This window comes from Mytilus galloprovincialis, chromosome 10, assembly GCF_965363235.1.
Source record: "Mytilus galloprovincialis chromosome 10, xbMytGall1.hap1.1, whole genome shotgun sequence".
In the NCBI taxonomy this organism is placed as follows: Eukaryota; Metazoa; Mollusca; class Bivalvia; order Mytilida; family Mytilidae; genus Mytilus; species Mytilus galloprovincialis.
This window is the reverse complement of record NC_134847.1, coordinates 83,917,843-84,206,200: the sequence shown is the minus strand read 5'-3', so window position 1 is coordinate 84,206,200 and position 288,358 is coordinate 83,917,843. Positions and strand designations below refer to the sequence as shown.

General features: G+C 32.2%; 11 protein-coding genes and 7 long non-coding RNA genes across 19 annotated transcripts; 6 read left to right on the top strand and 12 right to left on the bottom strand.

Annotated features, from left to right (window-relative positions):
• The first annotated feature begins 26,981 nt into the window (after positions 1 to 26,981).
• LOC143048636 (uncharacterized) lies at positions 26,982 to 48,088 on the top strand. Its single transcript, XM_076222423.1, has 10 exons — positions 26,982 to 27,002; positions 36,973 to 37,851; positions 38,327 to 39,455; positions 40,156 to 40,322; positions 41,217 to 41,343; positions 41,891 to 42,054; positions 42,630 to 42,669; positions 43,613 to 43,711; positions 44,195 to 44,281; positions 47,117 to 48,088. The coding sequence occupies exons 2-10, from the start codon at positions 36,976 to 36,978 to the stop codon at positions 47,311 to 47,313; spliced, it is 2,886 nt and encodes a 961-aa protein (XP_076078538.1). The 5' UTR covers positions 26,982 to 27,002; positions 36,973 to 36,975; the 3' UTR covers positions 47,314 to 48,088.
• Positions 48,089 to 53,755: 5,667 nt separating this feature from the next.
• On the top strand, positions 53,756 to 59,591 carry LOC143048635 (uncharacterized). Its single transcript, XR_012969901.1, has 3 exons — positions 53,756 to 54,093; positions 56,350 to 56,495; positions 57,980 to 59,591. It is a non-coding gene; the product is annotated as an uncharacterized LOC143048635 (long non-coding RNA).
• Positions 59,592 to 93,167: 33,576 nt separating this feature from the next.
• Positions 93,168 to 114,359, bottom strand: LOC143048634 (CAAX prenyl protease 1 homolog). Its single transcript, XM_076222421.1, has 10 exons — positions 114,205 to 114,359; positions 106,572 to 106,718; positions 105,574 to 105,660; positions 104,791 to 104,907; positions 102,453 to 102,605; positions 101,102 to 101,243; positions 97,280 to 97,410; positions 96,298 to 96,504; positions 95,187 to 95,327; positions 93,168 to 93,677 (listed from the first exon to the last, which is right to left on the bottom strand). Exons 1-10 carry the CDS (start codon positions 114,298 to 114,300, stop codon positions 93,459 to 93,461), a joined length of 1,440 nt encoding a protein of 479 aa, XP_076078536.1. The 5' UTR covers positions 114,301 to 114,359; the 3' UTR covers positions 93,168 to 93,458.
• A 5,167-nt stretch (positions 114,360 to 119,526) lies between these two features.
• On the bottom strand, positions 119,527 to 128,134 carry LOC143048633 (uncharacterized). Its single transcript, XM_076222420.1, has 9 exons — positions 128,016 to 128,134; positions 127,569 to 127,721; positions 126,973 to 127,052; positions 126,591 to 126,662; positions 125,299 to 125,434; positions 123,550 to 123,684; positions 122,238 to 122,311; positions 120,845 to 120,916; positions 119,527 to 119,828 (listed from the first exon to the last, which is right to left on the bottom strand). Exons 1-9 carry the CDS (start codon positions 128,035 to 128,037, stop codon positions 119,664 to 119,666), a joined length of 909 nt encoding a protein of 302 aa, XP_076078535.1. The 5' UTR covers positions 128,038 to 128,134; the 3' UTR covers positions 119,527 to 119,663.
• Positions 128,135 to 130,150: 2,016 nt separating this feature from the next.
• On the bottom strand, positions 130,151 to 138,635 carry LOC143048632 (uncharacterized). Its single transcript, XM_076222419.1, has 12 exons — positions 138,573 to 138,635; positions 137,037 to 137,174; positions 136,348 to 136,427; positions 135,868 to 135,939; positions 135,530 to 135,665; positions 134,854 to 134,988; positions 134,113 to 134,186; positions 133,394 to 133,471; positions 132,178 to 132,460; positions 131,656 to 131,774; positions 131,314 to 131,410; positions 130,151 to 130,417 (listed from the first exon to the last, which is right to left on the bottom strand). Exons 1-12 carry the CDS (start codon positions 138,607 to 138,609, stop codon positions 130,167 to 130,169), a joined length of 1,500 nt encoding a protein of 499 aa, XP_076078534.1. The 5' UTR covers positions 138,610 to 138,635; the 3' UTR covers positions 130,151 to 130,166.
• Positions 138,636 to 139,784: 1,149 nt separating this feature from the next.
• LOC143048630 (perlucin-like protein) lies at positions 139,785 to 142,823 on the bottom strand. Its single transcript, XM_076222418.1, has 4 exons — positions 142,734 to 142,823; positions 142,298 to 142,379; positions 141,152 to 141,375; positions 139,785 to 139,893 (listed from the first exon to the last, which is right to left on the bottom strand). Exons 1-4 carry the CDS (start codon positions 142,740 to 142,742, stop codon positions 139,861 to 139,863), a joined length of 348 nt encoding a protein of 115 aa, XP_076078533.1. The 5' UTR covers positions 142,743 to 142,823; the 3' UTR covers positions 139,785 to 139,860.
• Positions 142,824 to 152,689: 9,866 nt separating this feature from the next.
• On the top strand, positions 152,690 to 157,628 carry LOC143049408 (actin, cytoplasmic-like). Its single transcript, XM_076223058.1, has 3 exons — positions 152,690 to 152,732; positions 155,287 to 155,453; positions 156,514 to 157,628. Exons 2-3 carry the CDS (start codon positions 155,328 to 155,330, stop codon positions 157,486 to 157,488), a joined length of 1,101 nt encoding a protein of 366 aa, XP_076079173.1. The 5' UTR covers positions 152,690 to 152,732; positions 155,287 to 155,327; the 3' UTR covers positions 157,489 to 157,628.
• Positions 157,629 to 160,375: 2,747 nt separating this feature from the next.
• Positions 160,376 to 167,173, bottom strand: LOC143048629 (perlucin-like protein). Its single transcript, XM_076222417.1, has 5 exons — positions 166,866 to 167,173; positions 163,863 to 163,954; positions 162,860 to 162,941; positions 161,405 to 161,628; positions 160,376 to 160,499 (listed from the first exon to the last, which is right to left on the bottom strand). The coding sequence occupies exons 1-5, from the start codon at positions 167,035 to 167,037 to the stop codon at positions 160,455 to 160,457; spliced, it is 615 nt and encodes a 204-aa protein (XP_076078532.1). The 5' UTR covers positions 167,038 to 167,173; the 3' UTR covers positions 160,376 to 160,454.
• Positions 167,174 to 168,180: 1,007 nt separating this feature from the next.
• Positions 168,181 to 173,520, bottom strand: LOC143048628 (E3 ubiquitin-protein ligase TRIM45-like). Its single transcript, XM_076222416.1, has 4 exons — positions 172,690 to 173,520; positions 171,448 to 171,548; positions 169,462 to 169,550; positions 168,181 to 168,429 (listed from the first exon to the last, which is right to left on the bottom strand). Exons 1-4 carry the CDS (start codon positions 173,478 to 173,480, stop codon positions 168,415 to 168,417), a joined length of 996 nt encoding a protein of 331 aa, XP_076078531.1. The 5' UTR covers positions 173,481 to 173,520; the 3' UTR covers positions 168,181 to 168,414.
• Positions 173,521 to 187,503: 13,983 nt separating this feature from the next.
• On the bottom strand, positions 187,504 to 193,846 carry LOC143048627 (uncharacterized). Its single transcript, XR_012969900.1, has 3 exons — positions 193,499 to 193,846; positions 188,939 to 189,088; positions 187,504 to 187,744 (listed from the first exon to the last, which is right to left on the bottom strand). It is a non-coding gene; the product is annotated as an uncharacterized LOC143048627 (long non-coding RNA).
• A 5,838-nt stretch (positions 193,847 to 199,684) lies between these two features.
• On the bottom strand, positions 199,685 to 203,533 carry LOC143049407 (uncharacterized). Its single transcript, XR_012970222.1, has 3 exons — positions 203,244 to 203,533; positions 200,314 to 200,463; positions 199,685 to 199,938 (listed from the first exon to the last, which is right to left on the bottom strand). It is a non-coding gene; the product is annotated as an uncharacterized LOC143049407 (long non-coding RNA).
• A 4,293-nt stretch (positions 203,534 to 207,826) lies between these two features.
• Positions 207,827 to 212,229, top strand: LOC143048626 (perlucin-like protein). The gene is made up of 4 exons (XM_076222415.1): positions 207,827 to 208,239; positions 209,549 to 209,640; positions 210,300 to 210,381; positions 211,871 to 212,229. Exons 1-4 carry the CDS (start codon positions 207,903 to 207,905, stop codon positions 212,092 to 212,094), a joined length of 735 nt encoding a protein of 244 aa, XP_076078530.1. The 5' UTR covers positions 207,827 to 207,902; the 3' UTR covers positions 212,095 to 212,229.
• A 15,040-nt stretch (positions 212,230 to 227,269) lies between these two features.
• LOC143048625 (uncharacterized) lies at positions 227,270 to 228,609 on the bottom strand. The gene is made up of 2 exons (XR_012969899.1): positions 228,324 to 228,609; positions 227,270 to 227,457 (listed from the first exon to the last, which is right to left on the bottom strand). It is a non-coding gene; the product is annotated as an uncharacterized LOC143048625 (long non-coding RNA).
• A 10,904-nt stretch (positions 228,610 to 239,513) lies between these two features.
• Positions 239,514 to 244,968, top strand: LOC143049406 (uncharacterized). Its single transcript, XR_012970221.1, has 3 exons — positions 239,514 to 239,775; positions 241,607 to 241,778; positions 244,097 to 244,968. It is a non-coding gene; the product is annotated as an uncharacterized LOC143049406 (long non-coding RNA).
• A 5,934-nt stretch (positions 244,969 to 250,902) lies between these two features.
• On the top strand, positions 250,903 to 252,961 carry LOC143049405 (uncharacterized). The gene is made up of 3 exons (XR_012970220.1): positions 250,903 to 251,087; positions 251,407 to 251,501; positions 252,890 to 252,961. It is a non-coding gene; the product is annotated as an uncharacterized LOC143049405 (long non-coding RNA).
• Positions 252,962 to 258,290: 5,329 nt separating this feature from the next.
• Positions 258,291 to 272,866, bottom strand: LOC143049404 (A disintegrin and metalloproteinase with thrombospondin motifs 5-like). 2 transcript variants are annotated; one of them, XM_076223055.1, is made up of 14 exons: positions 272,756 to 272,866; positions 271,194 to 271,229; positions 270,598 to 270,780; positions 269,043 to 269,129; positions 268,297 to 268,420; positions 267,777 to 268,003; positions 267,277 to 267,357; positions 265,792 to 265,943; positions 264,150 to 264,184; positions 263,461 to 263,575; positions 262,997 to 263,140; positions 262,372 to 262,507; positions 261,419 to 261,538; positions 258,291 to 258,360 (listed from the first exon to the last, which is right to left on the bottom strand). In XM_076223055.1, exons 1-14 carry the CDS (start codon positions 272,801 to 272,803, stop codon positions 258,316 to 258,318), a joined length of 1,533 nt encoding a protein of 510 aa, XP_076079170.1. In that variant the 5' UTR covers positions 272,804 to 272,866; the 3' UTR covers positions 258,291 to 258,315. The 2 variants fall into 2 exon arrangements, with proteins under 2 accessions (XP_076079170.1, XP_076079171.1); XM_076223056.1 differs by lacking the exon at positions 269,043 to 269,129.
• A 1,372-nt stretch (positions 272,867 to 274,238) lies between these two features.
• On the bottom strand, positions 274,239 to 276,843 carry LOC143049403 (uncharacterized). The gene is made up of 3 exons (XR_012970219.1): positions 276,470 to 276,843; positions 275,393 to 275,506; positions 274,239 to 274,330 (listed from the first exon to the last, which is right to left on the bottom strand). It is a non-coding gene; the product is annotated as an uncharacterized LOC143049403 (long non-coding RNA).
• A 7,814-nt stretch (positions 276,844 to 284,657) lies between these two features.
• Positions 284,658 to 288,008, bottom strand: LOC143049401 (uncharacterized). Its single transcript, XM_076223054.1, has 4 exons — positions 287,671 to 288,008; positions 286,685 to 286,798; positions 285,729 to 285,819; positions 284,658 to 285,059 (listed from the first exon to the last, which is right to left on the bottom strand). Exons 1-4 carry the CDS (start codon positions 287,963 to 287,965, stop codon positions 284,915 to 284,917), a joined length of 645 nt encoding a protein of 214 aa, XP_076079169.1. The 5' UTR covers positions 287,966 to 288,008; the 3' UTR covers positions 284,658 to 284,914.
• Between the last annotated feature and the right edge of the window lie 350 nt (positions 288,009 to 288,358).

Genomic DNA, 288,358 nt, shown 5'->3' with positions numbered 1-288,358 from the left:
GGTATATATCTCCCAATTGATACGATATTCCCGTGCTTGCATTTCCTATCATGATGTTCTTGATAGAGGGTTGCTGCTCACAAGGAAGCTATTAAACCAAGAGTTCCAAATGGTGAAGTTGAAATCATTCCTTCGTAAATTTTACGGACGCCATCACGAGTTGGTTGACTGTTATGGAATAACCGTTTCACAAATGAAATCGGATATGTTCCTAACGTCGTAACTACAATCCCCTTCCCTTTCATGAATGTGACCTACCGAATTATACTATTTACCGGATTTGTTATCACATAAGCAACACGACGGGTGCCACATGTGGAGCAGGATCTGCTTACCCTTCCGGAGCACCTGAGATCACCCCTGATTTTAAGTGGGGTTCGTGTTGTTTATTCTTTAGTTTTCTATGTTGTGTCATGTGTACTATTGTTTGTCTTTGTGTCTTTTTAGCCATGGCGTTGTCAGTTTGTTTTAGATTTATGAGTTTGACTGTCCCTTTGGTATCTTTCGTCCCTCTTTGATGAAAATTCAACTAAATTCAATGTTTTCATAAACCAATTAACGCTTTTAAGGGAAGAGCATACTTTTAGTTACTGTTCTATCAGACACACCAAATAATTAATTACAAATATACATGTATCATGATACAGTACTTGCAACCTTAGGCGTTACTATTTCAGCGATCAGTCAGCGGTCATCGATTAGTCACCGATCAGTCAAGTTCGCGTCAAACTCACGTCAGCAATCCGTCAGACTTATAGTAAAAGTAATTGACTGATCGGACTGATCGGACGGATAGTACCGATCGACCTTGACGACGGATTGAACTTTAATACGTCACATGATAAACTAATACAAATTACGGAATCTTAGTTTCGTTTAATCTAATTAAAATGGCGACTCTTGAAAATCGAACGTTCAATGATACATTTTGTTTATTAATTATTTAGCAAAGTTTTATGAATTGAAATGAAAAGAAATATACTGATAAAACCTAAATTAAAATATCATCATTAAAGAATGGTCTTTTTCGTTTTATTTAGGTTATATATTTTCAAAACCGGCGAGTTCTAAAACGGTGTCTACATCGCGATTTTTGTTTTATTATTTTCCAAACATTCTCGGGAAAAACAACATGAAAGAATCAGTTACTGAAAAATGTAGTCTATTTTTTTTTCAATATTTTAAATTTTTATATCATTATCATCATAAAATTCTTAAAAAAAACTTATCATAATCACGGACTTTCTATATTCTCGTCACAATCGAAGCATTTAAAATAACAAATTACAAAAATAACTGCTGTATTTTTTAACAAGAAATAGAAATAATTTTAAACAATGCAAACAACATTACATTATATTTTTCTGATAGTCTTTTTTTAATAAAAAAAGATAACTACTCCTAAACAATAAAAAGTACAAAAATCCAAAGGTGGTAAACATAAATATATTTCTTAAAAAAAAAGAAATAAGCAAATTTATTCTTGAATAATTCACATTTTCTACAAAAAACATATGAAAATCATTTATAACAACTGATTGCAATTGAAATTACAATATTTTCCAATATGAGAAGAAATATTTGCATTTTTGACAACACGTACAAAAAAAATAATATATCTTTCCTTAAAGTAAACATAATTATGAAGAACAACCAATCCTGATGGACAAAAAGTAATGCAATCATTTATTTTAAGTATTTTAAGTCTCATTACATCTCAATTCTAATTAGTAGACTTGTCTCAAGATGGTAAAATAACTGATTTCAAATAAAATAATATCATCTTTAATAAAAAAAAGGATAATTTTGGTTATTTTAAACAATGCGAATAAAAATTTAGTATGATTTCTCTGACATTCCTTTAATTTTATGAACAAAAAAACTATTTTAAACTATAAAAAGTACAAAATCCAATGGCGGTCAATAATTTTCAGTAAAATGAAGAAATATTTGCATTTTAGGTAATGCGTACAAAAATTTAATATCTTTTTCTTTAAAGTAAGCATGTTTTATGAAGAACAGCCAATCCTGATGTATTGTACAAAAAGTACTGAAATCATATGACGGTTAATAATTTGTATCAAAATAAATCAATAACTGCATTCTTATTCCACAAAAATAAAAGTTTAAGTATTTTAATTCTCATTATATCTCAATTCTAATTAGAAGATAGTAAAAATAACTGATTTCAAATAAAATAGTATCATTTTTGAAAATCAAAGAGCTGAAAGCTCTGAAGAAAAATGACGCCACTGTCTCTAATATTGGGATAGTTTTTATGCAAGTCTTGATTTTCACATACCGTAATTAGTTTAACAATGCAACATGTCTCGTAAGCATATAATTGATATTCGTATATATGTGTGTGTGTGAAGTGAAGGTGACAACTGGCTGTTTTTTTAAGACAAATGAAAAGGTCAAGACTACCTGAATTGTACAAATAAATACCGTAGAAAGGCTTGTATATTTCTCACTGGTACATAGTCTGAATCCGGGTCCGTTCGCGCCCACTCATGTTCGCCCCCTTTCACTTTCACACCCTAAATGTTCGCACCCAATCTTAATTGGTTTTGTGTTTAATAACTCTGTAAGCAAGTGTTTTCTTATAAGTATAATTGTTGTCATTGTCTCAAAATAAAGTGAGACAGCATTTTTATTTGTGTTGAATAACTCTTAATCATGTTTTGGTTAGTGTATTGCTATAACTTTGTTTCATTGACTTCTTTCAAAATGAAGTGAGATTCTGACTATGTTTTTTTCTGTGTGTTGAATAGATTTTATCATGTTTTGGTTATAATAGTGGATTGCTATATTTTGGTTCCTATATTTTATTGTTTCGTTGTTTCAGATCAAAGGGACCAAGCTGTTAAAAACAATTATCTTTTGTGTTTTTCCTTTAAAATCTTCAATGTTTTACTCATACCAAGCTATAAATACATTCAGTATTTACACCAAAGCAATTTAAAACAACAATCATGATTTTCCAATTATTCAACTTGAATTTGAATTAAAATTGAGCGCGAATGAGTAGAGTGCGAACGGACCTTGGGTGCGAACGTGCGAGGTGCGAACCTGCAAGGTGCGAAAGAAAGTGTATTGGGCGGGAACAGACCTGATACCACAAAATATTAAGTAAATAATCTTTTTGTTACTGTTATCAAAGGTCTAATGAAACTCAGGTAATTTCAAACATTTGTCAAAGAATTCTAGTCAAACCGGCACCTGGTTAAATTGGCACCTGGACAAATCAGCACCTGGTTAAATCGACACCTGATATAGTCAATTCGTCACCCATGTTAAATATATATTTTAACAGTATTTTAAGCAAAAAGAGTAAAAATAAGTAAGGGGTTGCCAGAATTTTTTTCAGTATTTAAGCAAAAAGAGTTAAATACTAACTTTCACATTTTTGGGTGTTCATTGTACATTTTGTATATATTTATTTTTCTCAACTAAATGGTGTATTTTTAATGATATATATATATATATATATATATATGAGTAGTCAAAATAATTATTACGTCTGGCAAGGCTTTTTTAATTTTATTCTGGGACACCTTTCTATGACAGCAAGGCTATGTTAATTTTTTTCTGGGACGCCTGCCTAAGAAAGCCTTCCTACGAACTTCGTAGGAAGACGTCACAGAAAAAAAATAAAATAGCCTTGCCAGACGTCATAATTATTTGGACTAATACATGAGATAATGGATATTTTTATGCATTATTTAAACCAGTTGAGCATTTTACAGGATTGTTTGTTTAATGCTTTTTAAACTTTACTGAAAAAAAAATACCTTAAATTTGCTTATTATTTGGCATGACAGTTTGATTTATTGAAAGGGACTCATAGTTTTCCATTTTTTTTTTAATAATTGTCTAATTGTTAAAACAACAGCTTGGGTAAGGGCTTCGTTGTTTACCTTTATACACAACAACATAATTTCACTTTGGTTTCGTTGTTTACCTAAATACACAACAACATATTCACTATGTACTTGGTAACAGTTATTAATTAATTGAATAGAAAATATTATAACAAATATTATTGGATGCCGAATTGACGTCAAATAGGTGCCGATTTGACTAGATGCCAATTTAACCAGGTGGGGACTTGACTTGTACGTTTCAATTCCTCTGCGATCGTTTGCGGTATTTTCTTGAGAAAAACCTATTTTCCATCATCAAAGAGAAGAAGAAACTGCTTGAAAATGATTCTGGAACGCTTCATGATTGTTAAAATAAGTTAAATTCACTCAAAAAAACAATTTTAAAAAACTTGCGATGTTTAAACAGGAAGTTTCAAAAGCACGTGTAAAAAAAGAAATTAACCGGTGAGAGTGGAAATCCGTACATAACTGTAACGGAGGGGGTCGGTGACAACACCTCCCGGGACGTGTAGTGGCCAGTACTTCGTCCCTATTCGACCATCGGGATACCTGATATCAGATTATGGCTGAATAACAGACAATAAATCAAATGAAACTATATTTTATTCACAAATGTACAGTAATTGCATGAATATTAAACAAAGTCGGAAATAAACAGGAGTCAGAAAACTTTCTAAAATGGAGTTCAAAAATAAAGTAATTTCAAATGTAAAATGAAAAATAGAGTGTTCCCAGAGTTAGTCTTAAAAGTAAAGTAAAGTAAATTGGCTTCGCGTTGTGTTTTAAAGTAGTAAAATTGCACCAAAAAGGGGTGACTAACTCTGGCGAACTGCACCGAAGTGGTGGCTAACTCTGAACTCGGGTGGGCTGATGAGTCCGGCGAGTATTTGGAGGCCTGTGCAAGGCCGACTCCAACTGAATGTCAAATGATATTCTAAACTTGTCATTAATCAGGAGAATTTTAACATAAAAGGTACTGAAGAAAAGTTAAATAAATGAATATTCTTAAAACATTATAAAAACATCAAAAGTTAAATACTAAAACAGTTAAATTAACATCCTTTACTTTTATCCTACTATATTTAAATCAAATTTAACTTAAAATAAACATTTAAATACTAAATAATTAATCTGTCCAAATTAAGGGGAATTAACCTAGGCACATCAAGGCACATCTATTACAATAACAGATATCACTATAGTACGACTTTGAAAGCAAAACAGTTCCATCCTTTTGTAAAACAGTCTTTAATATACCTATCACATTAATGTTTGAAGGGTCTTAAGCTTATTCAAACCATAAAAGTCGGTATGAAACACCAAAACGGAATGAACAATAACCGATTACGTTTTGTAGTTTACAAATTCTAAACTGGTTCCCGTAAAACTACAACACTTTGTCCGAGTGTAGTGGAATACAAGCAGAAACCAGTTAGTTTGTAAACTGGTTCCTGACTGATTACTACACAATGACCTCTCATGCATAATTAATGATAACACAAGCAGATTCCAGTTTGTATAGAAAATAGTAAATACGAAACCAAGCGCGGTAGGCAGAGAAATGTAATGAAGTTCAGGTCGCCAGTAATGGAACAATGACTGCGTCATTTTCCAAAAAGAAGAATAGTTTTGATTATTTTAAACAATGCGAACAAATTTTTAGTATGATTTTTCTGATATTATTTTAATTTTATGGAAAAAAAAACTATTCTCAACTATAAAAAGTATAAAAATCCAATGGCGGTCAATAATTTTCAGTAAAATGAAGACATATTTGCATTTTAGTCAACGCGTACAAAAATTTAATATCTTTTTCCATAGAGTAAGCATATTTTATGAAGAACAGCCAATCATGATGTACAAAAAGTACTGAAATCATGTGACGATTATTATTTGTATCAAAATAAATCAATAACTACATTCTTATTCCACAAAAACAAAAGTTTAAGTATTTTAATTCTCATTATATCCCAATTCTGATTAGAAGACTTGTCTCAAGATGGTAAAAATAACTGATTTCAAATAAAATAGTATCATTTTTGATAAAAAGAAGAATAATTTTGATTATTTTAAACAATGCGAACAAAATTTTAGTATGATTTTTCTGATATTATTTTAATTTTATGAAAAAAAACTATTCTCAACTATAAAAAGTATAAAAATCCAATGGCGGTCAATAATTTTCAGTAAAATGAAACAATATTTGCATTTTAGGAAACGCGTACAAAAATTTTATATCTTTTTCCTAAAAGAAAGCATATTTTATGAAGAACAGCCAATCCTGATGTACAAAAAGTACTGAAATCATATGACGGTTAATAATTTGTATCAAAATAAATCAATAACTACATTCTTATTCCACAAAAATAAAAGTTTAAGTATTTTAATTTTTATTATATCTGAATTCTGATTAGAAGACTTGTCTCAGATGGTAAAAATAACTGGTTTCAAATAAAATAGTATCATTTTTGATAAAAAGAACAATAATTTTGATTATTTTAAACAATTTGAACAAAATTTTAGTATGATTTCTCTGACATTCCCTTAAGTTTATGAACAAAAAAACTATTTTAAACTATAAAAAGTACAAAATCCAATGGCGGTCAATAATTTTCAGTAAAATGAAGAAATATTTGCATTTTAGGAAACGCGTACAAAAATTTAATATCTTTTCCTAAAAGAAAGCATATTTTATGAAGAACAGCCAATCCTGATGTACAAAAAGTACTGGAATCATATGACGGTTAATAATTTGTATCAAAATAAATCAATAACTACATTCTTATTCCACAAAAATAAAAGTTTAAGTATTTTAATTCTCACTATATCTCAATTCTGATTAGAAGACTTGTCTCTAGATGGTAAAAATAACTGATTTCAAATAAAATAGTATCATTTTTAATAAAAAGAAGAATAATTTTGGTTATTTTTAACAATGCGAATAAAATTTCAAGATGATTTCTCTGCCATTCTTTTAATTTTATGAAAAAAAACTATTCTAAACTATAAAAAGTACAAAAATCCAATGGCGGTCAATAATTTTCAGTAAATTGAAGAAATATTTGCATTTTAGGTAACGCGTACAAAAATTTAATATTTTTTTCCTTAAAGTCAGATTATTTTATGAAAAACAGCCAATCATTATGTACAAAAAGTACTGAAATCATATGACAGTGAATAATATGCATGAAAATAAATCAATAACTACATTCTTATTCCACAAAAATAAAAGTTTAAGTATTTTAATTCTCATTATTTCTGAATTCTGATTAGAAGACTTGTCTCAAGATGGTAAAAATAACTGATTTCAAATAAAATAGTATCATTTTTGATAAAAAGAAGAATAATTTTGATTATTTTAAACAATGCGAACAAAATTTTAGTATGATTTCTCTGACATTCCTTTAAATTTATGAACAAAAAAACTATTCTAAACTATAAAAAGTACAAAATCCAATGGCGGTCAATAATTTTCAGTAAAATGAAGAAATATTTGCATTTTAGGTAATGCGTACAAAAATTTAATATCTTCTTCCTTTAATAAAGTAAGCATGTTTTATGAAGAACAGCCAATCCTGATGTACAAAAAGTACTGAAATCATATGACAGTTAATAATTTGCATCAAAATAAATCAATAACTGCATTCTTATTCCACAAAAATAAAAGTTTAAGTATTTTATTTCTCATAATATCTCAATTCTAATTAGAAGACTTGTCTCAAGATGGTAAAAATAACTGAACAATGGGAACAAACTTTTAATATCATTTCTTTGACCTTCTTTTAATTTCATGAAAAAACAACCTATTCGAAACTATTAAAAGTTCAAAAATCCAATGGCGGTCAACAATAACCATTTTCGTAGAAATAAGTTCATGTTAACAGAGTCATATAATACAATTATGTATTATATGTCTCTGATGTTTATAATATTTAATACGAAAATATTAATCAACAAAAACAATTTAACGCTCTAAGCATCTTATTCTGTTAAACTATTTTTACTTTTGTATTGCAACTAATTTTATTACAAATTATAACGTGTAAATTAAGGTGTCTTCGTAGAGGTCCGCGTTCATCGATTGTAAACACTGTGTAGTTCGGTTTACATAAGAATTTTAAATATATACGTATCCGTCCGATCTGTGCATAAATTTAATTTACTGATCGATCGGTGACAGTTGTCAGGGTAACTCTCACATAGGTTATTTGACTTATCTGACGGATCCTATGGGTCACCGATCACCGATCACTCATCGATCAGTCAAACATCCGTCACCGATCATTCACCGATCAGTCAAGTTCACGTCAAACAGTAACGCCTAAGGTTGCAAGTACTGTATATTGAAATATGACTATTATAAGAACAAATAACGTGGGTTTTTTTTTGGATTAATTCCATAGATATGCATTGCGCCTTTTGTGTTTTTTTCATAAAGTACTGCATATTTTGTTTATTTTTTTGCACAGTAATGAAGAGGAAGACATATATATTTTTGTTCTGTTTTGTTCCGCGTTTTCAAAATTAAGCAATTTTTCACAGATTCTGGACTTGAATTTAAAAAGGTTCATCGGAAGATACCAAGACCTTGTTGATAAATATTCAGTATCAACTTCACAAATAATACATGATGGTCTTGGTGTATAGATTCTGCGTACTGATGTTGTTTATCATCTTAACAACGTGTTTTATTGTTCTTTCATTTGTCTTTGTTCTATTATTAATTTTACTTTTACTGTTGAATTGTTTTATGTGATGTCCATTTGGCGTCGCTCGGTGCTTGTAAATCCCGTCAATGTGTTTGTATTGTCTTTCATTTTTTGCTGGTGTGTTTTGTATATACGGCTTTTTGTGTTTCTGTGGTTCTTATAACGTGACTCTGTACTTTAAGAGATCCCGTCAGTATGATATTGTTCTATTTTGTGTCATTGTGATATGTTTCTATTATGAATTGCAAAATAAGTTGAACCACAAACGTCAAAATCATTCAATCGCGTAGTGGAATTAACTATTTGTTGATTCGTATAAATTCGATATAACTTTTGGACTATTTTAAATCTCGGTCTGTTTCTGAAATTCATTCTGACATACTTTTGTTTTTTTTAAACCCATTCGTTTAAGGTGTTTGAGATTTTAATTTTGTCATTTGATTAGGGACTTTCCTTTTTGAATTTTCCTTTGAGTTCAGTATTTTTGTCATTTTACTTTTTGAAATGCCATGCAGTAAGAACTATAAGGTATGGCTATGAATATTTACGATATTCTGCAGCCAAACTTTGGAATACGTTGCCAATCAACTTTAACAGGAACATAACATCATTTGTTTTTCATTTACCTGTTTTTATTATTGTAAATGGCGGATTATGTTTAAGGTTAATATCGTTTTTCTGAAATTGTTTAATATTTCATAGCGGTATAATACTGTTGCTTTAAATATTCATCCCTAATTTCATTGATTTTGTATTTACATCGTATCAAAGATCAACTTTATTCGTTCAGTGTATTTTCACATGTGTTAATTTGTCTATTGATCGAGTTAAGCCATTTCAATATATATTTTATAGTGTGTCAATCTGTGTTGTGATGTTACACTACTGTTTCAGATAAGAGTGAATGTTGGTACCTATTAAAATGTTTAAAACTGCTACAATTGTTGCACCTGTCTAAGTTAGGAATCTGATGTTCAGTAGTTGTCGATATTGATGTGTTTAAATAAGAGTTTCTCGTATCTCGTTTTTTACATTGAGGAGACCGTTGGTTTTATAATCCTGGTACCTTTGATAACTATTTGCACTAGTGATTTTGGTCTACTTTTATAAATTATAATTTGGATAGAGAATTGTCTCATTGTCACTCATACCACATCCTTTATTTATATATATATATATATATATATATATATATATATATATATATATATATTGTTATGATCTGTATCTGTATCCAATGAATTTCTGCCAATATAGGCACACCTCCGTTATATGGAGTAAAACAATAAAAATAGTTCCACCACCGCAATAGTATAGAATATTAATCCATCAATATATTTACACTATGAGCACTATGTACACAGTTCAAATTACGATATTTATTTATCCTTTTATATGTAAAAGATAAAAATTGTCTGTATACTATTAAAATAGGAATATAATAATTCTATTTATTAGAATTTAGCCTAGGCGATCTGCAAAAACCCTATTTGACCTTTCTAACTGACTCTAAAGTTCATCTTCCTCCTACTACTTATCAAGTCCATTTTTGAAAGTATTTCATATCTCTTATTGTGTAAATTATATATTAATTGTCTACACAGAGGTTCAATTCTACAGCTTATATCATTTTCTGACTCAACACTGCCAGCATAGTGGAATGGATTAATAATAAGTTGCATAATGTCTAGTTGAATATTAGAATGTTGCAAAGCAAGAAGCTCACTACATTTACATATAATGTTTTTCAATATTGGTGTACGAGTTTGATCTAGTGCTCTACAACACAGCAAAAAGTGTGATAAAGATTCTTCTGCCTGGTCACATAATTTACAAGTTGGATCAACGTTGTTTTGATTGTAAGCTGCTCTATTCGTCTGTAGAATGTAGGATCCAGTTGCAATTTTTATTCTTATTGGGATTCTGTTAATGTCTCTTTGATTAGCACTATTCGCTAAAGCCAAAGGATGAATTTTCCCAACTTTAAATGATGATGTTGGGATGTATTTCAAGCTGGAGTAATACATTATTTCTTCATTAATTCTTGTCGTCCAATATTTATGTACTGCTGTTGTAGTCATTTTCTTCCATTTTCCTTTTTGACATTTCATTATGAAGTAGTGATAAAGAGTTTTCTAGATTATACTTGATACAGATCTTTTTCATATCTATAAACCAGCTGTTACTATCAAAGCTCTTAATCTGTAGTTGTCTTTCTGCTAGCCTCCACTCAGATGAGTTTTTATTTGCTCTTGCAATATTTCCAAACAATGAAAGGATTTTTAAATGTATTTCTGCTTCTATGGGTAATAAACCAGATATTAAGTACACAGCAGGATCAGCAACATTAATACTTAGCGAAAGAATCTGCTTAAGTAATTTTTTGTATTGGATCTGTAAATTGTCAAGAACTTTGCCTTTTGGTATCACAATTTCAAGCCCATATGTAAGTATTGGAAGAATATAGGTTCTCAACATTGCAATTGATGTTTCAGGATCAAGACCATTCTCGCCATGCAGACCAGTTCCCATTAGACTGTAGATAGCTCTTCTGGGTTTTTTCAAATTTTCTTCAACAGTTGTTTGTGCAGAATTGTTTTGAGATCTCGTTATTCCAATATGTGAAGCTTTGTCTACTACTGGCATTACAGTATCGTTCAATTTCCAAAATCCTAAATTAGTTTCCATAGATTTAGCTTTGCTTTTTACAGGTAAAATTACGCTTTTTGAAGGTTGTAGATGGTATCCTTCGCGCTTACTGAAATCGACGGCAATATCTACCATTGTTTGTATATCCAATGGGTTACAGGCAAGTAGTGCAACATCGTCGGCACAGGTCGGTGCACAGCAATTAATGTTTCCAATTTTTCCACCTAGTCCAGAGTCGCATAGAAAATTCAAAAGAGGATTTATATAAAGTTTATATAAGTCGGCACTGAGAGTTCCACCTTGCCGAACACCTTGTTCTATTTTAAAGTAATCTTCTGAAAAGCTATTGTCCCATTTGACATATGAAACTGCATTTTGGTATAGATTGTCTATCAATAAGATTGATTGATTAGAAAAACCATATTGATGAAGTCTTTTAATTAAGTTTGCATGAACCACGACATCGAAGGCAGATTTGCATCCAGAAGGCCTATATATGTGAGGCGTTTAATATCTTTATTCTCCCTTTCAAATTCTTCTACTATAAGTTCACAAAGTAATGGTGATGAATTTTCAGTGAAACCTCTTTGTAACGGATTTTGACATATTATTATTTTACAGTTCTATCTAATTTTTAGTATCTTCTCGATTACTTTTGAGAATGTTGGTGTTACAGTAATTCCTCTGTAGTTTTTCGCATTTTTACAGTCGCCTTTATTTTTAAATACCGGAAAGAGGGTTCCAATTTTGAGTGAATCAGGAATAAAATGTTTTTCAAAAGACTTGTTGATTAAAGTTTGTAAATATGTTAAAAGGTTGACACCTCCATGGATAATATTTTCAGCTGTAATGCCATAGAAATCTGCTGCTTTATTTCGGTTCAAACTGTTTATAGCTTTTAGAATTTCTTCCTGTGTAACATCAACATGTATAAATTGCTCACTGCAGAGTTCAATGATGTTTTTATATTCATTTTCTGTAGTCTTTAAATAATTTGAATCAAAATTTTCATCAAGAGTGCTTTCTGCTAATTGTCCAAAATGTATTTTCCAACCCTCCATTATTTGCTCTGGCGTGTTATAAATGTTGTCTCCTACATTAAGCTAATCTATACGTCTGGATAATTTTCCACGTTGCTTGTTGATAAGTTTATAGAAGAGAGTTTTGTTTGATGATCTTGCCTCAATAATTTCAATTCTTTCTTGTATGCGTTTTTTGCAACTTCTAGTCTACAAATCTTTCTTAATTCCTGTGTCGTAATTTTCTTTTCAAGAAGAAAAGGATCTAAACTATCAGTTGGCCGTCCTTTTGCTTTTCAATAATAAAATGCTGATTTCTTGTTCCTAATAGCTTTCAATATTTCGTCAGACATTACTTTTAATTTAGGTTTATTCTTTCGAAGTTTTGGTTTTTGTGCGATCTCATTGGTGGCTTTTGCTATTACAGCAGTTATATCATGAAAACCTGTTTCTATATCAACTTTTGTATTTATGTCTTGTAGAGATGTAATAAGTCCCTCATTAATTATCTCAGTGTACTTGGACAGGTCTGCTTTATCCCATTTAACTTTCATTTTAGGGTTAAATTCTGTTTTTGTATTTGAACTCTTAGTTATTTCGAAATCCAGAGACAAAAGAAGAGGATAATGGTCAGATACATTTCCAGTAAATTCACATTTCTTAATATTAATGATTGATTCTTTAAAAGTTTCTTGAAAGAATATATAGTCGATTACAGTACAATCACTCCCATTAGCGCTAATGAATGTTTTTCCAATATCTTTTGTACTTAGACAGTGTTCGTCCATAAATGACACTATATATTTCTGTCTTATCGAATCATTAGATCCAAAGATTTCCTCATTAAAGTCACCACCTATTATTATTTGGTGTGTTAGTTCATAGGTTGTCAATATTTCATTCAATAGATCTATACATTCTTGAAATTCTGTTTGACTATTTGTTGAACCTTTACAAGGTAAATATAAAGAAATGACTATTAAATTTGGGTCACCATTGATCTCAATGCATTGTATTCGATTATTCCCTATTGACAGTGGAGTGACTATGGAGTCAAGATTTTTCTTCCAAGTATAGCTGTCCCACCATAGCCTCTTGGCATTCTCCATGGAGTAATTGGGTCACTGGAGTCTACTACTTTACCAACACCCTTATAATCTATTAGAATGTCATTCAACATCTTTAACTGACAGTGGAAGAGCCAGTGTTCTTGAAGTAGATAAATGTCAATAGAGTCTTTTAATTCATCAAATAGTGGACCACAGGTTAAAATGTTCTTACAGTTAAAATCTAAAATCTTTAATACATATTTACAGTTTTTAGCCTTCTCTCCTATGGGTCTAGGTTTTATTGTTATATTTTTGGACGGACGAGGCTGTGTTGGTATAAAAAATGCATGTAACTATTGTTTATTTCATAGCTTATGGGTTCACCTTCGAGGGAGATGTGGAACCAGTTGGGATCACTTTTTCCTATACTCTGTTGATTATTAACCACTTCTTTATCATTCCTGTATGATTCATTTGAGTGTGAAAGTTCGTTGTTGTTAACTTTCTTTTGTTCAGTTGGAAGTATTTCAATTAAGTTTTCTTTACATATGTTTCTATCATCGTTGAGGTCAGGGTGAAAGTTAACTGAGTGATTAATTTCTATATCTTGTTCCCTGTTTTGAATGTGATCATATTGGTAGTAAGCATTTGAGTATTGATGACTTGGTAGCACATGAGATGCATTGTGAAAAACAGGTTGGTCATAAGATGAAAATTGATGATTTGGACGTTGAGTTGTTACGTATGGTTGATTTGAATGCTGATTTGGAGAGTATTGGTGTGGTTGCATAAATGATTTTTGCTGATGAAACGATTGTTGACTTGGATCAAACTGTTCAGAATTCGAGGATCTATTACAGCTGTTGTTGAGAAGTTTGTTGAGTTCTTCATCCACTTTACCAAGTACATAGTTGGTGACTTTGTCTCTAATTCCCACTATGAGTTTATCACTTGAGGTACTATCATGACTAACTTTGTTTTCTGAGTTAGGGATACTGTGGAAAGTCCCACCGTTTCCCTGTGTAGTCTTATAGGCCTCTAGTGTCTCAATTCTTGTGAAAAGATTTTTTACGGTCTGTTCCAACTCTAGGTTTCTCGCTTCAGCTTTAAATAGTCTATCCAACACTTTCGTTTTCTCTGACATGTTTTCATTAATAGCAGTCTCCTTCAGCTTCAACTGTTCATCTTTTTTCCGCAGTCTCTGTTCTAGTTGTCGAAGTTCTTTCATTTTAATTTTCTGAAATTCGGAATTTGCACTGGTTTCATTTTGATCTTGCGCAGTGGAATTGTTGGTATTTGAAAGAGTATTACTTGTTGTTAGATTTTCTGCATTCTTTTCTGTATGTTTCGTTGGGCTGCAATCAATTATGTTGCCTACTGATAAACGTTCTGCATCTATTGTTTTAGCCGTAGTTTGCTGATCTTGTGTAATAACCGGTTGTACAATATCACTTTGGTCTTTGAGCCCTAGACAAGCAAAGCAGGTGTGGTTGGTGGTATTCAGACAAGTACTATGAAATTTCATCAGACAAATAGAACAGCAATCTACCTTGTTTATTATTGATAAATCACATGCATGACAGTTTAGTACATTTTCATCTTGTAAAAGGGACTCAGCTAAAGTTATGCTTTGTTTATCATTCGCTTCCAATGCCTTAACAATATTGTTGTTTTTAACTTTTTCGAGAGTACAAACTGTACATACATAAGTGAAATCCTTTCTTTTTACATTTTTTACATCATCTTCAGAGAATTTTTCACAATTATAATGTACCCAATGACCATAGATGCAAAGAACTGCTTTTGTTCTGCAATTTCTGTTACATTTGTGACATCTTTCCCCTTGATTTAGATTCTGCACTACACCAGTTTGAGAATTTGAAGTATTTGATAATCCTAGACCAGATTGTAGCGTTGCAATTGCCTCTTCAAGTTGTTCTGCGAGCTTTCTGTTACCTTTCTCTATATTTATCTTTACCCCAGATATCTTGGTGTCAGACATTATACTGTTTATTTTTGTAATGTCACATAGTTCAAATCTTTTTGAGTTTTTACCATTTATCAACAAGGTACTGTTACGGCCAGAAATCGCCTTTAAATTGTAGCCAACAAAAGACACAAATCAATAAGAAAATTTAACAATATTTATTATACAAAAGTTTACATGAAGTATTACACAAATATTACTGTCAACTTAACTGTCAAAATATGAGTCCAATCTTTTATCTTTATCTGTATCCGGATATCTTTCGGAATACAATCTGAATATTACGTTCACTACTACGGTCACAATCCAGTATGATGTTGTTTGTAGAATAAAAGTGTCAATCCAAATGCTATGAATATTAATGTCTATCGATGTCTAAGTCCAAGTGTAAGTCCAAGAGTAAATACTAGAGTGAGTTTAACTTTAGTGTCTGTATATATATATATATTTGTCATGGAAGATTCTAGAACAGTCTATAATGGAACATCCTGGAAAGTTACAACAGAAGTTTCTAGTAAAATGTAGAAGTTTATATAATGCATCTTTTATTAGGATCATTCTGGAAAGTTCCAATCATTCTGTAATTGTTCCAAAGATTTCTAAACTGCACAATTCTAAAATTATTCTGTAAACAACTATCAGGCCACACAATACAAATCAGGCCAACATAAATAAATACAATAATTACAATATCATTTATATAACATAATTACAATATCATAACACCTCCCCCCTTAAAAGAAGTTTTAGTGTAACAAAAACTTATCATGAATAAAATGAACAAAAATACATAGTATATACAAAGTGTTTTAATAAGCTCTAGATAAAGCATATGCTATTACATTATTTTTACCCTTAATATGTTTTACAATAACATCATATTCCTGTAACAATAAACTCCACCTAGTCAACCTCTGATTCTTGTTTCTCATTTTATGTATGAAGGTGAGAGGATTATGATCAGTACAAACAAGAATAGGATATACAGTAGGATTCAAATATACATCAAAATGTCGAAGTGCTGACAACATTGCAAAACACTCTTTTTCGATAGTTGAATAATTTTTCTGATGTTTATCTAATTTCTTTGAAAAATATGATATAGATTTCTCAACATTATCATCTGTCTCTTGATATAAAACAGCTCCAATTCCTACATCGCTTGCATCAACGGCAAGTTTAAATTGTTTTTCAAAGTCTGGAGTAATCAGAACTGGACTATTAATTAAAAGTGATTTGCTATTTTCAAAAGCGTTTTGACAATTTTCACTCCAGATAAATTTAGAATCTTTTCGTAAAAGATGAGTCAATGGTTGAACCACAGTAGCAAAATTTGAACAAAATTTTCTGTAAAATCCAATCATGCCTAAATATCTCATAAGTTGTTTTCTATTTGTAGCAGGAGGAAATTTGGAAATGGCTTCTACTTTAGCCATAATAGGTTTCACTTGACCTTGGCCAACTGTATGCCCTAAATAATCAACAGTGGCCTGACAAAATTCACTTTTACCAAGATTAACAGTCAAATTTGATTGTGCCAATCTATCAAAAGTATCATACAAATGTGTTAAATGCTGTTCCCAGCTATCACTACATACAATTAGATCATCAATATAAGCATAACAACTATAACATTATTGATCATTCTTTGAAATGTAGCTGGTGCACTTTTCATGCCAAACGGCATTACAGTATATTGAAATAAGCCATCTGGTGTAACAAAAGCTGATATTTCACGAGCTCTCTGTGTCAATGGAACTTGCCAATAACCTTTCAACAAATCAAATTTGCTCACAAATTTTGCTTGACCAATGTTATCAATACAATCGTCTATCCTTGGAATAGGATAGGAATCAGATTTTGAGACTGAATTTACTTTTCTGAAGTCAGTCACGAAACGAAAGGTTTTATCTGGTTTTGGCACAAGGAGACAAGGAGAGCTCCATTCACTGTTACTCGACTCAATAATATCATTGTCAAGCATATATTTAATTTCTTTTCTCATAACTTCAAGTTTGAGTGGATTGAGCCTGTAAGGATGTTGCTTAATTGGACAAGCATCTCCGACATCAACATCATGACAAACAGCAGTGGTTTTGTTTGGCACATCTGGAAAAAGATTTTTAAAAGAAAATACCAAATACAAATACAAAGTTTTTATTTCTTCTCTACGATCAAAAGACAGATGTGCAAGTTTTGAATCTAAATTTGACAAAATTTCTGAATTTTTCAATCTAACTGTCTCTTCCATAGTTTTACAACTAAAAATTGGTTCAATTACATCTGGTTTGTCATGATTGTTCTCAAATTTAACCATGCCTAAAGTGGCCACTGGTTTACTATCACATAGAACATTAGTACGCTCAAAATATGGTTTTAACATATTAATATGACACACTCTATTTTGTTTGCGCCGACCTGGAGTTTTTACAATATAATTCAAATCATTAATTTTACTCTCTATTGTATAAGGACCACAATATTTAGCCTGTAAAGGATGTCCAGGGACAGACAGAAATACAAGTACGCTATCACCAGGCTCAAAAACTCTGTCCCTGGCATCTTTATCATACCATATTTTCATCTTGTTCTGTACATTTTTTAAGTTTTTCTGAGCAATTTGACAAGCAGTATACAATTTTTCTTTAAATCTAGATACATAGTCTAAAAGATTCAAGTCAGTATGTTCAGTAAGCCACTTTTCCTTAATCAATTTTAACGGTCCCCTTACAGTATGACCAAATACCAACTCAAAGGGACTAAATCCAAGGGACCTTGAGATTCTGGATGATAAGCACTTGATCTGTACTGAGCAATCCCTAACTGGTATACGACTTGCTGAAATAAACCTGACATGAAATTTGATCCCTGGTCGGACTGTATAGACTTAGGAAGTCCTACTAATGTGAAAAATTTGATCAAAGCTTTGACGATAGTAGGTGTCTTGATATTTCTGAGCGGAATAGCTTCAGGAAAGCGGGTAGATGTACACATGATTGTCAATAAATATGCATTTCCAGTCTTGGTCTTTGGTAAAGGTCCAACACAGTCAATTAGAACTCTGCTGAAAGGTTCGTCAAAGGCTGGAATAGGCAGAAGTGGTGCTGGTGGTATTTTCTGGTTAGGTTTACCAACAACCTGGCATATATGACATGAATTGCAGTATTCTGCAACATCATTTCTAAGTTTAGGCCAGTAAAAATGCTGCAAGATCTTAAGGCAAGTCTTCCTTATACCTAAGTGTCCAGCCAAGGGGGTGTCATGGGCAAGACCAATAATTTCTTGTCTATAAACTTTAGGCACCACCACTTGGTATAGCACTCTCCATTCCTCCTCTGGGGTAGCATCAGGAGGCCTCCACTTCCTCATTAAAATACTGTCCTGATGGTAATAGCATTCGGCCACTTTGTCTGCTTCCTCCTGTGGTTGAGACCTCTGGCTGAGCTGAAGAACCTCAGGGTCTTTATGTTGTTCTTCGAGTAAATTATTTCGGTCTAATGAATGGCTGTTTACATCTGGCCATGGCATAATAACATTTTTGTTAATACTAGGTGGTTTTATAATAGCCTTTTCTGAGTTACCAGGATCTTCAATATCAGCTATAAAAGTGTCAGAAAGGTCCATGTAATCAAACTTGTCTTCTTGCAAATTCTCATTTTGTTGTTTTCTAGCCATCGCCCTAGTAACAACACAAGCTGGATACAATTCAGCATCATCTTCAGCTGATTTAACATCCACCACCGGTTCACTGGTAACAATTGGTTCAGCAACCACTTTGTTCCTAGCTAGATCATTTCCTAGCAATAAGGTAACACCCTCAACAGGGAGATTAGGACGAACACCTACAACAACTGGTCCAGTTATCAAATCTGACTTCAGATAAATACGACGGAGAGGAACATCTATACAACCTAACTCTACACCTTGCAACAAAACGGAGGCACCAACAGAAGTATTCTCGGACAAAGGCAACACACCTTCTAACAATAAAGTCTGAGAAGCTCCAGTGTCCCGTAAAATCTTAATAGGCTGAAGAGTGGTATCATCAACAATAGAAACAAACCCATCAGACATAAAGGGTTTGTATTCCTCCATGTAATCACAAAAACTGGACTTAAAAGCCTGACGCGCAGGGCATTCCAATGTACTGGTAATATAAGGTGTCGTACAAGCACTGGACTTCGGCTTATTATCTCGTTCATTCTTCTTCTGGAGTCTAAAACAATCAGCCATCAGTTGACCATTCTTCTTACAATAAGCACAAATCAGTGACTTCTTCTCAAAAGTATCAAATTTTGGACTAGACATATTAAAACTGGACTGACTCTTATTCTGTGCAACAGGCTTACTATCAGTACGCTCAGTGCTTTGATTTTTGTAATTTCCACTTGAATTATTAACATTTTGACCCTTGAAACTTCTTTTATGTGAAAGGGTATAATTATCTGAAATTACAGCTGCATCATGTATTGTCCCAACAGTTTTGTCGTCTAAATGTGTTTTTAAGTCTAAATGAACACATTGTTTGAACTCTTCTAATAACATCAATTGTCTTAGGTTATCAAAATTGTTATCTGTTTTCTTTGAAGTAAGCCATTTATCAAATAGATCTTCTTTTTCCCGAGCAAATTCCACATATGTTTGTGAATCAAACTTTTTATAAGATCTAAATTTCTGTCTATATGCTTCTGGTACTAGTTCATAAGCTTTCAAAACTTCCTGTTTCACCGTGTCATAATCGGAACTTTTTTCTGATGGAAGTGTGGAGTATATTTCAGCGGCCTTACCCTCAAAAACACTTTGTAGCATTGTAGTCCAATATGGCTTTGGCCAATTCAAATTATGAGCAATTTTCTCAAACTGTGGAAAATATTTATCGACTGTTTTTTCACAAAATCTGGGAACCAAACGTATATTTTTCGCTGCATCAAAATATTCTGATTTCGGCTGGACTTTAGTGTTGCTTTCTTCTTTGACCATTTCAAGTTTTAGTTTCTCCATCTCTAGCCTTTCCCTCATTTCAAGTTCTTTTAATTTTAATTCATCTTCTTTTTCCTTTTTATCCATTTCCAATCTTTCCTTCATTTCCAGTTCTTTTAATTTAAGTTTATGTTCTAATTCAAGCTGTTTTAATTTAAAAGCGTCAACGTTTTCGACCTTAAGTTCAAGAGCCTCTTCTCCTAAAATTTCTGCGTCAACTAATTTGTCTATTACCAAATTTTTTATAATTTGTTTTCTCATGGATACTTTAAAATCTAATTTCAGATGCTTAGCAAGCAACACTAATTCCTCTTTCTTTAAATTATCAAACCCCTCCAGGTCAGGCGTTTTCAAAAAATTACCGGCATCAAATGCCATTTTGTAGAATTTTGTTGGCTAGTTATAATAAAAATACTAAACAAATTTTGAATAAAATATTTTTAAGATCCCAGGACGAGCCCCCAATTTCTGTTACGGCCAGAAATCGCCTTTAAATTGTAGCCAACAAAAGACACAAATCAATAAGAACATTTAACAATATTTATTATACAAAAGTTTACAAGAAGTATTACACAAATATTACTGTCAACTTAACTGTCAAAATATGAGTCCAATCTTTTATCTTTATCTGTATCCGGATATCTTTTGGAATCCAATCTGAATATTACGTTCACTACTACGGTCACAATCCTGTATGATGTTGTTTGTAGAATAAAAGTGTCAATCCAAATGCTATGAATATTAATGTCTATCGATGTCTAAGTCCAAGTGTAAGTCCAAGAGTAAATACTAGAGTGAGTTTAACTTTAGTGTCTGTATATATATATATTTGTCATGGAAGATTCTAGAACAGTCTATAATGGAACATCCTGGAAAGTTACAACAGAAGTTTCTAGTAAAATGTAGAAGTTTATATAATGCATCTTTTATTAGGATCATTCTGGAAAGTTCCAATCATTCTGTAATTGTTCCAGAGATTTCTAAACTGCACAATTCTAAAATTATTCTGTAAACAACTATCAGGCCACACAATACAAATCAGGCCAACATAAATAAATACAATAATTACAATATCATTTATATAACATAATTACAATATCATTACAGTACACTTTGTTATATAGGCATTTATAGTAAAGCTTTTCTTTGATGTATCAGTAATACTATATGTTATTTGAACATTATTACCCACATTGTCGGTTGCAGCAGTTTTACTGAAGTCAAGTATGTCCTGTGAATTTTTGTAGTAGATTTCACATGCATATAGAAAAAGTTCAAAAGTTATAGCATCAAATTTTCCAGTGATACCACCTCCGGTTTTTGAGTATGTTATTTCAGTGACTTTAGTACTTTCTAATTTTTTCTTCAAAGATTTTTCAATATTTAAAGTATGGTTGTTTTCATATTTTTGGTGTGGGCTCATATTGTCTTTGTCGGACGTTCTTCGCTTAATTTTTCTGGCTAGCTCCATATTTTTTTTTTATTTAGCCAAACAGCAATTAAGTATAAAATATGTTGTGGCAAGTGAGAGTACTGTGGAAAATCCCACCGTTTCCCCACTATGTCACAGCAGCGATATATACAGATTGTCTTTAAAATTAAATACTTCTAATCAGGATTGTGATTTACCAACAGTCCGTTTTTATTTGCTGGGTTATCTTTTTTAACCAGACTTTTGCAAGGTTTGTTGAAGGATGGATGCCGTCTTTATACAGATTGAAGTTATATTGATTTCTGGCTATATTCGAACTATTTTTGTTGCTAGTATTGATTCTATGATGGATATCAGCTGATAAATTTGGAGATCTAGTTCCCAATGTGTCATTCATGTATCTGATGTGATTGCTTAATGCCTTTATTTGCTTTAATAAAATGTCGTCATCATTTTTGAATTTTTGAACATCAGGATGTTTGTGATACGAGTTCCAAAGAGATACGGAGTATGGTGGAGTTTCCAAGAATCTTAATTTACACCCAGGATAACTCTTAAGGAGATCAGCAATTTCTTGATAATTATTAACAATTGTTTGAATGGAATCATCCGTTTCGGTTCTCAAGTTAATATATCTACTGTTTTTGTCATAAATAGTGAGATCGCATGTGCCAAACCATACATATAATGCAATGTTATCAAGATGTCCAATTTTATATTCAAGGTTTTGTTTTAACCATACAAGAGCTTGAGAGGAGCTACACCCAGATTGATTCCACCATTTAATACTATTCTCAACTGAATTTCTGCAATACTTTTCCAAATATTTCCCTTTACTATCTGTAAACACCACAGGAGTCAGTTGTTTTACCCCAGCTGGTATTACAAATGGTTTTGCAAGATACTTTAAAAGTTTATGTTCCGTCATGAATAAAAACTAAAAGTGTCACTATATATACGATGAAGTTTAAGAGGGTAATATAATATTGTTGACTACACACTACTCTAAAATCTAGCTATGCAATTAAAAGCAGATATATCACGCAGGTACTAATTAGTTCGTGCAAGCAAGTCTATATACATGTATATGTTTTGCTAAAAGCCACAGGTGAATAAAATGTTATATACTGCTATATGAATTGTTCAAATCCTCCGATTGAAATTTGTTTATGTAGGATAAAACGAATAAAATCTAAAACTGAGTCTTGTTTCTAGAAATCACTTCGATAAATTTCAATATAATTCTGCTGTTTAAAACCACACAGTTTAAAATACAGGTTCACTAAAATGTCAACAATGCAATAGTATTGAGAAGTTTTCTTGTATTCAGTGTTATATAAACTGGCTAATTAATAGAATGATTGCAGATCGCCAAAAACCAGATTGATTTAGTATGGGTTGGTTTTTTCTTTTAAAAAGCCGCCATTTTTTCTCGTGCAGAAGTGTCGGGAAAAATGTACTTGTAACAGACTTTTAAAATGTAGGAATTGACGTTTTATAAATGTAAAATAATAGTTTCTGGCTAGTTATGAATGTTTGGGAACACTTATAAACTTGAATCTTCTCAATGTTATGCCTCCACCACATAAAATAAATTTTTCAGTCGCACAGGTAAAATACACATCCACCACCTTGGAACATTCGGAATTGTTTTATGATCAAATCTTTAACATATGTAAAATACACACAAAAAAAACCCCGCTAAAATTGAAAACGTACCTGAAACGAAATATATTGAGCTTATTTAATATACGTATATATATATATATATATATATATAAATGTCTAAGAATATAACTAAAACACACTAATTGATACATTAAAAAGTTCTATTAAATGTTAAATAGAAATACGCAATATTTCGCTAAACAAATTAGCTTCATCAGGCGTGTGCATCTCTCAAGGTGAAATCGGATGCATGACAGAAAAATATTTTTGTAGCTTAATCTATACAAGATTTGAGGGATGGGTGTAACATATTAATTCGGTCATAAAATATGTTTGTAGCTACAACTACATGAAGTTGGAATAAAAGTTTAACACATTTATAGATGTCGAAACAAACAAACATATTTTATGACCGAATTAATATGTTACACCCATCCCTCAAATCTTGTATAGATTAAGCTACAAAAATATTTTTCTGTCATGCATCCGATTTCACCTTGAGAGATGCACACGCCTGATGAAGCTAATTTGTTTAGCGAAATATTGCGTATTTCTATTTAACATCTAATAGAACTTTTTAATGTATCAATTAGTGTGTTTTAGTTATATTCTTAGACATTTATATAATTTTAATTCAGTAACTGTATCAGTTTATTTTCACAAACTGATCCACGCTTAATTAGATTGAATGTTGATTGTTGCTATTTTTAGACATTATATATATATATATATATATATATATATGTTGTTATTAAATCGTGTTGACAAATATGTCGGCTCAACAAATGGCCTTCTTTAAGTGTCACAAGTTTTAACTATATTGATACATAATGTATAAGGTGTAAAAATAGATCAGTAATAATACAGGTAAGTTTTGGTCGATTGATTTTAATCCAAAATCCTGAATATCATAATACAAACAAAACACTTATAATTCAATTTACGTGACTGTATATTAACAATAAAAATGAGTGAAAAACAAAACTGTTAGTGTTTCTTATTGATGCCGTTTGGATGATGTACATTAAGTTCCTTTATCCAAAAACTAATAATATTTTTCGAATCTTGCGCTTGATGGGTTTATAGACAAATTTTTATGTTATAAACTACAGTTTGATATTTAAGTTATTCTTTTGATTGTTTATATATATATGTCTCATTTTACATAGGTACTAGTTTATCCAAGTTTAGTATACAGAATATTGTCGCATTTTTATGGTTTTGCCGTTTTTTAGATATATTTTGTATCAAATTATTTTTATATGATCATTGTTTTTTTATGGATTTCATTTGATACTTATTTTTTATTCTTTATGATATATTGGTGCAATTCTTTTTAAAAAATCATCTTTTTATTTTTATTTAGAAACCTGTTTGAAAGAAGAAAAATAATAATGTAACTTATTTCATACTTTATATCAGTTCAAAATTTAATTTATAGTTTAAAGTTTAATATATTATATATCGATTAAATAAGCTCAATATATTTCGTTTCAGGTACGGTTTCAATTTTAGCGGTTTTTTTTGTGTGTGTATTTTACATATGTTAAAGATTTGATCATAATTATGTATGAATATTATTGATGTTGACATGTATAGTTGTTTATCGTCTATTTTACACATCATGTCATCAATGTCAAAATATAGTGTAAATACATAGTAGTACTCATCACATAAGTGTCCTTGAGTGACTGGTGTATTTCTTTAAATCAAAGCTATCTCAGGTAACATATTTTTGAATACTATATCAGGTTATATTTTTATATATTGATGTTTGACATCTATACACTGCATAATTTTCTCAATTCATGTATTATATCGATAAAAAACTCAGATAACATATTTTTAAACAATGCACCATAGTAAAGCCTGGGAGGTTGAGTGGTCTTTCGCATCGGACATAGTGCGAGGCGATTTGATGGCACGATATATCAGTGGCATGAATTCTAATCCGGGCTAAGGAAGAACAAAACATTTGCGAAAGCAAATTTGCAGATCTAACTTTGTTGGGCTGATAGTTAGACGACTAATATATATATTATATATAAAAGTCTAAATTGAAAACTACGTTCAAACCTATGATTGCGTTGGTTAGAATACTATACATATAGTTTATTGAGAACATGATGTTTACTTAAAAAATAATTTCGACACTTGAAACACTGATGTTAGATGTGAACAAATTTTAATCTGCTTTAATCATCTTTTCTTTATCAAGTCATTTACTAGCTGAGAAAACAACATAGTTGTTTTTATACTCGATAAGGTAAACCAATGTATAATAAATAAAAATCTAAATACACACATTCTACACATTCCTATAGTTAAGGTTACAACATTCCTGATGACATCATTCTGACAATTGCTGGAATGTCACTTATTTGAACTTTGATTGACCTATTGTGTCCTTAGATCATTACTCCATCCGGAAGTGTTTTAGAACGCTAGCCGGAAGTGTTTCAGGACGTGCATAGGACTACTACTCTTGTTTTCAAATTCTTTTAAAATTGAAACAGGGGAGGGGGTATACAATGTTTAGTAAAAAAAAAACTTAGAATATACACAGTGATTTCTTTAAGGCTATATTCTGATAAATGAGTATTAATGTGAGAAAAAAACTGATTTTAAACTCATCAAAACTAAATTTTCTATATACGCCAGACGCGCGTTTCGTCTACAAAAGACTAAAGCCTGTAAAATCAGTAGTTGTCGTTTGTTTATGTGTTTCATATTTGTTTTTCGTTCATTTTTTTACATAAATAAGGCCGTTAGTTTTCTCGTTTGAATTGTTTTACATTGTCTTATCGGGGCCTTTTATAGCTGACTATGCGGTATGGGCTTTGCTCATTGTTGAAGGCCGTACGGTGACTTCTATTTGTTAATGTCTGTGTCATTTTGGTCTTTTGTGGATAGTTGTCTCATTGGCAATCATACCACATCTTCTTTTTATATTATCAGTGACGCTCGAATCTAAAAATGTTAAAAAGGCCAAATAAAGTTCGAAGTTGAAGAGCAATAAGGACCAAAATTCTAAAAGTTTTGCCAAATACAGCTAAGGTAATCTATGCCTGAGGTAGAAAAGCCTTAGTATTTCAAAAATTGAAGCAACTACCATTGAATATTTTAAAAAAATATTTTGCACGGAGAGTATTTGTGATGAAGGTATCATGTACGCAAAATTGCAGGTCAATATGATATTAACACAAAGTGGATATTAACATCTTATTTGGAGCCTATTGCATGATTTTCTTGTAGACTGGCTCTTAACTTTACGTATTTTTATGCATACCCAGGGACCCAGGTATTTATTGTACATTATTATTTTTAATATGATTTTAAAGCCATTTAAACTAAAGAAAACAATTAATTATGGTGTACGCGTCCCCCTTTTTTTGTTTTATATCTTTCTGTAGCTTATGGGGTTGAACAGAAATTTCGAGAATATTATATTTAGCTTAGAAATATCAGGAAAAGGTTGTTTTTGATACTGGCATGGAAATCCGATTTCTTTTTTCTTTCTAAATATAGCATTAAAATTTCCAGTCTAAAAATAGATACTTGCGAAACTGTTTACCCTGTTTTAAAGATCTGTTAACCTTTTGAAAAGACGCACATTCTAGAGGTAAGAATTTGAACTAATTATGCTCGTTATAGAATAAACTAACGATAGTTTATCTAAATTACTAAAAAAACTAATTCTTGTATTGATACAGTCATGGATACAAATTATGCAATTCACGGTCGATAACCATAGCAGGAATATATTTTTAAAAATATCAAGACGGACATATATACTTTTTGGAAATTTTTGATGACTTATAAATAGGACTGGAGATCGATTTTTTTTCTCTCAAAATTTGAGCAATTCTGTTTGTGCTTTTTCATATACAAATCATAGTTACATAATTTAATGAATCCACTGATATCAGAATCATATTATGCCGATGGTTTGATGTTTTTATTGATAATGTAATACCCCAAATTGAAATTTAAATAAACTATTGATGCAAAATATCATCGAGCAATAATAGTAGAAATCGAGAGCGTTACTATGCATATATTTGTAGTCTCCTGCAACTAGTGTCCGTAGCCGCAAAAATCTTGATTTAGGCTCCCATATTTGGCGGCGGCGTCAACAATTATATACTATAATTTTAACTTTTACATTTGACTATATATATTATATCATCTGAAATTTTGAATTTTATGCATTCTTAATGTATTTTTATTTTTATGTATATTAATTACTTTTTAACTTCTCTGTTATTTGCATGGTTTTATGAAAATAAACTAAATACAGGAAACCAATAATGATTGAATAGTTAATGTGATATTTGTGTTGGTACATCGATATCTCATTTCCATTGAAATGACTTGACCTCATCCTTCAGCTATGTTCTTTTTTAAGTTAACATGTATAAGTTTGTGACTAGGTTAGTTTGAGTGGGACGACTAGTGATGGTTAATACTCGTTTTTGGTAAAAATCGTTTCTTGATACCAATCACCCATGTTCTCGGCATTTTAGCTGACGATACTGACCAGATATATTGTACAATTTGAAAAAAAAACTTATTTATAGTACACCTTTTTTCAGAGTTTAGCTTGATAACAATATTAGTCATAAATGTTTGAATAATGTGAATTTTATTTCTTGATTGATATTACTTTTTTTAGATACATATCAATCAGAAGCTTGTTGCCCGTAACGCATTTTTTTTTATTATTATTTTATATTTGTATTTTGATGTTATTGTGGTTTTATTTTGTTTTATGTATACATGGTATATTGGATATTTTTCATTTTTGATTTATTTTGAGTTTTTCAATTGAATAATAATTATTGTCGTCCTTCCATACGCCTATATCAACTGGTCTGTCACTCAGTAATTCTCGTAAGTTTTGTACGAACTGGTCAAAAGTAGACAAAATTAACATGATTAAGATAGTATTTTTTGCTCACACCATTTTCCAATTTTTGTATTGGATAAGTAAATTTTCTTTGTTAACAGTTCCACAACTTGTGATAACAAAATGTTTTTAACACAAATTTTCATCAATTTTTCATATTTTTAAATTATTATTTGATGCGTTTTAATATACATTTTAAATAACATATTTTATTAGTGATTTTATTTGCGGTTTCTTTGGAAGAGTTATCTCATTGGCAATCATACCACATCTTCTTTTTTTTTATAATTTAGGATGAAACTGGGCCCTGTAGTTTTGCATTGGTAAAATACGATTTTTTTTCTTTTGCTCATACATGTATTCAAACGTATATTAATTGCAGTAATAAAATAAAATAGTTAATGTACTCAGTATTTATATGAAAGTTGCACGAGATTTGAATTTGAACTTTTAAGTATGAAACCGTGACAATTCAAATTCAGCGCCCTCAAAGCATATAATGATTTTACCTATTATATATTTAGTTTGAACTATTTACAATTAGTTTGTTCAATTCTAATATAAAACGTAGTTATATTTTTGACTTGTGTTTTGTTTCAAAGATTTTAAATGTACAATTAAAATATCAAACTTATTTTATTACCTTTAATTCAAAACCAATAGTTATTTTCTAATATTTAATCAGATTTTTAATTTAAAGTTGTTGGTTTAATTTGATACAATATTTCAATTTTTTCGTTTGTTATTTTCTTTTACGCCAATACTTGGGACAGCGGTTAGGATATCCTAGCTAAGATCATCCTCAAATAGCTTCGATGTGCATGCTGAGACATGTCGTAAGTCGGTCCTAGTTTTATCATAATTTCTGTCCTAAGAACATCTTAATGTCTGCACACAATTTTCAGGATTTAAGCTTAAAACCTAGGATTTAAGACTAATGCCTAACACCATTTAGGCAATATATTCGATATATTTAATCAATGTTTTTTAATCGTCCATAGATTTAGATTTAGATTTTATTTTATTTAAAGTGCCACCTGATACAATATACATGAAATTACTATTACATTTCAATACATTAGCAATAGTATACCATATCAGCCAGCCTTTAGAGGCTTATGAAGCACAAACAATATTCATACAAGATTATATTAAACATACAAATAATATATATTAACTCGATTATTCATTCTGAGATCTTAGGTTGTTTTAAGTTTTTATAAAAATATTTCTCTCTTTTTTTAGTGTTTGTTCTTTTACATCATTGCGTAAGTGGTGGTTTTAATATGTTAATTGTGAAATTCTCATTTAAAATAGATCTGTAATATAAATATATAAAAGATAAAGATAAAGATATTTTATTTCCTAATCATAGGGCTCATAACAAACATGTAATCACATGAAGTAAAAATAAAAAGCCTTTCACTCCCACTCAAATACACTCACACATACAACTATCGTTCCGATTAAGAAGGATTGATTTAACAGTACAACATGTAAATGAAAAAATAAAATACAGATAAAAATACAGATACAAATGTATTTTCATTTTTTTATGAGAAGAGTCAGTTGCTTACATTGTATATATGGAACGAAGGGCAACTCTCACTGCCCAGAATAGTCCGGCGGCTTTGTAAAAAATTGTGCACATCCTGTTACAAGCATGAAATTTGGCATAGACCTTCCTCAACTATTACTCTTTTATTTCAGATAGGGAGGCATTTGTAAAAAATGTCTCACTTCCGGTAAAATCCAAAATGTCGGACGTTATACTTAAATCAGCCCAATATCGAAGACTAGCGTGTAAAAATGTCCTATTATCATGCTACTATCATAATATTTGGTACAGACCTTTGTGTTTTACTACTTTTGGATAAATTAAATAGATTAGATGTCTTCAGAAACCCCACTTCCGGTTAAAATCCAATATGGCGGACATTGTACTTAAATAAGCTTATTTTTTAGGGAGGGTAATTGAAATGTGTTTTAACGTATTGCTACTATAATTACATTGTGTATGAACCTTTCTTTGGTGCTTCTGATGGAGACAATGTATGAGACATATGTCTTAAAAACCCTTACTTCCGGAAGTATCCAAAATGGCGGACAGAGAAATATCAATTTTTTATTCAAATTTTCAACTTTCTTCAAAATGTAAAGAAAATGATTTTATTTTGTGCTGGTCATTAAACTTTTGGCTTTAAGTTATCCCCAAAACCACTTATTCTAGCATGTTGTAAATGCTAAGATATAAAGTTGACCCTTCCGGTAAAAATATGACGTAAATTTTAAAGATGAGTCCTCAATCTATTTCTTCGATGTAGAGTTTTGGATAGATTGATTTAAACAAAATAAAATCACTATAGTACTAAAAAATATTTAAAACTACTTCTATTTGGCCAAGAATACATGCTTATTCACAATCACCACCACATGCACACAAGGCAGTGCACGGGAGACCCGATTTTACACATTAAAAATAACCGCGGCATCCTTTCTTACATCCATAATGTACAAGCTTCTGAAAAAATGATGAGGTCTCAGAAAGAGTTTTTTTTTAAAGGGACCCTCTTTGTCCCTTCGCAATCCATTAGTGACAAGACTAGGTAGCATAAGATTCAATCCAAAGCTCGTCTCAATAAACACCTGCATTAGTATATTACACGTTTTACATGCTTGAAAAGACTAGAACAAGTCGTGGGAATAGCCTCACTTAAAATGAGATTTCCCTTTTGTGCAAAAATTGACTTTCTTGGTTCGTTAATCATGTTAGATCTGATAAGTTTGTACAGTACAACCCCGGTGATTTAGGCTGATCAATCATCATTCTTTATGTTAAAGTCACATCTTCAAATACCATTAATGTCTCCCACGCAGTCTTTTTTTTTCCTTTTCAAGCAAAGAGAGAACAGTATCACAACCCGTCATAAGGTATTGGTCAGAAATAAAAGTGTGTGATCACTCATTGCCTAGTGCATTTGAAAGGCCATTGATAGATATTAATCCAAAGATTTTTGCCTCCCCAAATACAATCAATAGTTCGTCTGCCCCTTTGTTACGGAATTGCGAAATACTGGTAGTTTTAAAGCTGCTAAAAGAAGCAAGGGCAACATTTAGGGGAAAGGGAATACACAGACGAACCCAGGATTAAAAACATCCTTAAAGATGGGAAAGTTTTCTGAGAGATGACGACAGTAAGAAAGAACTTTTAAGTTTTCATTCACAGGAGCTTGCTCAATACAATTTTGAGTACAAGGTAGTTGAAGCAACAAATGCTCAGGATGTTTAGTGTTATCCACCACTTGATGATGTTTCAAGTTTAGCACCATGTTTACACGAAGACTGACACTAGAATCAAGATAGATGTGTCTGATGCAGTGAAACATAGACTTAACTGAGTCATGACTCAAACAGTCGATACTGATGTCATTGCTGTTTCGCTATTCCGTGACATAGGGCAGACAAACTTTGGTTTGCATTTAGAAGGGGAAAAGTATAAGATATATATCAATCAATGACCTTTCAAATGCACTAGGCATTAAAAGATAACACGTTCGCTGGAAAAGGAACTGCGTTGGCGACATTAATGGAGTTTGAAGATGTGACTATAACATTTGGAATGATGATTGACCAGCCAACATCACCATATGGATTTGATGTTTAATGTCATTGAAAACGATACGTGGTTTTGTTGGAAGATAAAAAAAAAAAGAAACAGATTAGGTTAACAAGGCAAGAAAATATGTGTTTTTGCAGAATTTATTAAGATGTGAGAAACAATACCACAGTCTTTGTAAATGTTGGAAATCAGCTCTCCGATTGTGAATTGCGGCCTACTGAGTATGCTGATTGGGTATTATGTCCTTACCTAAATAAAATACCTTGAAACTGAAATACGAGTGGATGAAGTCTTGGATGCGTATGGTAGTTATAGCAACAAATGGTCAGGATATTCTATCTTATCCACCACGTAATGTATTTCAAGTTCAGCACCAAGTTCACATTTAGAGGCAGACACTAAAATCATGGTGCATGTGTCTGATGCAGTGAAACACGCACTTAAACGAGTCATGATTCGAACAGTCGTTAATGATGATGTTGTCAATACTGTTTCGCTATTCCGTGACATAGGGGTAGACGTTGTGTTTGGGAGGGCAAAAAAGACTTTGGATTAATATCTATCAATGGCCTTACAAATGCACTAGGCAATGAGTGATCTGGGTGATCTGAAACACTTATTGTTATCCATGTCTTTACCTGTTGTGATATGGTTCTCTCTTTGCTTGAAAGGGGGGAAAAGACTATGTGGGAGACTTGATTGCATTTGAAGATGTGACTTTAACAAAAAGAATGATGATTAATCAGACTAAATCACCGGGGTTTTACTGTAAGATCGCACAAACTTAGCAGATGGGTATAACATGGTTAACGAAGCAAGAAAATAACTATTTGCGCAACAGGGACGGCTTTTCGAGGCTATTCCCTCAACTTGGTCTTGTCTTTTCCAGCATGTAAATAATGCAATATACTTAGGCAGGTGTTTAGGGAGACGAGCTTGGGATTGGCTCTTATGCTACCCACTCCAGGCGGGGACAAAGAGGATAACTTTTGAAAAACTTTTTTTGAGGCCTCATCATTTTGTCAAAAGCTTATACATTGTGGATGTAAGAAAGGATTCCGCGGTCATTTTTAATGTGGAAAATCGGGTATCCCGTGCACTGCGATGTGTGCATGTCATGGTGACTGTGAATAAACATGTATTCTTGGTCAAATAGTAATAATTTTAAATAATTTTTAGTACTATAGTGATTTTATTTTGTTTTAATCAATCTATCCAAAACTCTAAATCGAAGAAATAGATTGAAGACTCATCTTTGAAATTTACGTCATATTTTTAACCGGAAGTGTCAACTTTATATCTAAATATTTACAACATGCTAGAATAAGTGGTTTTGAGGATAACTTTAAGCCAAAAGTTTAATGACCAGCACAAAATAAAATCATTTCTTTACATATTGAAAAAAATGAAAATTTGAATAAAAAATTGATATTTCTCTGTCCGCCATTTTGGATATACCCGGAAGAAAGGGTTTTTAAGACATATGTCTTATGCATTGTATCCATCAGAAACACCAAAGAAAGGTTCATACACAATGTAATGATAGTAGCAATACGTTAAAACACATTTCAGTTACCCTCCCTAAAAAATAAGCTTATTTAAGTACAATGTCAGCCATATTGGATTTTAACCGAAAGTGGGGTTTCTGAAGACATCTTATCTATTTAATTTATCCAAAAGTAGTAAAAAACAAAGGTCTGTACCAAATATTATGATAGTAGCATGATAAAAACACATTTTTACACGCTAGCCTTCGATATTGGGCTGATTTAAGTATGACGTCCGCCATTTTGGATTTTACCGGAAGTGAGACATTTTTTTCAAATGCCTCCCTATCTGAAATAAAAGAGTAATAGTTGAGGAAGGTCTATGCCAAATTTCATGCTTGTAACAGGATGTGCACAATTCGTCTGAAATATGCTTGTAGCCGCCGGACTAGAAAAGAACAGTTAAAGTATAATATGACAATGAACTGGCGAAGACTTTAAATAAGATTTATAAGCTTCAGTTAAGCATATATGTCATCATTGCTATTAATAGTGACGATATCATACATGTAGATGTACATTTATGTACTGTTTGTACCACAGGCTACCAGTTCAAAGGTTAAGCACATATTTCCTTGTATACGTAAGTTCTTTTTAAAACAATAATCTTTCAAAAAGAAATATAGAGTTTTCAAGATGTTTTATACAATTTTCAGGTTTTGTTAAAATATATTATTGAAGTGGTTCTTTGGAACAATAATTCATAATTAGCTTTTATTTACATTTCAATTGATGAGGCAATATACATGTATATGAAACGTGGCGTAATACTATCATTTTGTTTAGAAACTCACATATCCCTTGACTCGATAGACACTTTTTTGTCTTAGATTGGTTATGTCTTTATTTGTAATACATCTACATTATTGATATTACTTATACGATATACACATGATTGAATTACAATTATAATATATAATCGATTTTAAACTACTTCCTGATACACGTTTGTTATGTTTTACATGTTTTAGAAATGTATGCCAGGGGTTGGGTGTATTTATGATTTTTCAAATCAGTCTAACATCCTTATTCAAGTTTTTTCCAGTATATTTTGCAATGCCAAGGTGATTCAAATCCTTTGCTAACAAGTGTTCAACCGACACAGGAAACGAACTGATAGGATCATGCACCGCTGTTATCAGATATCACATGGACGAACATTTTGTAGATTGAAAAAGGCTAATTGTAAAAAAGAAGATGTGGTATGATTGTCAATGAGACAACTCTCCACAAGAAACCAAATGACACAAAAATGAACAGTAATATGTCACAATACGACCTTCGACAAAGAGCAAAGGCCATACCGCATAGTCAGCTATATTTAACATGTTTTAATTAGTTGCTCCATTTAACTAAATATAATATCGAAGGGGACTTTAGGTTTGCACTCTGCCCACCCGTCCGTCCGTCTGTCCATCCGTCAGTCCAGCAAATCAGTTGTCCAGACTTTTTTCTTCATGTTTGAATATATTGATATTTGGTGTATTAATAGTTTATCTTGACAAGTTACAGGTCAAGATCGAGTTGCACAATTTTAGCTTTACATTTCTCTTTGTTCAGTTAAATCCCTTTCCCTAGAATATTTTTTTGATGAAATACTTATTAATTACTTGTTTTTCGCAAAGTTTCTTGAGTTTATAGAATAATGCATTTTTTTTCCTTTAAACAAATTGAATCCTCAATAACAATAAATAATATGACAACTCAAATTACTTCTGGTACTATCTTTTTATTTATATAAAAAGTCAATCATACCATTTCGTTTTTTAGAAGAAAAAAAATAAAGTGATTTTTCTGAATTATTATTAATTTAGTATTAATATAGTGTCGATTTATTTATTTTGAAATCTGCAAAATGATGTGTCAGACTCTTTTGTTTGTCCGATGCTAGGTGACGTTGTGCAAAATGTTAATTCGTTCTTTAAGGAATCCATTTATTAATTGCAGTCCTTATCGTTTAAAGATGTTCGTTGCTGTGGTTTATAACAAACAAAAGCATTGTTCGAATTATATCTTAGTTTTGTTAACACAATAAATGAATTTAAAATACTTCACTCATTGTGGACATCAATATTTGCTTGTTAATCATAATTATAATACTCTAAAATTATCTTGCGTTCAGTAAATCCTAGCAGTCCAAGAAAAAATCCAAGATTACATGTCTAGATATGAAGGTATATATATAAGACTTATTCCGATTCCGATGTTAAAAATGTGACTATTCGATGACGGGAACAATGTTATTGGTTGTCTTTATTTGCCGATTTTCCCCCAACTTATTCTTTCTCTGTTCTTTTAGGGCATCCTTGTTGGTTATCTCTGTCAAACATGTCATCTTGTCCAAATCTTAATATGGTATAAAATGTTAAGTCCCTTTTTCAGCTATTTTTTATAGTTTGTCTTGTGTTTTGCTCTGACTCAGGCTAGTTTGGTGCCAGGAAACAAGTATATTAACCCTTCCTCCTTCTGTATGTGTTAATCCTGAATCAGAAGCATGTAATTGAATGGTGCCAGGAAACAAGTATAACCCTTCCTCCTTCTGTATGTGTTAATCCTGAATCAGAAGCATGTAATTGAATGGTGCCAGGAAACAAGTATAACCCTTCCTCCTTCTGTATGTTTTAATCCTGAATCAGAAGCATGTAATTGAATGGTTGTCTTTTGATGCTGCATATCATATGTGTTGTTCGTTCTTTCTGTTGTACACACACCAGGCTGTTGGTTTCCTTGTTTGATTTGTTTTACATATGTCATTTTGGAGTCCTTTATAGCGGACTATGCGGTGTGAGTTTTGCTTATTGTTGAAGGTAACCTTTTTCTGCTGTAGTCTGCACTATGGTTGGGTTGTTGTCTCTTTGGCACATTCCCCATTTCCATTCCCAATTTTATAGTTGTTTACATGTCATTTGGTTGCTGCTGGAGAATGGTATCATTTGCACTTTTTATATATTGACCATTGTGGTAGACTGTTTGATTACAAAATTATAATTTTATAAATTTCGTTTTGTAGATTGCTGTCTTATAGACCACTTTCGAGTTTTGTCCTTCATCGGAAAAGTTCGTCAATTATGTGTGCCTTTATGATGTCATTTACTAGAGATAACCAAATGGACGGGATCGCCTATATTCCTGCTCTAGTAAAATTCGTCAAGCGTCTTTGTGGCGTGATTTTACATGCTAAACTAGAAATTATATTAGTACCATAGGTTCTTATTCACATTTCTCTTAAGACAGCAGACCTGATTATCATGTACAAGAATTTAATTTGCTAACTTATTCGTGCAATATAACATCATAATTTTTCAATCGATCGCTCAACCTGGGAAAGGAATTGCAGACGCCCCTTAGCACACGAATCACTCGTTCACTAAAACCAGTGTTTGACTGAAATGAAACGAACACAATAGATGTCATTTTGATTTACTAAACAATTACTGTTATTTTTAGAAAATTATGAATTGAAAAAACCTTCTTTTCTTTTTTTTTTCATGATTTGTTATTATTTTTACATTTAAAGGCAATGGATGCTTCTGGAGAAGAAATAATTAAAGAATTAAAAAGAAAGGAACACAGAATATTGAGAACAGCCAAGGAAGTTATTAAGTTTTACATGGTACAAAGTCATCGATCGTTCCAATGTTTGATAGAAGAGCATAAGCACGATTTGTACCATTATTATCATTTTACCACAAGATGTGAATTATGTTCATTTGGCTATGTGCTTCCAGACCGCCGACGGCTACTACAAAACCATCTCGACCTTTTATGCATCCCGAGCTCCTTATCGAAGTTTAATACAAGCAACTTTAACTGTTCGATAACCGTGGATGAAATAGACCTAGATATAGCCTGGTGTTTGCTTGATTGTTGTGATGCTATTTTTTGGCGTCAGTGTTTACAGTTGCAAAGGACAACATTTGTCGAATTTCTGAACGAACATAAACATGTAATTTATCATTTGGTCGAAGGTTTGAATAGCTGTAACCTATGCAAAAACAACAGTCAGCAACATAAACACATTATAACACAGAAACAGTGGACATATCTTTTTTATCAACCTAGTTTTACTTCAGTAAAATGTGCAAATCTTTCAAAGACAACTGTAACATGCGTTTCCAAGGTTATGGCTAGGTCTGATATTACAATTCATCAACTTTATGAAGACGATATAACATTAGCGAAGCATTTATTACTTCACCTGTTGCCGTTGAAGAAAGGACTGGTTCGCCTTCTTGCTTTAGGTCAGCAGCTGTTAACCTGTGATATAACATCGGTGTCAGCAAACAAACAACTGTGTTTGAAATTTGACCAAATAATGGGAGTTCTTGTACACTCTTTGCCTTATAATTCAGCAGACAAAGATAATGCCGTTTCAAGAAAACCAGGAAATAATAAGGTAAACTAAGTTATGATATTTTGTTAATTTTTTGATAGATTAAATTGATTAAGATCCGTTGTAGAACATGCACAGTAATAGGTGCTTGACTACATAAGGACAACGTGTGACATTGAAAAGCTATCAGATTTTTGTCTGCTAATCCAAAAATGTTGATATTTTTGTTTTGATTTGAATTAATACTATCTAAAAATTGTTACTAATGAAAATAATATCGCAATCAAAATGTGACAATTGCAATATACAATGTATTGAAAATGTCCCGTAATTAACAGAGGAACATATAACACTGTAGTCGAAATCGATTTGAAATGATATATTAGACTGTAACTTGTTTAATCTAAATTAAGAGTTATGATTCTTATTTCAGTACACAATAAATAACCTGATTTTTCAGTTTCACTCATGGTGTAATTTTATTAAATGATTTGTGTGGTGCGTACTGTTCAAATTATACATTATTATTCATTTTCAGAAAAATCTATGGAATGGTGGTATGCAAACAGAAAAAGAATTTAACTTTTATAAATATAGATCAACGAATGAAGATGATAAAAATAGAAAATCAAAAACCTATTTTATAAATAGGAACAGAAATGCATTGACATCTGATATTTCTGATCAAAAGACGACTAAAGTTCTTCCATCTAGATATTTTCTTTATGATGTGCCATGTGAACAGATGTTTCTACCCGGTGGAACGATTTTTAAAACACCACAAGAACGTCTAGCATCGTATACATACTGGCCAGTACATTCCCTGTTTTGGCCCTATCAATTAGCTCTAGCAGGATTTTTCTACACTGGAACAGAGCATATTGTCCGTTGTTTTATCTGTGATTACACAGCCTCAGTTAACTCCTGGATTCCACCAGAGAATCCATCAGAGGCTCATGCACGCTGCAGTCCTGGTTGTAGCTTCGTTCAAGGTAACGGGTTCAAGATTTGTGCGAAAGAGCCTGTTTTAGAAAAAGACTTAAAAAGCAATCCGGTTCGATCATATGTCGACTTTAGTACAAAGCAGTCTAATGATAAATCATTCCTTCTCAAAGGAGGAAATGATACAACTGATTCTACATTTGCTGCTGATAATGTGTTTTGTCCTCCAGGTACATACGCAAGCACTGATAACAATTTTCCCAGGTATCCAGAGATGACAAATGGAATACGTGAGACGAGCAGAGAGAACAATGATATTGGATGTGACGGCTTGAACGAAATGGTATCGTGTTTATCAATCCAAACTTCAGATGCAGTGGTTGTTGAAAATCAAGTAGCAAATTTAGAGGAAGCCAAAGTTGAACAAGATTCCAAGTTTCCTTTCACTGACACTGCTGATACGACCTTATTCTTCGACGAAACAGCTAAGAAAAATAACCAAGCATTGGCAGATAACTTTTCCAACCTCAATTTGATGACCACTGAAAGCAATTTACATTTTAATGATAATTCAGTTACATACAAATTCACGGATGGCTCTGTGGCACAACTTAAATATCCACAATTTAAACGCTTCAAGTCAAGATTACAGACCTATACTAGCTGGAAGTACTCTTCCAAACAACGACCGATACTTTTGGCTGAAGCTGGTTATTTTTACACAGGTAAAAGTTTTAGTAATTTAAAGCTTCAAAGCGGTTCATATCTTACAATGTATGAACTTATTTTGACGCACATACTAATTTCTCGCATTGATAACTAGTAAATATCACGAACATCTAAAGGCATCAGTGCAACCATGTTGGAGGTAATTTTAACTGAATGCCCGCTGAACTGTCAGTTAATGACAAAATATTCACAAATCTATGGCCATTTCATATCATTTTATAATTTGAGTTTGCCATCCAAATTATATTAATCAATCTAAAGAATCGAATGTTTCAATTTTGGTATGACAAAAATATGTTAAGCATATGGCAACGAATTATTTACGCAACAATGATGAATTGATTTATAAACTTACAGCCACATGCAATGTACAGAATAAAATATAATGCGTCGTTTAGGAAAAGTGCAAAGCTTAGCGATTATGTTCATATACTTGTTTATCTAGTGTCGGTCTAAATTTCCAGCCCTTCAACCTTACTTGAAAAAATTTATATTTTGTACTGTCCTGAGCACGTATGACGTATTTGCAACCAAACGTTATATTACAAATCATTAATCAATAAGTCAAACTTTGAGATCATCAAATACGAACAGAATATATATACATGTACTTGTATAAAGGAAAATGGCACCTGGTACTTATGTTTTTGTATTCTTGACTTTAAAAAAACCCACCATTTCCTTACGTTTTTCAAGGTGAAGCTGACATTGTTAGGTGCTTCTGTTGTGATCTTGGACTAGCTGAATGGGATGCTCAAGATGACCCGTGGGTTGAACATGCACGACACAACTGTAGGTGTTTGTTCCTTAAAAGTGAAAAGGGAGAGGACTATGTAAATGAAGTACAACTAAGATGGAAAAAGGTACGGCAGATACATTTATTGTTATATTAATTATACTTTTAAATTGTTTGTCGATACATGTACACCAATAAAAATGCTAAACAAAACAGACTAATGATTAAACAAAATCATGAACGTTTGCAATTATCCTCTCTTAACCTAGAATGTACTAGTTGGTGAAGCGTTATGAAATAAAAACTCTCTGTCTTGAGAACAAACCAAACGTCAATTAAATACTAATAGTTAAAGCAATTCAGAAGAAAAACATATACAACAACGTACCTAAATAGGAAACCGATTTTTTTACGAAAGTCCAAACATCATACATTGAAACCTAAAGCGTGAGCAATGCAAACCAAAACAAATTGAATGGACGTCTTGTTCGCTTAAAAAAATAAAAAAGATTTATCGTCAATTGTTGTTGTTATTAAAAAGTAAAATCCGTCGGACAAAAAAGGCTTAACTCGACTCTATTTTGGTTTAAATTATATGTGTTATACACAAATGATTGGGGTTTTATTTGTTATAGGTACTCGAAAATGAACAAAATGAAACAAAAATAAAAAATAAATCGTTACTTTGATAATTTAATGATATTTAGAAAATGTGTAAATGAGAAAAATGATAACAGTCCTTATGTGTTTTGGAGCTTAATTCTTCCAATGTCACTATATTAATTCATCCTGGTATCTATAATGAGTTTATGTATTTCTTACAATTTGTGAAATCGCGTCTTTCTTATAATCAGCATACAGGTATGTATATCAAGAAAATGAATAAGCAGGGCAAAACAATGAGTGGTATAATCAAACACTATAATGTCATTGTCAGTTAAAAACATGTTTAACTTGAAACTATCTTTATATACAAACACAACGATTATGAATTATAATTATATAATTTATGATGTTCTAGATCTATAACCCAAAGCATCCTGTATTAGAGGACAAAGATTCAAGATTGAAAACATTTGCTGGTGTATGGAGAACTGATATCGAACAAACTCCAGAGATTTTAGTGGATGCTGGTTTCTTTTACACAGGTTTAAATGATTTCTCTATAATACAAAACATAACCAATATCTAAGAGATGTGTAATTGACCACTTATCTAATCTCATCAATGTTTTTATTTATTTATAACAAACTTGGTGATCTGATGTTTATCCTGGAAGAATAGTTTTATTCGTGAATTGTATGCATGCATTGTACGTTAAAATGGTCCTCCTTAAGAGAATGATCAATACACTGTAAGTGGGGATGAGTTTTGACAAAAACATATGCTGCATAGTAGGTTGACTTAAGCTCAATTACTTGATACATAAGTTTTCAATAATGATTAATAAGTTTAAACGCATCATTAAACATTTAAATATGCCTGTACCAAGTCAGGAATATGACAGTTGTTGTCCATTCGTTTGATATGTTTTGTCATTTGATTTTGCCATTTGATTAAGGACTTTCCGTTTTGAATTTTCCTCGGAGTTCAGATTTTTGGGGATTTACTTTTATCTATGGCATGTATTATAAGCATTCAATGTAAACATTGTTTATTACTTTGCATTCATTGATATACTTGATGTTATCATAGGTGAAGAAGACACTGTCCGTTGTCATTATTGTGATGGAGGACTACGTAACTGGGAACCAAAAGACATACCATGGGAGGAGCATGCGCGATGGTTTCCATTCTGTAAATTTGTCATCAAAATGAAAGGAAGAGAATATATAGATGAAATACGCATAAAACATGAGGTATTTTCTGTTTTGAAAAGTACAAGCTCGCATGTATTTTTTTAAATAAGGTCATCTTGGTCAATTTTGCGCCTTAAACACAGGAATGCAAATCTAATATGAAATAAAATTGTGTTGTGTTCAATTTGAAGCGTCATCACACAGGGCATTTCGGGATTTTTTTCAGAATCGGATATCTGCGTTTCACATCACTCAAATCAAGTAATCACATGTTGAATGTTTTCATCTTCAAAAAGAGAAATCTTTGCAAGTTAAAAAGTACCTAATGAGAAGAGGAATTGCCAAAATGGTACCATCCTCATCTATCTCTAATTAATCGAGTACACTGAAAAATAAGGCAAAAATTGTCAATGACACATTTCAATGGAAACATCACTTCAGAACCCTGTATCCTTGTGTTCCTTTTTTTTGTAATTGTTGCACATAGTAACAACACGCATATCGTATTTGCTTTCACACCCTGGTCAACTTAAGGTTTTTGTTGGCTTTATACAGTCATTCTTAATTGACTGCGAACCGGTTTATTATTATAGACAATTTTTCCAGGTGTGACATCTTTTCTCTTCTTTTTTTAGACAACAGAAAGGAATGAAGAAGTTGCTACTCCACCAGATGGTAGGTCCATTAATGAAAGTGCACAAAATATATCTGTAGTGCTTTCAAATAATTTTGTTTATAGAACAGAATGTGCCCAGGTTTCAAAAGAGGGGCGAAATATACAAGAGAGACGGTCAAACTCATTGATAGAAAATTAACTGACAACGCCATGGCTATTAATAAAAAGGCAAACAGACAATAATAGTACAGAACACAGAAAACTAAATACTAAGCAACACGAACCCCACCAAAGATGTCAGGTGCTCCGGAAGGTAAGCAGATCCTGCTCCACATGTGGCAGCTGTCGTGTTGCTTATGTTATTACAAATCCGGTGAATAGTCTTATTCGGTAAGTCACATTCTTGAAAAGGGAAGGGGATTGTTGTTATAACATGAGGAACATATCTGATATCATCTGTGAAATGGTTATTCCATAACGGTCAACCTACTCGTGGTGACGTCCGTAAAACTTAAAAATCATTCATTTTAAAAAAAAACTGTTTGTAATTCAAGTTAAGACGACTGAAGAGAGGGCACTCTATGTGCAGTTGTCGTTATATTTCAAGGGAATTCCGGAGATAAGTCACAATAGTAAGAGATGATACAATGCCGCGTCCGTCCTTGATTATGCAATCACTTTTTGCCTGTATTATGAATTAGTGTTTATAATCAAAGCTAAATTAATGATACTGAATGACTTCAATGCATTACTCCCATTTAAAAAATCATATCCCAAAGAACAGATTATAACTAGTTAAAAAGACATGTGTTAAGATGCATGATTTATCAGCTGAGGAGTCTTTTTATTCTGCCTTATTAAGAAACAGGTTTGATTATAGGTGTTTTGTAACGTAGAACGATAACATTGCATTTGATTATAAATACTATTCGGGAATGAATGAAAACATATGTGTAGTCAATTTTCAATTTTGAGAAAAACCATGGGCTATATTTATTTTAGAATTGTTTGTCAACCATCCTTTTGTTCAGCAGTTGCAAGAGTTAGAGTTTAAAATAGAGGATATTACAGCCGCAATGCAAGTTTTTAAATCTAAAGAAGGTAATATATAATACTGTGGATTTAATAATTTTTGTGGATACTTATTTTTTTGGCTTGCTGAAAAACTGGATTTTCATTTGTATTTTATTTTTTGGTTTCCCAAATTGTGCGTACATGTCTATTGAGAATACTAGTATGTACTTTATTGAACATTTACATTCGTGTTTAACCTATACCCACGAACAATAACATATTCTAAGTATAAATTTTCCAAAAAATACACTAAAAGACTATATGATCGAAGGACATGCAGGTCATAGAAAAGTCTAACAATGATCCATCATGGGCTCCTGAAACACAAAACAAGTTCCAGACGTTAGTAAACTGAATTCCCATTGCATTGTATTTAGGTTTTGTTATTTAAAAATAAATGTAATCTAATTTGGAACATAACTTCATTTATTGATGTACTGTAAATATAAATGTTTCAAACAAAAATCTAAATTGATATACATGTATATATATTTATTTATTTTTTCTTAGGAAAAAGTAATTTTAGTATTGAAGACATAGTAGAAATCATTATTCAAGGCAAAGGTAGAGAACAAGAAATACAAAAATCAATCCAAGGTAAACATATGCATTTTGCTTTTTTCAGCCAACGTTCATTACATTTTTTCATTTGCGTTTTTAGAATAATTTCTGCTTCAACCAAGGATTTGTATACTATACAAATCCTTGCTTCAACCTATGAAAGAATAAAAAAAGAAATGGCAACGCAACCCATCTGATAAATTTAGACAAAAGCTTATATATTCGATACTTTTGTTTGCCATCATATATAATGGACCATTTCCGAATTGATTGATTATTTTAACAGGATAACTTTTTATACGACCGCAAAAATTTTAATTTTTCGTCGTATATTGCTATCACGTTGGCGTCGTCTTGCGTCGTCGTCGTCCGATTACTTTTAGTTTTCGCACTCTAACTTTAGTAAAAGTGAATAGAAATCTATGAAATTTTAACACAAGGTTAATGACCACAAAAGGAAGGTTGGGATTGATTTTGGGAGTTTTTGTCCCAACATTTTAGGAATTAGGGGCCAAAATGGGCCCAAATAAGCATTTTCTTGGTTTTCTCACTATAACTTTAGTTTAAGTAAATTGAAATCTATGACATTTTGTCACAAGGTTTATGACCACAAAAGGAAGGTTTGGATTGATTTTGGGAGTTTTTGGTACTAACAGTTTAGGAATTAGGGGCCAAAAAAGGGCCCATATTAGCATTATTCTTGGTTTTCGTACAATAACTTTAGTATAAGTAAATAGAAATCAATGAAATTTAAATACAAGTTTTATGAAAACAAAAGGTAGGTTGGGATTGATTTTGGGAGTTTTTATTCCAACAGTTTAGGAATTAGGGGCTAAAAAGGGGCCCAAATAAGCATTATTCTTGGTTTTCGCACCATAACTTTAGTATAAGTAAACAGAAATCTATGAATTTTAAACACAAGGTTTATGACCATAAAAGGAAGGTTGGTTTGATTTTGGGAGGTTTGGTCCTAACAGTTTAGGAATAAGGGGCCCAAAGGGTCCAGATTTAAACTTTGTTTGATTTTATCAAAAATTGAATAATTGGGGTTCTTTGATATGCCGAATCTAACTGTGTACATGTATGTAGATTCTTAATTTTTGGTCCCGTTTTCAAATTGGTCTACATTAAGGTCCAAAGGGTCCAAAATTAAACTTAGTTTGATTTTAACAAATATTGAATCCTTGGAGTTCTTTGATATGCTGAATCTAAAAATGTACTTAGATTTTTGATTATGGGCGCAGTTTTGAAGTTGGTCCAAATCGGGGTCCAAAATTAAACTTTGTTTGATTTCATCAAAAATTGAATAATTGGGGTTCTTTGATATGCCAAATCTAACTGTGTATGTAGATTCTTAATTTTTGGTCCCGTTTTCAAATTGGTCTACATTAAAGTCCAAAGGGTCCAAAATTAAACTAAGTTTGATTTTAACAAAAATTGAATTCTTGGGCTTTTTTGATATGCTGAATCTAAACATATACTTAGATTTTTGATTATGGGCCCAGTTTTCAAGTTGGTTCAAATCAGGATCCAAAATTATTATATTAAGTATTGTGCAATAGCAAGAAATTTTCAATTGCACAGTATTCAGCAATAGCAAGAAATCTTCAATTGCACACAGTATTGTGCAATAGCAAGCAATTTTCAATTGCACAGTATTGCGCAATAGCAAGAAATCTTCAATTGCATAGTATTGTGCAATAGCAAATATTTTCAATTGCACAGTATTATGCAATAGCAAGAAATATCTAATTGCACAATATTGTGCAATAGCAAGAAATTTTCAATTGGAGTTATCTTTCTTTGTCCAGAATAGTAGTTGAATCAACTTAAATCATTGTTTTATACAATATACAATGTGTATTCACTTTTACTACCAACTGATAAATTAAAACAATCTTTACCATTCAGTGATAACACGCACTTTATTTTACATTTTAATATGTTATGATGTATTTAAACATTGCAAACTCCATAAGGAATTTGAATTGAGATCAGTTTTGGAAAAAGGGAAAGGGGGATGTGAAATAAAATGGGGGGGGGGTAAATTTTTATCATTTCAGATTTCATAAATAAAAAGAAAATTTCTTCAAACATTTTTTTGAGAGGATTAATATTCAGCAGCATAGTGAATTGCTCAAAGGCAAAAAAAATATTTTAAGTTCATTAGACCACATTCATTCTGTGTCAGAAACCTATACTGTGTCAACTATTTAATCACAATCCAAATTTAGAGCTGAATCCAGCTTAAATGTTGTGTCCATACTTGCCCAAACTGTTCAGGGTTCAACCTCTGCGGTCGTATATAGCTGCGCCCTGCGGAGCTTCTGGTTGTAATTAGACATATTTGGTATTCCTCAGACACCGTTTAATAGAAGTGTTAATACTTTTTAGGAATATATGTCATCATACGGTGTTGACAGTTTGATACCGTTTATTTTATCAGAATATTTAACTTTTCGATTGCTGTAATACATCTTTGACATATTGCAACAAATTACTTAAGTTCTTAATGCGTTTTATATTGTTTTATGTGTCGAACAACTCTATTTTGCACGCACAATTTAAATTGTTATTTACACAGCCGCAAGGGTAATTTTTCTTCTGCGAAGTAATCTGGTTTTGACTTCTTGTTGCTCAATATTTTATCAATACACTGAGGAGGCAATGAAAGGTGTTCCTAAATGACAAAAGCTATCTGGATCTCGCATGCAATATAGTCTTTTCAAGTTTGGTATTATGTTTTATATGTAATGACTAGATATAAAGCAAATAATTTGATTTAGGTATTAGTTTTTGTTTATTTTGGTAATGTAATTTGGTGTTTTTATGTTACTGTATAACCATATTTACGCCTCTTTATTTTTTTAGATCCATCAACACTTAAAGAAATAAATCGTCAGCTAAAAGAGAAGCTTCTATGTGTTCGATGTAAAACTAACGATGTGTCAATGTTGTTTGCAAGCTGTGGACATCGAATTACATGTGAAACTTGCGCACAGCAACTTGACTATTGTCCATATTGTAATAAAGAAATAACGAAACGAATCAAGACGTTTCTGTCGTAAAAGAAATATCTGACATTATCATGGGCATAAGTTTTATTTAATAGATAGAAAAAGCAGGAGCTTTACTTTTCTTCCTGTTTGCTTATAATTGACGATGAAACCTTATCAAATCGATCAGAAGTTTGGTGTAATTGTTATTTGTTAACTTATGTTTTTCTTGAGCTTAAAACTTTGAATTACAAAACAATTCCAGCATGACAATCTATGGTGTGGAATGGTATTAATAACCATTCTTCAGCTAAAAAAGTGATTTTTTTCATTTATGTAGAAACGAGGATTGCTAAATGTTATTATTTAATATTATGATAGTTAGAAATAGAATATAATTTGTAGAATTTAGATTTAAACATCGTAATAAGTTTATAATCATCCTATTTAAACACCAAAGCAATTGAGTTTATTCGTATGTTTTCTGTAACCATTACTTGTAATGCGCAGGTTTTAAACTTTAATAATATTTGTTTGCTAGCACTCAAATTTTGCGTTTGATGAAACATCATCGGAACAACAAGAACGTTTTTTTTTTATAAACTCCTTTTAGTATAATGGAAGACTGAAATTTTTCAAAGAACTGTTTGACATTTAGTTTGTAAATAATAATCAATTTACAAGAAAAGTAATATCTGAAAAAGAAGATTTTGATTACATTGTAGTTGAACAGCAGATACCATAATGTTAAAAAGTAACTTGTTAAAGTGAATTCTATATACATTGTACGTGTGTAAAGCAAACTTGGAATTGTTATCAGTTTGATTAATTAAAGAAATATATTCTGTGTGTGTCTTTTGTGAAATGTCATTGTTTTTCAGTTTTCTCCCAAATTCCCGGTTTTTTTTTAATTTGGTTTTTCTTTTATATGAATAGTTATCAAAGGTACCAGGATTATAATGTAAGACGCCAGACGCACGTTTCGTCTACATAAGACTCATCAGTGACGTTCAGGTCAAAATAGGTATAAAGCCAAACAAGTACAAAGTTGAAGAGCATTGAGGATCCATAATTCCAAAAAGTTGTGCCTAATACAGCTAAGATAATCTATTCTTTGGATAAGAAAATCCTTAGTTTTTCAAAAAATAATGTGGACAAAGTCTTGTAACAGGAAATTTATAACAATAACCATATAAGTGATATTCATGTCAACACCGAAGTGCTGAAAACCTTTTCTGAACAAATAGCTGTGCAAACAGATAAATTTAGTCTCGACAAATTATTACAATTACCGAGATTCGTCAGAAGACCATAATACACTATGAAATGCAATATACTTAATTCAGTTAACATTTCACATTACCATTATTACCGTGCACTCTTGACAATTGGAATTCTACAAATCTATCAAAATGTCACAGTTAAGAACATTGACTACATTGTATCATAAAAAGACATGTACCTCTCATTTTGGAAACACATATTGATATAATCTAATGATACGAATATAATGATAACCAAACCATGTGTGAAAAAATCTATTATGTGAAATAACGATGTTAGAATTTAGGGAAAGACAAATGGACAAACAAAAATGTGCAGACTTTTAATATGATAATATGACACCAACTTACGAAGACAATGTTCTGCAGAATGAACATAAAGTTATGTTGGTGTTTCGAGAAATAGTCTGACAGTCCATCCTTAATTAATATTTTATATTTTTTCAATAACAATTTTTACAGTGATAATCATTGAAGAGAGAATATAAGATATGTACTTTATCTTTCAAACTTGTGTATTTCCATTTGACACAGGCCAACTATCAGCAATTCTCAATTAGTTTACAAATAATAAGATCTGGAATAATTGGCAATGAGAACTCTCGTTACCAGAGATCAATTAACTGCGAGCCAGCAGCTATAGGTCAAAGTACAGTCTACAAACAGTGAGAAAATCCATACCATAAGGGTTTTATTGATAGAAAACACTTTTAAAGCAATGCGTTTTACCTTGGACTGTTGGTCTTTCAAAATTTTGGTATGGGCGTGATTGACAACATTCTATAAACCAGAAACGTATTTAAATTTTGACTTGAGACAAACAGACATAATATAAACATAACGTTTTTTTTATTATCATCTATCTATAGGTGACAAAAAGGTTTGTTGTACAGAAAAGTGTCAAATGAAAGATTATGCATCAAGTACATGTACCAGTTAGTTTTGTTGTGAAAATTTAATCTAAGATAAACACCAAAATTCCCCAAAATCACTAACAGTCTTAATACAATCTGCAAACACCGTGTTGGACGCAATTAACAGTTTTAAATGTCATGCAGACAGTTTTAGTTTGTTGTAGACCGTATATTTTTACTTTTTATTCGATCAGATGTCGTTCAATAATTATCATTTTTTTCGCTACTATTTATGAAAGGTCGACTTTGAAATTCTATTTGTGTGTTAATGAGATCAATAAAAACCTTTCAAAGCAATGTCATTATGGATGAACTCAATCAGTAATACTCCTTGTGTCACTAGTTACTCTTGTGCTCCAGCAAGGTTAAGGCAACCTTGATATAAACACTTATAAAAATAGGCGAAATATACCAAGGTTTATATGCACGAACGCTAACACAAACCAAGGCGATTTAAGATTCTGTTATGATTGTACTTCTCGTATGGCTTCATGTTATAACAGTACTACAGTTTCTGTGCTATACTATTCAACAATTGGAATTTGAGATTATTACTTATGTGTTGTGTTCCATTTTATCATACATCTTTCATGTCTTTTATTTGTTAATGTGCAAAATTTAAATCTCGAAGCTGTTTAACCTGGTTTTTAATGAAATAATAACTCCAATCTTAATTGACTAGGATTGTCAGTTTTCCTATCAAAGGTCGTTGGTTTTCTCCGGGCACTTTAGATTCCTCGACCAATAAAAACTGGCCGCCACGAAATAGCCTAAATGCGGTGCTAAAAAGTGGCATTTGAACACCAAAAATAAAACAATATAATGAAATTATATATTCCTCAAGTTGATGTTTACAATATTTATATGTTTTAACAAGATATATTGAAACTTTAAAAAAAAAATACTGAATTCATTCTTATCACAAATCCTCTAAAAATGTATTAGATTGCCAAACGTTGCACAACCCCATCCGGAGAATAAAAAGAACTGTCTACAGCCAGTTCGTTGGCTTAGTCAAAATTCCTCAGAAGTTTGTTGTGAATCCCAATTTACTTTTTCGTCTTTTGTTAACAATCAATCAAGTTTATTGCATTTTCATTCCATCCCACCTCCTCATTTTTGTTGTCGTCGTGTTAATATTTTAAATGTTATTATCATAAGGGAGGTCTTATTTGTGTCTATGTGAAAGCATCATACAAATGCAATGTCTGAACATCTCAATCGTTTGGATTTTTGTTTTGATATTTATTGTACATATGGTGACATATATCACCAAGTTATGTTTTTTAGAGACGTTTGTTATTTAATTTATGTGATGACTCAGTCGAACTTTTTTTCCTCGGATTCTTGCAAATAATACATCAAATAATTAACAAATTGAATACAATAAGAAATATTTGGATTGTCTATGCATAGGTTGGAGATCCATTTCCGGGAAACACTAGCTGAACTCTTACATATTATACACAGTTATACATCAATGGATTTCTGTTTTGTGCGTTCTTCGTGAAGGTAAATACAGTTAAGCGATTTGAAAACATGAAATTTATTCCTATTATTTTAATCAGTTCGGTCAAATATAAATTGATTCTGTTGAAACCATCTAGCATTCGTAATCTTTTTTGTACAGTTTTGGCCTATTGCCAAACAAAATACACAATTTTTTTATTTCTTTTTCCAAAAAAAGACCTGACGAATTAATCGTGTATATACCTCAGATAAATAGTTTACACAAGACATGCCATACATCCTTTATTATTTGTTTTTTAAGTATATATGCTTTATTTTCAATAATGGAAGCAAAATAATTGAAATAATGATATAAACCAGATATAATTAGAATATTGTTATGTGTTATCAAACAACTTCCTGATTCTTTACATAAAAATTTAGGTGAGATGTAAGGTATTTTAATTCTATGTCCAGTCTTGCATGATAAGTATGTTTACAATGAAGGAAATTCGTAATCGATTCTATTTTCCAAATACTAAGATACATTGTTAGTTTTCATTAACATGATTAATGTCATGTAATTTGAATAAAAAAAACCTATAGATTTAGATTTTATTTTATTTAAAGTGCAACCTGATACAATATACATGAAATTACAATTACATTTCAATACATTAGCAATAGCATACCATATCAGCCAGCCTTTAGAGGCTTATGAAGCACTAACAATATTCATACAAGATTATAAACATACAAAGAATATATATCAACTCGATTATTCATTCTGAGATCTGAGATTGTTTTAAGTTTTTATAAAAATATTTCTCTCTTTTTTTTTTGTGTTTGTTCTTTTACATCATTGCATAAGTGGTGGTTTTAATATGTTAATTGTGAAATTCTCATTTAAAATAGATCTGTAATATAAATATGTATAATTTGAAAATATTTTAAGCTGGAATTGCTTCCCTTAAAATCAAGAGCAAAAAATAATTTAGATGGGAATTCAATTAAAGTATGCATTAAATTTTTTCTGTATGTGTTCAGTACTAGCTGCTGTTTGCACAAATTGTTTCGAATATCAATATCAAATCAATTTCCGAATATATCATAAATGAAAGGATAAAAAGTGGATGTTTTTCATATGAAAGTGTATGTAACATATCAATATGAGTTGCTTCCCTTAGCCACAGAGAAATGTTATTTTGATACATGTATATTGTCTTTTTTTTATTGTTATGTTGCATTTTTCTGTCATCATCTGTGTATAATGTTTTAAATCAAATTAGTGAAATAGAAGATAGCCCAGGAAATATCGAAATACAAAAGGTATAGATATCATATGCCAATCAACTTATATTATATAAATACAGTAATACTTTTCTTATAAATGCTGTTTACAATATTTCCAAGTAATATGATACTTAATATAGAAAAGATATAAATATAGCAGGGCATTTCTACTAAGCTCGTATATTATAAATTAATAGATGTCATCATTATGCCTATTTCACTACCTTTAATGTTTGCACAACAAACACATTGTATATTGTAAAAATAAATATTATTTGCTATGTTTTTCAAAATTTCTTTTGGTTATATACACTGTGCACCACACTATTTATATACTCGAGTCCTTATATGCTTCTCTTTTAGGTGCATGATCAAGTTATTATTCGTCAAGATATACTTTTCCTGTTCAAAATATAATAATGAAATTTACTTCAGTGAGTTTTTGTCCATGTGTAGGGGAGACAATCAACACTAATTATCTCATATTATATAAATAAAACAACGTGTCAATGAATGGAAAGCTGGCCACCTTTTTTTCTCCATTATACAGTTTTCGCTAAATACCACGTTTAAATCTCGTTAATAAAATAAAACAATACTACTACTCATGCAAGTGGCTTAGTATCATTGGACAGTGAAGAACAAGGGGAGTTGTGATTTCTTTAAATTGAATCTTAATGCCACGGGTAAATCAGTCTTAACATTGCATCTACGGTTGATACCCCTGCAAAATATTTAAAAACAAATTGAAGGGAAGACACATTAGCGAATTGTAGTTCCAAGATATTTCAATATGTTAATTTTGATTTCCCATGTTGAAGCGGTCAGGTGACTTGTTATCCCCTAAGGTAAATAACAACTTAATCGACAACAAGAAAGTAGTACATATTTTAAACAAATTAGTTCCCGTGTATCGCTGTAACTGTGTCAAAAAGTACATTTAGAAAATTTGGTATCAAAACAGAGCTTGAGAATTTGGTGTCACCATAGTACCCCTGTTCAGTTTTTTTTTATAATAATATATATGTATATTTCTATATGAAAGTATGTTTGGAGGGCACCTTTTCCTTCTTGCTCAGTAAATGATGTTTTAAAACCAACTTTACGGAACCATTCATGTTGGTAGTTGGTACAGTTCTTCATTTTCGTGCATGCATCACTGGGGAAAAATAATTTATACTATTTCACTTGTTGCACGCACTTAACAATGTATACAATGTCCTTTTTTTACATTTTTTTAGGAAATTCATTTAAAGCTGCTATATTATATATAATGGAATATAACATCAGTTCATAAACATCAATGAAAGAAGAGGATAATTACATATTTTTAAACTAGAAATGAATGTGTATAAAATAACAATTCGCGCTATTTTTTAGTTGTCCTTGTCATATTCCAAGTATTATGCTTTTTGTGATAATCAACTCCCCACAAGAACGCTTAGCATCATATAAAAAATGGCCAACTCATCCCTTGTATTGCCCTTATCAATTAACACTAGCCGGATTTTCTTACACTGGCAATGACAATATTGTTCAATGTTTCACCTGTAATTACAAAGCCTCAGTTAAACCACTGAGTCCGACAGAAGCACATGCCCTCTACAGTCCGGAGTGTAGTTTTGTTTATGGATTACAAATGTGTCCAACGTTTGATACCACCTTCCCAATCGACTACAATTCAATGCGTATGAAAGATAAATACTCATTTCAAGACACTCATTCAACAATTGACAGCATTTTAGCTGAAACTGATAATTCAACAACAGTTAAGTTGACTGATGGATCTGTTGTACGGCTTAAATACCCACAATTTGAAAGTGTCGTGTCACGAATACAGACCTATACAAATTGGAGCTACTCCTCAATACAGCAACCAATACTTTTGGCTGAGGCTGGATATTTTCACACAGGTAACATCATTGCTATCTTTAAGTCACAAGAAGTTGGTTTGTGTACATTGTTAACCATCAATATAAATTAATATTATTTTCATTTCAAATTTGTTCTATATCATTTGTGATATAATTCCAAATAATGTACATAAAAAGGTTCCCGTACGGTGAAAGTTGGCTAGTAATTGACCCTTTAATATTATGTAGGAATGGAGGAAGGTCAAATCGGGATCAGCTTTGATAATTGGTTAAGTTAACATACACATGTATCAGTGCACACCTTGATACATTTTAATTTGTGCAATCAAGTCGAATATCAGTTGTAATTTCTAAAGATACTGTTAATGTTTACATGTTTTCTGTAAACGAGTTACTGGTGAAATATACCGATGTTGCATTGATATAGCTTAATATTGCATTATACATCTTATATGCATATTAAGAAATACTTAAATAAAGACAACAGTAGTATACCGTTGTTCAAAACTCGTAAATCCATGGACATAAAACAAAATCGCGGTAACAAACTAAAACTGAGGGAAACGCATTAAAATTAAGAGAACAACGACAGAACACCAATGTAACACACACAGAAACGGATTAATCATTAGACAAAATCCTATGAGAATAACAAATATAACATCAAAACCAAATACATGAATTTGGGATAGATAAGTACCGTGACATGTCTTATAGTAATGTGAATTCACACTCAAATATAAGAGAAAACAAACGACACAACGTTAAAATGTAACACACACAGAAACGAACTATGATATAACAATGGCCATATTCCTTACTAGGTACAGAACATTTTTAAAGGAAAATATGGTGGGTTGAACCTGGGTTTGTGGTATGCCAAACCTTCCTCTTTTATGGCCATGTGAAATATAGCATTAAAACGACAACACAACATTACAGGACTACAATATAAATAAATATAAAATCCTTCTTTAAATGAAAAAGAAATGTTTTGAGAAATATCAATGATTAAAACATATTTTATGGATGCACTTCTGTACTCAGGATTGCAACCTATGACAGAATGTGCTCACAAAAGTAAATACAAAACTTCAATGATGAAATGTGTAGGTATTTTGTAACAGCTCATTGAATATATATATTAATACTATGATAATACACGAAAAAAAATACAACGTTTTTGGCTCAACAATTGGCTATCGTTATTTTCAATTTAATATAATTTATAAAACATAATAAACGTTTAAGTCTAGACATTATAGAATGTCATATCTACTTGATATATAATATTAATAAACTCATTATAGATACCAGGATTAAACATTTATATTTACGTCAGACGCGCGTTTCGTTTATAAAAGACTCATTAGTGACGCTCGAATCAAAAAATGTTTTAAAGGCCAAATAGAGTTCGAAGTTGAAGCGCATTGAGGACCAAATATTCCTAAAAGTTTTTCTAAATACAGCTAAGGTAATCTATTCCTGAGGTAGAAAAGCCTTAGTTTTTCAAAATATTCAAAGTTTTATTAACAGTCAATTTATAATTATGAACATATCACTGATAACTCAAGTCAACACAGAAGTGCTGACTACTGGGCTGGTGATACCCTCGGGGAAATAAATCTCCACCAGCAGTGGCATCGACCCAGTGGTTGCAAATAAACTCATCACAGATACCAGGATTAAAAATTTATATTTACGCCAGACGCGCGTTTCTTCTATAAAAGACTCATGAGTGACGCTCATTAAACACGAATACTCTGAGTCTGATATACAGGGCGGAGAAATATTATTTTTTTTATGAAGTATTGGACATATTTACACTATCTTACATGTCGAAGATCTGATCAAAGCAAAGAAAGCATTAAAATATGGTCGAAAAATACCTCTTTTTACTTAATTGCTTGACTTCCTACGAATTGTAATGCAGGCACATTACTAGGTATGTTCCATATATTACATTGGAATTCTCCCTCATTTAATTAAAAACAAAACTGCTATTATCTTGTATGATTTAGATTGGACATGGTCAGTGTCATTGTTTTAAGATTTTTATTTAATTTTTTCATCAATAAAATATTCTAACAAAAAACAAAACATTTTCTCTTCAAATTCCCTTAATCATGTTAATTGAATGAGAAAACTGTAAAAACAAATCTTAATTATCTAAGACATTATGTGAAATCTCCCGTCAATTTGACAAAATCGAACAAACATTTTCCATTTGCTAACCTAATGTATGTACTGGGTTGTCTTCTGATTGAAATAAATAACATTTAGAAGTCTTTCAAGGTGACGCCGATATTGTCAGATGCTTCTGTTGTGACCTAGCAATAGCGAAATGGAATCCGCAAGATGATCCATGGGTTGAACATGCTAGAAATAGCTGCAGGTGTTTGTTCCTGAGAACTGAAAAGGGGGATGACTATGTAGATAAGGTACAGTCTCTTTTGGTAGTAGAAAAAAACATAAATCATATATTTGTGTCTCAGTAGACATTTGCAGGTATGTCTATACCTCGGATTACAGTTGACGAAAAACAAGGGGTTATCTCAAAATATAAAAAAACCCAATAGAGATACATAAATTGACTAAATGAATTATTGTTTGTTATGTAAACAAATCTTTTCGACGCAAATAATCAAAACAGATTTGAATCTGTATTGGCTATCACCTACCATCCCCGCAACATTCTATATATTTTTTTATTTTCCTCTAATGGCGTGTTCAACACTTACTTTATAGGGTATGATAAGTATATTTAATAATCTAATATGCACTATATATATTCTTGGGTTTTCAAACGATATGTTGTCTTGTTTCTGGTGTCAAATATAATGACTGTTGGAAATCTTTTGTCGCCCACCTATAACAGCAGAGAACCGTACGCGTTTCTAGAGAAACAGATTACATATCTTTAGGTTGAAGCTCCAAAGTTGTGTCTTACCTTAATCTAGTATAGCATAATATTTGCTAAGTGGGTGCTTTACAACCGTTGCAGTTGATAATCACGGGGAAATACTATAAGCAATTTACCCAAAAAATCAATAACCTCGCCGCAGCACAATGCTTTTGAACTATTAGTGTTCTTCTGTATTCACAGCTGATCCGTAAATTAATTTTCAAATATAATGTCTGATTTAATTTAGCAATTTCTTCTCGTCTGATTAAATATTTTTCCACCTTTCAATCAGCACCGAGATTAATTTTGCGGATAAACTTTGTGTGACTGTCATAAGTGCATTCTATAGAACAATTACAAGAAAATCATTCATCAACAGACCAGGCCCTCCCATGTCCATTTTAGTATAATGTTAATACACCTAAAGTCATATGAAACTTCAAATTAAAAAAAAAGTGATGCATATGTTTTTTTATATCTAAATGGTTAGTGTTTATCATCAAATTTATGTACATATACTTTTTTCTCAAGAAAATTCTACAATTTGTTAAAATTTAGAAAAAATATACTTCCAGAAAACAATTTGCCGATATATTTTCCGTATGCAGTAAACTCAACGTGACCTTTCTCATAAACATCCGGTGATCGCAATACGAATGGATCTATCATTCAAATAAAATAGTAACTTATGATACATGTTATACACGCGCTCAATATCCATGCTTCTTTGTTGATTGTTTACTATAAAGGTGACAATCGGTAAACTACGGATTCAACACACAACAATTATTTAGATGCCGTATTTCCACATCACAACAGACCGAGAGAAATGTTTTGTTAACTATTATACGGTATGGATGCGTAAATAAAAATAACATCGTTCACAGAAGACTATACGTTTGTGGTGTAATCATTCATTAGTTCAAGAATTGGATATACATAGGTTTCAATCAGACTCTCGTTTTATATGACTTTAACAAATGGAAACTGTAATTAGATAATTTATTATTTTTGTTCTAGATCTATAAACCAATGCATCCTGTTTTAGAAGACAAAGATTCTAGATTAAAAACATTTATCGGTATATGGAGAACTGAACAAACCCCAGAGCTTTTAGTGGATGCTGGTTTCTTTTACACTGGTATAAATTATTTATTTCTTATTGAGTCATATAAACAACATAATAGTTAAGTTGGAGGCAAGCTTATACTGATAAAATATTCCAATTTAAATGACCTCCTATGCTAGTGATTTGGTGTTGGCTTTCGTTAGGGTGAATAATTTGATTAGTTATAATTCTTTTCCTAAATTGAATGAATGATGCAATCGGTCTTCTAAAAAAAAAGTATGAAAGTTACTAAATTCTTCCATGAATATAAAGATTGAATTTTGACGTCTGGTTGAATCTTTAGATATCTTATTTCAGACTATATAGCACATTCTCATATTTTACAAAGATGTTGAATGATTTGCCCGAAAATTTATAATAAATGATCCTGGTGAAATGTATCGATCTTTTAATTAAACCTATTTGAAAACGTTGCCAATTCAACACTGTAATTAGAAAATTAAATATTGTTTTATATGTATAATACTGATTTTGTTATCAGCAAATTAAAAGCAAACTTAGTAGTATTGTTCTATACATATGTGCATTCATAGATCTACAGTTTGTAGATACCTCCATCTTGGCATCGAGGTCATGTTTTTCTCTGACTGTTTGTGACGTTTTAACACTAAATCTATTCAATATTGGATGTGTAATGATTGATAATTTATTCTTAGTTGTATGTTTTTTTTTAGTTCTAATTGACTTTGAACTATCTGTCAGAAACTGCGAGTACTCTCAGATCTGTACTTAGGGACCGCGCAATATTTATCAGGCAGGTGGGACCAGTTCAAATTCTAATTACGACAAAAAGAGTGCATGTCCTATACTGATTTGGACTGTAAAAACTAAATGTCCTTAGACTTGAATGCAGAAAAAAAAAGTATGAGTCCTCTTAATACTACAAACTGCTCAGAGTATGAAAAGACCATATTTTGACTGGTCGACCAAATATTTGATATGACTCAATGGAATCGCAACAGCACTCTTTGGCCTCATCTTTACTTAATATATTTTTAAATGTCTGATTGATGACTTGAATATCTTGGTAAAAACTGACTGTGGTCTCAAAAAATTGATCGCATGGTTTCTTTCTGTCAATTTTAAGGATCTGATTAAAAGATTGAAAACTAGAATTTTCAGTTTCGGACTTATTTCAGATAGTCAATTTTAAAAATTTCTATGAATTTTCAAATCAACATGGATTTTCATATTACTCTTCAGATATCCCATTTATATATTGATCTTGCAGAATTCCAGGATGTTTAGCTGATTAGTGTATTGCTGTCAAAATTATGGATTTATTTAATAGGTGAAAAAAATGCTAAAATTTTCAGTTAAGCCTAAAGAGTCATCTTTAAAAAAAAATATTACTTTTTCAAATTGACCTAGATTTTCATATACCTCTACAGCTATCTCATTTATATATTGATCTAACAGAATATTAGGTTGTTTGGCAGTTTGCTGTAATTTTTATAGATCTGTATAACTTTTTCATATCAACTTGGATTTTCATAAAACACTACAGCCATCTCATTTATGGACAACAACCCGACCATAGAGCAGACAACAGCAGAAGGTCACCAACAGGTCTTCAATGCAGCGAGAAATTACCGCACCCGGATGCGTCTTTCAGATAGCCCCTAAACAAATATATATATACTAGTTCAGTGATAATGAACGCTATACTAAACTCCAAATTGTACACGAGAAACTATAATTAAAAACAATACAAGACTAAAAAAGGCCAGAGTCTCCTGAATTGGAACAGGGGCAAAATTGCGGCGGGGTTAAACATGTTTATGAAATCTCAAGCCTCCCCCTATACCCTAGCCAATACAGAAAAGTAAACGCATAACAATACGCACATTAAAATTCAGCTCAAGAGAAGTCCGAGTCTGATGTCAGAAGATGTAACCAAAAAAAATAAACAAAATGACAATAATATATAAATAACATCAGACTACTAGCAGTTAATTGACCTGCCAACTCCAGACTCAACTAAACTGATTGAAAGATTATGTCTTCATCATATGAATATCAGGCACAATCCTTCCCGTGAGGGGTTTAATATCATACCATCATAACATATATGAGAAGAACATAACTCGTGTCATGCAAACAACTGTTTTTAGAATAAATGTGTTTAGTTCCGATGCAAAGACCCTGTAAGTAAATCAATATTAACGCCAAAATATGCAATCTTTATATCTATCAGTATCGTAACTATATTCCTTCTTAATAAGTCTACTTAAAGGTTTTGTTAGCTTCTGAGGTAAATACTGACATATTTGTGCTTTATAAAGAATATTTCCATAAAATATTGGATGCGAAATACCTGAACGTATAAGAAGTCTGCATGTTGAGCTATATTTACGAATGATGTCCTTATACCGATGATAAAATTCAGTAAATGTTTTGACAAGTTTATGATATCGAAAACCCTGGTGTAATAATTTTTCAGTAATACATAAATTTCTCTCGTTAAAATCTTAAACATTGTAACATACACGTTTATTATTCTATCATTCATATGTTCAAGGTGTCAAGGTAGTCTTTACATTCCGGAATTAGTTTAGTATTTATGTAAAAAATTGTAGAATTTTTAAGAAATGTGAATTGAACACATGATAAAAGACATAAGATCATTAGTATTCAAAGGTTTATAAAGATAGCAAGACAAGAAAACGGTCATTATACATACTTTAACTTATTTCTGAATTTTGGACAATTTCTCTGAGGAAAATGCAATAGTTTGAACTACAAGGTTAATATTTAATATGTATAAACAAGCGAAGTCCCATGCTGCAGTGCTAAATGATAACAAAACATCAACTTATACCACCATTTAATCAAATTGAATATGAATACTATCGTTAAAGTTTAATTTCCTGTAGATTAATGAATCAAAATTTCAAATACTGAGTTTGCAAACAAGCTGAAATTCATTGCAAATGAACGGAAAATGGTACTCTTTATTACAGGAGGTATAAATGGTCAATGGTATATTGATAACTATTAACATTTGTTTCTGTGGTCTTAATGTAGGTGCATAATTTAGGATTTATTGTATCTTATATACGTTTGTACAGTTAAATTAAAGTATGGAGATTTGAAATATTTTTAAAACTTTTCAAATAATGACAAAGTTTCACATAACCGTCGAATATGGTAGGTGAAAATATATGTTGATCTATTTTTTTCCACAACTTTAATACAACCGAATGAAATTTCACAGAAGGATAAAAATTTGATCTTTAAGCCTGTAATTTGTATAATTTGTATTTCTTTCCCGGTAACATTTTGGTTCAGACAAAAATCATTAGAATGGGCAATAACATTATCGAAAATTTAAAGTGGGGTACTGTTCTTGTTTGATTTATTTCTGTTTGTGTATATGCAAACGTCTTGTCCCTTATCGCAGAGGATTACTACTCCCTGTTTCCATGTGACGAGAGAGGTTTGATCAAGATCGACTGGAAATGTTGGTGTACTCTTCTAACAAGGAATTAAGTCCTCGTCTGGTTTCAGATCTTAGAAGCAATCAATATGAAAATATAACTGTGTTCTTACTGTATGTAAAACTTAAACTGAACCAGAAACACCGACAGTCCGCGTCAATCCTAAAAAACGGTAACCTTACGGATCAACGGTAGCCTTGTAAGCAGATAATCTCTATCAACAACATTAATTCTCGAAGAAAAATCCTACAATGTTCTACAACATAAAAAGTGCACAAATACCGAACGGTATTACTGTTCCGTTTGCCTTTTCAGGATGGTATGATACTAAAGCCCTAACAAAAAGGATTGAGCCTGATATTAATATGATGAAGACATAATCTTTCAATTAGTTTAATTGAGTTCTTGAGCTGGCATGTCAATAACTGCTAGTAGTCTGTTGTTATTTATGTATTATTGTCATTTTGCTTATTTTCTTTTGTTTCATATTCTGACATCGGACTCGGACTTTTCTTAAACTGAGTTTTACTGTGCGTATTGTTGTACCTTTGTTTTTCTACATTAGCTAGATGTATAGGGGGAGGGTTGAGATCTCAAAAAAACATGCTTAACCCCGCCCGCCGCAATTGTGCGCCTGTCCGGAGTCAGAAGTCTCTGGCCTTTGTTAGTCTTGTATGAATTATAAATTTAGTTTCTTGTGTATAAATCATAGTTTAGTATGACGTCCATTATCACTGAACTAGTACACGTATTTGTTTAGGGGTCAGCTAAAGGACGCCTCCGGGTGCGGGAGTTTATCGCTACAATCTAAGACCCATTGGTGGTCTTCGGCTGGTGTCTGCTATATGGTCGGGTTGTTGTTTCTTTGACATATTCTCCATTTCCATTCTCAATTTCATTAGGGTTGTGCTATCACAAAACATGTTCAACCCCTCAGTTTAGTGCATTTAATTTTAGTGCATTTATATGTTTCGGAGTTTAGTGTGACGTCTATTTTCTCCGACCTAGTAAACATTTTTGTTTACGGTCCAGCTCTATTCCGCCTCCGGGTGTTGTTTTTTCCTGTGTGGAAGACCCATCGGTTGTTTTGGGCTGTTTTACTGCTCCTTTGTCGGGTGCGGATTGTTTTCTCTTTGAAACATTCAAAATTTCCCTTCTAATTTTTTTTTATTATTTGGCCGATTCATGTTGATCCACATACCAGTTTGTTTTACTCTTTTTCAAAAATTATTGCAACCCATTAAAAGGAGCATATACCGCATTTGGTCATTGTCAGTTATTGAGGGAATCTATTTTTTTTTTGTATTTCAGAGCATCACAATATGAATAACTATACACATGTCGATAGTTATTGGTGAAGAATGATAATAATAATATAGTGTTATTACATGAATATTAGGGAATATTGTCCCGAGTAGAATTTTATATTGCACGAGATTGCGAGTGCAATACATGTTTTACGAGGGACAATATTCCCCAATATTCATGCAATAACCCTTTTATTGTATAGCAATATAATATTTGAAAGTAAAAATTGGTTTAAACTAAGATTTTGTTGTTGATGACATCATAAATTTTGGAATCTAATGCACGCTAACTTTTGGTTACTTTATGTGGGAAATATTATATTGCTATGCAATAATAATAATTATAACAATACTAATAATATTATAAATCATATCTTTATTTAAATAGAGTATTAACTCATTTGGATTAAATCAATTTTCAATAAGGCTCTCTAAATACAATATCAACTGCAGGAGTAAAACATAGGTACTCAACTACTGCACACATATAGAAACACATATGAAAACAGAAATATAACAACAATTAAAAACCAATTCTTCAGAGAACAATTGAAGGTCTTTCCACCTCGATAATAAGAATGAAATTTGAAAAACGATGTTATAACTTAAAGAACGTCACAGCTAATTCCCAGAACAACAGAATCAAAATCGGGAACGTAACGTACGGTATTTCGGTTTCTTTTATCAACGTGATTGAATTAAAAAAAATAATACATACAGACTTCGTCCCCATTCACAGGTTATGCCTGCCTCATATTATAAAAAAATAAGATTAATAGGTATATGCAGAAGACTTTTTATCATGAACAGAAAATCATTTTTAGCAAAGGTCAAAATCTAGAACGTCAAATTGACCTTTGACCTTGACATCAATTTCAAGGTCATAGGTCAGTAATCTCAAGTCAAAAGACCCCAGGTCAATCATTTGTATGGTTGTGGAGAAATACTGATTTCAAATACATAAGGAAAGAAAACTCCTATAAGGGTTAACCAAAACACTTCGACTGAAATAGGTTGAAGTTGCGCCTTTTTGTAAACAGTAATTTGGCAAACAAATCATATCATTAACTGTCACAGTTTCTTATGAATAACGATAACAAGCAAAATTCTAAATTTATAACATGACCATGACCTTCGACCTTGATCTCAATTTCAAGGTCATAGGTCAGTGAACTCGAAACAGAAGACCGGAGGTCAATCACTTGTATGGTTGTGGAGAAATACTGATTTGAAATACATAAGGGGAGAAAACTCCCATAAGGGTTAACCAAAACACTTTGACTGAAATAGGTTGAAGTTGCGCCTTATTGTAAACAGTTATTTGGCAAACACATCATATCATTTACTGTCACAGTTTCTGTGGAATAACGATAACAAGCAAAATTCAAAATTTAGAACATGACCTTGACCTTTGACCTTGACCTCAATTTCCTTCAAATGGACCAAGGACTTCATATCACAGGCTGTAGGCCTCTACGACTTATAACGTATGAATTTATCCAACAAATCGCCTATCTTAAATTTTCAAATTGAAATAACTCCCATAAGATGACTTCCGATCACTCAAGTAAAAAAAACAAATCATTCTTAAGAGTAGACGAACAATTTGGGGAAAACAGTTTGCTAAAATCTTTTACGGTTTTACAGATATAGCGATAACAAGAAAAAATAACTCCTATAAGAATAAGTGTTCGGTCACAAAGGGTGAGTTTTGAAACCCCCATTACTGTACAATATCATTGGCCAAAAAATCCATTCGATATGTTGTTAGACAAGGAAGCATCTCAGACGGCAGAAGAAAAAAAATAATAATAAATATAAATCAATTGCTTTTTAAAAGCAATTGTAAACGGTATTTCCCCCTTTGAAACATGATTTTTTGTTATGTGTGTGTGTGTGTGTGTGTTTGTTTAGTTGTTTCTTTCTTTCTTTCTTTCTTTCTTTCTGTAAGGGGTCTGTATTATTCCGGGGAAGTTCATTGTTTAGTTCGGAAAGTTTTTAATGTATTTCAGGTCCAGCGCGCCACTTCTCGCGCCAGATTGAGGAGACAGCACGTGACGCGTGTTTATAATAACGAAATCTTAGTTTTTTTATTCCTTTTCAGGTGGGGACAGACAACATGTTTAGAGACGGAATGTACACAATGTATTTCTTTTGTCATTGTAGGAAATTGACATTTTTGATCACAGTTCACCAGCAGTGCATGATTTGGATTTAATTGATCCGGTACAACTTTAAAACACATTTAAGGATTATTTTCTGATAATGTACATTTTTCAGCACCTGTTTGTAACACAGATTTGTATTTCAATCTAGGAGAGGACATTTATTGTAGGATTTCACTGAGATTTACGGACTTTTACGGCATTGCAATTTCTTTTCTGTAGGAAAAGTCTTGAGAGATATCTGCACCACGTTGTTTTATAAACTTTTAGTACATGTATGCCCTGCTGACTGCAAATTTTGGGGTCGATTGGACTTGTAGTTTCAGAGTTTAACTGATAACAAACATGTGGAATTTTTTTTCAGAAGAGATGTAAGAACAATATTAAAAACCAATTGTTCAGAGAACAATTGAAAGTCTTTCCACCAGTAAATATCTATTTTGATATTAAAATATTAAAAATCAGTCTAAAATGTCAGTTCCTATGGCTTTATGATGTATAGATATGAATTTTAAGCAAAGGTCATAATCTAGAACGTCAAATTTACCTCTGACCTTGACCTCAATTTCAAGGTCACAAACTGAGGATCTCAAATCAAAAGACCCTAGGTCTCTAATATGTATGGTTAATAAGTTGTATCACTTTACGCATAATTTTAGATATGATAGGGGCTAAAGCTCCCATTATTTGTCTACGCACCCTTTCAACCAAAATTATTATGTTACGACGTGTCGCAACTAACAATTTAGTAAAAATAATTTGTCGATATCTTATAAGATTAATGAAAATGAGTGAAAATAAGCCAAAATCAAAATTTAGAATATGACCTTGACCTTTGACCTTGACCTAATTTTCATTTTTTTGGACCAAGGATCTCAAATCAAAAGACCATAGGTTTCTATCACTTATGGTTTTCCAGTTTAAAATACATTTCAAAATTTCAAATACAAAAGGGGAAATAACCCTCAAATGAAATCTCGATATGGCTTCGGTCAAAATAAAACAGAACATCCTGAGGATATAAGAGCAATTTGGAAAAAATAAATTTGTCGATTTCTTATACGGTTGCAAAGCCTTAGAGATAACAAGAAAAACAGTGTTCGGGGAGATAACTCTTATTTGGGAAAGTATTCGGTTAAGCAGAGTTGGTTTCAAAAGCGTATAAACTGTTTGATATCATATTCCAAAAATATAAGCGACATCTTGCGAAACCAAAAAACAGCGAAGAAAAAAAATTAAGCGGAAGAAAAAAAAATAATAATCAGAAGAAATCCAATAGGTCTTTCCATGGAAAAGTGGAAAGACCTAATAATCAGAAGAAAAACAAAAGGTCTTTCCACGAAAAGTGGAAAGACCTAATAAAAACAAACGCCTATTACGAACTTCTCGTTGTGACTTTTCCTCGGAGTTCAGTATTTTTTGTGATTTTGTTTATTACTGATCTGCAGGTCGTGTCATTCTGTTTCACATTGTTAAAATTATCCGTGACTGAATTTGAGAAATGTCCTTTTAAAATTATTCATTTTTTAAACCAGATAAAACCATATGAACTGAGAAGTTCGATTCTTATGTGACTCTGTATATAGGTATCATTTAGTGATATAATAATGGGAAATCTTCTGGGAAGTTCGCTAATTATTTTCAAAATAAAAAAGCTTTTCATAACACTAGTATATATTGATAGATGTTTAATAAAGCAACACAAAAAGTATATTTAGGTCAAAGAGCTTGTTTTCGAGATATAAGCCATTGAAATTTTGGCGGGAAAATGTTCTTTCTTGATTTTTCAAAGTTTTATTGTTGACAAGTTAAAGTTCGCATAAAATATTAAAAATAAACATATATTTTATATGACATTTACAGATGGCTAATATATAAACATATAATAGATTTATAAAAACAAAAATTGAGGTCGATGAGCAAATGTTTTTGAGGCATTCGAATGGATGAAACCAGAGGATACTAAAAATTTGACAAACATCCCAAAACATGACAAGCGAACATCCTCAAGTCTAATTTACGACATGAAAACATCTGTAAACGTTTTCCAGTTATCCTTTTTTACACATATAACAACGTCAAAATACTTAATAGTCAACATTTGAAGTTTGATGTTTTTTGCGCCAACGGAGAGGGACCTCCCTTACTACATGTAAACTTAAAGTCCACAACTAGTCAGATATATTGGGTACTCTCGGTATGTATCTTTATAAACAAAGATCATTGTTTGAAAGGATAAAGCTATTGCATGGGATCGCAGAGAATGAAAAACAAAATTACAATACAGTGGTTTCACAGCATTAATACAGGGTATGTAATAACATGAGCAATAGTAAAGGTGTATTTTTCTACTTATGTCAGCAAACACAAACAAAACCGGTCCTTTATCTAATTTTTTTCTTATATCCCGATTTGCAAATTCGACATGTGGCGCTATATCGCTGTCAGTACCGTATACATCATAAACAATGCGTTGTTATTTTACCATCTGTGTATAGCAGGTTGGTATAAAACGATTTATGTTAATATTTTTATCTTTGCAGGTGATTTATCTATATAGCAATGATTTATCGTTTTAAATAATTGTAACCGCATATAGTTATTTCCCAATATAATGGTAGTTCATAATATATTCATATCCATATCATTTTTTGTTGAGACTTTTTCACTCTTTTCAAGCTCAATAGAGAAAGTACACTCAGGAGATACCAACGTATGAATAATTTTCGGAAATTTCTGGAAGTAAGCCGTGTCTAAAATTATTCCAAATTTATAACACTGAACGGTTGTTTTTCCTGTTTTAAAGAATCCTGCCTCTGCTAAGTGTTTAGGCCATATTCTAGTATACTGCCATGTCATGAATGTGTTGAGTCGTTTGTTGATTGTGTGCATACATGGTCGTCCACATCCTTCTGGTCTAGTAATAACCCTTAATGCAGCTTGCATTGTGTCTGTATTGCACTTGTTTATATGATTCTTACATGTAATGGTCTTTCCATGTATAGCTGTTTATTATATAGCCTTTACAAATGTTCTAGTATACTGTCTGTTCTGTAAAAATATAATCACTGTTTTATTTGTTAGATGTATGATAAAACAATGCTTTCAAAAATACTTATTTTAAAGATTTTCCTGCTTCACTTCTCAGACTACTTAATGTTAGCGAGAAAACTGTATGAAATGAAAAAAACGAAATTTAAAAGCGCACGATTTACAAATGTCAAATTGTTTTAACAGTTATCAAAGGAACCAGGCATATAATTTGGTACGCTAGACGCACGTTTCGTCTACATAATAATTATCAATAACATTCAGATCAAAATAGTTAGGAAGCAAAACAAAATAAAATTGAAGAGCAAAATTTGTTATAGCATGCAATGAAAACGGTTAGTATGCATTTTTAGGAGAATAGTGAAATATAGAAAGCTATTCATCATTCTGTTGTAGACAAAAATATTGATGTTGAAATATCAGGTCATTGTGATAAAAAACAGTATTGATACTTATTCTAATTGAGCACCATATTTTTTTTTATATTCTTTATTTTTTATTTCTTCATCTCATACAATATTTATATGCATTTTTTCTATCAAAGAAGAATGCAATACATGTTTATTCATTTTGACCTGTCAGTGTCAGTGCTTATATAAACATCCCCCCTCCCAGTGAGCTATTTCCATATGCAAAATTTCTTTCCATTTATTTTGTGATTTTATGGGGTTTTCATGATAAGTAGACAAACATAATTTATTAAAATATGGGCATGATTTCTGATTTGTTTTCGAAAAGTCTAAATTATCGCAAGTAATGTTGATTTTCTTTTCACAGTTTTTGATGTGGTCCTTCCAACTACTTGGGATCATATGATATATACCATAGAATTGAAGAAAATTTGTATCAATATCATATGTTTCTTTAAATTGATTACAAGAGAGAAATTCATTGCTCTCATTCAGTAAATCATTGACAAAAAATAGTCCTGCCTCACACCATTTTTCATAAAAAATAGTTGTATTATCAATTATTAAAAGTGTATTAAACCAAATACGTTGGCCCATAAAATCATTATGGTCATGGGTAGCATTCCTCAGTTTAGCCCAATTAAGTAGGATGTCCTTCCAAAATCTATTAAAATATATTGAAATTTGTTCAATACCATACTTATTCATCATCTATATTTTATCTGCACCATATTTTCTATATTTATCATTAAAAAGAATTTTCCAAGGAGAAAGATTGAAAAAAGTAAAATCACAAAAATACTGAACTTAGAGGAAAATCAATTCGAAAAGTCCATAATCACATGGCGAAATCAAATAACAAAACGTATCAAAAACGAATGGACAAGAACTGTCATATTCCTGACTTGGTACAGGAATTTTCAAATGTAGAAAATGGTGGATTAAACCTGGTTCTATAGCGCTAACCCTCTCACTTTAATGACAGTCTCATCAAATTCCGTTATATTTACATTGATGCTTTAAATAAACAGACACAATACATAAAATTGTCAAAATATGGGTACATGAAAGGGTCTAATAATTTATAGATCCATGTCATTTTTAGTGAATAACAGAAGGACTCAATATGAGGCATCTTTAGTCCACCAGTATCATATGATCCAATTAGTACATTTCTTTTGATTTTATCTGGTTTATCATTCCATTTTTCTAAAATATATAGAGATTGTTCTAACGATTTTTCATCATCATCTTAAGTTATGGTTGAGCCATCTGCATACTGACTAAGCAAATATTCAGAGTTATCTATCTTAATACCATTAATATCTGTGTTATTTTTCATTGCTGCACTCATAAGTTCCAAAGCCAGTATAAAAAGGTAAGGGGATAAAAGATCCCCTTGACGGACCCCTCTTTCTGTATTTAAGAAACTAGAGCAATGACCATTATTTATAATACAACTTTCGATATTAAAATATAAAGATTTTACCCAATTACAGAAATCCGGACCAAAACCTAAGAATTCAAGTGCTTTATTTATGAATGACCATTCAAGAGTATCAAATGCTTTTTCAAAGTCTAAAAGGAGCAGAAGTCCAGGTATATTTTCTTCTTCAGTTCTTTCTATTAAGTCAAAAATAAGTCTTGTACATTCCCCAATGTAACTTTAATAAATCCTAACTGTGTTTCACTATCAAACATGTTACGAAAATGTATCTTCACGACGCTGAGGTTAACAATTTAGACTTTGAATGTGGGGACTGTGTCAAAACACAAAAGAGATTACCTGTGTATACTTTGAATATTATTAATAAAACTGCAGTGATCCTTTTGGAGACAATTTTATTATATATATTCCGTATGGAACGAATATCCAATAACATATGTACCATTAGAAATATAAGGAATATATATTAATAAATCCCATAATATTTTTAAGAAACTCTAATGCAAAAAAAATGGGAGGGGGTGGGGGTCATGTAAATGCATTAGATGTGCGGGGCAGCGGAGAGACTGGGTACGTTCGTGTGTGAATTCTTCGGCGAGCCCTTAATAGACCTTGCAAATAATCTAAAGTATTATAATTTGTTTTATATCTAGTATACTCGTGAATATATATGTAACGGTCGTTTTATATCATACTTTGTTAAAACAAAGAAGTTATCATATGTGTTTTTATCAAGTTGTTTGCCACCTAAATTTTTATCTGACGGGGTGTGTTTAAAACATCTAAACACGATTTTTATACAATTTCAAGTTGACACATGTTGCATTATAGTTTCAAAAAATATTTACTACCGGTCATATAGCTTCGGAGGCTTGTATTTTCTTTATTTATTTATTTCCAACTTTGTTTCAATTTAAACAGTTTCAGCTCAATTTGTATTGTCTTCATAAGTGGTTTGTGTGATTGATTGATTGATTGTTTGTTGCTTAACGTCCAGTGGCAAACATGTCATGCGTGCTCAGGACGATAAGAGGTTTGTGTAAAATATGACTCACCGGTTGAACATCCCTGCAAAATTTCAATATGCATACTGACTTGGCATTAACACCTTAACACCACCTTATGCAGATATTTTGTATTTTATAAATTCCTGAAACGTACGTTTTTGTGGAAATGTGCCAATTACTTCATAAGAAAATGACAATAGGAAAATTAACACCGATCACCGATGTGTCTTTCTTCTATCTAAGCTACCAATTCTAGGGGTTTCTCTAAAACTTTTTATGGCGTTTTTATATCAAATTTGTTGGATGTGTACCTATTACTACTTTACGGAGGGTTTTTTCAGGGAGGGGAGGGGCTAGGATTAAATTGGAAAACAGGAGTTTTGAGTAAAAAAGGCAGGATGAGCAACTTGGCCAAAAAGAAAAGGCAGGTTGACTGACATTTATGTCCTAACAAAAGTCAGGATAAATTAATGGGAAAGGCCGGACCGATAAAAGCAACAATTAAAAAGGCAGGAAATATATAACAAACATGTTGAACCCCGCAATACTTTTCACATGTCTGTCCTAAGTCAGAGGCCTGTAGTTCATGGTTGTCTTTGGCTACTGTCTGGTATATTTGTTCTTCGTAAATGGTTTTGTTATAAATTATTTCAAATTAATATGTCATCTTAGCGGATAAAATTTATCCGTGTCGATCACCCATCGTTACCCTCTTCAGTCGCCATCAACTAAGAGCTAAACCACGAGCAAAAAGAAGACATAAAATGAATTTGCGTATATCAGAGTGCCAAGTATATGTCGAACACATTCTTGGGCGCTTAAAAACTTTCAGAATCATTGGAAGCTTATGGAGACACCCGAGAGAAAAAACAAATCAACCAGACTATAGAGCTTTGTGTGGGATTTGTGGAGCGACAGATTGAACTTTTCAGGAACTGTAATAAAACAATAAAACTAATATCTAACTGGCTTACTGTGTATATATTATCAATCTAGAATCGATTTTCTATCCTATCCACTCTTGCACGCGTACACATTTCACGTCTTATGATAGCCAGCAATGATAACACAAAAGCAATTGTCATATACGAGGTTATATTATGTATGTGATTTGAATTAACCAAGGCGCACAGGATTTAAATTTTGCATGGTTTACTCTATAATCAATGTTTTGACACCGTCCCCACATTTAAAGTCTTATTTGTCAACCTCAACGTCGAAAATATACCTTTTCGTAACATGTCTAATAATATGTTTGAGCAAAGGTTTAATTATATTTGCGAAGGATGCGGAACATATTTTCATATCAACATTTAAAAAGGTGATAGGTCGCCAGTTTTTTAAATAAAATTTACATTTCCCTTCTTTTGGGATGCATGTAACAATGCCTTGTCTTTGCGAAATTGATAAAGAACCTTCTTCAAAGCTATAACTAAAGGAATTCAGTAAATAGAAAAAAGTAAAATCACAAAAATACTGAACTTAGAGGAAAATCAATTCGGAAAGTCCATAATCACATGGCAAAATCAAATAACAAAACGTATCAAAAACGAATGGACAAGAACTGTCATATTCCTGACTTGGTACAGGAATTTTCAAATGTAGAAAATGGTGGATTAAACCTGGTTCTATAGCGCTAACCCTCTCACTTTAATGACAGTCTCGTCAAATTCCGTTATATTTACATTGATGCGTTAAATAAACAGACACAATAAATAAAATAGTCAAAATATGTGTACATCAGTCATCATCGTATAACAATTTCAAAAGGAACAATTTAACAGAACACAAAAACATCTACTATCTACGAACATATTCATTGATTTGAGTGTCTGACTTAAGGTCATTCCAGAAAAATTTATAAAACTCTGCAGTAGACCCATCTACCCCTGGTGATTTATTATTTTTCATGTTTTTTAAGGCATTCAGACATTCTTGAGTTGATAATTTTCCCTCAGCTTCTAATATTTGTTCTTGTGATAAAAAATTGATAAAAGAGTTATTTTTATTGAAAAACATATTTTTATGTTCCATTTTACAAAATGCATTTTTAAATGAGTATAAATTTTGATAAAATTTTCTGTTCTTTCAATATTTTGAATTGATCAAAATATTTCATCTCCATTTTCGTTGATAACTGTAGGAATATTTTTTTCATTATAATGTCTTTTTTCTAAATTACAAAAGTAGTTTGTACATTTTTCACCTTCTGCTTCCCATTTTGCTTTTGCTCTTGCAATTATTACATTTTTTTTCTCTTAATGTTTTTAAACTCTTGAATTTCAGTTTTAGTTCCTGATCTGGGTGTAGGTCATATCTATTGTAAAATGTTTAATTGTTGTTCAAGTTCAGATTCTTCCCTTTACCTTTTTGTTTAGATATGAAGTATAAGAGATAGTTTTCCGTCTTATTGTACATTTTAATAACTCCCAAAATATATGGGGTTTACAGATAGTTATGTTATAGTATCTGTATTTGATAGGTTATATTGATTAACAGTGTCTGATATACACTTTTTAATCACAGCCACATAATAAGTATCATGCAGTAAGCTATTATTGAATTTCAAAGTACCCCTCCCCTTTCTTGGTTATAAAATTTTAAACTGAGAGAAACAGGAGAATGGTCAGAACGATAGCTAATATCTATATATTTTTATTTACTAACGATTCAAAATCAGTGGATATCAAAAAATAGTCTAAACGACTTTGTTTATGTTCTGGGCCTCTCCATGTATATCTTTTCTTGTCTGGGTAATTGGCTCTCCAAACATCTACCAAGTCTAAGGAGTTCTTTATTTCTATCAGTTTAGTATGCGCTTTAACATTTTTTTGTTTGTTTTATAATTAAGTTTATCAATTTAATAATCTTGAACTACATTCCAGTCTCCTGCCATAATTATTGAAGAATTTTGAATATTTGAGATTACCTCCTGCATGTACTTCTGAGAAAAAACCTGGATCATCAATATTTGGGCCATATAGACCAGCTAAAGTTATTCGATACTCATGAATGGTAATATCCAAAATTGAACACCATAATTTCTTACTCTGTATCGGCTTGTTTCTTTTTCATAATATTGTTTTGCCAATTTTATTGTTTTTTTTTATTTTCTATTGAACATGGGAAAACCACTTTTCGATAGACATAGGTGATTTTTGTTTGTCCTAACTACATTGCATTTTATGCTTTTAAGTGTTATTCTTAGATTCTTTCCATTTTTAGCTCACCTGACCCGAAGGGCCAAGTGAGCTTTTCTCATCACTTGGCGTCCGTCGTCCGTCGTCGTCCGTCGTCGTCGTCGTCGTTAACTTTTTACATTTTGAACTTCTAGAGAACCACTGAATGGAATGAAACCAAACATAACATGAATGTTCCTTATGAGGTGCTGACCAAGTGTTGTTACTTTGTAGCCGATCCATTATCCAAGATGGCTGCCAGCGGGGGACTTAGTTTAACATAGGACCCTATGGGAAATGCATACACATGACTTCTTTTAGAGAACCACTGAAAGGAATGAAACCAAAAATAGCATGAATGTTCCTTATGAGATGCTGACCAAGTGTTGTTACTTTGTAGCTGATCCATCATCCAAGATGGCCGCCAGCTGTGGACTTAGTTTAACATAGGACCCTATGGGAAATGCATACAAATGACTTTTTTTAGAGAACCACTGAATGGAATGAAACCAAACATAGCAAGAATGTTCCTTATGAGGTGCTGACCAAGTGTTGTCACTTTGTAGCAGATCCATCATCCAAGATGACCGGCAGAGGGGTACCTAGTTTAACATACGACCCTATGGGAAATGCATACAAATGACTTCTTTTAGAGAACCACTGAATGGAATGAAACCAAACATAGCATGAATGTTCCTTATGAGGTGCTGACCAAGTGTTGTTACTTTGAAGCAGATCCATCATTTAAGATGACCGGCAGAGGGGTACTTAGTTTAACATAGGACCCTATGGGAAATGCATACAAATGACTTCTTTTAGAGAACCACTGAATGGAATGAAACCAAACATAGCATGAATGTTCCTTATGAGGTGCTGACCAAGTGTTGTTACTTTTTAGCCGATACATCATCCAAGATGGCCGCCAGCGGGGGACTTAGTTTAACATAGGACTCTATTGGAAATGAACACAAAAAGTAAAATCACAAAAATACTGAACTTAGAGGAAGATCAATTGGGAAAGTCCATAATCACATGGCAAAATCAAATAACAAAACGCATCAAAAACGAATGGACATGACTTCTTTTAGAGAGCCACTGAGATAAAATGAAACCAAACATAGCATGAATGTTCCTGATGAGATGCTGACCAAATTTTATTTTTTTTTTTCATATGATTTCAAAAACCCAAGTAGAGTCAGGTGACCGATACAGGCTCTTGAGAGCCTCTAGTTATAATGTTGTACAGATTTGTTGTAAACATTACGAATATAAGGTTTATTTTTGCAATGATTTTTCTCGACCTTTTCATTTTAGTCATCCTCTTCCGCTTTTAATGAAAAAAAGATTAATAAATTCGTAGTACATTTATAGGGAAACTTTAAATCTGTCCGTATACTTGCGTTGAAATAATTTCAGATGACAGAATTTTAGTTTTAAAAGCAAACGTCCGGATTGACTTTATAATACTAATGCAGTTATGATGCCGCAGAATAGGTGCCATAAAACAAATTAAAAGCGGTAATAGAGCTAATACTTATTTAGTTTTAATAATTGATTATATTGTTAGTATAATTTCACCTACCTTTAAACTGTTTTATTATTCAGATTATTGAAACATCCACAGGGGAGAGGAAACTACATACGGGTATCAGTGCAAGGATTCTTGTCAATCTCAATCCTACGTCATACATTGTACGAAACGATATGACACATACGAATCCTGGCGCAGACCAGTTAAAACTTTTCAATGTATTTAGATTTTACGACAGATATTCTTCCGTTCAAATTTATCTATTTATATTGTTTCGATAAAACCATTTTAACAGGATGTTTTTTTATTTCACATATAAATATGCAAGTAAAGTGTGTTTGAAAAACAACCTTGAATCTGTTTAAGCCTATGTCATTTTTAAATTTTAACAAAGTCTCTCTTTATTCATAAAATTTAAAAAAAAAAAAAAAAAAAAAAAAAAAAAAAAAAAAAAAAACTTCTCATCAAACGTGAGAATTATATCTAAAGAGTTAATATTGAGATTATGATAAGTAGTAACATTTTGGATTTGAGTCAAGGGTACACAATTTTACAAATATTTACTTTGCATAATCTCATAATCTCCACTGGAATATGTGTCGCTAAACATTCAACATACCACACAAGTGTATTTGTCACTATTAATTTGTTCACAATGAATACTAGAAACAGATTATTTTTGATGTGAATATAACTAATGGTAAAAAGATAAGTATGTCGATTGTAGAAAAAGAAAGCAAAAATGTATGACAAAAGAGATATTTCTCGTATCACATTGCACGGAGTGTAATACAAGAAAGTGGTACGAAAATCCGCGTTAAATCGGTTGGCTGATTCACCATATGAGAATAACAAGTTGAAATCATCACGTCTGTCAAATATTCTTCTTTGAAGTCGTCAATATGTGCAATCAGCGCCGGATTTATAGTATTATAATGCTTGATTATATTGTAAGGAATCAGTTTTGTTTTTTACAAAATAAGATTATCTATGACCTATAATAAACTGTGTTTTGTTAGGGCTTCCCTGTTCACATAATTAGGAATGATGACTATCTTATCGTCAGAGAACTCTTGACAGTGATGTCCAAACACTACAGCATACACTTACTCATTACAATAACATGATTTAAGATGGAACAACATACTATATCCTTTCTTAAAGAATTGAAAAAATACCATTTATTTTTTTAATTAACCATACTAATGTCGTGTAAATTAAAAACATTCATAAGTTGATAGTGGTTGTTCTTATACATATATAGAAATGGGAACTTCAAAAGTTTCGATTTCCTCCTGTAGGAATAGGATTTCCACTATATAGCGGGAGGAGATGTTAAATGACAATGCTATTATCTTTTTGATCTTCTCAAGGAACGTCTGCATGATTTTTTATTTCATAAAAAATAATGCGTATTACAAACAAGTCAAAACATGTACATTTATTCAATTTTATCATCGGTACAAGGACATCATTCGTAAATATAAATCAACATGCACACATCTTATACTTTTAGATATTTCACATCCAATATTTTATGGAACTATTCTTTACAAAGCACAAAAATGTCGGCATTCACTTCAAAAGTTCAACAAACCTTTAAACAGACTTATTAAGAAGGAGTTTCGGTACGATACTGTTGTCAGGTCATTAAAGATGGAATATTTTGGCTTTAATATTGATTCACTTATTTCGCTTCTGAAATAAACACCTTTGTTCTAAAATCAGTTGTTTGTATGATACGGGTTATATATTCTTCTCATATACTTCATGATGGTATGATACTAAACCCCTATCGGTAGCGATTTTGCTTGATATTCATATGATGAAGACATCTTTCAATCAATTTAATTGAGGTCTTGAGCGGGCTTGTCAGTAATTGCTAGTAGTTTTTTGTTCATTTATGTATCATTGCCATTTTCTTTTGTTTCTTTTGCTACCTATACTGACATCGGACTCGGTCTTCTTTTTAACTTTTTTTACTGTACGCATTGCCGTGTGTTTTATTATTTACCATCATTCATTTATATGTTGTTTTTTTTTATATGAAACAATCAAAGCATAGCAAGGGGAATTGATAAGTATGCTTTAAAAAAACATTGTTATTCCAAACTATTGGCACAGACAATTCCATTGAAATGCTAGGTCATTGATAAAAAAAACCTTATTAAAAACTCTCCGTAATTAAATATAAATAGAAGTATTATATTTCGAATATCTTTTACAGGGATAACTCTTTTCTTTACCTTTTCTGTACCTTTTCTGTAATATTATGTAGTGCTATTCACCTCAGATAAAAAATAAAAATGAGACTACGTAATATCACCAGGATGACATACTCCTTCTGACATCATACAACACTATCGGAGTGACGTGATCCTTGTATTGTTTTAGGATTTTCAGTTCTAAAAATAGTGCTCACATGGTGTTCCCGTTGAATATATTTATAGAACAAAAAAAACCAAAGTAATATTTATCATGTTTATTTAACTGTAAATTTAGATTTAAATATGAAATGTATTTGTAATATGAAGGTACGACTGAACAGAATACTTCCTTGAAGATTTAAATTAAAAAATATTTTCAAGAAATTGAATTGGAACAAGGCAGAGGCAGCAACTTTTTTAAATTGATCATCAATTGTGTTACAATTGAGTTGCGAAATAATACTTTACACTTTAAGGAATTCAAACATAAAGGAGCAAATACAATTCGTATCAGATCTAGAAAAACGGAATAGTATATCATAAGGAATAGTGAAAAATCGCTTGGACGTCCGGGAAAACGTGAAGAAATAGAAATGTAGATCCCAATCAACACCCTCACACAGTGATGATAAATGATCAATAGTTATATTTTACCTCCGCCACACTTACTCATGTTTCGTGGTCCTCACTTGGGTACAGTATAAATGGACAGTATGCTTTAAAATGTGTCAAATTACATTATTTTTGTAAAAATAGTTTTATTATAAGAAATCGGTGATTTAAACGTTATCATGTATGATCTGTATAACTAATTGTTTTTATTGTTAAATCCATGTCCTTAGACATAACTTGTAGATTTAGTATATCAAAAGGCAAAATGACATTAAAAAAAGCTTTAATAGTGAATATCTTTGATCTTTACATGCTTTAGTTTATTGAAAGTTTAAAAAAAAGTTTTGTTTTTGTTTTTAATCTTAAAAATTACTATCTAATGATAACCTTCCCATTGTTCTAAGACAATCTATCGCAAGAAGAAGAAAAGCTGAATGTTTTTAAAATTTCAAAGGTTTATAAACAGTAAGAGAAAACATCAGTGTTAACTTCTTGGCTGGGGATGAAGAAGAGAGTAGCAACCTGTCCAGTAGTCGACTTGATAAAAACTTTCATAAAAAAACATATCAGAATTTTAATTTATGAATAAAAAGGCTGGTTAAGTCTCCATGCAACATTTTGTGAGATTAACAAATTAATAGCTGTGTACAGCAACAAAACATAATAAAATTAAGGTTTGATAAAAAAAAAGAAAAGACAGGTTAAATTATAAACAGAATGGGAGGGTCATGATTAATTAAGGAAAATTCATTTTTATAGGATTGTGATATACATGAACTTATGGTTCGATAGAAAAATATCTGATGTGAATTTTATAATTCTATGTTGTGTCATGTGTACTATTGTTTGTCTGTTTGTCTTTTTCATTTTTAGCCATGGCGTTGTCAGTTTATTTTAGATTTGAGTTTGACTGTCCCTTTGGTATCATTCGTCCCACTTTTATAAGAAAACATCTTGAAATACACAATGAGTATAATATAAATTTATGAATATCATAAATGGTTTGGTATGCAATTCGTAAAACTCTACTCAGTCAGCAACGTACAGTTAAGCATCATGAAACCTACAACAATCTGAAGTTAACACTAAGGAATAGGTAACTATTTCACACTAATGGAACTCTTGATGTTTTATTTCATGTAAACGTCCGATATCATGTTGAAACCCTTAATATCATTAAAACACGAAAGATGAGAGGGATTCGGCTATAACACCGGATCATTTATGCAGCACCTATATGATTGCAGATATGTTACCAATGTCGTCTCATTTTCCCGAAATAGTAACACGATGAGTACCACATTATGTGTACTCCCTTGAAGTTTTATAACTAACACTAATATTTTTTTTAAATTAGATATGAATAGTGTAGAGGAAGTGATGTTTATGTATTTAAATTGATCATCGGTCGTGTTTAAATAGAGATGCGAATTAATACTGAACGGTAGTTTTTATGGTACGTCATCATTGACAAATCAAAATAAATACATGTATATGAAACTGGTGCATTTTGTTTTAAAATAAAGTATAAAATAAAAACAATGGACTACAAAAATCATAAACATATATTATTCAAAAAGACTAATACCTACGACCGACAAGATTACGTGAGAGAAAGTTGCTAAAATTTTCCAATAAGCTTAAAGTGGTCGAAATGTCAATAATTGGTAAAAATTGTGGCCTCTTCTGTCCTTTTACTTGTCTGAATATCCTGTAGCCATTTCTAAAGGAAGAATAAAGAAAAATAGATAGGACAACAGAGAGTGATGCAGTGCTACAAAAGAGAGAAAAAATTATAATTGTTTAAGAATACAGACATGAAACATCCTTGGTGTTGAAACAGTTACGGATTGCGATGTACTCAAATTGGTGACAAATGCTAAAAGTTTATATGAGGACAACTGCAGTTCTCCTCTGCACTTTTGAAGAAAGGAATTAAACGGAATTTAATGAATTAAAACTTAAGATAACCAAAGGTATCTGTATTTGCTCCTTTCCATTTACTTCTTTAGAATGATTTGTAAACAACATATAATTAAGTTATAGAAGAAAAGAACAAATTGGATGATGCTGACGAATTAGGGTGTAACGTCCAGTGACAAATATCATGTGCATATGAGAACGACAACACGTTATATATGTACCCTGTGTTGTAATAGAAAGACACTTTCAGTCTGATTTTATAACGTGATTCTTAGAACAGACACAAAACTTAAGGCTGATTGAAAACGCAAATAAAAAATGCATGCATATTCCAGCGGCCAATCCATAACACGCTATGTTGATGTGACACACTCTTCAATAAAATGCAAAGAAAGTCAAAATAAAAATGCGCTTACTAGAAAAATACTGTTGCACCGTATCGTCATTTTTCTTACTCAAGAACATCTCATTCTTCACTTTTTCAAAGGGAAAAATAACTAGAGTCTCTAAAGAGCCTGTGTCGCTCACCTTGGTCTATGTGCATATTAAACAAAGGACACAAATGGATTCATGACAAAATTGTATTTTGGTGATGGTGATGTGTTTGAAGTTCTTACTTTACTGAACGATTTTGCTTCTTACAATTATATCTATAATGAACTTTGCCCATTAGTAACAGAGAACTATATTTGGTAAAAATTTACATATGTTTACCAAATTAATGAAAATTGTTAAAAATTGACTATAAAGGGCAATAACTCCTTAAGGGGTCAATTGACCATTTAGGTCATGTTGACTTATTTGTAGATCTTACTTTGCTGAACATTATTGCTGTTTACAGTTTATCGCTATCTATAATAGTATTCAAGATAACCAAAAACGGCAAAATTTCTTTAAAAATTACCAATTGAAGGGCAGCAACCCAACAACCAGTTGTCCAATTCATCTGAAAAATTCAGGGCAGATAGATATTGACTTGATTAACAATTTAACTTCTTGTCAGATTTGCTCTAGATGCTTTGAATTCATAGTTATAAGCCAAAAACTGCATTTTACCCCTATGTTCTATTTTTAGCCGTGGCGGCCATCTTGGTTGAATGGCCAGGTCATCGGACACAGTTTTCAAACTAGATACCCCAAAGATGATTGTGGCCTAGTAGTTTCAGTGGCGATTTTGTAAAAGATTACTTAGATTTATGAAAAATGGTTAAAGATTGACTATAAAGGGCAATAACTCCTAAAGGGGTCAACTGACCATTTTGGTCAGGTTGACTTATTTGTGATCTTACTTTGCTGAACATTATTGCTGTTTACAATTTATCTCTATCTATAATAATATTCAAGATAATAACCAAAAACAGCAAAATTTCCTCAAAATTACCAATTCAGGGGCAGCAACCCAACAACCGATTGACCGATTCATCTATAAAATTCAGGGCAGATAGATGTTGACCTGATAAACATTTTTATCCCATGTCAGATTTCCTCAAAATGCTTTGGTTTTTGAGTTATAAGCCAAAAACTGCATTTTACCCCTTTGTTCTATTTTTAGCCGTGGCGGCCATCTTGGTTGGTTGACCGGGTCACGCCACACATTTTTTAAACTAGATACCCCAAAGATGATTGTGGCCAAGTTTGGATTAATTTGGCCCAGTAGTTTCAGAGGAGAAGATTTTTGTAAAAGATTACTTTAATTAACGAAAAATGGTTAAAAATTGACTATAAAGGGCAATAACTCCTAAACGGGTCAACTGACCATTTTGGTCAGGTTGACTTATTTGTAGATCTTACTTTGCTGAACATTATTACTGTTTACAGTTTATCTCTATCTATAATAATATTCAAGATAATAACCAAAAACAGCAAAATTTCCTCAAAATTACCAATTCAGGGGCAGCAACCCAACAACCGATTGACCGATTCATCTGAAAATTTCAGGGCAGATAGATCTTGACCTGATAAACATTTTTACCCCATGTCAGATTTGCTCTAAATGCTTTGGTTTTTGAGTTATAAGCCAAAAACTGCATTTTACCCCTATGTTCTATTTTTAGCCGTGGTGGCCATCTTGGTTGGTTGACCAGGTCACGCCACACATTTTTTAAACTAGATACCCCAATGATGATTGTGGCCAAGTTTGGTTTGATTTGGCCCAGTAGTTTCAGAGAAGAAGATTTTTGTAAAAGTTAACGACGACGGACGACGACGACGACGGACGACGGACGACGACGGACGACGGACGCCAAGTGATGAGAAAAGCTCACTTGGCCCTTTGGGCCAGGTGAGCTAAAAAGGTAGTCGTGGCTAAATACCTCTCATCTTACCCAATTTTTTTATTGTGCAACCCATTAACAGACTTTGTTTCCATAATTTTTCACTACAACGCGGTACTTTTCACGTATATTACAATAATGAAATATTTACTAATGTTAATTTATTTTTTAGAACCAAAGTACTATGTTGTGTCCTTTAAAATTAAAGATATCTAATATTGTTTATTTTGCCTTTTATTAAAACAAATTGCTAATGGGTATTATCATAAATAGTACACATCTGCGCCACACCTTTTGGTTTTTCTGAAAACTGAGCCGACTAAGAAATGTTTTTACGGGTGAAACATGTTCTATGTTAGATATCATTTTGTCAGACACTTTTCTTTTCTTTTTATTTGGTTTTTATAATATTATCAAACGATTTGAGTTAATAAGTTTATTTTCGCAGGTGATTTATCTATATAGCAATGTGAAATATGTTATCGTGTTCAATTGTAACTGCTTAATGCAACCACATATAGTTACGGTCCTATATAATAATCATTCGTACTATATTTATATCCATTTCATATCTTTGTTGAGAGTTCAAATTTATTCACCCTTTTAAAGCTCAACAGAAAAGGTACACTCAGGGGATACCAACGTATGAATGATTTTCGGAAATGTCTGGAAGTAGGTTGTGTCTAATATTATTCCGCATTTATAACACTGAACGGTTGTTTGTCCTGTTTTAAAGAATCCTGCCTCTGCTAAATGTTTAGGTCATATTCTAGAATGCTGCCATGTTATGAAAGTATCGAGTCTTTTCTCAATTGCCTGCATGCATTGTCGTTCACACCCGTTTGGATTAGTAATAACCTTTGATGCAGCCTGCATTCTGTCTTTATTGCACTTGTTATATATGGTTCTTACATTGAATAGACTAGCATGTATGATTGTTTATATAGCAATTACAAGTGTTCTAGTTTACTTTCTGTAAAACGATAATCACTGTTATATTTGTTAGGATACAATACTGTAGTCACAAATACCCGACTTCCCCGCTCGTGTTTATTTCAGATTACTTCCTGTTAGAGAAAAGAAACCAAAAAACGAAATTTATAATCGGACAATTTACAAATGTAAAATTGTATTAAACTTGTTATAGCATGCAAAAGGACCTGTGTCAATTAGTATTTATAGTGATTAGACGAATGAGTTATAGAACGCTTTACATTATTCAGTTTAAGACAAAAATGTTGATTTTGAGATATTATCTTATTATGATAAAAACTGTTATTGTATAAAAATGAGAAAGGAAATGGGGAATGTGTCAAAGCAACAGCAACCCGACCATAGAGCAGTCAACAGCCGAAGGCCACCAATGGGTCTTCAGTGTAGCGAGAAACTCCCGCACCCGGAGGCGTCCTTTAGCTGGCCTAAAAAAATATGTATTATAGTTCAGTGATAATGGACGTCATACTAAACTCCGAATTATACACAAGAAACTAAAATTAACAAGAGTGCACACGCTGAAATGTCTCGCCTTCTTTACTAATTATTGATATTATGTTGATAGTCCTAAGTATAAAGCTTTATTAAAAACTGTCACATAAACTTAGCATTAACCAAGATAACTAAACAAAGACCAATGAACCATGAAAATGAGGTCAAGGTCAGATGAACCATGCCAGGCAGACATGTACAGCTAACAATGCTTCCATACAACAAATATAGTTGACCTATTACTTATAGTTTAAGAAAAATAGACCAAAACACAAAAACTTAACACTGAGCAATGAACCGTGAAAATGAGGTCTAGGTCAAATAAAAACTGCGGGACTGACATATAGATCATAAAATATTTCCATACACCAAATATAGTTGACCTATGGCATATAGTATTAGATAAAAAGACCAAAACTCAAAAACTTAACTTTGACCACTCAACCATGAAAATGAGGTCAAGGTCAGATGACATCTGCCCGCTAGACATGTACATCTTACAATCATTCCATACAACAAATATAGTAGATCTATTGCATAAAGTATGAGAAAAACAGACCAAAACACAAAAACTTAACTATAACCACTGAACCATGAAAATGAGGTCAAGGTCAGATGACACCTGCCAGTTGGACATGTACACCTTACAGTCCTTCCATACACCGAATATACTAGACCTATTGCTTATAGTATCTGAGATATGGACTTGACCACCAAAACTTAACCTTGTTCACTGATCCATGAAATGAGGTCGAGGTCAAGTGAAAACTGTCTGACGGGCATGAGGACCATGCAAGGTACGCACATACCAAATATAATTATCCTATTACTTATAATAAGAGAGAATTCAACATTACAAAAAATCTGAACTTTTTTTTTCAAGTGGTCACTGAACCATGAAAATGAGGTCAAGGACATTTGACATGTGACTGACGGAAACTTCGTAACATGAGGCATCTATATACAAAGTATGAAGCATCCAGGTCTTCCACCCTCTAAAATATAAAGCTTTTAAAAAGTTAGCTAACACCGCCGCCGTAGCCGCCGCCGCCGTAGCCGCCGCCGCCGCCGGATCACTATCCCTATGTCGAGCTTTCTGCAACAAAAGTTGCAGGCTCGACAAAAATCATACAAGACTAACAAAGGCCAGAGGCTTCTGACTTGGGACAGGCGCAAAATTGCAAGAATTTACTTATTCTTATGAAGCAGCATACTTTCTTCTTCTGTATCACTTTATTTCTTTTTCATTAAACTTTATATTGTTTTGCCATTTTCGTTGTTTTAATTTCTTTTGGACATTGGAATACCACCCTTTATTAGACATAGGTGATTTGTATTTGCTCCTTATAACATTGCATTTTTTGCCTTTAAGTGTTATTCTAAGATTCCTTCCCATTTTGTAATGATTTAAAGATGTGTTGTTAACATAACGAATATAAGGTTTATTTTCGCAATGAGTTTCCTCGACCTTTTTCTTGGTTATCCTCTCCCGCTCTCAAAAAATTAATAAAGATTAATAAATTTGGAGTACATTTATAGAGCAACTTTACAAATAATCGTATGATGGCGCTTAAATAAATTCAGATGACAGTAATTAAGTTTTAAAAGCACACGTGCAAAGTGATTAAATAATACAAACACATTAATGATGCCGCAGAATAGACGGTGCCATAAAAAAATTATAAGCGGTAATAGAACTAATACTTATTTAGTTTTAATCAATGATTACATTGTTAATACTATTGCACCTACCTTTACACTGTGTAGCATTTTTCAAACTAATGAATAGTACACAAGCTCCTACGTATCATTGCATTGGATCTGGTGGATATCTATGCTATGCGTCATGACGTACACCGGCAGTTAAAACTTTTCGAGTTATTTGAATTTATCTATCGATATTCTTGCATTTTTACAGGGATAGTTCTTTTTCTTTACCTTTTCTTTAACGTTAATGAGGTGATATTTACATTAGATCAAATAGTGATATGATTATGTATTACATACTGCTCCTGACATCACACAAAGCTATTCAATGACACATACTCTTTATGACGTGATCTTAGTATTTACAAGGATATCAGTTCTAAATATAGTGCTAAAATTGGTTTTCCTGTTAAATATATTTATAGACCAAGAAATCAAAGTGATATTTATATAACTGCATAATTGGTTATTTAAACATGAAATTTATATGTACAAATGTAATATCCTTATGACTGTATGTTATTTGTGCGACTGAACAGAATCAAGCGTTCTTCCATGCAGATCTATAAAACATATTGCGAAGGAAGTACTTTGTTTAAAATTGATCATCAATCTTGTTGCGAAGTAATGCTCAACGGTTATTTCTATAATAGGTAATACATTTGTTAACGTCTTTTCTTTAACTTCGTGCAATTTGGTTTTAGGCCGATTTTAATATCAGAATTCATATTTTTGATATCAAATCAAAGGCAATTTAGTTATTATTTTTCACGAAAATTAAACATGTTAAACAGGGGAGTTCTGGTAAATGAAAGAAAACTTATGTCGTTTGATAGTCGTATGTAAGAGAGGAGTAAAACATCGTTAAAATCAAGAAAATATGTCAATCGACCTGTCAACATATGTTATACTGAAAAACAAACTCGCAAAGGTACGTCTAGTTTCTATAAACTGTGGACACAGAGACAAACATGTCTCGCTTTTTTGTAATTTAAAAAGTTGACTTATAAACATTATAGTGGTTCCTCATCAGCTGATTTTACCAAAAAAACACAGAGTTACAATGTCCCCTGCGATGAACATATTTTATCTATCTAATGATAATACAAAGAGCAATAAATAAAACAAGCACTTTTTCTTAAATTTTTTTTTTATTAATCATGTTAATATCTTACAGGAATGAAGGCTTCAGAGCAAATGTAATGTGATTTCCTTTATAATAAATATTTCCAAAGATCATAACTCGTTAAAAATATTTGATAAGCAATTACTAATATAAATCAATGATTTAAGTTTCTTTCAACTCTGGAAAGAATTGAACAAATGAGACCGCTAACATAGTGCAATTTTCAAAATATTTAATTAATGTTTCCAAGGGACTTATTTTTTTAATTATTGATCGCCACTGATTTTTGAACTCGTCAAACACATTGCTGATATATAAACCTATGATACATGTATACATTTCAAAAAAAATCTGGACAGAATTGAACATGACGTTTTTTTGATAAGTGAAAGGCACTAATTTTTGATTTTGTCCTAGACATTGCTGATGTAAACCTTTTATATAGGAATTTAACAAAACTGGTAAGAAATGTACACGTGATAGTGCTTATTAACAAGACTGGACGGAGGGACGTCCTGTTGTTCTGTGTCGAAAATTGCAAAGAATAAATAATGCGATCTCCAGTAAAGTTTGACAGAACGGTGCAGTCCAATCAAGGGTTTATGTTCATAAGTGCAGTTTACGCCAATTGTTTGTTTATCAAATTTCCACAACCATGGCAAATGTTAAACACTAGCATACGTCATATGCGCATATGGTACACCTCTCATAGAATTGGATATCATAAGTTTTTATAAGAAGTGACAACAAAATCGAAATAAAGAAAATCATAATAAATAATTTTATTTCAAGTAATTATTTGTTTTTGCCACTTTGTTTACAACTTCTGATAAAGGAGAACCTCGACGAAGTTAGCATAATTAGAAATTCAAACCTTAAGGGTGAACAAAATTACGATCAGATCTAGAATAAGGGAATATTTTACTATAAGGATCAATAGAAATTGGCATCGGGCGTAGGGAAAACATGTCGAAACATATGTGAATATCCCCATTCACACCCTCACACAGATAATGTGTTCTTGATGTATCTACTTTGACGAATATAGATTATTAATAGATATAATTTAAATCTTCCATATTTACTCATAATTTATGGTCCATACTGTGTAGTACTTTAATACAGTATAAATGCTGGGACAAACTACACCATTTTTTTGTGAATAGTTTATTAATAAGAAATCGATGATTTAAACGTTATTCTACCTAGTAGTTTTTATTGTTAAATCCAGGACCTTGGACATATAACTTGTTATGTTTTGGTAAATCAAATGGCAAAATTACATAACAAGGAAGGCTAAATGTTTTTAAATGTTTAATGTTATATTTGTAATTCTCATCGGATTTTGTCAAATGTGTTGACGTCTTTTCTATTATATTTATGTGTTATGGAAACAAAAATTAATCACCGCCGTCATTTATTAGATTTAATTTTGGTCAACATAATCTGTACGATAATTTAAGTTTGAAGTTGGATTCATAACAAACTGCACACATACATATTATAGTTAATTGCTATTAATAAGTATTGCAATATGCATTGTGTTTAAATGCAATATCAGTATTTAGTTCTATTTTAATCTTTAATCAATTCTAATTCTATCTTACTTTTGAGATATAGTTTTTCATATGTGACGTAATTTTTCTGCTGTTTCAGAAATTTCATATGTTCAAATTTTTAATGCCTTTTCACCATCGTATGTGACGTAATTTTTAATGACTTTTCACCGTCGTATGTGACGTCATTTTCATAATTTACTGCGTTGAGGCCTGGACTGAGTCGAGTGTGTCTATTCTGTGTTGGTCATTCATTATGTATTCGTGTTTGTTTTATGTAATTAGTTAATACTTCAGTTTCATTATGTATATATATCTGTTATATGCATTTGATAAAATTTACTGTTTGCAATAGCATTAATTGTTCTAAATAATTAGGATGTTCTTATTCCAAGCATACAAACTTAGCCGTATTTGACACAACCTTTTTAAACTTTTGATCTTCAGTGCTGTACAACTTTGTACTTTTTTTCGCTTTCGATCTTTTATATCTGGGCGTCACTGGTGAGTCTTGTGTGGACGAGGCGCGTTTTTGGCGTATTAAATTTTAAACCTGATGCTTTTTGTTATTCATTAATCATGTGTTTCTTTGTCTAATACGTTTTCCTCTTTATTTTTATTGTAGTCCTGTAATATTATGTTGTATTAAAGTGCGAGGTTTGGCATGCCACAAAACCAGGTTCAACCCACCATTTTTTCCTTTAAAAATATCCTGTACCAAGTCAGGAATATGGCCATTGTTATATTATAGTTCGTTTCTGTGTGTGTTACAATTTAACGTTGCGCCGTTTGTTTTCTCTTATTTTTGAGTGTAAATTGACATTGCGATAAGACGTGTCACGGTACTTGTCTATCCCAAATTCATGTATTTGGTTTTGATGTTATATTTGTTATTCTCGTGGGATTTTGTCTGATGCTTGGTCCGTTTCTGTGTGTGTTAGTCACATTGTAGTGTTGTGTCGTTGTTCTCCACTTATATTTATGCGTTTCCGTCAGTTTTAGTTTGTTACCCCGATTTTGTTTTTTGTCCATGGATTTATGAGTTTGAACAGCGGTATACTACTGTTGCCTTTATATATCATTGATCTTTTTACATTATATGATATTAAACATTACTATTTTATGATAACCTTCCCATTTGTTCGTTTATTTACAAGAGAGGGACGAAAGATACCAAAGGGACAGTCAAACTCATAAATCTAAAATAAACTGACAACACCATGGCTAAAAATGAAAAAGACAAACAGACAAACAATAGTACACATGACACAACATAGAAAACTAAACAATAAACAACACGAACCCCACCAAAAACTAGGGGTGATCTCAGGTGCTCCGGAAGGGTAAGCAGATCCTGCTCCACATGTGACACCCGTCGTGTTGCTTATGTGATAAAAAATCCGGTAAATAGAATTCGCAATTAATATGACTAATGAAATATCTATCGCATGTATAGCTGAATGTTTTAAATATTTCAACAGTTTATAAACAGTAAAAGAAAATAGCAGTACTAACCACTTGGCTAAAATTAAGTTATGTATTTTATGCCTTATAAATCTATCAATTTGTAATTCTCACAAAATGTGGTATTATTAGGCCGAACCCGCGTCTGCATTTATAAATGGAAGGCCAAATATGTTTGATATTGTTTTACAACTTGTTTGATACCAATGCCGGCGGACATTTCATCCCCCATCCATGTAGTAATTACTGCTTTATGCTCTCATGATTAATTACTATTACGGTCATTTGATGAAAATTATTTACTGTTCATAAATCATTGAAAAATTTATATTATTCTATATTTGATAGTTTACAAAAGGTTATCCGTTTTTGTCCAAATAATAATATTTAAGCGTTTGATATTGTATAGTCTGGGTATTACACAACTCTCCATCCATCATACCACAATGTCTATTCATTGGAAACTATTTTGCAATATTTTTATGGTTGCTTTATAGATGTATGTTTCTAATGCATTTTTGATAGTTAAGATCAACTTACTTCCTTTTTTCAGACAAAACATCTGCAATATACCGTGTAGCAGATATACAAACAAATTCCGAAAAAAAATGACTATTTACAAACATCGGACTACATAGGTTATTATAGTCCTATAATGACAACAGGTTTAAGATTATGAAGCTGTAATAACAATAGCGGACTCACAGGATATCTACAGTAAAAACATCCGGTTACAAGTAAACAAATAGCATTCATGTAGATGAGATGAAATCTAATACTTTACATAAATAAAAAGGTAAATATTTACGATAGTGATTGTTTTTCAAAGATATAAAGCAAAAACTGCATTTTACCACTATGTTCTAATTTTAGCCATGTCGGCCATTTTGTTTGGTAGGTGGGGTCATCGGACACATTTTTTAAACTATATACCACAATTATGATTGTAGCCAAGTAAGTTTAAATTTGGCCCAGTAGTTTCAGAGGAGAAGATTTTTGTACAAGTTACAAAAAATGACGAAAAAGTTGTTAAAATTGACTATAAAGGGCAATAACTCCTTAAGGGGTTGACTGACAATTTTGGTCATGTTGACTTATTTGTAGGTCTTATTTTGCTCAACATTATTGCTGTTTACAGTTTATCTGTATCTATAATAGTATTCAAGATAATAACCAAAAACTGCAAAATTTCGTTAAAATTACCAATTCAGGGGAAGCAACCTAACAACAGGTTGTCCGTTTCGTCTGAAAATTTCAGGGCAGATAGATGTTGACCTGATCAACAATTTTACCCCCATGTCAGATTTGCTCTAAATGCTTTGGTTTTAAAGATATAAGCCAAAATATACATTTTACCCCTGTGTTCTATTTTTAGCCATCGCGGCCATCTTGGTTTGATGGCCAGGTCATCGGACACATTTTTTAAACTAAATACCCCAAGGATAATTGTGGCCAAGTTTGGTTAAATTTGGGCCAGTAGTTTCAAAGAAGAAGATTTTTGTAAAAGTTTACGGACGACGGACGCTGGACAACGGACGCCAAGTGATGAGAAAAGCTCACTTGACCTTTCAGGTCAGGTGAGCTAAAAAAGTCATAGAGATCCATTAACTTAATATTAAGTTATTGTCCAGAAACCAATGTCTCTTTTTAGACGACGACACCGAAAATAACGCAGGCAACGACATGATACCATTATACGACCCCCAAATTTTTTTTTGTGGTCGTATAACAATGAAAAATTGAGATATATATTTGACTAAAGGAAAAAAAATCAATTAGGAGTTGACCAACATCTTCAGTCTTAATGATTTATTTGTAGATCTTGACTTGCTCATCAATTTGCTATTGGAAACTTCTATCTGGTATAGTTTCAAGATGATAGGCAAAAATGCCCCCGTAAATGGTAAATAGTCATTGAATATGTTTAAAGGCAATAACTTCAATAAACGATTTTTGCTATAAGTCCTATTTGTAGATCTTATCTTGCTGGTCATTTTTGCATTCAAAGTTTCTATCTAATTATAATATTTTTGTAGATAATAGGCGAAAAAATGCTACAAAACTGGGTAAAATAGTCGTTTGAACTCGTGACAGATCTCATGTCAATAAACATTAGGTAGGTCACATTATTAAAATTAAGATTTTTAAAAATGGTTTTCATGATAATAGCCAAACAATGGATTTTACCCCTATATACATTTTTAGCCATGTGTAAACTAGATAGCCCAAGGATGATTGTGGCCATAATCAAATTTGATCCAGAAGTTGCAGAGCAGTCAATTTCTGTAAGTTTATGGAAATGGGCAACAACTGACGACCCCCACCATGTGATCAGAAAAGCAAACTTGCCATATAAGCTAGATGAGTAAAAATATGCCATTCAAGAACAATAAATCATTTACTTTTGAAAAGAAAAGTAAAAATCTTTCCAATTAGAATTTAATGTTTCCCCTAACCTAAACTGTCCATCATTTGTCATTGTATTTCAAATGTGTTCTCATGGTAATAGGGTAAAAAAAGTCGATATGAACATATATCTGGCATATTCAATTGGTTTAGTAGAGAAAAAGGTCTAGGATAATTTATGATAATTTAACCTTGCTCCTGTTTTACCCTATTTGCTATATGAGACTTTCCATCAGGACCAAAGTAACAACCCTTTTAAGATCAAATAAAGATCTTTGAAAATCTGACTTGCTGGACCTTTTTTTTGGTCCCTTTAAAGCTATACTGGACTTTTCATCAGGACCAACTTATTAATACCTGGTGATTAGTAAAGCAAGTATAAGAAACATTTTTGCATGTAATTGATAAAAAAAAAGTATTTCAGTGTAACCTTGCCTTCCAAGGTGGCCAATTTTGACTGAGTTATGAAGATATTCTAGTGTACGACAGATAATCCATCATAAACAACACTGGAATGATTATTTATGTTCCCTATTCATGCTTATTGAACTGAATGTTTACATGAAAATATATTATACTTACAAATTTAGGCTTTTATTTCATTCACATGTATGAAAACCACTGATATGATGTGACGGAATTACATTAGTCTTTATAGAATTAGGTCTGAATTACTATTTATCTATGTAAACTATAACCATATAACTACATCATCAAATTCTGAATTATTTCATCATTAAGTCTTAAAATGCCTTTCCTAGTATAAATGTTTGAATTTCAATATAGTTTTCTTACATTTATTAGAATACACCACTTACATACATTATACAGGTTTTCTCTGAAAACACTGCTTTTAAAAATCAAAAAGAGTTCTGACAATACATATGAGTACTAATTATCAGTGAATTTCTATTCCAATGTTTGAATGAATTCTGTCATATTAGTACATTGTACTCCTTAGCAGTGTAGAATCATTAAACATAGATGTCTATATCAACAAGATATGGGAATACATCATCCGACAGTAACCCAGCAACCTAAATGGTCCATACACATCTATAAATGTTTAACGTGTCATTCTGACTTCTCTAATCCCTTCAGTCTTTCTAGTAATGGTGGATGAGAGTAGTTCCATGAAGAGTACAGCCAATCAGTGACAGGGAATCCTAGATTGTCTTTGTTTAGTTTGATTAAAGATGATTTTAGTTCCTTGGCCATCTTCAATGATTTGGCAAATGCATCAGCTTGGAACTCAAACCTTCTACTATTTACTGTCATCAAAAAGTTTAGAATCTGAAATAAGATTTTGATACATGTGAAAGTGACTATATCTTCTGCTGTTGTTTTTTCTATGGTCGAGTTGTTGTCTCTTCGATACATTCACCATTTCCATTCTAAATTTCATCATTAAATATAAGACGAAATATTTCATATACTGTCTTCTAATATTGTTTTAAGGTTTTTTGCAATAATATGATATATAATATGTGAGCATGTTCACACTCATTCATACAAACATTAATATACAGATGAATCATGGCAATCTTTTCTCTATCTAACAGACTGATTACCATGTAATTTGAAAAATCAATGAGAAAAAGTTAATATACAGTCGACTCTCATTATGTCGAAGTCAGCCAGACCAGAGAAATATTTCTAGATACACGTAGTTCGACTCAAACGAACACCGTAAGTTCGACAATCTAAGGGACACAACTCTTGCTTAGCTTGGTAAAGCTAAAATTAATTATCCCTGTGAATATGGCAAGGGGATCGATATTCTATTATCAGATCGATGTATTTGTATGTCACAGTCTTTTATAATTATAATGACATATTTTTTTTTACTTATTCAATTAAAAAAAAATCCCAGGGCTTTTCCAAGAGAGTAATTTCCAATCGATAGTTTCGTTATTCAGGTCGGTTATAGCTGACAAAATTAAGAAAATTTTGACTTCTATTCATTTTGTTTTATCTCACTCTTTCTTTTCAAAAGAAAATATAACAAGATTAAAGACGCCGTTTGAGTAGTTTTTAGGTGATCATCAACGGAAGCCATAATCCTCACTTTATACAAACCCAAGCTCATTAGTGTAAATCACAAATTAATTGTTTTGTAAACATTTTAAATACTTTTTCATGAACATTAACAATGTATCCTTAATTATTTATAAAAATTCTATAAAAGATAATCTTAGGTAAACACTCATGGAAATAGCATGTCATAAATCTATACAGTGGTCAGTGACCGGAAATTTAATTACACTTGTATTGTCAGATTAACTCTTCAATCCATTTAAATCCTGGAGGTCATGTTTTGATATATGTGTATTAGTTCGAGATAAAAAATGAATTTTGATTGCTTTTGTTAACCTTGGGACCGTAAAGTTAGTTCGACTCAACTGAAATTATTTACATTTGTATGGAATAAAGTTCGGGACCACGTGAAAACTTCGACTCATCCGAAATTTCGAGTCAACCGAGTTAGAGACAACGAGAGTTAACTGTATATTGCATTGGGAAAAAATAAAAGAATGTGTTAGAGGACAGGAATTACCCCTCTCTTACTTGTGTTTCAATCAAAAATGGAAGATAAAAGGACCAAAGGATAGACAGTCAAAGGTAACATTTAATGCCCCCTTCACTGTGCAGCAGGGGTGTAAAAAAATCGATTTTTATTCAGTTACTCAATCTTAAGCCTTGTGTACTATTGTTTGTGTTTTTGTTGAACATATTTTTTGCCAGGATAGTGTTTTCTGTCTTATTGTTTGTGACTGCCTTTTTATTTTGGACAATACTTACCACATGGTATGGTGAGAATATAAACTGGAATATAATGATGAGACCAATAATGATAGGTTTGGTGGTAAATCCAAAGGCAAGGTATAAATCATCTCTCTTAAACAACATGGCAAACAGCATAAAACACAGAAAAGTATTGACCTGGAAATATTAACAACATTACAAATAAACAAAATATATACAAGGTAAAATCTTTCAGTGTACACAAATTTCTGGTTCAAATAAAGATAAAATGAGGTATTTTCTGTCAGCTCTTTTAGAAAACAAAATTTAATTCATCTAATAAAGTGATGAGATTTTTAACAACATTTCAGGTTTTTCTAAATTCACCTTTATAAAAAACCTAACAATGTAGGAAATAGCTTATTTTAAACTATACAACATGTGTAAAAAGAGATGCAGGGTATATAGATTTGTAAGTAAAACATGTATCAAACATATAGTTAGATAAATGTATTGTAATGTGACCTACCGATGTAGACTATTTACCGGAATTGTTATCACATAAGCAACATGACAGGTGTCACATGTGGAACAGGATCTGCTTACCCTTCTGGAGCACCTGAGATCACCCCTAGTTTTTGGTGGGGTCAGTGTTGTTTATTCTTTAGTTTTCTATGTTGTGTCATGTGTACTATTGTTTGTCTGTTCGTCTTTTTCATTTTTAGCCATGGCGTTGTCAGTTTGTTTTAGATTTATGAGTTTGACTGTCCCTTTGGTATCTTTCGTCCCTCTTTTAAGCCTAGACAGCATAAATTGGTGATTTGACAGTCATGAATTAAGTAACGGGTATTTGCATCCATCAATCACAAATTGATGCTGTTAGAGATTAAAATACAATATACTTAACTCTATTCTAATAAAACCAACAGAAAACATTGTCAAATGTTTCCTACCTATTATGTGCAGGCAGGAACATTTTCATAGCATAATGTGAATTGATGCATTAAAAATGGGTGATCATGACATTATCTGATCAACATGATCAAAATGAATATTACAAACAATGTTTTATTAGAATTGCCATTTGATAGCTTAACTCGTTTGGCATGGTTCAATCAGCCATAAAGATTGGGAAACAAAGAAATTAATATAACAATTCCTAACTTACATTACTTATTATAAGATTTTTTAAATTGTGATTGAGTTTCCAGTGACCTAATTCATGACCTAGAACAGCCAGAATTTCATCATCGTTACAGCCTTGTTTCTTGTGTTTCTTCTCCTCTCCTTCTCCTTTCTTCCCTGTTGTACTATCTTCTACTTCCTTCTTTTCTTCTGTCTTTCCTTCTGGTACTTCTTTCCCTTCTGTGTTTTCCTAAAGATATATAATAGAATATCAACATCATTTAATTTCCTAATTTTGTACATCTATAAAAGCTTTGAAGTCAATAACCTTATTTTGGTATAATTGCTCAATCCAACATCAATCTGATGTCTAGTTCTATGATGACATCTGGTCTGAAAAAATGGGATGATACAGTAAATATATTTTATAGTAATTTCTTTGGCTGTCACCAAATTCAAATACATTACTCTGACTCCTAAAAGAAACAAGTACTTGTAAAAATATTAAGCTTGACTTAGTAGAAGTGTTTTAACTAATGACACCCCCTTTATCATGACAGACAGACCAATAGCAATACTATCACTTTGGTACTGTTAGAGTTCTGCCTAACAAAAGACTAGGATATGAGATATCTTATTAAATAGGTTACAGGATTTCTGAAATATGGTATAGGAAATATTCAATTTATTTCATGTGTAATCAACATATGTGTTGTTTGATTTCAGTTTGTCTTTGGTCAAAATTTGATTAGGATGTAAAATTTTCTTGCTTTTCTCTGAATTTCCGATTGTTATGTCTTGAAAAAAGGCCACCATGCCTGATGATGTCACACAGAAATAACACATTTTTTTGCAGATCATTTGAAAAGATTGATTAAATTTGTCTGCATTTATATTATTTAAAATCATAGATAGTAACCGATTGTTTATAATTTGAAAATTTAACTGTCTAGATTGGATAAATATTATATCACACTTGACACAGAGGTAGAGTCTTTATTTATAATAATTATAGTTATAAATACCTGCTTCTTCTTTTCTTCCTCCTCTTTATTCAATGGTGAATAATCTTCTAACAATGTATCAAATAATACTATCCTTTTATTCTTAAAGAAACCATAGAAGTAGGCATTGCTGTGAGCTGACCTTTTAGATCCTGGCAAAATATCAAACCCTCATTTAATTTAATCATACAGTTAGATTTGTTATATATACTACAAAATTATTCAACTCAAAGAAAATATAACAAGTGAAACTGCGAGCTACTGCTCACTGATGATACCCCCGCCGCAAGTGGATAATATTAATAGTGTAAAAATATGCAAGTGTTCGGTAAACAGGAAGTTGTCAAGTGATGAATCTGAAAACGCATCATACGGTATAGCTGACTTATATAAATCCTGAAACCCAATTTCAGAAATCCTTGTATTGTAGTTCCTGAGAAAAATGTGACGAAAATTTTCAACTTGGCTATCAGTGTAAAATCATACAAGTGTTCGGTAAACAGGAAGTTGTCAAGTGATGAATCTGAAAACGCATCACACGGTATAGCTGACTTATATAAATCCTGAAACCAAATTTCAGAAATCCTTGTATTGTAGTTGCTGAGAAAAATGTGACGAAAATTTTCAACTTGGCTATCATGTGTAAAATCATACAAGTGTTCGGTAAACAGGAAGTTGTCAAGTGATGAATCTGATTAAGCATCACACGGTATGGCTAACATATATAAATGTTGATACCAAATTAAAGAAAGGGTGGATGTGTAGTTCCTGAGAAAAATGTGACGAAAGTTTCATGGGACGGACTGACTGACTGACGGACTGATGGACGGACGGACTGATGGACAGACTGACGGACGGACTGACAGACAGAGGTAAAACAGTATACCCCCCCCCGTTTTTAAAGCGGGGGTATAAATCAAAGAGCTGATAGCTCTGAAGTGGAAGAAGATGAATAAAAGGTAACTTGAATTACCATAAAAGCAGCCCCACTAACCCAGGCTGCTTTGTTCCATTATCGTTATAATGTATTTTTTTTCTTCAAACAAGAAAAGGTCATAAGTACATGGATTTCCCATCCGTACAATCATTTTCTATGTTCAGTTGACTATGAAAATTAGGTAAAATCTTTAATTTGGCAGTAAAATTAAGAAGATCATATCATAAGGAACACATGTGTACTAAGTTTCAAGTTGATTGGATTTCAACTTCATCAAAAACTACCTCGACCCTAAACTTTATAACCAGAAGCAGGACGGACGGACAGACTAGAAAACATATTGCCCACAAATGGAGCTTAAAAAAGTAAGGCTCGTTACATACCCGCCAACTTTTGAAAGTTCCCAATTCCCATATGGGTTTTTCCTGCACAAATTTTTTTTTAAAGGTTACAATTTTTAGCGATGTATTTTGCACGATCTTGATTGTCTAGAAAAAGTGTCATATTTGTATGATTAACTTACATGCCTTTTTCTTAAGTCTGTTTGCATGATTCTAGTTTTAATTCGGTAGAAAAATATACATGAAGCTAGCAGACCAGGGTTTATTTTCCAGAGTAAGAATATTAGATGCTTGTTGAAATTTCCAATTTTAAATTATGCACAAAGATGGACCTTTAACAGGTTGGGAACAACACTCTAAATGAGATTAACCTAACTGGAAGATCAGTATAACCCACTGTAAAAAATGAGCACCAAAAAAGTCATTTATATTCATATTATTTGATGAAACTTTACCCCAAGAACTATGCATCTATAAAGTACTGAATAGTCAAAACATGTCAAAAGAATTTTCTGTTGTTTCTAAACTTATATCTTTTTTAATAATTTGACCCCTCATTTAGAAAAGTTGTTCCAAATATGAATTTTCCCACTTTTGAGTTTAATAAAAATCTTCAAAATGTACTTTATTTTTTTTCAACAGTAAAATGACCCCTTGTTTTAGGGACAGTCCCTCATTTAAGGGACACCACTCATAATTGGGGTGGGGGTGGGGTGGGGGGTCCCAACCTAAATACAAAAATAAAATATGTTACAACCAGTATTATGTCAATAAATTAGTGAAAAAATACTATTTACTATCTTTATCATGTTTTTGGTAGTACAGTAGACCCCGGCCAATGGGATACCCAGATTGTCAGCTAAAAATATCTGATTACCCGATATATTCAATAAGACGATGAATGTATATTCATTAAATATTCTACAATAATGAGTAGATCTATTGCTTAATATGTGAAAGGGCTGGAGGATTGATGGAGTGATTTTTATCAATAACATCACCACGATGTTTGTGAAATAAAATTATCAGCTGATTATGTAGCTAATGAATAAATTTGTTTCCACTTGCAGTTTTTAAATCCTATATTTATTAAAATCAATTAAATGTCCTGAAGTATTTATGTAAATTATTATCTTCCATCCATAGTTTGTCTTTACTTGTTTAGTAAACAAATTATTTACATTTTCACACAGGTAAACTAATTTGGCTATAAATAGATTAAAGCATGTCTGTGTAGAATCTCTTATCAAAAATCGTAATTGTTATAATTTTATTTCTTTAAATAATCAAATTTAAATTTATGAAAATATTCATGATTGATAAAATAGTATTGCTTGAAGTTTACGCTTTCAGAGACTATTTATGTTTAGGTCATGGTTCTTCACATAGTTGTAAACAAACCAATATGGCCGACACACGTGATTACCTTTGCACATGTGAAAAAAAATATTTCTGACAAAAGTCAGATTTCTCTTGTCAAAAGGAATTTATATTTATATTGCAATACATTCTTCAGAAGGAGGTACATTGAGTTTCAATTATATTTCTTTTTCTATGAGCTTAGATTTTAATCACATTCTCCAAACAGCAACGTATTGCTCTTGTCAACAGAGTCTTGAATAATTTTATAAATAGATTCAAACCATTTGGAGTAGAAGGGCATCTAATTCACATGACAAAGGAAAACAATGAATTAAGACAACAATTTAATAAGAAATATATCCTTTTTATTTACAAAAAAACAAAATCTTCTTGTCTGCAGGATTGCAAATTCGTAACTTCAAGGGCGAACTTGTAAACAGGGCGAGTTGTCCCGATACCAAATTCACGCATGCGTAATACAAATATTTACAGTTAAAACATCCTGTGACAAGTAAACAAATAACGTTCATGTGGATGAGATGAAATCTGATAATTTACATAAATAAAAGGGTCATATTTACGATAGTGATTGTTTTTCAATCCTAATTTACAAATTAAATGATTCAGATGCCTAATCATGTGTAAAAATCGGTGTCATTAAGTTGTTATGAAATTGTAATACACGAAACGAATGCGGCATACGGAGGCTCAATGCCAAAGGTCAGCCCCTTAAGTCTTCAGAAGACTTGACGTCTTCTTCCACTAAAAACATTCTATTTCATAAATGTGTTATCTGGCCTAGGGGAGATAATTCTAATAAAATTTAAAGTTTCATCAATTTTAATTTAATTGTCAAAGTTTTAGTTCTCAATCTGATTATTTTTCTTTCAAATGATGGTCTATCAAAAAAATTTCTTAACCCTCCTTGTACTTTTTCTCAAATTACCTTTTTTAATCTATATACCTGTAACTGAACATCAAATGACAACTATGAAACTGACATTTAATCTAAGTTCACAGATATTCTAACTTTTTTTTTCAAAACAGACCAGAATGGTCTCATTTGAATATTGTTTCAGTAAAAATTAATGAAAAGTATGACATGTTTGATGTCTAACTAAATGACAGAACATTATTTAATTAATACTGTTTTTTAATAAACATGTCAATTTCATCTTGAAAAAAATTAACTACATGTACTACCTTCAACAACAAAGAGTTTCTTTAAAGGGAAGTCAATACTGGCAGCCAAAGCTTCGATCCTGGACCTTAGAGCTCCATCAGGTAATGGTGTAAACTTATCAAAAAGTGGAGCTATATAGTCAGCATAAACAGTGATTAATACCTGGATAAAGAAGAAATATGATTGATATAGAGTTGTATTTAAAGGTGTATAGGTCATGTATTACCATGATGTAGGTACTGAAAATTCAGATATAATTCATGATTGTGAGAACCCTGCATTGTGAGGTTTTTATTAATGCTAATAGTAATAATGTGACTAGGTGAGAATTGTAATAATTTAAACTTTAATCCAATACATATAACAAGCATGTTTTGTTTTTTTCACTATCGCAATACTAAATGCATGTAATTATTTCTGAATTTATAGTACTATATAAATTGGGATGCAAACTTCAAGAATTCATTTAACAACTTAACATCAATTGGCCAAATTAAAAAATACTTGAATTGTGCATGTGTTTAAAAGCTTTTCTTCTCTCATTAATATTGATTTACCGGTGATTCATTATCATTTATGGGGTACCTATTTAGTTGATTTTAAAAATTCTATCATAAACGCATGATAAAAATTATTATGGTAGAGTGGGGTGCTCATTTTCGCCATAACTTTCTATGTTTTCTGCAGTTTATGTTCAGGTCTTTATGTTTTTGAAGTATACTGATATTTCTATATGAAGATACCATCAAAAGCAAAATATTCTTAACTATAATACGCATTTCTTTGAAAAAAATCATCCGAAAAGTTAGATTAGAGTCTATTTGAAATTTCCTGATGTTTTGTCAAAGGGGGACACATATTCGCCATTTTTACACATTTATTTAAAACCAAATAACTGCAGCTTTTAACAATATTTATCGAATCAATTTCATTATAGATGAATAGTAGACATATCAAAGGTGTAAAGAACGGAAATTTAGGGCAATCAGTCAAATAATTACTAAGAAATACTTCTTTGAAATCGTGTTTTTCATTCAGGAAATTTGACCGAAAATCGCTATCCCTTTTTGGTCCTTTGCGGTTAGTGCTGAAATTTTGTTTAAGTTTAAAAAATAATCATGTGTGAATAAAAATATAATTTACCGGCATATTTCTTCTATTTCAGCCATCCTTTAAACTTTTAACACCTCAAAATCATAAAACGACGAATTTGTGTCCACGGCAATAAGAGCGCCCCACACTAGCTGTGTTATAAATGATTGAGAGGAGGTAAAAATGGCCATTGTCTTTCATGCAATTATTTGTGATGTATATACACTTTACTTCTAAACAATATTTTTGTTCATAAAAAAAATGTATATATGTACTTACCAAAGAGACAACAAATATAAACAACCAACAGTAAATAAAGAAGTAGTCCCCTCCAATCTTTATAATGTAGATCAGTAAAGCTGTGATAGGCATTGCTAAGGCCATACCTACTACTAACTTCTTAATACTGTCTTTAATATAAAATGGTAAGGTCTGAAAGTATAAAATATAGAATGAAACACCCTAGCAACTATACAATACATAATGAGATACACTAGAAACTAGTACTGAAAAGAATGATTGGACAGGCTCTAACTTGGGATATAGCTATCATCTAAATGAAAGCTATAACTTCAACGTAAATGTATGAGACAGCCACATTTGAAGTTGAAACAATCTGCACCATTTGCCACTAGTTTGATGTCTCAGCTGACTAGTAAAATTTTATTCGTTCTAGTTAGTTTTTGCAAAATTTTGTTTAGACACAGAAGAAAAATGTCAGAATATTGGTCTTCGAACTAGGAATTAGAAATGATTTTAGTGCAGACTACATTTCCTAAACTTTATCCAGCAATCAGCCATTTTACTAATTTAATACTTTTTTTTACTACTTAATATTTTATGTGCTAGCTCACAACTGCAGGTTACTATCAAGAAGAAGTCCTGTGACCCTACCATAACACTGGTACTGAATTAATGACAACTAGTCTTTGTTCATACTCCTACATGATGTGTACTTTAACACATATTAATTCAAGAAGCAGAAATTATCAATTTTCAAATTTTTAGATGGACCCAGCTGGTTCCAATCCATGACCTTTGACACTAGAGGCAAACTTGCTTCGGAGATGGTTGCAAATATAAGATATACATTCTGATCTTAGGTCAGGTTCTCTCTTTGACACATTCCCTGTTTTATAACATGTACAAACAAACTTTTGGTATTTGGATATAAACAAATATCCTCTCCTAAAAAAGTATATAGATCATGAACAGTTACATTCAAATTATTGTTAATGTAGTATTTAAATTAACATGATTAAGCTTTCTCTTAATAATAAATGTACAAGCCAAATCTTTTAAAAAGGAAATTAATAAATAAATGACTGCAGGGCTTTCCATTGAAATTGAAGTAGAAGGCTGAATTAAAATTATAGGCGGCTGTAACATGCGTTCGGCGAAGCCAGACGTCCACCAAGCTGTAAGCTTGGTGCCTTACGGCAGGGGGTCTGGGGGCCGCTCAAGGCCCCCAGAAGCTCTGCCATAAATAGAGCAAAATCCTGCATTCTCGCAATCTCCTGGCACCTAATTTCATCTTTCAAATGACCATTTTTTATGTATGAAATTAAAGAAAAAAAAAAAAATCTCAAAGAATTTTTTTTTTTTTATGTTATAGTTTTTTATTTTCATTTATTTATGCTTAAAATTCATTTACTTTTAAAAGAGATTTATTTATATAATAATCCGGTTTGTTAAAAATCTTGATCGATTTATTTTGCAGAACTACGTGAATTTGTAAACAAATGACCCCCCTTTTCTCTCTAAAGACTGGTACGCGTAACTAAAATTATACAATTATTTTTCAAGCATTGACAGAAAATTGATATATCCTCTGATTTTCTCTTTTTTTGTAAACTGTTCAATAAGTCGGATACATAAATCATTTGGAAATGTTATTTATTTGAGGTCGAGTCGACAATATTCTACTTTCGTTTTTGACCTTGATTCTCTGAACACCACGTGGGCTTTGAAAAATGAACTTCAAAAGATACTGTTTTCCAGATTCTGAACAATATGATCTACAACACTTTCTTTAATTTGACTGATATTATTCCATAACATAAGATAGTCATCCTATATGATTGTCTTCACGTTTTAAAAGTAAAAAAAGCCAACGAGTTAATGACCCTCGGAACGTCTCTATTGTTATCATTCAATGACCACCGGAACGTCTCTCTTGTTATCTTTGAAAAGAAACGATGCATTCTGACTTTAAATAGACAACCAATCAGTGACCTGAATTCATGTGAACTATATTTAGCCCAAGGTAAATACTGACTTTTCATCCTTGTTTATCGTGACCGCGACTTTGCGAAAATACGTCTCTCGACTGCCTGTAAACATTTGAAAAAGATATTATTTTCTTTTTGAATTTATATTTTTGTCAGTGAAGTAGCCGGCACTTGAAGCCACCGCAAACGGCGGATTTCCGCCGGCTACCGGCTTCAATGGAAAGCCCTGTGACTGTGAAAAATTACTAAACATATAAGCATTAAACATTAATTGAATAATATAATGCATAGATACTTAAAATACTGTCAGAAAACATAAAGGAATATATAGGTTCAGGAAGGTTTCAAACTTATTATGATGCCAACCTTTTAACATTTATCCATACCTGTTTATTGAAGCCATGTTTTTCTTCCAATACAAAAGTACTGTACAATGACCAGGGCTGTGAAGTTATAGTGCTGTATAACTGTGCATACAACATAAATACTATGGACAGCAGTATCTGAAATAAAGTAATATACAAGTGAACATCAACTTAATAAATATAATTGCTTATACCTAAATCAATTGGTCTTAGGTAGATAGTTGTCTCATTAGCAATCATACAACATCTCTTTGTTTTATAACTTAACCCAAAACTCAACATTAGAATGCACTTATTTCATATCATTATAAACATGTATACAAAGTTTCAAATTGATATATAGATTTTTTGTAACCACAACTTCATAAAAAACTTTAACAGATACAGAATGAACTACTGGACAGAAAGATATGCAGAACAGAAAATTCTATACTCCCATAATATTACTAACATCTAAAGGCACAGCAGAAAACCACATCAGTTCATTATGTATATGCAGAAAAATGAAGACTACATGTACCATGATCATCCGTCCCAGATAAGCCTACCCTTAACAAACAATACAGAAAGGCTCTTTTCCATGCTATGAGAGTAATATACAGGTTCTGGTTGTATATTATATATCCTGAACAACTGAGGACATCCCTTAAAGAAAGTCTACTACTGCAGAATTTTGTTAGGCTAGACATGCTAAAGAAAAGATAAATAGCAAACCCTTAAGATTATTCATTTATATGAATGTATATTTCATGTGTTATCAAATTACTTTTTATCATAAAGTTGATAGAAAACAATTTGATTTACCTCATAATCTGGACCATAGCCAAAATATTCAATGGAATCTGTTGAAACTTTCCACATAAATGGAATTCCTCCAAATATCAGGATCAACTGAAATAATACAAAGAATAATAATTGTAATAAAATTAAATAAGATATTGGCTATTTGACAATACATTCATATGCTCTATCTTTTTAAACCTTTTTTGTGTTTATATTGAGTCATATATCAAATTTATTCGTTCAGTGTGTGTTTATTCGTTTTTGTTAATTATCTTTGATTGAGCTAAGCCATTTCAATTGATAATTTATAAGTGTGTCTTTCTATCTTGTGATGTTACACATTGTTTCAGGTTAGGGTGAAGGGTGACACCTGTTAAAATGTTTAAACCTGCTGGTGAGTGCTGCACTTGTTAGAACCTGTCCTAAGTCGGGAACCTGTTTTTTAGTAGTTGTCGTTTGTTTATGTGGTTTATAATTGTTTCTTGTTTCTGGTTTTATATATAAATTAGACAGTTGGTTTTCCTGTTTGAATGGTTTTACCCAAGTTTTATTTTTGGGCCCTTCATAGGTTGTTGTTTTGGTGTTGAATGCCGTACTTTGAAATATAATGGACTTCTTTTACAAATTGTGACTTGGATGGAAATTTGTCTCCTGGCACTCATACCACATCTTCTTACATGTGTTAATAACATTGATATTTCGAGACAACGTATGGTTTTCTTTATATACTGCAACTCTTATAACTGTATTAAATGAAGTATTAAGGGTAAAAACCATCATTTCTTTATTTTGAGCAAAAAATTTCCACAAACCTGTATGTTTTATTGACGTCATAAATAAAACTCTACGGAAACACATTGTCAACGTCATTAACAAGGTGATATACGCTCAAATAGCACAGCTGCAGTATATAAGCATAAAAGTACATCACAAACATTTCAACTGATAAACAAACCGATTAAAATTCATTGAAATATAAACCATTCCATTTATTCAACTTTGACCTTTGAAAAACTTACTGTGCTTTCTATTTGTGAATATAGTGAGCTCCAACAACCAAATGAACTCTTGTCGAGTCCATACAGTCTGGCTTTAGTAAAAGTCTCCTGGTCTAGAACCCCTTCTAAACTAGCTGGCACCGATTTCACTGTTCTATACAGATGTCTCTGAAAAACAGAAAAGAAACAATATAAAAATAAGAAGAATCTGAGATGTGGTGTGATTGCCAATGGGCATGATTAGCAACTATTAATCAAAATTCAAATGGAAGAGATTTTCTATGTATTTTCTAGACATGCCCAAGCACTCTGCCACATGCCTTAGGCTATATTATATTTGCTGCATTAGGGGATTCATTTGTTTTATCTACAATCAGGGGTACTACTTGTACAAGTAATCTTTATTTACTTGAACAAGTGTAAGTATTTTTTTTTACAATCCTTAAAATTCTCAAGCTTTGAGATGTAACAACATGCCTTTTACAATTTTTCTTTCAGGTTAGCTCATAATTTTTTATTAGAGTTCAATGGTTCACCAGCCACCTTATTAATTCAACAGAGAAATTAATTGCGCAAAAATCTTGTAGCTATTGTGCAAGGCCTTCTAAACTTGCCCCTTTTAGACTTGTAAAGCAGCAGTATTCTGAAGATTACTGTGAGACAAATGAGATGTCCATGAAATTACACTTAATGATAAGTAATGACATCTGCAAACATGCCAAAGGACAGACAATTACAAATTCTATTCGAGCTAAGAAGTCCTGAGAAATTCAAGAAAAAAAATAGAATGAGTTTTTTACTTGAATAAGTAAATAGTCTGAATGTCTAAGTCAACAATAGTTTACCACATTTGTATCAGTTAATAAAATGTACTTTTATAAGTATCTTACACATGTTTACTTGTATAAGAATTTTAATATGTATTATATAATGACTAAAACACAATGCAAAAGGTCAATATAATATATACATATATATATATAAACAAGTCTAAATTGATAACTACGTTCAAACCTATGATTGTGTTGGATAAAAACCGTAATTTTTATAAGTGTGCATGTGAAACAAAGTTCGTTGTAAAAGGGTCTAAATACAGCACAAACAACATTTTCCAAAAGACCAAAAAAGTGAAAAAGTATATTTAAACAAAACGCATTTGATATATATATATATATATCAAATATTGGTCGTGTGGTCTAGCGGGACGGCTGCAGTGCAGGCGATTTGGTGTCACGATATCACAGTAGCATGGGTTCGAATCCCGGCAAGGGAAGAACCAAAAATTTGTGAAAGCAAATTTACAGATCTAACATTGTTGGGTTGATGTTTAGACGAGTTGTATATACATCATTGTACATTATGTACACAGCCATGTATCACCATCATTGATGGCGATCCGATGGATACATCTGTTGTAGCGTTGTCACTGACTCAGACGTAAATATATAATTATTTTCTGTGACTGTATATTACATTAATTTGTAGGATCCTTTACTATAGATAATTTAGCTGATCTGTAACAATAACATCTTCATGCCTTATATATCATGTACTGTAGTACACCGCTAGATTAAAACTGATGAGGAAAGGTAACACACGGCCAGCGAAAGCTCTTTTTTTGAGAGCCCAGGTGGTCGTGTGGTCTAGCAGGACGGCTGCAGTGCAGGCGATTTGGTGTCACAATATCACAGTAGCATGGGTTCGAATCCCGGCGAGGGAAGAACCAAAAATTTGTGAAAGCAAATTTACAGATCTAACATTGTTGGGTTGATGTTTAGACGAGTTGTATATATATATATATATATATATATATAAAATAACTGAATAAATAGGCAACGATCAATCTTACAGGGCGATGGATCATGTAATATGATTCTGTACACTACAAAATATAATATATAACAAGTCAAAAAGGGTACAACATCACCATTAAATAACTATAAAATGAACAAATATTAGATATTTCGGATAACAGATATCCTTCTTCAATAATAGCACGATGTCAAATGAATCATGTAAATATATTCAAACTGAGAAACTTTTTCTAAATCTTGAAGTTTATACAATTTAAGCGAACACCACAGACGCTGATACAATTTTAAAATTTCCAAACACGGCGCAAAGATTACAAAGATATGCCAAATGAAAAAAGTTATTTTCGATGTGAACTGGCACAACTCTAAATTTGTAAAGGTTGTGACAGTTTAGATGTTATAACTGCATTGAGGGTAGTCCTTAAACAAAAAAATCAAAAATGTCCTGACTGATCCAAGTTGGTATAATATTTCAAATTTGACAACGGTAGGGCCACACTTAAAAATATTTTGGTTTGCCCAAACCCTACCCAAAGGTTGAGACAGTTGGTAGGTAGGTAGGCATTTTCTTTTTTTTTTTGTTTGAAAAAAAGAAATTGAAGTATCAGATGTTTATTAGTCTTCATGCCCATTTGATTAAAAAAAAACTTCTTCAAATCAGGACAATAAAAGAATTTGAGTAGGCAGCTTTTTTCTGGGTAGGTAGCGTTTGGGCAAACATACTTATTATTTATTATAGCCTAGGGCAATTGCAACAGAAACTACATATTTAAGCCTCCCAAACGAATAGCAGTCTAATAATGATTAGAAAAATAAGTTTTATCTAATGAGGTAAAATAATTGAACGTGGCTACGTACTTATACATCCATCCCGAATGAATGGAGCCCTGTAATTTAAACTGGTATTTTTTTTTTTAAATTCGAACTGTAAAGCCAGTACTAAAGCCGGAGTTCCTGGAAACAAGTGATGATAGGAAAATGAGGGACTCATTCTATGTTTTTTCATTTATGCCCTCTGGGGAAACTGTCCCTAACTTTCTTATCCAAAATCTTTCCCGAGCGACTCTGTCGACCTTCGACCAACCCTCGTTGTGGTCTATGATTGTGATGGTAAGGTTTTTGAGATCAGCTTGTGTGTCCCCAGGTGATCTCAAATGACGACTTACGGGTAGGTCGGGCTTGCAAGTGTAGTCACTTCGATGAACATTCATGCGTTTGTTGAATGGCTGCTCTGTCTCGCCAACATACTGCATGCCACATCGACACTGAAGGAGGTATACAACATTCTGGGTTTTGCAAGTTACATTGCAAAATATAGTGTACACAGACCCAGTTGAGTGGCAAGTAAATGTTTGAGTATTTAGTATTTGTTGACAAGTCAGACAACGTCTGTTACCACATGACTTGCACCATCCTGCAATTAAACAGCTTTTATTTGAGGAGACGTCAGCTCTATCAAATAAGTCTTTCAGACTTGCTGGTCTCCGAAAAGCTAAGACAGGAGGATTGGGAAAGATCTTGGATAATTTAGGGTGTTTGGTAATAGTTTGCCAATTGGCACGGATCAAATGTGAAAGGTTAGTAAAGGCTGGATTGTATGTTAGAACAAACGGGACTATTTTGCTGCGCCTCTTCCGTTTGTACTGTAAGAGGTCATTGCAGCTGTTATTGTTAGCGCGTGCAAACCCCTTATGTATGTCCAATTTCTTATAACCTCGTTTTGTCAAAAATCTGCGAAGTTCCTGTAACCGTTTCGTGACAGGCTCCTCAGAAGAGCAAATCCACTTGACTCTGAGAGCTTGACTGTACGGGATACTTTTTGTACAAAAAAAGGTAGGACTTTGTAACTACGTAAAAATTTTAAACCTGCAAGGAAAACTTTGTCAAAATTAGGTCTCAAAGTTCCCCCCAAAATTTGCTCTCAAACTCCAGACGTAAAAAAATGGCTTCAGCGTTATGACGTCGTAGGAAGGCCGTCCCAGAAAAAATTAAAATAGCCTTGCCAGACGTCATCAGGTTGGGCTCAAGTCATGAATCATGGGGTGGTGCCAGGTTTGTGGAATGAACACGTTTTTCTGGGGTCGAAAAACCCCACAAAACTGGGGTAAAAAACTTTGTTCATAGTTTTCACAAAAACTGTGAAAAACCGCACCATGTCAGCTGTTGCGGTAATCTTTATCCAACATGAACTTTTGTTTACGTTAAGTTGTTTGCCATGGCAATATTTATTCTTTTGTGCAAGTCTCAGGACAAATGGGCTTCATAACCGGAAGTGTCAAAATCAAGTCATTTATCAATAATATCATATCATTTCTTTACTTTCTAGACAAATTGTCTTTCTCACTAACTTTGCCGACTAACATTACTCCATCTTGAACAACAATGCATTAGCAGTATGAAACAAAGCTTTCTATTGGTTGATTAATCTTTTGACTTTTGTTAAATTCTATGGAGGGCATAATTAACAAAACAATACCAAAAACTGTTTTTCATTTTGTATCGCAGATGCTGAAATTATCTCCCTTTGCAAGAATAAAGAATGACTCAAAATGAACTATATTACTGTGTAAGAACAGAATAATTAAGTGAAGATGTAAATGAAACTATCTTATGATGATTTAAAATACAGTTTCCAACTTACTATATATTTTATAGAATACTTTGCTATTCTTATGGAAGAATTATACCTTTTAAATGAATTTGTTAAAATAGAGTTATAATAGAAATATAACAAAATGCTTGTAAACGACCATGCAAGGGAGATGTAACCAGTCACCCCTTTATGGAGAAACTACAAAAGAAGTAATGAATATATACATAAAGTTTATAATATAAAGATTGAATAAAAACATTTAGTTGTGTCTGTTCTTTCTTCGAATATAGTTATCCGGTTGCGGGAATTTCTCGCTACATTGAAGACCTGTTGGTGACCTTCTGCTGTTGTTTTTTTATTTGGTCGGGTTGTTGTCTCTTTGACACATTCCCCATTTCCATTCTCAATTTTATTAACATGTTTTTTATTCTTATATACTCCACAATTCTCCTTTTATAATAATGTATGTATATAATGCTTCTTTGTTATAATAGTATTTGACATCTGTATTGATATGTGACAGCATGTAGTTTATTGTATATAAACCACACACACAAGTTTTTATCAAATTTGACTGACTTTAACGCCCTTCTATGATCGATTTTGAAAATGCCTTTACCAAGTCAGGAATATGACAGTTCTTGTCCATTCGTTTTTGATGCGTTTTGTTATTTGATTTTGCCATGTGATTATGGACTTTCCGAATTGATTTTCCTCTGAGTTCAGTATTTTTGTGATTTTACTTTTTATAAGCTTTTCTTGTATTTCTTTTATAACTCTATTTCAACAAGTTCATTTAAAAGGTATAATTCTTCCATAAGAATAGCAAAGTATTCTATAAAATATATAGTAAGTTGGAAACTATATTTTAAATCATCATAAGATAGTTTCATTTGCATCTTCACTTAATTATTCTGTTCTTACACAGTAATATAGTTCATTTTGAGTCATTCTTTATTCTTGCAAAGGGAGATAATTTCAGCATCTGCGATACAAAATGAAAAACAGTTTTTGGTATTGTTTTGTTAATTATGCCCTCCATAGAATTTAACAAAAGTCAAAAGATTAATCAACCAATAGAAAGCTTTGTTTCATACTGCTCATGCATTGTTGTTCAAGATGGAGTATTGTTAGTCGGCAAAGTTAGTGAGAAAGACAATTTGTCTAGAAAGTAAAGAAATGATATGATATTATTGATAAATGACTTGATTTTGACACTTCCGGTTATGAAGCCCATTTGTCCTGAGACTTGCACAAAAGAATAAATATTGCCATGGCAAACAACCTAACGTAAACAAAAGTTCATGATGGATAAAGATTACCGCAACAGCTGACATGGTGCGGTTTTTCACAGTTTATGTGAAAACTATGAACGAAGTTTTTAACCCCAGTTTTGTGGGTTTTTTCGACCCCAGAAAAACGTGTTTATCCCACAAACCTGGGACGAATCCGGGTCCGTTCGCCCTGATTCATGTTCGCCCTGATACCTGTTCGCCCAGGGTCCATTCGCCCCGATTATTATTTTTTTCTAATTGTTGTCTAATCGCATTATTTTAAGTGTTTGAACAAATTATGTTAAAGTTTGTTGAAAAATTGACAGAATATTTATATTGCCGCAATCAATTTATCATTTTCCCTTTGATTTGCAGAGTAGAATACTGGAATACAATGTATTTATCTTTATTGATATTTGTTAACAAAATAATTGTAATCAGTCAATCACGAAAGTATGCAGTATAAATAAATGAACTTGTAAATCCGTTTCATAATTAACATTTCGTACATCATTAGTTTTATTAATTTCAAGCTGAATATTTTATCAAAATAAAACGTTTGTTTTTATTATTAATCCATCAGAAGACAAGTTTCAAAATAATCAGTTATCCGTATTATTTTGTAATTGAACAATTAATGATCAAAAACAAGCCATAAACTAAATATTTCAATGTTTCCATAAATTTCAAGAATATACATGATATCCAGGTGTAATGATAAGTCGTTATCCTAAGGCTATTTTTTTCTTATTTTTTCTGTACACTTAGCTTTCATTTTTTATTACCATACATTGTCAAGCTTGGTAACTCATAATTATTTGTCAGTAACTAAATGTACGATGCTGTCCCATACTGAACCTTCTGACCTTGTTTGTTTACATTTAAATTTCAATGGCGTCAAAATCACGTGATGTCAATTCGTTCTACCCAATCAAATTGCTCTACTGTCAATTAGGGGATTTTCCAGTCTACGGCAATTACGTTATTTCTTTGTGGGATATTGCTTCAAAATAGTTTGCAATAATTTTGGGTTTTATTCAACAGGAAAACTCTTTTTTTGCCATCCCTTTTGACATCAGTGGAATTCTGTATGAATATTTATCTACAGTCATGATGGTCAGAATATCGATCTTTTTATAATGAATAAAAAGAAAATTCTATGAAAAATAAATGTAAATTATTTTTCATTAACCTACTCTATATTCCTGTACAAAATTATGGCATGGGCATCGTTTTTTCAATTAGTTTTCCTTTCATTTTGGTTGGGCTTTTTTCGCGGGAAAATCGCGAAAGACGTAAGGAGCATGTCATTTTAAAATTCCTTAAAATACGATTTGCTTGACCTGTATTGCCTGCCACAAGATTGATGACGCTGAATGGAATGTACACAAAGCAATGGAGGCCGGAAGTGGGATTTTGTGAAGTTCTAGAATGTTTTTAGACATTCGGAAGTCGGGATTGAAACGGGCATTAGAAATTTGGCATTTTTTAGCAATAATTGAGAACAACAATGAAAAGTTACCTTCAGAAATGTTTTTTTATTCAAAAGTTTAGAAAAAACGTATTCTACATTGTTTTTCTACGCCGGAAGTAGCGTAGTGACGTCAATGCGGAGTTTCCCCGTGTGTTAAGTTCAAACACAAATACCTAACGAACTGACAAGATGAACGATTTTAGACTACGGTAGGATATATATACCATAGAAATATCTGAATAAGTTTAATCAATTTCCAATGCCCTGAATATTAATATTTTTATAGTAGGGCGAACGGACTCTGGGCGAACGAACTCAGAGCGAACGGACCTAGGGCGAACATGTTATTAGGGCGAACGGTCCCGATACCACCTGGGACCACCCCATGTTTCATGACTTGAGCCCAACCTGGTCATGATTATTTGGACTAGGTCACAACCTGCTACACGATTTGATATATGTTTCGGACTAACACACTGTGTCGAGAAGAATAAATAACCTGTCGTGCTCCAAGATATTCCTCCCAAACGTACATTAGCCATGAGAAAGCTAAAACAGCCAAAAGTATGTTATTTTCGAGGATATCCATCGTCATTGTTAAAAACCGGAAGTGTGCTTAACTTGCCGGTGTAAAATCTTACTCGGTACCGAGACAACGTGATTTTCCGGATAAAAACTAGAAAGTTTTCTTCTGAACATATTTAGAACAATATCAAGGGACTTTTAGTACATTTTGCACATTATTTAATTAGCATGTATTACTGTTGGATATAAACCAATTGTTACAAAACATCTAAGAACATGTTCACTGTTGGGAAAATTAAAATATAGACTTTAAATGGGTCAATGTTCAGCGATCTGACTCTAATTCGGGTTACACTAATGTCCTGACAATGACCTGACAATGTCCTGACAGAAATGTAAATGCTTAATACTTTTTTATTATTGGAAGGATTTACTTGAAATTTGGAATCAAGCAAGATGAGAACTTATATTAAATAAATAAAATTAAAAAAAAATTAAAAAATATTTTTAAGAGTTAGAAAACTTGACCTGACCAACTTGACTTTGAAACTACTAATGTCCTGACCGATATGAAACGGCTAAAAAATGTTTTATCATTTACAGGATAGACTTCCAATTCGATATCAAGGAAGATTAATACATTTAATACAAAAATATAAGATAAAATAAGAAAATAAATATTTTCAAGAGTTAGAAAACTTGACCTGACGAATTACATACCCCCGTGACTAATGTCCTGACCGATGTAAAATGCTAAGAACTTTTTTGTTCTTTGAAGGTTCGATTTCAAATTTGATGTCAAGGAAGATTCTAACATTGAATACATAGATATAAGCAAAAATATTAAAAAAACTAATTTAAAGTGTTAGAAAACTTGACCTGACCAACGTCGACTCTGCACTGACTAATGTCCTGATCAATGTAGAAAATGTTAATTGCTTTTTTGTTATTGAAAGAATTGACTTAATTATAGATCCTTACCAAGGGAAATTATAAAATAATCATAATAAAAGTTTATGAAAAAAAAATGTTTGTTATTTTTTTAAATGTAAGAAAACTTGATCTTTATATATATCATGATGAATGTCCGTTCAATAACTTTTTTGTTATTGAAAAGGATATAATTAAGTTTAATATCATTCACTGAGAAAAGTGATATGTGATTAGAGATGCTGTAGATATAAAGTAAATGCACCTTTTCTACATTTAATATGAAAGGATTATAAAGATGTACAGAATGCAATTAAGTCCAAAGACAGTGACATGAATGATTAAAATTTATTCACACATACATTGATTAAAATTAACACAAGTTGGAGTGTTTACTTAACTATATTTATTTATTTATTTCACTAATTTTTTGTTGTTTAGTTAATGAGGGATTAAACATGTCAAATAAAATAAACATGATAAATAAGGACAGGAAATGGGCTTCTTTTGATGTCGATATATTGTTTTTACAAGCATTCAAAGTAAAATTATGTTAGAATCACACAGAAATATAATTTTATTATGTCACTGTCTTTTGCCTTTCTTATACACATATATTACGAATAATAAAATGTGTATCCAAGTTCTTTCTTTACTATGTTTAAATAAAAAAAAAATATCAATATCTTGTAAAGAATTAAGTATATTCTGTCTTTAGATAGAGAAAAAAACAGTTTTATAATATTTGTCTTTTTTTCATCAGTCAGAACATTGCAAGACAAGGTAAACATTGGTGAGGTCAAGTTTAAAATATTTGTTTACATGCATGGCTTATAGTAAGTGTTGTAATCTTCCCTGATATCTAACTTGGTAATATCCCAATAAATAACAAAAAGGTTATTGATATCTTTATAACGGTCGGGACATTTATCATGACAAATATCAAGTTGGTCAGGTCAAGTTTTCTAACATTTCAAAAAAATTAAAAAAAAAATTTTTTTCAGCGTTTTATTTTCTCTCTCATAAATTCCTATATTTATTGCTATCATCTTCCTTGGTAAGGAACTTGAGTCATTTTTTTAATAATAAAAAGTTTTCTGCATCGGTCAGGACATTAGTCAGAGCAGAGTCAACGTTGGTCAAGTCAACTTTTTTAACTCTTTAAATTATCTTTTTTAATCTTTTTCTTGCATCAATAAATTAAGTATTATAATCTACCTTGACATTAAATTTGAAGTCGAACCTTCAAATAACAAAAAAGTTATTAGCATTTTACATCGGTCAGGACATTAGTCACGGGAGTACGTAGTTGGTCAGGTCAAGTTTTCTAACTCTTGAAAATAATTTTTTTCTTATTTTTTCTTATATTTGTGTATCAAATGTATTAATCTTCCTTGGTATCGAATTTGAAGTCTATCCTGTCAATTATAAAACATTTTTTAGCCGTTTCATATCGGTCAGGACATTAGTAGTTTCAAAGTCAAGTTGGTCAGGTCAAGTTTTCTAACTCTTAAAAATATTTTTTAATTTTTTTTTAATTTTATTTATTAAATATAAGTTCTCATCTTGCTTGATTCCAAATTTCAAGTAAATCCTTCCAATAATAAAAAAGTATTAAGCATTTACATTTCTGTCAGGACATTGTCAGGACATTGTCAGGACATTAGTGTAACCCCTCTAATTCCAAGATTTGATATTATATGTAAATTCAAGGACCGGTATTTCTTTTTATCTGCATGGGGTCAGCATAAAAACAATAGTACACAACATAGGAAACTAAACACTAAGTAACACAATCCCACCCCCTAAATACTGGGGGTTATATGATGTGCTCCGAGAAGGTGCTTTCGGGTCGATCCGACCCAACGTCGATCCGGCCCAAGTCGATCCGTCCCACGTCGATCCGGCCCCACGTCGATCCGGTCCATATGTAAAAACGATCCGGCCCCAATAAAAATATATTTATAAGGAATAAAAATAAAGATTTATATTAATGTAATTAATAAAGGTTTATGATTTTTATTATAATGTAAAAGGTGTACATTAAAAAAAAAAAAAAAATTCTTCAGATGAGTATAAAACAACTAGGTTGATTATGTTTTTATTACAAGTTTTCAAGATTATTGGGTATAATTATATTAAAACAGTAAGCAGTTCATCCTGCTCCACATATGTTACTATTGGACGACGAACTCAGTAAAAAGTCTAATTCGGTAGGTCACATTCGTGAAAAGGGGACCCAATTTTAGTTTCGAAATTTGGAACATATATCCGCTATCATCTGTAAAACGAATATTCTATAACGGCCAACCATTACTGTGCCAACAGCAAGAAGGAAAGAAAAGAGCCATAGCCTATGCCACCAGAGGACTAAGCAATAATGAGAGGTCATTTCCAGTCCATAAGTTGGTATTCCTTGGTCTGAAATGGTCAGTAACAGAGAAGTTCCATGACTACCTTTATGGTAACACATTTGCATTGGCTACAGACAACAACCCACTTACTTACGCCTTAACAACAGCGAAGCTAGATGATGCCACTGGACATCGTTGGATAGCAAGTTTGTCATCATTCAACGTAAACATCGTCTATCGACCATGTCGACCTGGTGCCAACAACGCTGATGCAGATGCACTTTCCAGACTTCCAGAACTACTTGGTCGTATCAACACCTCCAACATTAGTACAGATTAGTACAGATTCTTTGAAACCCATTTGTCAGTTACAGCATGCACAACCCTATGTTTAGACGTTATTGATGACAACACCTAAAGCCACTGATGATCCATACTTACCATCACAACACCTAGTCAACATCAAGAAGCAAGATACTTACCTTAAAGATTGGATATACTGGGTTGATAAACATCGCAAGACACGGAAAGAACAGACAGAACATTCATCATGGAATACTTGGTTCTTGAACAACTATGACAGGTTGCAAATGATCGATGGCATACTCTACCGTATTATCCACGACAATGGGGAACAACATAAACAACTTGTTTTACCTGAAATCTGCATTGCTAAAGTACTACATTGTTTGTAACAGCATTACATGATGAGATGGAACACCAAGGCTGAGACAAAACAGTGTCATTGGTTAGAGACCGTTTTGTTTGGTATGACATGAACCGAGATGTTGACAATTGGATATCGAACTTCGAAAGATGTCTTCGCCGAAAGCAACCTGCAATTAAGTCACAGAGCGCCACTCATCAATATCGAGACAACACAACTTCTCGAGTCAGTATGTATGGACTATCTCTCATGCACTTGAAGGATCTAAAGGTGGATAGAGCCTCTAGTTTATTATTCACTTCGATAAATCTCACGGGTAGTTTGCTTTTCATTTAATGATGGGGATCGAGTTTATCCAAATATTTTCATTTTAAATCAGCACAACTTATAAGGACATATCGAATGGTAATATTGCCGCGATATCATATAGCCTTGTTGTGCTAATGCGGCGTAAAGCAACCAACAATCAATCAATCGAATGGTAATGCACTGATTCCTTCGTTTATAGTATTACCGGGGTTTGGCTGTTTTCCAGAACAAGCATGTATGAAGACTATGAAAACTTTGTGAAAACATCACATCCAAAATCACACATTTAATCAGTTGCACTTAAAGTTTTCTAACAAACTATAAAAAAATGCTTAAAAGAATTGGTAACAAATCAATGTTGAGTTGCATTTAGTTTGAGTGATATCAAAGGAGCTGTAAAAGTGATTTTGCATTTATTGTAGTAATACAGATAGAGAGAAACTAATGAAACTAAATGATTAGCAATACAAGATCAACACAACAGATAATTTGGTCATGAATTCTATCCTCGTCTAAAATGTTAGGGCTTTTCCTTTGTTGAGAATGCATATAGACTAAGATGAGCAACACAGGCTTTTATGAGCCTCGCCATTAAGAGCCCAAACACACTAAACGAATGGATAACAACTACCATATTCCTTACTTGGTACAGACATTTTCTTTTGTAGAAAATGGTGGATTAAACTTGATTTTATAGCTAAATAAACTTGTCACTAGTTGTATAAAATTCCTTTATATCAATGACAACAAAGTTTGAACAAAATATTAAACAGACATATTAGATAAAAATGTCAAAAAAGGGAACCAACAGTCAACATTGTGTTATAATCTTAATCGACATAAAAACAAACAAATAATTATGTTAACAAAGCACATAGACAAATGCGAAATATAAGCATAAAATAAATTTGCCATAGCACAAAAACACAATGACGGGTTGTAGGAGTACCAAACCACCTGGATATTACCAACACATAAACAAAACAGTAAAAATAAACTGTTCACTGGCAAATATGCTATAGAATTGTATAGCAAACATATTTTCTTCTTTATTTAAAAGAACAAATATTCGATGTCAATAAAGTCTCTCATATGCTATAAGGATTTGAAAGTCGTTATGATCACGCTTTGAACTTAATATTCGTTGAAAGATTTGAGTTCATCGTACTGTGTCTAATGAAATGAGCTGTCCTGTCTTGATGTTAGAGTAGGTGTTAGGTTAATTGCTGATGTTATGTTTGAATTGCATTTTTCTCCAATACAACATCTTCCCTGAAGTGTGAAGGACTGGCGCTTTCCGAACACATCGGTCACTGAGTTATGGAATTTCTGACAAGTCTATAAAATAAAATAAACCAATATTTAAACTATTTGCTGGAGCTATTTCAGAATATGTATTTATGTACTGTGGATTCATTTATATTCGTTAAATACTAATTTTCGTGGATTTCGTGGGTACAGAAGAACCACAAATTTAAAAATATTCAACGAACTTCACATTGTCTAAAGGAATGTATACAGAATTTGTCAAAACCCCGAAATTAAGTATTCACGAATATGCAAGTTTTCCCCAATCAACGAAAATTGTTACCCAAGAAAATGAATGAGTTCACAGAACCTGTCATTCAATTGTATAGCCGTTGGTCAGGTTAATAGGAGTTTTTCCGTGTGTACGAAAACGGTGTTTTCTTGATAATAACTCGGATAATCTATCATTGATGATTGATTTAAATGAATATTATACATATGAAAGATGAACATGTTTAATAGAAGGGAAAGATACTTATTGATGTAACTTAAATTTAAGGGTCGAACAGTCAAAGTCATTGTTACTTATAAAAGGTATAACTTTAAAAACATTGATTTAACTATAGCAACGTTTTTTGATTGAAATCGAAATTTAACAGTTTGAAAATATTGAAAAGAATGAAAAAAAAATATGATTTTGAAGGTCAATTGGGCTATCTTAAGGTTAATGTTATTGATATGAATATAATATTTTAGATATTTAACCGTTTTGTTGATGATTTTTTTTTTTATAATTGTTCCCTGATTTACCCTTACTTGATTAGATTTAAACGCATAAATATGAACTTTAAAGTAACAGGAAATAGCATGTTGAATTTAGGGTCAACATTTTAACCGTCACGATCACAGTTACCCGAAAAACATATTTCTATATTGTACTCACTATGAAAAGCAAGATATCGATACAGGTGAAAAGCTAGCAATAATTGTACGTGCTTATAACGCTAGAAGATTTGATATAATTGTGTAAATGAGAAAACTTTCAATCAAAAACAAATGAATTGGAATTAAGCATTTAAATACAAAAAGTTTTAATCTAACCATACCGTTTTTTCCATGCATCCTAATCTAACTGCTGGTTTGAAATCATGTGTCAGTACCTCCATTAGAAAGCATTCCTAGAAGGAAGATATATGTTGCAACATATTGCATGATTCCGTTTGGATTAAGATTATCAGAAACAATTATTGAAATACTGAAACACCGCTAGGAGTAAATGAGACTAAAGTATACATCCGGTTAATGGGACGCAAGAACAACGTCACCAACATGCACCATAATATGCATTCTTATTTAGTTTTATATATACAATACGTTCTGTTATTATAGATACAACTAATTCGTTCAGTGTATGTTTACTTGTGTGTGTTAATATGCCATTTGATTGAATTACGCCATTTCAATTGATATTTTATAGTGAGTCCTTCTATGTTGCAAAGTTACACTATAGTTCAAGGTTAGAGTGAAGGTTGGCGCCTGTGTAAACTCGCAGCATTTTGTTGTACACGTCAGGAATCTGATGTTCAGTGGTTTACGCTTGTTAATGTGGTTTATAAGTGTTTCTCGTTTCTATTTTTATTTAAATGAGACCGTTGATTTTCCTGCTTGAATTTAGGAGCGATTATAGCTTGCTGTTCAGTATATGCAACGTCTCCGTCTTGCAGTACGTATAAAGGACCTTTAAAGGATAACTTTTATACATTGTTCCTTGGATGACCTTTAAAGGTTTACCTGTATGCATTGTGCCTTGGATGGAGAGTTGTCTCACTGGCAGTCATACCACATTGTCTTGAATCAGCCTTCATCGTGTTATTTATAAGAATTCTTTTATATTTTTATATGTAAGAAATTAACAAATATAAATGTTATTTAGATTAACCAAGTCCTATCATGTTCAGATGAAACAGTCGGAAGAAGACCATACGCGACATTGACCATCTAGAAGGCAGTACACGTGGAATAACATACTTATATTATTAGAAAAAAACAACTATGCATATGACATTGATAATTTGCGACATACGAACTTATCTCCTGATGTATAATACCAGTAATACAAAGTAAAATCGAAAAAATACCGAACTTCGCAGGAAATTCAAAAAGGAAAGTCCCTAATTTTAAAAATAGCAAAAACACATCACGCGAATGGATAACAACTTTTTTATTTGTTGGTTGGTACAAGAATTTGGGTGGATTAAACCTGGTTTTATAGCTAGCGAAACCTGTAACTTGTATTTATTTAATTTTGTTTTGTTTTTTTAACGCCACTTTTGAGCACCACTGTTTGAGCTATTTCGTTATATTGACAAAGATTTGTGGCCAAAACAAAAAGACACAATAGGTATAAATGTCAAAATTGGGGTACAACAGTAAACATTGTGTTATAATCTTAATCACTATAAAACAAACATATAAATTTGAGAGAGTTGTATGACTTACCTTGCCATCATTACATTCCGTTGTAGTATTACATTTGTCTGGAGATTCGATCTCGTCACATGACAGGCAGTTGTCTTGTAAGGAAAATAAAGCAGTTATTGTTGGTTGAAAAGATATGAAAAGGCATTTGAAAACATAAGATGTATTTAATAGTGAGACACAATACCATTATCGAATGAAAGAAACCAAAAAAACATCAAACAATCTAGGTAAGAGTGTGCGAAGCTGAACAATAATAATTTATAGGATAAGTAAAGGGAAGACAGACAGTTCCTTCTCCATTAAAGTGTAACTAACTCGTATCGATATTTCATTTGTAATCATTCGACAAAGACACGACTGGTAAAACATGTTGAACAACATTTGCTTACCGGAGCAATTACGATCACTCCAAATGTTTGATGAGGTTTTTGTTGCTTAATCTGTAGTTTTCTGTGAATTATTGTGCTGACCTAATTGTTTTTTGTATTTTTTTATTCGACTTATGCGTTATTGTACCTAACACAACCTTTTTATGTACTATAGAAATATTTTGCACAGTTTGATAGGTAAATTATTGTTTGTGTTTTCATAGAATAATTCTCATTTGCAGAAAACATATATAAATTGTGTCTTCCAGTTTTTAGTGAAACTTGCAGTATACAAATACTTTTCGACATCGTACGTTTATATTTTTGTAATATGCATGTTCATTGAGATCGAACGGTAGATTTTGACAATATGTATAACTGTTTTTGGATCTTTAAACAGTGCAACTGATGTACTTTCAATGAAATGTTGACCAAATACGTGAACCAGCATGCTGATCAATATACAATTTTTCTACCTTTGAGAACCTTTAGTGTAAACCAATTTTTTTGTCAATTATATAAATAATTATATATTCACATTCATAAATAGGATGTAGAAACAAGCAACAAGTGTTTATGTGAACATTTGACGAACTTACTTCAAGTAAATACGTCAAGTTCTCCAAAATTTCCTAAATTATATTTTAGTCTTGTTTATTGTTTTGGTTGGGAAGGATTCATATAAAAATTTGACTTTATAAAAATATACAGATTCATAAAACCGAGAACGTTAGAAAATTAGCAATCCAGCTAAGGTTTCGGAAATTAAATACAACTGTTGAACCTAAATCGTTTAACCGACTGACAGAACATTTGCTTTCCTAAATAAATGTAATTCAAGCAATACATTTTTAGCACAAATTATTTAAATTAATTCGTTTTTATTAATTAATAAAAAGCCCTGGAAAGCAGTCCTATTTTTTTTAACAATGTTAGATGTATGCCAACATTTCCATACTTACAACACTTTCCGCATGCATGTGGACATATGTTATTAGCTATACAGCTGTCAGAACACATATTTGGTATAACTGTAGCTATTCTGGCACAGACATCATCAGCAAGATTCTCACATAGTGTCCTATTCTTTAATTCACCTGTGACGACAGTTCGAATGAAATAACTAAAACAATTTCATTAAAATAAAGGCAACAGTAGTATACCGCTGTTCAAACTCATAAATCCATGGAAAAAAAAATCGGGGTAACAAACTAAAACTGAGAGAAACGCATTAAATATAAGAGGAGAACAACGACACAACACTGCAATGTAACACGCACAGAAAAAAATATACAAAAATGAAAGAGAAGGCTTTTACAACAACTGAAGTCTTCTTGTTTTAGGTGTTTTAAGATTATATATATAAACGACGTGAGGCATAGTGAGCTTACATTTACTTTGTTACAAATGACGCTGCATTTTTCAAACCACCGTTCTAGGAAGTTGATATTTAAAAGAATTGTTTTTTTTGGAAAAATAACATTTTTTTTGTAACTGAGTAATTGTATTTACATTATATCAAGCCTAAGTATATTCATATATACTGTTTGTTACTGACTTATCAAATTGACAACAAAATGATCAATATGAAAAGTTAGATAGATACTTTATTCTCTAAAAAAAACACTTTGATCTCAATATATATCAGAATTCTTTGCGACTGTCATACAAGTGTGATGTTTAGTTAGCTATGAAACTAGGTTTGGTCCATCATTTAAAAAAAAGGAAATCACTGTACCAAGAGAGGTGATATATATCAAAGGGACATTTAAAGTCAAAGATGTGAGTTGTTTTTCATTCGTTTGATGTTAGTAATTTTGAATAAAGCATGTTTCGTTGGAATTTTTCCCTGGAGTTCGTTACTTTTGTTATTTTCTTTAAACAGAAAAACATGAGTAAACATTCTATATTTATTGTTCTACTATAATTTTGAAAATACTTTGAACGACAACACGCGACTCTACACCAGAGTTGATGTGAACATAGCTATTAAGTCACAGGATTTCAAATATTTCAATCCTTTATGGGTTGATTTAAATACAAAAATATATAAGCAATGTACGTGGTCGTTTAATATGCTTTTTTGTGATTCTTTGTTTAATATTTGTTTGTTTTTATTCTGATTGAGATTGTGACACGGGGATGACTGCTCTACCCCTATTTTGACCATTTTACCTAGTATGTCTGTTTTGTTCACGCATCGTTGTAAATATAATGGAATCTGATGCGACTGTCATACAATTAAGAGGTTTAGCGTTATAAAACCAGGTTGAATCCACCATTTTCTACAGTTGAAAATGCCTGTACCAAGTCAGGAATATGTCTATTCGTTTGATGTGTTTTATCATTTGATTTTGCCATTTGATTAGAGACTTTCCGTTTTCAATTTAAGTTCAGTATTTTCGTGATTTTACTTTTTATTCTACTAGATTTTTTTTTATTGATATTACTCCACGGCTTTGTTTATCTCAATTATTAGTGGAAGCGTAATCGTCAGTTTACAAAAGGTCCGAGTTTTTGCTCAGTTTGCCTTCTTGTGACTTTAAGATGAAAAACAGCAATACAGGCGCTGTTCCTTTGCACTTTCAGATGGTATATGCTGTGCATGTAATACCTATGTGTGCTGGTAGTATGAAAGGTCATTTTGACATAAATTCCAGCTTTTTGCGACTTATTTTGTAGTTAGATACAGATTATTAGAATATATTTACCTCCGTCTGGTGACTTCGTATCATTTCCAATATTAAGTAACGATGGGGGTTTATTGTTACATTGGTCAGTGTTACAGCATCCTGCATCGATACTTACTCTCTTGGTGTGAGAAATAGAGGAGTATTGTAAACATGTCTATAAATAAAACAAGCATCATATACTAAACTTCACTCCGTGTTTATTTTTATAGATGAAGTCGATAGACTTAGTAAGAAAACTAAGTATGGTGTCCTCCGCCGGTGTAAATATTAAGGTACCGGAGCGACTCGATTTGCGTCTACCTGAGGCCTAATAATGTACATATCGACAAATCTGTACAACTTTATTTTCCTTTTGTTTTAACCTTATAATGTTAATTTCGAAGTACCGGTATGACACGATTGTCCTTTGCTTGTAGCGTAATTATGTAAATCTCGGAAGATTTGGTACCACTTAATCATCGTTTGCCAGAAGCCTAATCATGTAAATCGCGAAGAATAGGTAGGCTACAATTTTTCTATCCCTCCAACCTTATCATGTACACATTGAAGTATCAGTTCTACTCGACTGTCCCTTGTCTGTAGCCTTACTATGTAAATCCCGAAATATTGGTAGTCTTCTACTGGGCTATAGCCTTTTATTTGATTAATTTGACGATGCTTGGGGATGTGACCGATAATTAATACATGTATATTCGGGTTGTCAAAATATTTTTGAATGATCATTTCTGATAACCCCGGCACGGTATTGTGATTTTGAACTAATCATTCTATAATCATATTGTTTTAACAGGTTGCATGGTTAAGATACAGACAATACCAATTTCAGGGTATTTTGTTTTACATTTGTAAGATCCTTTCCTTTACGTTATTTACGAAAGGCAGCGATAAGAAAACCACGCACCCACAACAGTTCCACAATGACTGTTAAATATAAGGATAAACTTAAGATTAAAGAAAGCAAACACCTGTTAAATTTTAAAAGCCCGAAGTCTTAGTCTGGAGAAATTAGTCAACATAAATTTTATAAAATAAAATCAAAAAGTTTTATTCAATATTGTCATTGTAATCCTCTTAAAATTTGCAATATTACAACTACATTTGTGCAGATGTACTGAATTAAATAACAAATTGATATTTAAATATATGAAATACACATGTACGTTGAGACCCATTTACATTCAGAGTGATAGGCATCCGATATAGGTATCAAGACATTTCTATTCTGAAAGGAACATATGCTGGCCTCTGATGTATTGTTTCTGTATTTTGTTTACTCGCATTTTGACATTTCAAAAGAAAATCATACTTACATGCTTTGATGCACATCCAAGTTTGAACGTTTCTTCAAAATGATCGTTGAATGTTTGGACTGTAAAACAATACTGCAATGAAACAAAGTAGAGCAGAAAAAATGTAGTCAAATCAAATTTTATTTTAAATTAGAAAATCAATATAAGTTAATGTAAAACAAGAATGTGTCCCCAGTACACGGATGCCACATCCGCACTATCATTTTCAATACATAGGGCATAAAAATGGTAACATATTATAATATCCATTCATAAAAATATTTTTTCATGCGTTCATCATCGTACAATAGATTAATTAATTTAGTTAGTCATATTGAATACTAATAAGTATACATGTTTGACAAAGATAATAGTTTGGTATCATGTCTGATTTAATGTTTACCTCATCACTTGAGTTACATTGTATTATTGGTCTACAGCTCGTTGCATCGGCGACCTCATGACAACTGTGACAAATCAATGCTGAAAATATAGAGGCGGCAAATTCAAAATTTAAGCAATTTGCTATCTCAATGTACGTATTCCTTTTAGTATGTAAGATAAGTAATGGTACTGTACGATTTAAATTTACTACAGTTGAAGAAAACTAGTAGTAATCCGGTCTTCAAGATTAAAAGGGAATGACAATTTGAACATCATTCCTCGCTAAAAAAGCATATAGGAAAACTATTTGTTCTTAGAACATGACATATGCATACCAATTAACGTTTTGTTTATCTGTATCTGTGTCTTTTTTAAGCAGATGAGGAGAAAAAGATGACCACAACCTCCTGCAATGGATACAAACATTCTACCAAGAGACTAATGCTGCTAGATACTTGTGTTCATGTTCATGTATACTGCCCTATAGACGCCTGTTCTTTTTCAAATGCGATTTACAGCATTTAGATGTAACCATCGACCATTGAATTATAATATTTGTGAATTGCAAATAATATACCCCAATTTAAATACAACTAAAATATCAAAACTACATACGACATTGTCCACAGAATCTGGTACATAACTTTGCCATACATGGATCGTTGCACATATTTGGGTCAGCGTTTGCCATCAGATTACACAAGGCAATATCCTTATCAAAACACAGACCAGCATTTGTGACGGCTATCAATGTAATCAAAATATAAACTGAAATAGAGTTTTGCACATTAGGTAAAACACAAACTAACCAGCATTTTTCACGACTATTTGACCTTACAATGTGTTTGTATCTAAACTCGCTAGAAACTTGTTTTCACAATCTTAAATCGCCAGGTTCTAGGCTAGTCATCTGAAAACAGTAAACCATGTCGTTCAGGTAATAGTGAAGACATACACTATTACAAAATTAAGATAACCTAATGGCATATGTTATATTGCATTTACGAATTGAAATGTTGTGTACTAACTATTGTAACACATCGATTGTATGTAAATATTTACCTTTAAATTGTACGGCTGCCATGTTTACAAGTCAGTATGATAAGATCGGAATCGTGATGGCAGATAAGTGTTCATTGTATGATACATAATAATAAGTAACTAGAAATCAGACGGCAGTTCCAAACTTATTATTAATCATTCATATGATAAGGAAGAAACATATCAAGTTATATGGGGAATGGGGGGATTGTGATATTTCCAGTTTTAGTAGCGTTTCAATATTTTATAAGATCAAACTACTAATTAGAAATCCTTACATCCAATAAACATTTATAGATTCCGTACATTTACTGTTTGTATTGTATTGAACGTATGATTTGTTGTTGTTTCTGGATTTCATTTATTTAATTGGGACATCAAGGGGATGTTACCTTAGAAAAAATAAAATTTCCACAGGAATCTATATTTTTCTATGTTATGTTTTAGGACGAATAATCGTACTGTGACCCCATTTGTTTCTTTTGAAATTCCGAAAGTCTTTGCTAAGGGCTTTCATATCGTATTCTATTTCACAAGTCTACCTTTCATTTATTTTGCTTTCTATACACATGAGTCGTGTAATCCTTAGAACATGAGTAATTTTTCACAACCTGTAGTTTGAAAAAAGTTCGGTGACCTATCATTTTTACGATCATTTTAAAGTACATGTCCCAATTCGAACAATATCTACATTGAATAATAGAAAAAAACTATATGATTACAAAAAGCTTACACTTCTGTGTTAAGTTAGAAAATATAATCAAGAATGATATTACAAAGGCTTTAATTAGTAGCCGTGCACATCTATATCATTATAATCAGTTTTCGGTGTTTTATTCACTGAAAAAAGCACTGTGTATAAAATGTCCCAAAGTGTGAATACGTCCTCTACATAACTTTAAACTACATAACAGTTGACCTAATTTTGTTATATAGTAGACATTTTGTTGTGTAGTTGACACTATCGTTGTTTAGGTGACAAAAAGCAAAAGTCAAAATCGGTTGTTGACCATTATCATGATTGTTATAACCTATGTAATAAGAAAAAAGTAAATTTATCTTTTAATATTCAAGCAAAAAGTCATCATTTACTCGTACCAATCATTTAGATATAAACCTCATTGCTAACGATATGTAGTTAACAAATAACAAGTACGGATTGATAGTTTAGTCTTAGATGCATGATTTTTTTATTAGTTGTTAGTGGCTTTGAACTAGCTGTCAGATAACTGCGAGTACTCTCATATCTGTTTTGCGTGTCGGGATGTATAAGTACCCGGCCACGTCCACTTGTATTTTTGTCCATCTGATGAGTTAAGCCTTTTTCAACTGATTTTTATAGGTCGTTCTTATGTTGTACTGTTATACCACTGTCCCAGGTTAGGGGATGGGTTGGGATCACGCTAACATGTTTAACCCCTCCACATGATTTATGTATATGCCTGTCCCAAGTCAGGAACCTGAAATTCAGTGGTTGTTGTTTGTTTATGTGTAACATATTTGTTTTTCGTTCATTTTTTTTACATAAATAAGGTCGTTAGTTTTCTCGTTTAAATTGTTTTACATTGTCTTATCGGGGCCTTTTATAGATGACTATGTGGTATGGGCTTTGCTCATTGTTGAAGGCCGTACGGTGACCTATAGTTGTTAATGCGCTTCAATTTGGTCTTTTGTAGATAGTTGTCTCATTGTCAATCATACCACATCTTCTTTTTTATAAATCCCGTTATTTCTGCTGTCTCATTTGGCTTTCAAATTTATATTCCCAATTCAATAAAACTCTCACAATGTCTTCTAAATATCGACGGATTTCGAAAGCAAACCAATAAACTACATTTTGACAAAGTATAAACACATTCATACGTTTTCGTTTATACTCCCATATTACTTTAAGCGTATATCATTTATGCTATACATGACAAAAACTTTCCGTACTATTAAATAGATTGACATCCGTTCAAATTTCGTAAAAATATCTTCAGAATGATCAGACACAAAACTTTTAACGAGGAACAGGTATCCAGTATGTATGAATTAACGGTTTTCGATATCATCTAGCATTTTGGTATCTTCTAACTTCTTTAAAATGCCATTCGCGGAAACCAATGAGTGGACTATACAAAAAATACATTATGAAATGAAAATACCAACACTACTTCAAAAACAAGATATTTAATTTGAAACACGCAAGAACAACTGGCATAAAGGTTTAAATCTTTGTGTACAATTAACGTCTTCAAGTCCGAAATCTGAATGTCTGTGTTTTCCTGAATAGGTAACCAGTTCTCTTGTAACAGCACAGTTTCCGTATCCGTTATAATGGACCCACATCAGTACATCAACGTCCAAATGACCTCGTGCCCATAACCATTTTGTTCCAGGGGACAATGTCTCACTTATAGCACCAACATACAGAGGACCACCTATTAAAAGTTATATATATATAATATAGAAAAAAAGATTGGCATTTGGTTTCAGATATATTGACAATAATTGTTTAGTACCTTTGAATATCACCCTATCAGCTGATGCCCAGAACGCCGAAAGAAATATCGCATGGTCAACAATAATACATCGCTTAAAGCTAGTAATTATCAATGGTAACATGTTTCAACAGTAAACAGAAAAAAAACATTGTCTGATTGTCCTACGATCCGGAATTTCGCACTTCCGTACGTTCACTGATTATTGACATTGTTGCATTATTCATTTTGTGATTTATACATTCAAGTTTTGCACTTGAAGATTGGCGCCTTCGAAAATGGAGTTAATCTTGTTTTATGTTTACTTATGAGAAATATGTGGATTGCAGATCAAGGACTGGAACATTAACAGACGAACAAGTACGTAATTATTATGCGATTGCAATACACAATATAAGGTCACTAAAGTTCCTACGACACGCGTCAACAGCAAAGATAGTCCGGAAAATGGTGTAGTAAGATAGTGATTCTTGGATTCTTGTTCTCTTTATTATCATATAAATGAATTGTTTTAGGGAATCATTTAACTCATTTACATCTGGGTTTATTCTTTTGTTTTATTGCAATTTTGCGTCTAATAATTTTTTTTTATTACAAACAAAAGAACAAAGTTCTAATGTCCGCTGCATTGCACGTATCAAATCTCTGCAAGGATTACACTATTTACTTTTTTTTATTCTTTTTAAAACTTTGTATAAATATTTTAGAGAAATATACGCTTCAGAGCCCCTTTTTAAATGCAATTTTCTCTTTAATCTATTGCTCCAATAAACCTTTGATGAACATGTCCCCAACAACTTATTGCGTGGAGGACAAAACTACTCCTTTTAACTTACCAATTAAATGATGATGAACAAAATTTCTGGTCACTGCAGTCATTTCGGCTTCACGATCAAATTCAGCCAATCGTAAACAATGTCTCTCACAGTATGCCTACAAGTTATCAAAAGCTTTGAAGTCCATAGAAAAGAATTTTCATGAAGATGTACAAAAATAGGGGAACATTATTCAGCTGAGTTTTTGTTTCTGAAAATTCTTCTGTAAAAAACGAGTCTAGTTGGTGTATTGAAGTATAAGTCTAGTATCTTCCAATGACTTTATCAAATCAACTTTTTTAACTTATGAATTTATTGCATTTGAGAGTATGGTGTTTATGGGAACCTTATTTCACTACTTACTTTACTTTCAGTATACGTCAGTGGTACAGGTCCTGTCATGAAACAAGCTCCATGGTATGGATAGAAAGTATCGGGACATCTGACATGTACAGCGGACGTGCAATCTGTATAGCTAGTCACTTTATAAAATATGAATTGTATAATCTTTTGTTGACATTTTTGAGATAATACTAATAATCTAATAGAATTATTTCACCTTCAAAAAGTTAAATCACCAAAAATATTCCCATATGATATCGTTCAAATGTGTACGTTTCCGGATATCTTTCCAACTGTATTTTTATTAGATATACGTATACTGAATCTCGGGGCCATTTAACGCTTACTATGTTGTATGAGTTTATCTAATATTTGAAGGCCGTATGGTGACCTTTAGTTGATGATTTCATTGTCATTTCGTTTCTTGTGAAGAATTGTTTCATTGCCTATATGACCACATCTTTTCCATTTTATTATCACTAAAAAAATCAATAAAATAAAATTGCATTAATGTTAAATGAATGTATGAATTAATATAGTCACCTAGTGAGTTTGACGTTGTTGCTAAAGGGGTAGTGGGAACATGTTGTGAAACTCCAGATAACGACGGAACGTGGTTTGATGTGCCTTGGCTTGTATATATCGTACTTTGTAGATGAGTAACAGTCGTTGATGGACTAGGGTTAGACGAGGTAAACAAGAATGGATATGCATTACACATATTTCCTTTACAACAGCCACCTCTCAACACAAACCGTTCGTGTCGTCTCCCAAATATGTTATGTATCAAACTATCATGGTGGGTGATGTTCATTTGATGACAAATCTTAATATGAAAAATAAACAACATTTATATCTCTCAAGGTGTAAAAATAAACAATATGTGTATCTCTAAAAGATCAAAGAGCAAACCTTAACCATATTCGTATGTCTTAAATCTGTGTGTGAAACTTATATTCATATTCATTTCGGTTAAATTCAAATCTGTGTATAACGTAAAGTCAAGGTATGGGTAGTTTAGAATTGAAGTGTCAGTTTAAACTCTTCGAAGTTCGGGGCATATACACGTTGATAATATGCCGCACAGTCCTTTAATTTGACCTTTGAACAAAATAGTTGTGCATATGAACTTTTCATTCTAGGATATATTTTTTTCAAAACTTTATGTAAAAGTGGTACAGTTTTAGCCATAAAAAAGTCCTTATGGAAAATGCTTAATATTAACATGAATGAAATTAAAGGTCTCAGAGGGCATATTCTAAAAAAAATAGAAAAATGCGTTTTTTAAACTGTTCCGATAACTTGTTAGATAACACTTGTGTTCTGTATATATTTGACCATTTCTGGTGTTACAGCTAACTTAAAAGAGCAAAGGAGGTATTGCTATGATCATTAAAATCTGTAAATTAAATTTAATATGTTAAACACTTAATATATAAGATTTTGTTTGTCTTCTTTTTTATATATATATGTTTTCTTTGTCGCATGTACTTTTATTGGGGTTTGATTTACGGCATATGGCATACAATCATTTAAATTCTTGCTCTTCTCGGTATTAGAAAAAAAAATAGATCTTTTCATTTGTAATTTTTGTGCTTTTTACAATCATGCACAATATTGAATTATTTTTACATTATCTCATCATTGCTTTTTCTTTTGAATATCAGTATTTCCCTAGGCCTGCTTGTTTGCTTTTGAATCTTTCATCAAATCATATTATATACATACATGTATGTATAAAACAATATTATAGCCAAACCTGTTCATTCGTACATCCTAGCTGTAATGCTTGTGATCCCATTTGAGTCATCTGTAGTGTTTCTGTAACAAAACATTCCTTCGGGCAAAACATGTAGATATAAATACACAGAAGTGAAATAAGTCATTAAAAGTTATGTTGTACTTATAATTATTTCTTTATGTTAACCTTCTGTTTCAATACAGTAGGAATTAAATGCGTTAACTCTATTCTTAAGCATGTTCATGATAAATAAGCTTTCACATCATCCTTAAAAAACAAGTAGAAAAAGATTTGCGAGTTTACACGCATCTTTGTCAATATAATAGATTTGATGTTTGATGCGACTGTCATACAAGTGAGAGGTTTAGCGCTATAAAACCAGGTTTAATCGACCATTTTATACATTTGAGAATGCCTGTACCAAGTCAGGAATATGACAGTTGTTGTCCATGCGTTTGATGTTTTATTATTTGATTTTGCCATTTGATTATTGACTTTCCGTTTTGAATTTCCTTGGAGTTCAGTATTTTTGAGAAGTCACTTTTTACATGAAAACTTATGAAGACTACTTTAGAGTGTATGCCTAAGTAATATGTTATTATTCTATTATCATTATTATTATTATTATTATTATTATTATTATTATTATTATTATTATTATTATTATTATTATTATTATTATTATTATTATTATTATTATACATGTAGCTATTTCAAAGGGATTATATGAAGCATACCTGTCCATTTCCACATACTGTGGTTGTTTTGCATTCAGAAGGATGGGATACACCACTGCATTGTAGACATTGAACTGAAAATAATTTTATCTAAACAAATTAACTATTGATAACAGATCGAGAAACCTGTAAAGTGTTAGACGCTTTAACAGTTCTACTTGAGAAAAAGGCTGCAAACCTTAATGTCTTTCATATTAACGTCAGAGATATTTATCAAAAACTGACAAAATATATAATAACCCGCTTCTCTTCATTTGAAAAAGAGTAAATTTCGGAAATGATATTGGTTTACATAAACATGATAGTAGATGTGATAATTTAAATGATATTATACATTCTTTATAATAATCTTGTAGAAGAATTTGTTGATTTAGCATAATCATATAATTACTATCGTACGTATGTATTTTCTAAGATCCTATTAATTCATATCTAACTTCTTGAATATATATGAGAATAGTAAATGCTAGATTAAAAGTCTTTGTATATAAATAGTTAAGAGTACTGTATGCTTCGTTTCGTCTCCTCTCCTCGCTAACAAAAACATGGAACATTCATGTATAATTCGAATGTTTATATGTTCATTCAATCGTGATAATTAAATATACATTTGGAGTTTTCTTCGACGTACCACTTTCCCTACTTCATGGAAAAACTACGAGGTGTTTCAAATAAACAATGAAGCCCGACAAAAGCATTATTTTAGAAGCCACCTATGTCGTCTAATTAAAATTTACTCACCACATTGTGAACAAGTATTTGGACATAGCTGATGAGAGATACAGTCCATCATACACACATCAGAATACTTATCCTTTAAGTTTTTACATAGTATTTGATCAATATCCACACAAGTCGAGAATTTGGCTGTTGTTTCTGAATAAGAAATGTATATGAAAGTTTAAAATATATCTTTAACATAAATACAATTCCTCGTTAATTTGATAATTATAAATAGACATACATTTATAGAAACAAGCTAGACTTAGACTAGACAGTTGGTTTCCCGTTTGAATGGTTCTACACTAGTATGTTGAGGCCCTTTATAGCTTGTTGTTCGGTGTTAGCCTAGGCTCCGTGTTGAAGGCCGTACATTGACCAATAATGGTTTACCTTTATAAATTGTTATTTAAATGGAGGGTTGTCTCAATGGCACTCACATCACATCTTCCTATATCTAGATAAAAAAAACGACGAAATAGGCCTTTATTGTAATTGCATATGTTATATGTCTTTCAAATTTTGACTTTTTATCTTCTAAATTAGACTATTGGTGTGGCCTTTGTTACTGTGCTTAATATATCTACTTCACCAACGAGTAAACAATGTAAACATATTCCATATATCCGAGAAACTTATATTTTTTTTTATTCTATTTGTCTTCAATTGGGGAAAAATTGCCTTCTCGTTATCTTACGTGTAATCGAATGCGTAATAGCTGGTTTCAGGTGAAGTAAAACTGGAGGTTTGTTGTTGCATTTGTCAGTATTGCAACACCCAGCATCCACATTAACTCGATAAGTACGTGATATACCAGCATATTGACGGCAAGTCTAAAACAATGATACAATCCAACATTTCAACACATTGAGTATAGTTGTTGCATTTTAGAAAAAAATATATATAAATGTGACTGTTTATAATATTGTTTAGATGATTTACATTTTTCACTGCAAAACAGTGGTTTCAAGGTATAGATTATGAAGGTTTAAATACAAACTTATCTCAATATTATGTTGCAACAAAAGCACTTACATTGTTTGAGGCACATCCTAATCGATAAGTTTCTCTAAATCGATCGGAAAATGTTTGTGTGGTAAAACAAAACTGAAAGATAAAAAACGTCCATTTAGATTTATAAGTTAAAATAAAAGAAAGAAATATCACAAAATTAAATAATATGTATGCATTGTATTTGTTAACTGGCAGTATGAGACAATAGTAAAAAAGACCTTAACATGATATCATTCTAGTTTGACGCCTCATTTTCTGCATTTAAAACTTCCATCTGGTAGAAACTAGAATCTTCTTTTGGTCACACTAAAGAAAAAATGAAATTTAGAATTGGGAGAAATTGTTAAATCTAATTCAAATACTATGTTTGTCCATGCAATGTCATATCCTTGTTACAGATTTCATTAATAAGTTTTAAAGATATTTTCAAGTAACGCATGGCAATAATCTCCGTTTATTTTATGTATGTTTCAAGTGAAAAATAACGACATGTTTACTTACATCATCAGAGTTTGGACATGTCTGTATTGTATTGCATGCTGTGACGTCATCGATTTCAGAACAGGAATAACACTGCAATGCTGATGAAATATAATCTTGTGCTTATCAGTAGCTCATTAAAGAAATTGAATTCTGTTTTATACAATTTCAACTATGTTTTGTTTTCTTCATTATATACTTTACTTAACAAATGATAATTGAAACATAGATCTAGATCATATAAGTTACAGAAAGTATTTTAAAACTAAAATATGGTTTTCCTGATTTTTCATTTTACAATTGTTACGCGGTGGGTCCTTTTATACTGAAACTACACAATATGTTTATTGCCAAAGTGTGGGCTATACCGGTAGTTGCTTTCATTCTCGTTCTTTAGTCGGTTTATGGGGAATAGGTTGGCATTCATAACACGCCGTCCTAGTTTTTTTTAAATATTGAATATTTTAATGCACGTGTTTCTATGTTCAATTATTATAGGAACCGATGTTACAAAACCAGAATGGTTCTTATAATCCTCTGCATCCATTATAAATTATCTAAACACGTTTGTCCAGAACAAAATTAATTGTTACTACTTTTCTGAAGTATTTTTTGGAAATATCAAAACTTTATAAAAAAAAGATCATTGATTTTTGAAGAAGAAAAAATGTTGTATTCGAATTGTCTCATGGTCTGATTTTCAAACTTACGACAAAAGCCACATGATCTTTTACATACAGTAGAAATACACGCCTCACTACACATGTCAGGTCTGTTAGATTTGATCAATTGGCAGAAAACTGAGTCTATATCATCACAACTATCTGCTTTACAGCCACCGAAGAGCACTAGAATGTATATAAATAATGAAGACAATAAAAATCAAAACCAAGGAGTAAACAAAGACTCACAAAACCAAAGGACATTTACATCAAAATATAAATAATAATTAAGAAACTCCACTAAAAACCGGGAGTGAAATCAGGTGCTCCGGAAGGGTAAGCATTTCTTGCACCGTATACGGCACCCGTCGTGTTATTTCTTTGTTCAGTTCGGTAATGATGGAAGGTTATTATGACTGAGGAAGAATATCAGATACGATTTCTGACACACTTTTGTCATAATGGCCAATCAGCTCATGATGGCGACCGTAAAATTTCTTGAGTGATGACCTTAATTTGATTGATTCATAGCTCTGTCTTAGCAACTTTTGAGAAAGCAGTATTCCTCGTTCAATTAAATCAACGTACTTTGAGCTAGCTCTAGAGTAACGTGTCAATTGAGACACATATACTCCATATGCTGTTGCCGCTGGGATGTTGCTACACAGAAATGGAAAGTTGACTATAGAAAAATTAAAATCATTGCGTTTGTCATAAATTTTGGTATTCAACCTACCATCAGTAGTCATTTCGAGAAAAAGGTCTAAATATGAAGCAGATTTATCTGTGTAGGTAGTATCTTTAATTTCAAGTTCACTTGAATATATCAAATGTAAGTGATCACAGAATCTATTATTATTAAGAGACAGTACATCATCAATAGGGAGAAATTAAAAGACTGGGTTAATTTCTTTTCTCCTTTCTGTACAAGCCCTTGGATAACTTCTGCTTCATATGAATATAAAAACAAATCTGCAAGTAGAGGAGCGCAATTGGTACCCATTGGGATTCCAATAGTCTGTTGGAAGACCAAACCTCCAAATTCAACAAATATGTTGTCCAGCATGGCAGTATATAGTGTTATATATATTATATACGGGCAAAAAGATTGAAGAGATGCTTGCTACTCTGCTTCTAATTAACAAGCTATATTCTATAGATTGATACTATATAAGTCTTGAACTTAAAACCAGAAACATTTTGCGTGACATAATTATATTAGCCTGTTATTCAATAGTTGTGTTGTGGTTTGCATACTGTTATTTTTTTGTTGATCCTTAATCTATCTTTTTGTCGGGATTTTATTGCAAAATTCCAAGTTGTAAACTAGAGAAATTGAAATGGAACAGGGAGATTAAAGTTGGAAGTAGTTGTCGTGTTTTTCAATGAACCTATATATCTCAGAACGTTTAAGTGAATATGTTTTTAATTGGAAATAGTTGAATTTTAATGCGACCTACCAGACGGTTTTATTAAAACTCGTGTATCGTAAATGACCTACATGTAGTTCCAACCGAAGACGTGGCTTTCGAATTGTATTTGTTAAACGATTTGGCTAAGGAACAAAAACGACAAACTACTTACTTAGAATAAATAGTATAGGTGAAACTATCATGGACATGTTGAGACAGTTATGACACCAATTTAGGATGTAATCAAAGATAAGATCGGTTATTGATAAATAAGTGTGTCTTATAATAACTTTCTAACAACATGCACTATTCAATGTATTAACGTCATGTTGTACGTAATGTGTTTATAGAATTGTTTGTTGTGAAATAAAAAAGGTGAGAAACAGACAACAATTATTACAAATTAAAACAAAACATTGAAATGAACTCGTCATAGATACCAGAACTAAATTTTGTATATACGCCAGACGCGCGTTTCGTCTATAAAAGACTCATCAGTGACGCTCGAATCCAAAAAAGTTAAAAAGGCCAAATAAAGTACAAGGTGGAAGAGCATTAAAGACCAAAATTCCTAAAAGTTAGCATTTCACAAAAAACTGAAGACTGGGAACGGGAACCCTACTACAACAACGTAGATGAACTCAAGAAATATTAAGTTACTTTTGATATATTTTTTTGTTGTGTGCAAATTTATGGAGGACGGACGCCAAAATTAGAGTGTATGACTGCATAAGCATGATAAGTTAATACCAGTAGTGTAAAGATGGTAAACACCGTAGAAAAAAATCATGTTAAAAGAAAATAATTGTGAGATGACAATACAATCTTTCAATAATTCAGTATTCACATTTGAAAGATACAGAGAGACAATTGGTTATTCAAAAGAAGCCAATTTGAGTTAAAAAAAATAAATTAAAAAAGACAGCACTTCAAAAATAATTCTTAAAACGAGATAATGTTTTGAATGAAGCATTAATTAAAAAAACTAATTTGCAAAGGACATAAAGGAGACGAAAATATTGATGATTGTAAAGATGATGAATTGCACCCTCTGATTAGAACAACACATTCTGGAGTTGGTCAAGGAGGCATACTCAAATCTTGGAAGAAGTTAAAAAAAAACAAAACAATTTGCCAATTTTAGCAGAGAAATTGTCAGCATTTTCACTCAGATGCGTGAATATTTAGAACAAAGGGGTGATATCAATATGAATCCTTATATTTCTCTTCGTTAAGTCATGCTTTTGTTCCTCTTTTTCACATTTTATTGTGGTTGTTTGTTTTTTAGTATTTTGTTACATTCTTTTCGAAACACTGCCCAAGTACCTCTTTGATTCATCACATTTTTCTGAAGACTTATCTTGAACAAGTTTATAACACAAACGTCTTGTTTTACATTTTTATTGATGAGTATTGATCATTCATCTCTGGTTATATTCATTTAAGATTGATCTCCTAACTTATAGCTTCGAGTATGGCTGACATGACACTCCCTGAAAATATGTAAATCACGCTGATTAGTGATGTTAATCTTTTTTAAAGAAGTTTCAATGGTCTGTAAACTTTTTATGTTTCTTTTCTTAAATGTGTTATACTCGTTAAAAATAAGAACAGGAACATATTAAAGTGCACATACATGTAAGCATTGAATTCAGTGCAACCTTAGGTACAACTGATTATTTCGTTATTCGGCAATCTGTAAGATGAACTTACGTCCATATCTAGGTCGAAAGGAGCATTACATGTCTCATTAAGTAGTGATATTACCATTATCATTAATCGTGTACTCATAATTATGAACACTTTAGTTGGTTAATTATGTGATTATGTCTAAAGAAAATTCTCTATGTTTTCTTATAGAAAGTACGTTGTGACTTTAGCTATCCGAGTTGTCTTATAGACAGTCCGAGTATCCATCAGATACCAAATGACAAAGAGGATATCGTACGGCCTACATCAATGAGCAAAATCTATGTTGTACAGAATAAAAGGATAATTTATGTTCAAGCAATACATCATTTTTCATTTTTAGCCATGGCGTTGTCAGTTTATTTTAGATTTATGAGTTTGACTGTCCCTTTGGTATCTTTCGTCCCTCTTTTAGGACAGACACATACAGATTTATGTGGCAGCGTTGAAATTTCTTGCAATTTCCTTACTATCTATAAAAGAGGGGCAAGATACCACAGGGACAGTGAAACACATAAATCGAAAATAAAATGACAACAACATAACTTATAAGAAAAAGACAAATAGACGAGTAATAATACACAATTTACAACATACAAAACTAAAGACTAAGCAACAGGAACCCCATCAAAAACTTTGGTGATCGCAGGTGCTCCAGAGGGGTAAGCAGATCCTGTGGCACGCATGGTGTTGCTCATGTGAATACGAACCCGGTAAATAGGAACATAAAAATTTATTCCCCACAACATATGGTGGAATAGAATGTTTAAAATATTGGATTAATATATAAAAAGGGCGAAATTCACAAATTAACTATCTTAAAGTACTCGCTGTCACTGAAAGCTTAGCTTAGTTTAATGACAGTTGCAACAAATAAATGGATGAACGTGTTTTAAAGACTAAAACTATATCCAAATACACACTGAATAGATAAGATGTCATAAACATTCTGAGAAAACATTACATTGTATTAAGCCACAAAAATAATAATACAATTTAAAAATAACACACTTCAGAAATTGCAGAAAGTGTTTCATATGTATATAGGAATATTAAAATTACCTGTTGACTTTCACAAACGTAAGACTGACTTGTAGAACATTTACAGTCATTCCATTTATACCCATATCCAGGATAAAGCTCTACGCAACCTTCAACATTTCCACCATGATCGGGTTGATGGGGATGCCAATAACTTTCTGTAACTTTAGATAGATCGAATGCCCATCCCCAGTCTTTTGTAACAGCATCGGACGCTCCTATCCATGTACGACTAAGGTTGCTATCTAAAATATTTGAAAAAATCTATTCATGTCGGTTATAAATATGTTACATTAATAACCAAGTGATTGTCTGTGTGCAACATGCAACTATTATAATTGTAATGATCATATGTAAGAAGTCAAACATTCATCTAAAAGTGCAAAATTCAACCAATGGAAAGGAATTAAATAGAATAATGCATCATATATGCAGCACTCGTGATCTAACTGTGTAACAGTGGATACACTTTTATATTGTTTATGTTCCTTTTTATAGGTCTGTATAAATGATTACTATCCAAAGAATATCTAACAATGCAATGAATAAACTATACAAAGCCCTTATCATCATTTTTCTATGTTGTGTCATGTGTACTATTGTTTGTCTGTTTGTCTTTTTCATTATTAGCCATGGCGTTATCAGTTTATTTTAGATTTATGAGTTTGACTGTCCCTTTTGTATCTTTCGTCCCTCTTTTATTTGGTTACATGCTAATTTCTATGTTCAAAATGCAGTTTTTGTCATCTTTGATAAACTTTATTCAAATTAAGATGAGTATCGACTAAACGGAACGCCAGTCGTTTAATTAAAACAAACGCTGTAGATCATTTGTATAGACGTTCATATGATTAAAGACTACGACGATGAATGTTTTAGGAGTGATATTTGTAATTTGACCAACATGAACTATTGCTATAATATTGTGTTTGTCAGACGTCGAAATATAAGAAATATAAGAAAATGTTTAAAATTTACAATTTAAAAGGAAAGCATGACATGAAATTGATGTATCTTTATTTCCTAAATGTTTCTTTTTCTTTGATTACAATGTAATGTCAATTAAGGAATGCACTCCTGTTGCAATTAAAAAAAAGCAAAAGAAAAAAGGATAAATTACATTTCCCTTATTTTCTTCCTTTCGGTTACTAGCTAGTGTATATATACCTTGTACATTTTTCGCTACCCAATTCTGTTCTGATGAATCTGTTATTTTCACGAGATAGCCCCCATCTTTCCGACATTCCTTCTGTAATTTAATAAAAAAAGAAATATTTCAAATAAATCAATAAAAATAGATAATACAATTGTTTTACATTTGTCATTCATTGGGCCTTTTATATCTGACCTAGGTAAACCAATGCAAACGAGAAAACTAACGGCATAAAGTATGTACACAAAAAGAACGAAAAACAAATGTATAACACATCAACAAGCTCTCTTTGCATATTTTACGTTTGATAATCGCAACTTTTCTTTATTTTACTTTTTGATTAAGAACACTTTAGATTCATGTATACGAAGATACATTTTTTTTAATTCAAAATGTATACTAATTTTAGATATGGATAATACGTAAAAGCAAATGTAATAGTAACTATACCTCTGCCATCCTCCATGATTTTTTGTGTTTAGAGAAAAGATAGCAATGATTTTTTGTATTCTCTCCATCCAATTTTGCAAATGTTGGATTTTCCTTAATATATAAACTTGGATTTTGTAAATGTCATTTGATAATAATCAGGACTATAAATAGGACTTTCTTACCCCAGGATTAGATTTCCTTAGCCGTATTTGGCACAACTTTTTGGAATTTTGGATCCTCAATGCTCTTCAACTTTGTATTGATTTGGCTTTTTAACTATTTTGATCTGAGCGTCACTGATGAGTCTTATGTAGACGAAACGCGCGTCTGGCGTATAAAATTATAATCCTGGTACTTTTGATAACTATTATCATATTCCATCCATGTCTCGTTTTTTGAATTTATAATATTTTGATTTTTTAAACACTGTATATCCGAATATCGAGAAAAGAAGCCAACTATTTGCAACAAAAAAATAATTAAAAAAATACTATGAATATTATAAACCCTGTCCCCATGTTTTCCTTTGAAGATGTTTTGTATAACTACGACTATTTTAAAAAGAAAATTGTTTGTCTGCTTATTTACAAAGCAACACTCCTTGTTAGTCGCTTAAGTACACCCAGTATACACTCCTCGATTATTATTTATTCTTTAAACATGTTATAAACACTGTGACACGTAGACAATATCTTATAACGGAAGAATTTGTTTTTAAAGTTATTATTATTTGTTGTAGAAATTAATCCGCAATTTATTTAGATGTCTTTAAAGCTGAACATGTAAATATAATACTTAATGATATATTTGAAATTCCAAAATTTGTTAGTAGAATGGAAATGGGGAAAAGGAAAAACAATCCGACCAAAGAGTATAAAACAGCCCAAAGCCACCAATAGGTTTTCAACACAGCGTGAAAAAACGTCACCCGGAGGCGGGCTTCAGCTGTCCCCTAAACAAACATGTCTTAATTGATCTCTTGTTTGAGACTTGTCTCATTGGCAATCAAACCACATCCTCTTTTTTTATATGTCTGTATGTACTAGTTCAGTGAAAGACTGAAGATACCTAAAAGGGACATACAAACTCATTAGTCGAAAATAAATTGACTACGCCATGGCTGAAAAAAAAGTAAAAGACAAACAAAAAAGTCACAAATCACAGAGTTGTATTAGTGTTTCATGCAAGCAATACATAGACTCTTTGCCAATACAGATTATTTTTAACACTTTGTTTACAATTTTGATTCCTTAATGCTTATAAGTTAAATTTAAAGTTCACTTATCTCGGCTTCATAGCTTGGAAAAAATAATTTCACTCCTACCATATAAACGGATATCGAATTTAATACACTTGTAAGTCTCAGATCGACACACGCTCTCTAATAAATGTCTATTTTACGAATCAACACTTTTTTTTATTGTTCTCATATCGACGTCCAAGATTTGACATCTCTAATCGCGTTTTATAAACTTTAGGTTGGCACAATTACTTCATAACTTTATCAAATGATGCCTTTAAGTTGAGATAAATATTTAAAAAAAATTAAGGGATACTATAAAATTAAAGAAAGAAAGAAGATGTGATATGATTGCAAATCAAATAAATTGAATGAAGTGGGTTTAGGCAACCGTACGTCGTTCAATTATGATAAAACCCATACCGTAAAGTCAGTTATAAAATGCAAAAAATGTCAATAAATTCAAACTTGAAAATTTACGGCTTTTTAAGAACATTAAACATGTGGTGCTCACTAAATAGGTGTAAGCTCAGAAATGTGTTGCAATCCGAATGATTCAACTCGTAAAACACTTTGCATTAATTCTATTAAATGAATGTTATCTATTGCTGAAAGATTAACGTTGACATTTATATGTATGTATACGTGCAGAAATGTATTTTTGTTGAATATCGATTAGAAAAGACTACACTCAATTGAAGTCGTTTTTGTACACCACAAAAGCCTAGACGATTTCACATTGGACGTCAATTAAAAAGTCAAAATATTGAACACTTATTTGAATATAAGAAATCAGACGTCGATATGTGAATAACATATATATATATATTTATATGTAGGACTCAAATATATGGCGGGTTCCGAATCTATTGTAGATTCCTAATCTATGGTAAATGTGACTTAACAAAAGCCAAACAACTCAAATCTATGGCAGATTTTTGTTTTCTCCAGATCTATGCTAGGGGAGAGAGGAACAAATAACGTCACAATTGAAAAACGCTATATTACATATTTGCGTCGCTAACGATGGCGGAACCCATAGATTTGAACACCATTTAAGATGAAGTTATTTTCCTGACAAAACTTTTCCGATGGTTTAAAGGAAGATGTGATCTACTATTCCTAAGAGGGACAAGATGTGCTGTATCAGTCAATGCCCGCGATGAATAAGGACACCGCTTTTTTCAGTATTGCATATTTTTGAGAATGAGTTTTGGTAGTAGTCTACGGTCTACGGCTGGCAAAGTTTATAAAGTGAAAGATCAAATTACCGGATACAAATTTGATTTAAATCCACACAAATAAAAAAAATGTTTATTTTTTACAGAGCACATCATTTCATCTTGAAGTCTGTATTAAGGTTTATGAGTTTATAATTTATATCTTTTTTTGGTTGCCCATTATGGAATGTTTATTTCACAAAATTGATGTTCATGGACATGTTCTCGTCGTCGTTTATTTCCTCCTTCTTAAGACAAGTCATTGGTCGAAAATGTACTGCATTGTTTTCCATTTGCAAAAAAATTGCCATAGATTTGGAAACAATAAAAGTCCGCCATAGATTAGGAAACTACAACACTTGCCATAGATAAGGATTGTAAAAAAACTGCCATAGATTTGGGATGGCATGACGCAACTTTTACGATGCCACTGCTGGTGGACGTTTCGTCCCCGAGGGTATCACCAGCCCAGTAGTCAACACTTCGTATCGGTGTTGACATGAATATCAATAATGTGGTCATTTTATAAATTTCCTGTTTACAAAACTTTGAATTTTTCGAAAAACTAAGGATTTTCTTATCCCAGGCATAGATTACCTTAGATGTATTTGGCACAACTTTTTGGAATTTTGGATCCTCAATGCTCTTCAACTTTGTACTTGTTTGGCTTTATAAATATTTTGATATGAGCGTCACTGATGAGTCTTATGTAGACGAAACGCGCGTCTGGCGTACTATAAATTATAATCCTGGTACCTTTGATAACTATTTACACCACTGGGTCGATGCCACTGCTGGTGGACGTTTCGTCCCCGAGGGTATCACCAGCCCAGTAGTCAACACTTCGTATCGGTGTTGACATGAATATCAATAATGTGGTCATTTTATAAATTTCCTGTTTACAAAACTTTGAATTTTTCGAAAAACTAAGGATTTTCTTATCCCAGGCATAGATTACCTTAGATGTATTTGGCACAACTTTTTGGAATTTTGGATCCTCAATGCTCTTCAACTTTGTACTTGTTTGGCTTTATAAATATTTTGATATGAGCGTCACTGATGAGTCTTATGTAGACGAAACGCGCGTCTGGCGTACTATAAATTATAATCCTGGTACCTTTGATAACTATTTACACCACTGGGTCGATGCCACTGCTGGTGGACGTTTCGTCCCCGAGGGTATCACCAGCCCAGTAGTCAACACTTCGTATCGGTGTTGACATGAATATCAATAATGTGGTCATTTTATAAATTTCCTGTTTACAAAACTTTGAATTTTTCGAAAAACTAAGGATTTTCTTATCCCAGGCATAGATTACCTTAGATGTATTTGGCACAACTTTTTGGAATTTTGGATCCTCAATGCTCTTCAACTTTGTACTTGTTTGGCTTTATAAATATTTTGATATGAGCGTCACTGATGAGTCTTATGTAGACGAAACGCGCGTCTGGCGTACTATAAATTATAATCCTGGTACCTTTGATAACTAATTACCATAGATTAGGAATCTGCCATAGATTTGCAACCCACTAAAATTTGAGTCCTACATATATAATTGGCATTATCCGTGAATTGGGATGGGTGTTGATGTGTGTCCGATGATTGTTCTTGAATTATCAATGCCTGTTCATTTTCCCTAAGAATAGGACTGGAGAGCTATTTGTCCTTATAAAGGTGTAATATCAAATTATTCACTTGGAACATTCGTGCTTTCTTGATGATCTTTAAGAGGAGATGTTTAAAAAAATAAGAAAAATTGTCAACCATTGTTAAAACATCCTATTTGGTCAGGTTACCTCAAAAGGTATTGTAAAGATATAATGTAAAGTAAAAGCAAAAGTTAAAATGGAAAAACCTGTAAGAAGGATATTACGTATTCATAACTTTAGATTTGTTTATTTATTCCTGTACGACTAAAAGTCGTTTGTTCTACATTCGTAAGTAAGTTTTTGGCTGTATTTATAGAAGAAAAATGTATGCACCTATAATTTTAAGTGATTCTTTTATGTAAAATTTAGATAGGATAAAGAAAAGAGGGACAGTAAGACTATTTACAGTGTATATCATTTAAGAGCTTCTTAAAACAATATAAGGCATTGTTTGCATATTTGATTCCATTCGGTTTTTCGTTTTGATACAGTTTCTATTTTTCGTTTTGCTCTGTCAAAAACTAAAATCAAAATCAAAAGTGTTTTCGTTTTTCGTTTTTGGATTTCACTAGACAATATTTTTTTGTGTTTGTTCTTCTTATCATGTTATCATGTTAATACAAAGTTTTACTTTCTTGTATTTAAGTCAACGGTATCTTAATAATGCTAATGCAGTTTGTTCTCTACCCTGTTATTTCAACATACATATTATGTCGACAAAAAAGACCGCAATGAATTATGAATCGACGAAAGATAATAAATGAATCAAAAACTTCAAATTTCGTTGTTTTATCGTTAAACAATAGCTGCATTTTTGACCAATTGCGAATATAAATGATATGATAAGGCTTATTTTGACGTGAATTCATATTTAATTGATGTATAAATCACATTGTGTATTATGTATTCATTAACAAACAACCGTTCTAACAAATTGTAACTGCGTACATGTATAAAGGTTTCTTTAATGTAATTCTGCATAAGATGATAATGCGCAAGTAGTACAATTAACGTTTCAAACAAATCCTACAATGTAGTTCTGTGGCTCAAAATAATTCCTTTATAGTGTCTTCATCTTTTCTGGATGGAATGGTTTAAATTCACTATTTTCTCTGGTTTTTAGTTTCTTCAGGGTATCATTCTGTCTTGATGTGATCTACATTTTGAATATAGAATAACTTCAAATTTATTATTACATTTGTTTAAGTGCATTGTGAACATACTCCGAATACTTAGTTTGTTTAAATGTAATATATATAATGTTAGTTCATACGAAAAGTTATGTAATAGGTTGTTGCATAAATGACTGCGTCGCTCACCTCGGTCTATATGCATATTAAATAAACGACACTCTATAACATTGTAGACAAAATAAGAATTAATAATTAAAAAGGGATCTTACGGGTTCTTCTCCTTTATTATTTAAGGGCAATGCGTCCTACAGGGAATTGTCTGACTGATTTGACGTAAATAGACAATTGGTAGAGTTCAACATTCTAAACAACTTTACTCTTACATATTTCCTCTATTTATAACCGTTACGGTTATTAGAATAAGAGACAAAACTTGCACATTACTCTATATGTTTTATTTATAGTCGCGTCGGTCATCTTTGTTGGCAGGTGGTGGTTGTCATACACACTTTTATTTGAGATACCCTTATGGTGATGTTGGCTTCTATACCTGTATGGAGTTATTATCTCTCATACCAATAGGTTATGCTTTCTAAGAAACAACCCGAACGATACCATGCTTCAATGAAATATGCTTCAAGACATAAAATAAGGACCTGTGGGACATGTACATTTATCACGAGTTCGTACTCCGTTCATGTCAATTCTTAATTTTTATACATTGATGTATACCTTTTACTCTATCAAAAGACCAACTAATTAAATATTCTTATATTCTATTGAATAATACCCATGGGGTCAGAATTGGTGGCCCGAAATGATTTTCTTTAGAATACTTTTTTATTAACAAATAATGGGGATATAATTCTAAACCCACCAACTTAGTTTAGTGAAGAGGTGAAGGGGTGCTTTTTTTGGTAAATAATAATATCCTCATTATTTGTTATGATAAATGATAAATGATAAATGTTTTGCTATTCAAATGAAAATAATTCTGAATATTTCATTCGATTCAATTAAAGTTGTTTCAACAATAAATAGAGAAAAACAAAATAGCACCCCCTCACCACCCTTACCATCACCACCTTCAGTAATCTAAGTTGTTACAAAAATAACTTACAAAGTGTCTTGTATTTTTCATACACCGTTATCAGATAGTAACAATTCATTTGTGTCTGACTTCATGCAGTTACAGTAATATTTTTATTGTGTATGGATAATAATTTTTACGGTTTATACCTAGATTAATAAGTGAGTTGTATTTCACATTCTAAATGCGCCGTAGGGCGTATTAAAACCTGGACATCTTAGAAAGGAATATCCCACTTTTGACAGTATACAAGTCAGTTATGAATATTTTAATGTTTCCTTGTCGTAGAACACACATTCAGGTGTCAGGATTTCCCAAATAAAGACCTCCCAGCATTCGGTTATTTATTTGATGAGTCTTGACACTCTACGGTGTGTTCTACGACAAGGAAAACCTTAAAACATGCGTCATCTATAACACAGTTTCCCTATAGCTTCCGAAGAGAAGAATTTAGTAAAAGATTGCAAACATTTACAAACAAAAATGAAAAAAAGCACTATGAAAGGCAATTATTGTCATAGGACTTATTTGTAAATCTGAATCTGCTAAACATTATTGCTGTTGATAGTGTATCTCTATCTATAATAGTATTCAAGAAAACAACTATAAACTGAAACATGTCCTTAAAGTTACCAATCTAGTAGCAGCAACCCAACAACAGGTTGCCTGAATCATCTGAAAATGTCTGGGCAGAAAGATCCAACTCAATCAGTTTTACTATTTGCGATTTGCTCGAAATGCTTTCTTTTTGAAGATATATGTCAAAACGGATTAAACCCTATGTTTTATTTTGACATGTTGGTCAAGTTGGTTGGCAAACGGGGTCATCGGAAAAATTCTATTAACTAGATACTTTTACGATGATGTTGTTTATGTTTGGGTGAACTTATAGTTTAAGAGGAGACGATTTTCGTAAAAGATCATAAGAATTGACGAAAATTGTTTAAACAATTTAATATTGTGTCAGGTCAGATAAAAAGGTAATGTAAAGATGCTAATGTAAAGTAAAAGCAAACGTTTAAATGGAAAAACCTGTCGTAATCATATGACTTATTTATAATTTACGATTTGTTTAATTTATTCTTGAACGACTTTAAATTGTTTGTTGAAAATTTGTAAGTATTTATGGTTGTTATATTTTAAAAAAATAAGGTATGTTCCTTTACAGACATATGTTTGTATTTACAGGACAATTTTTATCAATGAAATGCTCTTTTGTGGTAAATTGCGATATTTCAATATAATTTTCAAGTGTTTTATTTATCTTCTAATATTTGACATGAGAAAGAAAAATGGAGAGATAGCCTTTTTACGTGTATTTCATTAATTTGAAATGCTTCTTTTTCTTATGAAGGTTTGTTTGTATATTTGCGTCCATACGTTTTTCTTTTTGATTTGTATAAAACCAAACCGGGACACGGAAGAGTGTTTTCATCTTTTGTTTTTGATTTCTCAATAGCAAAATTAAGAAAAAAAGAGTGATTATGTTCTCCCTTTTGATTTCTCTAAAACCATAACGGAAAACGAAAGTGTTTTCAATTTTCGTTTTCGATTTTTCTAACTCATGAGTCAATGTTGTCTTAATCTAGATGTAAAGAATATCGGGGTACCTATACGTCTGAAAACTAATTAAAGTTGCATATAATAATAACAATAGCTCGTAAAAAAAAACAGCAATACAATGTTGAACGAGAAATATATAGATCAAAATACAGAAATTGAATCCAAATGTCTTTTTTTCTTAAGGAAATAAAAAAAAAACGATTTGCACAAAGTCTTTTGATTTTCATTTTGATTTTTGAGAAATATTTATCAAAAAAGGAAAACACTTTTAAAAAAAAATATACTCATTACTATTTTTCATTTTGTTCTTTTGAGAATTCAAAAACGAAAAATGAAAACACTTTTTTTGTTGTTTTCTTTTGTTTTTTTGCTATCTCAAAACGAAAATCGAATGGACGCAAATCTACATCGATCTTTTTTTAGCTTTATATACTCACCGTTCTGAACGAAATATGAACCTTTTCAATCATTTGGCATCCGTCGTCGTCGTCGTCCATCCGTCCGATGTATACTGTTTCTAACATCTTCTGTGAAACAACTAAACTAATTTGCACCCCACTTACGATGAGAGATTTTTCGGGTTGCTAGAATACATTTTGTGTTAAATTTTCTGGTTTTTCAAAATCATGGCCGACATGGCTAACAATAGAACATAGGGGGAAAATACAGGTCTTGGCTTATATCTGAAAGAAAAACAAAGTATGCCGAGCAAATTAGACATGATGTTAAAGTGTAGGTGAAATTCTATCAGCCCTGAAAATATCCAATGAATCTAATAACCAATTATTAGGTTGCTCCTACCTAAAAATGTAGTTTTAGGAAAATTTTGCAGTTTTGGGTAATTATGTTGAATATAATAAATGATAAAAAAAAACTTTAAACAGCAAATATGTTCAGTAAAATGACTTTAAAACTGTTTTGCCTTCCTCAGCAACTTCTGAATCAATTTCAATCAAACGTATGCTGAATGATCCTCAGTATATTAAGAATAAAGTTTGTGTTTTATGTTTTGTTTTGTCCAAAACATGGCCGCCATGGCAAAAGATAAAACATAGATGTAAAATGCACTAAATCACTAAGGGCAAATCTGATATGAGGTAAAAATGTTCATTCGGTCAAGTTCTGTTCAAAATTCTAAATTTTGGTGACTATGTTGAACGAATCTATCTCATCGAACTAGAAATAAAGAATACTACAGATACAGTTAAGTCGGCCTCATATCTTGACTTTCATCTAAAATTGACATTGAGTGTCGGTTGAAAACAAAACATTACGACAAAAGAGATGATTTCCGCTTTCCAATTGTGGACTTTCCATTTCTAAGTAACAACATTCCAGCAGCACCTGCATACGGGGTATTTATCTCTCAATTGGTACGATATTCCCGTGCTTGCATTTCCTATCATGATTTTCTTGATAGAGGGTTGCTGCTCACAAGAAAACTATTAAACCAAGAGTTCCAAATGGTGAATCATCCCTTCGTAAATTTTACGGACGTTGACCGTTATGGAATAAACGTTTCACAAATAATATCGATTATGTTCCTTACGTCGTAACTACAATCCCCTTCCCTTTCATGGATGTGACCTACCGAATTAGACTATTTACCGGATTTGTTATCACATAAGCAACACGACGAGTGCCACACGTGAAGCAGGATATGCTTACCCTTTCGGAGCACCTGAGATCACCCCTAGTTTTTGTGGGGTTCGTGTTGCTTATTCTTTAGTTTACTATGTTGTGGCATGTGTACTATTGTTTTTCTGTTTGTCTTTTTTCATTTTTAGCCATGGCGTTGTCAGTTTATTTTCGATTTTTGAGTTTGACTGTTCCTCTGGAACCTTTCGTCCCTCTTTTCTGTCGGCCATGAAATTGTCAAAATTAGTAACCGATTCTGATGTTGTTGCCACTAAACTTTCAGGAATTTATTTAGTTTTTTTTGTTATTATCTTAAATATTATTAATCATAAAGATAAACAGCAAACAAATTCAGCAATGGTAGATCTAAAAATAAGTTTTGTATGATAAAAATTGTCGAATACCCAGCCGTCATATAAATATATATTGTGTTTTTGTAGGTAAAGTCATAAAAGGGGAAGAAACTAGAGGATAAAAGTCAAAGTAATACGCATATTGTATAATCCATTTGATACCCATAATAAACCATGTAGTGAGATGCAACCCCTAACTGTTTAGTGGAGCGACGGAGAGGACAATTTTAGAAATTTGAATTACCTAAATACCTCATTGGACAGCTGAAATCGATTAGTTTTTGAAAATATGTGTCGTAAATATAAAATCTGGTACAATTATACTGAAAATCAAGGTCAAAGGTCATCACTTAAAACAATCATATTTTCATCAGGAGAAACAATACCATTAATATTTTTTCAAAATTAATAATCTATTCATGAATTACAAATGTATATGAGTAGTATTATGTAGAAAAGCGTTAGTTCATACACAATCTTTTTCATATTTGCACATGACGTCAGAAAACGTTTTATTTAACTTTTTTGAAGATATTCCGTGGTATACAAATTATAAAGCCTAATTAAAAACAGTAGCAGAATAACCTTGATATTAGACCTCGACAAATAGCATTTCTTGAATACTTGTCAAAGAGTATCCGAAATACATGTACGTACATAGCTGATAAATCCAACAAAATGTGTAGTCATGTTTAATTTCTTTTCAGTTTTCAAGATTCGACTTGTCACTGAGTTTTCTTAAAATGAGTTCCAACCATCTCAAAACAAGATACATTTTCATATAATATAGTTATTGCAGTGATAAATTTCTCAATATGTGCAAGCATGTTGTAGAACAAATTCAAAAATTGGAACATGACTGTTTTGATATCTATTTTGTGTTTATTTTCATACCAAATGAAACGTCGAAAAAATTATAGCAAATTAAAGTTAAGTTACCAAATATTACAACAAGAACTATTTTCATGTTAACTTATTTCATCTTTGTCATCAGCTATGTCGGCTGATTCTGCCCGGACATTGTTACAACTACCTAAATTTTGACAAAAACATAAAAAAGAGGTAGACCCTGGTCCTTGCAAACACATGCTGCCTGGCATGCTTTTCCAATCTTACACGCACAAATTACATCTTTAAGAAAGTCTGATACCATTTGTCCCTCAAAGACAATTGGCTCTAACTTGTCATTTTGCGAAGTTTTCCAACCAAGCACATGAGGAGCCATTATTATTTTGGGTTCGCTAAATTTTTCAAAATGGAACAAGTTGTTCGGTTCAATTACTAGACAATTCATCTGTCAAGTCCTATCCCTCTCTGCATATCATTTTAAGACTTACACACAGCATATCTGGAGTCTGGACGATTGGATCTTTGCAAGTGTTATGAAGTTCAAGTGTATTTTGATGTCGCTCGCCTCTTATTTTTGGTTTTGTAAAGAGTAAGCACTGCATGAGCGAGGATAATTTTCGTCATAGACTAATTATTTACCCTGTTTCGGTTTTAACCGATGTCTGATACTAAATCTGAGTGTTCCATGTAAAACTGAATATAGCACGCGCCATCGATTGAAATGTGTTTTTTTACCGTCAATCGTTTCGGTATTAATTTCGATATTGTCCACATCTTCTTGGATTAAGGAACCACAGTTAGCTATACCGAATGGTAAAAAAAACTAGTCCATTTTCAAAAGTGATGACAATACAAGATGTTTTTGTCACGAATAAGGTATCTGTCTATAAATTCAACTACTTTTTCAAATGCCAAATCATACGCAGATTTGTCAGTGGATTTTGGTCTGCATGCCAAGTATGTGGTCAGATATGCTACGTGATACACTGCATTATTGAGCAAATTATCTTGCCCTATTCGATTTATCATTTCAGCGTCGCATGCTCTAACAGCAGCATCTTTATAATTGACCAAACTTTCAGCAGATGAAATTGCATGTACTGTTTTCACCCGTTTATGAGACATTTTTTTTGCAAATAATACACTTTGATGTATTGTGATCAATATTTTCAGGCACCAAAGAATTAGATAAATCGGAATTTATAGCTGGGGTTTCCTTTTCAGTTCAGCTGATGACATGATACTGATTTTAAATTCTGCTTGTTCCTGTTGATATGATTTTTCTAATTAAAATGCAAAATTAGAGATTTCACCCTATTTTCACGGTCCACTGAACATAGAGAATGATAGTGCTGATGGGGCATCCGTGTACTTAGGACACATTCTTGTTTATTGCTGTCTTACATGTTTTAAATCGTATAATGAAAGTAAGGCTTGCATACAGTTAAACTTCTGGGGATTACCTCATTTTGAGATCTTTGCATTGCACTACAATGATAATAAATATATTGGTACTGATTTCTAAATAGTTGACAATGGACAATTTGCATGCAAGTTATAAACGAGAACGATTTAACAAAACATACACGTGTTAGGTTGTGGTCGTCCAGCATACAGGAGGAGGGGGCAATTCGTACAGCCACTGGAAAAAGATTTAAATTGAAAACGGGCCTTTCTATCTAAACTGATATCGTTCACGATAACTATCTGCAAACAACGTATTTTCTATCACTATATACTGAATCATATCACTTTAATTATTTAAGTGCAAATAAAATGAAGACCGATGAATAAACTGATGTTAATTTTGTCTTTACAATCAATTTTTGTGACAGGAGAATAAGCGTTGAAACAACTTTGTCATCCATACAAATATATGATGAACGATGAGAACGTAGCTGCTGTGGTAATTGACAATGGATCAGGATTGTGTAAAGTTGGATTTGCTGGATACGATGCTCCAAAATCTGTATTCCCATCAATTGTTGGACGATACATACATGTAGGTTTGTGGACATTCAAAGTTTTGTAACTTCTCGTCAAAAGTATCAGCAAACTTTCTATATTCCAATTACCTTACTACATATTTGAGAACAAAACAAATTTTTTGTACGATTCATTTTATCCTTATAATTAAAAATTCGCTGCTGTTCATTGTCAGAACAAATCGATAAGAATCTTGAAGAAATAGTGACAACCTAGGTCAGAGTAGCAAGTTATTTGCCGGTACATGTTGCCAATGCCAATATTTTGGGATGATGTATGTTTGATTGGCGTTAGCCACGCCTATGTATTAGTATTTGCTCGTTGTTACTCCCCTTTTGTCTGTCATTCGTTATAGATGTGGGTATTGCCGTTCATATTTTATGGTGACAACAAGGGACAATGACTATTATCACAGACAAATGTGAACTGTTTTATAGAAGATTTTAATTATTCAATCTTTAATGTGGTATAAATTGACAAAAGTTGTCCTTATACCCAATGCAATTTTCTTTAAATTATACATGCTACTTGTATCCAATGTGCGTGGCACAGTTTTTTTAATGCGTAAATTCAAATAATTCTAACGCATTGCTTACACGTTTTCTTGACGTTCAATGGGTAAATGTATAAATGAAATGGTATACAAATAAAGTCATTTTCAAAACAAATAAACATTACCAGAAACTCATAAAAAAAACCAGACCGCAATATACACTGCTAATAATTATATATTTGTACATTGTTTGTCTATTTCAACGTTAAATCATTTGGAGCTAAGCTCGTTTGGAGTACTGCAAAGACTTAAGATTGAAAATATCGAACTGGAAAGCAACACCTCAGTCCATGTTAATGTAATAAAATATGTTAGGTAGGAATGTACAATGACAATCTCTCAGATTCAACATAAACCAAACAGTAAACTTCGTAAGTTCTTCTGATAGTTTTGCTGGTCTTACAAAAAGATTTTTAAAGAGGGAAAATTTAGAGATAGATAAAACAAGAAAACAAATTGCTATAGGAGAAATAAATGCAAGTAAAATAAATATGCATTTTTTATTTATTTTTTTGGTTTTCAGGGAGTAATTAGTCCAAAAGCCCCGACAGACTGCTTCGTCGGGAATGACGCCCAAAACAAAAGAGGTGTTCTTTCACTTAAATACCCAATTCAACACGGAGTTGTCAAAGACTGGGAAGATATGGAGAAAATTTGGCGTCATGCTTTTTATAATGAACTTTGTGTTGGGCCAGAAGAACATCCCGTATTACTTACAGAACCTCCCCTCATCCCTAAATCAAACAGAGAAAAGATGACAAAAATTTTATTTGAAACCTTTAACACTCCGGCTATGTACGTTTCTTATCAGGCTGTCATGTCTTTATTCGCTTCCGGTTGTAATACTGGTATAGTTGTGAACTCTGGTGATGGTGTTACGAATACTGTACCAATCTTCGGAGGCCATGCTATTACACATGCTATTTTGGGGTTAAATATCGCCGGAACTGACCTTACATACTATTTGAAGAATCTTCTGGCAGATCGTGGATATTCGTTCACTAGCACAGCTGAAAAAGAAATCGTAAGAGACATTAAAGAAAAAATGTGCTATGTAGCTTTAGACTTTGAACAAGAAATGCAAACATCTGCTTTGTCATCAATATTAGAGAAAAGCTACGAACTACCTGACGGACAGGTTATCACAATCGGTGATGAGAGATTCAGATGTCCAGAAGCATTATTTTATCAACCATCTTTCATGGCCGACACATCTTTAGGCATGCATGAAACATTATACAACAGTATCATGAAATGTGATGTCGATATACATCGATACTTGTATGCTAATACCGTTCTTTCTGGTGGTTCAACTTTTTGTCCTGGTTTTGCCGACCGTATGCGACAAGAAATCCTACCACTTGCTACACCAACATCAAAAGTTAATGTTATTGCTCCACCAGACAGAAAATATTCTGCCTGGATCGGGGTTCCGTCTTGGCGTCACTGTCCACTTTCCCACAAATGTGGATTAACAAACAGGAGTACGACGACATAGGTCCATCAATCGTCCACAGAAAGTGTTTTTAAACTGCAAATTTCCTGGTTAAAACTGCAATTAAATGCTATCATATATATATGCGGTGATAATTTTTTGTGTCATTTCAATCAATTTATTTTGACTATGTACCATTTTGATGGGGGAAAAACTTCGATTCAAAGAAATTCAACTGTAAAAACATTAAATTGAAAACACATTTGATGAATCGTATTTTTTTGTTTTTTTTCTTCGCCTGTCCCAAGTCAGAAGCCTCTGGTAAACTGGTAAATTTGTGTTTAGGGGCCAGCTAAAGCACGCCTCCCTGCAATGAAAACCCATTAGTGGCCTTCGGCTAATGTCCGCTCTTTGATTGAGTGGGACAGGTTGCACAATAAATACTATTTTCCGATTTACTGTTCATACTTCTATTCGGTTTAAATGCTGTATCTGATTAAAGTCAAATTTGATTATTTTAACATGCTTAATCTGAAAATTGATGTACAGAAAAATTGTCGGGCTTACGTAGTTCATACGTGTTTCTTGTTTCGCGTTTTTGAACAGATTAGACCGTTGGGTCTGGTGTTGAAGACCGTACCTTGACCTATACTGGTTTACTTTTATAAATTGTAATTTGGATAGAGAGTTGTCTTATTGGCCCTCATACCACATCTTTCTGTATCTAATTAATTAACGAAATGTAGAAATCAGAAGATTTAGTATGTTTGCGAATGAGAAACCTTTTATACACACAATAAAATGAAGATGAGAATACCTGAAGGTCATCATACAACTCTATGACCACAATCAGCCAAACTGATTTCATTACGTAATCCTCAAAGGACCTGAGTAATGAATAAGACCCTAAACAATGCGTTATAAAGGGTCATAGATAGTAAGCTATATAATGCCCGGTCGTCCGTGTTTTTTATTTGTTTGTTTTTTATTGCTATGGCGATTTCAGTTTATCCAATTACTACTTTGTATATGATCTGTACGATTTTAGTAAAATGATTATAGTTGTTATTACTTATCAAAGGTACCACACGTATTATTTAATACGTAAAGCCTCGGTCACACCTTACCTCATAGCACGAACGGACGACTAACGGATGAAAATAAAAGTTGTCCGTTGACAAAATTATTATCCGTTGGGAGTCCGTTGATGTACTGACCGAATAAAACGGACGTTTAACGGACGCATAACGGACACACACCGGATATGCAACGTACGAGAAACGGACACGTACCGGACAGAACGGATGTCGAACGTACATCCAACGGACGAGTACCGCATAAAACGTACACCTAACGGAAGCGTACGGGATAAAACGGATGAACAAGATATACGGAAAAATCAAAGGCGACAATAATAATACATGTAAATCGAATAAATATTCAAAATGTTTCTGTGTAACTGGTTTTGGTTTGTTCTTCAAAAATTCCGCCAAAGGGAGGTGTCTGGCCTGAATAAGAACTGCTTGATTGTGAAGGCGTGCCTATACTCTAAGATCGATTATGAATAAAAAGAATTCATAAACCTTAAGAAATCTGACATCCAATAATTGGCATTTCTAAATTTTCAATATGTATTTATCCGTTTCAGATCCGTTCATCATCCGTTTTATCCGTTATACGTCCGATAGAAGTCCGTTTCTCATCCGTTCAACATCCGTTTTATCCGTTAAACGTCCGGTAGAAGTCCGTTGGTGAATTTATCTTCCAACGGATGTATAACGGACATGTAACGGATACAAAACGGAAACGAAACGGACGAGTACCATACAAAACGGACGTTCAACGGACATTTTATCCGTAAGACGTCCGTTGAAAGTTTTGAACATGTTCAAAATTTTCCACCGGACAGAACAGACGTCGACGGATAAAACGTACGCTTAACAGACATGCAACGGACATAGACGGACGTCTAACGAATAAGAACGGACGTCTAACGGACATGAACGGATTGAAAAAAAGTTATCCGTTAGGCGTCCGTTCGAGCTATCCGGTAAGGTGTGACCGAGGCTTTAGACGAACGTTTCGACTCATCAGTGACGCTCATATCAAAATAGTTAGAAAGCCAATCAAGTATAATGTTAAAACGCATTGAGGACCCAAAAATGTTGTGCTCATCAAAACAATCATTTTGATATTAAGGTAGAACAAAATGATTTTAAACAAACAACAGGGAAAAAAATATAAAGATAAGACATATGAAATGGATCGTTATGCCGTAATATTTTACAGTGATGTACTTCAGCATGTTTATTTTGTCGTATTGATTGTTTTCCCACATATACGGCAGGATCTGATTACCCTGTCTGAGAACTACAGATCACCTCCTAGTTGTTGTTGGAGGAACGTTGCATGGATGTTTAAATCTTTTTATGTTGTTTTTTGCGACTGTTTATTTGTTCGTCGTTTTTTGTTTTTTGTTTTTTGTCGCTATGGCTTCGTCAGTTTGTTATAAAATTTGATTTTAATTATTTTTATGGTATAATCCATACCCGCTTTGTGTTTTTACTTTTTTATATACCAAATTTAAGGTCGCAAATTTTCCTAAATAGGAAAGCGTGACAATTGTTCATTTCACAGTGATGTTAATTATTTTATATTCCCTTACGATAGCAAGACATTTACCCATATATTATATAATTATACAATTTACAATAGCAATAATTGATTGGTTGATGTTTTGTTTACATCGCCTATATACAATGTAAGGAGTAAGCAGTCTTTGAAGTGATTGCATGGAGGTTTCTTTATACATTTGGTCACATTTTTTTCTCTGTTTTTCATTTCATCGTGGTTGTATGTGTGTGCGTTTTATCCGTCGTCCTCATAATAGTTTAGTACCCTCTGTGTATCATCACATTTTCAAATTTAAAGAGTTTAAAAATACTAAATGTTTAATGTTTGACTTTTTATTGATGCAAGATAAGAAACAAAAATATTGCATCAATCCCTGGTAGCATTCAGTAAAGGTTTTATCTTTTCACTAACAATTTCGAATACGGCTGACATGACACTCCCTGAAAAAAAATTAAAGATGATTAGTTATGTTAAAAGAAATAACAATTGGTGCGTTTCTTTGGGACGATAAACAATATTTACACGAAGTAGTGTAAATTGTATTATTCATTTCCCTCTTCGTTGAAAAACTCGTAAAACAATGTACCATGAACATGCTAAGAGGTGTTTTCAAAATGCATGTACACATTGCATTCAGTTGCTACAATGAACTTAAAATTCGAAATATAATTTCGATATATAATTTCGATATATATTGTTTCGTTGGGCGACTGTATTCTGCTAACACAGTTATATGAGCACACAATGGATGTACCTTGTGAGCACCAGTTACAAGTTATATGTCATTATTATTATTAGTAGGTCAACTGCTATGTTTAAATGGTGCAGATGGTAACATTATTAGTATTTCTTTTTTGAAATCACATTATTATGTAAAACATATGTTTGCATCGATATTTTCTTATCATTAGACATTATTCATGTATAAAAGTGTAGCTGAATAAAACATTGACCACTGCCATCCAAAATAATTATCAAACACTGGAACCTGAACTTACTGTTTGTCTTGTGGTGCATTACTATTTGCGAACATTACAATTACATTTGCGCGTAAACATCATCACGTATGCGCACAGCTTCTGATTACATTTATATTATATATTTATTACGAATTATCCTTATTTTTTACCCAAGTTCCCTGTAACATAAATGCATGCAATATGCAAACGTAAATAGTTATCAAAGGTACCAGGATTATAATTGAATACGCCAGACGCGCGTTTCGTCTACATAAGACTCATCAGTGACGCTCAGATCAAAACAGTTAAAAGGCCAAACAAATACAAAGTTGGAGAGCATTGATCTCAATCCAGAAAATTGGCGACATAAGGATAATTACAATTACCTGTTGACTTTCACATACGTAGGAGTTAGTAGAAGAACATGGAAAGTCATTCCATTTATATCCAAATACAGAGCGAACCTCAAGGCAACCTTCAACATTTCCACCGTTATCGGGTTGACCAGGGTTAAAAAGGCTATATGTAACTTTAGATAAATCAAATGCCCATCTCCAGTCTTTCTTCCCAGCATCTGAAGCTCCTATCCATGTTGAACCAAGATTGCCACCTGTAAAATGTTTTGAATTGAATAACTATGACTAAATTAATCGTATTTATGCAATTTTGATACACAATATGTATGACACATGGTTCGGTAACTAAATACATCTACACAATAGTATGAACGTCAAAAAGTGGACACCAATGGGGAAATAGTACTTGTAGCACAACCAAACATGCCTCTTTTTTTTTTTTTTTTTTGCTATATAGCTATATAGGCAACGATAAAAAAAATACTTGCATTGTTAAATACTTTAACAAATAAGGTATAGGGGGAGGGTTGAGATCTCACAACCATGTTTAACCCCGCCGCATTTTTGCGCCTGTCCCAAGTCAGGAGCCTCTGGCCTTTGTTAGTCTTGTATTATTTTAATTTTAGTTTCTTGTGTACAATTTGGAAATTAGTATGGCGTTCATTATCACTGGACTAGTATATATTTGTTTAGGGGCCAGCTGAAGGACGCCTCCGGTTGCGGGAATTTCTCGCTACATTGAAGACCTGTTGGTGACCCTCTGCTGTTGTTTTTTATTTGGGCGGGTTGTTGTCTCTTTGACACATTCCCCATTTCCATTCTCAATTTTATATCATATGTATGTATTTCCTCAAATATATTGTATGAATCACGGGCTTTATTTTCAAGCTACTAATATATTGTGTGGAACACGTTTCGATAAATAAGAAGAAACAAAAGTTTGAAATGAAATATACACTGTATAAGATAGATTTTTTTTTTGTACTTTGAAAAAATAAAAGAACAAATTGTGTCACTGACATGATAAAAGAAAAAAAATCAACATTCGCTATCACTACTTTACAAAAAAACATACTACTAGTATTATAGTTCTCCCCTTAAATTGCTTCAAAGACAATATCATTCGAAGAGAACAAAAAAATTTGGTATTTTTAAACACGTCTGAAAAATGCAGTATTTATTTTTTTTGTTTTTCTTTATTCCAACAAACAGTCTTGCCAATCAATTGCCAATCTGTCTCAAATTTTAGCAAAGGACTTAAAATCTATTGAGAACAACTTTATTGTACAGTTAATGTATCCTGAACCATGCAGTTAAGACGGATGTACTAGTATTTAATGAGGACAAACGCTAGCAGTTATTTTATGATTAGTACATGGTTCCTGTTCTTGCATAACGTTGGGAAATTCTTCAAAATTATATAAGTGGTATCAATTAGTCAATATCTATTAAATTTTAAAATTTAGCTACATGATAATATTATACCTTTTATATTTTGCACAACCCAATTGTGTTCTGAAACATCTTCTATCTTAACCAGGTACCCTCCCATTGTTCGACACTGCTTCTGTAAATGAAATAGCTATACGTTTATATTTCTTTTCACACAAAATTGAAACAAACAGGTTCCGAAAGTTCATCTTTTATAGAGTCGATAAAATTTTCCATTATTAATTCTACAAGATCACAACAATTTCATTTATTCAATCAGTAAGTTCTACAAATAAATACTATAGAAGTTTGTCATATCTTAAAAACTTTTATTTCTTTGTTTATCATTGCAATTATATCCCCCATCTTCTAAGTTTTATTTTGGAAATCATATTTATTAGCAACAAAAGGATTTTTTTCTGAATAAGAATGCATTAGAAGCGAGTTAACAACAATGCTATATCATCACACAGAATTAAATTAAAAGAAACAAGTGAAACTGCGAGCTACTGCTCACTGATGATACCCCCGCCGTAAGTGGATAATATTAATTGTTTAAAAATATGCAAGTGTTCTGTAAACAGGAAGTTGTCGAGTGATAAGTCTGAAAACGCATCACACGGTATAGCTGACTTATATTAACCCTTAAACCAAATTTCAGAAATCCTTGTATTGTAGTTCCTGAGAAAAATGTGACGAAAAATTTTCAACTTGGCTATCATGTGTAAAATCAAACAAGTGTTCGGTAAACAGGACGTTGTTGAGTGATGAATCTGAAAACGCATCACAGCTATGGTATAGCTGACTTATATCAAGCCTGAAACCAAATTTCAGAAATCCTGGTAGTGTAGTTCCTGAGAAAAATTTGACGAAAAATATTCATGGGACGGACGGACTGACTGACAGACTGACGGACTGACGGACTGATGAACTGATGGACTGACGGACTGACGGACTGACGGATAGACATACAGAGGTAAAACAGTATACCCCCCTTTTTTCAAACCGGGGGTATAATAAGAAATATAAGATTGAGCGTAAATAGATTCTACTTTACCTCTGCCATCCGCCATGACTTTTTGTCATTTTGATATTTGTAGCAATGATCTTTATATTCTTTCCATCCTTTTTTGCAAATGTTGGATTTTTCTGAAAATGCATAATAGATATTTTGAAAGAAGCCTTTGGTAGCATTGTTGTTGGTTTTCTTAAGTTATTAATGTTTTAACAATAAGACCACTTTTTTCAATTTACTTAGTATACTGTATTTATCTTTCGGTTCAAAACTTTGTTGTCATAACTTCGTGGCCGACACTCGGCTAACCGAGAGATTGGTCGGTTAATCTATATTGAGTATGCGGCTATATGGGCGATTGGTCTGTTAATCGGGTTGGTTATACGTCTGTTAAGAGTAAAACGCTTAATTTAATGTTTAACCCTATTAAATATACAGATTTTTGGCATGTTATAAGAACCAAATCAAAAAAAGAAAAGTGTCTGACAAAATGATATCTATCATAGAACATTTTGCATTTGTAAAAACATTTCTTAGTCTGCGCAGTTTTCAGTAAAACTAAAAGGCGTCGCGCAAGTATGTAGTATTTATGCTTATACGCATAGCAATTCTTTAAATAAAAGGCGAAACAAACAAATTTAGATATCATTTAAAGGACAAAAAATAGTACTGTAGTTCTAAAAAATAAATTGACATTAGTAAATATTTCATAATTGTAAAATAACGTGAATAATACCACGTTTTAGTGAAAATTATGGGAATAAAGTCTGTTAATGGGTTGGACAATTGAAATTGTGTCAGTTAAGAGTTATTTAGCCACGACAAATTTAAGAATGAGATGTTCCTGAGTAAACACAAATGACAATACGGTGCCACAGTATCCTAGAAAGAGCATTTTTATTTTGACTTTCTTTGCATTTTATTGAAGGGTGTGTCACTTCAATATAGCGTGATATGTATTGGCCTCTTGAATATGCATGAATTTTTTATTGACGTTCTCAATCAGCCTTAAGTTTTGTGTCTGTTTGAAGTAGCACGTTCTCAATTCCGACTGAAAGTGTCTTTCTAATACAACACAGGGTACATATAACGTGTTCTCGTTCACATATGAACATGATATTTGTCACTGGACGTTAAACCCTAATTCGTTAGCGTCATTCGATTGGTTCTTTTCTTCTATTACTTAATCATATTTTGTTTACAAATCACAAAAGAAGTAAACGGAAAGGAGCGAATGCAGGTACATTTGGTTATTTTAAGTTTCAATTAATTTTATTCCGTTTAGTTCCTTTCTACATAAGTGCAGAGGAGAACTACAGTTGTCTATGGTGGCCGGTGAAGTCCATTTCGCGTTTTCGCGATTTCGCCTTTCATATTCTATAGGGCGAAAACGCGAAATAGCGAAAAGTCGAAATCGCAAAGTCGAAAACGCGAAAACGCGAAAAGGCGAAGTCGGAAACGAGAAATCGGTTTCGCATTTTCGCGTTTTCGACTTCGCAATTTCGCGTTTCCGCCATATAGAATATGTAAGGCGAAAACGCAAAATGGCATTAACCTGCCACCATAGTTGTCCGCATGTAAACTTCTAGAATTTGTCACCAATATAAGTACATCGCAATCCGTTACTGTTTCAACAGCCATCGGTGTTTCATGTGTGTATTCTTAAACAAGTATTATTTTTCTCTCGTTTTTAGCAATGTATCACTCTCTACTGTCCTTATTTATTATTCTATATTCTGTTTCCATCCAGATTCTCGTGTATACCATGAGGGTCCGGATTGGGAGTTTTGTTGATTTCTGTACTCTTCAAATTGTTATGTCATTTTTTTCTACATTTTGTTTATCTTACTCATTATTCTTTCTTTCTTTTCATATTTTGTCATCCCAATATATTTTACTTACTGATGTTTAGTTACATTACGACGTTTATCTCTGATTTATATATATTGGTTACCAATGTAGATGACAAATTTGTGTCATGCATGACAATTAAGCAGAATCAACATGATAAATGCGATCATTCTTGGATGAAATTAATATTACTTTAATATTACACTTTTTGAAACCATTTTTATCAATTTTCAATTTCATGTGTTGTTTCCGTATATATGCTATGTTTCATTGCTCATGTGGTGTTTCCGTATATTTTAGCCGCTCGTCTTGAGCCTACTCATTTGATCCGATAACACCCAATATAGCAATAAAATTATACTTTTATTGCCATTCATAACTCTTAACAGACCAATTAACAGACCGAGTTTTATACATCCGTCCCATTAACAGACCAGGTTTTAAATAAAGATTGATTTATGTCACCAAAATACAGATTTTCGTGTAGATTGTTCACACAATGATATCAATATGGTTAACAAACATAATGCTTTTCTTTTTTCGATGTTCAAAATATTGAATGCAAGTAAATTTAACCAATGTGTCATTTTATGTGTGTAAAATGTGTATAAATTTATTGATGAGAAACCCGCCTTTTCATTTTATAGATCGTACATCGAAGCTAGAAAAATAATAATTACACCACTGAATTCAGTACATTGAATTGTTTTGTTAGACATGAATACTTTTTATGATGAAAATATATTTAGAAAGTTATACTATGAAACATGCTGAACTTTCAATGATTTTCTCGATAACACCTGATTAACAGACTTTAGCCAACCCGATTAACAGACAAATCGCCGATATAGCCGCATACTCAATATAGATTAACCGACCAATCTCTCGGTTAGCCGAGTGTCGGCCGTGAACTTCATAGTAAAATGACTATTTACCAAGCGTTTTTGTCGGCTAATTAGGTCATATATGCATTGGTTTCCGGATAAAACTGTACTTTTTTAGTTTGTGTTCTTGTTGTTTTTATGTTGTTTTAATGGAACGAAATATTACTGTTAAATGTTTAAATGAAAAGATAAAATGAAACTGTTGTTTTTTATTCAGTAGAATGACTAAAGCCAAATCTCGATTATTTTGTTGATAAAACTTTACAAAAATATACTTTGTCTGTAAAGCTGTTGTAATTGAAAACCTTACCTTTGATATTAACTTCAAGTTTCTCTACCATTTGATGTACACCTTTCATGTTTTCTTTCATCGTTTTTAAGGACGCTTTTATTCCGTTGATGAGTTTTGCCTCCTTTTCCTGAAAACATTTTTCTGCCTCGGACAGGCAGATTACCACAGCTAACAAATACAGGGCCAACATTTTCGGCTATGTATGTTTGTATAACTAACAATATCAAACAGGTTGTTATATATATTATAAGGCAACGAGTGATTATTGTTGTTATTAGGAAAGCATACGTATATCTGCGACTGCAAGTATCGCTCTTGTTCTACTGTACTTCTGTAATGCTAGAACTTTTTTGAAACCTGTGTAACAGGTGTTGTTTTTGTGTTGTGTTCACGCTACAGTATAGGTTTATGATTACACAATATTGATATTAATGACCTGAAAGTTTAACGCATATATAACTGAAAATAAATTCAAAATAAAATTTTGATTTCAGCAGTTTTATATATAAAACCTTTTATTTTCTGAGACGATTCCAAATCACAATAGACGAGCTTTTTTCAGTGCTAAGCAGTTTGATGTTTATTTTTTAAAAGTTGTCAAGGTTGATCTTTGATTGATCAATTAATTATTTCTCTGAACAATACACGACCGATCTAGATACAATTTCTTATCACAACTAAACTGTACGATTATTCATTGATACGATTGATTGATTTTTACAGTTCAGTGACAAAACATTTCATGCATGTTCAGCACGAGAACCCATTAGCATTAATTACAATTTGTTGGTCTGGCTTGTATTAGGAATCGAACTTGGTTGGAAATGGTGACTGACATTCAAACATGAAAATATATTGAAAAGTTAGAAGTAAACTCTGGCTATAGGTCACCTAAACAAATTTCAACTTTAAAGTTATTCCTCTTGGGTTTTAACATGTCGATATCTTGTCATTCTCTCTGCAAGAGGCATTAGTTTCAATGTCCCTATTTTGACAGGATGTTGCTGCATATTTATACACCCGAACAGCGAAATGGTCTCCACACGTAAGAAAACGTCGGTTGGTCGGACCTGACCAAATATATATGAATACCAAAATCATTCTTGGTTCATTTATTTTTTAAGAATCTAGTAAGCATGACTAAAATGTTGTATAAATGACTCATCTTTACTCGAACTTAATATCTATTCATCCCTGCTTAAAACATACACAGCGATAAAATACATGATTATTTTGTGTTCAAAGCGTACACATAAGACATTGATTTGTGATTAACGTTGGACCAAAACCAAAATCGATTTTTGATTCGTGAGGAGTACCAATTAAATATACATAAAACTAGGTGTGTCCATACTTATATATGAAAAACACCTTTAATTTATTTCTTTAAAATTATTTATTGATATAAAAGCAAGTACATAGAATATTTTTGCAAAATTACAAACAAAATTTGTAGTCCTATATACACATATTCACTTAGTTATTATATATTGAGTTGTCTTTATAAACACATTTTGTTATGTATTCTTCAAACTCTAGTATCTTGTTTCCTGTTCCAATAATAACATCACTGTTCTTCATTCTATCAATTACAAATATGTATTTCAAACAAGCAGTAGATTTGAACAATGATTGAAGAAAGAAATGGTAATCTGTACATTAACTCATAAACACTTTCATTTTGGGCATGTATCCATGCTAATATTTTTTATTTTTTTTTTTTGTGTTTTAAAATTATTAGTTCACAGACTAAAACTGTGATTTCATTTAACAATATTTTGTTTTTCTGTATAAGGTCCAGTAAAGATATTGTTGAGTTACAAGTAAAAGTTAACTACGTATTTCACATATGAAGAGGATCTGCTTACCTTTCTAAAACACTTGAGATCACCCCTCTTCATTTTGTGAGGTTCGTGTTACTTATTACTTCGTGTTCTAATGTTATGTAATGTGGTGTGGACTTGTTTGTTTTAATTGTTTAGTCTGTTGTGGTTTATATTTAGTATCGTTGGCCTATTTTTATGTGTTGTGATAGCTAGTTAAACAGCAAAAAAATGTTTTAAACAATATATTTTGTTTATAAAAAAGCAATTGTATGAAAATACTTCGGGTTGAAGGCATTCGTTCTTATCCAATCGTGCTTATTACGCACTGATGTATTTTCAATAATTTGTTGATTATGTGTCAATAGAACAACGGAGTTATAAGCATCATTATCAGAACATTTGTATATCACATTATCTGTTTATTGGTGTAACAATACCTATTTTTAACTATTCCCTATACGGTAACGTTGACGAATTCGATTTATACTAAATGCAAAGGCTGGTCGGTTTATGAAATGGATTAATATCATTGAAATGATTGCTTCGAGATCATTTTAAATTTTTGAATATTTGTATTAATATATTTTTGCAAAATTGTGTATAATAATAAACTTTACTTTCATACAGAAGATATCAATCCATTAACATTGTTTGGTAGACATACCTTTTTTAACCACGAAATGTGTAATCCATTTGGGCGTTAACGTGTCAATGCGTCTAATTGGTTCAGCCAAGTTTAATATTTAATCGAATAATTTTAATCTGTTTATGATAAGTAAGACACTTACACCAGACTTTACAAGTTCAACTTCTGAAACCAATGCTTCCCAACCAGAAAATTCTTTGAAATCGACTGTTACGATGTCATCATTTACACCTAAAACAGAAAGAAATTATCCTGAGTGCCTGACGATAATAACATGACTCTAGTAAGACAATCTAATGGAATTGTTGAAAACAAATATGTTAACAAACACACAAAAATACACACGAACGTGAAAGTTAAGGTGCATATATATTTGTGCAATGTTTTTAACTTTTCTTAAAAGCTGACATTAAGACAAAATTGTTTAAGAGGCGACATAAAAAAGGAATGTTTATAAAAGCCAATTAACACAATACAGCATAAGACAAATGGCAATTGAATAATACTATATATGTAACACTCAGAAACGTGTCCTTCCCCCAAAACGTGTCCACATGACGTTACTGAACTGTAAAACATGTCTAAGCTGTTAAACAGCGCGAAAGCATGTCATTTGTATAAACGCCCAAACGTGTTCATTTTTAATAAACACCCAAACGTGCCTAATCCCCCTAATGTGTCCATATTTTTTTTTTTATTGGAAATGTCATTCGTGTCAGTATTATAAAAACATAGACTATTAGGTCATTTGTTAATTACTTGTTCATTAACGTAAACTCATTTTGCTATTTCATTCAAAAATAGAAAATAACTTTAGGTCTTTTTTTATCTAAAACGACAGAATAACCTGGGTAAAAGTGGGGACGTTCGTTAAGTTATTTTGGATGTAAAAGTAAGCAGCCATGCACAGTTAAGTTGTAGATACAAAATAAGATAACTCGTGTAGGGATCATTTCCCATTCACTGCGCAATTCTAACTGAAGTCATAAAAAATCGTTTTTACTCGCTCTTGAATTATTTTAAATTAAAATCCCAACTATAGTGTTAATCCCGAATAACCTTTAACATTTAGGCTCAATATTCAATTCCTGGTATGATAATAGAACCTATCTACAGTACAAAAAGAAGATGTGATGTGATTGCCAATGAGACAACTCTCAACAAGAGACCACATGACACAGAAATTTACAACTATAAGTCACCATACGGCCTTCAACATTGAGTAAAGCCCATACCGCATAAACAGCTATAAAAGGTCCCGAAAGGACCAATGTATTTTTGCTAACATAATATCGTTCAAGTAATGCATGAAATATTTGACACTGGACGTTATGTCTCTTAATCGTGTGTCTTTAGTGATGCTCGAAACCTTAAATTTATTAAAAACCAAACCTGACAACCAGTTTAAGATTTGAAGAACTTTTACAATACCAGACTGAGAGTTGAGAAAAGGAAGTCAATTCTGATGAAAGCCCGCCGTGTAATATTCTGATTAATATAAAAGCATCATCGGAGTTTATAAGTACAAACTAATTTACATAGAAAACGATTAATTTAACAGAACAAGAATTATTTGTATGTTAGCTCAAAATGAGCATGAAATACTTGCAACTGGCCAATAAGCAAATACAGTCAAAAGTTAATTCATATGTTACAGACTGAATTTGCAATTATGATAATCATCTATAACATTTGAACAAACTTATGCTATTAAAAGAGGGACGAAAGATACCAAAGGGACAGTCAAACTCATAAATCTAAAACAAACTGACAACGTCATGGCTAAAAATGAAAAAGACAAACAGAAAAACAATAGTATACATGACACAACACAGAAAACTAAATAATAACTATTAAATGACCACTTCATCAACTATATATATATATATAAACAATTGCTGTGAGAATACCGAGTCATACACATGAAACAAAATAATAAAAGGAGTTCTATTTGCATAGATTTGATATAGTCCAATAAGTAAAGTGTGTAAAATTTCAGACAAAACCGCAAGCAAAAATTTAAAAGCAATAAATACTATGATAAGTCGACTAACAAAAGTTACATTTTAAAGAGAAAGACAATCAAGAGCAAGTCTTATCAAAACAGTGGTTATAAAATTATCTTTACCTCTGACGGTGCCGATACTGTCGTGTGTGACATCTCCCCAGCCATTGATTGGTTCGGTCACTGATAACTTGATCCTCACGTGATCTCCTTCTTGTAGTTTACTGCAAGTATACGATAATATCTATTTCAGACACGTTCTTCACGGATCAATAGGCACTATTTCCATATATGTATATCATTATTGGGTATAAATTTGTAAAACACTTGTGTCTTACTAGTACTGTTACAGAGACAAGACTGATACAGTTTAAATGTTTTGTACCATTTTATCTAATATAATATAAAACAACTCCTTTTTAATAACATATATATACATATACAGTTTTTTTCTTTTGTTGTTAATAAACAGTTTTCAATCAAATTAAATTCGCAGGAAAAAATGGTTAATATGCATGATTATCACAATAATTTTCAGTGTTCACTTACTGGCTATACATACAGGTAGTTTAGGGAAACACCTTTATTATAATTCAAAAACAGCTGTATTAATAACTGAATGCCAAATTAAAGCATATAAAAGTGCTTATTTTTCCCGGGGAATTGTATTAACTGATATAACTATTTTCTACGCAAAGAAATGCAATAACAAAGTCAGGAATATGATAGTTGTTTTCCATTCCTTTATATGTTTGAGCTTTTGATTTTGCCATTTGACTTATCGATTTGAATTTTCCTTGAAGGTCAGTGTATTTGTACTTTAAAAATAAATGTACAGCGCCAGTTAAAAGATTAAATAGAAGTCAAACCATCTAAGCCCATTCCATCCAGAATGAAATTTACAGGAAGTGATAATCATTTTGCTTGTGATAACATATAAACGTTTAAACTAAAAACAACCCAACAGAAAAAAACAAATTCAAAAGGCCTTAACGGCTTCATATCTATTCGATCATTTCTCTATAATATACTGTGATCAGTATACAGTACATCAAGCCATTAATTGTCTAATTTAGTCTGTTAACAATGTTCTTGTCACGGTTTTACATTTTAAAATAATAATAAAAAAATATAGTTGTCACTATCTTTTCTGTCTTTAGATAATTCAAATCTGCTATTTATAAATGTATAATTTTCTAAATATTTATTTTTGTTTCGACAAATTTGGAGAATTTTCTATTTACTGTGTGTGATATATTAGTTCTTATCAGTCTTTTTTACAAATTGAAACTGCTTTTATAACAAAGGCCTCATTTATCTAAATCTGCATATGCCGATAACGTGCAGTGTAGTGAAATTACTTACAAAAATCCTATTTCCACGGCTCCGAATAATTCGTTAATTGTCTCTTCATCTTTGCCTGGCTCTATAAACCTAATTGGTGGAATCGGTTTGAATTCACTAATTTCTCTAGTCTTTACGTGCTGAACATCTTCTTCCCATTCTCCATACGACAATAGTATATCAATATCTTTTGTATTCTCCAGAGAACCTTTTAGACGTTCGATTTGGAGGTCACATAGCAATTTTATATCCTCAAGTTTATAAACTTCTTCCGACTTCCGGGTCATTTGAGAACTTTCCTCCAGAGTAACGCGTTGAATCAATGTTTCTGTGTGTTTATCAATAAGAGCCTTTAATGTATCACTTCTTACCTTGATCACCTTTTTCAAGATAGCATTATCAATCTTGTAAGCTTCCTCAAACACGTTCAGATCGTCAACGATTTGTTTGACATTTTCTGATCTAGATTCCAGATCCACTATTTCACTTGATATACCTTCCTTCTTTTTGGACACAGCATTTTCAATTTCATCCACGTCATGCTGTTTGTGTTTCTCGAGCATGCAGCTAGGACAAATAAGTAAACAACATGAGCTGCAATAAAACACAACTTCTTTCGAGTGAATAAGACATGATGGCCTCTTATCTAGAATCTTCGAATATGATTTATCGACATGGTGCTTCTTATTTGATTTCCGTTTGAGATGAGACGATTTACATTTCAAACATAAAATAACTTCACATTCTAAGCAAAACTCCTCGCCATTTGTTTTATTACACTCTGTACAAATTCCTAATACATGATTCGCCATTTTAATTTTTATGAATATTGTATACCTGTAGTTTATACGGAAGAAATTTAAAGTATGTCATCTTTTGTTGCGAATATAAAAAAAAGTTTTTCATTGAGATTTAAGGTTGAACTAAAAATTTAAATGGCAATATTTGTCGTAATTATATGACGTTTTCCTAATTTTAGATATTTCTACCTTTTTCATGCAATACTATCCATAAAAAAGTTTCTAAATATGTCAATATTTATGGTTATATTTTAGTATGAAATTAAAGAGACAGTTTGACTAGACAATTTGATCTTTTACATTATTGTTATGCACGTTTTATCCAGTGATCTAAAGATATTATTCGATCGACTTACTGTCTTGTTATGGATATTTAGATAGTTTTTTAAATGATTTCTCTTTTTTTGACAATAAAATGACATGACCAGCAAAGTTTATACACAGCTACTTTTGCATAGGTACTATTTCTGTACTAAAAATCTGTAGGACTGGAAATTTACTTTCAATATTCAGTACTATTTTGTTACTTTAAAATTATTGTAATATTATAGGTAACTGTTTTTTTTTTTTTTTTACAGTACTTAATTTGTACTTGAAATTTAGGTACTACAGACTTTTGGTTACTACCGTTACATTTTCAGAATTTTGAAAGTTTTTCTATTTCAAATCTCTTTTACAAATCATGATTTTCAAACATAGAATATTGTATTATTTCTGTACCAGTATTCCAGTACTGCATATTTGTAGTACAGAAATAGTACCTATGCAAAAGGATCTGTGTAGTTTATCTTTTAAAATGCAAATCTTGTTATGAAAATGTAGTTTATTTTATGGTTAAGGTAACGCCTTTGATATCACTCTTTGCTGGCCGGAACGACAGGGCATAGGACATTTGTGTTACTGATTACGACCAACCACTATCATCTGATTTGTTATTGAATAAGCATTCATTTTTACCTTACGTTATTGTAAACTTTTTAGTTGTATTTTGTTAAATACTTAACTTAAAGAATACGCGCGTTTCATCTATTTTTTCAGTTGATTCGGTTTTTCATTTATTCTTTCTTAATGTTTGCGAAATAATTTTTTATGTAGGGCTTCTTTGTCTGATTAATGTTGTGTCTATTCTCCTTTAAATGTGACATTTATTTGTCCCTCCATTGCAACATTGAGATTAGTTTGCGAAGTTGATTGTGATCACTTCAGACAAACACTTTTTTCTATGCATGCATTCGTTTTCAGTTACCCCAAAATAAAAATGATCATTCGAGATTACATGTTAACTAACCGTTCTAATCGAATGTCAGATTTATGAAAACGTTTTGGATTTGACACCACATATGAGCTTGTAATTAGTTTTTGCAGCCATTCGATGTTTGATTGGAGTTTTTGAACCAAACAGTTGTTCATTAATGCAGAAACAATATTCATCTCAATCGGCATTGGCAACGCAAATGTCACATGATACCGTTTTTAATTCACATGTAACGTTAACATCTTATTCGGTCTTTCAAAAATACCCATTATGTCCTTGTAGATATAGATATTATTTGGAAGAAGGGATTCTAAGTTAAACGTCTCTTTGATTTCTCCCTCTTCTGTTTTAGATTGTATTAACTATCATCTTTTATTGAAGAATTGCCAAATAGTTTCATTTTGAGATCTTGTCATTAGTTTTTAGATATGAAACAAAACATGCTTTACCACACATGAATTTTAAAGCAGATTAAAAAGATGTTTATTTGTGTATGATATTCGTTTGTATATTGCCTTGGCTTAAAATACATTGTATTTTAACAAAAAATCTAAGTTCCTTGGATAGTGGATGTGTTCTGATTGATATATTAGTCTTAGATACATAGTTTATTTTATTATTTGCTATTTGATTCGAATCCAGATGTCAGTCTCTGCGAGTACTCACATATCTTTACATTATGTCTTTTATTTAAGGGATTTATAAATATCATGAACATCCGGTCTGTGGTGATTTTGTTTAATGTCTTTCTGCTTTGTATAGATCTGACAAATTTAGCCGTGTTCAACTTATTTTTATAGTTTGTTCATGTTTTATGCTGTCCCACCACTGTCCCAGGTTGTACAAGGGTTGAGCGCTCACAAGCATGTTTATACCCGCCAAATTCCTTATGTTCCTGTCCCGAGTCACGAGCCAGTAGTTCAGTAGGTTTTGGTGATTCATGTCTGTCATATATGTTTTTCTTACATTGTATTTTTTATAATTGTATCCATGGAGTTGTCAGTTTATTTTCAATCTATTAGTTTGACATTCCCTCTGGTATCTTTCGTCCCTCTTTTATGCCGTTGTAATTAGTTTTTTTCAATTAATTCATATCGGGGCACTTTTTGGCCAACTGTATGGCTTATATTTTTTTCTCATTGTTAAGGGCCGTACTTTGCCTATTCGAATTTGGGTTGATACATTTAGTTGTCTCATTAGAAATCTTCTACATCAAAAACTGAATTGGTCTTCGATCTGAATATACAGTATATGATACCATCTAGAGAATACTTTGGAGTTCAAAACCTTAACAAGCATATTCCAAATCAATACATAAATTCCATAATTTCCCTCCATCTGTCGACCAATGACTCGTTTTTGTCTAATAAAGATATGAATATTCTGAAATGTCCAAGCGTCTTTTCAACAATTTAAGGAAAGCTTGCACAGTCTGTTTAATGTTTGAGCTTTACAGAGTTAATGTAATACGTTGACGATAGAAACCAATAATTTAAAACCAGAGTTATAAGAATTAGAAAATTACTCTTCCATCATTGAAAAATACTCTAAAAACAAAATACTATCAATCAGACAATTTTCTCTAATTTGTGTTTTATTTTATTTCTGTGCATTCACAAATATATCCTCTACAATTTCTATCTCTTTACTCTTGGCATATTCATTTGTATCATAAAGTCTATATTTTTCAAATTTAAATAATTATAAGAGACTAAACTATGTTATATTTTGTATTGGAAAGCTTGAAGTTTGCTTTCTATATGATAGTACATTTAAAAGCCAGAAGAAAAAAAATCTATTTCATATCACTTATTTCAATACTACAACTTTCTTCACAGCTTTGCTGTGAAATCGGAGAAGCATATCCCTGATCATTGAAAAGTAAATAAACAACTTTGGCAAATAATGCACTAATAGGCTTTTTTTATTATTAGGCTCAAAATCAAACCCAAATGAGTTGCTGTTACGTGACATTTGTTGCTGTATTAACAACTCTTTTTCAGTCATTTGGTACATTTTTTATATCCAGTTTAAAAGACAGATCATATATAAACTAAAGTTATATATTTTATTAATAGTGTCATCATAAAAGAAATCGCATCGTCATCTACAATATCATTGATGAACATTATGCCTTTCATGTACCAAGATATGTAACAAAAACTCTTATTGACATCTCTGATGACAGTGTTAAACAAAACAGATTCTTTTCTCACATAAAATGCAACGGCTTAAATATCTTCGTAAAAGGTTTTCAAGCAGATCAAACTTATTTATATAAAAAAAGCTGCTTTTAAATTTAAAAAACTCAATCTTCATCTACAACATAATAGTAAATAAAAAAACGTTTCAGCTTGTTATTGCTCTTTTTCTTCTCTTCAGTCGAGTTTTTATCGTCTTCAGCAGCTGCCATAATGCAACACAGACATGTTAATGCAATGATGCCTAAAAGAAGTACTGCGGACCAGAAGGACAACCACCAACTCCAACCCACAGTATAACCTTCTGTCCAAACTATTATTGTTGAAGCAATATTCAATATCTCTAAAAAAAATACAATTAGACACTTAAAATAAAAAACGTATCATAGTGATGGCTGGATATCTGTGTCTGTAATTTATAAGGATTATCCTCGGTATAAAAATTATATTATAATGTAATTCACATAGTAAAATTATCATATTCGTCTGTATGGACCTGTGAATCGGAAGCACGCTGGTTTTTTTTTATTTCATATACAGTATATCGCACTTAATTGCAAATTGACTTTCATAATTGATCGCACCGAGAACTGGATAATATTTCATTTTTTTCATTCTGGTCAAATGTTTTGTTATATAAATGATCGTTATAAATTTCTGTAAAAGTAGATCTGCATGATTAGATAAAATATTTGATTTATATTTGAAGATATTTGAGATTTTCAATGCAAATGTATTTGAGAAGAAAAATGAAAAACCGAAATTACAAAATAGTTCTTAGATAAACATAATTATTGTCCTCGTGTGTTCAGCTTATTAATTTGTTTACAATTATTTTCAGAGCATGGTTCATTATTGAAGAATAAACCATGCACACTGTTTTAAGTGCATTACATACATGTGTCTTTCTATGGTGTGATGTTATACTACTGTTTTAGAAAAGGAAGAATGTTTGGTACCATAAAAAGGCCTACTAATCCCACTGCAATTGTTTGCACCTGTCATAAGTCAGGAATCTGATGTTCAATGGTTGTCGTTTGTTTATGTGGTTCATTAGTGTTTCTCGTTTCTCGTGTTTTATATAGATTATACCGTTGGTTTTCACGTTTGAATGGTTTTACGCTAGTAATATGTTGGGATCCTTTGTAGCTTGCTGTTCGTTGTGAGCCTAGGCTCAATGTTGAAGACTGTACCTTGACCTATAATGGTTTATTTTTATAAATTGTGACTTGGATGGAGAGTTGTCTCATTGGCACCTTTACCACATCTTCCTATATCTATATTCATCTTTTTGCATTTACCAAATTTCTATGATGTAAATTTTGACATATCCTAGTATTTAGTATACCTGTAAGTGTAAACAATATCATTGCCCACGCCTTCCATCCTTGTTTTAGTTCCTTGTCGACAGTAGCAATAACAAGTATTGCTAGAACCAATACAAAAATGTTCACAAGTATTATTGCTACTGCCAATCCAAACACTCTTTTATCTATAACTAGAATATATATGGTCGTCACGCAACAGTAAATGAATAAATGTTCAATTAATTCACTGCAGTCAGTGCAGTGTATATTTTCTCAAGTATCAATTAACACTTAAATTGACATATTTGACCTAAATACGACAACCGTTCATGTTGGCTGTTCAAACTCCTTCCTCTGCAAAATTACAGTGCCAGTCATGGGTTTCTTTACAATAAAAAAAGGGAGGTTCATAGAAGAACCTACACAAACGATCTATACTTATACACATCGAACATAGAAATTAATTGTCTTAACCAGAATCGAAATAATTGATGCAAGCTATACTGTATTGTAGTTTTAACATGGGAAGGAATTATATTCGTGATTATTTATGCCCGAGCGATAGTGAGGGCTAAACTAACGTCATCAATTATTTCTTAAATAAAATGCACAGGTACATTGAATAAAGACTTGATAACAATCGTGTTTTCATAATACTAGCTAAAATGTAATAATAAGTATTGAATGCTTCTTTTTGTAACTTCACAGAGCGTTTACCGCGTGCACATTTTTAGGCGCTGCAGACAAAATATACTTCGGTCAACGCTTTTACACCCTAATGAAGTAACAAAAAGAAGCATTCAATTCTTAATTGAAAATTTAAATGACCTGAATCTTGTAGTGGTTTGACACGAAATGGAACTTACTGGAGCTGGAGAATCCCACTCATCGGGAGCGCCATTCTTAGAAATCCACCCGAAGGTCAGGGTGATACATACGTTAAGGTGATACACGTCCATATCAATCATATATATTCAAATATGTTTGGTTAGTTTGTACCTAGTGTGTCATAGATCCGAAAATTTACTGGAGCAGAGCATCCATGAATTTAACGTATTTGTCTGGCGAACATTCCTTGAAAATCATTAACCCCTTTTTAAAAGAAAGCTTTGAAAATTTGTAACGACGTGTCATACATATTTCTACCATGTTGATAGGCTTTTGCACACAGAATAGTACAAGAATGTACAACAAACGGAACTAGAGGAAGAAAATAAAGTACAAAAAGAAGAAATCATACATCGCCAAAATTACGAGGTCAGTTTGACAAGTAAATGTTTGCAAAAAAAATTAAAACAACGGGTATCTCATTCGCAGTATGCAACGACAACAAATCACAAAACACACGGTCGCATTTAGTGTAAGATCCAACCTACTGGAGTGGGATGCTCATTTTCGCCATATCTTTCCATATTTTTTCAGTTTATGTTCAGGTCCTTATGTTTTTGAAGTATACTGATATTTCTATATATATGAAGATAACTTCAAATGCAAAATATTCTTAGCTTTAAAACGTGTTTTGTCAACGGGGGACACATATTCGCCGTTGTTACACATCTATTTAAAACCAAATAACTGCAGCTTTAACAATATGTATCAAATAAATTTCATTATAGATGAATAGCAGACATTTTATAAAGGTGTAAAAAGAACCTGAAATTTAGGGCAATCAGTCAAGGAATTAATAAAGAAATACTTCTTTTAAATCGTTTTTTTTTTTCATTCAGGAAAATGGCTGAAAATCGTTGTCCGTTTTTCGGTCCTTTTCTCGAGCTTTACAAGTAATTCACAAACCCATCAATTTAAAAAGTTACAGTGTGTACATGTACATACATGTATAATATAAAAAAAAAAAAATTATAAATTAACAAGGCTGTCAGGAACTGTAAACTTTGTTTTCACAAGCATTGAATATCCAACTGAACGGTATGTCAAATAGTCTTTGGTGGAAATATTATATTTAAGTTGATTATTTGGTCCTATATGTAGATCTAGGTATGAACAAATTATCAGAGAAAATAGAATTGACATTTTTTACGGAATTTATTGATATATTACCTCCGACTTTCACTGACTAATTATAAAAAAGAAGCTGTGGTATGATTACCAACGAGACAACTGTTCACAAGAAACCAAAATGACACATACATTAGGGTCATCGTACGGCCTTTAACAATGAGTAAAGCCATTACCGCATAGTCAGCTATAAAAGGCCCCGATATAAGACGGGCACCAGTTGTTCATCTCTGGGACTTCACTAGTTTTAAAACACCAATTAAACAATCTATGTAAAAATATAATACAATTCTGGTTACATAAAACATCAGCTGGAATATTATCTACACCAGAGGCTTTGCCTCTTTTGCTTTTACATACGACATTAAAAACCTCTTCAAAAGAAATTTCTTCTGTTAAAAGAAAGTCGCTTTCTGTCAAAACGGCAGGGCTATGATCGACTGGAATGTTCCTATCCGTAGTAACCTAGTTACCTGTTTGATTAAGTAGATCGGCATAGTCAGATTTCCACTTTACCAAAACATCATCAACATTTAAAGATACATTACCATTTGCGTCTACAACTTCCATTGATATTAAAGTTTTGCGTTCCGAAGCAATTCCTATCTCACCTATCTTCTTCCAAAACGTTTGTTGATCAGTTTTTGATTCCAACAATAATTCTTGCTGCAATGTGTACCAGTACTTACGTTTTGCTTTTTGAACCTCACGATCGAAAACCCTTCGTTTTGACACAAAACTGGACTTTAACTCAACACAAGACACACGAGACAATTTGCCCTTTTTCCATAACTTTTCTGCACAACACATATCATTAAAAAATACACTTAAATTATCATTCCACCAAGGTTTTTTAATTCTCTTTCTCTAATTATAATACGTACTATCAGACATGACAATTACTTTTGAATGCAATTTCTGATTCATTTCTTCGCTGACACTAGCACAAAAATCAGTATAAACTTGATCAATATTACATTGGGATACTTCATTTGTTTCAAGACCATTGATAGTATCTAAAAGTCGTAAATGTATATCATCGCCGTGACAAAAATTTGAAGGTATGTTTTTTACATCAAACTTAATAAATTCAAAACTACGCTTTCCTGAGGTATGACACGACGGTAATGAGGCACTGATATTTTTAAACTCACAATTCAACAAAGAATGGTCGGGTATTGATCTCGCATCCAACCCAGTCATATTAAGCTTAGATTTTATAATTAAGTCCGAAGCTCTAATAACTTTGAAGTCTTGAAAAAATGAAGATTTTCATAGCTAGTAATACAATAATCAACAACCGATTGACCCTTTGATGAAACACATGTGTAGTCATTGTTTGTACCAACTCTACCGTTCAACATACAACAATTGCTACTTGTTAAAAAATCAATAAATGTAGTACAGTAACTATTACGTGTAAAATCTATAGCGCTTCTCATATTTATACAATCGACTCCAGGAATGTAATCATACTCATCGCCACATCTACTATTAAATTCTCCACAAATATAAAATAAACCATTTTGGAATTCATAAACTTGTGAAATTAATGTGTCAAAAAATAGTTCCTTGTCTACTTGACTAGTAGAGTGATCAGGTGGAAGATAGCAAACACATATATTAAATCTAAAATTTGACAGCCTGTGATGCAGGTACAACCATAAATACCTTCAAAAGATTGGTCTAAAATACCAATATCAAAAATTTCAGTTAAATAATCTTTAATTAAAAAACCAACACCACCTGACCCACACTTTGCGTTTTTATGGATGCCATTTCTGTTATGACCAAACCATTTAAAATCATTCAGTACTTCATCTTTCTTTAGATGAGTTTCAGCTATAAACAGTTTCCGGGACAAGTTTGCAATTCCGCTAAGTGCAAAAGTTGTCACCTTAATTTTTGGAGTTAAATCAAAATGAAGTTGATAACTTGGTTTGTACTGGTTCCCTGATATTTGTCCTAAAAAAAAATTGGCTCTAGTACTACTGTTGAAAAAGTTATGCCCCTTTTTTCAACTATTTCCTCAGAGGAAAAGTAGTTTTCCTCAAGGGAAATCAAATTTCCCTAAAGGAAAAAGATTTTTCCTCAAGGGAAAAAGATTTCCCTTAGGGAATTTGCTGCATAAATATGTCCTTTGAGGAAATTCTATTTCCTTAGAGGAAATTCTATTTCCTTAGAGGAAATTCTAATTCCTTTGAGGAAATTCTTTTTCTTTTGAGGAAATTTGCGGCTTCAAATTTTCCTTTGAGGAAATTCTATTTACTTTGAGGAAATGTGCAGCTTCAAATTTTCCTTTGAGGAAATACTTTTTCCTTTGAGGAAATTTGTAGCTTCAAATTTTCCTTGGAGGAAATACTTTTTCCTGAGAGGACATTTTTGACAAACACTTTTCCTTGAGGGAAAATTCAATACAACAAATTTCCTCTAAGGAAATCATTGTTCTGTAAATACCTAAAACATCAAGATTTAAACATGAAATTGAATTTAAACAAACATTAAAATTGTCAGAAAAGGTATTTTTACTCCGTCCGTTGACATTCCAAAAACCTATTTTCACTTATCATGGTATTGATTTGAATTGTCTTGCATGTAATGTTCACTGCTATGTTTTGATGATCGGCGATCGAAGCTTTCATTGTAACTACTACGTTGTGTGCGGTAATCGGAACTGTCCCTGTATCGGCTCTTTGAAGATTGACGATCGTAACTTCCAGTGTGACTATTATGTTCACGACGCCTATTTGAACGAGCATTACTTTGGGAATCTGAACGGGTGGATTCGTCAACAAGATAGATCCTCTCACACATTTTCAGATTCAATGTGTTGTTGCAGGGTCATGTCAGGGTGTTGCAGGGTCATGTCAGGGTGTATATAAATGTTACTATATTGCCTGCTGACTTTAAGTTTATTTTTAGCTGACAATATACTCTCTCTGTCATCTCTTGATTTACATGAAACAACAACCACGCCATCCCGGCCAGACTTGTTGATTTTACGTTCAACATTAAATGTCTAATTTTAGACCCTCAGTGAATAAGGCCGCTACTTCTAATTTTAGGTTCTCATTCCGACCCTCTGGAATATTTCGAATTATCACGTTTTTTGAAATAGCTTGTGCTTGGTTTGTTGCTCTACTACCTATTTCACCTACTGTTTTAGAGACTCCATCTAACTTATCTTCAACTACTTTAAGATCTTGATCAATATCTGACCTCAGTGCATCTACAATCTTATTTACATCCTTACGTATTTTTGATGACTCACTATTTACTTACCCGTTTATCTAAAATCTGATTAAATTTCTGGGTCAACTTTTGTACTAATTTCTACTCTAAAGTACTTATTCGATCATTAACGTCACTAAACATTGTCCGCATATCTGCTGATAATTTACTTATCATTTTTGTCATGACAACGGTGTCCGGAGTGAGTTCTGTATCAATATGTATGTCTGCTTCGACATCAATATTTGGAGATTTGTTTTTTGTTGGTGCACTTTTTAGCTCACCTGGCCCGAAGGGCCAAGTGAGCTTTTCTCATCACTTGGCGTCCGTCGTCCGTCGTCGTCCGTCGTCGTCCGTCGTCGTCGTCGTTAACAATTTACATTTTGAACTTCTTCTAGAGAACCACTGAATGGAATGGAACAAAACATGGCATGAATGTTCCTTATGAGGTGCTGACCAAGTGTTGTTACTTTGTAGCCGATCCATCATCCAAGATGGCCGCCAGCGGGGGACTTAGTTTAACATAGGACGCTATGGGAAATGCATACAAATGACTTCTTTTAGAGAACCATTGAATGGAATGAAACCAAACATGGCATGAATGTTCCTTATGAGGTGCTGACCAAGTGTTGTTACTTTGTTGCCGATCCATCATCCAAGATGGCCGCCAGCCGGGGACTTAGTTTAACATAGGACCCTATGGGAAATGCATACAAATGACTTCTTTTAGAGAACCACTGAATGGAATAAAACCAAACATAGCATGAATGTTCCTTATGGGGTGCTGACCAAGTGTTGTTACTTTGTAGCCGATCCATCATCCAAGATGGCCGCCAGCGTGGGACTTAGTTTAACATAGGACCCTATGGGAAATGCATACAAATGACTTCTTTTAGAGAACCACTGAATGGAATGAAATCAAACATGGCATGAATGTTCCTAATGTGGTGCTGACCAAGTGTTGTTACTTTGTAGCCGATCCATTATCCAAGATTGCCGCCAGCGGGGGACTTAGTTTAACATAGGACCCTATGGGAAATGCATACAAATGACTTCTTTTAGAGAACCACTGAATGGAATAAAACCAAACATTGCATGAATGTTCCTTATGAGGTGCTGACCAAGTGTTGTTACTTTGTAGCCGATCCATCATCCAAGATGGCCGCCAGCGGGGGACTTAGTTTAACATAGGACGCTATGGGAAATGCATACAAATGACTTCTTTTAGAGAACCATTGAATGGAATGAGACCAAACATGGCATGAATGTTCCTTATGAGGTGCTGACCAAGTGTTGTTACTTTGTTGCCGATCCATCATCCAAGATGGCCGCCAGCCGGGGACTTAGTTTAACATAGGACCCTATGGGAAATGCATACAAATGACTTCTTTTAGAGAACCACTGAATGGAATAAAACCAAACATAGCATGAATTATCCTTATGGGGTGCTGACCAAGTGTTGTTACTTTGTAGCCGATCCATCATCCAATATGGCCGCCAGCGGGGGACTTAGTTTAACATAGGACCCTAAGGGAAATGCATACAAATGACTTCTTCTAGAGAACCACTAAATGGAATGAAACCAAACATAGCATGAATGTTCCTTATGGAGTGCTGACCAAGTGTTGTTACTTTGTAGCCGATCCATTATCCAAGATGGCCACCAGTGGGGACTTAGTTTAACATAGGACCCTATTGGAAATGCATACAAATGACTTCTTCTAGTGAACCACTGAATGGAATGAAACCAAACATGGCATGAATGTTCCTTATGTGGTGCTGACCAAGTGTTGTTACTTTGTATCCGATCCATCATCAAAGATGGCCGCCAGCAGGGGACTTAGTTTAACATAGGACCCTATGGGAAATGCATACAAATGACTTCTTTTAGAGAACCACTGAATGGAATAAAACCAAACATAGCATGAATGTTCCTTATGGGGTGCTGACCAAGTGTTGTTACTTTGTAGCCGATCCATCATCCAAGATGGCCGCCAGCGTGGGACTTAGTTTAACATAGGACCCTATGGGAAATGCATACAAATGACTTCTTTTAGAGAACCACTGAATGGAATGAAATCAAACATGGCATGAATGTTCCTAATGTGGTGCTGACCAAGTGTTGTTACTTTGTAGCCGATCCATTATCCAAGATTGCCGCCAGCGGGGGACTTAGTTTAACATAGGACCCTATGGGAAATGCATACAAATGACTTCTTTTAGAGAACCACTGAATGGAATAAAACCAAACATTGCATGAATGTTCCTTATGAGGTGCTGACCAAGTGTTGTTACTTTGTAGCCGATCCATCATCCAAGATGGCCGCCAGCAGGGGACTTAGTTTAACATAGGACCCTATGGGAAATGCATACAAATGACTTCTTTTAGAGAACCACTGAATGGAATAAAACCAAACATGGCATGAATGTTCCTTATGAGGTGCTGACCAAGTGTTGTTACTTTGTAGCCGATCCGTCATCCAAGATGGCCGCCAGTGGGGGACTTTTGAATGAAATTAAACATGTTCCTTTCCTTATAAATGAGGTTGTGTTGTCACTTTTAGCCAAATTTTATATTTTTTTATATGATTTCAAAAATCCAAGTAGAATCAGGTGAGCGATACAGGCTCTTGAGAGCCTCTAGTTTTCTGGATGTTTTGCCGATTCGTCAGTCTGCTTCTTTGCCATTTTACTTACAGGTACTTTAATAACTTCAGATGCTATTATGGGGGAAGGTGTGCCACTAGCGCCACTAGAATGTTTGCCTTTATTACTATTCCCAGTGTGACCATTTTCAACGGAGATAGACTCATCATTATCATTATAAATATAATATAGATATCACCTCACTCGTATCTAGGTCTACCGATTTCATTGTGTTGTAATAAGTGTCTTATTTAATCTTCTGATCATCTAAGGGAACGCTACGGGCAACAGAGTCCAAAGTCCAATACCAAATTACTCCGTATAAATCCTTTACGACAGTAAACACTTAAATTCCTAGTGAGTTATGTTCATCTGTGGTGTATGTAATGTTTATAATATGTGACAAAGAAAAGATTTTTGTCAAAAGTCAAAAATATTCAAAACTCACATACGACGAAGATAATCCTCCTGTCACAATATCCATAACTTTTCAAATATTAAAATGCAGTTTTAAGAGTTATTTCAACTAAAACAATCGGAGCTCAAAACATTACAACCATATGCAAGGGCTATAACTCTATTTTCCTCTTATGTAGACGAAACGCGCGTCTGGCGTATTATATTATAATCCTGGTACCTTTGATAACTAATTACAACAATATAAAACACGAAAATATCTTCGCGGATTATTCAATGTGAAGAGTCAAAAATTAGTTTTATGGTTCAATAAAATCAAAATAGATAATAGCCATTCATTAATTACAACAATAAAAAACACGAAAATATCTAGAAAACATAAAAGTCGTTGTTCAGATGTTGTCTAATGGAATGAAGGAGTTCAATGTTGCAAGGGAATAATTCGAACTCATTGATTCCGTACTAATGTGATTTTGAATTTAACCCGTCAGCTAGAGATTGGTTGCACATTTGTTAGTCATGTGCACCCATATAAAAGGAAACGAATGTCAACATTAAAAGTGAAATGAGAGTCAAACTAAAAGCAATCTATCTTATACAGGTAAAACGATAATTACCTCATTTCAACCTATAATATGAAATAGACAAATTTAGAACAATCCAATCGCACGAGGTCAGTATCTATTTGTATTTCGGGTTATCTAACCGTCGGCAGTATTCAGCGGTCATCTCGGCAATTATTTAGAGGTCGTCTCAACTATAATTTTCATGAAATGATGATATGTGTTATCGAGCACATGCATTGTTCAATGTTTATTTTAGAATTATTGAAAATTTGAATGTGCGTTTTAATACGTTATACGTCAAATATGAGAATTTGAGTCAAATCGATGAACATGATTTTTACAGTTTTATATACCCTTTTAAAGGTTTCTCGTCGTTTGAATAAAGAAATAGATAGATTAAGAATGTTATCATTTTATTCATGATACATTTTACAATCTTAATCTACAACATAATGATAAATATAAAAAGTATGTCCGCTCTACTCTCCACAGATCGATAAAAAGCAACAAACTAAGGTACATCCAATGATGATTATAAAAATGGCAGCGGACCAGGAAAACAACCAGCAACTCCAACCACTGTTAACGCTGAATGTTAATTCCCAATATAATAGTATAGACGCAATATTCATTATCTCTACAAATATATTAAAACAGAAATAAGAAAAAGAAAAAAAGTACATAGATATGTATGTGAGTAATATATAAATATTTACACACCTGTATGAAATGTATATTATTTAGTACTAAAATCATGATATGCGGCTTGAGGAATCTGAAAGAAAACTTTTCCTTTATATTTTATAAAATAAACAACGCACTGCTTTGCAAATTCACTTTCATAACTGATCCTGACCGATAGAACCAAGTTCAATTTTATATAATGATATGTTTTTGTTTTAGATCAACGTAACGAATTTCTTCGGGAAAATATTATGTGTTGCGATTCCGAAGCAGAAGTTCATGAAACAAAAACTATGTAATGAGTCGAAATTTTAAATAACTTCAACTATAAATACATATAGTATATATTTTATGCCGTTTATTCTTCTCATAATATGGTCACTATTTGAGGACACTGTTTCATGTTGTATACTATATCATACACATTATGTAGAGTTTCCAGTAAGTAATCTATTATTGCATCATAGACACATGTATGTACATCTTTTAGTAGGTCTACATTATCAAATTTCTATAAAACGTATTCTCTGACACAACCATAATTCTTGTATGTCCTCTAAAATAATGATTTTAAGATTTGGTAAACATGCACTGTTATCAGAAATTAAAGACATTTATTACAATGTATATACAATTGTGTACTACGCAGTATAAAACACAAGTAAATGTATGTGTAATATAATCAATGGCAATTGTTCTGTATCAAGTTTTCGTGATGATGTTGATATCAGTTACCGTATGTCAACCATAAATGTATCAAACCCTATATATGTATTAAGTCATAATAAAAATTCTTCGATGTATCGGTTAGTTGATTCTTGGTAATGATTTAGCAATGTTCAAAAACAGAAGCGTAGCCGAGGTTTTTAAATAATTTTTTTTTTATGTGTAACCAATTTAGAAATATTTCTTATATAGATTAGACCGTTGGTGTTCCCGTTCGCTTGCTTTTATACTTAGTCTAGCAATTTTTGGGGCCCTTTGCAGCTTGCTGTTCGGTGTAAGCTAAAGCTCCGTATTGACGGCCGTACCTTGACCTATAATTGTTTCCTTATATTAATTGTTATTTGGATGGAAAGTTTTCTCATTGGCACTCATACCACATCTTCCTATATCTATAGAACACTCAGCTTTTACATAAGTTTACCTGTTGTTGCAAACATAAGCATTGCTCCTGTCTTCATCGATTTTGCATAATCCTTGTATGCATGAGCCAGAACAAGGATCGTTAAAACCAATACAATAATGTTCCCAACAATTATGCCTACTGACAATCCAAAAACTTTACTGTCAATTACTGAAAATAGAAAGGTTCATGATCATTATTACATACTTACTTTCAAATCAATTCTTTGCTGCATAGGCTAAATTCTTTTAAATTTTGGGTGAACAGGCTTGAAAACCACGAACTACATGTACCACCCCCTCCCCCATTCCTCCTAATTCCTTCTAAAATCGGGATAGGTTTAATTACACATCAAAATGACATTCTATAAGACGGTGTAAGTTGTAAATTTATAGCAGAAATGTTACAAGAACGTAGGGTTTCAGTGGTGGCCCATGCTTTATTTCTTGATGATAAACAACGTAGGAAAATGGTAACAATAAATGAAAGTAGGCATGCCAGCATTTTATTACAGCCGAACATAAGTGGGCAGTCATGGTGTTAAAAATGTATTCAGTTTCTTCACTTAATGGATAGGGCAAATAAATACATTTAGTTTTTTTTCTACAAATTTTTAGATATCAATTGAATTGTCTCCATGGATCTTTGATTCTAATTCTGAATGTGTTGCAAGCGAGTTTAATACGACACCCCGTATCGGTCATTTTTTATGGTGGCCGTGAAATTGTGCAGTCTTTCATTTCAGATGGTTTTCGAGATTTTTAGCATCATTGTGTGTGTTAATGTTTTTAGCCTTTCCTTGTTAACGACATCTGGAAGGTTTGTACATTCACATAAAATGTGGTGTTGAGCGCTGTAAAGTATATGCGATGAAGATACGTATATTGTCCAGCACTCTAGATATACCGATAAGACCCGGTCACATCAGATCGTACGATTTTTTGTCGTGGAAGATGTATAAAATTGTCGTGGCACTGTCTTGCAAAATGTCAATTCCTACAAGAAGGTGACATCTCCCGAAACGAAAGCTTATTTTTATAAGCTAGAGTTAGAGGAGAGGATAAGGTCTCTGCGCAATGCTAGGCGGTGTTGTCGTAGAAGTTAGAAAATAAAGTACAGGTTCCAGCCCCGGCGTCGGGGAGGAAGTTACGAATCGAATCTACTCTAACAGATCTAACATTGTTGGGTTGATGTTAATACGAGTTGTATATACAGAATGTACACAGCCATGTACATGTATCACAATTACTGCTGGTGATCGGATGGCTAAATCTGTTGTAGAGTTGTCACTGGCTCAGACGTACTTATAAATATAGTTATTGTCTGTGACTGTATCTTACAATTTGTAGGATCCTTTAATATAGATAATTTAGCTGATCTGTAAAAATAACATCTCCATGCCTTATATCAAGTACTGTAGTACGACGCTAGATTAAAACTGAAGTGGAAAGGTAACATCCGGCCACCAAAAGCCCCATTTTATGAAGCCCAGGTGGTCGTGTGGTCTAGCGGGACGGCTACAGTGCAGGCGATTTGGTGTCACGATATATCAGTAGCATGGGTTCGAATCCCTGCGAGGGGAGAACAAAAAAAAAATTGCGAAAGCAAGTTTACAGATCTAAAATTGTTGGGTTGATGTTTAGACGAGTTATATATATATATCATAATCGAGCGTCTTTGATAAGATGATAACTTTTGTAATGGTTTTGATTTTAGAAATAAAAAGTATGCAAGACATTAAAAGAAAAAAAAAGTAACCTTCAGCTGACATTGTTTCTAGTACAATCTCATTTCGAATAACGGACTTTCATTAATGTAAATTCAATCGACCCTTCGTGCCTCTGTTGTTAACGTGTAAAATAACATTTGTCTGTATGTCCGATTCAAATGGGTTTCCTCATCTCGCCAACAAACGAAGGGGGGGGGGGGCTCGTGTAACAGTATAGACTTTCCGTTCTTCCGTCCGTCTTTACACGATACACCTTTGATAAAAGAGGGATGAAATATACCAGACAGGCATTCAAACTCATAAATCGAAAATAAACAACGCAATAGTTAAAAAAAAGACAAACTAACAAAAATAGTACACAAATAGATATAGATGGATGTGGTATGAGTGTCAATGATAAAACTATTCATCCAAGTCACAATTTATAAGTAAACCATTATAAGTCGAGGTACGGTACGGAGCCTAAGCTCTCAACGAACAGCAAGCTATAAAGGGCCCCAAAAATTACTAGTGTAAAACCACTCAAACGGGACATAGAATAAGCAACTCGAACCAAACAAAAACTGGGGATGATCTCAGATGCACCAAAAGGCTAAACAGATCCTGTTCGGCATGTAGCACCCGTCGTGTTACTCATATTAGTGCCGTTAAACCTGGTAATAAGACTAGTTCAGTAGTCACATTCGTGAAAACTGAACGGGATTGGGAACATATCCGCTATCATCTGTAAAAAATATCTGATATTCCATATAAAACGGTCAACCAACTCCTGATCTGGAGTCTGTAACGTTTACGAAGGGTTGATTACAACTTCACCATTTTGAACTCTTGATTGGACTTAATTATAAAAAAAACCTTCCTTGTGATAACACTCTAGACTCAACATCGTTTTAGGATTTTGATCAAACTTAGTAATACTTAGTCCAGATTAAAATCTCCCTGTTTATTTTCAAGGTCTAGGCACATACTCAACCCGTGTGCATATGTAGAACCCAATTCACTTTCAAGTTCATAAGTCAAAGGTAAATTGACCACTAAGTACCACTAAGTGTGACATCATAAAATAAACACAATTTTAAAAGACATACAACGCCGAGAAAAAAAGAAATGTAAAAAAAATCAAAATAGTTCACACCTTACCGGATAGCTCGAACGGACGCCTAACGGATAACTATTTTTCAATCCGTTCATGACCGTTAGACGTCCGTTCTTATCCGTTAGACGTCCGTCCATATCCGTTGCATGTCCGTTTATCGCACGTTTTATCCGTCGACGTTCTTTCTGTCCGGTGGAAAATTTGAGCATGTTCAAAACTTTCCGTTGAACGTCCGTTAGACGTCCGTTTTGTACGGTACTCGTCCGTTTCGTTTCCGTTTTGTATCCGTTACGTGTCCGTTATGCATCCGTTGGAGGTCTGGAAGATAAATTCACCAACGATTTTCAACCGGACGTTTAACGGATAAAACGGATGTTGGACGGATGAGAAACGGACTCCTACCGGGCGTATAACGGATAAAACGGATGTTGAACGGACCTGAAACGGATAAATGCCAATTGAAAATTTCGCGTCAGAAATGCCAATTATTGGTATGTCAGATTTCTTAAGGTTCATGAATTCTTATTATTCATAATCGATCTTAACGTATAGGCACGTCTTCACAATCAACAGCTCTTGTTCAGGCCAGACACTGCCCTTTGGTGGTATTATGAACACCCAACCAAAACCAGTTACACAGAAACATTATGAATGTTTATGCGATTTACATGTATTATTATTGTCACCTTTTATTTTTTTTGTATATCTTGTTTATCCGTTTTATCCTATACGCTTCCGTTAGGTGTCCGTTTTATGCGGTACTCGTCAGTTGGATGTACGTTCGACATCCGTTCTGTCCGGTACGTATTCGTTTCTTGTACGTTGCATATCCGGTACATCCGTCACACGTCCGTTTTATTCAGTCAGTACATCAACGGACGCCCAACGGATAACAATTTTGTCAACGGACAACTTTTATTTTCATCCGTTAGGCGTCCCTTAGTGCTATCCGGTAAGGTGTGACCGAGGCATTAAGGTGTGACCGAGGCTTAACCCGTCTATTGGCACTCATATCACATCTTATATCTATACAGAGCAATTGATTTTCAATACATATGTATCTGTATTACATCCCCGCGGCTCCGTAAATGTTATATCCTATTTGCTATATGATTTATACGTGTACAGCCAAACGTCCAAAACAAATATGTGTATCTACATTTGATCAATTTTAGTAAATTTTATAAGTAAGTTTGTTACTGTGGTTAGACAACGCTATCCAGTCCTGGTTGTACATGAATTGGATTTTGAACACATAATCATATAATAATTCACCTGCTATAAAAGTATACTCATCGCGCAAAACGTTTTTACATGTTGAATTATTGCCATAACATATAGATTTTTCTCGGTACTCCATTGGTTTAATTGACTTCTGAAAACTGATATTTACTTCGATAGTGGTCCTCAGTGAATAACAGTTTTTTCAAAGAAAATAAAAAAAACATTAATTACATCATCACAAATCATTATTTGTTTAAGATATTAAACAGTTAAGATCATTAATTTGGTATAAGGCCAATACTATAGTACCAGCGTTCCCTCAATGACTTATAACCCGCCAGCAGCGACATGAACTCATCGGTAACAAAAGTTAAACAGCAAACTCATTCAAAAACACTCTTTGAAGAGACATGTTCTTGCGTTTAATTGCAATATGAATATATAACTTAATACTAGACCTATATTATGATGATATCAACTTCTTGTAACTTTTAATTACATATTTAGCATACTGCTTGATATTTTAGCTTACGGTTTGTTAGTCTACATTTCCCGTCGTCGTCACATCCATAAAATAATCCTTGGTAAAAACATGTCTTGTTTTCTGTAGTAGTAATGTTAAGATCTGTATTATCCACACACTGTTTAATCCAATATGGAGAGAAGAAGCCAACTAATTGCAACAGAAATATGACGGAAAATAAATATGTGAAGACAAAAAACCTTGTACCGATGCTGGACATTGTACTATTTCGTTATGATTACGGATATTTAACAGAAAGTTGGTTTCAGCTTCACCAAGCAAGACTCCGCGTCATTCCCGATAGTACACTCTGTACATAATCCTAACACCCGATTCGCCATTTGAAATTAATACAATTACTGTCTGAGATATAGAAACCAGGAAGAATTTGATTTGTAAAGAATGTCATCTTGTATTGCAAAAATACAATCGTGACTAAGTGAAATTTTTAAATGTTAATAGAAGATAGAAATATGTATTAGATACAATACACAGGTAACAAAGAAGCTGACCGGTAACAGTTTTTCTGCACGAGTAGTCAGCTTCAGGTCAAGACCTTGACCTGACTACTAATGCAGACAATCTATAAGGCATGTTGTTTCCTCTCTGGTTTTTTTTTTTTTTTTTTGTTACTTCTGTAAATGTCTCTGACTTGTACGACGTTTCAATAAAGTAGTAGTATATTTTACAAGACTTAAAATTTGAGAAACCCAAATGACCATTAAGCAGTAAATGTAAGTTATATTTTAAACACATGTTTCATTTCCCTTCAATCGAGAGTTTAAAAAAGAAACAGAATCAAATTAATTTTATAAAAAAAAAAATATTTCAAGAAAAAGATGAATATTGTACACATTTGAGACATTTTAAAATGCAACTTCATAAAAAAGTAATATAGTAAAGAAATATTTTAGTAAGCTAACGTTTGATTTTAATGGAGGAAACGGAAAGGCGGAAAGGGGGAGGGGCTAAATTGTTTTTAAGATAAACGGGCTATGGTATTTTAATGAAAAAATGCAGGATGTGCCATTTCATGTATTACACGAACACTTTTTATTTTATATAATTTTTTTTTATTGATAGGATCAATCGTGCATTGGTCAGTTAATATACAGGGATTTTATCTTTTGATACGATTTTATCTTTATTTACATATTTTCTGTCTTTTTTATTGAAATATAAAAGTCGATATCATCATTTCTTTACTTCTAGCATTCTCCAAAATACTATTCATGTCCATATATTGAAGAAAATATATTTAATAACAGATTTGTTTGCTTCATAAAGTGGTCGGTATATTCTTTTCTGAGTACATTAATTATTTAGTTTTCCAAAGCCATTACCCAAACATATAGTTTTTTGAAATTATGACTATACGGCATTCGAAAAATCAGGGAAAATGTAGAACATTAAATTGTCATCTGCTTGACCATAGCAATATTTATTTATTAAAATTTGGGATCAAACTATCCTTTTTAGGAGAAAATCATCCCCCCGCTTTTGAAGTTAATAGGCTAATCCCTTGGTGCACTGATATGAATAGTATTTTTAATGGAATTGTTTGAAAAAATATTGATTCTAACGTAAATATTTTATTAAAAAAAAAAGAATCAAATATTTCGGTAAAACCAAAAAGTTCAAATCTAATTGAAAGTTAAAGTGCCCATGAACTCACTGATCATGCACGAGTGATTCTATTAATAAAAAGTGTCCGTGTTACAACTAAAAAGAGTCCGTGTATCATCTAAAAAGAGTCTGTCTAACACCCGTTAATGTACTGTTTTTTTTCTATAGCGCTGCGGGGGGCAAAGTCGTACAAATGCTTAATTTCTTAATTTAAGATACATTATCCAGTTTATCGATGTATCACGAGTTCCAAAATTTGTTTTTTTTTGTAAGTTTCAACAGGAACCACCTTACTTCTGAAACAAATATAAAATTATGTATATGAAAAAAAAACTAGAAACTCTTAATAACTTGTACTAAAACCGCTTTGCCCGCGGGCATAATACACTTTATTCTCGTACAGTACTACCCCAGTCCCACTAGCCATATATTGATACATCTATGTTATCTCTGCTATCGTTCACTAAAATATCGTCATTGAGCTTTATGGACCAGCAATAGGTTGTAATTTAGGTTGGATTGGTCGGTCCGACATCTCTGCTTGATCAGGATTCGTTACTTTGCTCCCTCTGCCTCTACATCAACTCCTACCACCATGCCCACATGTTCTGGTAAAATTTGGTGGCATGACTGTATTGTTTCTGAGAAATCTACGACTTAATCAGAAATAGAAGGAATTGAACTGTATTGATATGGAACACGATGTTGACTTTATTGCTGAGAACGTAGTAAGATCGCGCTATGAACGTAGTATAATCGTGGTAAGAACGTGTTATAATCGCAGTAAGATCGTGTTGCAATCGGATAACTCGTGGTATAGTTGTAGTGAGAACGTGAAGAGCGTAGAAAGATCTTGATAAGCGTAGTGAGGTCGCAGAATAAGCGCGGTGAGAACGTGGTATAATCGTAGCGGGATCTTTGTAGAAGCGTAGAGAGGACGTAGTAGCATCGTGAAAGCAACGAAAATTTACATTTTCATGCCGCTCATACCACGACCTCACCACGATCTAAATTTATTTTAGATCGCGGTGAGCGTGGTGCGATCGTGGTCTAGTGGGACTGGGGCTTACGTCAATTAATACATAGATTTCTCAGAAACAATACAGTCATGCCACCAAAATCTTCTAGAACACGTGGGCTTGGTGTTAGTGGTTGATGTAGTGGCAGAGGGAGCTCTGAAAGTAACGAATCCTGATCAAACAGAGATTTCGGACCGACCATTCCAACCTAAATTACAAGCTTTTGCTTGTCCATAAAGCTCAAATGACGATATTTTAGTGAACGATAGCAGAGATGACACAAAAGTGCCAATAGATATATGAAGATGTGGTATGAGTGCCAATGAAACAACTCTCCATCCAAGTAACAATTTATAAAAGTAAACCATTATAAGCCAAGGTACGGCCTTCAACACGGAGCCTTGGCTCACACCGAGCAGCAAGCTATAAAGTGCCCCAAAAATTACTAGTGTAAAGCCAATCAAACGGGAAATCCATCAGTCTAATCTATATAAACGAGAAGCATGGTTGAGCCGTAAGAGAAATGGACAAGAACTACATACAGACAAACAAAACCTTGAGATATATAATATATGTGAAAATGACAATGAGAATAATGGTCGTAGTATGAACGTAGTCAGGTCGTAGCAAGGGCGTGATGATGACGTCAAGGGCGTGCTAGAATCGTACTATGGTCTTAAACAGCGTGGTGTAAACGTGGTATAGTCGTAGTGGAAGCGTACTTGGGTCGCGGTGAGAACGTGATGGTCGTAGTGAGGTCGTAATAACGTCGCTGTGAGATCGTAGCGTAGTCTCTCCGAATAGAATCACGCTTTCGCTACGCTCTCGCTACGATGGTACAGCGACCTTTGCGATCTTACTACGACCTTAGTGCACTCTCACTACTCTTCTATTACGTTCTGATTTCGCCACGACCGCACCACGATTGTTTTGAACATGTTCAAAGTTGGCCACGCTCATCACGATCTTGAAGACCTCACCACGACACCGCTACGACCTTCCTGCGATCTACACGATCGTACTACGATCATCAAAATTTGCATTTTTTTCACAGATCGTAGTGCGATCGTGGCCTAGTGGGACTGCGGTATAAGATAAGAAAGGAGGTGGCTTTTATTGAGAACCGTTCAACACCGATTTTGTTCATTAGACGTAAAAAGATTACAATGTCAGCATGCCAGTTTAGTCTTATATGCATTCTTTATTTATTGGTTATTGTTGGCTTAGAACAAGCTGGCAGTAACTGCGAGTACTCTCAGATCTGTATGTGCCTGTTCCAAGTGAGGAGCATGTAACTAAGTAGTCGTTGTTTGTTGCTGTGTTACATATTTGTTTTTCTTTCTTTTTGTGCTTTGCTCATTGTTGAAGGCTTTACGGTGATCAAAAGTTGTAATTTTGGTGTCATTTAATATTTTGTGAAGAGTTGTTTCATTGGCGATCATACCCCATCTTCGCTTTTGTATGTATTTGTTTTATTAACTATATTTCATACTGTCAAGTGAAGACTTTTTTTTAAACTTCCTTGTGTCATTCATGGGAAACCTGTGTCGCCCACTTTCCCCGAATACTATAGTACATTGACTTTGGAAAGTCCTAGTTTTGGACTGGGGAACCCCACAATTTATTCAGAACAAAACGTTTATTGTTCAAATGTCATCCAATTTGAAAATATCAATTACACAAATCTGTTTTTGCATCCTGACCTAAAAAGTAATATATCAAATATATTTTGTGTAATAATATTTATTTGTTTATTAAAACTTTTAATTATCACCACTTTCTTATGACTTGAAGTGTTTGGCATATTAATATTTTATACAGTAATATACTTAAAATTTCCAACTATATATTCACGGTACAAGGTCAAAGTTCATGGACCAGGAAGTAAACTTATTGAATTGAAAAATTTCGCGGAAGACGATTATTTCATTTTTTGATCCTGAGGATATATAACTAAATTAAATATACAAGCAAGGTGTGCTGTCTCCTTATTAATGTCATAATATACCGGTACAATTACAATAACAATATTCAATGAAGCACAACCGTCGTCTGATTTTAGCTTAATTTAAAGGGAGCATTCAAGGTTCAGATTTGGATATCTGTGTCAAATATGGTAATAAATACGTTCTACTTTTAAAAGCTGGTAGTAAATCCCTATATTAATCGCTTCCTTTTACAAAGTAACGCCTGAGATTTTTCATTAGCTGTTGTAAATTTATTGATAAATTGGTTTGTTTGTGGAACTGAACTATAATATACGTCTATAAGTACAAAATGTATATTGTACTTTACGAACGTTTACGGTGGTACTTTCTTCATCTTCTGCTTATGGCGGATTTATATGCAATATTCTCCTATGTATTATAGTAGAGGACGAACAGGTTTTCTCTCAGCTAGCTAATACATGTATATATAAGAATATGTGGTATGAGTGCCAATGAGACAACTCTCCATAAGTTTATTTCAGCGCATGCTAGCAAACATTTGTTTCACTACAAATTTTTGGTTTTTTTTAAACCTTCTTTAATTATCGGCAAGAGACAAAAACAAACAAACGACACACAAATAAACATTGTCATGCACTTAAAGTATATATTTTATATTTTCTAAAGTAAAATGTACAAAAATGAAAGCATTATTTTTATGAAAATTGAAATGAATTATATAGTTGTCTTTTTTGGAACAATTTTAAATAAAAAAAAACTGTCAGACAACATGTTTAATCCCGCCACATTCTGTATTATATGTATGCACCTGTCCCAAGTCAGGAGCCTAAAATTCAGTGGTTGTCGTTTGTTAATGTGTTACATATTTGTTATTCGTTCATTTTTTATACATAGATAAAGTCGTCAGTTTGCTCGTTTGAATTGATTTACATTGTCTTTTCGGGGCCTTTCATAGCTGACTATGCGGTATGGGCTTTGCTCATTGTTGAAGGCCGTACGGTGGCCTATAATTGTTAGTTTCGGTGTCATTTTGGTTTCTTGTGGAGAGTTGACTCATTGGCAATCATACCACATCTTCTTTTTTATATTGATATAAGAGTTATTGTCCTTTTTTTTCAATTTGTTTCTTATTTGCCTATTATCTTGAAAATTATAAACATAAAGAAGAAACCTAAAGATAATCACTTAACATGACCAGTTCTACAAATAGCATACATGATAGAAAGTATCGACTCTTTATAAATAGACGTTATTGCCTTTTGATTACGAATTTTAACTCTCTTTTTTGCCTTTCTCTTATATTTTTGAAAAATAAAGGTAGAAAAATTTACGAGGAAGACAAGAATTGTAATTTATCAAAATTCCTAGAATTGACGATCTACTTTTATTATAAGCTATTCCTCATTAACGATGAGTTTACCATCGTTAGTTTAAAGTATTTATCTTCATAAATCGTTTTTCAGAAAACATTCTTTTTATGTAACGTCGTGTAGTAGGAACACCGTGCGCAACGTTTATCTTCTCTTATTTCTTATTTTAATAATGTATCGTCCTCATTAAACAGGGCGGGAGATAAATCAAGGGAATATTGATTACACATATTTCGTTGAAATAAAACTTGCTTTCTTTAATTCAATATGAATGGTTCAATCGACTTCAACAACATAATAGTAAATAAAATAACGTTTGTGGCTGTCGTCTTCGTCATCTCCATAAAGTGACATACAAAAACACAGGCATGTCAACGCAATGATGCCTATAAGAATGGCTGCGGACCAGGAAGATGCCCAACAACTCCAACCCATAGTATAACCTTCCGTCCAAACGATGATAGTCGAAGCAATATTCATTATCTCTACAAAATTAAAATTAAAACGTAGAATAAAAGAAAGAAAAATTATAAATTGACATCAGGATGATTATACTTGTTTAAAATTTATAAATATTACCCTTTGTGTAAAAAGTATATCATATTGATACGCTATCATATGGTATGAATAGCTCACTGTTTTCCTCTATATTTCGTATAATTTACAATCCACTGTGTTCCATATTCATTCTCGTCATTAATCGTATCGAGAAACATAAAAAAATCATTCAAAAGTATTTTTTTTTCAATAATGAAAGTTAGAAGATAGGTTTACCGTTGAATTAGCTTAAAGTTGATATACATGTACGTGAAACATGGAAAAGAATCAGTCTGTCGTGGTGGCTTTCTATGATAGTTTACCTGTAATAGCAAACAAAAGCATTGCTCCTTGCTTCATTGGCTTTTTATTGTCTTCGTTTACATGAGCCAGGACAAGAATCAGTAGTACCAGTACAAGAACGTTCCCAAGAATTATGGATAGTTCTAATCCAAAAACTCTACTGTCTATAACTGGGAAAAAAAATATGTTTATCAGGCAACAGTATGTAACTGAATACGATAGTTCACTGCAATATACTTCAAGTAAAAACTTCACTATGATCATGAAAATAGAATATATTTAAAAAGAGTTGTTAAAGGCAGTACGGTGACCTATAGTTATTAATTCATGTGTCATTTTGTCTCTTGTGGAGAGTTGTCTCGTTGGCATTCATACCACATCCTCTTTTTTTATTCGACTACACCAACTATCAACACATAACTCATTCGAACATAACGGACACACGAGCAAAGAAAAAAAATAAAGAATAACAAAAGGGGTGGAGATACCAAAGGGTCATTCAAACTCAGAAATAAACTGACAACGCTAATAAAAGAAAGAACAAACAAATATACTAGTACACAAAACACATTTAATAGAAAATTATTTTAAAAGACTTAACAACACGAACCCCACCAAAAACTGGGGATGATCTCAGATGATGCGAAAGTCTCCGTCGTGTAGATCATTTTATTACAAATCCGGTAAATAGTCTAATTCGGCATGTAAATTTGGTGAAAAGGGACGGGGATTGTAGTTACGACATAAGGAACATATCTGATATCATCTGTGAAACGGTTATTCCATAATAGCCAACCAACTCTTGCGAGCGTTTAACCTCCCCCAACCAAGGACTGTTGTGTAACAGCACACCAAACAAAAAAAACTGTTTCATAGTATAAGGGCTTAGCTTATCAAATCGACAAAGCACAAAGCAGTAGTACTATATTATATATAAGTTAAAATTGAGAATGGAAATGGGGAATGTGTCAAAGAGACAACAACCCGACCAAATAAAAAATAAAAAAACAACAGCAGAGGGTCACCAACAGGTCTTCAATGCAGCGAGAAACCCCCGCACCCGGAGGCGTCCTTCACCTGGCCCCTAAACAAATATATACCAGTCCAGTGATAATGAACGCCATACTAATTTCCAAATTGTACACAAGAAACTAAAATTAAAATAATACAAGACTAACAAAGGCCAGAGGCTCCTGACTTGGGACAGGCGCAAAAATGCGGCGGGGTTAAACATGTTTGTGAGATCTCAACCCTCCCCCTATACCTCTAACCAATGTAGAAAAGTAAACGCATAACAATACGCACATTAAAATTCAGTTCAAGAGAAGTCCGAGTCTGATGTCAGAAGATGTAACCAAAGAAAATAAACAAAATGACAATAATACATAAATAACAACAGACTACTAGCAGTTAACTGACATGCCAGCTCCAGACTTTAATTAAACTGACTGAAAGATTATGATTTCATCATATGAACATCAGGCACAATCCTTCCCGTTAGGGGTTTAGTATCATACCATCATAACATATATGAGAAGAACATAACCCGTGTCATGCCAACAACTGTTTTTAGAATAAATGTGTTTAGTTCCGATGCAAAGACCTTATCAGTGACTCAATATTAACGCCAAAATATGCAATCTTTAATGACTTGACAACAGTATCGTAATTATATCCCTTCTTAATAAGTCTATTCAAAGGTTTTGTAAGTTTCTGAGGTGAATACTGACACCTTTGTGCTTTATAAAGAATATTTCCATAAAAAATTGGATGCGAAATACCTGAACGTATTAGAAGTCTGCATGTTGGGCTATATTTACGAATGATGTCTTCATACCGATGATAAAATTTAGTAAATGTTTTGACTAGTTTGTGATATCGAAAACCCTGGTGTAATAATTTTTCAGTAATACATAAATTTCTCTCGTTAAAATCTAAAACATTGTTACATACACGAGCGAATCGTACAAGTTGAGATATATAAACACCGTAAGATGGTGACAAGGGAACGTCACCATCTAAAAACGGATAATTAACGATAGGAAATGAAAAATCATCCCTTTTATCATAAATTTTAGTATTCAGCTTTCCATTAGTGATATAGATATCAAGTTCAAGAAAGGGGCAGTGGTCATTGTTAGTATTAGCTTTATTTAAAGTAAGTTCAACAGGATAAATTTCATTAATATACATACTGAAGTCGTCATTATTGAGAGCCAAAATATCATCCAAATATCTAAATGTATTATTAAATTTGTTTATCAGATGTTGTTTAGATGGGTCTTTGCTTATTTTTGTCATAAATTGTAACTCATAACAATACAAAAACAGGTCCGCAATAAGTGGTGCACAGTTAGTCCCCATTGGAATTCCGATAATCTGACGATATACGGAATCCCCAAAGCGAACAAAAATGTTATCTAGTAAAAATTCAAGGGCATATATAGTATCAAAGCATGTCCAATTAACATAGTTTTTTTGTTTATTGCTACTAAAAAATGACCTAAAAGAGTTTGAACATATTCACATTCTGATTTTTTGAATGCCCATTTATAATTAGGTGTGTGAATTTTTTCTTAATGAGAATATGAGGCAATGTGGTATACAGGGTAGAAAAATCAAAACTTTGAACAGATTCAAAATCACCAATATTAGCATGGAATTTATCAAGTACTTCCAACGAGTTCTTGACACTCCAAAAGTAATTTATTCCACTTGGTGACAAAAAGTCTGCAAGCAGCGTCATTAATTCAGCGAGAATAAAATATTTTCATTTCTATAAACACAACTATTAAATGCTAAAAAATGAACACTCTATACAGCCAAATATTCTAAATATTAATAGAATTGCTAATTTGAATCGTAACGGTTACTCAATTTTTAATATAAGCTTGTTTTACCATTTTAAATGTGTGTTTGCAGATTAAATATCACAATATTATAAGCCTACTGTCTGTTCCTCTACATTTCCCGCTGTCGCTGCATCCATAAAACAATCCCTGGTAGAAACATGTCTCGTTGTTTGAATTAGCAATTGATGATGTATAGTTTTTAACACACTGTATATCCCAATTTGGGGAAAAGAAGCCAACTATTTGTAACACAAATATGAAAGAAAAGAACATAATGAATATGAAAAATCCTGTCCCCATGTTGGCCTTTGTAGTAGCTCGATATTATTACGTTTGTTTTAAACAGAAAGTTGGTTTTTATGGAGGAAATCTTACACTGATATTATCGCACGACCCACGTCCAAAGATTACAATGTAAGAGATTACAGTTGAACATATATACTAGACAAAAAAAGAACCGTTACATTGGTTTTTAATTTGAAGATACCACATATATTAATTTCAAGTATTTTCATGATTAAAACTAGTAACCTGAATGATTTATCTATCAAATTTACTCATTTATAAAAATATCGGATATGACGTTACGTCATTTTCTGATTTCAAACAAATAACCATTTTTTCAAAAATTTACATGTATAGAGTTGGAATCGATTTGTCCTTTTTGTCATTTGTTGTGTCGAACACTATTGTTAACAAAAAGTCGCATTAAAAAATTGAAAAAGTTGAAACGTAAAACAATGTTCCGTCTACGCCAAAATGAGAGAGAACGAGCTATTGGGATGTTGGCAGCAGGAATGACTCAAGTGCAGGTTGCAAATCATTTTAATGTCTCTAGAATGACTATTGCAAGGCTTAAGACTCGTCTTAGAGATACTGGCACAACAAATGATCGCCCCGTAGTGGCAGGCCACGTGAAACGACGTTACGTCAAGAAAGACACACCTGCATCATTCATCTCCGGAATCGATTTGTAAACGCGTCACAAACTGCACGACAAATCCACGGAAGACATAACAACAGAATATCTGCTCAAACAGTTCGTAACCGATTGGCGTTAAGTTGGTCTAAGAGCTCGTCGTCCATTGAAGGGACATATCCTTACGCAGCGTCACAGGATGGTGCGACTTCAATGAAACACGGGTACGGATTCGATGGAATAGGCAAACATGGAGACAGGTTCCTTTTACCGATGAATCTAAATTCAACTTGAAATTTAGCGACGGCAGAGCCAGGGTCTACCGGAGACGCAGTGAACGATTTTCTGATGCGTGGGTGTAGGAAACAGATCGGTTTGGTAGTGGCGGAATCATGGTATGGGGCGGAAATCATCGTTGGTAACCTAAATGCAACAAGGTATAGGGTCAAAATTCTGGCTCCAGTAGTTCTCCCGTTTCTCCGAAGACATCGTTTTAACCACGCTTTTCAGCAGGACAACGCCCGTTGTCACGTGGCACACATTTCAATGACCTTTTTGGAGAATAACCATATTCGTGTGTTGCCTTGGCCAGCAATGTCTTCAGATTTATCGCCAGGTGTCAGGCGGTCATAAATGCAAGAGGTGGTCATACAAGGTATTGACATGTTATTAAACCCGAATTCTGTACTCGTCATGTTAAAATTGTCCGAAAAGGTGCAATATTGTTTTCAATAATAAAAAAACTTGTTATTGTTCTCTTCAAAATTATGTTAGCTAACTATTCCATTAAACTTTTGTTATAATTTTTTTGTTATAAAAAAATTGAATGATCTTTTAAGCATGTAACGTTTCTTTTTTTGCCTAGTATATAAAGAATTTAAATATGTATTTTATATTACACAGTCAGTCTTGTTAAAATTAAAACATGATTGATCAAATGTTTGAGTTTTCAGTGAAAGATGTGTGTCGCCGCCTGCTGTTCCTTATTATATAGTAAAGACATTGCAATGTCTATGTTATTGGTATGGGAAACCTTACGGATTACTCAGAACAATACTTAAAATATGTCAGGCGCAAATTTATTTTTTTCCGTCGCACCACTGTTTCAGCTCAGAGGAGAGTTTGCATAAAGTCAAGAGCCTGTTATTCAATGGTGGTCGGTCATTGTTGTGTATCTGATTTATTTGTCGTTCATTATTTTTGTACATGTATAAGTCCGTTACTTAGTATTCTCGGTTTAACTCTCTAAACTGGTCATTTCGAGGCCTGTAGCTGACTATATGGTATGGGTTTGCTCATTGTTGAATGTCGTACGGTGACCTATTCGTGCTTATTTATGTGTCCGTTGGTCTCTTGAGGATAATTTTCTCATTGACAATCATGCATCATCTTCTTGTTTTTATATCATTCTTTCAATCAGGTCTGATACGTCAGAAATAAACATGATGTAGCAATCCACCTACACAAAAAAAACAATAAGCTAAGTGCACTCTTAATTTTTCTTAAAACTTTGAAACAACACATAGTAAATATCTCACTGAACAAGAAGGCAAGACTTTTTACACTCTATAGTTGTAGTCTCCGTGTTCTACACTGTTCCAGATAATTCATGTTTGAATCAAATTTCTCCTTACAAAATATATGTAGTCGTACGATTTAAGGGGCAACTGTTTTCAAACACTAAACAATCCACTGATTATGTGATAAGTAAAAATATTTTATAGCATATTTACATTTCAAGTGCACAATTTCGAAAATATATGCGCGAAAGACTTCATTTTTTATTTTGACGAAATTTGAAAAACTCATGTAAACAAGATTGCGCATCGATTCACATGAATGTGAATTTAAACAGTCAGCTTTATCAAAATTTAATGAGCACGTACATTTATATCTATCACTTTAATGTACATCCTTTAAAATATCTTTATGCATTTTTTCGTACAAAGTAAAAACGAACGTTTCTTTTCTTTATCATTTTCTTTTATTATCATTATTATTATTGCCAATTTGCTATTAATTATATTATTGTAATTGTGGTTATGAATTGAAATAGTTGGCCTGTTTATAATACATAAGGTAGAAATGTAATAAGTTCCGATAACTTACGGTACAATATCAAAGTACGTGTCAATGTTATCTAGAAGGAAGTTAAAGATTTCGCGGAAGACTATCATTTTATAATAATTATCATCTTTCAAGTTGTTATAATAACATTACGAATTTATGTATTCTCATAAATGTCCCTATACCAGTGCAATTCCAATATTAAATGCAACACAAACTTTGTTTGGTTTTTAATTGGATTAAAAGTAAGCTATGATCTCATAGCAAATATGGTAATAATAAAATTGAAAATTGAAATATGGAATATGTCAATGAGACAACAACCCAACAAAAGAGAAAAAAAAACAGCCGAAGGCCATCAATGGGTCTTCAACGCAGTGACAAAATCCGCACCCGTATATTATGTGTATGACTGCATAATGCACATGTCCACCTATATTATCATTGTCCTCCTCATGTGTTTCTGGATCACGTTTATGAAATCAAATTTTTCAGAACTTTTTGTTTCCGTTGAAATATCGAAATATCAAGTTCAGTACCGTATAGTAAGTTATTAATCCAATTATGATAAAATGTGCAAAGAAAATACATAACAGCCTGCTCTATACATAAATGATATAGTAAAAAACTAATGTGACTGACGTCAACTATTAAAAGACAACCATTTAATAACAGGCTCAGGAAGCGCCAATTGAAGAGATTGAAACATGCGTGTGAGCCCTTAACCTTCTATTTATCATGGTCAGAGGTATAACATCACAATACATATACACTCTGTAACAATCTAATGGAGAGGGTTTATCACTAATCATAAGCGACAGACATACTACTTACATGTAAATAAGACAAAGGAACCAAAAGTCGTTTTATGTTTATTCCTGTGTCTATCTTTTGTTTAAAAAGTATATTAATATCCCTTGACTAGGATAAAAAGGAGAAAAATGGAGAATGCTCCAGACATTACAGCTGGTTTCATTGAGTGTGTAGCTAAATGTGATATCTTTAATAGTTAACTTGCTTGCTAGCTGAACCGCGAAGTCATTATTAGGTAAAGTATAATACCCACCTTTCGAAGCCTAGTTCTACAGACATATAGACGGACTTGTCTATTCTTAAAGGAGGGTAGTTTACCAAACCTAATAATGACTTCACGGTTTAGTTAGCAAGTAAGCTAACCCGAGATTTTACCTTTAGCTACACATTCAATGAAATCGGCTGTAATAATGCACTTAAGCATTCGCTGATGTTCTTGTTTCGGTTTTATTTAGAGCTTCAAATACAATGGTATTGTATGGAATCTTAGTCTAAACTGTATGTTGCTTGTTGTGTTGTTACGTTGCTGTCGCATGTCCTTTTATCAAGAAATTGACATCGAGTAGAAATTACTATTTATAAATGCTTATTGAAATGCGTACGTAAAGAAACGAAAGCAACAGCAAATATATACCGAGGGCAATCATTTGTGTTTACAAAAAATGTTTTTATTTTTGATTCAATTACGTAAACATCAAGCTTACTTGTATCAACTGACAGTACCATATCTCAATGTTGTAAACACGTTTAAAAAACCCTCTGTTAATGCCAGCCAACTCTTTCGAAAAACATTGATTTGAAAAATGATAGCGTTTTAATGTAAATATTTTGTCATGTTTTGTCCATTACCCTTTTTATTTGTTGAATCCCAGGTTTATTCGCGTGATTACTGCGTTTTTACTCTGTAAGACATGATTATAAAATGTTTTATATGATATAAGATTGTACAGCTTTCACGATGGATGCACGTAAAGTTTATATTGTTTTATTTGTAGTTCATATAATGGGGCATAGTAATTTAGCTAAACCATGCTCCGATTCTGGGTGTCGGTCAGTTAAAATGCCGTTAGTGTCAGACAACTTAAAGGCTCCATTATTAGCTGAACTGGACGTGTCAATGATTAACCAGCAGCTTAAAGAATATATTGATGATTCTATAAATGTAACATTTATTGACAGATTCCATGACGTCGTCGAGGAAAAACAAGAGTCGTTAAAATCAAAGGTGTCGGAAATTTATAAACGATTAGCCAGTATGTCGGTATGGAATGGAAAATTGTCCAAACAGTTTCTAGGTAAGCTTTTTAAATGTTTATGGTGAGATACTATTGAAACTAAGACCAAAAGAAATTAAAAGCAATTAACATGCACTAGGTAAACTTTTAATGAAGTTAATCAATAAATTGACCGTAAAAAATATTTATATAGCCAATACACTTATATTTTTATAACTTCTGATTTATGCGGGTGCATGTCGGTAGAACATTGTAACTTACAAATTAATTTAATTATTAGTAATGTTTTCGTGTCGGGGCCTTTCATAGCCCTCCATACGATATGGGTGTTTTCATTGTTGAACTGAGGCCATTCGGTTGCCTACATGTACATCCCCACCTCCAATCACCCCCCCCTTTTTTCATTAAATATGTCCTTGTCTGACATGTTCATGGCTTGCTATTGAATCGTTACTATTGACATTAGAATTCAAATGTCTGATAAGTAGATAAATGCACCATGATTACATTTAATAAGTAAACTCATTTTTGGGTATCCTCGGGATTTGTTTTTATCGTTTTTTTTTCTTTAAACAACTTTTAGTCCGAACCAAAACTGAGTACAAGAAATGTCTATAAAACTTTGTTCGGTATTTTCAAGCTATACAGAAAAAATATATATATAATAATCAAAGAAAATGTTTTATGAATATATTAAATTGAAATCTCAGTTAAGGTGAACTTAATATATTAAGGCTGTCTTCCTCCTTGGATTTTGAAGTAGCAGATAACAGTTGGTCTAGATCTTTAAAGAAATGTGCAAATTTTGAGAGTATTATGTAATTCATGTGTAAGTAAAATGATGTAAATAAAATATAGGACATTATGTGTTTTATCATATTTACGGCTGTAATTTCTTTAAAAAATCTACATTTTTGTGTTTGATTCATTTATTTCAACTTTGCCAAATAAGGGAAGATAACTCATGACGTAGCTAGGGAGATAACTCAGAGAAAGTAATTTTATAATAGAAAGTGTTGTGAATTTACCTATTTTAATCTGTAGCAAAAAAAAAACAAATTTGGTGACCCCATTTTTTTCTTTTTCTAATCTGAAAGCATGTTATAAGAGCTATCTTCTCACATTTTATCTAAAAATTCTATCATGTAGTTTTCGTTTTATTACACAAAATTGGATTTGACATGCATAATCTATACAAAATTTGATAATTGTGCACAACCTGTAGCATGAAAATAGGTCCGGTGACCCATACATTTTACTCAGACTATATTAAAAAGCATGATAAAAACTTCATATTGACAAATTATTAAAAATATGGATTTTAATTAAGACGCCCCAGTCACCTGTATTATATTTTTTTTTTTCTCAGAAATGTCACGACCCTGTGAAAAAGGATGGATAAAGTTTGGAATCCACTGTTACTACATCGGACCCGATACAAAGACATGGGACGATTCTGTAGTAAGTGGCATATGGTCGATAGTATATAGTACATGTACAAGGGTTTACTATGATATGAATTGTAAATAGCCCAACTAAACATGACGTTGAGATTAGAGTTTCAGCAATGCGGATATTTTTTAGTCGGTAAAACGAAAATGTAAATTCCTTTCTATTTTAAACAAAACAGCCAAATGTGTATCAATCATCACAGAAACCTAAACCAAATATTTGTTACATTGAATATTGAATTAAGATTGGATATAGGGAGACAACTACCCTACAACAGAGCAAAACAGGTGAAGACCACCAATGGGTCTTCAACACAGCAAAGCATTCTGGGCTTAAACTGTTCCCTAAGCAATGTGTTCTTGTTCAGTGAAAATGGACGTCATATTAAAATCTGAAACATAGAAAACAAAAAAAGCATACACAACAAACAAAGGACAGACGCAAAAATGAAACGGGGGTCAAATGTGTGAGATTTCAACCCTCCCCTATATTTCTAGCCAATGTAAGATAAACAAGGAATTTTATCAAATATACATAATATTTTTTTTAGCTCGGAATGTCGTCTGTATAACGCCACAAATATAGTGCACATATTTATGTAACTCTTATACAATATTTATAAACACATTGCACACCTATTATTATTATAGAATGTCCATTATTTTCAGACTGATTGCCAGAGGAAAGGTTCTTATTTGGTTAAAGTAGAGGACGCATCAGAAAATCTCTGGCTTCAAACTGTCATGATTGGTGAGTGTACAAATTCTTCATGTATCACTCATTTTATAAAATATGTCATACGGATAATGTAAAAGAGACGCTTACTATCCCCTCCCACCCCACACCAACAAATATCCTTCCTCGAACAAGCAGATTTTTTTCGGATTTCATATTGCTGATATCATATTCAATGAATGTTTCTGTCTAATAATAATAGGCCAAAGTGCTTAAATAAGTACATGTGTATGGTACAAGTATATATGGAATATGGTATAGCTGTATGTGCGATGTATATCTTTTATCTAGCTATTATCGCTTTCAAAATGCTAAAAAGGTGTCAGTTAATCAGATATCATCTGATAAATGGTGTTATACTTGTACATCCACTGTTTGACAACGTACACTATAAAGTTTAATATAAAAAAAAAATTATTGCCAATGAGACAACTCTCAAACAAGGACTTAATGACGTAGAGTTTTTTTTTTAACAACATAAATAAATATTTATTCAAATATTGGCTTGTTACGATATCATTCAGGAGTCCAAGCTCCTCCTGATTTTCCCTGTTACAATCAACTAATCAGTCAGGGTAGTGAATAGTTGTAAAATAGATATTACATTTTTTACATCATATATATATTAGATAATATCACTTAATCACTTAATATGACTATTCATATGTTTTCTAATAGTTGCTAAAACATTACTTTTAATTTTCAAACATACTCTTCGAATGAACTCATTGAGAAAAATTGAAAAAACATGACATTTTTTGTCTTTTGATCAGGTATGTAGTATGCTTTGTAAATTGAAAACCCCACAATGGTTAAAAAATAGTTTAAGTCAAAATATTCTTCTTCAGAAGTTTTATATCCAAATACTAAGTGTCTTAGTTTTATCTTAAAAGTTATTTTACTGTTCTTTAAAACTTCATTTATTTTATTCCAAAAAAGTTTTAAATACGGACACAGTATAAAGAAGTGATCATAATCTTCTTGTGTACAAAAATTACAAGAACTATTTTTTACAATTTTCCACCTGCATAAAAGTTTCTTTGTAGGTAGAATACAATGTATGTTGTAGTAATTTCCATCTAAAAATTCTAAGTTTATTTTCTTTTAAATATCTGAATAAAAATTTATATAAATAGTTTTGATATAACACATCATCTATATCAAATATACGCAGCCATTGTTTTGGGTCCAATAGCTGGTTCAATTTTGTTATTTATCAGTGACTTATATAAAAGTTTATTTGTTAATGCTTCTAATTTTATAGGTAAACCATCCAATATAGATTGGCTTCTTTTTGTATTAACAATACTTTTTATAGAATTTTCCGACGTAGAGTTAGTTGCTATCATATGAATTTTGTATGACCTTCATATGAGAACTCATACTTTCCTAAGTTTAAAGTACAACTTTGTATTAGACTTGTTACACAATACTACTAGTATATGGCCATGATACATGCAGGTTATTAAATCTTTGACAATTATTTTTTTATGTTATCTTACAGCCAACAACATCGATATACTTAGGATTGGTGCACATGATATTCATCATGAAGGAACATGGCGCTGGATTTCTGATAACTCAGCTGTTGGTTACACAAACTGGGGAGGCGGACAGCCTGATGATGCTGGCGCAAATGAAGATTGTGCTGAATTATGGAAAGCAGCTTCGTACCGATGGAACGATCGCCCATGCTCATATTTAATGCGATATATATGTGAGAAATAAATAAAAGCAAAACATTTTTGATCAAATTGAACAAAAATATAGCTTAAGACACTAACTGTATTTACCATCAACCATTGATGTTAAAATGATCTTAATCAATGTTTTATATAAGCAATTAAAATTCTTCAGATTTGAGGTCTTTGCATTTAACACAGTGGGATGGTAATGTAATTCCTTTGTGGGGCATCAGAGTAGTCGACAAGTTTTAAGTTGGCTTAGTGTTATTAAATCCAAATGTGTAATGTATTTTTTGGTGATCAATGACTATTATTATTTCTTTTCTTTTTCATACACGTATACTGTGTATTTAGTATAGATCATGATGTTACATGTATACACCATAAAGCTTAACTTTATACATTTGTACGGCTGTTTCAATGACACGAACCTGGTAAAACTGGACAAAGAAAGTTGCCAAATTAAAAATTGACAAAGAGAGATATGAAAGAAATGTTTCGCAAAGTTAGACAACTCTTACAATAGAAATATCTTGAACATCGCCCAACGCAAACGTAACGGAATGATTGTCTATAGAAATTTATTCCCTAATCACCAGCTGTTTTGGGAATATATATTTTCAATTTTCATAACAATTGCACTAAGGATACATTACTGTCAGGTGAAAAAGGCTTTGAATATACACAAAGATTGGCCTACTTGCTTTGTTAAGGCTGTGACTATTTTACAGTGCTTAGATTATGTTTTCCTTGAGGGACCATTTTACTGAAAGAAACTTGTGTCGCACATAAATATAAAAACATACTTTATGTTGAAAGCCTCGTCAATAACCATAGAGACGTCTATTGATACAGTAGATAACTTATTCAACCCCATAACCCCCGAAATGAGGTCCTTGATAATGTATACTTTTTGTTCTACATGCACCCGTGGTGGCACATATTAATAGATTGATTAACAGCAACGAATAACGCCAACTTTATTTTCTAGATACCGTAGGGACCATTAAATATACGTTTGGTCGGAATTGGTTCGTTGGATTCAGGGACGAAATCGTTTTAAGAGTTAACGACGACAGCACTTGTTAAGTGGTGATAATAGCTTACCTGGTCGAACAAAAATGGGGATACTATCTCGTCAACAAGAAGTGATATGTGATATCTTAATCCCAGTCGCAATGAAAAACAAATATCTTCCGTTTCTTTTTCAGTCTATTTATAGAACTCATCTAAGAGTTTGATGAATGGAATCAAACTTTCATTTGCACTTGATCAGGATATAAAAACATTAAAGGTTCTATCCAGGCAACTAGAAATGACATTGAGCATCATCCAAAAAATGGTGATACATTTCAGATCACCATTTACAAGAGGTTCTGAGAAGTGAAAACCGTCATTCATATTTTAAAAAAAATCTATACTATGAATGAGTCATAAAAAAATGTTACGCTCCGAAACCTCGTTATGTCGAATTTAAAAAGGAACAAAGCATGAGTAAAAATTAAACCAATTAAAATTGAAACAAGGCAACAAAAAATATAACTAAGCAACTATGTGAGTAACAATGACTCTGAAACTGAAAAAAATTAGGAATATGGCAATAATGAAACTCATACCAGGCGAAATCGAAATCATTCCTTTTATCACATGAAATTTTGTGGATGTTTCAAGACAGGTTTATAGAAAGTCTCGATACCGTCTGTTGATACCGACATTTCTTATAATGGTAAATAAAAAAATTGAGAAAGGAAATGTGGAATGTGTCAAAGCGACAACAACCCCACCATAGAGCAGACAACAGCCGAAGGCCACCAATGGGTATTCAATGCAGCGAGAAACTCCCGCACCCGGAGGCGTCCCTCAACTGGCCCCATAAAAAACATGTATGATATTAAACCCCTAACGGATGGGATTGCAATTTATTTTCATATGATGAAGACATAATCTTTTTTAATCAGTTCAATTAAGGTGTGGAGCTGGCATGTTAGTAAATGCTAAAAGTCGTTTGTTAATCTATCATGTATCATTGTCATTAAGCTTAGTTTCTTTTGTTACCAATTCTGACATCGGAATCGGACTTGTTCTAAATTAGTTTTACTGTGTGTATTTCTATGTGTTTCTTTATTCTATTGGCTATAGGTATAAAAGATGATTAATTTTGATATCTCACAAAGTATGTTTAACCCCGCTGTATTTTAGCGCAAGTCAGGATCCTCTGACCTTTGTCGGTTCGGTATGGTTTTTGTTAAATTTTAGTTCATTTATATGTTTTGGATTTTAGTGCATGGTACGTCCATTATTACTGAACAAGATCACAATTTTATTTCGGGACCAGTTGAGAACCAGCTCCGTTAACGGGATTTTCTCGCTGCGTCGAAGACCAATTGGTGCCTTCGGTTGTTGTATGTTCTTTGGTCGGGTGGTTGTCTCTTTGACATATTTCCCATTTCCAATCTATAAATTTTATCTATATGGACGGAGCATAATATTGCAACTACGGTAGTTAGTAAGCAGCAACATTTGAATCTTGAATTTCTGTAACTTCACATTATAATTGATATGTTGTCAAGCTAATACACCGGTATGTAAAACCAAATAAGTACTTGTGAGACAAAACAAGATATAAGCGGAGTAAAAATCATATAAAAATTTGTGGGAACCCATTGAATGTGGCGGTCATTCTTACAAACTAATTTGGCATCAGACACAATTTAGGATAACGGTAACGCAGGGAAATTTCTATCAGGTTTGGTTCATATGGGTCAATAAGTGTTTGATGAAATTCTGTCAACCAATCCCCTTCCATATTGTGGAATTATTAGAAATTATCCCAGAAACCTTCTTCCATATAAATGGAAACGCATGTCTAATACTTTTTACGAGAAATCGAACGTACAAAGGGTATTCTTATATATCAAGTTTTGTTCAATACTTTTTTAACACGAACATGCAACGGACATTAACGAATTCTAAGCAGTGATCATGAAAATAGCCACGTTTACAATCGGCATAAATGAGGTACAATATTTCTAAGAATTTGATATCCGGTGGTGTGTACATGTATAATTACTTATTCAAAAGTTATTTTTTTATAAGAATGTAGCAGATTATATAGCAGATTACGATGGATCCTGTAGGAAAACAAATGCTTGCATCTTGAAATTTTTCCAGTTTTAAATCTTCCCTTCCTATTTCAGTGGATTTCCTATAAAACAATTGATTCTATTAGTTACTCAGTGTGCAATTGTCCTAATACGAGAATGTATCGGGGCAAAAAAAATCTTATCGGCTGAGGCGAAGCAAAACCCGATATGAATTTTATTGACCCGATACATTCCGTAATAGGACAATTGTCAGCAGATGGGAATCATCAGATAAAATAACACGAAATATTTTCCCAACACATGGTGTACTTAGAAGATACAAACGTCCAAGTTTTTAGGTCACTTCAGCAGCTGTAGTATTCAAAATTAACAAGACTTAAAAAGGTTTGATGGGATGGGAAATATTTCTGATGATATAATTTTAATTGGAGCATCTCGAGACGATTGGCAGCCTTTATTGCAACGAATTTACGAAAAAAAAAGTAAAAAATGAACAAAAATTAATGGGAAATTAACATAGATAATTTGAATTGTATGGACGCATATGCAGTGCAAAAGGAATATCAGCTGATCCGATAAATGTAGACCCAATACCTAACACTTATATCTAAGGTGACATATCGGCAGTACTTAGTTTTCTAGCTATGACCCTACTACGTTGAAATATTTATCCAAGAATATTCTAAAATAACCAAACCATGTAAACAAGTTAAACAAAGCAAGCAGTAACAAAAAACGTTTGATGCGTTAAAATAGGAGTTAATAAATAACAGGATATTTCCTTGTTTTCACCCAAGAAAGGCCACTGTTCCTGTGGTTGATGAAAGTTCAGTAGGTGTTAGGGCGTTTCCTGTTCGGGATAGGAGAGTTTACGAATATACAAGCCGTGCGTTTAGTGATGTACAAGAAACAATACATTAAAACAGAAGACATATATGTACACTAGTTACAGATCATCATCCATCTGAAAGTATTTTTAACAATCCAAAATCAAAACCGCCAGTGCGAATTCAACGATGGAGATTACGATTGCAAACTTTGACGTTAAGGATAAATCGGGAAAATCAAATTCAGCAGATATCATGTCAAAACATCCAAATATAAACGAGGCAAACCGAACTGATTATTCCGATGGAGCTGAAGAATTTGTGAATTATATATCCGAAAGTGCAATACTGAAACCAAGTCCAAAGCGGATACAAATGTGCATTATGTCATATCAAAGTCGTGAAATCCCTAAACTGAAAAAAATCATACGATAAAAAAACTCTAGATACTTTTTCAAGTTTTTAGGAAGAATTTACAATAGTGAACATAGACAAAGGAGAATTCTTCATGCAGGATAATATAATTGTCATTCCGCACTAACTTACAGAACGAATTTTAACACTGGCACACAAAGGACATCCGGGAGTTATGCGAATAAAATACATGTAGTTACTTAGAGAAAAAGTTTATTTCTCCTGAATAGACAAACATGTATAAAAAAAAGTATGTAAATAAAATTGAGAATGGAAATGGAGAATGTGCCAAAGAGACAACAACCCGACCATAGAAAAAAAACAACAGCAGAAGGTCACCAACAGGTCTTCAATGTAGCGAGAAATTCCCGCACCCGGAGGCGTCCTTCAACTGGCCCCTAAACAAATATATACTAGTTCAGTGATAATGAACGCCATATTAATTTCCAAATTGTACACAAGAAACTAAAATTAAAATAATACAAGACTAACAAAGGCTTGTATTTCGTGTTTATCAGCCCCGCAAAAGAAAATGCTTCAATCGTTGAGTATGTCAGAATTACCAGATTGCTTCATGGACATATCTTAGCATGTTTGTATGGATAGCGGTCACTTCCTCATGGTGATTAAAAATGAATATTTGCGATATATCGGATAATGAACGAAAGACCGTGGTAAGGGAAATAACACCATTATTGCCTCAAAGCAATGCAGAGTTCGAGCGAATCAGGCGTGTCATTGTAAATTCAGCACATACGTAACATACAAGTTTGAAATATTAATGTTCCATCCTTCAAAATTACAAAGCTACAAAACACACGACAATGGATGTTTTAACGGCAAAATTGTTATTTGGTTAAAGTTTAAATATGAAAATCAAATAACTTACTTTAAACACTAAAATATCAGGACAATGAAATTCGTTAAATTGATAAGAGAAAATCCGATATGCAAATTGGTGAGCCGTATTGGTCAAGCAATACTACGAAAAATAAACTTTCAACTCCATTCATCTCTAATCCTTACAAAAAAAAAAGAGGAATGTACAGTGTTGACAGCAAAAAGAGATGATGGACACTCGACTACTCGCAATTCTTCGTTTTATAAGCTTATTTGTTGTATTAAAACCATAAAACTGCAACAGACGACTTTGGTCTCCCTATGCCATATATCTACCAGTTATTTTACACTTTCTATAACACATTAATTAAACAGGGGAACAAATTCATCGACCATTTTCATATATACAAAACAAATATCCTGTAAATCAAACACAGGGAAGAATGCAATGGATGCATGTATATATATCCATTTGAAATCATATGTCCTGATAACAATCATGTATTAATATCATTCGAAGTGATACTTAAGCTTTTATACCATGTTTCGCAGCAATGAGTCAACACATTAACATCTCATTTCACCCTATTATGTACGTTCACGAAAGCGGATTATTAAAGAAAGTACCATTTTTTGAACACTTTCACTAACGACACAATATTGGACATAAACAATTGTATGTTTATAAATGCAATATAGTAAGGATGAAAAGTTTTAAATAATAAGCTGTAAATGTTTAACATTTAAATGTATTTCAATTTAACATTTTAATTATGTCGTCATTCAAATCTTTTATTGTTTCCATGTTACGTAAACAAATAATCAATTTACTTCCTTAAACAAAGAAGTAAAGTGTTCTTTACAATGTAGTTGTATTCAATTATCTTTACTAACTTATGTGTAATGCTTTATTTAAGAACACAATTATTCATTGATAGAATGAAGAAGAACGCTGGATATAATTCCAAATCAAGCTCTTTAGTGTTAGTGTCTTGTTCATATTACAAATACATCTGTTTATATATATATATATATATATATTGCGAAAGCAAATTTACAGATCTAACATTGTTGGGTTGATGTTTAGACGAGTGGTATATACATTATGTACACAGCCACGTATCACCATCATTGATGGCGATCCGATGGATACATCTGTTGTAGGGTTGTCACTGACTCAGACGTACTTATGAATATAATTATTTTCTGTGACTGTATCTTACATTAATTTGTAGGATCCTTTACTATAGATAATTTAGCTGATCTGTAACAATAACATCTTCATGCCTTATATATCATGTACTGTAGTACGCCGCTAGATTAAACTGACGTGGAAAGGTAACACATGGCCAGCGAAAGCTCTTTTTTTTGAGAGCCCAGGTGGTCGTGTGGTCTAGCGGGACGGCTGCAGTGCAGGCGATTTGGTGTCACGATATCACAGTAGCATGGGTTCGAATCCCGGCGAGGGAAGAACCAAAAATTTGCGAAAGCAAATTTACAGATCTAACATTGTTGGGTTGATGTTTAGACGAGTTGTATATATATATATATATAAGTAAAATGTATTTATATTTGTTATCAGTTCCCATTAGAATAAAACTGCCGTATGCGCATCTAAACTGAACAAAACAGGTGTACTTATGTCTGTCCGGTTCAATCGTACTCGATACCCAGATGGACATAGCTGAAATGCTCTTCTGTGAAAATTACCTCACGACAGATATAAACATAACAAATGATTAAACTTCCTTTGGCAACCACAGTAAAGATGGCAGCGTAAGTTTATTTTCTTTTTTGTTTAATAACTCATTCATACACATGAACTGTAACAACAGTTGAATCTGAATAGTTGAGACAAATATTCAGACTGTTGGGGTAACAAAAAATGAATTAAACCAGATATAATATATAAAATTGAGAATGGGAATGGGGAATGTGTCATAAAGACAACAACCCGACCATAGAGCAGACATCAACCGAAGTCCACCAATGGGTCTTCAATGCAACAAGAAACTCCCGCACCCGTACGCATACTTCAGCTAACCGCTATACATATATGTATACTAGTTCAGTCATGGACATGGGCAACAATGCGGCGGGGTTAAACATGTTTTTTTTTTAGATTTAAACCCTACCCCTATACCTATAACCAATGTAGAAAAAACAAACGCAGAGGAATACATACAGTAAAACCCAGTTCAAGAGCAGTACAAGTCCGATGTCAGATTAGGTAACAAAAAAAAAAATTTAAAATGACAATAATACATAAATAACCACGGTGGGTATGGTTGTCCTGCGAGAGAACGTACTGTGCTGGTGATTTGGTCCTGACGGGTGCTGGTGATCAATGAAAAAATGTAAACAAAGACGAAAATAATGATTTTTGACGTTTTCACTCATAAAAAATGGAAGAAAACGGTTGAGATTTTTCAATTTTGTTTCTTATGGGTTCATATGTAAACCATTAAAAAGTTGACCCTCTAAACTTTTTCAGTAAGCGTAACACAGAAATGCTCATTTTCAGAAAATCTCGAACTGAAAAAATCAAACAAAAATGCTCATAGAGTCCGCTTTCTATACCGCAATCCACGCGACAAAACTATTTTGTGAAAAAAACATTGCAATTTATTAACATTTAGCATTTTCTCAATTTATTCATGTCCTGATACTGTGCTGGTGGGTCCTGTCATTGTGCTGGTGGGTCCTGATACGGTGCTGGTGATTTTGGATAAGAAGTTGGTCATATTTGAAACAAATGTTACAAAATCAATAAAATTGGGCAGATAATTGTTGTCAATAGGATCTATGACTCCTATTTTAGCTCTTGTGCATCCATTTGGCTGTTTAATATGTGTTTTGAAATTATCGTAACTTGTATTAAATAATTACATAAAAGGGCAACATCTTTCGTCCAATATCAGATAACAATATATAGTATCTAAAATAAGAATAGTTTTATTAAGATATTTTAAATGCCCCTTACATTGATGCTTCAACAATGATCAAAGCCAATGCCGCATAGACATGTTTGTTAGCGCTCCGCATACCCCTCCCCACTTCCACCCAACCAACCCTCCTCATTTCCTCCTTCATTGTTACAGTGGTGTACCAACACAACAATTTATTACATAAAATAATAACACAAAGACACACATTATTGAATAACTGAAAGCTAGTTCAAAGCCGCATTTTCAACTAATAGATAAACCATGTTCTCATATACAAAAATCCCAATCGTGTAGATTAAAAAAGTCTCAAAACTTAAGTTCACATTTTAATGTTTGATGAAGCAGAACTTTAAAAGTGTGCAGTGAATCTTGTTCTCACAACAGTTATTGTCATAATTATGTTTACATAAGACTCATAAAGGAATTAAGAAGGTACCAAGCAATATTTTACAGTTCAATTTAATGATCATGAATGGAAGGAAATGGTACGTAAGTTTACATAGGACAAAAAGAAATTGATAGTATTTTTTGGCGAAAGACTTAAACGCTTCCTTGCATTATATAGTACAGCTCTTCTATAAAAGCATGCAAAAAAAAACTTTGATTGACTTGCTTGCTATGTTTGCTTGGATGTTTTCAAACAATAGGTAGGCGGAGTTTCAATACATACTGGGATTTGATTGGACAAATACAAACTGACAGGAATTGAAGTTAATGTTTATTTTCCAAATAAATTGTAGTATATAGACGTTAAGCACGTTATTGCGTCAATGCCGTGAAATGCGACAGAGCAATTTGATAAATAGCTCATCTATGAAAACTAACTAGTTCAGCTTTATGAAATTTATATCCATAGATTAGGCAGGTATTACTGTTTCCAAAAATATCAAAAATATTCTTTAACTTTTCATAATAGTTTCAAATAATGATACAAATATTACCAAAACGTCAAAATATGCGTGTCAGACGTAACAAATTATTCGCAAAATAACTTTTGCGGGAATTTTTGTGGTCTAATAAAAAGTTTAAAATCCGCGAAAATTCGCATGAATGATAAACGTCAATATAATTTATGACGCCATTGCTGTTTTTTGTGTTGGTCGAACGGTAAAAAAATATTTTTTCAAAAACTAATATTCCTCGCCATGGTCAGGTTTCTAAAAATGGTAAATTATCAAACTTTATCGCTTTTTAAAATATCAGATGATATAAAATTTTGGTTTTATAAATTATCCCTACAAATGTGCTTAGATAGACCATTTCAAATCCGGAATTTTACAGCACTCGCACCACAAATAAAAACGCATTGGCCTCGGGAAAATGTCTTGCAAGATTGTCCAATATCGAATTTCGCCGCTTTTTACAAAAACACAGTCAGTTTCAACGTAATTTTATTAAGTATTCAATTTGTAGCATATAAACCAGTGCTTTTTCGTAATTGTGCTTTCACCCCACAATACGATAACATACTTTTTGATAAGCTGTTAAGTCGAAATGACTTCTTTTTTTAACAAATCAAATGTCTTGCAAGTTTGTCCACTGAGCAATTTTCTTACGTTTTGAACGTTTTCGATTCGGGACGCTATACATATATGTGTTTTCAAATTATTTCTAAAAGTTTGTTCTTTGTTTTGGTATTAAACACCACATCATGTATAAGCGACATTTGTTGTATTTTATTGACCTGTCATAAAAGGTAGGAGAAGCCGGATATCAGGCGACCTAAGTTAAAATAGTTGCAATAACTGTCGATTAGGATCGGAGTCGAACAAATCTCGCCACGAGCGTATCTTAAAATTACCATGCTTTTCATCACTTTATATAAGCTCATTAGGCCAATCATCCCCTAGGCCATCGAATTCGAAAGCAGTTCGTATTATCATATGATATATGAACAATATTTCATTGTTTTTAAATAACAAATACGGTTCGATTTTATGTTTTAAGATCAGAGGACAAAACAAAATAACCAAATTACAAATTTCGAAAATAGATAGAATCATAGAAACCACGATAAGAACTGCAATATATAAAATTAATTATAATCAAATAGAAAATGAATAATTATTTAAAATGAAATAAAAAACATATGGTAATATGTCAATAAATAGGTAAAATATTAATTACAGAACAAAATAATTTCATATCCGAGACAGAGGGAATTAAATATTGTAAAGAGATAAAGAAACTAAAAAGAAAAGAGCAAAAAAATAAAAGTTACAATAAATATAAAGAAAAATACAACACAAGCCAAATTAGAAGTCCGAAAAGTTCATTTGCTTGCGTATCTACCAGTAGCAAATATTTCATACATATTCAAGACTTTGAAGTATCCATATCGATCAAAAATGATTACAATCAAAACGAACAAAGTATACCCGATTACCGACGTAAAACGTCAAATTTTGACGTTACCAATTGGGACACAATATCGTGCGTAACGTCATAGTAAACAGACTACTTACCTGTCGTTTACAAACATCCAAACAATCATAGCAAGCAATTTAATCAATGGTTTGCTTTGCATATATTTATAGAAGAGCTGTAAATTCTAAAAAAAAAAAAGAAATTTTGTTGTCGTAGATGGTTAAATCCTCAACAAAATCACAATATCTTTGTTGGAACGAATAAAGGTTTTAAATCAAATTTTCGTGGACTTTTTAGCTTCCACCCTGACGAGACATGTTAGCTGTTCGTATGCTGTTGCACCTGACGCACGGAAACTTTCACATTTCCATCTTCTTTTCTGAAATATTTTACCCAGCTCATACTTGACAGGACTGTTATCCTAGTAAAAGGTGTAACCAATGAATTGAACACAAGTTAAAAATTCCATAATACTATATAATTCATTTTATGTGTCAATTTGTTCGAAAAAAGTCGAAAAGAAGAGAGTTTTTTTAATGCCATGATTATCTGCCGCTTTCTAGATCTATGCTTAGCATTTATTTCAGATGACATGGACTCCTCACCCTGGTGACCCTGCTGCCTTTCATAACTTTATCCGTATACATATATTAATAGATAAACAAAAGGCTGCAACTGGTATTTGATTCGTGGTAACGAGAATATTTGTGGTGAATGGAAACTGTGAGGGTCAAAATCTTAAATTGCTTATAAATGTTGCTGGACCCAGTTTCGTTATCTGATCTGAATTTTCTGAAATGTGCAAGGTGATAGACATTTTGATTTTTTTTACTCGGTAAGTTTTGCCCTAATTGCTTGAACATTTGCAATATTAAAGTCGATTTCAATGAGTGTGTAGACAAAGGGAATATCTTTGGTTATCTTGCTTGCTGAACAGAAAAGTCATTGTTAGGTTATGTAAACTACCCTACTTTAAGAGTAGACTAGTCCGACAAATGACACATCTTTCTGTCTGTAGGACCAGGCTAATTCGAAAGGAGGGTATAGACCTTACCTAACAATGACTTCACGGTTTAGCTAACAAGCAAGCTAACCAAAGATATAACATTTGCCTACATACTCAATGGAATCGGCTGTAACTAAAAACTCGAATACATTTTAACAGACAGTGGTCTGGTTTGTTGATGAATATTGTTTTTCCTAGATTCACTCTTGAAAAAATCATTTGGTAACATTTGGTCATTGTAATACGGACGCCAAGACAATAAATGAACCTCACACGATCCCTCGACACAGTTGAGCTTATATATGATCTTATAGCGATTCGGGTTGAAAATCAGTTGAAATTAAGCCAGTTATTTGTGTGTGTAGATTTGTATTGTTTTAAACTGTTATGACTTTTTAAAGTTAAATCTAGGTGTTTAATCTAAGAATTTCTTTTTTAAACTTATTTACTTGTTTTATACTCAATTGGTAGTATGACGTTACGAGATATTTTAATTTTTGAAATTGAAGGCACAATTAACAAAGCAAACGTTAGTTTCAAATACTTTTAAATAGATTTTTAAGGATAATGTACCCTTGTGTTGATCCCATGCTAAACATAACAAAAATTTCTGTACAAAGGTCTGTGAATTTTCTACAAAAATAGTGATTTTATTTTCACCAAATTCTCTTTTTCTACTAAATACAATAATGAACTATAAATAATAATGCTTTGCAAGAAGTTTCCCCTTGATACATGTATATGTACATAATTATATCTCTATTATTCATTGTCTGTGCTGTTTTGATACTATTGCAGTTTGCACATTTTCGTAATTGACAGGCCACAGGAGGGGGTGATAAACCATACACGAAAATATAAAATATTGATCTAAGTACTTAATTTGCATCTCTGAACCCCCACCCCGGCTTGTTTTTTAGGAGGGTGTCTAAAAATGGTCGATTACAGACAGCCGAGTACGCATTTTACTTTCCAGGCGTGTTTACGTTGATTGTTAAAGTCCTGAAAACGGATAGATAGAAACAAAAATGTTTTATTTATCTGGCTTTAGATTCAGTTTTTTTAAATATAAATTAAGTCTACATTTTAATATAATAATACTAGGAATTCACAATATAAAAAAATGTAGAAAAAAAATGGAGATGTGAAATATCTTAATAAGGAGTCATTACTACAGAGATGGTGTGTTTGACACACAAAACTTAAAAGCTTAGTGATATTACCAATATTAAAATAAAAATGTATTTTAGTTTGGTAGTTTTTCCATTTACTCATTTTTTAATCATAATTAAGGCACATTTGATTTTTTATTCATAAAAATATTTAAATATAGAAAAGTAGGACACATTGTTCACTTCCTCCCCTGTAATTCTTTATCAAAAATATTTATTTATTTTGGAATTTTGAAATGAAAAAGCTAAGAAATCTTAGTTTTGTTAATGTTCTCTAGGTTATCTCGTCTTCATTCTCTGACATATTCTCTGACATATTCTAGTCTGCCCTTTCATAAAATAGTGATTTTTTTTAGTGTTCTATCGAACTTTCGAAAAAAATACCTGATAACCGTTCAGACAAAAAAAATATGTTGAAAAAATCTTACAGATACAGCAAGTGATTCTTAATAGCTGTAAGATACATTTTTCTTTTAAAATACAACTTTTAAATCTTACGGGAAACTATTCCAAGCTTAACACTTTCACTGTAACCTCGCTCTAACTTATCCCCCATCCCCCCAAAAAAAACCAAACAAACAAACCCGCAATACTATTGTCATTCTTATAGTCAGCACTCAATTTTTCACAAACAAATGTGTTTTAAGCTGCTAAAGACATATGATTCAAACGCTCAGAAAGTCCTTTCTTCTATATTTTTGCTCTCCATTTTTATACAAAACCTTTTACATTTTTATTTTATGGGTTATTGTTGAAGGTCGTACAATGACGTATGGTTGTTAACACATACTTTCTTTGGTTTCTTATGGAAATTTGTCCATTGACAACAAACATACAACATCATCTACTTTATATAAGTATTGTATAAATTACAACGTATTTTGGCGATCTTGCAAAATGATCGTAATCCCGAAAATCGTAAACATATTTTCTTATCTTAAAAGGGGGCAAGAAGGGTTCCATTAACAGGCCAATAAATAAAATCACAGTTAATTATAAAAAGAATAAAAAATAGGGTTTTTTTTTTTCTCTCATAATAACAGTAAACAGATTCATAACAATGTCAATTTCAAGAAAGCAGACAACAGTTAATTACTATTAGTCAATAACAGTACAGCATCAATGATCTTGACTGAATATTTGCCACTTTTAACTAAAATATAAAGGCACAGAACCAGGACATAGGAGCACAGAACCAGGACCGTTTTTCTTATCACCAGCACATCGTCAGGACAATTCCGTTTAACGAACTTGCACGACTTTTGCAATTTTATATTGTTGTAATATACTTTGCATGGTACTTATGACGCATCAGAGAAAAATTAAGCAACAAAACAGTCGTTTTATTGCCGTTCTGATACAATGTAAACAAACCCACCAGCACAGAATCAGGACCCACCAGCACCCGTCAGGACCAAATCACCAGCACAGTACGTTCTCTCGCAGGACAACCATACCCACCGTGATAACAATAGACTACTAGTATTATAAACTTCTATGTCATCTGTGAAAGTGCAACTTGGCGTCTTAGATAAATACGACTAGTGTTATAACTATACATCTACAACTTTAAAAACAAATTGATTGCAATTTCAAAATTAAAAAATTCAAAGAAGTTTACAATGTAACTTTTTTTTCTATTTTCAGGAGTAAAAACAGTAAGGATATTTTTGCATATAAACAAAAATACTGTCCAGCTTTTGCAACTACAATATATTTTTATACATATTTCTATATGTAGAAATATAGCTTTTGTTAGTCGATTCATGTTTTTCTATTCTTCTATTGAATTTAAAAAAAAAACATTCTTCAATTCGATTATCGCAAATGCGCATTTTTAACGTCCAAATTTTAAAACGGTTGGATTTTCTTGTTTGATTGGTAGTGTAGCATCTATTAGTTAGTTCTTTTATGATTTAGGTTGTCTTTGGCATTCGTTATTTTAGTGTGTTAATAGTTAATTTTTAATCTTATTTCATTCATGAAAGTTGGTAATCATTGATATATGATATCATTAGCTTCTGTTTTTCTACATTCTATATATATATGTATACTTATTATTTAAAATGTTCGTTGTAGTATTTCCTTAATATTAAAAGCTTCGCATGTTGAATTCCGTTGTCAATTAATCTGTATTTTGCAGACGTCAATACATGTAATAAGTATTTTTTCAAGGCATATATCTGCATAACAATGACAAGATGTAATATTTTGTTTGTTTTTGTCTATACATTAAGATTATTTATTTATCTATTTACAAGATTGATCGTTTATATAAATATACAGTGTTAATTTCCATTGTTTAACCCAAGCGTACATTTTAGATAAATAAATTGAATGAAAACTACGGTTCCTAATTTGTGCATTGGAATTAAAAATTCGATATGCATCATTACTTTCTTTTGTTTACAACTCTGTCTTGTATTGTTCTGGTCGTACTATTTCAAATATTCAATTTCATGACTGTATCATGTGTATCCATAAGTTTACCATAGTACTATCATATGGTTGGGTTAAAAATTAATGGTAAACCCTTAGGCTAGTTTTTACTGTTTTAATGTTTAATCTTACCGTTTTAATTTCTTGACATAACTGCACGACTCGATTCTCAATTATATGTGTTAAGATAATCGTTGCAAAGAATCCTGCTCAAACTTTAGTGAAAGACGGGGTTAATCTTGCTTTGTTGCGAGAGTTTATATTCTTTGTTGAAGGCAATTGTAGTGACCTGCAATACAAGTTCCATTCAATTGAGTTTAGTTATTATATGTCTTGTGTTTCTGTCTCTGCCCTAGGTTTTCTATATGAGTCTATTGGCACGAGAAACTTCATGTGAGCTTGACCTTTGTCCTCAATGTAAAACTTGTATATTTTGTTTGAATTAAATGGAGAATTAACTGTATGATTGGCATTCGTACCACATCTTCTAAGATATATTAGATACATAAGATATATTGTTAGTTTAGTGTACCACAATGACCCTTTTATCAAAATCCTTTTTTTTCACAAGAATCTCTTGACCAGACTATGACTTTTTGACTCTTGACCTTTGCATATTGGATGTGTCTCTTGGTATGATTACCTTGACGTCAAGTCAGGAGTCTCTGGTTTTTGTTAGTCTTGTATATTTTTAATTGTAAGTTGATTTTATAATTTGAAGTTTGAACTGGTACACATTTTGTTAAGGGCCATCTGAAGCCCGCCTCTGGAAGAGGGATTTTCTCGCTTTGTTGAAGATATAAAAAAGAAGATGTGGTATGGTTGCCAATGAGACAACTATCCACAAAAGACTAAAATGACACAGACTTTAACAACTATAGGTCCCCGTACGGCCTTCAACAATGAGCAAAGCCCATACCGCATAGTCAGCTATGAGGACTCATAAATGGCCTTTGACTGCTTTCTGCTCTTTTGACATTGTTACTGTCTCTTTTACACATTCCACATTTCCATTCTCAATTTTTTAGAATGTTTGGTTCAGATGAAACTAAATCCTTTAATTTCCGTGAATATTAAGTAAGAAAATTTACTGCTTCAGTAGCATCATGTTCTGCCAGCTGTGATAGATAATGCAAAATGTTTCAATCATTTTACCTTAGATTTCATTTCATGGACATGTAGGTATGAATAGTCTGCTTTTACATCATAAAAATTCACACAGAAGGTATACGCATATCAATAAACTGAACTCAATGCTAAGAACCATTAAAGTACACTTAGACAGAGAGCTCAATCTAGTGAAACACTTTGTTAAGTTGGTCACATTTAACTTGATATCACTGTCTGTTACCAAACTGCACCGAGATCCTGAAAAAAAATGTGCAAGTTCAGTTTATTTAAAAAAGAATTCAATGGAAGAAAATAAGCTGATTACTGAAGTAAATGTAGAATATGTCTATTAATCACAGATGCTCCTGCTTGTGAAAAAAATGAGTAAACTTCCACATATAGATGCAGGATTCGCGTAATTTTGACCGTTTTGTGACCATAAGCATTGTGAATAAGTTTCAAAACATTTGGCTGAGGCAAATTAAAGTTAAAGAACAGAAACAATAGATTTAGCAGTTTTCCTATCTCAAGGCTCCGGGTTGACATTTGTATCATTGGTAATCGTACCACAACTTTTTACATATAAAAAAAACATGAACAGTGACGCCATCGTGACCTAATATTGAGCTTCACAGATCTGTGTTATGGGGTAATGTGAATCGCGTATAAGGTTCATAACATTTGATTGAGTCAGACTTATTGAGGGCCCTCATGGGGTTTTTGATTATGTGATTACTTGGCCGTTTTTTTAATGATTATTTGATTATTAAGCCAAATATTTCATGATTATTTGATTACCTAGGACTGTATTTTTAGTTTATGATAATTTGATTACTAAAGATAAGCAAATATTTAATGATTATGTGATTATATTGGCAAAAAAATGGTGATTATGTGATTACTAGGACCCCCCCATGAGGGGCCTCCTTATTTAAGACAAAGGAAACGAAATAGTCAGCACTTCTTATATTTTTTAAAGGGACATGATAACTCTTGAACGGTAAAAGTGACACTTAAAAATTTCAAATTTGATTTTGTGTTGAGGTGGGGATCCCGCTTACATGTTCAACCCCGCCTTATTCGGTATGTATGTGCTTGTGGTAAGTCAGGAGCCTGTAATTCAATGAATGTCGTTTTTCATGTGTTACATACTTGTTTTTCGTTCATTTTTTTTTACATAAATTTGTTCGTTTATTTTCTCGTTTGAATATTGTTTTACAATGTCAGTTCAGTGCCTTTTATTGATAACTATATGCGGTATTGACTTTGCTCATTGTTGAAAGCTGCATATGACCCATAGTTTTTAGTGTTTGTGTGATCTGGTCTTTTGTGGAGAGTTCTTATTGGCACTCATGCCACATACGGGGGAGGGTTGGGATCCCGCTAACATGTTTAACCCCGCCTTATTTTATATGCACGTGCCTATTTTGTTTTTCGTTTATTTTTTGTACATAACTTATACCGTTTGTTTTCTCGTTTGAATTGTTTTACATTGTCATGTCGGTGCCTTTAAAAGCTGACTTTGCGGTATGAACCTTGCCCATTGTCGAAGACCGTGTTGGTGACATAGGCTACATTGTATAATTGTTAATTTCTGTGTCATTTAGTCTCTTGTGGAGAGTTCTCATTGGCACTCATGCATCAGCTCCTTTTATATATTGTGTTTAGGTTTTGAAGTATTTGATTGAGGCAAACTAAAGTAAGAAGAGCAGAACCCGTTTTTATGGGACATTCGGGACAGACGGACTAGTGTAACTCTTTATGTTCCTAAATCATGGCGCCAACACAGAAGTTCTTACTATTGTGCTGGTGATACATATCCCACTAGCACTGTCATTAACACATGTACAATTAATTTTATTATAAAAATAATATTCAATCTTAATCTTGATTTCTTTATTTTTGGCCGAATGATTATATGCATGCCCTTCACAACGACTGCATGAGTATCAAATTTGCCAATTTATTGTACATAATTATACATTTTATTATATTTATAACTTTTTTTCCAACTAATTAAAGCTTACCAACTTATTGATCATAACTTTCCTTTATATGTCTTTTAACATTCTGTTTTGAACAAAAAGATTTCTAACATATACTTCACATGTATTTCTTTCAAATCTGACATTATTAAAAATCCATTAAATAAATTCAGTCGAACTTGATAATAAATGTGCAATCAAATATATATGCAAGTCGTCAACTGGTCAAGTGGCTAGATGCACATATCGTTAGCCATATAAACAACATGTCCTAATTGGGTGGTTTTAAAACTTCTAGCATAGGTGGATCCAGGGGGCGCCCCCCAAACCCTTTGTGGGGGAAATTTGGTTGATTATATAGGGAATCATTGAAGCATGAATGAAGCGGGCCCCCTTAGGAAAAGTTCTGGATCCGCCACTGTCTAGACATATTTACGTAAATAAGGGATGAGTAAAGGAAAAAAAAAGAAAACAAAATGACTGAATTAAATAAAAAGATGTTCGATGTACTGTATACTTCGGTTTGTTTTAAAAATCTATACGATGCTTTATTTTTATCTAGTTTCCTTATCAAAATAATTAAAATGAGAAGATAAATACCTTATAGCTTCCTTAACCGTCGATGCTAAAATGTTTAATGTTATAAAATAATTTTAGCGTCTTTGACCTACTTTACCTTTTTATTCGGAGACTTGCGGTTATTTTCTGTTATGTTCAACGGGACATTCGGAATTCTCATGACTTTATACCTTCAATGTATTTTCCAAATCATTTATTTATTTAGTATATTTATATATAACTGACACAAAATATCCGCTGAGTTAGACAAAGCCTTACATTTCATTTTGTTTTTGAAGCTAATTCCAGATTTACTGTTAAGGGAAAAAATGAATTCCTTGTTATCAAAAATTGCATATATAATTCCAGAACCTGACTGGTCAGAAGAACAGTTAGAAGAATATGACGTGTGTTCCCATCTAAAAGCTCTAAAGTTAAACCCAAAGTTGAACACAAAACGAGGTATGTATGTAGTCGTCAAGGTATGATTATGAATGAATAAAAAATACATTATATGCTAGTCTACTTCTTATGTTACCTTTTATAATATTTACTGCAATGCTCATATCACTGCAGATAACAAACGATAATGTCATATGGCTAAACGTAATTCATTAGTCGTTATGAACCGCTGTAATTTTCTTTCTGTTTTCTTATGTTTATATGTCAATAACATCGAAAAGGTGAGTACTCTATGATAAAACTGTTTTGTTTGAAAAAAAAAATCATTTGCAGTCAAATTTTAACATATGGCAATATTGTTGTGAGGACTCTAGTTATATTGTATTACTTTTTCTTGCGAGTTATCATATAAACCCTTTTTACTAACTAAACATTATCCGTCCCATAGATGCATATAGAAGGTAGCAAAAGCGTCGACAAATGCATGCACATGTATACAATATCTGATCAGAAATTGTTTTTTTTTTAATTGTAAAACAATTTATTGAATTGTTGAGAAAGCTACTGAACAGTACTGAATTGACTGCAGGCAAATTGTTTGAACAGTTCTAAAGTTTCCGTTCTGAAAATTGAGTGAACAATTAAATATGACTATATATGTTATTGTTCAGACTTTTCAGATTATGTGGAGATCAAAATGACCGTTTTCGACTAATATTCTACTAGTGATGAAATGAATGATACATTTTGTTTGTGAAATAATAGTTTATAAAATTTTCATTTTACCTTTTACAGTTGTTACCGTTGCGTTTAGGTAATTTTGTATGTTTTGTAACGAATTGTTAAATGTATCTTGCATTTAAAATATATGGTTCCTGAAATGCGTCAGACTTTTGAAATTTTCTCATTTTTACCATAAGTTTTACTTTAAAGAAGTATATCTTGAATTGTAATTTATTACCTTTCTTAGTTTTTAGTTTTCTATGATGTGTTTGGTGAACAATTGTTTGTCTGTTTATAAAAAAGGAAGTTGTGGAATGATTGCCAATAGAACAACTCTCCAAAAGAGATTAAAATGACACAAAAATTAACAACCATAGGTCACCGTACGGCCTTCAACAATGAGCAATGTCCATACCGTATTGTCAACTATAAAAGGCCCCGAAATGACAATGTAAAACAATTCAAACGAGAAAACTAACAGCCTTATTTATTTTATAAAAAAAATGAACGAAAACCAATTATGCAAAACATAAACTAACGACAACCACTGAACTACAGGCTTCTTCTTGGGTCAGGCACATACATATATAATGTTAGTCTTTTACATTTGTAGCCATGAAGTTACCAGTTTGTTTTTATTCTATGATTTTGAATGGCCCTCTAGTTTGTTTCGACCCTCTTTCGAAATACCAATATTCACTCTACCTTTAAAGTCTTACTGTCGGCAAGCAAGGTCTACCAACAATAACCCCTAGTTTTCTAATATGAAAAGGAATATCCTCCTTGATTAAACAATTCATAATTTGAAAAATGTAATTCTTTATTTGTAACATACAACCAATTGTAACAAATTTTGAAATTTCATTCAAATTTGAAGAAAAAAGTAAAAACACAAAAATACTGAACTCCGAGGAAAATTCAAAAAGGAAAATCAAAAATCAAAAGGCAAAATTAAAAGTCCAAACACATCAAACGAATGGATAACAACTGTCATATTCCTGACTTGGTACAGGCATTTTCTAATGTAGAAATTACATTCACAAATCAAGAAATGTAGAACATTTTTTAACAAATGAGAAAAAATACACTTTACAAATTAAGAAATTTCATGTTTCAAATTAAGAATTGCATTTTACAAATTAAGAAATTTATAATTAAGGCGGATATTCCCTTACATATTCTAGAAATTTGAAATTAGTATTCCATGGCGCGTATTAATCCGCAATTTTAAATGCAAATTCATTGAATGAATGAATGAATGAATACTTTATTTGCAAGAAGCATATACATGCTATGGCAAACGAAAATATATACAATATATGACAAACAAAAGACAGCAGAGAACAGTAGTTACAGAGTATACAATAATATTATGACAATATATGCGATCTAATTTTCCAAGCTGCATTTAAATAGTTACATAGTTTTACTGTCAGAGATTTCGAATGAGCTTGTAATAAATTATCTAACTTGTGCCGATTTGGCCAAGAACAGTAGAATAAAGGTAAAAATTCTATACGCACAGATCTATACGCTGGGCATGATAAAACAAAATGATACTCGTCCTCTAAAACATTCATATTACAACACATACAAATTCTGTTTTCTCTTTGAGTATTTAGATAACGACCAACTTCAACATTTAATTTAAGTGTGCCGCTACGTAGTTTTGTTAATATAGATACATTACAATGAAAATCTAAGTATTTTTCAAAACCAAATTCTAGTTTATATCGTTTATAAATACAAAGTTTATTACATTCTTCTAAAGCTGTATTCCAGCTTTGTAAAAATTGATCTTTAATACGTGTTTTTATACAATCAAATGATAATTTACTAGTATCTTGTGAAATCCATACATCATAAAATCCAAGGTTACATAACAATTTTTTTACGTTAGACGCCCAATTAATTTTACCATTATTTGCATCTTTGTACAAAAGTTTATAAACTTCATATACAATATGAGGTTTATTAGTTACAATATGAATCCAATATTTCAGGATTTTATATTTTCTCAAAATATGCAATGGCAGGTGCCCAAGTTCACCATATAAAAAATTTGTAGGGACTTTTTTACCAAGTTTCAAAATAAATCTACAAAATCTATTATATATAAGCTCTATATCACCAGCACGATGAAAACCCCATATTTCAGACCCATAACTTAAAACGGATCCAACCATACTATCGAATAGGAAAATTTGTTGTTCAGTAGTCACATATATTTGTTTCAATGAATTTATTAGTGAAGATAAAGCTCTTGATCCTTGTTGAGATAAACGCTTTTGAGTTTGTAAAAATTTTCCATTATAGTGGAGCAATACACCGAGGTATACATAGGAGTTCACAATTTCTAATTCTCTGTCGTTGTAATAAAAACGGTTTACCACAGGCCTCCATCCATTTCGGAAAACAACAACTTTTGTCTTCTCCGTGTTTACTTCTATGTTCCATTTATTACAATATAGTAGTAATTTATTCAGTAAATGTTGCAACACATTCGTTGATTTTCCAAAAAGTACGGTATCATCAGCAAATAAGATCAAATATATTAAAAATCCATTTAGAGACACGATGTCTTTATCTGTTTCAACGGAAATATCTTGAATAATGTCGTTAATAAAAAACAAAAACAGCAAAGGCGATAAAGGTTCCCCTTGTTTTACACCAAGAAAATTGTCAAACGCATCTGACAGCACTCCTCCAGATCGTACACGAAGACGCACTGATGAATATAAAGTTTTAATAATAGAAACAAATTTGTTACTAATGCCATTCTTTAGCAGTTTGTATATCAAAATTCTTCTGTGTAGTTTATCAAAAGCCTTGCGAAAGTCCACGAAGGCACAAAAAAGCTGAAGCTTTTGTACTAAAACATGTGATATAATTCCATGCAGTGTGAAAATGGCGTCAACAGTTGAACGACCAGGACGAAAACCAAACTGATTGTCTATTAATTTCTCTTCGTCTTCCGACCACGACAGCAAACGTTCCGTTAATATGCTAGTAAATATCTTGGAAAGAATGCTCACCAATACAATCGGCCGGAAATTGTTAGGGTCTGACAAATCACCGCTTTTGGGTACAGGGATAACTATACATTCGGTCCAATTATCTGGATATATTCCATTGTCAAACATAGAGTTGAAAAGAATTTTAAAAATAGGCGCAAAGAAAAGAGGATTCGCAGCTAACATTTCACCAATTATATCATCGTTTCCCGAACTTTTGCCAGTTTTAAGTTTCTGTATAGCTTTTATAATTTCATCTTCTGTAATTTCTGAATCGAGAATATCAATACTTATTTCATCAAAGTCGGTATTGTTTAATAAATGTAAAACTTCATCACAAAGTTCTGGTGGGTTCGATCCCAAAATATTTTCGAAATAGTTCAACATCTCATTATTTTCAACTAAACATTTTGATCTGTTTTTCGGTTTTACAGCGGACCAAAACTTTCTAGGTTCCCTTTTTGCAATATTACAAAGTTCGATTCCTTTCCTTTTCTTGAAGTTAAACTGTGCATTACGTTTGACTTTATTAAATTTGTTTCTAGTCGTTATATATGAATGTCTATTTGTATCTGTCGGATGACGCATATAAAAATTTCTAGCAGTGTGAAATTCTTTTCGTGAATTTGCGCATTTCTCGTTAAACCATTCGTTATTTGTTCGTTTAACATATATATCGTCTCGAGTTAAAACAGAGTGTCCAAAAACTTTATATGCACTTTCATAGATAGTTCGGGTTATCTCCTTCACTGCGTTATTAATATCAATTTCGGAAGATAGATCATTCACCAAACTCAAGAGGCTGTCACGATGAGACTGTAAAATTTCAATATACTCATCGCACTTATTGTTGTCCCATTTAATGAATTTATGGACTCGGGGGAGGTTTTGTTGACGAATAACAGATAAGTCTAGTTCGAAGTAAACAGGCATGTGATCAGAAAATTCGTTCATAGGTAGCACTTTAAAATCATTGATTAATCTACATTCGCTCGGGGGCACTAGTAGGTAGTCATTTACACTTCTTCCTTTGGCTGTACAGAACGTAAAATTACCATTTTTGTCATTACAAAGCCTGCCATTGGCTACAACTAAACCCGTGTTAAAACACATTTGTAATAGTTTACGGCCAAATGCATTAACTGTTTTGTCCATTGAACTTCTGTCAGAAATAATGGGGTTTACAACGTGCTCAACACTTTCGACATATTTATCTAGATCGTCATTAAGTAAAAAATCACTTAATTCACCTATGCGGCTATTTAAATCTCCACATACCAAAACAATACCTTTATCACTATAGTTATTTACAATACTTTCAATAATATCGTGAAAATCTATATCACATAATTGGTAATAATTAGATCTTTCGTGTGGTACATAAGAAAAACAAATAAAAATATCTTTATCAGTATCAAAGAAACTATGGTCAAGTTTTAACAGAATAATACCATCATTTAATTCTTTTTCAACAATAATACCGTTACATAAAAAACTCTTACAAAAAACAGCAATACCTCCTTCATTTCTAGTACCTATATTTTTATTACGAAATACACAAGAAATTCTGTCAAAACCATCTATAACTAACAAGTTATTATCTTTTAACCAAGTCTCACTGAGAAATAAAATATTATAATCATTTATTAAGTTCAAAAAGTCATTATCTTTGTAGACTGAAGTTAAACCATGAACATTCCAACATAGACATTTTAATTTACAAAATTGTTCTCTGGATTTGTCCTATGGCAAATATTCCTTCCCATTTACAAATATACGGTCTTTCACAAAGTAAGCCTTAATGTCCCGTTCGCGTAAGTCCTTTAGAATCGGCAGCTTTTCTTTTCTTCGTTTCTGGATGTCCAAAGGTAATTGTTCTGAAATACCGAAACAAGTATCTTTTAGATTTTTTGCTCTTTTTTTCACCAAATCCCGGCTTTCAAAATTTGAAAACTTCACTAGTATCGGACGAGTCTTCTCACCATGCTTTCCTAGACGATAGGCCTCAGCAATAGATAACTTTGTGTCCACATTTTCTATTTTCAGATTTTTAACGCAAAATTTGTTTATAATGTGGGTACATTGTTCACCTTCCGATTCCGGTATATTGTAAAATATCAAATTATTCCGCATGGACCTCATTTGAACGTCAATTAACATTAACAAGTACATTATACCTCATATTGTTTCAAATATATTTTGCCTTTAACAAAGATTTGATTACTTTAAATGTGATTGTTAGTGTAAGTTAATATTTAAATCAAAAGCACTATTTCGTGTTAGAGAAGAGCAACTCTTAAATACGTTCTAAATTGGAAGGAGTGAATTAATGGTCGGACAAAAATGTAAAAGTTCCTCCAAAAGTTATTCCTAAAACTGTTAGCTTACAATGAACATAGTTGTAATAAGTTTTATACGCATTTTAGGATGGGTGCTCATAATAAAAAACACAAATTTTGGTAGTAAGAGATCTTTGCCATATGGCACAAGTTGGTATGTACACATATATTTTCTATCATTGTACGCTATATGCTAAGAATATACTCATCATAGCAAAGAAACGAAGTTCAACGAACTGGCAAGTCCGGAAGCGACACCAGTATGTTGACAAATTTTTTTCTTCACACCTACTTCATGCTCTACGTAAGAAATTCCAGTCCCAAAAAGTAAGAATAAGGTTTCGATCATGTAAGTGATTTTGCTTAAATCTGTTCTATACTGTTGATTTCATATACTTGGTCATGTCGAAAAACAACTTAAATGCGCGCATATGGTAGATCAAATACGTGTAGACAAGCCTCGTGTTGTTTAACTATCAATAAAGACAGACTGAAAAACTACTGAATATGGAGCAATCTGTTCAACATTCTTAAGGGCATACGAAACAGTTGAGATCCCATATTTGAATGTTGCTGATAATTTGCATACAGGCTATTTTTTGCCTGATTAAATCAAATATGTAATAAAAAATATACCTTCATGTGCTACTTTTTGAGTAAGATGATGTAAAAATTTTATATTTTTTGCTCAAAATTTGGATTTGTGGACATATTTTTTCTTTCAACAGAAATACATGACATTTGTTTTAAACACAATCTGTTTTCTTTCAAATTATTTTTAAATTCTGTTTTATATAAATGACCTTTAAATTTGTGCAGTTTGTTTTTCAAATAACTCATATTTATCAAATATTCACGAATGTAGAATAAAAACGTCATTTTTGCTGTACATTTATCAAATTTAAAAAAAAATGCACTATTTACGTATTCAGAAAAATTGGCATACATAATCTTCTTACGTAATCAAACCAAATTGCATTTTATAAAATAGGGGTCCATGAACTTGTTTTTAAGCTAGATAAGTTTGAATGATAAAAATCTTTCGAAAACTGAATCTAATAATAATAATTTACGCTAGCAACGTCATTACCATCCCTGTAACTGTATCGTTTCCCTTAAGCCGATTACATTTGTTGACATTTGTTGTTTAACTTTTTTTAATTATCGTGGAGAAAAACTGTACATGTATTTGTATATCATCCGATCGTTTATTGATAACGAACAATTCGATTTTCAATCGCAAAATTAATTATACTACCCTCAATGTACCCAACTCATAATAAAAATATTTTAGGGTCCTTTTTTAAGTCTGTTTTGTTCACGCATCGTTATAAATATTACGGAATGTTATGCAACTGTCAAACAAGTGAGAGTTTTGGCGCTATAAAACACGGTTCAATCCACCATTTTCTACATTTGAGAATGCCTTACCAGGTCAGGAATATGACAGTTGTCCATTCGTTTGATGTGTTTTATCATTTTATTTTGCCATAACTATGATTAGGTACTTTCCGTTTTGAATTTTCCTCGGAAATCAGTAGTTTTGTTATAATAATTAATATAATTCTACTTCAAAATGTTGGTCCTGGCAGTTTCTTTTTTTTTTATTAAATTATGTCCCTGGAGATTCGTTAAAGTCGTACTTTTTCTCGTCATTTCCCCGTTGACTCAATGGGAAACCTAGTTACCCAATGTCTACATGTACAATAAATTCACAAATTCCGTTGACAAAAGTAATACGTTGCAGCTATATTGACAACATTACCACATATCTATCAAAACAGGCGAATTATAACAGTTTAAATTGAGGGCAACTTACGTCTCACATCAATTCAAAACGGTGAATTGTTCGGGATTGGTCAACATTCGGTTAAGTTTGGATGTGTTGCATATATTTGCAGACATTGCTTTTTTATGCAAAATTTTAGAACAGGAGCAGAATACCGAAGCTTTTTATGTATTTTAAAAGTAACAAAAATTCCGACCATTTTATAGTCAAGTATGAGCATATCGTTAAGGAGGTTAACAAATGTGTAGAAATGTAAACATCTTAGCTATATGGCCAAATAAAAATCTAAACAGAATAGCAAAACTCATCTAAATTGATCTGTTCATAATTTGAGAAGGATAATTGTATGGTTTCATTGCAAAATGGTTCATTATCGAGGAATGAAAATTAAGAAACACAATATTATACTTTTTTTTTCAGGAAATCTTGAAAGTCTTTTTAAAAAATATCATTACAATGTTAGATGTTACAGAGATATTTCCGCTAAGGAGCTTTTACAACATGTTGAGACATACGCATCAAAAGATGATTCAAAGTGTTTTGTCTGCTTCATAAGCAGTCATGGCGACTTCTCATCAATTGAATGCAGGGACGATGACGTTAAAACAAAAGATATCCTTAAAAAAGCAAATACAGCAAAGCTTAAAGGACAACCAAAATGTATCTTCATTGATGCATGTCGCACAGGTATATTAAGTTACAAAAAACGATAATGATATACATGATTGATTGTAAACTATTTAATGTTCAGTGACAAGCATTTCCTGTATTGTTATATATAAATTAAGGAGAGGAACAAGTTCACAATGCAATAGGAGAAACATGTTATATTGGTAATGAATTCAGCCTTTCACACAGGCCAACTATTGACCTGTCTTGAAAAGTTGCTGTCATGGTTTAAACATATAAAGCGCGTGATATTGAATTTAACATTACAATTGTGACCGGACTTGAATACGTACTAATGGAACTCACATAAACAAATAAATGCCACATTCTGGCCAGTGTTTTTCTTCGGGTGGAAAGAAGACCACACTGGCAAAATGTCTATTTCGCAGCCACCATAGGGGTTAATGCACAAGTTTACTGTTCCTGCAGGTTTTTTTGTGGGGAATTTAAATTGCAATTTTCTTTAAGATTACTTAAAGGATACTTTCTTTGTTAGTCTACATTATTTTCTTTCCATAAATAATCTTCACATATAAAACGTAACCATGTTTGTTAGAAATTATTTCGACAAAACTACGATTTAGTCATTGTCTTTGTATATAATGAATATTAATAAAGGAACAGTATCATAAAAAAATGTGGTATGATTGCCAATGAGGCAACTCTCCACAGGTCACCAAAATAACATAGAAATTAACAACATTATGTCACCGTACGGACTTCAACAATGAGCAAAACTCATACCGCATAGACAGCTATGAAAGGACCGAAATGATGCATCATGGATTAATATGGTAATTGTTTCATCCAGAATAAAGTAAAGTTTCGAAAGGACGACAATATGCAAGTTAAATTTTTTGATTTTTCAAAAGTCTTAATACTAATAAGGATTTCTCACAATTATATATATTGATTTTTATTCCATATAAAGGTGGCCATTGAAGAAGTGAAACACTCTATAACAGGTCTTGACTTTTTCACAACACAATGGAAAATAAATTATTAAATTAAAAAAAGGACTATTGGGTCATCGATTTATTTGTATTTTGTTTTACTTTTGTTTGTGTTTTTCTTCACTTTTTTATAAAGGCGGTGTAAGCTTGAACATGGTAGTCATATTACTATAAGACGTGTCACGGTACTTTTCTATCCCAAATTCATGTATTTACTTTTGATGTTATATTTGTTATTCTCATCGGATTTTGTCTATGCTTAGTCCGTTTCTGTGTATGTTACATTTTAATGTTGTTTCGTTGTTCTTCTCTTATATTTAATGCGTTTCCCTCAGTTTTAGTTTGTTACCCCAATTTTGTTTTTTGTCTATAGATTTACGAGTTTTGAACAGCGGTATACTACTGTTGCTTTTATTTAGTTGCGAGTTTGAATATTTCGATCCTCTACCAAACAAATGGTATATAAATATATTGATTTGATATTACTCTAAATTTTAATAAAATGATGAAAATAGGTTATTACATAGAAGATGTAGTTTTAAAATAATTACCTATACTATTCTTAAAAGACGTGAAACGAAATGGGATATATGTGAACTCAATGATGAGGTTGACAAATTAGACATTAAATGTAGGTTACGTATCCATTCACAGAACTGATTTAAAGATTTAAGCTTTATTTCACCTAATGAAGTCGGACGGAAGTTTTTACAATAATGAACAGTTACATGTACACAATTCTTGAATATATGTAAGTGGTAAGTTGTACTCATAAGTGATAATCGATCCAGAGGATAAGACATGCGTATGTAATTTACACATATTATATGTATAATCAGTGAGTTCAACTTATATAATTATATCTTTTTTATAATTCCTTCTTTTTCGCATTATAGGTAGAGGAAGTAGACCAGAAATTCCTGATGACAACTTTTTTGTTGGAATGTCATCTCTTGCTTACACTGAAAGTAATGCTGATGATCATGTAGGGGATTATTATCTTCACTGCATAGCAAAAGTATTTAAGGAAAGCTTTGCGTTCCCTCCTTATGGCAAAGATTCATATGTGTAAGCTTTAGTTTTGGATAATTCATAATGCTATCAATAAACGAAATATCATATGTCGTCGAATGCAACAAACTCTATGAATATGTGGCAGTATATTAAAGGTTCCTTTTCTGTTGATAATAAAAAATAAATTAAAAGACAAATACAAGATTAATCCACATAAGCAAAATATGGTTTACTCCAAACAAATTCAAAAAGAAGAAGTCCATAACAACTGATAAATAAAGTAAGAAAACATTTACGAAATTCTCGACAAGATACACCAATTACTCGAAGCATAAACTTCAAATGTATGCTTATTGTTTATAGTTCTTTTTTAATTGACAAACCTAGTCTGAAAAAAGCACCAATTTCTTCAATGCTAAAAATGTAGGTACCAGTATATATTATCTAAAGGATGAAGAATGTAAGCTGTTATAACTATATAACATAATAACACCTTATATAAGAATGCTAAATTTGGTTGGTTGATAGCCAGTGTATTTTTCGCCTATTCTAATATTTTTGTCCTCATGTCAAACGAATTTGCCTGTTTTTCACCGTTACCAGTGAATTTGCCTCAAATACCATGATATTTGCAATTTTGGATGTTCTTTTTTTTACCCTCGCAAGCGTCTTCCCGCCAAAATTATTCTGAAACTTTCTAACTTTATCATGTCCATTTAAAGACAACATGGTTAAGCACTATTGATTGAGTTAAACCGAAAACTTTTACAACAAAAAACAAAAATGTCATATATAAAAAGGAAGAAAAGACGTATACAAAAGATGGAATAACAATGATTTTACACGTAGATACCATGACTTTACAAAAAGACAATACAAACGCGTATATAAGTACATGTATAATTTCCGCGGTACTACGACTTGCCATCTCTGTACAGACAGTTTGAATCAAAATCTATTCGGTGTAATTAAACAGATATGTCATGTTATGGAGAGGTATTTGACAAAAATACCAGTCTTGGGACCAAATTTCCCTCGCCTAGCGACTTGGGATATTTCATAGTTCCTCGACTGGTATTTTTCGCAGAGTACCCCTCCATGACATTATATGTCTGTTCAATACCATTACAGCAATACCTATTTATATCTATGAAATACGGTAATTTTTTGTATGTTTGTTTTTTATTATGCAAGTAGGCTCTGTCTGCATATCTTTTTTTGTTTTCTTGTTACATATTTGTTTGTTTTAAAGCGATTAAAATTATTATAAAATGATGACTGCTGTAGCCTCATTGTTGACATTTTTACCTGTTGTGTTTTTTTTTTTTTTTTGTTCACAATAAAATGGAATTTAATGCAACTGTCATACAATTCAGAACGAGGTTTTTCAAACATATTTTACATAAAAAATGCCTGTTCCAAGTCAGGTATATGACAGTTGTTATCAAATCGTGTGATGTGTTTGAGCTTTCGAATTTTCCATTTGATTACGGACGTTTCGTTTTGAGTTTCTCCGAGTTCGTTACTATCGTCATTTTACTTGTACATGTTTTAAATGTATAAATACCGAAGCAGGTCACCTAGCAAGGCTAACAAGATAAAACAGTCATATTCAGGAATAGATTTCGTTTGATATTTAACTGACCGACGACATAGTCGTTGAACCAAAATCTTAGACGTGGTAAAAATTCGCTTCACACAGACACATTGTATTATTAAATAACTAATTTAAATAATAAATTTATTTAAATAATAGAATTCGCAAACAAGCTGTTACCTAACATAAATCAGTTTCCTAAACAACTGTTCGGTCCGATATTGTATTATGTATATCGTTTGTGGTTTGAATTCCGTATTGCCGGTACATTTCAAATAAGTCTTATTTGTCAGTTAACAATGGTTAAGTAGAGTTAATTTCCATTTTATGTGGATAAAGAATAGTGTAAGGCAGCAAAGTTATGACGTCGTCAAGGCATTTATATAAAATGACCTTTCAAAACCATCATACTAATGATAATAATTTGGACTAGTATTTGAGTATTGTTAAACTAATTGTGAATTTGAGGATCTCGTTAAATATGATTGTAAGCATTTCCTTTTATATGGAAATGTTAAAAACTATCGCTAAAATGACAACACTATATGTGAAAGGAATACAATACAAGTTGACGCAAGAACACTCATTACAGGGAAACGCACAAATAGATAAGATAATAGTCCATACAACATGTTCTCTCATTCCTTAAACTTCATGTAAAAGAAAAGCATTTGTTTTTAAATGCTACACTGCATAACATCACTATCTAATTTTAAATCCAGCTTAGTTGTAATTTAAACAATACGCGTGATTTATTATTTGATATACCTTTCAGTCGTGACATTGATTATCTGATGAAGAAAGTCCACAGGGATGTTCAAAAGTATGCTGAGAGCAATGGCGATGACCAAAAGCCAATATATGAAAGTTCACTTAAAGGTCTACTGTTCCTCCAAGGAACAGAAAACTCCTCTTAAATATGATAACATCTCTAGTGTGATTATATGTACATGTCAATTGCCAATATACATATTTGTAATGTAGCAAATGTATTTATAATTATTTTTATGTACGAAACATTCTTTTAACTACAGTTAAGGAAAATACTTTGCAAAAGAATGGAAATAGTGGTGAGGACTTTAATCAATGAAGTAATTTCCAGTTTGTGACACAAATTATACGATTTCGAAACAATCCATTTATCCTTCTTTCATTGTTTTTAGTTAAAATGGTTAAATGAATTTATCTAGATCGAGTATTTGTCTTTCAGAACGTTATGTTATTCTTTTGAAGAATCAAGCCAAACAATTCTATCAAGTTTCAATGAAATTAGCCTGTATAATGTCATATTTTCTTGAAAGAAAAATTTAATTTACTTAAACATGTATTTCGTTTGATAGATATCATGTATTGTTGCCTTTTTATTTTCTATATTTCGCTACAATAAAGGATAGATACTTTGTGAGATGAGTAAAATAATGCAAAAAAAATCATAAAAAGTAAGATTTAATACATTCGAGTGCAGGATGTGAAATCTGACATCATATATATTATATAGGAAAACATTATTTGATAAATTATATTTGGATATTCGTTAGATGAACATGTATCGTGATTTCGTGTTCTTTTTATGCAATGTCATTTTTTGTTCATCTTTATATTTGTCATGTATATAGCTTTTACTCTATTAAAGATCAATTGTACAAACATTCCTGTTTTATATAGAATCACATACACGTACTTTAAAAAGGGAGAGGATATTATATTTCATCCCCATACTTAAGTTTTATTAAAAAAAACTAAAACAAGTGGTAATACCAAACATACGAGAGATATTAAATATTCTGAATGATTGTTTCTTTATAAAATTGTTGAACAAATTATCTGCCTTTTAATCTTATATAAGGTTATTTAGCGTGCAAGTATAACAAAAATATTACAGCATTTTCTTAATTATAAATGAGCCATATGACATAATAAAACATGAAACATCAGCAAAGAATATTCCACTATGGTTTCGTCGGTAAAATAGGATGGAAATACTGAAATACAGAATAAAATATTGCTTGATCCTATATAAGGCAGATAATGAATATTTTAAGGTTTTTCTTGAAGTATAAAGTAAAAAACCCAAAATACTGACCTCCGATGAAAATTTAAAACGAAAAGTCCCCAATCAAATGGCAAAATCAAATGATAAAACACATCAAACGAAGGTTCAACATAACACAATTCGGGATGTCCGGGTTGCGAAAAGAAAGACCTCTTACCCTAGGTTTTTTCATTTGACCAACCCTGACACTCCTTGGTATGATATAATGGTTTACTTTTACAAATTGCGACTTGGATTGAGAGTTACCTCATTGGCAAATATTCTTTTATCTTTTATATTGTACATACTTATCGTAATTCTAGCACTTTCAAAAAGTATAGCCGAAACTTAACCAAAGACCAAACGTGCTCTATTGACATCTCATAATGTTTATGTTGTCATACAATAATGTTGCTTTATCATGTTGTACCATACTGCTAGCTACTTTTACTAGTAGGTTGTTTATCTAAATACTACTACCTACATCATACAACTCAGCCCTCTGATTGGGACCTAATAAATCTAGTGAGTGCGATCACGCCACATTGTAAACTTAATTTTAAACATATTTAAACCATTGTGGTGACGTCAACCTATTCATTTACCGTAGATTCTTATCCATTGTATCTATATCACGTACACTAACCACACTTTAACTTATTAAGGTGTTTCCTGGTAATGACTACTCAGCTCATCAGCAACAGGTATCACGTTCGATGAGTTCACAGGTAAATGTTCAAGTAAAAAGAAAATACCACTTATTAATTAGATGTAAAATATGAACATGTAGTAAACACTAAGTTTGCAGAATATACACTTGATAGGTTGCATTTCTGTAAATATTGACAATGCAATTTCTCATAGGAACTCCTTTTTCTGCTACACATGTACCACTTTTACTTTGAAGTTTTGAAATCTTATCCTAGAATTGAAAGTTCATATGCACTACAATTTTTTTCAAAGGTCAAAATATAGGGCTGTGCGGCATATTTCAACGTTTATATGCCCTGAACTTTTCAGAGTTTAAACTAACACTAATTTGCTTAACTACCCCTACCTCGAATGAAGGGTTTCCACATATTTTAATGTAAACAGTATGCAGATATATATAGGAAGATGTAGTGTGAGTTCCAATGAGACAACTCTCCATCCAAATAACAATTTAGAAAAGTAAACCATCAATGTACGGCCTTCGACACGGAGCCCTTGGCTCACACCGAACAACAAGCTATAAAGGGCCCCAAAATTACTAGTGTAAAACATGTCTATTTACTGGTAACATTCCCAAGTTATGTCTCTATGAGATGGAACGCAGAGAGCATTACTGGGAACAAGTATGTATACAAAATTAATTTTCTATGAATATTCTAAATCTCCCCAAAAGAGGCGTGGTTTGAGAAACAGCTGTATTTACAAAGTGCAACCTATAAGATAGTGACTGAAGTTGATAACGAATTGACCAACCAAAATAACTTTACACATGCGATAATAAAGGCACCCTGTAACACTTGAAAATTGGTACATAAAAATAGTTGATTAACAATAATTGTACAGTTGCAATCATATGTTTTGTAGCACAATTTTGTTTTCAAAAGACTGTCATTGTTAATATTGAGATATCAGGCAGACTTAACTGTATTTGTTGTATCCCGTATATTTAGTTCAATGTGATAAATGCATTTAACAAAGTCGTCAAATATCTGAATTATTAAGAGCGAAAATTATCTATATAGCGCGGAAAAGTAAAGTAAAAGAATGCGGCTTATTTATTTCTCCTTACAAGTTCCTGTATTGAGTAAGCCTCATATGAATAAAGACAATTTGCACAGTTTGTTCCTATGGAAATGTCGATTGTTGTTTCTAATTGTAACACATATGTTGTCAATAAAGCATCTTCATAATGTCAGTTTCAGAGCATTGTTTATTTTAATCAGACTACTTCGTTTTGAAAATTAAGATTTATCCCTTCCTAAGACAAGTGATTGTTCATATTTTTTTTTATAAAACAAAACAGGGCCATTTCTTTAATATTCGCATTATTTGGGTTTGTTTAACAAGGATATGCTACTTAATCAGAAACACAAGAGAAAGACCGACCGAAAGCGACACAACATAAGTTTATATTTCGTCGATATGTGTTCAACGATGCAATACACATGTATTTCGTTCTCTGCTCACTAGTCCAGTTTGGATTAAAATATCAGATTTGAAGTCTGGTCTGTTTATTATCCACTGTTGTAACATTTTAACCGGCAAAATCATTATATGGTGAGTTATGCACATACATGTATAGCAGGATTGTGCGTTTAAATACGAGTATAAAATCAGGGACCTCCTTTTCCGTGGTTAACGTAGGTTTGTTTATGGCATTTTTAAAATGTATTGTTATGTAATGAATCCGGCATAATATTGGGTTAATAACACATTGTGTCATGTTTGGACTTTTACTGATTGAACGGTTTGAACTTTGCTCAAGTCAAATGGTCACCCAAATTTGCTTCAATCACGCAAAATGGGCTCTAGTGCATACACTACAAACTGCTGAGAGCTTGAAAAGACAACACTGTATGCTCAGATTTTACTTGATAAGATTCGACGTAATCTTTACAGTACTTAACTTGTCTTAAGTGTACCCGATTTTTGTCCCGACTTAACTTAGTTAGTCTGATTCATTGATTGATTATCTTGGTATATTCGACCATTCTTTACTCCGTCTCGACTCAGTTATCATGCGGGAGGTTATGTATGCCATTAAACCAGGTTGAACCCATCATTTCTTTTTTCTTAAAATGTCATGTACTAAATCTTATTTTCCACTGCTCCGTATACAATGACTTGGGAGAGAGTACTTTTAATAAATTTTTTCTGATTCTAGCAATGAACTACTAAATATGACCGACGATGAAAATATTTTCTTTTTGATATCAAGCTATATCCAAAAAGCTGGCTTAGTATACAGTGAAAACGACATCAACATCATCTTATTATATACAGGTGAAAAGCGTAGTAACAGTGTGTTCCAATTTGAATTTTAATCATGTAGTTGACAGTAATAAGTGTATTTGTCTGTAATATAAGAATGTTAACACTTTTCATTTCCTTCTTAAAAATATAACAGGACATTTACTAAGTATTTGAATTATTTCATTTTTTTTTTTAATTTTCAATTCTCCAGTTTGAAATAATTATTTTGAATTTTGCTAAATCTTTTTCAATATTCTGTTTAAAAAAATATGTTTTATGATTTTAAAAGTGACTTATAGACCCAAAGGGTCGGGTGTGTTTTATTATTTATGGAATATATAAAACTGTTATTACACATGTCACTATCATAAAAGATCAATTACTTACTAATTACTTACTTTCAACAAAAACAAACGCCAACACACATAACATTGTTATAAAACGGGAGGTTTGGCATGTCATTAAAACCACTTCGGTTATCAAAATGGCTTGTACCAAGTTAGAAAGATGACATTTGTTATCAAATAGTGCGTTTTTTGTATGTGTAGTATTGGAGTTTGTTTTTTGTTACACTGTAAAATTACAAGGTTTTGATTACTATATTGCGAGCCTCCATTTGCTTGGTTAACTTCTCACTATGCCATTATGAATATTCATGTTTGTTTCGTTAGAACTTCAATATTTTTATCTTATCGTCACATTACTGTTTATTTTGTGTTGCACTTCTGGTCGGTTGAGTTCTACATAAGAAAATGCCTGACGAAAGTCAGGAAATTGTCTTTTTCTTGTCCCATATTTTAGTTATGTCTTAATTTTTTATTACAAAATTGTTAAATTGATGATATGACTTTAACTGTAACAAAGTTTCACTGCTAATTAATCTCTTCATTGATACCAGGATTAAATTTTTTGTTTGCCAGACGCGCGTTTCGTCTACATAAACTCATCAGTGACGCTAAACTAAAATAAAGTATGTAATTGAAGAGCATAGAGAACCAAACATTCGTAAAAACGTTGCCAAATACAGATATGGTAATCTATTCCTGAGATAGAAAAGCCTTAGTATTTCAAAAATTAAAATTACCTAATGTCAAATTAAAAACGAACAGGAATGAGAAACTATCAATATATTAAAGAAAAGGGTCTTAAAGTTTTCTCAATTCAATTTTCGAATTGATAATTAAAATAAAGTTTGAATCCGTTTTCAGTTATATTACTAGTAGTACGTAGATTTGTACTATCGCAAAAGAGACAACTATCAATTTATCAAAGAACAAGAATATGAATTAGCACGGGTCATCATATGGCCTGCACGAATGAGCAAAGTCCATATCGTAAAACGTATAATATATGTTTAAGAATACTATGTCCGGAGTAATAATCTCGTCATTGCTCGTCACTGCCTTGACACAGATACAAACATAAAGGAGTGCGAGTCCAGTCAGCTATGACATCTTCAAACAATTGTATCTTTAACGCACATTTTTAAATCCATTGAAGATATTTACATGTATCTATTAATTTCTATAAATATATCTTTCACCAGTCAGCCGTCACAATTCATTCTATTATCTTTTTACGTCTATTGATTTTAACACTAATTCGATTTCATGTTTATAATAATTTAATGTCACACCAAAGCATGCACTCGCTAAATTATCATAGTAACATGTATCATATCTTACCAGACTCAGAACAGATAACTGCATAATATAATCGAAGTACTATTCGTCAAGAAATGGAAATATTTTTCAACATCATTTGTGTATCGTTAATGTTTCAATATGGCAAGTTTTTTTAACTGATAAATCATAAATATACTGATTTTACTAAAATTTCAAGTTAAAAGTATTCTGTTTTATTAAAACCGTTTTTTTTTTCAAAGTTTCAATTTTCGAAGGGTTAAATATTTTGCAGTGGTGTCTTGCCATGGCTTTGTTTGGACTTGTTTGTTTGCTTTTTGGCCTTGAATGTTTGTCCCTTATATTTTATTAACTGTGCATTTGTATTCAGATATCTCAGATAAAATTCATTCGTTCAAAGTGTATTAATTTACGTTTTTTATTGAGTTAAGCCTATTGATATTTTATCGTGTGTTTTTCTATGTTGTGATGGTATGCTATTGTTTCAGTAAAAGGGAGAAGGTTTGGTACCATTAAAACGTTTAATCCCGCTGCAAATGTTTGCACCTGTCCTAAGTCAAGAATCTGATGTACAGTAGTTGTCGTTTGTTTATGTAATTTATACGTGCTTCTCGTTTCTCGTTTTTTTATATAGATTAGACCGTTGGTTTTCCCGTTTCAATGGTTTTACACTAAACATTTTGGGTCCCTTTATAGCTTATTGTTCGGTGTGAGCCAAGGCTCCGTGTTGAAGGCCGTACATTGACCTATAATGGTTTACTTTTTTAAATTGTTATTTGGATGGAGAGTTGTCTCATTGGCACTCACACCACATCTTCCTATATCTATTAAAAAGAAAACAAATTTCTACATATTAATTTGTACGCCAAACTTCCTTATATAAAATTGATAAAATTGTAGTAACATTACCAGAAACTTTCAACAATTTTGCTTGCAGCGTTTGGAATCTGTGCTTTTCCGTGTTGGCAGCAGAACCGAGGATTTGCAAGAATAAATGAGGACGGCAGTGACTTTTTTGTCGGCGCAGTCAGTAAAACTAACAGAACTACACTAGAAGTGTCGGTCAACGGTTCATCTGTATTTACACAGGAATGTTACGCGAGAGCAGGCCCATTTACTGTCATTAAGTATGAATAATAAGTTTCATATATTTATAATAAGTTTGGTGTGTATTTATATTATATATTATACTTTATGGATTTTAAAAAAAGAATATTTTAATGATCAAAAAGAAAGTTCAATTTCATGCATCAAAATCGTGATAGTCTTAATGTGTCCCCTATGTAATCTACACACTATGGAAATGCCTTATACATAAACAAATATTAAAAAAATTACAAAATTTATTGTATCAGATCAAATACAACACGATATGTAAGATAAGGAACATCTTTGTATCAGAGTATCGAAACACATTTGTAAAGATTAATATTTAATATTTTCCAGACGGACTTTTACAAGTGGTGATTTCTACTCATGTAGTAAGAATATTATAACAAATGGATTCCCGGACGTGCTGGTATCTTTTGTCAAACCACTAAGTAAGATATATTGTGTCTAAGATGGTATGTCTAATTTCCTTCGTGTCAATACTAAGGTTCTAACATAATGAAATTTGAATATAAAACAAAAAAACATTATAATATACGGATTTACACTTTTTTATTCAAATTTTACATGTTTTACATAGTAAATTGTTACTACATTTAGTGCAAGTTGAACTTTATATTGCTGTTTATATTTGTTGCAGATTTTGCATTTTATCGTTAAATTGCACATTGACAAGTAGATTTTTTGTTAAATATAAATGACATGTAGTTTGTGCATGAAAGATAATATATCATTTACATTCATTAGAAACTTTGGTTTAGAATAGTTTTTTCATATATATTTTGGATGTAAAATGCTTAAAATTTACCAAAATAAATATTTTAGAAATTATACCTTTATAAATAGCACTTTTGAACTATTTTAAAACAGTTACAGATAAGGTCAACAGTTATTGTTAGCAATAACCGATATAAATTGTTATTTGTAAAATGCAAAACCTAGACAATTACTTCTGTAACAGACTAAATAAGACGATCAATAGCTTGATGTACTGTACATACATGTATCACAGTATATTATATAGAGAAATGATGAACATACATGTAGCCGTTTAGAAGCCTTTTGGTATTTTTTTCCGTTGGGTTGTTTTTAGTTAAATCGTTTATATGTTATCACACGCAAAATGATTGTCACTTCCTTTTATTTTGAATGAAATGGGTTTGGATGGTTATTTAGTATATTAACTGGCGCTGTACAATTTATCTAACAACACTGATTTTTTTTTAAAACAGTAGAAAGTGTTATCACAAAAAAACTAAACTCGGAGAAAAATTCAAAAATGGAAAATTTCTAATAAAATGGCAAAGTTAAAAGCACATATACATCAAGCGAATTGATAACAACTGTCATATTCCTGCATTGGAACAAACATTTTCTTATGTAGAAAATGGTGGATTATAGCTAGATAAACCTCTCTCTTGTATGGCAGTCCATCAAATTAGATTCGTTTGAGTGTGTAAAAAAACACCAACACAGTCACAGTGTACTGTGATTAATCTACGCTCAGTATCTTTTTTGTATTGAAGAGGTTTAGCAATTGTTTCTGTTCGGAATGAAACTTGGAAATATAATGAAATTTTTAAATGTGTCCAAATGCTCCATGTTTGCGATTTAACGTTAACTTGGCAAATATTCTTTAAATAGAACACTCTGAAATTTATGTCTCATTTTTCTAAATTTATTATAAGCTTTTTGTAAGCAGGACTAAGTAAAGACATCAAGTAGAATCGTCATAGATTATGCTGCAAATATTGTAATTCTGAATACATAAATTACAATGTATATTTCATAAAGGCGTTCAAACTTATGTATGTTACAGAGCGTTTTGATAGTCCTCCAACTTTGTGTGATGTATGTGATGGCGATTTTCCTTCTTTACAGTTAGTTAAAGGTATATTATAAAGATCTTATCTATAATTGATTTCACTAACCCGTTAACCTTACCAAAAGACACTAAATCAAACGTATCACCACATGGTGTACTTTTCACGCATTGATGATCTACTCATCAGGAAGTGAAATGCATAATGTTTTGATGTCATAATGCCTCAGTGTGTTTTAAGTGTTCATTGAAAGTCTTTTATAATCTGATTTGAAAGAAAAAAAAATCTGTGAAAATTAGTTCAAAAAGTGTACAGCTTTCCTGAACTTACAACTGAAACCCATTGTGAAATGGTTACACATACAAAATGTAATTAGCATACGAAACTACTAGACTAGTGTAGTGATACAATATCTGTCTAATGTCTTTCCTTCTCATACCGCTTGTATGCCGTTTGACACTTTACGCTAATGGTGAAACAATCATGATAAATAATATACTCGATGTTGTTTGTGTGGCTTTGAGGTTTATTTAAATTCTCTTACCATTGAGACAAATCCAATTGATCATTTATCAAATTTGGTCAAACTGACAAACCACAGACGTAAATCTTTAATCTCTGTATCTTAGTAAACATAGCTTTTAGTTAGACGTTTTTCAATATCTTCCGCCTCTCAGCCTAGTAGGCAAACAATATACTTAAAAACTCGACCGAAAACTTTCAGAAAACAGGATAAGGAGTTTGGCATATTTGATACGTCCGGAATAACCTATGATCAAATATCGGCATAATATGATTGCTGTTCGGTGTGAGCCAAGGCTCCGTGTTGAAGGCCGTACCTTGACCTATAATGGCTTACTTTTATATATTGTTATAATTTGAATTGAGAGTTGTCTCATTGGCACTCATACCACATCTTCCTATATCTATATATGAACCTTTGTTAAATTATGTTTGAAACAGATATTTTCGAATAATTTCAGACATCGTTATTGGTAAGTAAACATTTGGTGTAGATGTTTTGTTTTTCAACATTAAATATGCAGGTAAACTAAGAAATATATTTTAACCTTGTTCAATTCTTAAGCAGACTTTAAACGGCTACGGAAATAAACTATTTTAACTTTCTGCCCCCACATGGTAAGTGCCACGATATTATGTATGCTGGTGAAAGTTGCATGAAACACCAATAATCAATCATTCCATTAATTAAATATTTGCATGTAGTTTTTCCTTAAGAAGTTTATAAACCTCATTATAATGACGAATTTGGATGCATTACTGTCAAACAAGTTTTATCTGGATACCAAACGTTTGAAATCTCAAGTGTTCATTATTCTAATTATTATAACAGAAGTAAAATGGTAGGGGAATCATTTGTGTCTGGGTTTTTCATGATTGTTTTCCATTTGTACTCTGGTAAAACTTATAAAACCTCACATGTGAATATTCAAAAGATTGTAACAACATATTCAGAAAAGGAACAGTGAACAGATATGTTTTATGTATATAACGCTATGTTCTATTTTTAGATTGCAAAGTCGGTAAGTATTGGTATCCACATTTGTTGTAACGGTATTATTTACCATTCCTTTTTTGTTATATATATATATTTTATCCTTTTCTTTTATTTCACGACCTTGCATCTTAGAAGAGCGAAGGTTTTAAGACTACCGAGTATTACAATTGTATTTGTCAGTTTTTGCTTTTTGTCTCTTTGTGTAAAAACAGTATTCATGAATATGAATTGGTGTTACCATCGGTTCAGCGCATTAACATTTTAATGTTTAGTTGCTATGCGGTATGTGTTTTGCTAATTGTTGAAGGACGTATGGTCAATTATAGTAGCTTTGGCCTCTGGAAGAGAGTTGTCTCGTTAGCAATCTTATGAAATTCTTTTTTTTTATAATGAACGAATGTCATCTGTCATAAAAAAATTATACATTAAAACGCATTATATGTAAACAAATCAACTTTCATGATACTTTTGCATGATGTAATTATATTAAATGCATACTTTTAAACGTTAGTCGATATACATTATTTTTCGGTCATAGGATCAGGTTACTAAAATCTCGTAATGGTATTATGCATAGCAAAAACATTGCCGTAGGCAATGTGATAAATATGATATGGTGGGTAAATACAGGAGCTATATTAGCTCATATGACACTTTTGCGTATCTATGACAATTGAAAATCTTTAAAAATACAACGAGTCATATTTTAAAGCTTTTTTAAACTAAAATACAATCTCACCAGGAAAATCATACTTATACTTCCATTTTATTTCAATATAGGGAGATGTAAATTGAAGTTTTAAATTTTAAAACCTGTACTAATTATTATTTTTTTGGTTTTAGTGCAATTACCAGGTGAGTTCATAGTTTTAATTAAGAAATAATTCATGGAAGCCATAGATTGTTGGAAATTTACACATGGCCTGGGCCGTGATATTCGAATTTTATCCTGAGCGTTAGCGAGGGATAAAATTAACGAATATCAGGGCCCAGGCCATGTGTAAATTTCCAACAATCTATGGCTTCCATGAATTATTTCGATTCTAATAGGACAAATACGGTCATTAAAAAACTGAAGCGATGGTAGGTATGCTGTGTGTGTGGCTGTTCTTTTTTTACTCCCGGTTCGATAAAGCTCAAATATTCATAAAATCTGTAGCTTGCATGGATTGTTTAGTGAATAACCGCTAGAAAAAAAAATCTGTTTAATTCTTTAAATTCACAAACCCAACATTTGCCATTTTTAATTTACATGTTTTTCTCGCAAGCTACCGTCAAATCAAAAGTTGACATTTTGTAACTAAGGAGCCGCCATGTTGACTTGCTGAAATCAGTAAATATGCGAAAAATGCAATAGAATAGAAAATAAAACAAAACCTACCTTATAAATCAATTTTAATACAATATTATACGAATTTCGATGGTTCACTTTCCAGAAAACGTTCAACTTTCGCGGAATTTTATTTTATTTTTATTTTGTTGATTTCTCCGAGCTCTTGTACATTACTTCTATTTATTATGCATCCGAATTAGAATAATTTATTTTGTCTTTTTTAACTGCAATTTAAAAATTAAAAAAAATCGGCAAATAGTTTACAAATAGGTTCCAATACATGTGGATTTACGTGGGAAGTATATTGTAACAGCCATTATTATGTATATCTCTGAGTCTGCGCTAAGTATAGATATATGGAGAATTTTATCACGGTGTTGTTTACAAAGCGAAAGAAGCACGTCATATTAGAATTATGTTTACATGTATGGTTTATAAACTTTTATTTACAACGTGCCTTCAAGTTTCAAATAATTGATGAAAATAATGATAAATATTTAACAATACAATGCTGAATTTAAAAAACATTTTGGTAAAAATGTTGGAAAACAATTGTTCGTGTGCTCATTTGCATCGGTTGTATATCTGATGTCAATATGCAAAGAAGGCCTTTAAATTAATTCTATCACTTCTATACTATTTACGTATATTTGAATTATATTTTTAGATATTGGCTGCACTATCCCTTCGGTGTGTCCAGTGACCAGCGAAGGGCAGATTAGATGCCCAGACTGTTTCCGAGGAAATGAACTCTTTGGAGATGGTGTCTGTTGTGAAGAGACTGAGTTTCAATAAAAGGAATATATGATTAATGAATTCAGAACAAACATATTGACTGTCCCTTTGGTATCTTTCGTCCCTCTCTTATGTTGATCTTCAACTTCGTACTTTGTTTGGCCTTTAACTATGGAACGCCATGACTATCTTCTGATGTTGATTTTTAATATGTTCGGTGCTTTATGCATTATGTTTAGTAGTATTTATATTATGTTCAGTAGTATTTATATTATGTTCAGTAGTTTTCATATTATGTTCAGTAGTTTTGACATTATGTTCGCTGCTTTGATTATCATGTTCAGTAGTTTCATTATTATATGCAGTGGTATTTAAATTATTTTGGGTACTTCTGACGTTATATTCAGTGCATTTTCCATTATGTTCAGTAATTTCGACATTATGTTCAGTACTTTCGACATTATGTTCAGTAATTTCGACATTATGTTCAGTAGATTCAATATTATTTGCAGTACATTATGTATAACCTTCAGTGGTCCCGGTTTCTTTATATTCGGTGGATTATTCATTATGTTCAGTAAAAGAATCAGTATTATACTCGGTTCAATGAACTGAACTCCAACCTGACACTAACCGGCTTCCTTAAAACTGTGTGTTCAGTGGTTACATGTCATTATGATGATGCAGAAAAAGTCGGGAAGTCAAAAACGGAAATCGTCGAGAGAAAAACGAACGCGGATGTTTTCGACGGACGTTTACTTGGTTCTTCATGGTCACCTTTACGGGATGGAATGAAAATCGAAGAACTGGAAGCAGAATTAAATCGGTTTGGTTAACGTTCACACGTTGCACCTTTCACGAAAACAAATACTCCTGACTTAATTTGTATGATGTCATGATTGAATGATTGTTGTTTTCTGAACGTATAGTGGCAAATATTTGAGGTATATTTATGACGGAGAGAAGAATTTTTAAACAAGAAATAGGAAGTTGTCTTTTTTGTCGTCTCATTGTGGTGATGTCGTATTAAACGCATGCAACTTCTTATTTCTTGTTGACAAATTCTTCTCTACGTCATAAATATGCCTGAAATATTTGCCACTATACGTTCAGAAAATCAACAATCAATCAATCATGAGATCTTACAAATTAGGTCAGGAGGTATGTTTTCCTTGTGAAAACTGCAAACGTGTGAATGCAAACCAAACCGATTTAATACTGCTTCCATTTCTTCCATTTTCATTCCATCCCGTAAAAGTGTCCATAAAGAAAACGTCCGTCGAAAAATATCTGCGTTTGGGTTTTATATATATATATAAATATATAAATTTATTGATTTCCCGACTTTTACTGCATCATCATAATGACACAACCACTGAATACACAGTTCATTGAACTGAGTATAATACTGATTCTTTTAATGAACATAATAAATAATCCACCAAATATAAAGAACCCGGGACCAATGAAGGTTATACATAATGTACTGGAAATAATATTGAATCTACGGAACATAATATCGAAAGTACTGAACATAATGAAAAATGCACTGAATAAAAGTACCGAACATAACTTAAATACCACTGCATATAATAATGAAAGTACTGAACATAATAACTAAAGCACCGATTAAAAATCAACATCAGAAGACAGTCATGGCGTTCCATATTTAACACTGTTTGATTCGAGCGTCTCTGATGCGTCTTTTGTAGACGAAATGAGCGTCTGGCGCAAATACAAAATTTCATTCCTGGTATCTATGATGAGTTTATTTACCACCGATTGGTCGATTTCACTCCTGCTGAAGTTATCCACGACGATATGCAATGTATGTATCAGGGTGCGCGTGCATCATACACGCATTCTCCATTTAAACACCACTGTAAACATATAAAACATATTTAAAAATTAGACCAACACAAAGGTTACATGATGAATAACAAATACCTATGTTTCTTTGTAAATAAAAAAATGGGGTCACTGTTCATTTACGTTCACAATCTGCCTTCGAAAGAAGCATACATTTTTGTTTATGTCCTTTTTTTCTGTTTAACTAATAAAAGAAAAAGCGTTAATATCGAAATAATAAAAAAACTAAATTACAGAAATTGCTTAAATTATACAATTATTTATTTTATGTACAGCTTATTCGAAAACAACAATAAAAAATAGGTCACCAATGAGTTAAAAAAAGATATTTCAATTTTAATGCCAAAAATGGCATTTCTGCACCAAAGGGAGATAATTTGGAGCTTTTTCAATGATATCTATATTTAAAAAACCACCTGGGGCCAACACGAATTGATTTGTTGGAATGCATTTTGTACCATATGATAAAGTAACAACTACTTAAGGTAATAAATAAAATTTGTAATGAAAAATAAATGTTTAATTTATTTCTGAAAATCTTGACGGATAGTATGTAGATGGTCCTTCTCATCCTTGTGTATATGGGTTGTTGTCCTTAGACCAGATGCCAGAATCATTGATTGATTATTGCTTGCCTAACCTTTAGTGGCAATTATTTCATGCATTCACAATTTAATAAGATAGTGAGGTTCTGCAAGATTATTCGGCTGTTATTAAGTGTGGAAACTTTGGACTGCCTTTGAAAATGTGTGATTTTTTGCCTTACAACAGCCACTCTTGAACCCACTCAAAAGTTGTTGCAAGAATTCTATTGGTGATAAGAGCGTTACAAGAGGTATCTTAATTACTGGCGTGAAAGGAGTAGGTCCGGTAAGGGACGATTTTGGCCCCAAATTTCAGTTTCATCTAACGAGATATTTATGACACTTTTTAAACACTTAAGTGTCTATTTCAATTGATTCGATTAGTTTATGTAAAAGATTTTAACTGAGTCAGTCATTAAAAACGCTCCGATTGAAGCTTAAATATGAATAATCTATCAAATATGCCAAAAAACGTCACTTTTCAGATGGTTTTCGTCAAAAATGAAAGTGGTCGCATCCGTGTTCATCCTCAACCTTTATATACGTTATGTATTATCATAAAATACAACTTTCATTTCAATATTATGAATGAACACGAATGCGGCCACTTTCATTTAAGACGGAAACCGTCTAAAATTTAACTAAAATGCTATAATTGTGAATATTTCAGTAATTTAGCATGACTTTATGATGCTAGTACACGATATATGTACATTGTATTGTCAAAAACAGCACATATTTATGTAGCAGAAGCATTTCTACTTTCCAAAAAATAGCTAAAAGATTACATTTTCACAATTTTGCAAAACTGCTTAATTTTGGGGCCAAAAATGGGTCTTACGGAACCTACTCCTTTTTCTTACTAGTATTGAATAACCTTGTCCATCAAGAAAAACAACAGTATTGAGTGTTGTTTTCAAACCAAATAAGAAACGACCAAGAACATCCGGTTCTCTTCATTTTCAAATTTAAAGATTGAATGTTTTATCTATATCAAAGTGGTGTTTTGTAGAGATGGCGTTGCTCTGTACTGAACAACTTGTTTGTCCTAAGGTAGCACTTCACAGTTAGAAAAAAAAATTAAAAATGAGCCACAAAATGTTTTATCATCTCCTATTCCTGGATTTCTAATACATTAACCTAACTGTTTGTGTTGTACATGTTCATATGTATGTAATCAGTATATCCCATAGATTTGATTTTCAAAAGTTAAAAGAGTGAAAATTAATTCCTTTTATGTGTATCCATGACAACATTCTGCATTTATTTACCATAAAGTATTGCAAAAAGGGGGGTGGACATGTCACATATCCCCCCAAAATTTGGATCAAACTAGAATTTCAATGCCTCTGAGTGATACCTTTTTAGAAACTGTTATCATAAATCTTCCTAATGATCAAATAAAAAATGGGTGTCTTTCGCCTCATTTTTTCGTAAAATCCAATCACAAAGTTCGTGCGATAAAAAGTTGGAAAAAAACATTACAATAATTGCCGGACCAATGTATGGTATGGACATGCAAATACGGACTGTCATACAGAAAACAGCCTATATTACATACATAACATAATCTTGATGTTCATATAAACCATATACAAAGGCTATTTTAATACTCAGCTATCCAAAAATGAATTTTATTGCACACTAGCTCTCATATTTGAAAAATCCACAGGGGCCAAAATGCGAAACTACACACCTAACTGTGGAGTGCTACCTAACGTTGTTTGAGGCTTTGTCAGTTTATCTTCGAATTATCAGTTTCGAATATTCCATATGTATTCCGTCACTTATGAAACAGACAAACACTGTAATTAAATCTTAAATACTTTGTTTTGTTGGTATAACTATTGATTTTGTAATAAGTGAATTAAAGCCAAACTAATATTATTTGTGGTAGACTCATGTATAAACATATGCATATTCACAGTTTAACAATCTGTCGATAACAGTATGTTGACATAACACAAGGTGATGTTTTTCTATCGCTGTCTTTACAATAAATCCATTGGCTTTTTTATGTGTACTGATTGATACTTTTGGTATAGATCATTACTGCGGATCCGGTGTAAAAGAACATACAAGAAATTAATACATATTTTAAACAAAATAGATCCTACGCATAGCTGTATTATTGCAAATAAAAGAGGGACGAAAGACGAAAGATACCAGAGGCACAGTCAAACTCATAAATCGAAAATAAACTGACAACGCCATGGCTAAAAATGAAAGGGACAAACAGACAAACAATAGAACACATGACACAACATAGAAAACTAGAGAATAAACAACACGAACCCCACCAAAAACTAGGTCAATAAGTGATCAATTTGGGTAGTTTGGATATCAAATGAAATCTTAGGAAACTTTGGATCACTGTAGAACCCTTCTTTAAAGTTTCTGTCGAATAATAAAAAGACATGGACAGTGTTGAATTGCCGAAATAATTATCCCACACCGATTATTTACCTATGTTTTTTATACAAACCTTTTTATGTCCACATGAGGTACCAGGAGCTGCAGATGATTTCGTTGAACAAACGTTTGACAAGTATGGATCCCAACAATACATCTTATAACATATATCTTCTAGTTTAGTACCGATACTCTAAAAAGGGAAACAAATCTGCTTTAATCATCTTATAACACGTTTCTTTAAATATAGTACATATTTATTATTCGAAACAAGGAACTACTACAGAAAATCATCCTAGGATAACACGTATCTTCATGTAAAGTACCGATAACCTAAAACAAGTGAAACAACAATGTCAAAATATCTCCTATAAAAAGATATGTTCAGGTCTGAAAACGGGAAACAACTCTGCTCAAATTTTATAACAGTAGTTCATATAGGGATAATAACACTACTGTTGATCACCTACAAGTCTGTATCAAATTGGCATTTTAATCAGAGTGCAGAATTTATTTTTGTCTGAAATAAAGAAATACTTGGCTTAAATAAAGGTTTTTCACAACTTTTCCTTGCATATAAGAAAGTACCAATCACAGGAAGTTAACAAAGCGATTGTGTTCGCCCTTTTATACGCTTTACAATGCTCCAAATAAAGGTAAGCACCCCTGCACAAATCGTTTAATGTTACACGAGCACGTTGCGTAAAATGAACTGAAGCATTTTCGCATGTTTTAATCAAGTGTAACATATACTGCAATCATTTGAATTTGCTGTATGTTTATTTTGTTTGTTTAGAGTCAGAAAATATCTGCAAGTTGTACAATTAACATTATTTGAATACTTTGATTATTTCTAAAAGATTACAACGGAAATATTTCGGTCGGAGTCTTGAGTTAATGGCTGGATCAACATTGGCGATACCATTTGAGAATTAACTTGACCGGTATTAACGTTCCTAAAAAGGTAATACTAATAACGTTACCGATAGCTACATTTATAAATAGTTCAGCTAATATAATAATTACCAAGCAGAATGCTGTTCCATATATTTGTCGACATTGTTCCGTCACATTGTATATTTGCCCAGGTAATTCTGTTGATAGTGACTGGTATCGATGGTTGATGTGAGGTGTATCAAATACGCAGGATGAGTTTGGTTTTCTATAAGAGATACCATCAAAAACGATACATTTCGAAGAAAGTAATTACATAAAAGAGGGACGAGAGATACTAGAGGGACAGTCAAAGTGAAACTCATAAATCGAAAATAAACTGACAATGCCATGGCTAAAAATGAAAACGACAAACAGACAACCACATGACAAAACATAGACAACTAAAGAATAAGTAACTCGAACCCCTAACAGTTTATAATAGTTTATTGAAAATGAAACATGTCAACGTCAGTTCGTCCTTTAAATGTTTTTGTTAAAGTAGTATACAATGATGTTATAATCAAATCAGTAATACCATTTCATCTTATATCTAATATGTAAAATGCATGATTTGACATCGATTTGATGGTCAAGTGAACGGTATAGATAAAGTGCGAACGGGGTATTGTATCCTATGAACACACATTCTTACGATGTCTCATTATAGTTTCACAGGAGAAGTGTTTTTGCAGTAAATATACATTATAAAACTTACAGTAAGTTTTCCTTTATAGAATTGACAGTACACTGAGAGAAATAAAACGCGGTTTTCGCAAGTGGATTGATCGACGCCATGAGGAAACCATTAGAAGGATCACATTTCTTTCCCCGAAAGTATCCATCATGGTCAGCTCCTAATCTAAAAAAAAATGAATTGTCATTTAATTGACATAGTCATCTAAAGGTTTACATACATGGTTGAACTTCTTGAACATTGAATCTGTGTATGAAAAAAACAATGACAAAAACGATCGAACAATGTGGAATGTGTACCTAGATGGTACACTATATCACTTAATAAGTTTGAACTTGAAATCCTATTTACATTTATATATATATAATTGACGTGTAGAAGTATAATTTAATGTACCATGTATTCTCTTCTGTGTACATATAAAATTTAAGCTTTCCCTAGACAGAAAAAAAAATTTATTTGATCAAAGCATTGTACTAACGTACATGTGGGCCATTTCATGTACAAATGTTCCTATACAGCTATACCCGCCTTGATCCTCGATAATAGATGAGGATTTTCCATCTGCTATGGAGCAAATGTCATCAGTAAAGGACACACCTAAAATAAAGGCAGATATTGATATACATGTAAATATGTGTAATGTATTGCTCGTTTAACGTTAAACGTTCACGCTAGATGGTAGTAAAGTTTAATGGTTTTCAATATCGTTATGTCAACCAATAACTATTACATAAGTTGATAAAAACGTCTTTGAAAATTACCATAAGAAGCGCAATCTTCACCAATGTTTAGCAGTATTCAATATATCCCGTATTCTTGAAATTAGAATTTGTTAACTGAATTTGATGTACGGATAGCAGTAAAACCATTTTCTTTGAATACTCTAATATATTACAATAGTTGAATGAGGACAAACATACCAAATCCAGATCAGTTCTTTACAATAATAAAGTTAAAGTTTTTATTTTTGATACAGATCTTTGTGCCGTGTAATGATTCTTTGGTTGTAGCTTTTTGTCAATCATGGTCGGTTTACAGCTTTCGTTGATCGGTTATGAATGATTTTTTATTCTAAAATTTGTTCATATATCATTAATCCTACACAGAAGAGAACACATGGGATACATAACTAAAGGAAGGCAGATAACTGTTAAGACACAAAAACACATACCAACTGGTGTTCCATGTGGGTCTGTTAGGTCATCTCTATAAAGAAAAGAGCACAAAGTTCAAAGATGAATTAGTATGGAAATAAAACTTTACAACGAAGTTCGTACGAACGTTGTTTTCTTGGGCTCTAATCAAAAAATTTGAAAGCTAGTATACAGAAGTTCTTGAAAATAGTTAAGGACCAATAAATAATCATTAGTTCGACTTTGCCTGAAGGCATTGAAAAATAGGCTGGGTTTTTTTCTTGAAAATTTAGAAAAGTATGTTATGAATTATGGATGAACCAAGCACGTAGTACTGCACTGACGAATACATTCGGAAACAAGCAGTCTATAATTTATTTAGTATGTCGAGACTTTTTCCAATTTTACCTTCAGCAGGAAAGTTTAAACAACAATTATGAAAACCAAGATTCCATAAATACTCGAATATTCTTACATGCATGTATAAGTAAAAATAAGAAATGGACAATTATAGAATATAATAAATATCATCGCTTGTCTAAAACGTAGGATTCACTGTCGCATATATAGTCAACTATCGTTAGTGGAGCTTTCTTTAATCGGAACGTTGTTCCTATCTTTGGTTTATTAAAATTATGACTTAATATACATTCAAGCTTCCGGCTTAAAAATACAGAAATCGAAGTGTAAACTTACTTACTTAATTTGTATTTGATTCTTATCATGTTACACCTTTTCAGTTTCGGTATATTTCCAATATAACTGACGTAACAATGACACACACGTATATTCTATGTTTTATTTGAATTACAGCATGGCTTTATATACAAGTTTAAGACGAGCATCATATTTAGTATTTCAATCTTATACCAATAAAACCTGGGATGGAAAATGACGACCTCGCCTCTTTTTATTTAAGGCTGGTAAATCCTTTTTGTTCAACACAAAAGATCGGGAAACCATCTTAATTGAACGATTTTTTTGTGAAACCGACTAGTGAAAGAAAAATACCGATTAATAAAAAAATCATAATAATATATATAGAACCCTATTTGTAGTTTTCGAATTATTTTCACAAGAGACAAAACAAATATCGAAATAAAATAAATACTTAGATGACAAATGTGTTAAAATGATATCTAGAAACGTAAAATACACACACGCATATGATGGGAAACTCGTCCAACAGGAAGGAAACAAAATATTTAAGATTTATAGCTTCTCACAATTTCAACTAAGCAATGCTTTTTCAAATATTTTATATTTACCAAAGTTGGAATTTCTTATTTTGCATATCTGTACCATTTACGAGATTTTTCATGAAGAAACAATTCATTTTATTTCAGTAAATCTAGAATCGGCTAATACACCATTAATACTCAAGTTTTACAAATGCATTAATCTTACAAAATTCTTATGTTTATCCTTGCCTTTTAAAAGTCTTTTTTTCATGCAAATGATAGCTTAATAACACAAACAGTACCAATTGGTTGCACCAGATGCACATCTTGACAGTGATGCTAGAGGCCAACATATTTTGGAAATTCAAAGCTTACTGAAAGGATGAAGAGCTATAAACCTAAAAGGATATAAAAGTATTGCATAGCCGGACAAGAATACAGCGCTTTACACGTGGAAGATACACATCAGAAGCAAATATCATTTTGCACCTAAAATTACCTGGTAAAAGCTACTGCATAATCGTAAGGAAAGGATAACATAGAGTTAGTGTAAGCATCTTTTAGCGTTTCTGCAAATTTATCGAGTGCTTTGTGATTGTCTACACTATTGTTATGTTGTAAATCAGATGTAAATCCACTGCAATCTGGAATCTGTAAATGTAATTGACATTATAAGATAGTTGTTTGTTTTTGATACTCTTAACTATTATTACAGGCCTTTGTTTCATAATAATTTTCGAATGTTTTGGTTACAGTACATCATTAGTTTCAATATTTTTGTATTCTTGTCTTTCCTTTTTGCTGATGTGCTTTGTTATAATGCCTATTTGTATTTCTTTGTTACATATGACCTAGTCTGTTTCCCGGCCGTTATTGAAATTCTTATTTGTATATTCCGAAGGCATACTGAATTTTTTACGGAGGGGACCAACCTACATATGACCTGACTCTGTACATAATCATCCCGTCTTGTGTTATTGCCTGATGGTGCCTTTTTGTGTTGTTTTGTTACATATTAGTTTGTTTTTATAGTGATTAAGTTTTGTAAACACAGTGTTGACTGCTGTACTCAAATGTTTGACATCTTTACCTCTGTATGTCTGTTTGTTTTGTTTACACGTCGTTGTCAATATAATGGAATTTAATTCGACTGCCATACAAGATAGAGGTTTAGCTAGCTAAAAACAATGTTTAATTGACCATTTTCTATATTAGAAATTGTCTTAACACATTCAGCAATAAGACAGTTGTAATCAATTCTTTTGATGTGTTGAAGCTTTTGATTTTGCCATTTTATTAGGAACTTTCAGTTTTGAATATTCCCCAGAGTTCGGTATTTTTGTTATTTGACTTTTGACCTTTTGCGTTCCGTATAAAGGTAAATCTTGAAAGGTGATTCGGACGTCAAATACTTTGACAAAATTTTATGAAAATTAAACGAGCCAAATTAATTTTAGTGAAAGTGTTGGGTACCACCTTAAGTGTTGTTTTCATTTTTGACAGCATTTGGTCATTGCTGTTGCTAGTGGACTATCAGTCCCTGCATATATATTCAGCTCATTATATTAACATGGCTTATAACAAGACTTCTAGATATTACTCTATAATACATTCAGAAAACTTAGAACGAAACTATGGTTTAAACTTCCTCAGGCAAAGTTGACCTTAAACGAATGTAGCTTTATTATTGGTCCCTTTTGGTTATACTGTGTTGTGCCCTATACCTCTTTGTTTTTAAGTATTCTTTTTTTGGGGTTTTTCTGGGTGAAAGTAAATTTACAAAACGATATGTTTCTCCTGTTTATACATTGTTATATAACTGTTAAGATATTGAAAATTTGTGTTCAACATTACGATCAGTCAGAACCACCCGTTGCTTTTGATCAAAGCTATCGAATACTTAATTAGGGAGAAGGGTTCGATATAGGTCGGTTTTCTATAGTTGGTTATTGGAAGCAATTTTGAAAAGCTTTAATCGAAATACCTTGCATATAATAGCACCTGTCAAATACAGAGAAACATTCAAGGACGTATCCACAATTGCATGCTGGTAAAGTACATTTGCCTACAATATACTATTAATTTTAAAAAAATCATGAAAATGATAGCTTAATACATTAAGACACTTGTTTAAAAACAATTGTATAACATATTTGAAGGGATACTATTATAGATTCGTTTATAATTGTACAAATATTCTATATACAAATTAGATGTGTTATTCACGTTTTGCAAAAGTATATATTATTTTTACCAATACAGGTTTACAATTTCATTTCGGGGCCTTTTATATATGACTATGCTGTATGAGCTTTTCTCCTTGTTGAAGGCCGTACGGTGACCTATAATTGTTAATGTTGGTGACATTAGGTCTCTTGAGGAGATTTGTCGCATTGACAATCATATCACATCTTCTTTTTTATATTGTAGTGCAAAGATTATTCCTATTAAATTGTATAAATCTTCAATATCCCAATGACTTACAGAATGAACCACGGTTGCTATGTATTTCGTAATATCCAACTCCACATCTTTCTGTTGGAGTTGTTTTTGGAATGATTCTGTGAAAGACATGTCTGTCCAGGCTAGAATCTCAACTTTTGCATCAACATTTCCAGGTATTGGTAATACTGAATCCGGGTGTCTTGCGATCCCATCTAAAAGCAATCTTTTCGTATTCGTTTTGCTTTTAGGATTCAACTTGAGGCCATCTGTAAAATCATCCGAAGAAAATTAAACTTTTATCACATATTATTCTCATATATTTCGTACATGCTAAAACCATATCGTAGGTTATTCCTTGACATATTTTAGTGTAAGGGCTTTGATTGAACACATTAATTCTGTTTATCAAATATGTAAAACAGATGCCCCACATATGTTACAAGTACTGTTATTCGCGTACAACTTGTTTTACTCGTTTTATTTGAAAATATAAATCATTGGGATTTTGTTTTTCAAAAATTGTCCGTTAACGATATATAATAAAGATGACAATACTCACATTCATCTGAATTATACCAACGTCGATGAACAAAGTGTCTTATTCCAGACAAAGACGAACAATTAACGTTTTGCTCATCGGATTCAATCATCAGATAATGGTCATCTTCATAGACAATACCATCCTGAAGCAAAAAAAACATGTTGTTGCAATTATAAGTGAAACATATCATCATCTGTCATATACGTATACAATGTAACCAAAATTATAGCTTTACCAGCTAAACAAATTTGTGCATTTTAATTTGTTACAATTATCGTTACAGGAAGAATATAAATTTGGATAGAAATAGCATACAAAACCCCAATAATACGTAGGGGAAAATTACAACAACATGACAACACACAAAATACGACAATCAGACAAACATTATGCACACAAACAACATAGACAACTACATACTTAGAAAAACGAACTTCTACAAAATCTTAGTGATTCAAGCTGTCTTTAGTTTCAGATTCCATTTAGCACGAATATTGATTTATTCAATATATTGGAAACACACATTCGTTGAAAAGAGGAGGGACTTAGATCATTTATGCAACTGAATTCCCATAACCAAATCATGACGTTTTTAGAATTACTATCGAAGATATGTCTCAATTTTGCTAGTAGAAAACCAGGACTCAATACTTCCTTGGAGCATACATCCTCTTTCATACAAGACGATAAAATGGGGAGAACTAAATTCAAATGTAGTCGGTAAAAATGACCTTTTGAAACAGGGTATTTGTGTATGTACTTACGAGAGCAAAACAGTTGTTTGAATTTTGCAACATGTTTAAAATAAAGACACCAAGTCCTCTAGGCTCTCTGTAAAATTCAATGCCATGCTGAAATAAATACAAATTCCCAATAAACTGTGAATATTTTTATTGTTTTACATTTGTCATTTCAAGGCCATTTATATTATTAAAAGCCACACGTTTGCCTATAGTTGTAACTTCTACGTCAATACGTCAATACGTCCAGTAGGCAATCATGTGTATTGTCTTGTTTTATATTCATCTTGCACAATAAATTTGATTTTTCGAAAAGAAAATATGCATCACTTGTCAAGACACTGATGTTGTTTTGTTGGTTGACGTTATAACGTTATGTTCGAACGCGTCTATTCGAATCTTGTTTTCTATTCAGGTTTCACAATTCCATTTCAAAATTCTTGTAAAGGCTAAAAAAACACATAAAACAGCACCATTACAGTCAATCCCAGTTTTGTATTCTTGTTCGTGTCTATAATAAAACTAATATTCCTAATATATAAATTAACCTGTAATGATGATAAAAACTTCACAAAATAAAAAACGGCACTTTTTCTGGAGTTGATCAATCCGTGTGAAAAGCAGTGTATACTTCGTTTGTGGTGTACTTGTGTACTGTCATAAAAGCATACGAGGTGTCAGTCGTTTCTGTGGTTTACATGTTGTTATATAATATTAAATTCTTTATTGATTTGTACTATATTCCTATCACGTAATGTCATGAGTTTGACTGTCCCACTGGTATCTTCGTCCCTCTTTTAGCAATCTGTCTAACATCACCATATAAGCGGGAAGTGTGGTTAGTCTGAAAACCAGGTTCCCTCAACCATCCAATTTATTTTTATTTTCTTGTCCTATACCGAGTCAGAAATACGGCAGCTGAAATCTAATATCATTTGTGTTCGCTTGATACAATTTGATGCGACTGTCATACAAGTGAATGGTTTTGATAGCTTATAAATCAGGTCAATCGACCATTTTATGCATAAAAATATGTCTGTACCAAACCCAGAATATGACAGTTGTTATCAATTCGTTTGATGTGTTTGAGTTTTTGATTTTGCCATTTGCCTTTTTGAATTTTCCTCGGAGTGCAGAATTTTTGTGATTTTACTTTGTAATAGATTTATGACTAGTGAATTACTGTATTCTACTGTGGTCCTTGATTTCCCAATTGCAGCGCTAAAATCACAACTGTTGTGTAGTGAGGCATCTTTTTATTTTTATGTCTTTTAGCTTGATATATTATAGTTCTTGTAATTTTTTTCTGTCGTTTAATCACTATATTGTTTTTCTAGTTGACTAGTATTGTTTTGTGTGTTGTTCCTATATATGTAATTAGCATCAACTAACATTGAACTAACATTTAACAGTTTTCCAAGCTGCCACTGTTAATACAATAGGCGAACAAATTTAAATTAATATATTTTTTTTAAGTGCGACCTCTGTTTATAACAATTGATGTTATTTATTTTAAAAATTGACAGTAAAAGCATTTGAACAAAACTCAAGGGTTGGTTTGTATAGAATATGTATATACCTGTTGCAAACTAATATATTGGGTTTTTGTGCTTTCTCTATTTACAGTAATAACTGGCAGCTCATCAGGTACAATTGGAGGTGATGATTTTAATAAATGGTATTCTCGACGTTTTCCAAATGCAGTAAATTCAACATTTAATTTTCTGCCGTCATCAGAGTGGATGCTTATAAGCGTTTGTATCTGTCAATAACATATCAAAAGATCAAAATATACTTAAAACTCGGCAAATTGTGGTTGAGGCATCAAGTTGCTATAAAGCTAAACTTCTCAATTTATAATATTTGATAATTCGTACTGCAAAGAATGTCTAAAACGAGAAAATCCAAACTATTTTATCATGACCTTGTTGATTATTATTATTTGTATTTTTTTATATTATAGAAGCATGAGAGTAAGCTGATGGATGCTTTTTTGTTTTTAATATTGTGTGATTCACCAATATTGTAAATACTCGACAATCATTAACGAGCGTAGTTTGAACTATATATATCTTTCTTGACTCGACATGGATGTGCTTCACAACATAAAAAATAATAATTGCGTTATTTGATTTACCAGCTGTTTAAAAAGCATTTCATTTTACCTGTACGTACATTTTCGTATAGCTGGAGGCTGTGTATGAAAAATATCTGAAGAACAAAAATTATGATATAATACTTTTAATTCGGCATTGAAAGAACTCAAATATTCATGTTGACTTTCAGAACTTCCAAACTAAAGAGAACCAGAAAAAAGAGCACTGAATTGTGTAAAAACAATTTGATTAAATTCAATTCAGAGAAAATAAAGGATAACTGCACAAGAAGAAACCCGTTAACCTACAATGATAATTAATATAGATTAAGATGTCTTATAAAGAACTCAATTGCAGTCAAGATATAAGATAAAGACGGTCCAAAATGTTAATCTGTCTTTTATATAAATATACATGCAAACGTAATTACAAATAGTTAAATATATTACTTGATTAACATTATGCATGATTCGCCTGATGGCGTACTAAATAATAATCCTTGTACGTTTGATAACTATTTAAACCACTGGGTCGATGCCACTGCTGGTGGACGTTTCGTCCCCGATGGTATCACCAGCCCAGTTGTCAACATTTCGGTGTTTACATGAATATCAATAATGTGGTTATTTTTATAAATTTCCTGTTTACAACACTTTGAAGTTTTCGAAAAACTCAGGATTTTCTTATTCCAGGAATAGATTACCTAAGCCGTAATTGGCACAACTTTTTTGAATTTTGAATCATCAAATGAATGCTTTTCAACTTTGTACTTATTTGGCTTTATAAATTTGTCGATATGAGCGCCACTGTTGAGTCCTGTGTAGACGAAACGCGCGTCTGGCGTACTTAATTATAATCCTGGTACCATTGATAACTTATGTTATATCTATATACATTGTACAGCTAAAATCCTTATTTTGATATCTAATATAGCATTTCTAGTTTGAACTGTATTAATTAAACAATTATACATCAAGATTGTACTAGTCAAATATACAGTGGAATGCTAACTTTTAGTAGTAGGATTCTGAATCTTTGTTTATTCCAATTAAAACAGTAACATACAATACTAGTAGTAGGTTTTTGTTTAAAGACGACACAGTGAGAACTATTCCAAAGGATCATATAAAAAGACCTGAATCAGTTTAAAAATGGTATTAAAGAACATGACAAATTGACTTTTTTAAAATATAAGCATCTCATATTCAGAGTTTTGCCATTTCTGATGATGTTTTAATAAATCACTATACATATCAAATTTCTGAGTCAATCAAGTACTGGTTTCATTCAAAAACTTAAACGTATCAATTTTTGGGCACCAGATGCGCATTTCGGCAATCAATTTATCGTCATTGATGCTCGAGGCCCAAATGACCAAATTCAGAGGTAACTTCAAAAAGGAGGAGGACAGTCCATGAAAACTGACAAAATCATAATAATAAATGAAAGGATATACAAAACTTTTAAAACCCATAATGTATAGCGTAATTTGGAAGATTAGATCGAATGCAAATATTACACATGGATATGTTTCATTAAACCTCAATACTAAAATATTATACACCTTCAATAGTTTCTGAAAAATTAAAGACATGTGGTACACAATGGCCATTTGTATTCGTAAATAAAATAAGTACTTACACAATTCAAACATATCAGGTAAAACAATGGTTTGCCCTTGGTTGACATTACACTACAAAGTGTAAGGTCAATGTTCGAATTTTAACCATTCATTATTACATTTGACATAATCTTACAGATAACAATGTGGTTGATATTCTTACTGATAATCACGCAACGGTCACTATTGTTGAGGGGGTAAACTGAAGTAGACCGATAAGAGGTTTTATGAATCCTATTATACTCCATGTTTCAAAGCTTTTTTCCGTTTGCATTGGTAAGTATAAACACGTGATTTAATTTTGATTGATATATTCTATAAAACAAGGTAAACATGAGATTATTTCGTTGTTTGACTTAGACAAAATGTATTTAGATTGCTCTAATTTTCTTGTTTTATCACGAGCATTCAAATTGAAATATTTAGTTACATTTTTAAACCAACATATTTTATTCCTCATTTATACAGCATTAATCAGTATGCTCTTTCAAAATTGAAATATACATATTTCTAATAAAAAAAAATTCACAAATTCGTCAAGGATCTTCATTTCGTATTTTACAAACAGTAGCATTAAGCTTGTTTTTGATTTGCATCGTCCTGTATTTTTACAGATGTGTTTTGAATCGGTTTCCGAAGCGCCTTGTCAACGACAGCATACACAACACTACATACATTAGGTGAACTGAGATTCTTTGTTTCGTTGCTGGATTTTGAAGTTTCATTTTTAGTAATGTCTTCGTTGTCATGACATGTTTGCAATGTTTGTGAAGACCTGGTTTCTGCATTGATCTCCACAGTATTGTAGTGATTATCGATTTCAGAACGCCTTGCTGTCATTTGTTGCCGTTCTGAATCAACAGTGGAATAATTAATGTCAATGTCCTGATGTTGTGTTGCTGATACATATAATATATTGTCTTTCAATCCATCATGCTGTGGATCCTGATTTTCTTGATTTGAATCTGGAACAGTGTTCTTTCGCAATTCGCAAAGTCTCTTATTTGATCTTCTCCTGTACCAAATTAAAATATAAAAAAAATAATCATACTGAAATTTATATAATTTCCTTTACAAATAATCTATACTCGAGGCGATTGTGGACATATTTTGTAGGTACCAAATGTTGAAAGGAGAATGAAGAAATATTTTTATTTACGGTCTTTTGTCTCGTGTGGTCTATCAACATATCTACTTTTTCATACTTTTTTGACGGAGTAAACTAACTGACGGGATTCTATTTTCAGCAGACCTTTGTGTTTCTCCTCCCAACAGAAAAGACAACACAAGAATTGACACCGATGGGAATATAAGTTTTAAAATAGACATGGTGCGCATATATACACATAATAGAGACCTGGAGTGGTAGTAGATGCACAAGAAGATTAATGTATCATGATTTGCATGTTTCAGTTATCGTATTACAATAAATTTGCCTGGTTAATGTGTTACATAAATTTGCATCTATATTGTTTAAGTATTTTCCGAAGCAATAATGTCTTACCTTCTGGTGATAATTATAATAATTATGGCAATAACAATCAAAAAAAGAACCCCAACACATATTCCAATAGCAATAAACAGTGTGTCATCATCTAAAAAGATACATTATAGTGAATGAAAGGTATCATTGTTGTTAATCTAATCTATACTACATTGTATTAGCACAAAGTCAACAGTTTTGTGACCAATACAGCGAACTAATAAGTACCTTACAATGATTTATTCATGCAGTTGTGACTGTAACCTTCACGGAAATTAAAGTAAAAATAAAAAGTAATGAATGTAATGTTAAGTTAATTTTGTCATACCAATAAAAAAATCGTTTTCGACTACAATAGTACATGGACAAAAAAGTAAAAGTACTAAAATACTGAACTCCGAGGAAAATTCAAAAAGAAAACTCCAATATCATATGGCAAAATTAAAAGCTTAAACACATTAAACGAATGGATAACTACTGTCTTATTCCTTACTTGGTACAAGCATTTTCTTATGTAGAAAATGCTGGGTTAAATCTGGTTTTATAGCTAGCAAAATCTCTCACTTGTATGACAGTCGCATCAAATCCCATCATTTTAAAAGCGATGCGTGAATAAATTAAAAAAAAGATAATAGGCAAAAATGTAATAAAAAGGGGTACAACCTTCAACATTGTGTAAATTCTACCCATAAAGAATTGAAAGATTTACTTGAACCGAATCCTTGCCGTGCCAGACACATGGTTAGATTAAATTGAACTCAGACGTATAATCGCGCGTTTGATGTCACACATGCAGATATAAAAAAAAAATGACGTTCAAAGTATGATGCAAGAATACAGAGCCACGTCAAATGGATATCACAAAAAAAAAGACTTTTGAGTAAAAGTAATTTTAATAAAAAAAAAAAATTATGTAACACATTATGAGGATGATAAACAACGTCAGTAGGCAGAATCTATACTTCAAGACCTTTGTGTATTATATGTTAAGTTATGCCAATTATCTTTGTGTTTGTTTCGTTTACATCATCAATAAATAAAAGTTGTTAAAACCTACTGTATTTTTAAAGTACCTATATTAATAACACAAACTACAAGCTATCGAATTTATTTTAGAAGAATCACATGGAAATAGAAAAAATCATTTCCAGCTTAAAAGTCAAGAATACTCTACCGTGTGTTTCTTGCTTGATTTCGGTGGGGATTATTGACGAAGATTCATGCCGGAAAACTTCAGACTCGTTGCAGATAATTTTCAGTCTTTGGGGTATGTTATTAGTATTCTTATCTATTAATGATAATAAAACGTAAGGAATTATTTACTAGACTAATTGAATATATACAAATATGATAAGATACCGTTTCCTGAAATAAATACGACAAAAACCTTCGCAAATTATAGATTTGATGTGTGCTAGATGGAAAGGCATAAGTTTGACAAATCGTTTGAACATTAAGTTTAAACGCAATTGCTATTTAAGGTGCGAAAGATACATGATATGTTTTAATATGTTTGATACCTCTATCACACAAAGGTAGACAAAAGACTGTGATGTGTAATTCATTATGATATGCCATAAATTTTTCTCCAATATGCGTTCAATTGTGTTGTTTTTCTTTATTTTATACTTAATTGCCATGATGAGCTCCTCATCTGTCATTTAACGTAAAATTTAACGTAAATTGAATGTAAGTTTAAACGTACAGTTGTGTTATCTGTACGTGTTCGTATGGTCCGATAACTTCATTTACATATAATAATTATTGCGTTTTGATATAAAAAAAAATTTAAAATTTAAAATTTAAAAAAAAATAAAATAAAACCAATTCCAAATGTCATTAAAAAAGTGTTTCAAGCAGTTATCAACATTTTAATGTTTTATAAACATTTTCATATGATAACTTTTCTGAGGTTGATATTTTTGTAAGATTTAATTCCAAATAACGGTTCTTCAATAATTAGATGTTATAGGAAATGGTATTATATAAGTGCCAATGAGAAAACTCTCCATTAATACTTTTGTTTTTGGAAATTTTAGACATGTTATCCTAATCGATTTGTTTCTTCATTTCAATAAAATGCAAAGTAGAAATATAATGCATTACAATAAGTTGAAGACAAGTTTGCCTCTTTACGGCAAGTTGAAGACATCCCTAACATCGGTTAGAATAAGATTTTTTGCAAGATTAATATTTGTTGCTTTATCTTTGCACTCATTTTAAACATGCCTTGAACAAAAACTAAACACACCTCGGATAATATGCATACAGTATCCTCGTGTAAAGTTTCCTGGTATTATCCTCGATGTGAATCTAAGTACACAATTTTTCACGATTGACAATTGTCGACGATCTACATCATTTGTACATTCAATTGGTTTATACACAGATTCATCGTTTGACATTTCAATATCTATTGCAAGTCCACATACATTGTTTTCCGGTGCTGCTGCTGACATATTTTGATATTTTTCTACACATATTTCTGTTGTTACTATATGATTTTCTAGAAATACATCGCAAGTACAACCACCCCGATCGACCATCACACGTAGTATCACACTGTCGAGATATTCAGCTCCGTTTCCGTTTTTTTCTATTGCAATAGAGGACATACACATATCGACTACTGCAATTTGAAAATAATCAAGCATAAATAATGTTACATCATTACTAACAGATTATTACATGGTATTTTTTTCCTATCAGATGTATTATCGACCCAATGTTCAATATCAGTCCTAGAGCCCAAGGCTCGAGGTCTGATATTGACCTAGGGCTGATAATAATCTAGTATGAAAAATGACATGTTATGATCTTTTATCATGTGCTTCAACAATCGAAAAAATAATGGAATTTAAGTAAATAGACTTAAATTCAGTTATCGCTGGGGCCACTGACGGATTATGTTTCATGTTTTAGATTTACCCAACATGAGTGACGTTATATTCTGTGATGTCATTTAGTCCTTTTTAGAATTTCATCACAGCAAGCAAGCTGTTTAAATTTCGTAAGCGATAAAATTGAATGGAATTTAAGTAAATAGACTTAAAATCAGTTATCGATGGGGCCACTGACGGATTAAGTTTAATGTTTTAGATTTACCCAACATGAGTGACGTAATATTCTGTGACGTCATTTAGTCCTTTCTTTAATTTCATCGCAGCAAGCAAGCATTTTAAATTTCGTAAGCGATAAAATTGAAAACCCGCCCTTCCACTCCTTTTTTTGTACGATATACTGCTCTTTTGTATTTATTTTTCAGGTTTTGTGTTGGTGACAGTGGTGATACAAATTTGACTGATGATGTTAACGTGTTTGCTGTTGAGAAAAGTGACTTTTATTTGAACTTTGAGCACCATTAATAGATTCCAGTAAATGGCAGAATTCGCTGCATAGAATCTTAATGTTAGCTATGAAATTTTAGGTTTTTGGATAATACAGACTACACTTGTGTATCCCACGGTGTTTTCCAAATTTAAAGCACCAGTGTATCCCACGGTGCATCTTTACATTTTCATATATATCTATCTATCTGACTATCTATCTACCTATCTGGTTGCCATATTATCTTCGGGTAACCGACCATATATCTATCTGCATATACATATGCATCTATGGTCTATCTATCTATATATATATATATATTATATATCATATGAATCTATCATATTATGAATAAAAGCTGTGGCCAGATATCGCCAAACTATATATGTATAACAGTTTAATATATTGATCCTTTAAAGTGGTTCTCAAGTTGAAGTCTAACAGATAAAAGTTTACGGACGTCGGACACAAAATGTAATACATTCGATATGAAATCTGTCTATCAAATTCATCAACAGAGGAAAAAATAACAGTGTAATATATTTTCATTCTAACGATATAAAATCAACTCTCCTTTTTGATGTTTTCACTGAAAACGAACTATTGGTGTGTATTTCCCGTAATTTGCCAAGTTACGCCAGAATGCCATATGATAACGTTATGGAAAGACATGTGATAAATAGCTTGAGGCATGTGATCATTTTTCCATATCAAACCGCTAAACACCTTTGCAGAAAGTATGGAATTCATGTAAGTTGAATGCTATTATCGTACTTGCTTATACATCTATGAAATCCAAAATTTGTATTTAAATATTTGTTTGCAAATTACACATAAATTAAATATCTTTGTCATATGACATTTAAAAACAAGAATGTGTCCCCAGTACACGGATGCACCACTCGCACTATCATTTTCTATGTTCAGTGGACCGTGAAATTGGGGTCAGAACTCTAATTTGGCATTGAAATTAGAAAGATCATATCATAAAGAACATGTATACTAAGTTTCAGGTTGATTGGACTTCAACTTCATCAAAAACTACCTCGACCAAAAACTTTAACCTGAAGCGGGACAGACGAACGAACGAACAGACGGACGGATGAACGGTACGACGGACGCACGGACACACAGAATAGAAAATATAATGCCCCTCTACTATCGTAGGTGGGGCATACAAAGAAAAGGCACATTGCTTATGTGGTTGCCATCTGATGGTCTCTGATTAGTTTGTGTGAATACAATGCCTGCATTTGTGCTTACTAGTATTCTGACAGTCAAATAAATCGAAGTCAGAAGCCAGCTGTATTTTAGTGGTTGTCACATATTTTTTTTCACATTTTGTACATAAATAAGGCAGTTAGTTTTTTCGTTTGTATTGTTTTACATTAAAAAAAATTTTGTCATTTCGGGACATTTGATAGCTGAATATGCGGTATGGGAGTTGTTCATTATTGAATACAGTTATTTCTGTGTCATTTGGTATATTTCGGAGAAAGTCGCATTTGCAATTATAACACATTTTCTGTTTTACATATAGACATATACAATATATATGGTGTCTTCAACAAGACTACAGAAGAAAAATCACAAAAATACCGAACTCCAACGAAAATTCAAAACTAAAGTCCGTAGTCAAATGGCAAAAATTTAAAGCTCAAACCTATTAAAAGAGGGACGAAAGATACCAAAGGGACAGTCAAACTCATAAATCTAAAACAAACTGACAACGCCATGGCTAAAAATGAAAAAGACAAACAGAAAAACAATAGTACACATGACACAACATAGAAAACTAAAGAATAAACAACACGAACCCCGCCACGAATGGATAACTACAACGGTCACATTCCTGACCTGGTACAGGCATTTTTATCTGTACAAAATGATGGATTGAAACTGGTTTTATAACTAGATAAATCTGTCCCTTTTATGAAAGTTGTATACAATTCCGTTATATTGACAACGATGTGTGAACAAAACCAACAAACATTATAGGTAACAAGAATGTGTCCCCAGTAAACGGATGCCTCGCTCACACTATCATTTTCTGTTCAGTGAACCGTGAATTTGGGGTACACTCTCTAATTTAGTATTAAATAAGAAAGATCATATCATAGGAAACATGTGTACTAAGTTTGAAGTTGATTTGACTACAACTTCATCAAACACTACCTTGACCAAAAAATTTAACCTGACGCGGGAGAGTCGGACGAACAGACGAACAGATGAACGGACGAACGGACGAACGAAAGAACGAACGCATAGACCAAAAAACATAATGCCTCTCTACTATCGTAGGTAGGGCATAAACATGTAAAAAAAAGAGAGAGAATACAGCAGTCACAAAGAAACACAAAATGCCATAAAACAAAGTTAAAAAGTAAATTATCAAAAATGAAAGACAAGAATACAAAATGTTACTAAAGCATAAATAAAGGCATTAGCAGTATACCGCTGTTCCAAAATCAAAACTCGGTCGAGAAAAACAAATCAGGGTTACAAACTAAAACCAATTAAAACACATAAAATATTAGAAGAGAACAACGACACAACAGAAACACTAAAATGAAACGCACACATAAACGAACTATAAAATAACAATAGCCATTTCCCTGTCTTGGTACAGGACATTTTCGTAATCACACAATGACGAAAAGTATAAAGAACAGAGCCTCGTCATATCTAACACAGAATCACAAACGGGTATATAGACAAATCACATTAGCGAAAAGGAAGCACACGAATACAAATATTTACTTCAACATAAAGTTCCCACCAACCATGAAAAATCCCATCAGAGGTTATTGGTATTTGTATCATATCTCCATAATCAATAGTGGTGTAAAGTACTTACCTGGACTGTCCAACCGTACAGGGCACGGATTCGGTATTTTATAATTCAAACCTATAATAAATGAACAAAATATGAACAGAAAGGATATCTTTCTGATAGGAAACCGCATTTGTTGTGTCGTGGTAACGTCCTTATCCCGATTGCGGTTGGTTATGGTTAAGATCAACCGCCGGGTTTACACAAAACTGCTAACGGATTCTTGCGGCTACGTCACTAAGCATTCGTCATTAGGGGCTTTGAACAAGAACACGTCTGTCTTGTACACATGATTGTGTATACCAACATCCCTTAAACATGTTATAACCCTAAATATGAATTGAATAAGCCACAGGACGTAAAATAGTCAGCAATCATCAATCATCATATGTGCACTATATCCTTGCACTATGAACAATAAAACTAAGGAGTGTACACTCATCTTGTATCAGAACATGGCAGGTGAAACTACGATGTATGTTGTGTCATTTTGTATCATTTAATAACTTCAAATACTTTTAACATCATTTTTCTCAGTTGATTTAAAATATGGAGTAAAGAACTTACAGTTTTAACAGTATGATAAATTTACGTCAATTTTATATTATCCGAAACGGTGCATAGCGGGATGACAGGAACCATTATTAATTGCTTCTGGTTATTATCAAATGCCTTCCTTAGCTCTCTGGGTTTATCCTGATATAGGTCTGATTAAGGGTCCGATATGAAAAATTTAATGAAATTATCAATTCTTTTATCATAATAAACGGAAAGTGAAAGACATCAAAGAGACATCCAAACTCAAAGTTGAAAATACCATTAAAAAAATCCATGGCTAAACAAACAAATAAATATACAATAGTACACAAAACGCAAAATATAGAAAACTAAAGCTTGAGATACACAAACCCCACAAAAAAGGAGATTTCATGTGCTCCAGTAAGTAAGCAGATTCTTGGCAATTGTAATGTAGCTCATGTTCGTACAAGTCCGGGAATAAGTCTACGTTTTTTCTTAGCAGTAACCCTCTATCGGGGAAATCACGATAGAAAATACAAACACTGGAATATTGTACCAGATGGGATATATATTCTCAGCATGGAGGCCCTGCTTTGAATTGTGTTACATAAAAAATAAAAGTTCACAATTTAACTTAATTAATCTATGTTATATTATTGTTTTCTATTTTTCACATCACTGGGTCGATACCTCTGCTGGTGGACTATCCGTTCCCAAGGGTATCATCAGCTCAGTAGTCAGTACTGACATGATTTAACAAGTCTTACTAAAATTCTCCGTTTATAAATTTTGAAGTTATTAACATTTTGTGGAATAAAACACACAAAAGCATTATCAAATGGTATCAAAATACCTACATCATATACTAAACCTTTTGTCTTGAACAAATCTGTAAAGACTTTCCAGAAACAACGTTTTTTTCGTAATCACTATATCTAGTGATGGATTATTCTACCACAATGTGATGCACGGAACTCTGCATATATTTTTAGGGAAAATCACCTATCCCATTTTACTATGAAAAGACACTTATGCATTAAATACTCATTTGCATTCAACATGAAAAAAAAGGAAAATTCAACTTAACATTAAGAAACACTAGAAACAAAACATGCCGCTTTTCAATTCAACCACTGCATTGCGATTCATGTTTAACCTGTAACGTCGATATTTTCAGAATCAACACTATGTCCTGTCTTTTGTTAGTACAAAATGTACATGTAGCACTTCTTTCATTATTATCTAGAATGATGCGAAAGATATGTTAACAAAAGATAAGTAATGCAGAAATAATCATACCTTGTATTAATTCAAAATACATCCATACAGTTAGAATTATAATTTGAAATACTTTCATTTTGTCTGAATAAAGAAATAAAATATAACACATAAACTACTTTGTACTGGAGGTAAACACTGTACAACATACAGTTTCTATTGTGTGTAAGATAAATGTATTGATTTGGATTTCAAAACATTATACCTTTAAATGTGTTTATATAATTGTAATACACATATTTTATACGTGTTACATTTCGTTTCCGTGTTTAGACAAATGAAACTATAGCGAAACACCTTAGTTAGTGGTATAAATAGGTAGATTTTGATATATTTTCCATCGAAAAAAATGTGTTGAACAATCATTCAATTGGCATTTGGACGTAAAAGAGCTTTATGTTTTGTATGTTCCTTTTTGGGTCAGTTTAAAGCAAGGATTAAATATAAACTGCTGTGTTTTTGGAATAGGTTTTTCAGAAAACAATTTACGACAAACAATTATCGATTACTCCTTGGTAAACAAAACTCATGTGGTCATTCTACATGTTTGCATCTATGACTAATAATTTTGTTATTAAATCGTTATCTGACGCTTCTGCGTCATCATATCATAAAACGGGATGTGTGTATTCAAGTTTTTGTCAGAATTATTTCTCCATGATTTATGGCTGCTCATTTTATTTCTCCTTTGTTTATTCAATATTATCAACCAACTACAATTGTATCATACATATCAGCAAGCAGTTTTATACATTGAATTAAGTTTTTTCGAGACCCAACAGACATAATTTATGTGAATATGGGTTGAAAGGGAAAAAACAGTTGATACATTATGTAGAAACACTTTTTCCAATCACCTATGATAATGATATGCATGTAAAACTAGTTGAGGCTGTACCAAAAGTAAAAGGTGGCATTAACAATCAAATTTTGTTAAAAGTTATGTTGTACATCTCGTATTTCTGTTGGTTTTTTTTACAAATTGGAGACATTGCAGTTAAATATGAATCTGAATTTAATAGAGTGAATTGAAGTAAAGATATAAAGTTTGGAAGAGTAATCGGTCATGTGAGCAATATTACAAACACGATGACGTTTTCTGAAAATAACCTCAGTCCTTTTGAGGAATATCTACGGTTACATAATTGTCCACACGGTCCTTTATTTTGATTTAAATGTGGAAAACCTATTTCAGCTTTTTATTTGAATTCTTCATTAAAATGGTTGTTAAATGTGATATGTTTAGACACACATTTTGATAAACGATTCAGAATTAGAGTTGCAACATTTACAGCTGCCAGATGTACGGTTTTAGCCTTGATCCAAAACATGGGTAGGTGGAAGTCCAACGCCTTCAATATTATATACGACTTTATATTTTTCACATTTTGATTTAGAATAATCAAAGAAGCATATATACTCAGTGCATTGATAGAGGTCAGCATAGCCGGCTTTACCTTATGGTGGTTCATTTTTGAAATGATAAACAAGACTGTTTTATATATGTTGAAAAACGTTATCTATTGTAAATTTATTTCTTGTTTCAGCCATTTTCTATGTGTAATGTTTTTTTATTTGGTTAGTGGATTTTTTTTATATTTGTTTTTGTTTACAATATTAGTTATATTTGTTATATTTGTAGAGGTCAAAAGGGTTTGCTCTACACTATTAATTAAAATGCAAAAGGTATATATGTTTATTTCATTGTGTTTTATTCACAGCAAACATGCATGTAGCTCAGACTATTTTGATCTAGGTCAATTTATTTTTCTCTTGTATATATATATATGTTTACGTGCCCAAATTTTCTATTGCATATTTTTTTAGCCAAATGTACATTTCTATGTTTTTTGCATCGACAATAACAACTTTTATTCATAAACCAGTTGTTAGCATGATACGAGTTGTGTTCTTCGCTTATAAGTTTTGATGACATTATACTTAACCCCATAATCTCTACCCTATGTTTAACTTATGTGTGTTTGTGTGGGTTTTTTTCGGAGTTGAGTGTGGTGTCAACTTTGCTGAAAAGTATAGTTATTGCTAATGGGCAAGCTGAAAAAATAGTTTATGTATTAAATATATCATATAATGGAAGCGGAAAATTTTAAGATAAGTATTCAGGTTTTCAGTAAGACTGGAATTGTAACCGAAAATTTCAGCAAAAGATTAATTATACAATGTATCACCACGATATTTTTTATTCTGCTCAAAGCGATGACTCGTTGACTGGAGGCCAAACTATTAGAAGACTTAAAAAAATCAAATGTTGTCAAGGAGTAACAGTGTCTATGAATATGATGATTTATAATAAATTATTATTTGTTGTCAATGTTATTGAAATTGATGCGACTGTCATACCGGTGAGAGGTTTAGCTAGCTACAAAACCAGGTTTTATCCACCATCGTCAATATCAGAAAATGCCTTTACCAAGTAAGGAATATGACAGCTATTATCCATTCGTTTGATGTGTTTGGTCTTTAGATTTTGCCATTTGATAAGGGACTTTCCGTTTTAAACTACTTTTTGTTCGATATAGACTCAGCCCTCTGTCATTCGTCATTCATATTTGCAGAGAAAACCTTGATATCAGAAGGTTTTACTAACAAAATGAAGAAATGTCATATGCATGGAAAGAAGAACTTAATAAAAAAAAATTAATATAGACACAAATTGCATCGTGGATTATTTGAAGTATCTGTGTTAATTGTTAAAGATGTCGTTAATTGTATCCTTCCTTATAGAACTACGTCGTACGGATGGTCATCGGTCGTTGGTCTGTCTAGTGTACTATAGCTTGATGTGTTTCTGGACTCAGATAGGTTGTCATACTGCATATTTAAGTTTGCTGTTGACATTGGCTTCTTTATCTTGCATCCTTGTCTGCAAAAGAATCATGATTCATATTATGTTATCATTACTGACTTCTTATTAATTCGTGTTTGCCAAGCTTACTGCCAAAATTAATAAGACGTTTAAATTAAGCTTTATGAATTAAAACTACAATGCAGTGAGTGATATCGATATATGAAGATTATACATAAATTTAATATGATGAATTGAATTAAAAAGTTTCAGAGAAGGATTTGAAAAAAAAGTGTTTTATTTTAATAATAAATCTTGTCACAATGTAGAACTTCTTTGGCATGTTTTTATTTAAATATATTTATTGATCATTCCCTACAGGAATCATACACACTGTATAAGGACTTTATGACTTTGTTTTTCCATGAATTGTAAACATGAGCCATGGACAGAGCCAAAAATCATCAATAAATACATTCAATCTAGAGTAATGCAAAATAAAACAACTGCTGACCAATACAAAGTACATCTTTGTTTATGTTTTTATGTTTATATCATAGAAATGGCAAATATATGAAATTCCATTACTTTTTTCTTGTTCTTAAATTACAATTATCACTGAGATCACAGCCGGATTTTGTGGGTTTGATGATGCATCGTTCTTCGTTTTCTGTGTGGGTTGTATATACATGTATTAATGTTTGTCTTTTTGATCGTTGTCTTACAATCAAAAACAAGTATTCATACCTTCTTATGAGGATGCCAATGATACCGACGATAATGATGAACAGAGACCCAACACTTGCTCCAATGGAAATGAACATCGTGTCGCTGCTATCTGAAAATTAACATTTAGCAGTATGTGTAAAAAACGTCTTACTCATTCTCCGTCTGGTATATTATGTCTCTTTTTCAACAATGATAAACTAATAACACACTCGTTGGTACGATTTTCATAAAGGACACGTCTATTTCCCGCAATGTCTACCTATACTTTCAGTTTAATTGACATTAATGATTGTTAAAGATACTTTATATTTTTTAATTCAAGTGATTTCCTTTGCAGCAAATACTTTCTGGGGGTAAATGCGATAGTGGCCACAATAATCGCAACAGAAGCTAAAAACATTTTCAAATAACAATAAACTTAGTGGAATAATATGAACATACAGATGACAAAATAACACTTTTGTACATGTTCATGATACAGATTAATTTATGTAATCAATCAAGTTGGCTAGTTGCATATGCGGGATACAACTTATCTAATCTTTATAAATTTTGTTCATCCGACGCAGTTTTCTAGATTAAAAGTCACCGGAAACATTCGAACAAAAAACTGTTTGAATGACAAAGATGTTAAAAATTTAAACACTTGAAACCTTAATAAACAACATTTCCTACACAAATAGCAAAATACACATTTAATTTGCCAAAAGACGACTGAGTCTTAATTTTGATAATAACAAACATCATCAACAACTATTTATCTGTTTATCAAAATAAAACATAAATGCGTTTAAACAGTGCATACAATTGTTCTTATTATTTTTGTTTGTTTGATGAAATGTTAAAAATATAGCTTTTTATTCAATTATAAAAATCAAATGTATTGACAATCTTTTCTTGTCAAGAAGGTAAACAAAATATGTAAGAATGTGAACAAACTATTTATTTCCGGCTACAAATTTCAATATATTTACCGTTTGTTTCTGGGTTGATATCTGTAGGGTTTATTGATGACGTATCATATTGTAAAATTTCAGATTCGTTACAGACAATCTTTAGTCTTTGAGATATATTGTTAGTGATCTTATCTATAAAGGATAAGAAAATAAGGACATTTTTATTAGGCAAGTTTAACATGAATCATAAAATATGGATGTTCTTCACTGAAAACTATTTCTTATTGATTGAATACAAGCACCTTCATTACAATATCAAGTTTATGTAAATGCAAATACCGCAGTCAATTTTAACTGTGATGTCTTGTTTACCACATAAGAACATGTAGTTTCAATAGAGTTATATAGGTATGACAGTTCAGCACTTGTAGGTCTTCTAATATGTTCTTATGTGTTTGAATCCCTTGTAAAACTAGAGTGAAACATGACATAAATCAAATTCCTCTCAATTCTTCGGTCAGGAATTATGGTTTAAAATTTCTATATGATAACGTTTGTTGATTTTTTTTTTAGTTTGCTTTGAATACAATAAGTACACTAAAATTTCGTTTCTTCGCTCTTGTAATTAGGTTTACAATGTTAGTATAATTTGTGTTGATATAAATGCATTTTCTTAAGCATCGGAGATTACAACGTTCAATCAGGAAACGAATGTTTAAATTTTAAATGTCTTTATTTCGCAAAGTTGAGTGCGATGATAGATTTCTTTAAACACTCAGAGAATTGGATAGATTATTTTTTACCGAAGTCTTATTTTTTTCTTTTTACCATATGCAAGTGCTTATTTATTTTGTTTTAAACCTTAAAGGAATTCGTGGATACAATTTCGATAGAAACACTAATTTGCCTTATTTATATAAAAGGTATCTCGTGATATTTTTTTTAACGTTCTTTATATTTAAACCATTTTTAGCTAAACTTTATCAGTTCACTTCCAAGTTAAGGATAGTAACATCACCAGCGGATGTGTGTGAATGAATAATATCATACAATGGTATACAAACCTCGATTAATAATTATACAGTAACCTCGTGTAAAATTTCCTTGTACTATCCTGGAGGTAAATCTAAGTGCACCATTTTTCACCAGGGAGAATTGACGACGATCTACTCCATTTGTACATTCAATTGGGTTAGACACAGATTCATCGTTCAACATTTCAATATCTATTGAGAGTCCACATAAATTGTTTTCCGGTGCTGCTCCAGATATATTTTTATACTTTTCTATCAATAATTCTGTTGTTACTATATGCCTTTCTATATATACATCGCAAGTACAACCACTCCGATCGACCATCACACGTAGTATCACACTATCGAGATATTCAGCTCCGTTTCCGTTTTTTTCTATTGCAATAGAGGACATACACATATCGACTACTGCAATTTGAAAATAATCAAGCATAAATAATGTTACATTACTAACAGATTATTACATGGTATTTTTCATATCAGATGTATTATCGACCCAAGGTTCAATATCAGACCTAGAGCCCACGGCTCGAGGTCTGATACTGACCTAGGGCTGATAATAATCTGATATGAAAAATAACATGTTATGATCTTTTATCATGTGCTTCAACAATCGGAAAATAACAGTTTAATATATTGATCAAGTTGAAGTCTAACAGATAAAAGTTTACGGACGTCGGACACCAAATGTAATACATTCGATATGAAATCTGTCTAT

Excerpts from the sequence above, each read along its gene's own strand:
- LOC143048636 (XM_076222423.1), top strand. The coding sequence starts at position 36,976 with ATGGATGCTTCTGGAGAAGAAATAATTAAAGAATTAAAAAGAAAGGAA. Across the intron at positions 39,456-40,155 it reads AGCTGGTTATTTTTACACAG|GTGAAGCTGACATTGTTAGG; the intron begins GTAAAAGTTTTA and ends ACGTTTTTCAAG. Across the intron at positions 44,282-47,116 it reads AATACAAAAATCAATCCAAG|ATCCATCAACACTTAAAGAA; the intron begins GTAAACATATGC and ends TTATTTTTTTAG.
- LOC143048634 (XM_076222421.1), bottom strand. The coding sequence starts at position 114,300 with ATGACGATGGATATCCTCGAAAATAACATACTTTTGGCTGTTTTAGCT. Across the intron at positions 95,328-96,297 it reads AAAATCTTATAATAAGTAAT|GTCAATACTTTTCTGTGTTT; the intron begins GTAAGTTAGGAA and ends TAATATTTCCAG. Across the intron at positions 93,678-95,186 it reads TATTCTCACCATACCATGTG|ATTCTAAACTTTTTGATGAC; the intron begins GTAAGTATTGTC and ends ATCTTATTTCAG.
- LOC143048633 (XM_076222420.1), bottom strand. The coding sequence starts at position 128,037 with ATGGCAGCCGTACAATTTAAAG. Across the intron at positions 126,663-126,972 it reads AATGTAACTCAAGTGATGAG|TATTGTTTTACAGTCCAAAC; the intron begins GTAAACATTAAA and ends GTTTCATTGCAG. Across the intron at positions 125,435-126,590 it reads TTGGATGTGCATCAAAGCAT|ACATGTTTACAATACTCCTC; the intron begins GTAAGTATGATT and ends TTTTATTTATAG.
- LOC143048632 (XM_076222419.1), bottom strand. The coding sequence starts at position 138,609 with ATGTCCATGATAGTTTCACCTATACTATTTATTCTAA. Across the intron at positions 134,187-134,853 it reads AAATACTTGTTCACAATGTG|TTCAATGTCTACAATGCAGT; the intron begins GTGAGTAAATTT and ends AATTATTTTCAG. Across the intron at positions 133,472-134,112 it reads CAGTATGTGGAAATGGACAG|GAATGTTTTGTTACAGAAAC; the intron begins GTATGCTTCATA and ends TTTTGCCCGAAG.
- LOC143048630 (XM_076222418.1), bottom strand. Across the intron at positions 141,376-142,297 it reads GGTAGCGAAAAATGTACAAG|ATAGCAACCTTAGTCGTACA; the intron begins GTATATATACAC and ends CAAATATTTTAG. Across the intron at positions 139,894-141,151 it reads ACGTTTGTGAAAGTCAACAG|GGAGTGTCATGTCAGCCATA; the intron begins GTAATTTTAATA and ends ACATATTTTCAG.
- LOC143049408 (XM_076223058.1), top strand. The coding sequence starts at position 155,328 with ATGATGAACGATGAGAACGTAGCTGCTGTGGTAATTGACAATGGATCA. Across the intron at positions 155,454-156,513 it reads TTGTTGGACGATACATACAT|GGAGTAATTAGTCCAAAAGC; the intron begins GTAGGTTTGTGG and ends TTTGGTTTTCAG.
- LOC143048629 (XM_076222417.1), bottom strand. The coding sequence starts at position 167,037 with ATGTTGGCCCTGTATTTGTTAGCTGTGGTAATCTGCCTGTCCGAGGCA. Across the intron at positions 163,955-166,865 it reads ACTTGAAGTTAATATCAAAG|AAAAATCCAACATTTGCAAA; the intron begins GTAAGGTTTTCA and ends ATGCATTTTCAG. Across the intron at positions 162,942-163,862 it reads AGTCATGGCGGATGGCAGAG|AAGCAGTGTCGAACAATGGG; the intron begins GTAAAGTAGAAT and ends TTTCATTTACAG.
- LOC143048628 (XM_076222416.1), bottom strand. The coding sequence starts at position 173,480 with ATGGCGAATCATGTATTAGGAATTTGTACAGAGTGTAATAAAACAAAT. Across the intron at positions 171,549-172,689 it reads GCCGTGGAAATAGGATTTTT|TAAACTACAAGAAGGAGATC; the intron begins GTAAGTAATTTC and ends GTATACTTGCAG. Across the intron at positions 169,551-171,447 it reads CAGTATCGGCACCGTCAGAG|GTGTAAATGATGACATCGTA; the intron begins GTAAAGATAATT and ends TTTCTGTTTTAG.
- LOC143048626 (XM_076222415.1), top strand. The coding sequence starts at position 207,903 with ATGGATGCACGTAAAGTTTATATTGTTTTATTTGTAGTTCATATAATG. Across the intron at positions 208,240-209,548 it reads ATTGTCCAAACAGTTTCTAG|AAATGTCACGACCCTGTGAA; the intron begins GTAAGCTTTTTA and ends TTTTTTTCTCAG. Across the intron at positions 209,641-210,299 it reads AGACATGGGACGATTCTGTA|ACTGATTGCCAGAGGAAAGG; the intron begins GTAAGTGGCATA and ends CATTATTTTCAG.
- LOC143049404 (XM_076223055.1), bottom strand. The coding sequence starts at position 272,803 with ATGTCAACCAAGGGCAAACCATTGTTTTACCTGATATGTTTGAATTGT. Across the intron at positions 269,130-270,597 it reads AATATATTAGTTTGCAACAG|CATGGCATTGAATTTTACAG; the intron begins GTATATACATAT and ends TATTTATTTCAG. Across the intron at positions 265,944-267,276 it reads CAGGTGCTATTATATGCAAG|ATTCCAGATTGCAGTGGATT; the intron begins GTATTTCGATTA and ends TTACATTTACAG.
- LOC143049401 (XM_076223054.1), bottom strand. The coding sequence starts at position 287,965 with ATGGTCGATCGGAGTGGTTGTACTTGCGATGTATATATAGAAAGGCAT. Across the intron at positions 286,799-287,670 it reads CTGTATAATTATTAATCGAG|ATAAGATCACTAACAATATA; the intron begins GTTTGTATACCA and ends TATCCTTTATAG. Across the intron at positions 285,820-286,684 it reads TATCAACCCAGAAACAAACG|ATAGCAGCGACACGATGTTC; the intron begins GTAAATATATTG and ends GTTAATTTTCAG.